At 33.2% G+C, this 268064-nt stretch overlaps 3 protein-coding genes and 1 non-coding gene across 4 annotated transcripts; 1 reads left to right on the top strand and 3 right to left on the bottom strand.

Annotated features, from left to right (window-relative positions):
• Positions 1-15297: 15297 nt before the first annotated feature.
• Positions 15298-16236, bottom strand: LOC145283975 (uncharacterized). Its single transcript, XM_080133074.1, has one exon. It carries the CDS (start codon positions 16234-16236, stop codon positions 15298-15300), a length of 939 nt encoding a protein of 312 aa, XP_079989200.1.
• An 8582-nt stretch (positions 16237-24818) lies between these two features.
• Positions 24819-142784, bottom strand: LOC145283785 (mitoferrin-1-like). The gene is made up of 4 exons (XM_080132851.1): positions 141748-142784; positions 77532-77751; positions 48904-48960; positions 24819-26487 (listed from the first exon to the last, which is right to left on the bottom strand). The coding sequence occupies exons 1-4, from the start codon at positions 141973-141975 to the stop codon at positions 25934-25936; spliced, it is 1059 nt and encodes a 352-aa protein (XP_079988977.1). The 5' UTR covers positions 141976-142784; the 3' UTR covers positions 24819-25933.
• On the top strand, positions 95433-95505 carry Trnah-aug (transfer RNA histidin (anticodon AUG)). Its single transcript has one exon. It is a non-coding gene; the product is annotated as a tRNA-His (tRNA).
• Positions 142785-171693: 28909 nt separating the features above from the next.
• LOC145283974 (uncharacterized) lies at positions 171694-172323 on the bottom strand. The gene has a single exon (XM_080133073.1). It carries the CDS (start codon positions 172321-172323, stop codon positions 171694-171696), a length of 630 nt encoding a protein of 209 aa, XP_079989199.1.
• Between the last annotated feature and the right edge of the window lie 95741 nt (positions 172324-268064).

Below are 268064 nucleotides of genomic sequence, written 5' to 3'. Positions count from 1 at the left end.
GAATGTTAGTGGTTACTTGCTGGCTTGGTATGGGTTATATGTGGTGGGGCTTGACATGACCAACCGATTGATCGGATTGGCCCCTCCGATCGCCCATCTAGCCCAGTACAAGGCAAAAGTGGAGTGTTGCGCCCAATATCTTTATTTTCCCAAGGTATCAGGTGCTCAGCCTGGTGGATATATGCAAGGTGGATATATGCAAGGGAGATAACCCAGAAAGCCAGCTTAACTAGTTGCCATCTTGCTCGTCAATTCTTTTTATTTTTGAAAGTGAGTGAAAACTTGCCAGAGAACAGATTTTTCCACCAGGCTTGAAAATGGCACACACCTTTATTATTAGAATGTAACATTTGCGTTTTTATTGTCCACACGCACATTTAAAAGTGTTTCTGCATAAATAAAATGTAGCCAAGTGAATTTGTATTAATTTCATATGTCAAACATTGTGTTGACAATTAACCATTATCAAAAAAAAAAAAATAAATAAATAAATGACAGAGTCTATTCATACAAAATAATTCATTTTTATTAACAACTTTGTTAAGACAATTCAAAATAAAGTGTTCATAAAAACTAAGAGTTCAAAAAGTCTTCAAAATTTTCTGGCGAATAAAATAAGGAAAAATTGAGTACACATGTTGATTTCAGTTAGCACCATGTGCATTTATGTAATGTGTTTATGAAATAAACATGAATGTATATAAATGTATCTGCTTCTTAGTGAGAGGGTGTATGTATGAACTGTGTATGCGAGTTGAATGAGTGGCATTTGTAAGATCTTCTTACACAAGTTTGTCTTTAGTTACATGTGTGTTGTTAGTTATCAGGAGTCATAAGCATACTGTCATTTGCGTGACACTGCTGTCCGAACTTTCACCTTCCCGTTCCCACTTGATGTGTCTTCTCTCCACTCCAAAACGAACTTCTGCAACTTTAGCTTTTCTCTTCTACAAATACACCTTCTCTGCTTGCAATCAAACTTCAGAATGCCCTCCTTCCCCAAATCACTCCTCTTTTATTTCCAATCAGGAGCATCTCATTTGCATACCTCGTGGTCACCCTGTAGGCATATAAAGAAACAGGGCAGCCATTTTTGTTTCTTTCTTCTTCATTATGAACACGAGGTAAGCCACACAAAAACGCGGTCGGTCGTTCTTGTTTCTCTTTTTCTTCATTTACACCACACGCCCCCCTGATCTTCGAGATCAATAGGATACTTCGTAATCCTCCATCCAAGCAGGCCGCCTCCTCTCACGTCGAGGCCTCTGGGGACCAACTTCTCAGGGGTTAACGTTTTCAGGTTCACTACAACGCGGGCCTAAGTCAGGTTGAGCAGCATCATTTGCTTCTCGGTGGCCCTCGATTTCTTCTTCTTCACTGCCCTCACTGCATACCGGCAATGTCACACGACGCAGGTCTAAGATATGCCGGGGAACGCCATTCACCATCACATTGTTCTTCGACTGCAATCCTGTTATGACCCCTCTTTTCCAACGAGTGATACACTGTGCATTGGGGGGTTTCACCCACACCTCTTCACCTACTTTGATAGTGGCTTTTTCACTCTCAATTCCTGCTGCTTTGTTGCACGGATGCCGCCACTTATATGTGAAAACGGCCCTATGAGGCACAGTTGTCTCATCTTGTTTGGTCTTCGGTGAGATGTTATACCAAAACACCGCCTCTATGGGTGATATGTTGCTTTTTTCCGCAGCGGCTTTAATGGTGCGATGATTCCTCTCCACTATTCCGTTGCCACTCGGCCGATACGCTGCTCTGAGAAATTGCCTTACTCCCCACTTATCGCATACCCCTTTAAAGGCTTCTGATCGGAAAGCGGGGCCATTGTCCATTAAGAGTTCCTCAACCAGCCCTCTCTCCAAAAATATGTCCTCGATGACCCCTCCGATCGCCCATGCAGCTTCTGCCCTGATCTCTCTCCAGATGGCAAACCTTCCCGGTCCACAGTCGACCATCGACAGATACAATTTGTGGCGATAGTGTGTCACGTCAATGGCCAATCGCTTCCAGTCCTTCGCAACGTGTAGCTCTCCTGCTTCGTGTCTGGACGGTCCAGGGTCAATTGATTGGCACTCTCGACAGTTCTCCACCATTTCCCTAACCTCCTCCTCGGTGGTCTCCGGGTAAACCTCTCTGGCTAGGAATAACGTTCGTTCTCGACCAAAGTGGTGCATTTCGTGTGACTCTTTGACTTCTTCCCCTGCACAGCATACCGAGGAGACCTCCTTTCCCTCCTGCAGCCAGGCCTTCTTCACGCGTGTCATCGAATCCGCCTTGTTTTTTTCTGACGGGACCAACACAACAGATACTCTCAACTGGAATTCCGCTATCAGGTCGGTGAGCGCTCCGAGTCTGCGCTTGATCAGCATTTCCGCAGCACCCCTTGTCTTAACTCTCTTATCGCCAGTTACTGCCGACCGAATCCACGACGCTACCGTTGCCGAATCGGTTTTGACTTCAATTATTTTCAATCCCCATTTCAGGGCCAGATTGATTCCTTTTATTGCGGCATCTAGTTCTGCTACGTTGATATGGGAGAAGTCGTTGTTTTTTCTTAGCCGCGTCGCATCCTCCACAGTTACACCTCCTATCTCTAGTACGACGCCCAACACCAGGTTACTGGCATCGCACCAAACCACACCCGCGTCTTCGCCGCTGACATACCATTTCCCTTTCACTGGGTCCTCATTCCTCACTCTCGCAATGACTTCTTGCAGCATGTTCGTGACCTCCTTCCTCACACGGCCTTCCCAGTCATCAGTGCCTGTTTGTCGTTTAATAAAGCTGCATGATATCCTGAGCCAGCCAGCGATAGGATAGTGCCCGACCAGCCTCCCGCAGACTGAGAAGAGTTCTTGCCTCGTCAGCTCAGATCCGACTTCGGGTATTGCATTCCCTCGTTCGAAGACAAGGCTGTCTTTTCCATCTCGCCTTAGTTTCAACCCCAGCACCACTCCTCCATCTAGGGCCTCCGCCGGTTTTGCGGTTAACCCATACTTCTCGACATGGCTTCTTACTTTCTCTGCTGTCACCTCTGCCTCCTCCACCAGGATGTCGTCAATGTACGAGCTAGTGGCCTCCTCCACTGTACAGTCTTTGCTCAGCACTGTCTTCAGTATGGCAGTCATAATTTTGGGGGCTGAACTCAGCCCAAAGCCTAACCTCGTCAGACAATACACCCGCCCCTTGTACCGGACCAGTTGGTACTGCCAGAGTTTTTCATCTACATGGATCTGCAGATATGCCGATTTCAGATCGACAATCTTAGTGGCCCACCCCATTCTTCTCCATTTCCTCATGACATCCTCACATACGTCGATCCCCGTTCCAGTGTGGCAGGCTACGTGTCTGTTCAATTCCCTAAAATCCAGCACGGGCCTAATCTTGTTTTTGGTAGGCTGAACAACCGCCAGTAGTGGCAACACTCCTTTTTCTTCCCCTGTCCACGGTTTCAGAATTCCTTCTTTTATCCACCTCTCCACTTCTTCCTCGAATCCTTTTCTTATTTCTCCTCACAGGGTGTTTTCGTAGCAGCCCACCTTATTCTGTAGTTCTGGGGGCCCGGAGATCCATTTCCATTCCACCGTCCACCTCACGCCATCAAACTTCGCCAGGAAATCTTTGTCCTCAATGCAACAAACCTCCGGTTTTGGGGTTCTGACAGTTCTATCACCTTCCACTCCTGCCATCCCCACTGCGCTAAGACGTCCAAACGTCACTTGGCCCCCTCTTAACGTAGCGCCCCCCAGTCGGTTAATTGCACTCATACCTATAATCACGTCGACACCACCGACCAAATGATTCAACACTAGGGCTTGCAGTTCAATGGGCACCCCTTGCACCATTACTTCCGCTGTCGTCTCTCCTAGGCATTTCACATCCCTGCCATCCACGGTCCTAATAATCCTGGTTCCGCTCCATGACCTCGCGACATTCCTTGCTAACAGCGTTGTAGTGCAGCCTGCGTCGACAAGGGCTATGGCTCTCTTCCCATTGACTACCACCGGTAACCGAGGCAATGTTCCATCATGCGCCATTTCCACACAGAAGGGGTAACCACTGGCGCAATAGCTCCCCTTCACTCGTTTCCCTGGTCCCGTGCATCAATAGCGGCTAATATGCCCCACTTGTCCACATCGGTAGCACGTGATCCCCGGTCTCGGCTCTTTGCAGTCCTTGATCAGATGAGGACCCTGGCACCGGAAACACTTGATGGCAGGTCTCCCGTCCTGTCGCCTCGCCGGCTGCCTCTCATTCAAGTGAGGCCTCATGCACATATTTCCACTCACAGCTGCAGCCACGATTGGGCTTTTAACATTTTTCACTAGGACTCTGGCGTGGACCAAGAGATCGTCCACTTCCATAGAATGGATCCCCGTGATTCTCTGCATGTTCGCAGAGATTTCTTCTGGGAAGCCGTTCACTAGGTACAGCTTTACCGTCATCTCCAGGCTCCTCCCCACGTAACCAGCCAACCCTGCCAGTTTCCTGATCTCTGCCGCAAAGACGTCAACGGACTCGCCGGTCGACCTCAAACTTGACAGCTTGCCAAGTGCTTCAAATGGGCCCTCCGCGAAGGCCAATTTCAGCCTTTGCTCCACTAAGGCAAGGTCTTCCTTGTCTTCATCTCGCATCTGCTGGTAAATCGTGAGGGCTTCCCCCTCTAAGTATAGTGGCAGCAGGGTGATCACATCTTCTATCTTTTGCAGCTTCGCCACCATTTTTAATTTCTCCAGCCACTTAATCAGGTCGCCCTCCCCAGTAAAGGGTCTCAACATCTGAGTGCTCAGTCTCCACTCAGCCATATTAATTGCTTGATATGCCGAAATAGCTTGTCGTTTGCATGACACTGCTGTCCGAACTTTCACCTTCCCGTTCCCACTTGACGCGTCTTCTCTCCACTCCAAAACGAACTTCTGCAACTTTAGCTTTTCTCTTCTACAAATACACCTTCTCTGCTCGCAATCAAACTTCAGAATGCCCTCCTTCCCCAAATCACTCCTCTTTTATTTCCAATCAGGAGCATCTCATTTGCATACCTCGTGGTCACCCTGTAGGCATATAAAGAAACAGGGCAGCCATTTTTGTTTCTTTCTTCTTCATTATGAACACGAGGTAAGCCACACAAAAACGCGGTCGGTCGTTCTTGTTTCTCTTTTTCTTCATTTACATCACACATACAGTGTCTCTGAGAGAAAAAGAAGAGAAAGAGAAAGAAAGCCGTGTGTTTGAGGTTTTATAGTACATGTTGAAACTTGAAGTGAACATCCTTACTTTGGCTGAAAAAATTTTGATCAGAAATTTAGTCCAATCAAGAGTTCATACGCAATAATTACATTTGTTGTTGCTTTGAAGAATCAATATTACTTGAATTTGTACTGGAAATGATGTGTTCCTCCAATAAACTATTCATTGTCCTGGAATTTTGACTGGAACTTTGTTCATCAAAATAATCATAAAAATCATAAGTGTTTAATTTTGATATAAAAATGTTGAATTCATCATGATATTTGGCTTATCAAGCCAATCAGGTTAATGGAACAGTGTTCTACAGGGAGGCAGTTCTGGAAAAAAAGCTTTGCTCATGGAATTTGCATTTAGATTTAGGCACAGATAGAGAGGAAGGAAACTTGTTGATAGTGGTTGTAGCTAGATGAGTGCTGTTTATGTAAGTTTGGCAAGGGGGGATCATAGATTGAAGTTCAGTCAAGCACTTACCATGAAAATAATAATAGAGCAGAGACAGGCTCACAACAGCAGAAAAGACGTGAGCCTGTCTCTGCTCTATCATTATTTTCAAGTGCTCAACTTAACTCCAATCTCCAATTGTGAAACAAAAACGTTCATCTAGCTACAACCACTATATATAACTTCCCCCACTCTCTATCTGTGCCTAAATCTAAATGCAAATTCCATGAACAAAGCTTCTTTCCCAGAACTACCCGTCTGTGGAACACTAGCCTGCTTCTCGGTTGAATACAAAATAGTAGCCTTCAAGTCTAATGTAAACAAGTTCTTGCAGAGTCGTCAACATAAATAATTAAATTCTACACAATTTACACCATTATGATTACTACCACCATACATTCATTAACCCTTATCCTTGAGTGGCCTTCGGGCCTTGATGAATAGTGACTCCCAAGTAAAAAAAATTGCTCCTGCCCAGATATAACAACAGTACTCTATTTTAGGAATACCTGGCTATTTTTTTTTTTTTTATGGAGGTCACCACTTATCAAGGCCTGGAAGCCACTCGGGGATAAGGGTTATTGCGTGAACAGTAATCAATGGGACAGTATCATAGTAATCGTTAGTATTGGAGATTTGATAAGATGTCTTACTTAAGGGGGCGATTAATCAGGAATTTGTTTATGTTGGACTTGAAGACATTCAAGTTGTAGCCAGGTGAGAAACAGGCAAATGGAAGAGAGTTCCACAGGCGTGCACTTCTAAGAAAGAAGCTATGCTCATGGAATCCATGTTTTGATTTAGGCACAGATAAAGAGTGGGGGAAATTATTAACAGTGGTTTCAGCTAGACGGGTTTTTTTCGTGAAAGATTGGTGAGGGGGAACGAGACATTGGAGCTCGGACAAGCACTTGCCATGGAAATAACGATAAAACAAAGACAGGCTCGCAACATCTCTTCTGTGCGAGAAAGGTTGCAGGGAAGAGAAAAGGGTAACCCTCACTAAGCCACAAAGTCTATTTTGTACTCTGTCAAGGCAGGATAGGCTGTTTTTAGCAGCTCCTGCCCAGATGTGGCAGCAGTACTCCATCCTTGGACGTACTTGGCTTTTATACAGATAGAGAATTGCATCAGTAGTGAGATATCTTCTGGAGCGGTAGAAGGATCCCACCATTTTCCCAGCGACCTGGACAACAGACTTGATGTACGTGTTCCATTTCAGATCAGGAGTAAAGGTCAATCCCAAAAGCTTGTCAAAACAAGGAGCCTCCCCAAGACGAGAGTCATCTATTTCAATTGATGCCAGATGGGGATCAGAGCGTTGATGATGTAAAGATAGGAGCTTGGTTTTAGATGCATTAAAAGTAACCAGCCACCTCTTCCCCCACTGTACCACGCACTCGAGATCAGAGGAGAGAGGATCAGAGAGAATTTTGTCATTTACAGCCTTTGATGTGTTGTCGTAGATGGTCGTGTCATCAGCATAGATGTCAACGAATGATTTAAGTGTGTGTTTTGGGAGATCATTGATGTAGATCAGGAAAAGAGTTGGGCCCAGGATGGACCCCTGAGGGACTCCAGCATTAATACTGTGGGCCTTTGATTTCTGCCTATCAACCACTACTCTTATGAGCCTATCAGAGAGAAATGATTTAATAATTGAGAAAACATTTCCAGTTATATCGTAGCTAGAAATCTTGTGAAGTAGGCCCTTATGCCATACCTTATCGAAAGCCTTTGATATGTCAAGAGCAATTGCCCTAGAAAGCAAACCTTTGTCAAGAGATTCACTAATCCTATGAGATATAACCGTTAGCACATCTGCTGTAGATCTAGCAGAATGGAAACCATATTGCGTGTCACTAAGAAGGTTATTTCTGCTGAGGTGGTTGACTACTTCTCTATTCAATATGGATTCCAGCAGCTTACTCATGACACACAGGAGACTTATTGGTCTGTACTGAGAGGGAAATGATTTATCACCTTAATTCTTAAATACAGGGCATACTGATGAGGTTTTCCAGGGTGTTGGAAAGCACTTCTCCTTAAGGCAACGCTTAGAGAGTTTTGTAAGTATGGGGGTAAGTTCTGGTCGAAGCTTTTTCAACACTATAATTGGAATGCCGTCTGGGCCAGTTGCTTTACTGGAATCAAGGTTCTTGATTAGCTTGGCGACCCCACGCACAGATATTTGTATGTTGCATAGTGTGTTGTCTGTTATAGGAGGAAATACGGGGAGTTGATGGCCTTCGTCGCATAGGGTAGAATTAGCTGCAAAGTTCTTGGCAAATAGTTTGGCCTTGTCTGATGCTGACGAGACGACCTCAGGTCCATTAATGATGGTTGGGATAAAACGCACCTTCTGTTCAGGATCCTGTTTGCTATTTGCCAAAACTGGTGTGAACCAACCGCTGCTCAGCTACTTTGGATTTAACGGACTGAGCATATAGCTCTCTTGCATTTTTTATTACTCTTTTACAGTGGTTGCTGGCAGTCTTGAAAGCAGCTTTAGTCTAAGTGCATCGATTATGTTGGTAGCTATGGGAAAAGTGATTAAATTAAAGCGCAATACAACAATGCACCAAACATGAGCAAAAAAAAAGTATAAGGGTATCAAAAAGTGTCTCACTGCCGCCATCAGCTTCTAAAATTGGTTGTTTGATGCAAGTTTGCCTGACATTATAGCAAAATTAACTAAAAGTTTCTGGTTGGCTGTATTCTCAAAATCTCTTCAAACAAATTTATTCTTTTCTTTTTCGTGCCCTACTCTCTTTCTGTTCTTTTCTTTTTTGAAAGAAAAAACAAAAAAAAACCAAAGTTATCACTCAGGAAAAAGAAAAACTATGCTTATTGTACCTGGTTGAATTTTATCACAAAAATTTAAAATCCTGAAAGTCTACGGAACCACAAATGTACATAAAAATCTTGGTCATGGTACTACAAATGCAACCCGGCCTTTCGATCACCTACTCACAAATGTAATATGATAAGTTCACCGATATGTACTGTAGCACGCCACAAATGTACCCAATAAATAACACACGGTAGATGTATTCTGTGTGATGGGACCATAAATGTAACATAAGTCCCACAGATGTATGATAACCTGGTCGCAATCTCACACTTGTAACAAACTTCAGAGTATCATTGTCATAGGACCTCATGGTCTATTATCCACAGTATGGGTTACAGATACAACATCATCTAGTCTCTAACCCTTTAAAAATATTCAGGAAAGTCACTGGATGCTGGAACTATGCATATACTGACAAATTTAACTCGGAGATGCACAATTAAGTTTGTTCAGCAACACGATTTCCACTCCAACGGTCGTTTTGCTCTCTGGGACGTCTCTGAGTTGTGTTGTCTGGTCACTGACCGTATTGGTGATCTGTTGTATCAACAAAGGTCACTACTCGGCTGGAAGCACACGTGCTGGAAAAGTTTGATTTGGAACTGTCTGCAAAAATAACTGAATCAGCTGAAAACAACTGCAAAGAAGAAATCATTACAATGTCACTGAAAATCGTTTTCTTGCTTCCTAATTCTTTTTCTTTCTTCTTTTTGAGACTGTTGTGTTGTGGAACAACAGTGAAAATAAGAACAATCAAGTCGAGGTTCGGTTAAGGAACAAGTGTATTAACAATAATGTACAAAAATAGGAAAGCGTGTATATCTGCTGGGCACTCGGCTAGCAGTTGAAGTGCAGTCGCATCTCTCTCACCGGTGTTGGAATTACTAACGCTATTTATAGTGCTAATCGGTGTAAATTCCTCTGTTCAAGGAAGGCCAGTATAACAGACAGAAAGAGTATAAGCCACTTTTGTCTCCTCTTTCTACTCAATTTCACATCTCTCTTTTCTTCTCTTTTTGGTTCTTTCCCCATCAAAAACACTTCCCAGAATTATAATTTCACTGCAAGAATATCTTGTCATTTATTTGTCAACACCTGTATTTGAGAACAGATATTTTTCAGCTTATTTCATTCTGAGAATTAAAATTGTTACTTTTTTTCTTGGTCATAATTATTTGTGAGAATTATACCAGTAAGGTACCAGCAAGATTATTCGCAATTCACCTGGAATGCACAATATCGCCTCAGAGTAACAGAAATAATCAGTCCATTTTGACGAAAGGGGTGCTCTGAAATGTGAAAGATCTGCATCCCCACTAGAGTGTCATCTTATCAGAGGCAAATTTTGACAGCATGTGTTCAGGTGGCAGGCTAATATGTGACGACGAACCAGTGGCAGTCAGATGATTTACCCAAGGTTAAAATGGAACTGCACATTTCTGAAGAAGCCACTACCTTTGTAAAGAAGTACACAACAAAAACGACCACTGTTGGGATTTTTCATCATGAGATTAGGGAAGAATGTGTTGAAAGTGAGGGATAAGCAGTATGTACAACTTCCAAAGAAACAGGGGTTGCAGGTCCAGGAACAAACCTGGAACTATCCGACTTCAAGACGACAAGCAAACACGTGATTATCCAAGAGCTCAATAAAGAGATCGTTTTGGACGTCACACAACATGTACGTGAATTAGGATTGCCGTTGGTAACATTACTCAAGCATTATTTTGGTGTTTTGAGGTTTTGGCATTTGCTTTAGACTGCCAATCAATTTGTTTGCGAGCCCATATCACCACTAAATTGAACTGGAATGAACACTGCTACTACTACAACTTTTGCTGAAGAAAAAAATTTTGGCACCAGAAGAAGCTAATATACCAATAGTTGGTATTCTTTGTGTTCTTAATTTTGCTTTCAAGTTCTTTAGATTTTCAAATGTTACCAGTTGTGACTGCAGTGCGTTACTTCAATAGTCAAGTCTAAAAGACTTGACTATTGAAGTGGCAAATCATGTCAGCTGTGCATCATGTTTTTTTGATAACAAAACGTAGTGTTGGAAATGTGGCATTGTTCCTTCTTAATTTCTTTTTATCAAAGACCATATGCATTTTGTCACATTTTTTACACTACTTTTTCTGTAAAAGTGTTATGTGAGTATGAGTATGCAATGAAATTTGCTATAAGTGTATTTTTGTGCAAGGAATGTGCAAATTGAAAATCTCCAGAAATTACTGGCTTCCAATCAATCTGCGGTAAATGCACATAAATATGTTGTAATATCTTAAATATACTATATATCTATTAAAAGAAAATAGAGAACTCAAAGTTGAATTGTAATGCATTTTATGTACAAAAAATTTAAACTAGAACTGCTTAAAAATGTATGTATTACAAGGTTTTCATTATTATTATTGTAGATTAACACTTTCTGCTCACCCCTTCCTTCCCAAAATATAAGATTCTACCTTTTTAGGCATTATGTGTGAACAACCTGAAAAATTAACAGAAAAGAAAAAAGAAAATTTCAATAATTTTAGAAATTAACATGAAGGATTAATTTCACATAGATTTAATGTAAAAAAAAAATCCATTTCCAAGACATTCTAGTGCTTTAAGGCAGTTAAACAAATTTTTTTTATATACATGATAAATCTGAGTTGATAGAGCCTGGGTTTTTGTTTTTTTTCCTGATGATTGCATGATTTTTAAGGTCAGTGGTTAGGGTTAATCCAACAAGTTTTTAGTTTTTTTAATTTGAAGAGCTAATGGTTCTAAAAGATATGAATATGCGAGAAATGAGAGATCATTTTATGTTAAATTTATATGTGAAACTAATATCCCAATTTAAGTTTTATAATCGCCTGAATTAGCAAAATCTTATTTTTTTTTTAATTGGTTGCTAGAAAGTCATTTCTGACTAGAATGTTTGAATATTATTATGTGAAAACCAGTATTTCTCGAAAGATCTACTAAAGAAAAGAACCACAAGCTGCATTATTTGAAATTTTAAGGAAAAATTATTTCCTTTTTTTTTTTAGTATTTAAACAAAGTATTTTCTTTTCTTTTTTGTAAACAAATTATTGCTAGTTTTATATACAGCATGAGCTGATGAATTACCAGCATTAAGTTTTAGCAAACAGTCAAAATACAATATTCTTTAGATAGAGTATTTAAAAATTGATACCATGAAAAGAGAAAATATACATATAATTTTCATTGATAAAAAGAGAGAAAAAAGATCAATTAACTTACTAGTTGGAGTATAACATTTTTTTATTTCTAACACATGTTAATATCTGATTTTTAAGACAACAAAAAAAAAGTATCCTGAAAAAGATTGAAAGTAACATTTTTTATGGTAGTTTTCCAAATTTCATGACGAAATTCCTCATAAGGGAATCGTAATGAACTTTTAAACAATGGTAGTGGTGATGGTGGATTTCAAAAAAAAATCTTATACAAAATGGCTGTTTCATAGGCTTGTCGCGGTGCGCTCACATTGTAGCTTATGTTTTGCCACGCTGGCCATTTTTTTCATCGGTGAATAATCTTACATACACTGCCTGGCGGCAAATAACGGTTTTTCTCAAGTTGAACTGAGGTAAAGTAAACTTAATTTCAACTTTTTCTCCATGAAAATAGATAGAGACTTTGATTCCGAGCCGAATCGAACAAACACAATCAATTTACACGTGGAATTCTTTTGGTTGTATTTGATTCGACGGAGAATTCTTTTCATTTGTTTTCTCTCTGAGACTAACGCATCTTGTAATAATACATTCTCATAAATACAGCATGTTGGCACCCAACCCGGAAGTTTTGGCTGTGTGCTAGCCCCGGCCAGGGGAGTAGGGGAAGCTCCTGAAACGACGACTGACGCTACCAGTCACGTTGTCCGAATCGACCAGCATCAAAGGATTCCAGCAGTAGCAGTTCAAACAGCCCTTATCAGGGCTAAACAACCAGCCGTTATCAAGGCTAATAAGTTTTTTCACAAATGCGATTCACTACTGCTTGCTTCCTGAGACCCATCAGCAACGAACTTCACTTCCAGTCTCCAGTGCTTCCTGCTCATTCCAGCAGCTTCCTGCAGCCTTTCCAGCCCTAGGTGCCTCTAGCTCACTCTTGCAGCCTTTCAGCCCTTGGTGCCTCCTGCAGCCTCGCCTGCAACCTTACTCCTCCGACCTGCAACCTCGCTCGCACCTTGTTCCTCTGGTCTGCAACCTTGCTTGCACCTGGCTCCCTGCCGATCGTCTGTTCCTAAACACTAAAACCTCCATTCTCAGTGTCGTCTGTTCCTTAACACTGATCCCCTGAGTTCTCAGTGTCTACCGTCCATTCCAGATCGCCCTGACGTCCAGCTGATTGTTCCAGACTCAGCGAGCAACCCTGAACGATGCTACGTCTGGAGTATCTGTTCCCAGACCTTAGCCTTCAGTGACGTGCGACCTTCCAGGCGACCAGCATCCAGATCAAACGATTCTTTGCTTCCTTTAAAAAAATAAAAGGCGAACCCTCGTTTTTAACCAAACAACCTGTGTCTGTCATTCCTCTTTGCCTTTTTGATGCTTACTTTTTGTCTGTGTCTATCTTGTTAGTTGTTGGGTCGATTGTCCCTGGACGGCCGGCTCCGCAACAGGTTTAACTTCAAACATTTCATGTACAGAGTGAAACGATAGAGTTGTTGCACTAAAAAAACAGCACTACAGCTTTAATTTAAAACATTTATTGAAAAAAATTAATTCAGGTAACTTGATTATGTAGTCGAGCTATTCAATGTAGCTACCTTCAACCTCAATCACCGCTTTGATACAGGTCCAAAACTGGGAGCATGCCTTTTCAACAAGTGCCGGCCAGCAGGAGTTCAGCGAATGGCAGCGATCAGGCTGGCTTTGGTGTTGCGGGAGGTCATGTTGGTGATGTTCTTGACGTATGATCAAAGTAGTTCAGCGGGTTCAGGTTGGGAAGGAAGAAAGCCAGTGAGAGAAAGGTACAAAATTGTAGCACTTCTCCTGAAGCCAAGCTTGGGTCAGTGCCAAGTCCTGCTGCCATACCTAGGGTCTGCCAATGACCACCTGACTACACCAGGGGATCATTACACTCCTCAGCACATACAGGTACACTTTGGTGTTGACTTTCAAGTTGACTTTGAAGATGTGAGGTGGCATGATGTGGCCTTCACTTAAAACTACACTAAAGACCATTGTTATCCTCACCCTGAGCATGTCCCTGTTATTCGTGACAATCCAGCGATGCATTTTGAAGGTGCTGGCAATGGTCCTGTTGTCATAACGTAGAGAACATGAATTATACAGCGACACATCTCCGATCTCACTTGTTGAACATTGTGTCGCACTTTCAGACATGATAGAAAACTCCTATCACTCTTGAGATTTGTACACAACTGGCCAACTAGTAGATGGTCTGCAACAACAACAACAAAAAAAAAAACGGTTTTCATCAAATGGAAATGGAATCATGTCGTCTTTTCTAGGGTGAATATTTTATCGTCCCACCCTGTAGATTATTATTTTATATGAAAGGATATCCCTTTCCAAACAAAATGGTATTTTGAAGACTTAAGAGTTATTTCATTTTTAAAATATGACTTTTTTGTAAAACTACCTTAAAATCTGTGATCATGCAAAAACTTTTATGCTACACAAGGGAGACAGCATCAGAAAAATATATATATTTCATGATTTTTTTGGGGGGGTACAAAACTTTATTAAGGCAATCATAAAGGAAAGATTTATTCCTTCGGAATTCATTTTATATTAAAAAAAAAAAAAAAAAAGACAGGGGGAGAAAAGGAAAATGGATAGCGACTAAAAAATAAAAGTAGGGGGAAAAAAATAAAATAAAAAAAAATAAAGACGAGTCAATTGACATGTTTCGCCCTCACTCATCAAAATTGGAATCGAGGGATTTATTTTTTTAGTAATTTGTTTTCCTTAATAATAAAATCTAAAAAGAGACGGGAGTAAGAGCAATCGTAATATATATATATATATGTAATGGTAGCACGGGAGCCAAAAAGCCAAAAATGAGGACTAGAGCACAACTGATGAAGAAAATGTTATTTTAATTTCCCACGTGATCGCACCGCAATCGCAGTTTACAATTCTTCAACGTGAAAACTGAAATAAACCAAATAAATGCAAAGAGTAGAAAAGAATACCTAATAACAATGTCCAGTAAATTTGGGGAATAATTTGAATGGCCCACACGTACAAAGATGTTTGCTAACAGCATACCATGCTCGATTGTATGTGAGAAACAGTGTTTATGGTGATTTTCCCCTTATGTAGATTTGGGCTGCGCAAAGGGGGTTAATTTGTTTCCGTTTACAATATATATATATATATATATATTTTTTTTTTTTCACATGTGATGGCACAGTCCTTAACAAATTCGTCCATGCAATTCCGAACACCACCACCAAATCGACATGCTACGCCAAGAACAAATACCATTGAATCGACACACACGTTCCCAAGCAGAACTGAATAATCTTGCTGAATTGACATGTCACAATACAAAAATCCAATAACGCGAGACATTATTAAAGAAGTGAATTTCAAAATCCGCAAATCACTTATCAGCTTGTCCTTTCATAGTCGTTGGGTGAAATCAAATCGTCCCTTTGGGGTAAGATGGGTGTGGTTCATTAGTGGATTTGATTTGTAATCGAAACGTCTCGGGTTCGCTTTTCACCGCAGGTAGGCCCAACTCATACGCTTGTGCACTTTCGCACATGCTCGGCACACGCCTTTCTGATCTCGAGATCACACAAATGACTATGCTGGGCGGGCCGTTTCATCCTGGTACTTAACCTTAAGGGTAAAGGTTCAGGAGTTTTTTCAGTGGTGCCTGCGTCTACCGCATCATTAAACTCTTCTTGCTCTGGATCATTGGGTGCATCATCTTCTGAGGAGCTTTCTTCATCTGGTTTTTCGTAAAGCAGTGGGGCTTCATCATCTGATGAGGTGAGTTTCTCACTGATTACACAATCACGTAGGCACGCTAGGCGCACATCCTTTATGTAGCATTGTGTTCCATCAACTGAGATCGAGTGTTGTCTATTTATTTTTGTCACTGTTCCTGTGCCAAACTGCGTCGTGCATCTTCCCCGTAGATTCTTCACCCAAACTGCATGTTTCTCCTTGTATGGATTAGCAACTGTAGTGTTGGGCACCATAACTTTATCAATACCCTTGACATTCACAGGTGCTGCCATGGCCGTCTTGTCGTCCTTAGGTATGGCATTGTGGCAGTACACTGCTTCTAAGATTGTGCACTTTATTCTTGCCGCAATGCGCTTTATTGTGCGATGAGACCTCTCCATTATTCCGTTTCCAGAGGGTATGTGGGCACACCGAAATCGAATGTGCACGCCCCACATCTGTGTAAAGTCAGCAAATGTCTTTTTGCAAAACACCGCGCCATTATCTGTAAGCAATTCGGTCGGTGGCCCCCTTTCACAGAATATACTTTGCAACTGCTTAATGACGCTAGCAGAATCCTGTTGGTGCAACTGTCTCCAAATGGCAAAACGGCTAAGACCACAGTCTATCAACGTCAAGTACAACTGAGTGCCGAAATGGATTATATCCATAGCAACCCTGCTCCAGGTTACCAGGACATCAAGCCTACCTGGCTTCCAATGCATCGGGGCTGGATCTATGTACAGGCATTCTTTACAATCTCCAACCACCGACCACACTTTAGTTTCAATTATTAGTGGATTTGCTTACTATGTACCATGTCCTTTTCACACTTGATGTCAACTAGACCGATGGCTTCCGTCACTTTATAGATCTCATTTCACCACCGCTATGGTATTCGAATAAGTTGGTCAGTTCTGTTATTGTGAAACTTAACGAGACCTACTTCGATTGTTAGTGCATATTCCGAGGCCAAATCTCGGAGTGTGGACAGGCGACGCCTAATTAACATTTCCAAGGCTGCTTTGGTGTGCACTCGCGTCTGTCCGGACAGTTATCAACCGATATACACAGGCAGAGTCCGTTCGTAGATGTATGGTTTTGGCTTTTCACTGTAATGCAAGGCATGCAGCACAGCATCAAGCTCAGCTAAATTTATGTTTGTCTTCATGCACTGCTCGAAGCCAGTTTGCGTCCTCTACCTTGGAACCATTGCTTTCCACAACCACGCCTGTAGCAATGGAACTAGCGTCCACCCACACTGTAACATCTTCTCCACAGACACACCACTCACTTTTTACTGGATCGTCCTGGGCTGCTCTCAAACAAATGTCTTCAATCATCCGTGCTAGAATAGGGTCTCGTACTTCGTCATCCCATCCAGTCGTCATCATATTTGCTCTTCATTTTATAAATGCTGTGGCAATGCGTAACCAGCCACACACAGGGAAATGACCAGTCAGTTTCCCTCACACTGAAAATACAATTTGGCGAGTAAGTTTATTGGGTACTGCAGGAAGGTCACTTCCACGTCACCATAACAATTTTCCGTGCTCCTCCTGGACATGTAATCCCAATACGCATGAACCCAGTTTCAGCTGTTCTGGGGTCTTGCTTTCCAGACCAAACTTCTCCAAATGTTCCTTGACACGGGTCACAGAACACATACTTTCATTCACAAAAATGTTGTCAATATACAAATACGTAAGCGTCTTTATAGTCTTATTCTGGCTGAGGACGGTATTGACAATAGCGCGAATTATTAAAAGGGCAACGTTAATCCCAAATCCGAGGCGGACGAGACAATATTGCTGTCCCTTGATCTCTACTGTTTGGAACGGCCACATTTGTCAACATGTACTTGTAAATAGGCTCGGCATAGATCCAACACTGCAACGTTTGATCCTTGTTATCACCATTCCCTCAATTTTTGTAAGCAAACATTCATGTTGGCCATATGAACGTCCACATACTTATTTAGCTTCCGATAATCCATAACGGGCTGCATTTTCTGTTTGTTCTCTTGTACAACAGCCATGAGGGGAATTAGACCTTTTGGGGGTCCAAGTTCATCCTCAGGATATGGTAGTAGCCAAACATTGTCAATCCCCGTCTGCAGTTCGTGCTCATATTCCTCACAAACTGGTGTTGGGGTTGGATACTCTGCAAGTCTATTTCTCAATGCCATTTCCACTTCAGAGTGTTCTGTTCATACTCTGCGGAGAAGTCAGGCTCGGTGATGGTGATAGCAGCAAAATTGGTCTTGCTGAAATGTGAGAAGGTCACCTCACCTTCACTAAACACAGCTACTCTTCCGAGTCACTTGCTTGCATCCAACCCAAGCAATAAATCAAATCCCAGCAAGTATCCATCCACAACTAAGACTTTTAAGCTAATACTCCGCATTACACCAAGGTTCACTTGCACCATTCCTATTCCACTGCAGCTAAGTGTTCTTTAATCTACTGTGAGCACCGGGGGTCACTTTCCTCGTCCATTCCTTGCGGACCAGTGATTGTGTGCATCCAGTATCCACTAGAGTTGTACGTGGTAGTCCATTGATGTGAACAGTGATAACTGGCAATGCGCCATTTACATCAGTTTTGGGGATGAGATTGGCGCTGAATTCTCGTCCTCTTGCTTGTTTCCTGGACAAAATCTGGCAATGTGTCCTCGCCGCTTACATTAGTAACAGGTGATAGCTTGTCGATGATTGATACTAACATCTCTTCCCATTGCACTATCTAGTAGGTAATCGCTTGCTCTATTGTAACACCGCCGTGAAGTGTCCGTCTGCTTAGGTGTAATTTGTGTTGACCGTGCAGCTAATGCAGCTTGCTGTGGAACTCCCATGCAGTTCTTTAAAATGGCACGAGCGCGCACCAACACATGTGATAAATCTAGGTTTTTCATCTGGGAGGATGCTTGTAATAAGTTTTCCGCATACTCCGGCAATCCATTCAGCAGTGAATGCACATTGAAGGCATTGATCCAATGTACTGCCAAACAGGACCGCAAGCCTGCGTAATTCTGCTAAACATACGTCGACTGTTTCACCTGGTTGGATGCGGCGTGCTGCAAGCTGCTTTCAAGCAGCGAAAGGATCCTAAGCAAATGCTATGTACAGTGTTTTCTTTATACACTCAAAATCAGTCCGCTTTTCGTCACTTAATTGCTGGTACACAGCATATGCGCAGCCTGACAAGCGCATCGGAATGATGCACTCGATGCGCTTCACCCCACTCAGCTGACATATTAGTTCAGCTTTCTCCAACCACTCCACTACTGACTGTCTGGGTTCACTGCCATCAAATACAGGTATGAGCTTCAGGTTGAAGGATATGGTAGCCAAAATAGCTTGTCGCTATACAAAGGAGAGAGAATCAGAAAAAAAAAATGTGTATGTATATATATTTTCACATGTGATGGTATGGTCCTTAACAAATTCATCCACGCAATTCTGAATACCACCGTCGAATCGACATACCACGCCAAGAACAAATACCATTGAATCGACACACATGTTCCCAAACAGAACCGAACAATCTCGCCGAATCAACACACCACGATACAAAAATCCAATAACGCAAGATACATTATTAAAGTGTATTTCAAAACCCGCAAATCACTTATCGGTTATTCTTTTCATAGTCGTTGGGCGAAACCAAATTCTCACTTTAGGGTAAGAGAGGTGTAGTTCATTAGTGGACTTGATTTGCAATTGAACCGTCTTGGATTCGCTTTTCACCGCAGGCAGGCCTGACTCATACACTTCAATGGATGCTTGGTATAGTAGCGTCCTAAAATTGTTTACTCTTAAATTGCACAAACATAAAATCTCTTTGAAATGAACAAAATCAATCTTCAATCTTAAAAACTTAATTAAATTCATCTGTTTAGAAATTAGTCAAATGCACATATTTGTTGATCTCTCATCCATTCTTGATGCAGACTAGAAATGCTGCTGCTATTCCTTTCCACCTTAATATGGAACAAAAACAAAATCAAACTAACACAAACATTCATAAATGGTGTTTGGTTGAAAGTAAAAATTAAATAATCTAGAATTCAAGACAGAAAGACAAAGAAAATGGATTTAAAATTTAACAAAAACAATTGTTTATTATCAGTTGGTAAAAAAAAAAAGTGTCAACATTTTTTCAATAAGTATCAGGCTGAATTTTTTAAATTCTTGTGAAGAGATATGCCATCATTTAACAGTGGTCGCACATATGTATAAACAAAAATATCTACAGATATGATTCACTTTTGAAATATGACAAATTTGCAGGATAAAAAGCCATGAATAATTAGGAATTCTCAAAGATTTTAGCTTTCATTTCACTGCACAGTAGTGATTGTTTTCATCCTATCACGTTTTTAATTGGTTAGGTATCAGCACCACACACACTAGTTTGTGTTTTTATTTCATAAGAAAACTTCTCTTTTTTTAATATTCAGAACATTTCATATTATTCCTAATATCAAGTTGAAGTTCAAGTGGAATAATAGTGGTGGTGTAACAATTTTATTTAAATCAAAACCAGGATGTCTTAAAGAAAGTTGATATTAAGAAAATTATGAACAGAAAAGAAAATTTAATAGAGTATCTTAACTAAATTTAAGAAACAATTCAGCCTTGTTTGATTACAAGACTGAATTGTTTCTTAAATTTAGTTGATAAGATACTCTATTAATAAAAGCTCCTCCATTAGTGAATTTACATCTGGAAAACAAAATATTTAGTACTTTTAAAACTTACCAGCAAACATATTTGAAAATAGCAGATTCTGTTTTAACACAATATCCCAAAAGAAAATATTTTTTTTAATGATTAAGACAACTAAAAAAATGAGTAAATGTATCTACAATAATTTGTCAGAAAGAGATTAAAGATGAACTCAATCTAATACTATAATTTATGGCCATTAAAGCACAACAAGCAAAATATCCCTAACATTTTTTTTATTCCATCCCTCCAAGTTTCTTATGATTAAGTCTTAATCAATATAAATTGAATAAAAAAAAGTACTTATGTAAAATGATCACACACTTTGAAATTTTGTTATGATTGTTTGAGATTGGTCCCATAACTCAAAATGTACTCAGTTGCAAATACGACATTGGCCCTGAATTTTGTCTGACCAATGAAAAAATATTTTTTGGAGGAAATCAAATTAAAACCACAGTCTTCATATTAATTTGGGTGCTGCATGCTGAATCCAAGGAGGCAAATTATTAATAGAAATGGTGTATTGATGTGGATGAGTTTAGAAGTTTTCAAAGTATGTGAACTTAAAAAAAAAAAAAAAATTAAATACTGTTTTGTGTCTATTTTTATCATGATAAATAGTACAACTAGCTCCTTATGTGTTCTGTCAAATGAACGACACTGATGGACTATGTAACTGTCAATCTGTTATTTAAAAAGGCTGGTATCATTAACATTTTCTACTCACAAAACGGCAACTGAATTTACTTGCAAAAGTACATACAAATTGTCAGAAACTCCATTTAAAATACAGGACAGTATATAGGATTGTCTAAAATTATACAAAACATTTTTTTAAACTTTGATGATTATTGGTATGATGTTTTTTTGTTGTTTTTATCACACACCAAGTTATTTTGAATTTACTCAATTGTTTGAAATTGTGCAAATTCTAAATTACATATTTTTATGGTTTTAAAACTATGTTTTCAGATTTTGGTGAAGATATAGATCTAATGGTGTTCAAAAGGCAAAACAATCACTAAGCTCGACTTCATTATTCATTATTCACTTCAAAGCAATTTTGTCAAGAAATGAGAATGTAAAAATAGCAATTCTGAAAAAAAAAAAAAAAAAAAAAAAATCGTTGGTTGAAACACATGGCTAAAAGTAATCATAGGCATTTGATCATGCTGAATTGAAGGAGTAAAGCAGGAGAAAAGATGCAGAATCCTTTGAATAATGGTTTCAGTAAAATCTTTACAACAATCCCATATAAGTGCAGGTAATGTTAGTTCAGAAAATACTTAAAAACAATAATTTCATGAGTCACTTCTTGGCTTACTAGAGTTTCTTGAGGGTAAACAATCTACAAGAGGATAAATAATGGTGTGGCCATAAACAAGTCTGAAAACCTTTGGTGAATTGTCAAGAAGAGGTTCTACAAAACAACAAACAGAACAGTAAAACAAAACTCTGGGAGATTTTCATATCTACCAGAACAATTTCACCTTATAAAAAAAAATATATATAGATATATATTTTTTTTTAATTATTTGAATCAATGTGTAAATATTGATATATTTATGCATTATAATCATTGTTCATTTTCTCACTAAAGATTTTATTCAGTTTTTATTTTTATTTTATTAAATAAGTAAAAATTTATTGGAAAAGAAAATTTGTACAACTATATATCTATTTGCTACTTTCCTTGACAAGGTGTGATACATCATACCATATTCATTTTCTTTAACTTGTCAAAGGACAACATTATATTTTAATTAAGGTGGTATTCCGGAATGAGGTTCCATTGCCCAGAAATGGAGAAAAAGAGAGTTTATAAGAAACTAAAACACCAGAGGATGATTTCATTGATTGCATAAAATCAAAATTTAGTAGAAACTGGAGTTACAGTATTTTTAAATACAGATAAAAACAATCAGTTTTATTGCAAATAAATCATAACTTGTGTCATTATTTGAATGAATTTTAGGAATTAAGTACATTTTATATTGAATGAGGCTATCCATGTTAGATGCTGGAGCAAAAAAAAACTAATAGTACTGTGAGTGAGTGACAATTTTTATAAATTTACATAGAAAACAAAATGAAGTTTGTATGTACTAAAATTTATTTTAAATCGATAGGAATCACAAAATTTTTAACAAAATCCACCAATTTGGATTTTACATTTGCATAGCAAATGTATAAATGTAACATTTGTGTTTGTTTTTAAAAAATTCATAAAACAGCACTTTTGAACTAGGTTTCAAACAATCTCGGTCCAAGATTAAAAATGATCTTACTGCAATCTAACAGCTTAATTTTTATTTTAACAAATTCTACCCAAGATGCATATTCTACTAAAATTTCTCTTCTAACAATAACAAATATGATAAACCTAGAAATAATTCTAGCACTAACATTCACATATTTCAAATTAGATACAGAAATTTTTTTAAACAATGTACAAAACTCTTTCTCCAAACCAATCACCAAAAATTTGGAATTCAAATTGTACTTATAAATCTTGTGACATTTAAAAACTATTTTTATTTTGAACTCTAACGCAAATATAGTAAAAAAGCAACAACGTATTCATTTGCTTAATAGGAATTAGAGTAATGCATCTATTTTGTAAAAGTAAGATTGTTGCACTATTTCTTGACAAGGAAAAAATACTTAAGTTTTTAAACAAGCAAAATGAATTCTTACTTTAGCAAATAAAAATCTTCAATTTCTGTTTCCTGACAATGATTAACAAGATTAAAGTCATGAAAGCACCTTGTAAAATTAAACATTGCATCTTTCAAGTTGATCAAAATAAAAAGGTGAATGAAACGATTATTTCATATATGACAAAAGGTTAATCAGTTGAGAATAGTTAGTAAGCATTCACTTTCTTCATTGTTTAGAAATATCTTCCAACTAAGCATAAAACAGACTGCTATGTCTCATTCTACAATAACGTTTCTAACAGGGGAACATTGAGAGTTGTTTAACTATCAATAATATTTTATTACAGAATTAGGTTATGTTTAAACTTAAAATACTAAAAATATACCTTCTTGGATGGAGTTGTGTTTGTAAATAATGCTTTAATTATTCTAGCTAGCAGTAATTTATAATTAGCTAAACAATTGAACACATGATCAATTGAACAAGCTATGTAGTTGCATCCTTTCACAAGACTGATTCAACTATCTTTTAATATTTCCTAATTTCTGGGTATTTAGAGAAAATATGCCTTTTTTTCAGCATGGTCATCTAATTTACATAATTATGTCTGTATGCACCACAAATGTAAATTAGATGGCAAAATCTCTATACTTTACAATATTACAGAATAATACTTCTATATTATTATCATAATATAGAAGTAAAGAGATTTATATTTTAATTAGTCGAAAAGAATGTGTTCACTTATGAATTTTTTAATGAAATCAAAGTAGAATAAATAATCTAGTGTCATATTAAAATTGAGTTGATCTTTGTTTTCCCTGAGGGAAGGATTATTTTAGGATGTATTTTGCATGATATAGGAAAATCATCACACAAAATACATCCTAAAATATTCCTGTTTTGGGATTGAGCTATATAAAAAAACTTACATTTTAATTGTTCTAATTAGGTGTAATTTGCAATTAACTAACCAAGTTACCCATTTCTTACTAAGCTTCTATCATTTTCATCCTCTCTCACTGTATGCTGTTTGAAATCCTAATTTCTCTGTTCTTATTTTAGATGGTATCTATCACTCTCCTTTCTCACATATTCGCAAATGATCAAAAGCAATAAATAAAAAAAAAAAGATTGGAAAAGTTCATTATAAACAAAAAAAGAAAACTCATGACAAATAGTAATACTATTTTACCCAGAAAGAAAACAGATATAGCAAGCAGAAATGATATAATTTTGGATTTTGTTTTTATTTTTATGTATTTAATTAACTTTAAAAACTCATAAAAGTTCTTATGTATTAATGTATATCTTGTGCTGAGAGGTAATAATAATATACTAACTGGACTTTTATTTAAAATGTTTTATCATTTTTGTGCATTTGGTTTCTAAATAGAATTTAAAAACCAAATGCACAAAAAAGGATACAAAAATATAATAGTGCATTATTTTTCAGTGTTGTATTTTGTCATATACGATTTTTGAAATAAGGAGATACTGGCCATATGCATAATTTGTCACAATGGCTTCTAACATGATATTATGATAGCCATATGACGTGTATTCATTGCAGTTTATTAATTTTTTGGATGTACTGGTTAAGGTATGGAGACGAAGTTAATTTAAAATAGATTTTTTATGGTATTAAAGTTTGTCTTTTAAGAATGATTTTGTTTTGTGTTTGCTTTTGGAGCTGATGTCATTTTTAGTTTTCTTTTTTGTTAAATTTTGTGCATTTCTTTTCATTAATTTGTATGAACATATCAACATAAACATTCTTAACATAAGCACAAACTAATATCATAAAAATAAAAATAGTCCCAAACCTTTCTTGGGCCATATTTCATCTCAACCATTTTGATGCATGATCAAAAAGAATAGAAAATGGAATTGCAGAGAATAAAAAAACTGCCATAGAAGTGGAAAGATCTTTTATTACCTTCACAGTGTAATGTCATAAACTTTTACTAACTCTCCTCTCAAGTAAAAATAAAAAAATTAGTGTGTCATCCCCAACAATAACTACAACTTCAAAACTACTACAATATTTCCTGTGATATTTGTTCTGTAGGTTTTATTATTGATATACAACTTTTCTAGAAAAACTTTAAATAAAAACTTTGTATAGTTATTATGAAGTAATCATGTAGGACATACAAGAATCACAACATTCTGCTTCTTGTTTATACATAGTATAACATAACACAATCTGATGCAAGTATTGAATAAAACATCCATGTACTAACGTTCAACTTTTAGAGTCGTGTATAAACCAAAATATCAAGATTCTTCTAGTAAAGTCTATACACATGTTATGCTTCATAAAAAGATCAGGAAACTAAAACTAAATATAATAGGTCCCCCCCCCCCTTTTTTTTTTTTTTTTTTTTTGTAATGACATGCCTATCTGTAAATGCTATATATAAACATTGAATTGTTATAGAAAATATTCAAATTCTCTCACACATTTGGAGGGATTTTTAGACTTAAACTGATTATATTTAAAAATATAATTCAAAAAGGTTAAACCAGGTTTTGGTTGTGTTCCTAGTTTTTGCATATGTTAAGAAAATATTGTCAAGCCAACATTTCAGGTAAAAATATTCCAGACAAAAGTTTAAGATTGAAAGTTGGTACATAGATATTTTCATTTGAACAGATTTATTAAGAGTCAATCATTTTGTATGCATTAAGTTTGCATACTTTAATAATTTCATATATACACACAGCATGTATAAATCTTTTTTCAAATACAAGGATTATGATATGCCCCCACCTCAAAAAAATAACTTAGACCTCAAAATAAAAGAAAATCTGAACTATTTCAAAAGAAAGCAGGTAAGTTTATCCATTAGATAAAGAGCAATTTCAATCAAAGTTTTTTGTTCTTCACCTTATTTTTCAAAGTGTTTTTGAAAATAAAATATGCTATTAAATATCTTTTTCTTACTTTTTTTTCAAGTGACATATTTTTTGTGTTTTCCTTTAGATTTGTTGCTTTCTTTTCCTTCTCACTTTCCACTTGTAAGTTATCTTGAAGAAGCTGCATGAACTGGAAGTTGATTGACTTGCTGTGAACTAAAATATTTCTCATTTGTTTTTTGAGAAATAAAGTATTTAAAAAATTCATACACTGACCATGAGATGGCAGTAGATGGAATTTGGAATATTACTCTGGCCATGAGACCTCGGAAGTAGCCTGAAATTCCCTGATACTCATACACTGTCCGAAAGGCAGAACTCAAACCAGAGATGTAAGGTGAATGCCTTCCAGAACAGCATTCTTGTGTGTTCAGAAGAGTTTTGCAGACATCAAGAGGCATAGTACATATTGCTGCAAAAGCACCAGCCAACGCACCAGATAAAACATGAGTCTTTGGGTCATACTTTCGTTCTACATTAAGTAGATCTTGTGACATGTCATAGGTCATGAAGTGAACCACTTGGAATGGCACATTCATAGTTAGTTGGGTAGGGTAACTTCTGTAAAATGCTCGGATACCTTCAGTCTGTGCTATTTTTAGCATACATTGAGAACAGTTCCGGTATGGACTATTAAACATCTGCATTCTTTGTTTTATTACTGTAGCCACAAAAAGATTCAGGGAAACATCACAAGGTCAGCATCAGCACATGTAAAAAGAAAAAAGATATAATTTTAAAATTATAAACTTCAATAAAAAAAAAAGATACAATATTAAAATTATAAATTTCAATAAAAAAAAAGGATATAATATTAAAATTATAAATTTCAATAAAAAAAATACAATTTTAAAATTATAAATTTCAATAAAAAAAGATACAATTTTAAAATTATAAATTTCAATAAAAAAGATAATTTTTAAATTATAAATTTCAATAAAAAATAATTAAAAAAAAAATAAATTTCAATAAAAAAAATACAATTTAAAAAAAAAAATTTCAATAAAAAAAAATTAAAAAATAAATGTCAATAAAAAAAAAGATTTCAATAAAAAAAAAGATTCGATAAAAAAAAGATTCGATAAAAAAAAGATTCGATAAAAAAAGATTCGATAAAAAAAAAAGATTGATTGAGATTTCAATAAAAAAAGATTTCAATAAAAAAAGATTTCAATAAAATTCAATAAAAATTATTTTGTTTATTTTTATTTTTTTTGCAGGAGAGTCACCACTTACCAAGGCCACTCAAGGATACAGGTTAGTGCATGTACAGTGATGGAAATTGGGTAGAAGTTAACTATTTAAAGGGACACTCAACAAAAATTTGTTTACATTGGACTTGAAGATGACCATGTTGTAGTCAGCCGAAAAGTAGGCTAGTGGAACAGAGTTCCATAGGTGGGAAGTTCGAGGAAAGAAGCTCTGTTCATGGAACTTGCATTTAGATTTATGCACAGATAGAGTCGGGGAAATTGTTGATAGTCAAATGTTTTTTTGTGAAAGTTTGGCATGAAGGAAGGCACAGATTGAAGCTCCGACGAGCATCTGCCATGACAATAACAGTAGAGCAGAGCCAGGTTCGCAACATCTCTTCTGTGAGAAAGAGGTTGCAGAGAAAAGGGCATCACCTATCAGATTTTAAAGCTGATTTTGAACTGTCAAAGCAAGATAGAGTGCTTCAAGCGGCTCCTCTCCAAATGTGGCATTTGTAATGAAATCAAGTTTTATAAAATTTCTGCAAGTTACTAAGAGAAAAAAAACAATTTCATATGTTAAGATTTTCCGAACTGTTGAATCTGTGCATCTTTTAATTTAGACAAGTTTTAAATTTTAATGCCATTTTTTTCATTTTGTTAAATTAAACTTTTACTAAATTCTGAAATTCAAATCACTTGGGATATTATATATACAGTTTTGAAAGTTTATAACTGAGAATTTTAGCCATTGTTTCTTCAATAGTACCAAATTTTTATCAACCTAAAATATTCAATAACCAAAGAAAATTACTTGAACTTCAAGAATAATAATGGAACAACCCAGAAGTTCAGTGGTTTGTCAAAAGTATTGATTTTTCAATAAGTCTTATAAAATATATAATACACGTTCAATGCCGTTGGATTTAAACAGCAACAAAATTTTTAAAATTACATTGGTTTTGCATAACAAAATATTTTACTGCTCAAATTTTCTTCTATTTGCTCATTTTTATCTATTTGTTGGTGCATGGTAACAAGATTAACCTCCTATCTTGCAGCACTGAGTTCATTTAATTTTTGATTCTCTCTTTTTTGTTGTCCAGTTTAAATGCCTGCCATTTGTGTTCATATACATGAGTGAGTGGTGCTTAAGCTGTTATAAGACCAATTCAGTTGTAACACTTGGATCAGTTTTATAGTTCAATGGCAGTAGCAGTTAAATTTAATAACAGATAAAATTTTTTATCGAAAGAATTTTTGATGAACAAAAAAAAATTGGCAATTCAATTATAGGAACTTAAATATGTTTTAATTTAACAGATTTTACTATAATTTTAATGTAAATATTATTTTTGTTATCTTTTTGGTTTTGCTGGGGATGGAGCATCCTTTCAGTTGCTAGACATTCTCCTGCTATTTCAGAGATTCCAACCAAAAGATTTATTTTTTACGATTCTAACAATCCCTTTAAACTATTGCACTTGATTCAGCGGATATATTTGCCAAGTTGTTTGCGAAATTCTTTTTCATGAGCTTCGTTGCTCCTATGATAAATGAAATAGTGGATTATCAGAACGTAACCTTATGTGAATTGATAAATAATTTTAATTAGTATTTTTATTGTAGTTACAAATATTGAAATTATCTCCTAGTAATTTTTTAAAACTCTTATTCACCCCCAAACAAGGCATACTGCTACTTCGACATAAGGGGCTACTATTTGGGACCATGTCAAACAGAGAACTGTAGGGAGTTGAGTAGCAAGATATCTGTTCACATTACATTTAAACTTGTGCATGTCAGTATAGTAGGAAGCACAAAGGGAATCTTAAATTTAAAAGTTCGAAGAAAGAAACTATTAAGTAGAAGGCTTTCTAGCATCCAGTAAAGGGGTAAGATCTTGCTGCTTGTTGGAGGTTTTTATGTTGAGTGGGCCCAAGTGCTATGAGTTCGTCTGAGCACATTGTATTAAAATCCAGAGATGTGACATTCTGGCAATGAGACAAGGGATGAAGCTTGGTTGATAGTGTGAGACCAATTAGATTGGAGATTTTCTTTTTTTGGATGTTGTCTAAGACTGAGAGGCACCAACCCAGATTTGGCAACAATACTCTATGCATGGGTAAATCGTGGTTTTATAGAGATACAGGATACTGTCAGTAGTTTTCTAGCATGAAAGAGAGAGCTCATTTTCTTTGCAACAGCCTTGACAATATCTTCAATGTATTTGTTCAAATTCATGTTGCACATGAATGGTAAGCCAAGGAGTTTGAACGAGGAGTTCTCAGGTAGGATGTTATTAGTCACAGCAATTGGTGATTGAGAAGGTTGTTGCAATTGATAAAGGAAAGAAACTTAGTCTTATTAGCATTAAATGTTACCATCCATTTTTGTCCACATTTCACTACAGACTGAAGATCATTTAAGGTTTTCATATATTTATGGAAAGCATTTCTCTTGTTAGCAGCAATTAAATAGTTTTGTAAGCATAGGAGCAAGTGCTGGCAGTAAATTCTTAAGGACAATGATTGAAATATTGTCCTTGCTGGCATCAAGATTCTTGATTAGTTTGATAATGTCTTAAATGGATATCACCTGAGGTGTTCTCAGTCATACGGGAAAATTACAGATGCTGCTGTAAAGATGCTTTTTCAGACATTTAGATGTTCATCATTATTCAGAAATTTAACAAATAAAAAACATTACAAGTAATAATTACAGCCAAGTAAATAAAGGAAAGATAAGTGAGTAAATATGTATATGGGGTTCAGAAACGAGAGTATGAATTTCTTAACACTTTTAATTTTCCCAGGTCACATTTATACTCTGATCTTGCTAATATAATAAAATATTGATCTTCTGAAGTTAAAACTCACAATTTAAAATCTGGGCCTCTTTAGTGATGTTCAGTATGACTATCGTGGTTTTCACTTAACTGCTGTAACTGAACAGGTTTGTCTGTTTCTTCTTTATATAAATGATCTTCCAGAGAATATTATTCAGAAAATTAGAATTCATGCTGATGACATCACTCATTATGCTGGTATTGCTTCTCGCTCATCTTTCCTGAATCAGTTGAAATATACAGCTGATCTAGAAGCTGATTTGGGTTCAGTTATGGATTGGGGGTAAGAAATAACTTGTTTTGTTTAATCTTGTTAAACCTCAACTATTGTCTTTCAATCATAGGTGTGTCCCTTTTCTTCCTGAGATTCTTAGGCATGGTTCTGCTCTTGATGAGAAATCAACTCTAAAACTTCTTGATATTTTTTTCTCATCAAATTTTTCTTGAAGTTCACAAATTCATTGCTTCTTCTACTTTTTGTGAAATTGGTTCCATCACTTGAAACACTTTCTCACACTTGAGGTTGTTCTCTTTCTCTACAAATCTACCATCACACCATGTATGGAGTATTGCTGTCATATTTGAACTGTTAAATCTGTCCCATTTTAATAAATTACAAAAACATATTTGTAATTTGATTAACCTCATTTTTTCTTCTTTACTGCAACCTCTTTTTCATAGTGTAATACTGCTAGTCTCATTTTTTTCTATGAATACTATGATGGCATGTTCTTCAGAATTGTCTGCTTCCTTTGTTCCAGTGCGTTCATCTCATGGTCTTCATCAATTTGTTGTTTTAATACCTCATTGTTATAGAGCTTCCTATTTCAGTAGCTTCTTTCCAAGGAATGTAAGATTGTGGAACTCTTTTCTTGCTCAGTGGTTTCCTTCTAACTACCACTTTGGTATTTTCAAAAATAAGCATCTCCTGTCATTGCAATATTCATCATTTGTTCTTGTTAGTTCCATACATAAAGTGGCTTCATGCCATGCCTTAAGTGATTTCCATAAAAACAAAAAAAAATTTTTTTTTATATATAAATATATAAATTTTACAAATATGGTGGAATTAAATGGATCGTCATAGAGTAATACGTATAAGCTGGATTAATTGTGCTGAATCAAAGGAATATTTGTCTTCATTATTACAAGACTTTCAAGACCACAAGACTGGCGATGAGGATACAAAACCTACATCTCATAACACTGGTATAAAAGATTTATTCCAACATTACCAAAATCTGTGCCACAGAACACTGGAAGCAAGGATTCAAAGTCTACATTTCACAATACTAGGACAAGATATTGAGATTTATTCTGACTAACATTTTTCTTCAAATGTATATTATGCAACTTCAACAACAAGGAAACTAGAATTTATGTCTACAATTGAAATGTTGGGTTTAAAAATAAAAGACTAGCGCTTTAAATTTTATACAAGATTTTTTTTTCCTTTCTTTTCACTGAGAAATTAAAAATTTATTTCACACTAAAAAAAACAAAAAACTATAAACCATATAAATTAGATATATAAAAATGTTTTACATATATGTGTATGTGTTGGGACAATTAACTGGAATTGAAAAAAATCATAACTTTTTGTAATATCAGAATCGATATTGGGAACATTTGAGTCTAATTTCAGATTTCCAAATTGATTTTTTTTTTTAATTTAATTTTTCATTGCTACACTATCATGTGGTACTAATGATAAAATGATATTTTTAAACTAAAATTTATAGATAACATCAAAATATGATATAAATTTTTTTTTATTGTAGAAAAGAAAAGAACCAAAAAACAATTAAAAAAAACAAACATTGAAACTTTGCATAAAATCGCTAGGTAACCTTAAAAATGCAGTTAAACAAAATGAAATGACAACCTCAACAAATACCACGATCAAACCAGACAACCACCCAAACAAAATCAATTCACCTCCTCCCTTGAGGCTTGCTTTCACAAATATCCATAGGCTTAGAAGTAACCTAGATGATGTAGAGTCTTAGCTCTTAGTAAACTCCCCGAATATCTTAACATTAAGTGAAACAAATCTACACTCCATAATCCCCTCTAACTATTTTAACATGACAGGATACCTCTCTCTCTCTCTGTCGTAAAGACTGAGGTAGATATATGCACAGATTAAAATCTATATCCGAAGCACCGTACCCTTAACTAGAGAGCAACGTCCTGAATCAGATGACCAAGTTTTTATGTGTTTTTGAATAGCCTTTCATCACGTTACTTATATATTTTCTCTACCGTTCTCCCTCAAGTCAGAACTGTACCCTAATCGATCATGTCTTTGAGAGTGCAGCACTCTTTGATAGTAACGCTCAAATACATGTGTTTGGTGACTTTAATTGGCAACCATAAAAATTGGCTGGGTTTCTCAGGTTGCACAGATGCAGCTGGACACTCTACTTATAGCTTCTTTATAACCTATTTCTTCACACAGATAATCATGTTCCCAAACAGACTCCCAGATCGTAACCACCAGCAAGCTTCACTTCTAGACTTATTTCTTAGCACAGTACTTGAGGATTGCGTAACTAATGCCCACAGTCCATTTGGAAATACCACCTAGTGGTATCAGTAAACATCGCACTTAAATTCCAACCCCAAGGTGAGGAGCCATTGCTCAAAACGACAAAGTACTACAAAAAGGGCTGACTGGGAAGCCATCAGAGAACATATCAGAAATGCCCCATGGGCCAATATCTTTTCTCTCCCTGCTGAATAGTGTGCCAATGAGACAACTGAATACAACAAAGCTGACACTGAAGTACATGTCCCTGCACAGATGTATTATAGCAAGCCCCATTCACCCCCATGGCTCACTAGAGATTGTGCAGCTGCCATTGCACAAAGACAGTATGCACTTCACCAGTTCGTACGTCAAATACAAATAAGCAAAAATTTATAGATGCTAGAAATCATTGTAAGAGTGAAATAAGTGACAGTGAAAAGAAGGCATGCTGAAATAATCAGGGAACGCATTGAATCACAGAAGATAAGAACTTGTGATTTCTGGAAAATTTATAATAGTGTAGTGAATAAAGGGCAATCAGTAATTCCCCTACTACCTAACAACCAGAAGGTTGCATGCACGGCAACCAAAAAGGTGGAACTGCTTGCTTGGAGATTCGCTTCCAACTCCATCCTAGAGCCAACAAAACAACTTCCTCCCAAATTTCCCTATGTGGACGGAAGTCACAATTGATGATCTGAAAATCACCCCTTCTCATGTCCACGTTATCATAAAAAACTTAGATACCTCCAAGACGCGTGGGCCTGATTTCATCCCTGCTATACTAATTAGGAAATGCTCAGCTGAGCTAGCCCCATATTTTCCAAACTCTACAACAAATGCCTTGCTGAATCCTGCTTCCCTAATAGCTGGAAGATGGCCTCTGTGGTATCAGTATACAAGAATTCTGGTGAGAGAAATAACCCCCTCAATCAGTCTCCTCCTCCTCTTTGCTAAAACCTTTGAGACGCTAATCAATCAAGAACTAGTCCACCACCTTGCAAAAGCTAATCTTCTTTCTGACAAACAGTACGGATTTAGGCAATGTCGTTTTCCTGCAGATATTTTAACAGTCATCTCTGAACACATATACCATGCACTGGATAAGGTGGGTGAAGCCAGGGCTGTAGCTCTCAATATATACAAGGCTTAAAATATTTCAATATTGGTATAAATAGAAAGAGCTTGACAAGCTAAGAAATAATCTTTTTAAATTTTTTAAATCCAATTAAAATCAAGGAAGTTTTGACTATTTTTATGCCCTGCGTGTTTGGATATTTTTCCCTCTTTAAGATGCGTTTTGTCACATTTTTTGCACTACTTTTTCAGTAAAAATGCTATATCTTTGTTAAAACACAAGACTAAGCAATGAAATTTGCTATATAAGTGTATTTTTGTGCAAGGAATCTGAATATCTCCAGAAATGAATGGTTTCCAAATAATCTGCAGTAAATGCACCTAAATATGCTGCAATTGCTTAAAAATGCCATGTATTCATTAAAAGAAAAGTTAGAGAACTCAAAGTTTAGTTGTAATGCATTTTATGTGCCAAAAACTGAAATCGAAATCTAGGATTGGTTAAAAATGAATATATTGCAATATTTCTTTGGTATTATTGTAGATTAATACCTTCTGTTACCCCTCCCCATCAGATCACTCACTAAACAATTTTAGAATTTAGAGTGGGGGTTAGTTTCACATAAATGTAAAATAATTCACTATTTCAAGACGATCCTAGCGTTTTATGACAGTTGACCAATTTATTTTTTTTTTGGGGGGGGGGGAGATTAATAATTTCTTTAAACGTTTTTTATGCTTTTTTATTTTATTTTTTTTTTTTACGCTTATGAGCTCAGAGGAAGTTTGTTTAGTGGGGAGCTCTGCCACTTGTACTTAGCGTTATTTTTAAGGCTAAAGGTTTTAGGAGGAGGCTTGCTACTCATACCTAAGATTAGACATAGAATTAAGCAAGTTTTTTTTTTTTAAAGAGGGTGTTTGATACCCATTGTGAAACTTTACAAGAATTATGACAAACAGACAAAAATAAACGTTATTTAAAAAAGTGACGTCCCTCTAACAGAAAACATGATGCTTGGAAAAATATCAAGTATTTAAATTCTATTTAAATATAAAAAAAGAAACAAGTTTTTGCTAAAGCTGACAAATTGTTAAAAAATTTGAATTAATGTTATTTTGATTTTTAATTACATTTCATGTCTTTTCCTACCATTGTTATTTTTTAACTAAGCACCTCCTACAAATATTTAAATATTGATTATCATTTTTTTTTATTTCATTTTTTTTTTTTAATAATCGGGTAGATTAGTTTCTATTCGATAATATTTCACTGAAAACATTTTTTAAGGGACGAAAATTAGAAGTGTGTGTACCATTCGTACACGTGAACCAAAAATCATATTTCACATTTTCGCTTGTTAAAATATTTTAAAATTTACTACTACCCAATTTTTAAAAATATTTGTATGGTTGATAAAAAAATAGCTCTAACTAAACATGTAAGAATTTTTTTTTATAACCAGATTTTCAATTAAAAAAAATCCGGTTATCTTTCAGATGCAAGGTTCATTGTTTACTTGCGGTTTTAACGATGTAAGATTCCGTTGTACGGAAGACCAAATCGGCCAAAATGTCTATGATGTTTTTATTGGCGCTTTTCTTCGCATTTTTAATAACATTTTTTTGCACCATTTACAAGTTCTTTTTACAAATAATTTTTTTAATACTGTAATAGTAAAATAAAGATACATTTATTAATTATACGGAAAAAGTATCTCGTAATGTTTTCACACGAAATTTGTTTCCTGTTGATTTCTCTTTTTTTTAAATATTAAAATTGATTTACTATTTAAAGTGATTTTAACGCCTTTAACATGACGGAGTTTACAATGAAAACCAAATTACCGTTAAAATTAAAATAATCTTTATTAGAAATTTGTAACAAAATAACAAAATTATAAAACTATTAGATTAAAATTGAGAACTTTTAATTAAACAACGTGAACATTTTATAATGAGTGTTTTCATGAAATGTATTTTTAATAATAAAAAAATAATAATCTTTATTAGAAATTTGTAACTGAAGTTAGAAATCAACAGGAAAAAAATCTCGTGTGAAAACATTACGAGATACTTTTTTCGTATAATTAATAAATGTAACTTTATTTTACTATTACAGTATTAAAAAAAATATTTGTAAAAAAAAAACTTGTAAATGGTGCAAAAAAATGTTATTAAAAAATACGAAGAAAAGCGCCAATAAAAACATTGTAGACGTATATTATCATTTAAACAGTATATCAATTTAAATATTTAAATTCAGTAAATAAATTTAAATATTTAAATTATGGCCGATTTGGTCTTCCGTACAACGGAATCTTACATCGTTACAACCGCAAGTAAACAAGGAACCTTGCATCTGAAAGATAACCAAAAATCCGATTTGAAATAAAAAATAAACAACAAAAACAAAACGTCTGTTTATGCGATGTTATCGCTGCTGCTATTGCTACTACTACAGAGGTCTTGATTCAAATTCATAACGATTTTTTCGGATATTATGTTTTTAAATTGCTACGTACCACTAGGGAAAACACTGTTCAATCATCTTTTTAACGAATTAACATAGTAAAAAGATTGTTTTATTTAATAGTGAGTGTCCGAAGAAATTTTTTTTCAAAATTTTCAATACTCATCATTTTGAAATATTTTTTTTTTAACACAACAAAAAAACGAGTGGTCAGATGAATTTCGGACACTCGAAATTATTAAAAATGACATCTCTTTTGGCTAATTTCCAAATTTCATTAAAAAATTCTAAACAGAAACACAGTACGAATGTTTACAAATACAGGGGATTGGAGGTTTACAAAATCTTACCGAAAATGCTGTTTTATGATGTTCACATTTTTAACACTTTATTTGCTTAAAACTCTAAAAATATATAATGTATGTTATTATTTACTAATTCATTTGAAAGTATATTCATTTCTGAACAAAACGGTGGTATTTTGAAAACTTAAAGTGCTTTGGTTTTTAAAATATGACAGAAGTTCAAATGTAACATAAACCAACCACTTAATCTTTCTTAGACATAGTCCCAATTACGTTCAAGTGGCAATATGCCTTGTTTGAGGTGAAAGTGAGTAAAAAGAGAAGAGAAAAAACTTCTAAAAAATGTTTGAAAATTAAAACATTTTTGTCAAGAAAAATACTGACAAACATCATTGATAATTAAATTAAATTAAAGGTTAGCTTTTATTTAATCTCGCAGGCGTTTTTTAATGTTTTCAAAGGCTTGGATGGAGATAAAAAGCAATAAATTCAAAGAAATAATCTATATATATATAAAAATGTAATTCTTGGTTCGTTCGTTATTAATAGTCTAAATAACCACTAGACTGATTGCTTCGATAATACGTTTACTGTACCCATGCGTGTTTTTATATATCTCTTTTTAATTTTAACATTATACTTAATTTTTCTTTAATAAATAGGTGGTTTTCTTTGTAACAATGTAGCCATTTTTTTTATTTGGGGACATATATTTATCACCACCTGCCGTCATGTGACATCACTAGGGCAGGCCGGCAAGACTGGAGTTTAGGTAGAAAAATAATCTCGAACCCTTCATCGCTTAAAAGGAACTAAATTCCTGTAGTCATCGTTACGTTACCATGAAAATAATGTAAACATTTTGTAAATAATTTTAAACAATGAATACCTTTTTTTAAATGATAAACAATATTAATAGAAATATTAAATTATCGGAACATATAAAACAAATTTAAATATGAATAGAACCTTTTATAAATGTAAACTATGAAAACCTTTTTATTTTAATTAAAAGCAATATAAATAGAACTCTTTATAATTTTAAGTAATGTGATTTTTTCTAATTAAAAATTGAATCATTAAATCACATGAGTATTCTATTGCAATTTATTAATTTATTCTCTTTCAATTATTTTCAATTTTTTTTTGATAAAATTTGAAATTTATTACTTTTTTCCTTCTTTCAAAATTAAAATGTAAAAAGTTTTATATTGCTTGTTAAAAATTAAAATTGGAAAAGGTCCGTGAACAATATTTCTTCCAAAATTATTAAAAAAAAAAAAATCTATTTTGTTGTATAAAATTAAAAGTTAAAAACTATGGCCACCACAAATAAATCAAAAATTATATTGCTCAATATTCATAAAACTACTTATTTGCGGAAAATTTAAATGCAATAATTCGTTTTCAGCATATACAAAAACCTTTAAAAGTTGTAAGATGGAAACCAAGTAAAAATTTACCATGTAAAATTATAAAACGTTTAGTACTTATGTGTTTATGGTACCATGCTAAAATAATAACATTATTTTGAAAGCCATTCTTAACATAGGGAGAGAGGGTATTTTGTAACTATTCTGTGCTACCACCTAACAATTTAATAAGATATTGTGAAACTTGAATTTAACCTGAAAAATAAATAAAACAGCGAGGTACCAAAAAAAAATACATTAGCACCAAAGTTCTATTTACATTGTTAAAAATTAAACATAAAAAAAATATGTTTATATTGGTGAAAATTAAATTAAAAAAAATATGTTTATATTGGTGAAAATTAAATTTAAAAAAATGTTTATATTGGTGAAAATTAAATTAAAAAAATATGTTTATATTGGTGAAAATTAAACATTAAAAAAATATGTTTATATTGGTGAAAATTAAATTAAAAAAAAAAAAAGAGGTTTATATTGTTTAAAATTATAAAAAGTTTTATTTATATTGTTTTAAAACTTTTTTCTTCTACGCTATCAGAACGAAATTTTGTAGTCAATAAATGGAGTTTTCAGAGAAAAAAAACAATGATTTCTACTGATTTTTTTTTTTGTTAATCCTAATAAATTATAATGTTAACTTCCAGTCAAAACTACCTGAATATTACTGAATTATTAAACTAAACAACTGTAATCGTGTAAGCAGGTGAAAAATTGCAGCCATTTTTTATACCTCCCTTTTGAACTATTCTGTGTCTTACATAAGCAAATACAATAGTTTTCTTAAAATTCTATTTTTATTTTCTTTAATAATTTTCTACCTCATCGATTTTCGTAATTTTTTGGGTATAATCATCTTAAAAATACGAGGTAAACGTAGATACCATTGTTTTCATATAAAATTCAGTATTACGATTTCCAAAATTTCGTCCCAATAGTGTGCGCCAAAATAGTTCTGTTTAAAATGAATAAAAAACTGTTTATTCTTTTAAAATAGTTGAAAAATTAAAAAAGTTCTGTAGATATTGTTTAAAAAATTATGTATAAAAAGTGTTTATTCCTTTTTTAAAAAAGTTGTTTTCATATTATTTATATTTAAAAAGAAAAAAAAGAAAGTTCTGCTTATTTAAAACTGTTAACTTCTGAAATACCGATACCATTGCTTTTATATTGTTGGCATAATGGTGATTAAGGACTTTTATTCCTTTTATGAATGAATGGATTGGATTGAATGGGTTTAACGACTTTTTCATCCTTTTTTTTTGGGGGCCATTAAAAGTCGGAAGAGTTTTTCAAAAGAGATTAGTTGTGTGCATACTTCAGATGTTGTATTTATTGTTGACTATGTATATATGGATGTCTTTGAGTTTTCTTAGATTTTTATATATAGATTTACTTTTTTTTTTTTAGGTATGATAGGATATTTATTGGGTTGACTTTTTCAAAAAGGTTCTCCATATTGTTTTCCACATAGTATAGTTTTCTGGTTGGGGCAAGGTCAGCACATTTAACTAGGATGCGTTCCACTGTGAGCCTCTCTTGGCATGGGATGCATTCTGGTGCTGATTCTTCACTGAGTATATATGAGTGGGTTATATTGGTGCGTCCTATGCGTAGTCGAGTCAGTATTATATCTTCTTGGCATGATCTTTTGGTGTTTGGACATCGTTCCTTAAGTTTAGGTTTTATGGAGTATAGTTTGCTGCTTGTTGATTCCATTGTAATTGCCATTTTCTTTGTATGTGTACTTTTATCTGGGGTCTAAGGTCAGTATGAGGAATCTTATAATTGTCAGTTGAGAAATGTGAAGATTTTTTTGCAGCTGTATCTGCCGTCATTGTCTTTGATTCCCACATGACTGGGGATCCAGAGAAAAAAAATGTTTTTCGTGGTTGAGAGGATATTGATTTTTTCTAGTAACTTTATTGTTAGAGGATTCTCTTGTTTTTGGTTTTGTATAGATAGTAAGACTGATAGAGAATCGGTGAGGATGATGACGTTTTTAGTAGTTTCCTCTGAAATTATGTCAAGTGCTAGGTCGATAGCTATAGTCTCTGCAGTGAATATAGATGCTTCGTTTTTAAGTTTTTTCTTCATTGTGATATTATGGTAGGTTGTGTGATTGTTGCTTTTGGACCCGTCTGTGTAGAGAAAGGTGTAGTCTGGACATTGTAATTTTAAATGTTGAAGTTCGTCGTGATATTCAATAGGTTTTGTGGTAGATTTAGGCTTTTTGTTTAGATTCAGTTTTATTTCTGCTTGTTTCATGGTCCATGGGGTGTTTTATGTAGTATGAAGTTGTGAATGCTGGAGATTGGTATTTTGGATTTCTTCAATGCTTTCCTTCATTCGAAGATCAAAAGTTTTGATGGTTTTTCTCCTCATGTTGAATTCTTCATATTTTGGATAGAAGGTGCATTGGTATGCCGGGTTGTTTGGGCAGGATTTGAGTTTAAGTAAGTATTAAAGAGCTAACTTTTCTTGCCTTAGGTTTGGGGGGGGGGGGTTGTGCACTTCTGGTATAGACTGTTCACAGGGGAGGTTCTGTATGCTCCTAGGGCCAATCTTAGGCCGGTATGGTGTATAGGGTCTAGGCTTTTTATATATGATGTTCGAGTTGATCCATATATGAAACAACCATAGTCTAGCTTTGAGCGGACTAGTGCTCTGTAAAGTTTAAGTAGTGTTTCCCTGTCTGCACCCCAATCAGTATGCACTACTACTCTCAGAAGGTTTAAAGCTTTGTTAAATTTTTTTTTTCAGATAATTTATGTGTGGGATGAATGTCAACTTTTTATCAAAAAAATCTCCAAGAATTTGTACTGGTCAGTAACAGGTATAGGCATTCCTTCCATGGTTAGGACAGGATCATTGTGCATGTTCTTTAGTTTGCAGAAATTTTCAATAAACATTGGCATTCTGCCTTTTAGTCCAAGCTCCTTCAGATCTTTTGTAACACCATACTTCCATACAGTATCATAAGCTTTTTCCATGTCAAAGAACACTGCTATAACAGAAAGGCTTCTCTAATGAAGGTTTCCAGTCTGACTAGATGATCTATTGAGCTTCGGTTTTTCCTGAATCCTGATTGAAATTCTGTGATAAGGTTCTGTTTCGAGGAACCAGATTAGTCTTCTGTTTATAATCCTTTCCATGGTTTTACAAATGCAGCTTGTTAAGGCTATTGGTCTGAAATCCGATGTAACTGAAGCGTTACTTGATTGGGATTGGATGTTTGAGTTTTCAGATTTGGGGATTGGTATTATTGTGGCCTCTTTCCATGTCTCAGGTACATTTCCACTGGACCATATAATGTTGAAAATTTCAAGTAAATATTTCATTGAGGTTTCTGGAAGTTTTTTGAGGATTTCGTATTGAATTTCATCGGGCCCTGTAGCTGTGTCATGGGATTTAGCTAGAGATTCTTTTAGTTCAGACAAGGTAAGAGGTTGGTTGTATTTTTCAGTATTTTGTGATTTAAATTGAATTTTCTTTTCTTCTCTTTCTCTAATCTTTTTGAATTTTTTTGTTTGTCGCATGATGAGATTTTCGATAAATTATCTGCCAGGTTATTGGAAATGTCTTTTTGATCTGTGAATATTTTGTTGTCTCTTTGATCTGTGAATATTTTGTTGTCTTTAGAAATGTGAGATATTGGTGTACTACTACACCTTCCTTTTATTTTCCTCATCAAATTCCAAACCGTTTTTGCCTTGGTATTCACATTAATTTTGGATACATAATTTCTCCATGTTGTTCTTTTGGATTCCTTAATGATTTGTCTGGCTTTTGCTCTTTTGTTTTTGAAGAAATCCAGGTTTTCACTTATTGGGTTCTTTTTGAATTTTCTTAAGGCAGTTCGTCGAGCTCTGATAGCTTTTCTGCATTCTTTTGTGAACCAAGGTTTGTTGTGAATGTTGGTTTTGGTTGTTTTCGGTATGGTATTATTTGCTATGTTTGTAAGTGTTTTAATGAAGTAGTTCAGATGGTCATCTTCATCTTTCTTTTCGGTTATTAATTGGTTTTTGCATTGTTCCTGGAAGTCTTCCCAATCCGCTTTATGTAGGTTTCATTTGGGTGCTTTTTGTTCAGTACTAGTACTTAGACTTTCCAGAATGATTGGGAAATGGTCACTCCCACAGGTGTCATCGTGTACGCTCCAATCATAGTCCATATATATGAATGAGTCACATAGGGTAAGGTCGATAGCGGTGAAAGTACCTGTTGCTGGGTACATATAGGTATAGTTTTGATTATTAAGGAGGCATAGATTATTTTTGTTTATTTTGTTTTCTATTTCTTTTCCTTTTTTGTCTCTTTACTTCCCCATATTACATTGTGACTGTTGAGGTCTCCAAGAAGAATAAATAGTTTAAGGAGCTGTTTTATTGAGTTAATTCAGTTTCATTGATTGTATCTTTTGGGGGGGATGTAGATTGAGCAAAGTGTTATGGTTCTATGTAGAGTCACTGAAACTGCAATTGCTTGCAAGTTTGTGTTTATATTTACTAGTCTTTGTGGGGGCTTCGTTCTTCACGAGTATTGATGTGCCTCCAGAAGCTCTGTCCGTATCTTTGTTTATGTAATTGTAAGATGTGTAGTGTTTTATGTTGATAGTATTATTTTCTTTCAGGAAGGTCTCCTGTAGGCAGACAATTGCTGGGCTTATGTTTGTTATTAATAATAGTTCATTTAGGTTTGCTTTTGTCCCTCTAATGTTCCATTGTATTATTTTGTGGGTCATTTGGAGTTGTGTTCTACTTCCATTGTCTCCAATCCTTCAAATCTATTTTCAGTTGGAGTCCTTGTTTGGGATTTGGATCGGGATCTCTGTTTTTGTTTTTTTTTTTGTCTGGAGGGATTTTTGATTCTTTTCTGATTTGTGATATGTTTGATGGTTGCTCAGTTGTTTTTGTAGAAATGGTTTGTGGTCTTATTTCTTTTTTTGTTTACTTATGATTATTTTTGGATTAGTTCCAGCTGTTGCATTATTCATTTTCCTCATTTCTTCTAATAGTTTTTTTATTTCCTTTATTCATTTGCTTAAGACATCGAGTTTGTTGTCAGTTGTATATGTTTGATCATTTTTATTGTTGATTGGAGTAATTTTTTTGTTGCATCTGCGTATGTTTTAGTTTCAATCATTTTCCTGGCCTCTGGGTAGGATATATTCTTTGTATGTTTTAGTTTGGTCACTTCTTTTTCTTTTTTCCATATTTCACAGTATCTAGAGCCAGCGCCATGGTTTCCAAGGCAGTTGGTACATTTGAAATCTTTTCTGCAGTCAATGTGCGGACCGCTTTCCCCACATCTTCCACACACTGGCACTTGAAGCATTGAAGTGGATTTGGGATGTAGGTTTCTACATTTATTTTCATATATCCAACTTTCACTTCTTTGGGTATGGTGTGGGAATCGAAAGTTAGTATGTATGTGTTAGTATTGATTTTCTCATTGTCTTTCTTGATTTGGACTCTACGAACATCTAACACATTCTGTTCCTGTAGGTTTGTCTTGATCTCCTCCAAACGACAAAGTGAGAGTTTGCGACTTTTCACAACTCCTTTGCAGGTATTTAGGGTTGGATGAAGGTAGCATTGGATTTTAATATTTTCAAATTTGGTTTGATCTTCATTATTGGTCTCAATTAATAGGCTGCCATTAAATTGTTTTTTGATAGATTTGGGGTTTAAAGTTTTTTAAAACTTTTTTCAATTCTAAATGGGGACAACTGGTTAAAAGGAGTTTCCTCTATTGATTCCATGATAATAAATGTTGGGGAATTTCTCGGTTTTCTTGGCTCTTCTTCAGAGCTGCTGATGTCAGAGACATCAGAGTGTGGTGTTTTTTGTAGGAAATAAGCCATATTATGATTTTATTTTTTTTCATCATCTTTGCTCCCCATCCGTCTCGGAGCCCTATATGGGAAGTGCCTGGGGGAAACCCATTCGCCCAGCCACAACAGGGATACAAAGATGATATACTCGATTTACGTGATATCTTTAATGAGCACCTGTTTTCCTTTGATATTACTATGGGGTATGTAGTAATTTAAAGGATTTGCAGCCATGTCATAGATATTTCACTTCGTTGATTGACCCTCAGCCACCGCTTTCCACCATATATTAGGAAATAGTTGTTATTTGTGGGGGAAGGATAGGCATATTGTGTTAATGATAGGTTTATGGGGTGGGCAATATATGATGGGGCTTGATGTGACCAGCCGATTGATCGGATCGGGCCCTTCCGACCGGCTGTCTAGTAAGGGCCAAAGTGATGTGTTGGTAAGTGGGGGTACTAAAACCTGACCTCCAAACCTCTCAACCACCAGGATCCCGTCCTAAAGGTATTACGGGTCTCTACCTATGGCCAACAGGTAGCTCCATTGAGGGACTTCTACTCTCTGCAGGGGGGTAGTTGGCATATTCTCATGCCCTGCCGACAGGGTCAAGTGGAATCTAATCAGATTTTGAAGAACAATTTTTTAATAGAATATATTTGTTTTTTTTTTTTTGTTTTTTTTTTCAATTTCTATTTAACCGATAGTTGGGACCCTAACAGGTACTACCACTCCGGGTCAGTGTGGACCTGGGAGCAATGGCAATTAAAGGGTGGCTCCACACTCCCCAAGGCCCGCAAGCTGAGGCCTCACTACTGGATATAGTTTAAGGTCATATTCAGGACCGGGAAGTAGGAAAGGAAAAAGAAAGGAGAGGGACGGGAAGGGGCTGTTTCTATTTTTGTTTCTGTAGAACATAATTAAGTTTTATAAAAGAGAATAGAAAACAAAACTAGAAATCGATGTAGGTGCATTTCGTCTCAGGAAAGCCAATAGACAGCCTGATCTGGTAGCACCAGGTTCCTTTATGTAATAAAGGGTTAGAGATTATTTTTCCACCTAAACTCCAGTCTTGCCACAAATCGACCATTGTGGATCATCTTTTTACTATTTAGGAAATTAAAGATTCAATTAGATTCCTATTTCAGTCACCTAAATTGTTTAGTGTGAAATGAGTTTAGGAATTTATATCCAAACCTAAATATCATTTTTACAACATTAATACACTAAGTTAGGTAAAATTTGCAGAGAATGCTCTGCTTTACGGTTGTTGTAAAAATGAAACGGAAATTCAAATTTTGTTCCCTTTTAAATTTGGTACATTTTTACGTCCAACCAAGTCATCGTTCACATTCAACATGTCAACTGTTATAGGTTTTCGGGTATGCTGATAAGGTTAGGGGTGTCTATTCTGAAAGCCGTTCTTAACATGGGGAGGTTTGGTGGGGGGGTCTATTCCGAGAGCCGTTCTTAATATGGGGAGGTTGGGGGTGTCTATTCCGAGAGCCGTTCTTAATATGGGGAGGTTGGGGGTGTCTATTCCGAGAGCCGTTCTTAACATGGGTAGATTGGAGTCTTTATTCATTGTAAATGTCCCTTTCAATGTCGACATTTCCAATGTGAACGGTAAGTTGGACTTGTGTAAAAAATAACAAAATATACCAAACTGACTTTTTTCATTTAAAAATGAATTTTTTTTTTTTTTTTTTTTTTTTAAATATTCCGTGTTTTATATATATAAAGTATAATTGTTGAATGTTATTCTTTTGATTATATTCGTTTGGGGGGGGGGGAAACAATTTAAAAAAAAGAAGATTAAAACAGAGTGAAATTAAATTTCGGTTCCATTTTTACAACAACCGTAGAACAATGCATACTCCGCAAGTTTTATCGTAAGTTATAAACATCTAAATCTACTTACGTTATATTAGAAACCAAGTGACCCATAAAAATATGGTAGCTTAGTGTCAAATCGGCGTAAAATATTGAAAAAAAAAAAAAAAAAAAATAGAATCTCTCCAAACATACAGGCAATAACTTGGTTTCATTCTTCCATTGAGTGTTTCCAATAAGCGGGATTGATTTACTAGGATTTGTATTAGAAGCTGAGCACTTATTCAAATTATTTAATTGTTGAATTTTTTGCATTTTGGTTAAATTTGTTAGTTTGCAGTCGCTGATAGCCTCCTCAAAAAATGTAAACAAAAGACGAAATTAAAAAGAATGGTACTCATGCAGAATCTGACCCCTCCTCCCTCGGATTCCAATTATGGTTAGGGTTCGACTGGCAATCACCGGATTCAGCGGAGCGTTGTTCAAATGTTGAAACACTAAGTCAACATTTTATTTACTTTTTGCATAATTAATGATGGGAGTATTTTTTCTGTTTATTTTCTTAACATCTGTTGGCAAAAAAATAATTTGTACATTCTCTTGAAAAAAAAAAAAAAAACAAAAAAAACTTTTCTCTACTTTCACCTAACTATTTACAGTGTTCATATAAAGCATTCATCTTTTCTTTTTATAATAAAAATTCTGTTTTCAAAAAGAAATGTTTACTACCAAGTTTCTTTAAAAAAAAACAAAAAAACTTTCACCTAACAATTTATGGTAAAAAATTCATCTTTTCTTGGGGGATAAAAAAACAACTTTTATTGATAAAAAAAAAAAAAATTGAAAAAAATAATAAAGGTAATGTGTTCCATGTTAACAAACTGAGCCACAGCATCGCGTGGCCAGGTACAGCTAGTAAAATAATAAAAATAATTCTTGGTTAGAAATACAAACAATTGTGCTTTCACAGAATCCTAAAAAAATCTGTTAGAGTAGCAATACCAAACACCATAACGTTCAGCGTTGGACAAGACACACACTGCTACTTTATTTGACACTCATAGTTTTTAAATCAGTAATGAGTACATTTCTCCTACATCCGTCAAAATAAAACCTATATAACTGGATTTACAATAAAATTTATTTTAAAATCGTATTTTTATATTTTTGTTGTGATTTGTATGTTCGAAGAAATCACTGTTTGAATCCGACTATTAACGGTGAAACCTGTCAGCATAACATGTCCGCTGGTGGTAGATCACTTTTTGCAAATGTGGTCGGGGTGTGTTGACATAAATACTCGTAGCGGAAGTTGTACCCATCGACAATGTTTCTAGTTGTTTCAGCTAATTAGGGAAAAGAATTGACTTTGCTACGGAATTTGAACACAACACATACGTCTTTCCTGTCAAAAGTTAGAATATCTCAAAGTTAACGCTTTGTAATACAAAGATAAGTAAAGATAGAAACTGTGTTAAACGCTATTGAATAACAAATATATTAATTTGTCCTAAAATTTTAAAAGAATTGGATAAAAAATTTTTATGGAAATACTGACAAGCGCTTATAAACATGAGAATTTTGATGTGTCATCACACACACACACACACACAAAAAAAAAAAATCTGTAAACATGCGTTCGTCAACTAACTTATGAACTTCATTTTATTTTTGTTATTATTTAGAAAACATAAGTTTTAATTATGGAAAGCAAAAGAATATTAAAAAAAAATTATTTGAAAAAGAATGACTGACAATGACCATGCTTTTAAATGAGTTAAAACACACAAACCACTTATCCAGTTAAATAGAAGAATAACTTTTATTGGGTTTGTTTTATAATCCACAGAGTGGCCAAAAAACAAATACATAACAAATAAACGTTACCAAAGGCAAGTTACTCTTTTACCTATCTCAATAAATTTTTTGTGTTGTAAATGTTTATTCTGTTCAAAAAACAAGTAGTGTTGAGCGTTACATGAGACGAAGAAAAAAATGGCCACAATGTCTCTTGAAGTTTTGACAATGACTTAAAAATAAATAATTATACAAAATAGTGGTAGAAACTCACCTGATAATCGTCACAGTAAATTGAAGCCGTTAAAAATGAAATTTAATTATCCTAATTAGTTTAATGAACTTGAAAACATTATAATTGTAATCTGTATAAAATTTCCTTCCATTTGATATGCTACAAGCCGTATTTTGTTAATAATTTCTTTGAATTGTGTCGTGGTGGCCATCTTGGATCTCCTGGTTGCCATCTTGGATTTTTTACGGTGTAATGATGACAAATGATAATGTCTATCACAATAACATTTCACATGATGATAAAGTCTTACCTCCCATTTTTTAAACTGTTTTTTATGATGCTCTATTGAAGCTGTTAAAATGAAACTTAATTATGCGAATTAGTTTAATGTACTTGAAAATATAATTCTGATCTGTATAAAATTTCCTTTAATTTAATATCCTACAAGCCATATTTTGTTAATTTCTTTGAATCATGTCATGGTGGCATCTTGGATTTCCTGGTCGCCATCTTGGATTTTTCATGATGTCATAATGGGAAATGATAATGTCCATCAGAATAATACTTTCTATAAAGCCTTACTTACCATTTTTCTTAGCTATTTTTATGATGTTCCTATTTAAAGCTGTTAAAAACGCCAACTGAACCTATTATGATAATATGTTTAAAATTTCATCACAATATCTTAAAAAGATCTGAAGATACAGTTTTTTAAAGATGGGTTAGTCTGTAAATTGTGCATTTGATTGACTTAAGGCATATATGCATTTGATTGACTTAAGGCAAAATGTCCAGTGAACCACATATTTTTTGATATTTTGAATGGTCATAACTCCAGTTCTAATGAGCCAATTTAAAAAAAATAAAGGTAATATTTCTTTGTTTTTTATGCTCTTTTCAATAATGTTTGATTTTATTCGATCTAAAGGAAAACTTGCTAGTCAGTGTAGAATCCTGATGAATTAGATTTGAAAAAGCTTTTACTATTAATATTGAAAATTCAAACTTCTTAGATACCCTTTCTAGCTCATTTTCATAACATAATTGGTGGAGTTAACTTTGAGTAATCAGTGAGTCCTTACTCTGAAATGGAAATGAACTGTAAATTTGAACAAAGTTTGTAAAAACTAACAAAGTTTAATGTTTTCTTTTTTATTATTAGAAAAATGAATTTATTAGAAATGAAAAGAGATTTTGTGTTCAAAGAAATTCTAAAACAGTGTAGAGCATTGTGAAATTGACATTCCTTTCAATTTTGTGTTCAAATTTTGAAGAATCTATCTTGTATTCAATATGAAGTCCATTTAATTTTGTTTGCCTAGGACATGTGGTTACTCAGATATTCACATCATAAGTGATGTGATATTTGGGTGAGAGGCACCCTGTATAATTATAAATATATGTTCATAATACAAAGTGAAAGCAATTTATCTTCAAGTTATGAAGACTTGAAATTAAATTACTTCTGCTCTGTATTTTTTCAAAAGCTGAAATAACCGATACAGATAAATACTCACCATCAGCTGGATTCATGACGGCATCATGGAGGACTGTGGCACAAAAGGCAGCAAATACTTAAATTAAAAGGGGAAAAAATGACATTGATATTGAATTCTGATAAAATGAAAATCATGGATTTATATAAAAGAGAAAGGAGTATTTAATATTTTATAAAATTTGTTGTTCAACATGGAAAAAGACTCAACATCCAAAAAAACTTTCGCAATTTGAATGCAGAAAAATTGTTTTGTTTTACTGCTAAAAAAAGTCATAATTCTAATGATTTTGAATGTTAGCAAAGATTCCAAAACCTTTGAAATAGTAAGCATGTAATAACAGTCACAGTAATATATGCACATGTAATATGGGGGGAGGGACTACCCAATTCATACTATTCAATATATCACATTAGTATATAAAAAATGAAATATCTGTGTTGATGTAAAAACACATTGACAGAATGTTTTATGTTCAACTTGTGTAAACATGAACTAGGCTGCACGTTTACTGGATTGCATGTTTGCAATGCATGCAAATTAAGGGTTGCTGTGGGACAGATATTTAACCACAGAAATGAAAGAGGCCACAAAAGAAATTGGAAAAATGTCAGATCTAGATTTTTGACCACTCAGAACATGATCTCTCCTTGGAAAAATTAAGAGTATGTTGAGAGTAAAATATTAACAAAAATAATGTCCACCTGGTATGGAAACCTCTAGGCAATAGATTTTTTTATGCTAATTTGCTGCCAATGCCTATGAATTGGCAGCAAATTAGCTTTTTTACGTGGATAGCTGGTGGGTCTACCACAAATGACCCAGATATCTATAAACATATATATTATTACAAATTTTTATTACGAATGCAAACAAAAAAAATAAAATGACATGTATGAAATACAATGAACATTAAAACACACGTACTCTGGATTCGGTACATCTTGCTGAAATACAAAGTATGGGGAGATTCTTTCAAACCCGGAAATATACAGTAGACAAACGAACATGAAAGTAACGAAGACACAACACACAATGGTAACATTTAAAATTAAATTTTATTACAAAAATTTTTTTAACTATAGTGGGGTGGGGGATGAGATTAGGTAAAAATAAAAGAAACAGATTACGAGGGTGTGGAAGGGGTATCTTGATATACTATCTGCAAATGCAGACGAGAAATATAACAATACAAAAAAAAAAAAAATACATCAACAAATACAATGGCAAAATGAACTCATTGACTTAATATATGAGAGAGATATTTCAGAAAGACACTTACAGTTTTTATTTTTATTTTCTCTTTTTTTTTTTTTTTGCTTCTTTACGGGGAGTTTAACCGCCGTTTTGTTAGCTTCGGACGACAGTTCGTAACATGCAATATTTCTGTATAGTATTTTGGTTACTTCTGGAATATCGTGTCTCTTGTGTTCGTGGAATTAACATTCTATATTTTGACGATGCCGGCTTGTTCTCCCAGGCATTATTTCTTTTCTTTTCTTGTTGAGGGGGGGGGGGTGAGGGGGGTGTCAACGTCGGCTCGTCCTCTGTCGTTTGGTAGAGTGGTGGAAATTTTTCCACCTCGGATGGGCGGGATGTGTGCTGTACCAAAAGAAATGTTGCTTTTCCTCTTTTTCCCTCTCTCTCTTCTCTATACATTTCTTATCCTTCTCTTTTCTTTCTTTGTTGCTTAGCAACTAGCAAGGGTCGAAAAGTGTGTCATTGGCTGGGTCATCTTCCAACTTGCTAGCTTGTCTTCTAAACGTCTTTCTCACCTCTCTCTCTTTCTTCTATACTGTCTCTTTCTCTCTCTTTTTTTTCTTCCATGTTCATTTTGCCTTGGAAACAAAATATAAACATAAAAAAAAATGATACATTTCTCGAAATTAAATATTTAAATTTTCATTTAAATACATAATCCAATTTAAGGATTATGTCACAATATATATATATATATATATATATATATATATATATATATATATATATGTCTCATTCCATGTCAAATCGACAAATTTTGGGGGGGCAGAAACCATGTCTGACACGGATTTTTTTCAAATTTGCTACACTTATAGATCTCCATAATAGGAATTGAATGGCACCTGTTACACATCTCAAGGTCAAGGGATTTCTGAGATATGACCTTGACCTTTTTAAAAAATCTGAATTTTTATGGAAAAGTGACCAACTTTAAAAGACGATATCTCTGTTATTTATGGGCCTACAAAGTTCATTCATGTATCATTCTAAAGTACTTGGATAGATCTACTATTTTATTTGCAGATATTTTTTTCAAGGTCAAATTTTTAAAAGTTGGCCTTGACCTTTAACCTTAATTATCTCAAAAAACGTTATTTGAATTTTTTTCAAATTTTGACAAAAGATTTGTCTATCTTATGACAGTATATATTTCAAATTTCATGATGGGTTTTGAACTGGAACCATTCCTACAAGCGTTTTAAAGAAGTGGGCTAAATTCAAAATGGCGGAATGTAGTACCTGCTACTTCATATAAAAACATTTTGGTATTTCACAATATGGTCATGTTTGATATCTTTGTAAAGCTAATTTAATGCTGATTAATATATACATAAAACCATGGTCACAAAATCCATATAAAAATATTTATGTTGATGAAACTGAATTTTCTTCAATTTTTTTTTAAGCAACACAGATTTTTATGGAAAAAAGCATATAATAAAAAATAATTTTGAAAGGCGTTAAGGATTTATTAAATTATAACATAAAACATATGTGATCTCAATGGTGAACCATTTTTTTTTCGGTGATTTATATTCTAAATCCACAAAAAGGCAATGTATGTTATTTATGGGTACTTTTCAATGAAAAACTTTAAAAATGAATGTTCTAAAAAAATTCTTGACATGTTGAATTTTATGCAAATTCTGGTTGTCAAGTCAAACTGTTTTATAATGATTTTCATACTTTTCTTGTACAACACGGATTTTGATACAGAAAATGATGTTATAGAGAATTCTAAAAAGTGTGTTGAGATCTAATTTGTTTATAGCATAAGCAACATTTGATGTCGATGGTAAACAGTTTATTCGACATTTGACATCCACAAGAAATCAATCTGTGTACATTGCAATATATTACAGAATGAAAAATCTGTTTTACTGAAACATTTTTTATAATAATGAACGTTAAAGTATTTATTTAGATTTTTCTTTCTAAAATATTTGATGCCTTTTTCATTTCATTTTTTGAAAGTTTATAAGATATCCCTGTTTCAGTTATTGGATCAACTGAGCTAAGAATATCAGAATATTTCAAAATTGATATATTTGGATGTGATGGATAATAGAAAGATGGAGAGGGTCCATTTGGTTGTAAAAATGTTAATTTCACCGTTCCATTATCTGGATATTTTTCAAGTACACATCCTAACCACCAATTTCTCCCATGAAGTGCTGTCACAAATCTGTTAATGTTTTCGGACTCCATATTATTTCTTTTTGTGATTCGAACTATTCCTCCTTTATTTTGTAAACTTGAAACTGTTTTTACTTCCACTTCTCTTTGAGAGACAGGAATGAAAGTATGTAATTTTCGTGTTCCTATAATCGAAGAGGAATTGTTAACTCTATCTTCTAAGATGTTTGCTTCCTCTCTCCATTCTGCAGTTGAGGAATATGAGAAATGTATTCCAGATATATTTTTCTTGCATAAAAATACAGTTGTCTTGGCGTCATTATTTGTTCATTACAGGGTCGCTGCAGGCTAGCTTTTGCTGCTAACCTTTTAACAGTGCCACCTAACCCATCACATGGTCCTTTCCCATGAGAAGTAGCAAAAAAGTGCCACTCTGCATCAATACCAAAATCAGATTTATGGTGACACAGATTTATAAAGTTTTTAAAATTTTTGTAGTGTGTAACGGGCTCAACCAGGAATCATCAGATTAAGTGGAGCAAAGTAACAGACACAGACGAATTTCAAGCCAAACAAACCGGGAAAAAAATATAAATACAATAAATCAAAATAACAAAAACTTACTGCAAATTTACTGAATATATATATATATATATATATATATATATATATAATTTTTTTTAAAAGCCAAAAACAATGCGGAGAAAGACCGGAATCATGAAGGTTTTTTTTGTTTTTTTTTATAAGAAAAGATTAGTTATTTTAGGAAAACCGCAAATTATTAAGTGAAAAGTTTTTTTTTCAAGAGAATTTACAAATTAAAAAAAAATAAACAGACCTCTAAAAAATAATGAAAAAATTAGATTTTTATACAAAAAATAAACAAACCAAAATGTTTATTTAGCGTTTCAACATTTGAACGCTCAGCTTAATCCGATGATTACTGGTTGAACCTCAACCATAATTGGTGGAAAATCCTGAGGATCCAGGTTAAATTCTGCAAGAGTACCAAGATTGAACAGTTTTTTTGTTTTTTTTGTTTAATTAATTTGAAAATTATACAATTTTGACTTTTCTTCTGACATTTTTGCTCAATTTAAATCAAGTTATGTCGAATTTATTTTAACTATTAAGTGGGCAAGAATAATCAAATCTTTTACGTCATACATTGTTAAATTGACCAAATTTAATAAAAAATAAAATCTACAATGTATTTTTTAAAATAGAAATAAAAAAATACATTCACGACTAAATAAATATTTGATTTAAAAAATTTTTTTTTTTATTAAATTGACAATATGTATTGTGATATACTTTCACAGATTCTAAACTGAAAAAAATTGTGATACATCAATATATTTTTTACATCTCTACTTCAATCGCTTCATCCTAAGTTAGAGAAGCAGTTGCAGTTAAGTGAGACGCTGGGTTTGCCGGGAAAAGCTAATATTAAGACCAGAAGTACTAGTTTACAGGTAATTAACCACCACTCAAGATACTCGTAAATATACAGCAATAAACACAAAGTGCAAAAAGTTTTGTCGTCACTCTTGTTATGCATCTTATGTTTTACAAAATTATGTTATTCAGGTTATCAATCTCAAGAATTCAAGATAAAAGAAATCGGGTGAGGTTGATGTCGTGATCATACAACTGGCTGTCATGAACAAACTACAAGTTTCAAAAAGGAAATGGTAAAAACTCGACAAAAAAAAATAAATAAATAAAGATGAGGAAAATAAAAAAAAAATAGAAAATGAAAAAAAAATAGAAAGAAAATAAAAAATAAAAAAAGCTCAAGTTCTAAAAAAAAAAAAAAAAAAAAGAACAAGGAGATGAACTTATGAGATCAAATTATCTGTAAGTGAAAACTTTCAGAATATAATTTAGCTTAAGTTAAATGTTTTCATATATTTAAGAACCATGCTAGATTGATATAATTAGGGATGGGCAAACTACAGCTCGCAGGCCACATCCGGCCTAAGTCTTTTTAATCCAACCCACTGAAGATCGACAGAATTGTCCCAATCTTATTGTTTTATTGTGGGATTTTGTGGTCTTGGTTAAGGATTACTGTCTGATCTTGGGTGAATACAGCTGGCTCGAAAAACTGTGCCTAGGGCAACTTTTGGAAAATAGAAGAAATAATTGTTTTATACTAAAGTGCCCAATAAAAAACAAAAATAAAAATACATTTTAGACTATAAAAACACATGTATATTTATTTTGCATCTAAAATTTTATTTTAGTGTCAAAATAAGTGAGTTTATAAAGAAACATGAATTGTATGATATAGCAGCATAAAAATGTTGCTTCTATTAAAAAATTTTCTAATTTGCTTGATTTTAAAACCTGTGAAAATTGATGCAACTAATGTTTTTGAGTTTTTCAATTTTATTAACTTAATATAGTTGATGGCTTTATATGGAAAATCTGAATGCAAAATTCTATTGTGTGTACATGATGAAAAGTTAATTTTCCAGAAAAATATTAAAAGTATCCCCATATTATTTTTCTTTTCTGAACATCACTAATTTAGTACATTAATTGTAGAAAGCAATAACATGAAAAACTTATTTCTTTTACTCCCTGCTTTTACACTGACCATGACTTCATCTGTAATAATGAACGATTCAAAGAAAAGAAAATTGAGTGAGTGCTGGGTGTTCAATAAAGAATGGATGAATTAATACTTTTTCACCAAAGTTCTTTCAAGGGCTGTATGTCTTATTTGCCAAGAAACTTTTTATCCAAATATGCTGATTACAGTAATAACCAGGGTCAATGCATAACTACCATTCAGAGGTATACAAAGATACATTTATCTGATAAACTAAGAATTTGCTGGCATTCAAATTAGCAAAAACCACCAAGCCTTTTCCTTAAGGCAAATATCTGTAAAAAACACATAGTAGAAACAGTATTTTGTCCTGGTTAGGCAAGAATAAATTTGAAAAAATAGCTTATCACACAGGGCAATGACACATCATATTAAAATAACTGCTAATCAAAGAAGTGGAACATTTACATTATATTCTTTGGAACTCAACGAAAGTAATCATATAAAGTGTTGTGTTGATGCGGTTGGTGCGGGACTAGCTGGATCCAACTTGTTTTGTATTCAGGTTGGGTGTGAGGAGGTCAAGGGGTTGGGTCTGATGGGCTTATTGGTGCATTTTGGGTGCAGGCTGGTTGGCAGGATGTGTTTACCTAATACATGCACCTTGGAATGAATAGAGATGCACATGCATTTCTAGTCAGTTAAACAGTCAGGGGACTCGCAGTCAGATAAAAACTTCTTTAGTCAGAATTTTGATTCAAGATGAGAAAATGAAAAAAGAAGAAAAGAGATCTGAATTGATTCAGCGATGCAGAGGCCCTGTCAATAGTAGAATCTGGAATAAAGACTTTTTCCGAACAATAGTATTCCAAGTCATTTTTTGAGAGCATGCACGAATCGACCGAAGAGGGAGAAAAAGGTATGTGTCTTACGATCTCCTTATATGTGACACATGCAAAAGGTCACCTCTCAGCTTTTAAGTTTTATCAGAGGAATTAATGACAATTTTGAGATAACATATTTTGGTAATGGAATCTTACAAGGTAACATGAGTACTTTTATGATAGCATGTCAGAGGCCATCAAGAAGCACAAGGTGAACTGAGTGATACAGATTAGCTTTTTCTACAAACATACTGCCACACATGAATGAGGTGTACATGAAACTATAAACAAAAAAACAGCTTGTGAATGAAATGTACACAAATGAAGCTTTATTTGCAAAATAAATGTCAAACAATTCATTCACTTATTTCCCCACACTTTGTTGATATGTAAAAAATACAGGAAATTATTGCATGACTTGCATAAATAATTCTGCCATTGATTAAAAATTGTCCAGTCATTTCAACTGGTATCATACCCTTTCACATAAGACCCTGAAACTGCATCACAGCAGTTATAGTTGAAACTGATTGATTTCTAATGTGACATTGCTCAATTCTCTTAAATTGGAAGTCATATTTCCAAACATTCAAAGGATGGTATAGAGGATGTCGATGATGTTTGACTATGTACATGAACACATTTTTAATCTGAGGAACATCATCTCAATGACAAATTTTTACTGGACAAAAAGAATACAATTTTCAATAAATTTTCAAGACGTTTTCCATATTTTCAAGGATTTTTCAAGGAAATAGTAGAAATAAGGCCTTTTCAAAGCAAAATCCAAAATTCAAGGACTTTTCAAGTCTGTACGAACCCATTAACATTTTAGAGGAATTAACAAATTTTATTTTCTGTGCGAGATAAATCCTACACGTTTTCATAAACAGTTTTATGTGAGTGTTTTTATAACTTGAGACATTCTTTCAAATCATGTATTTGGGGTGGCAGAGTTTTCTTATACTCATTAAACCGGGGCTGTATTAAAACAGAGAATGATTAGGACACTCCTACCAAAAGAGGACTAAACAAATTCTTCAAAATTATAACTGCAGAATTACAGAGTAAATGAACTGAATGAACAAAAGCAAACTATTAAATAAAAAAAATATTTCTTAATGCTGTTTCAAAATTTATTTTATGTAAATACCTTACAAGACTTAATTCATGAGGATTTGCTAACAATTTTAAAGCCAGAAATTAATTTTTTATTTAACAGTTTAAATATTTTAAAATTTCTTTCAAATTTTGAGGGTTCACAATTTTTTTTCTAAACTATTGACAAAAAATTAAAGTAATTAACTTGCTAACAAAGAAACAAAAGTATTCTGGTGAATTTAATTTCATAATTAAATTATTTTAAATAGAATTTTCAAGAAGTTTGTTTTAGTACTTTATTTTTTTCTTCAAATAACTGATTAACAGTAAATAATAAAATGTGTAAGTCACAGGCCAATAAGTCTCTTGTGCGTCATGAGTAAGTTGTTGGAATCTGTGTTAAATACAGAAGTAATCAACCATCTCAACAAAAATAACCTTCTTAGTGACACTCAATATGGTTCCGTTCTGCTAGATCTACAGCAGATGTGCTTACAGTTATATCTCATAGGATTAGCAAATCTCTCGACGGAGGCCACCTTTCTAGGGCAATTGCTCTTGACATATCTAAGGCCTTTGATAGGGTATGGCATAAAGGTTTACTTCATAAGATCTCTAGCTATGGTATAGCTGGAAATGTCTTCTCAATTATTAAATCATTTCTTTCTGATAGGTTCATAAGAGTAGTAGTTGAGGGGCAAAAATCAGAAGCTCACAGTATTAATGCCGGTGTCCCTCAGGGGTCCATCCTGGGCCCAACTCTTTTCCTGATCTACATTAATGATCTTCCAAATCACATCCTTACATCATTTGTAGACATTTATGCTGACGACACTACCATTTATGGTAGCACATCTAAGACAGTAAACGACCAAGTTCTCTCCAATTCTCTCTCCTCTGATCTTGAGCACGTAGTACAATGGGGAAAGGAGTGGTTGGTTACTTTTAATGCATCTAAAACCAAGCTTCTCTCTTTACATCATCAACATTCTGATCCACATCTGGCATCAAATGAAATGAATGGCTCTCGTCTTCAGGAGGCCTCAAATTTTGACAAGCTTCTGGGCTTGACCTTTACTCCTGATCTTAAATGGAACACGTACATCAAATCTGTTGCCAAGGCCGCTGGAAAAAATGGTGGGATCTTTCTATCGATCCGGTAAATATCTCACTGCTGATGCTATTCTCTATCTATATAAGAGCCAGATACGTCCAAGGATGGAATATTGTTGCCACATCTGGGCAGGAGCTGCTAGAAAGGACTTGTCCTGCCTTGATAGAGTTCAAAATAGACTTCGTAGCCTTGTAGGAGATGTCCTTTTCTCTTCCTTGCAACCTCTATCTCACAGAAGAGATGTTGCGAGTTTGTCTCTGATGTATCGTTATTTTCATGGAAGGTGTTCAACTGAGCTTCAATCTATGGTCCCCCCTCGCCAAACTTTCACAAGAAACACTCGTCTAGCTGTACACGCTATCAATAATTCCCCCCACTCTTTATCTGTGCCTAACCCTAAACGTAGATTCCATGAACAAAGTTTCTTTCTTAGAACTGCACGCCTGTGGAATTGTCTTCCGTTTTCCTGCTTTCCGGCTGACTACAATATGGTTGTGTTCAAGTCTAACATAAATAAGTTCTTGATGAGCTGTTCTATATAAGTTATCAAATTTACCAAATTTTCATTACTAATGATTACTATATTGTCCAATGTCTACTGTACACTCTTTAACCCTTATCCCTGAGTGGCCTCTTGGCCTTGATAAGTGGTGATGCCTATGTAAGAAATACATGCACATATACAGAGATATGAGAATTGGTAATTATTTTATTAATACATTTTGGAGGGAAATAAGAATCTTTTGCCAAGGTGAAGCCAAGAATTAAATTCTTTTTGTCAATTCCTATTTATTTATGTAATTTAATTTGGTACACAAGAGACCCTAAAATTCATTGAACTCAATTTCTTTTAGCCATTTAATCTAAGTTATTTTTATTGGCCAGTTGGGGCTGTCTAGTTTAAGATATTCAAAAGTATTGATGCTACATGTTTTTATGTTTCTTCTATATCGTTGGAGAAATGAAGTATCATTACTGTCCTCACTTTTAACACCTTATACTTTTCAACAATTGATGCAATAGGTAGCCTCAGCTGTCAGTCTCTTCCAAATATTGCAGAGTTGTTGTTTAACATCCTTGGTAACACCAACTACTTCCTTATATACACTCCACACCGCTGCTTGATCTGTTCTACATGCGTTAATGGTACTTTTGCAAATGCCACATTATTCGAAGGTACAGCCAAAATTTAAGACATCAACATTTGTACTTTCCAGGTAGCTCGGTCTTTTCAATTACCTTTAATCCTTCCTGTCTGCTGTTGTATTTCCACTCATTGGCTTCTATCACTTAATATATCCCTGCACCATCTTCCTAAGCTTTTCACTGTTTATAAACTTTAAATAAAGTTTAAAGTTGTTTTACAATTAGTTTTGAAATTAATATATTTTGTGCAAATTAAATGTTAATATGTAATTTTGCTATTGTTTAACTTGTGTGCACAGATTCAAAGCCAGACATTGTATGAAACATTTATTTTGGTATTGTAACAGTACTTGGTTATATTAAACATTATTTGTAATAATTAATAGAAATAAAATAGTTAAGCAGTTTTATTATCTATAACTGTAGATCGAGTATTTTTTCAAATGAAGCCATATATCTGAATAGCTAGATAACTTAAAAGGTAGAAGTGTCTGTATTTCAAAATGGCAGCTGTGAAGTGTCCATGAGAAAATGGAAAGACTCCTTATATTCATTAAAAAAAAATCATAAAAAATAATTTATCTCCTTGTAGTATATAACTTGTAGCATATAACAGAAACAACCAGTTAGATATAAATTAGAAAGAATGAAAAGCGTGTTACCTATTATTAAATTAAGGAAATATTTTAAAATTTATGAAGGATGTAAGTAGCCAATGGAAAAAAAATCTGAAACCAAGATGAATTGCCCCCCTCCAATTTCTGTGAAATTTAATTGGCTATTCTAGTATTTTATGACAGTTAACCAAAAAATGTTTTGCTATGGGAGATGTGTGTGTGTGCGTGTGCACGTGTAGGGAGCATCAATTATTTACACTACCATATATTCTAGGTTTGAGTGGCATAAAAAAATTTTTTAGCTCTAAATTCAATAAGTTCTCCTTCCCCCTATTACTAACCCTGAATCCAGCACTAAACAAGAAAACTTGTAAAATCACACCTAATTCTAAAAAAAAATAAAAAGAGAAAAAGAAAAACGGGAAAAAAAATAAAAGCAAGAAAGAGAAATAAGAGACAAGACAGAAATCATACTTCTTTTTTCTACCCCCCCCCCAAAAAAAACCGAAGGTCTCACACATTCATTTTATGCACATAAGTGGTTATCAAATAGCGTTGGAGTCAAAAGACAAATTGAATGCTTCTGTCTATGGCAGTAAGGAAGAATGTGTCCAATGTAACATTGCTTTTACCTGACCAAAATATCAAGGAAAAATGAATCATATTTGTAGCAATAAAACTTAGGGGGAAAACAAATAAAAAGTTAGCCCAAATCAAAGCAATGTATGGATTGCTATTTGGATCTAACTTTGAAAATCTGAGTCAATATTAGAGAGTAGATTTACTAGTTACATCAAAGTTTCATATAAACTGCCATCATGTAACTATTTAAATTTCTTCGCTTTGATACCTTGTTTATGATTAATGATCAGATGCTTTGCATGATCTAAAAACATTTTTGGGAAGAAAATCATCAGATGAATTGCCAACTAGAAATCATAGCCCTTTGTCAAGTTTTAAAAGATCCATGTGAAAAATATGGCATCAGGTTTGATGATCTATCAGTTTCTACTGACATGGAGGCAGGAAGGGGAGGGAGATACAACATTCCTGTATATGAATTATCTTTACATTTATCTTTTAAAATAGAAATACACACGGACGATAAAAACACTTTGGATAATTAATTACGGATTTCAAGGGGGTTCTGCTAAAATCATCATATTTTAAAAACCAAAGCATCTTAAGTCCTAAAAATACCTCCGTTTTATTTGAAAATGAATATACTTTCAAATAAATTAATAAATAATAATGTACATTATATATTTTAAGAGTTTTAAGCAAATAAAGTGCTAAAAATGTTAACATCATAAAACAGCGTTTTTGGTAAGATTTTTTAGTCCTAAAATGCTAGAATGGTTTCGAAATGGTGAATTATTTTACATTAAATTTATGTGAAACTAACCTCCACTCTAAATTCTAAAATTGTTTTTGTTTTGTTTCTATCAAGTCTTCAGGATGTTCACACATAATTTTCCTTAGCTCTATCATTAGCCCAAAGTCAGAGTGACAACCTCCCCACCCTCTCATAATTTCACAAAGACCCTCTTAAAACCACACATAATCCTCTTTAGAAAAAAAAAGGCGCACAAGAATAGAAAATAGAAAAAAAAAAAAAAAAAAGGTTAACTGCCCTAAAACGCTAGAACGATTCAAAATGGGGAGTCATTTTACATTAAATTCTAAAATAATACTTGTTTATCTTTCATTAAAGTTTTTTTTTAAGGTATTCACACGTAATTGCTTAAAAAGGTAAAATCGCATATTTTGGAGAGGTGGTCAGATGGGGTGGGAGGTTAACGGAAGGTATTAATCTACATTAATACCAAAGAAATATTGCAATATATTCATTTTTAAACAGTCCCAGATTTCGATTTCAGTTATTTGTACATATAATGCATTACAATTCAGCTTTGAGTTCTTTAACTTTTCTTTTAATGGCATTTTTAAGGAATCACAGTATATTTATGTGCATTTACTGCAGATTATTTGGAAACCATTAATTTTTGGAGATTTTCAGTAGCATATTCTAATTCCTAGCACAAAAATACACTTATATGGTAAATTTCATTGCTTAATCTTCTGTTTTAACAAAGATATAGGATTTTTGCTGAAAAAGTAGTGTAAAAAAGCATATGGTCTTAAAGAGGGAAAATATCCAAACGTGAGGCACAAAAATAGTCATAATTTCCTTACTTTTAATTGGATTTAAAAACATTTAAAAAGATTCTTTCTTAGCTCATCAAGCTCTTTCTATAGATACCAATATTGAAATATTTTAAGCTATTTCAATTTTTTCATTTAAAATGTTGTCTCCCTAAGTATTTGTTGCCAACTAAAATAAGATAACAGTTTAAATAAAAACATTTGAAGTTATATCGAAAAATATACAGTGTGTATTGCATGAAAGAAATTATATCTCAGGTTGCGTTAAAGTATAAAGAGTAAAATTCTAAAAAGTCTAAATGACCAATTTATATGAAAAAAAAAAAAAAAAAATTTCACGCGGAGAAAAAAATTCTTAAACACTATCTTACAGTTTTGAGTCTGAAGCCAAGAAGAGACCATGAAAATCTCCAAAATAGGTGGATTGGCATAGGCTCAATCTAACCACCTTGAATGTCTACTATTGGATCTCCTGATCGTTGAAGAAAAGTTTGATTGAGAACTCGCCTTTTGAGAATTGTCACATCAAGAGTTGGCAGTGTCTGCTGGGATGATAAAACAGATTTCATTGCAAATCTCATGTTCAGAAGAGTTACATAAAGTGAAATTTCAACTTGTATTGCTGAAGGTTGAGAAACTCAATTAGCAAGTGAATTGGACTCATACACAATCAAGCCTCTTGCAAGGCAACTTGTTTAGTAAGATAATGCGGTAGTCCACTTTATTGTCATTGTGAACTCGATTTTTAAAACAATTTACTAGGATTAAGTCAAACTGTTATATTGATAATATCAATGTTGGAAATAGATTTTCACAAGAGTCTGATTTCCTTAGTGTTGTATCCAGAGAAATGATTTGTCGGAATAATGGAATTTACGAGTAATAAGTAAACAAGCTCATTGTAAGTGAAATACAATTTATTCATGGCAGAAACCTTAATTATTTACAGAACGATATGCATGTGTTCGGCCAGGCGTCATATTGTCCATTTTTTGCTCTCTTGAAACTCTCTAGTGTTTTTCTAGAATCTATAAAGGGCGATAACTCTTACTTTCTTTATTAGAGTTATTTCCCCTTTTGATCACTATAACACTTCCCCTTTGAAATATGGTGCTTGTAGGATGTTTGATGTGGGTCTATTTGTAGAGTTAAAGTTGGTTTGCATCTTCGTCATGTCCTTCCAGTTGGACCTTTCTTCTTAGACTTGCTTTGTTTACTGCATGTTGCTTGAACGTTTTGAGGTAATTCAAATGTGTCCAGTAAAATATTTAATGGAATGCGTGTTATTTGATTGTCTCTTTAGAAAATAAGAGTGACGCAGCTGATCTGACCCAAATAAATGATTGTACATCCACATCATAGATTACATTACCAGAACGATGTACTATGTGACCATGTGTACATTTTTCTTTACCATTGTGGTAGTGTTTTGCCAATACAGGTTGTCCTGGTAGGAATTTACGTGACCTTGCTCCAAGATGGCAATTAAATTGGTTTTCTATCGTCCTATTTCTCTTAGGAAGATTATTTGATGATGGACGAATAGCATTCATTGGTAAACATTTTTTCTGTTCATCAGTGCTTCAGCAAGAGATTTTCCATTTGGGCAATTTGGATTTCTTTACAGTTTCATTTGATGTAGCATGGTTCATCTGGAAAACTTCTTGCCACTTACTCCAAGCATCAACCAACATAAAGTAATGTCCATTAATTGGTCCTGCAAAGTCCATGTGTAGTCATGACCAAAGCATTTCTGGGGTAGGCCATACATGCAATGTTGTTTTCCGAGAAGGCTTCATAACCAGTTGACATTTGGCACAACTTTTTACAAGTTCCTCTAATTGCCTGTCCATGTTTGGCCAATACACATAGCCATGTGCCAAGGCTTTCATCCGATTAATTCCTTGATGTTCATAGTGGAATTGCTTGAGAACTCTGTTCTGGTGTTTGAATGGGACAACAACATGTTCTCCAAAAAGAAGTGTTCCATTGATCTTGGATAAAGAAAATCTTTGAAAAAAATGGTTGGAGTTGCTGATTAGTGCATGTTTTTGGCCAGCTTGTGAGAGGAAAACGCTAAACTTTCTGTAAGAATGGATCTGCGGCTGTAGCTTCCTGAATCATCTCTGAAGTGACATGTAGCAATCTCACTGTGGAAACAAGCACAGAGACAACTTCAAGTTCCACAGATATAGCAGTGATGACTGTCTTCCACTAGTTTTTGATGAGAAGATATGAGTTTGGATAACGCATCTGCCTGGTTGGTTCTTTATAGAAAAGCCGTAATCTAAAAGCATAGTTGTCCATCTTTGTAAGTGATTTGATGTATAAATTGGAATTCCTTTGCGGGAACCAAAAATATTTATTAAGTGTTTGTGGTCTGTGATCAGAGTAAAATGATGGCCTTATAGAATTTTGTGAAATTTCTTTACCATGTAGATAATTAAGAAAGAAAGCCCTTCTTTCTTTCTTAATTTGGCTTTTCTTTCTTTCAGACGTCAATGAGTTTGATGCATGTGCAATAGCTTTTTTGGTTACATCAGGAGAAAATGGTCTGAAGAATCCATCACAGCAAAAATGTCTAATAATGGATTGTAGTGTGCCAACAGTAGATCAGAACTAAAAAGTGTTTTGATTCTTTGTATGTGCTTGACCAATTCCATTTGGTATCTTTTTGTAAAAGATTATTCAGAGGTCCCCGCAACTTGCACTGTTCAGGTAAGAAAGAACCATAGTGATTTACAAAACCCAGAAAGGATTGTAGCATTGCAACATCCTTTGGAGCTGCCATGTGCTTTATTGGCTGGATATTATCCAGATCTGGTTTTCAACCATTTTTGTCAAAAATGAATCCAAGGTATTTCACAGAAGATTGGAGGAATTTGCATTGTCTCGTCTTAAATGAAATCCATATTGTTGAATTTGATCCAGCATTGCAATGAAATGATGCAAAAGTTCCTCTTGGGATATGCCTGTAACAATAATATTGTCAATGTAGGCAGAAACTTCTGGCAATCCTGAGCATTGTATTCATAGTTTGTTGGAATATTGCTGCAGCTGACTTGACCCTAAATGGAAGGCGGTTAAATTGAAAGAGTCCCTTGTGAGTGTTGATAGTGAGAAGATTTTTGGAATTTTCAACTTCCATTTGTAGATATGCATCTGCAAGGTCCAGTTTTGTAAAACCAGTTCCACCATTGAGTTTTGAGAACAGATCCTCCGGTACGAGTAGTAGATACTGGTTTGTCTGTCATTTAGCCCTGTGCCCACACATAGGCATACTTTGCCATTAGCCTTCTTCACAATGACAATAGGTGTTGCCTAGGATGAGTAATTTGTAGGTTGTATTACTCATTCTTGTTGTAGACAATCCAATTCTTTTTCTACTGTGGCTAAAGCTGCGTATGGTACCAGATGCTTTGGTCTGAGGACTGGCTTTGCATCTGCCTTCAGTTTTAAAGTCGTTTTAACTTTAGAACAACATTAAAAACGTTCTTGAAAAATATTGCTGAACTTTGCTTTAAGTATATTCTTAAAATGTGTTTCAGCATCTGCTGCAGCATTAATATTGAAAGAATTGAAAATTGATTTTTGGGGAACATTAAAAAAAATCAAGTTCTCCAATAAAATCCAAACCAAGAAGATTCAGAGTTGATGCATCAGAAACATAACACACACTTGATTTTTTTTTCCTTGAAAAGAGAAATTTCATGTTAACTGACCAGTTAGTTATATCTTGTTTCCCGATGCACCACAAGCAACATAAGTTGTCTTAAGAGTTGGTTTTCCCAACAACTCCCAGGTTGGACATGAAATTAAAGTGATATCAAAAGTGATATCAAACTGAAAGTTCACTGGCTTATTGTTTATCTCAACAAGTATATATTTTCTTCAAGCTTCAAAATTTACATTGAAAGTAGCAAAAATTGAATTCGATGTGGCTTTCTGGTCCTGGTGTTTTTCTGTGGTTTTTATCTCTTGGCTGTGCAATGTTCATCCTGGAAGTGTTGCAGTTATCTTTACCACAAAATCTGTCCTTGTAACCACGACATGAACAGTGCTAACATGTGTTTTTTAAATGGGCAAAAACAAGCATAGTGCACCTCTACACATGATGGGTGTTGGTGGCTTCTTTCTATTTCCAGTCTGTGATTTCTCTACCGATGTGATGTTGTTACAAACCAATGGGCTTTGTTGTTTCATCTCGTTTTAGATCGATTAGTTATTGACATTCTGTGGTCAGAATTTGTACCATTATGTCTTTGTCTTCTTCAACCATAGACAGTAGACGTGTGCGAATGTTTGCATCTTCTGGAGATTGTAACCCTGAGATGAAAATGAGGCATTTGAATTAATCCTATGTCAGCGATTTCAGATGAAAATTTTCACATTGTAGATTAACAATTCCAGCATATTTGAGAAAATTATCTGTAGCATTTTTCTTCAATTTGAAACAAATATTAAATAAAGATGCTGACTCACCAAAATATTAAATAAAGATGCTGACTCACCAAAATATTAAATAAAGATGCTGACTCACCAAAAATGTCCGATAACTGTGCTATTGTTTCATCAAATGTGAAGTCTCCTGGTTCTTTCGGAAGGATGAAATTTGAATATCCTTCATGTTCTGCTGTACCCAGCTTACGAAGTAGGGCCATTCTATGATACGTGTATTACAGTTCAGAAGGGTTTTCAGCGATAACATTTATTTAAAAATCACCCTTGCTCTTTTCTTTTTGGCTTATTTAGTCTTAAGACATTACTCTTTCATGTGTAAAAAAACATACCTATGACCATTTTTTTAATAGTTTTGTTTTTAGCATCACGTGCATTACATTCAGATGGGAAGGATATTTTAAACATTGTTAAACAATGTGTAAACTTTGAATTGTGCCTTTATTTTTTTATAAAATGTGTTTTTCTAAATTTTTATGGAGTTTTCTAATTATTACAATAGTCTTTTAGTAAATTTTTATTCATTGAACCCCTGAGAATTAAGGTACTTGTTGTCACGTGTGTTACCCATGCAGCATCTCATTGATTTCCAAAGCTCCGTGAAGTGGGAAAATACTCAAATTTGGCAACAAAAGTATTTTCTTAATGTTAGTTTTTGTCCTAAGTGAATTGGTCATTTGGTTTGGACCACACTATCCCTTAAAGTTCAGGTTCTATGGCATAAACAATTTTCATTGAAAAGATTTCAAACCTGCAAAGATTATTGTAAAAAACTTTATTTTTTTCATGTATGTATCAAAAATATATGAAGGAGTTATTTTGAAAACTGTTTGAATGCACACAATTTTCAAGTAGAAATTTTTCGGACAGTGCTCATTTTTCAAGCAGCAATAACCCATGTTGGTGACTTAGTGTAAAAAAAAATCGAAAAGGCCAGCTTAGTTTTCCATATGGCTGATAAAGAAATTTATTTTGAATATCTTAACTTCTAATTAAAAGAAAAATTAAATATTCTAATTATTTTTTCTTCAATAATTTATTTTAACAAGGACCTATTTGAAATAAAAGCATTTCATATCAACAAAGCTGAAAACTGGTTGCCAAATGATGCTGCTGTTTGAAATAATCGGCAAAGAAACAATTTATTTCTTTTGTCATAAAATTTTAAATGAATTAGTTAACTACTTTTCATGTATGTATCATGATAGCGAGTGTGACATTTGATTTTTTTGCGTGTCGCTCGTGACTGATGTGCACTACCGTCATGTAAATTCATAACAAAATGTCTGTTTACAAAGTGGTTTACAGCAATGAATTATACATTTTTTAATTTTTAATTATTTAGAAAACATTACAAGTGTGATTATAAAAAGAAAATGTATATTGGCTATTATATACCTTTTTAGCGAAGTTTCTATCTTGATTTATTTTTGTACTAGAAAACCTCAACTTTATGATGTTCTAACATTTGAATGAAAAGTCACGTGTTTTGTTTAAATTTCAGTTTTTTTTTTAAATATTCAGTTAGGACAAAAAAATTCAATAGAAAGTTTATTTGTATAAAAGCATCATTAAAAACAGGATAGGAATGCTTAATACAACAAAAACGTTATTTTTATATCTATATATCTAAAAAAGTGAAAGTGTCTGTGTACATTTCCCTACACAATAACTGTCAATTTTCAGTCTACAGACTTGCAATTTGATATACAGGGTACTGAGATTTGAGAAAATCTTTGTAATCTGTTTTCGGCCAGAAATTTGGCTGTTAAGAAAAACATGGAAAATCTTTTTATTCGGTTTTCGGGCAAAGTTCAACGATTTGACCTTTGAAAATTCTACCAAACTCCTCCACCAATTTTGGGTCTAAACACTTGAAATTTTAGATATAGGTTCCTTGGACATGGATCTAATTAATAACTTGAATTGAGCCCAAAACAATAAATGTTAAGGGGTCAAAGTTAAAAAAAATTTGATTTCTGCAATCTCTACCAAATTACTCAGACAATTACTGGTCTAAATATTTGAAATTTTACATAAAGGGTATTCAGAGATAGAGCAAGGTTTGGGTCGAAAATTTGAGCTACTAATATATAAATGTATGTATGTATGTTTGCATGTCTGCCTAAAACTTTCGTCAGAGGCGACGGATTTTCACAAGATCAGTATCATTTTGAAGCTCGATCCTTCAGACGACAAATGCCGAAAAATTGGCTAAAAAACATTAATTTCTTCACCCTCAACTGGGCACTTTTCTACAGGAAGGGGTCGCTTTTTTCACCGATATTTTCAAAAGTTTTCGATTATCTAGCCTTAATTTAAACCTATGTCACTTCCGGTTTGGTGGTGGTCATAACAGCAAAGATGCCACGTTTTTTTTCCTCCTTCATGGTACAGGTTTGAGCCTGCCTTCTTACTACCACTTTTTTTTTTGCTCAACACATACCTCCAAACACCTGGGCAACGCGGGGCACCCATGCTAGTATATATATATTATTTTTATTATAGCTGTTTTTATGTTTCTATTTAAAGCCGTTAAAATGAAACTTAATTATGCTAGGAAAAATATTAGATTCAACATTTCATAGTATTCTTGTTTCAATGAAATGAATTTTCTAAAATAATTGTTAACTTTATTTTTGTAAATTGGTGTTAAGAAAAAAAAAACAAAACAATGAGTGCCATTTATTTTTTTATTAAACTTTGAAACTAAAACAATTCCTTTTATTGTAAAATATTTTTCTGTTTTTCTTTTTACACCTTGCTCCATATCAATACTTAGTTGCTCGACTCCAAAATTTAGATAAAGAAATTAATTAGCATAATTACAAAAATAGCATGCGTTACAACTAAAGATGATAAAAATATTTAGTAACAAAATAAATTACTTTTTTATCATCTTTATGAATCATTAGATTTTGTATTAAAATCTATGGATATCAAAGGGTTAGACATATTTCTATTTCTAAATAAGTTTAAGTAATAAATAGAATGTTAAGTGACTGTAGCTTTTTAAGTTAGAATAGAAAGTCTTTTATGGCTACTTTTTTCTATATCTAAGAAATTGCCTGTTAATTCAGTTTTCAGATGGAAACCTCAAGTGTGAAAAAAACGTCTGCTGAAAGAATGAGAAAAGAAAGAAAATAGGTACATCTTTTCAAGAACAAGAAAATGCTCTTCGAAAAAGTCAGTGTGAAGCAATGAATCATCATCATCATCGGCGGTCACTCGTGTCCGAGTAAGACTGTCCTCCGTTGTGGCTTCTGTGGGTCCTCAGGTGAGCATAGAGCCCAATCCTAGACCCAATTTGTCTTGTGCAATTTGGGCAGATAAAGGTAGTGGTGGTGGGGTAGGGTTGGGTGTGTCTGGTTAATAATCTGTCCTTTCTGTGCTTGCGCCTATCCTCAGCAGCTTTATTTAGGTCACTACTATAAAGCGCAGCACCTTTGTGGACAGCGCTCCTCCATGCCAACCTGCTCCCAGCCACGTCCTCCCATGTCTTAAGGTCCATGTGAAACCGCTTTAGATTTGCTTTGATGTTGTCCTTATACCTCATCTTTTGGCCACCCTGGGCACGCTTTCCCTCAACAAGCTGAGAGTAGAAAATCTGTTTTGGGAGGCGGAGATCCGGCATTCGGACAACATGACCAGTCCATCTGAGCTGGCGTTGAGCAACAGTAGCGGTGATAGTGGGAATGTCAGCCTCACTCAGGACGCTGGTGTTGGTGCGTCGGTCCTTCCAACTAATTCTGAGGATTTTTCGGAGGCATCTTTGGTGGTACGTCTCCAGGGTTTTTACGTGCCTCCTGTATGTGGTCCAGGTCTCCGATCCATAGAGAAGAGTGGGCAGCAAGACAGCTTTATATACCATGATTTTGGTCTTTGCCAGAAGGTCACGGTTCTCAAATACTCTCTTCCTTAGCCTTGAGAAAGCCCCACTGGCACAGCTGAGACGTTGTTGTATTTCATCATCTATGTTGGCTTTTGATGATAGGATGCTGCCTAGGTATGGGAAGTGGTCCACATTTTCCAGTCTTGCGTTGTCAATGGAGATGTTTGGGGGTGAGACTGGAGTACTGTTTGGTGGTGATTGATGGAGGATTTGGTTTTTTTTATATTAATTGTTAGTCCTAGCTGTTTGTACGCCCTCGTGAAGGCAACCAGTGTACACTGTAGGTCCTCTTCTGAGAGGGCTACAAGGGCGTTATCGTCTGCATACTGTAGCTCCATAATGGATATGATGTTCGTTCGACCTTTGGCCCTAAATCTGTTGATGTTAAAAAGTCGGCCGTCGGTTCTGTACATAATCCGAACTCCATGGGGAAGATGTTTGTCCGTAAGATGGAGGATAGCAGTAATGAAGATGGAGAACAGGGTTGGGGCAATGACACATCCCTGTTTCACTCCCGTGTCAACCCTGAAGGGCTCTGTTTCATCTCCACTACTACTGAGGACTGTAGCTGACATATTGTCATGCAGCAGTCTCAGTACCCGAATGTACCTCTCTGGGCATCCAAACCTTGCAAGAACCAGCCAAAGGGCTTGACGGTTCACAGAGTCAAAGGCTTTAGTAAGGTCTATAAAAGCCATGTATAATGGTAAATTTTGCTCCCTGCACTTTTCTTGGAGTTGACGAGCAGTGAAGATCATGTCCATCGTGCCTCTATTTGGTCGAAAGCCACTTTGGGACTCGGGAAGGATGGTTTCTGCAAGGGGTGTAAGCCTGTTAGCCAAAACCCGAGCTAGGGCTTTCCCTGTGGTAGAGAGGAGAGAAATGCCCCGGTAGTTCCCACAGTTTGCCTTGTCTCCCTTCTTAAAGATGGAGACAACTAGGGCATCTCTAAGTTGTGCAGGGATTTTCTCTTGTTCCCATATTTTGAGCAGCAGGGCATGGATGTGTCTGAGAAGATCAGGCCCGCCTTTCTTCAGGATTTCTGCTGGGATGCCGTCAGAACCAGCCGCCTTATTGTTTTTCATCTTCCTAATTGCATCCCGCACCTCTTCCAGACTGGGTGGTTCTCCCATGCTCTCAATTATGGGCTGTTGGGGGAGTTTTTCAAGGGCCTCCATCTCTGGAGTGGTGTCCCTGTTCAGAAGATCCTTGTAATGCTCTTTCCATCTATTTGTTATTTCTCCCTTTCCTTTCAGCAGCGTGAGCCCATCCTTAGACCGAAGGGGGGTCAGAGAACGGTAGCTGGGGCCGTATACCACTTTTGTGGCTTCAAAGAATCTTCTGGTGTCCCCAGAGTCAGCAAACTGCTGGATCTCCTGAGCCTTCTTCATCCACCAGATGTTCTTCAGCTTCCTGACTGTCGATTGGACAGCCGCTTTAGCCTTGGCATGGGCAGCTCTTTTAACCTTGCAATTGATGTTATTCTGCCAGGTGATAAAAGTTTGCCTCTTGGTGTCTATAAGCTGTTGGATTTCGGTATCGTTTTCATCGTACCAATCCTGATGTTTCCGCTTTTTCTGCCCTAGGATGCTTATACTGGAGTCCATGATGGCAGAAGACAGCTTGTCCCAGTGCTCTTCAGCGTCATGCGGATACTGCTTGGGCAGGTCCGCACTAAGAGCCGCCTGGAGGTGTTGTTGGTAGGTGATATCGCCCAGCTGCTCGATGTTGAGCTTTGGTCGGCTCTGTCTTTTTTGCATCCTTTGCTTCCGCATTAAATGGATAGACATGATGGAGCGAATAAGACGGTGGTCGGTCCAACAATTGTCTGTACTGGTCATTGCCCTGGTGTTCAGCACATCACAGCGGTCTTTGGCACGGACAATGACATAGTCAATGAGGGGCCTGATTTTACTTCGAGGGTGCATCCATGATGTTTTGAATGCGTTTTTTTGTCGGAAAAGTGTGTTCGTGATGATCAGGTTATGTTCTGAGCACTTTGTCAGTAGGAGTGTACCATTTGAGTTAATGTTCCCAACTCCTTCTCTTCCAAGCGTTCCTCTCCAGTGCTGATGGTCTCGTCCCACTCAAGCATTGAAATCCCCAAGTAGGATAATCTTGTCCCCCTTGGGGGCCCCGGATAAAATGGTGTCAAGGTCAGCATAAAAGGTCTCCTTTATTTCATCATGTGCATCAAGTGTTGGAGCATACGCACTAATCACAGTGGCCATTTGGTTGCCCGCAAGCATCAGGCGCATGGTCATTAGCCGTTCGTTGATGCCAACAGGGGGCTCATTGAGGTGGCGGATGAGGCTGTTCTTTATAGCAAAGCCCACGCCATGGATACGCGGCTCTTCTGCAGGCCTTCCTTTCCAAAAGAAGGTGTACCCGCCTTTCTCCTCCCTCAGCTGCCCGTCGTCAGCCAATCGGGTTTCAGAGAGCGCAGCTATGTCAATCTGGAACCTCCTTAGCTCTCTTGAGATAATGGCAGTTCTTCTTTCGGGTCGATCACTTGTTTTGTTGTCCATGAGGGTCCTCACATTCCAGGTTCCAAAATATAGGCATAAATTTTCTTTCTTTTTCCGACCGCGTGGTGGTGATCCCTCTGGATGCGGTAGTCCAGACGGGTTTTTTTGAGGCAGGCTATTTTTAGGGGTACCTTTTCTAACCCCCCTCCCCTACTGGGGTGAGCAGAGTGGATCCTAAACAGGGCTGCTCAGTCATGGATGCAGCTGCCGAAAAACTCTTTCTGCCTCGGTCCGTGAGGTTAGCGACTGAATCTGGCACCCACCGCCTATGTGCCAGGTTGCAGCTAGGAGCTGCCAGACTACACTGTCCTGCTCCCGTCACCACTTCCTGGTCGCCACAGGACTTTTTCTATCCGGGAATTAAGGGAGAGCTCTCTCTGCCTCAGTCCGGGAGCTTAATGACTAAGACTGTCACAAGACTTTTCCATCCATGATGTAGAGTAGGATGTGTTCCCTTTCGGGAGAACGCCTGCGCGTGATGTCTTTTAACGTGGGGAGACTGATGCGCCTGCAGCCACCACACGGCCCCTTGGCAGAGGAGGGCCTGATACCAATGGCATGGAGAATCACGACGACTGGAGACTCTCTTCTGTTGCAGCCTTCATCCGCCTTCAGTGCCGTTGTGTCATTATTGTCATCATCCGCCGCATCAGCCGTTGAGGTCTTTTGGATCACTCTTTGTCTGGAACCTCCCCTTCAACCTTACCGCCATGGGTGGCCCTACCAGGAGCCTAGGCTCCGGACGGCATCGCTCTCAGGTTCATCGGAACACACAAGGTTCTCCACCACGACAAGGTGGCGATCCAGGGAGACTGTAGCTTTTTAAGTTAGAATAGAAAGTCTTTTATGGCTACTTTTTTCTATATCTAAGAAATTGCCTGTTAATTCAGTTTTCAGATGGAAACCTCAAGTGTGAAAAAAACGTCTGCTGAAAGAATGAGAAAAGAAAGAAAATAGGTACATCTTTTCAAGAACAAGAAAATGCTCTTCGAAAAAGTCAGTGTGAAGCAATGAATATAGATTAACTAAAAGTACACTGTAAAAAAGTTGCTGAACGTGTCTTTCTCGATTACGTAAAAAGCTAAGACCACAAGAAATCATCGAGTCACTCCCTGTCAAATCAGGCAAAGGGTTCAAAATGCCTCAAGCAACGAGAAAAGCAATCCCAAAATTAGATGATGACAATTTGCCTAAGTTACATACAAAACAAAGCAGGTAAGACTGGAATTGAGTCCAAAAATCACACATAACCATGAACAAAGAATAAACCAAAGATTTACAGAAGAGAACAAAAAGTTGATAACAAACTTTTATGTAAATACAGATGTTGTGTATACGATGCCTGGAATGCATGATGAAATGACAGTTTGGGAAAATGGGATACATTCAAAACTCAGAAAGTATTATTTAATCATGTTTTTAAAGGAGGTTTATGACCTTTTTAAACAGTCCTACCCTGACATTACTGCAGGGTTCAGTAAATTTGCATCCCTGAGGCCAGCAAATGGGTTACAGATCAACATCCAGACATGTGCAAATGTGAAATTCACAAAATTTCATTCTTAAAATTAAAATACTTTAGACCTAGCATTCTTTGTGATGACAGTGTTGATTTGACTTTTCCTTGTTGGAGAGGTATTCGTGTTAATTGCCAATTGAAAAATAAGTTCACAATAGAGCAAAGCGATGCTGACACAGTTTTTTGGAAAGAATAGATAAAAACTGAAACCCGACATCTATGAATAGACCAAAAACAAGTTTAAGTTAATTAGAAGAAGATCTTTTCAGCAACTTTTCTTAAATATGTGAGAATTAAACGGATTCAGTCTACAGCATTTACGGAAGACAAAAAGAGGAGTGATTGCTATGTTTACAGTGTGACTTCGCACTAGCTTACAGTTGTGAATATCAGAATAAAATCCAAAATGCTTTGTGATCTCGAAAATTTATTAATTTATATACTGCTGCTCTGTATAGCAAAAGTCAAGTTTTCCAACTATTCCTGATCATCACAGATAGCTAAGACAAAGGAAAAAATTCTGTCTTTACCTTTATAAATGCTTTGACAGACTACATTCAGTTTTAAAAGGGGGACATGCTCATAATCTACTCAGATGGGCCATCATCAGAATTTAAAAATAGAAACATAGTTAAACTGGTATCTATGTTATCAAAAACATTAAAATGCAATGTTTCCTGGAAATATTTTGCTACATCACATGGAAAAGGTGTTGTTGATGGAAATGGTGGCTCAGCCAAATCTCTAGTGAGAAAAATATTAGTCATGAGTCAAGGTAAAAATGCTGCAATTGGACAAAATTCTGCTGATTTTTACAAAATAGCAAAAAAATGACCTGAAGGGAGTAACTGTTCTTAATATCAGTGAAGAACAAATTTCCAAGTTGATAAAAGAAAAGAAACTCAGGGAAAATATTAAAAATGCTCCAGGTATCAGTAAGATGCATGTTATTAGTTGTGATGGTTCGACTATAGAAATGTTTAAGACAAATTTTAGTACGAATCCATCATCAACTATTGAATATGAAGATGAGGATGTGGATAGAAAGAAAATCAATGTAGGTGATTGGGCGTTAGTCTCCTATGATGGGAAAAAAATTTCCTGATGACGTTTTATCAATTATAGATACTGATATAGACGTATCAGTAATGAAGTATTCCAGAAAAGGCCAATAAAGCTGATATAATTGCATACTGGCCTGAAAATATGATCAGAAAACTGAGTCCAGTTCCAGTAGGAATGGTAGATATTGGAAGAAACCAGGACGTGTTTTATCATTTTCAACCTGAAATTTCTCAGTAAATAAATCTATTTTATAGCATTGTATGATTATTTAGTATGTTTAAATCCATTGATTATTGAAGATTTTGAAGTGATATTTTGGCATATGACACATTTGATGTCACGTGTGTTACACAAATTCAAAGTGTTCTTTCAAGAAGAAAAAAATTGCTAGATTTTTTTTTTGCTATTTTGTTTCAGTAATATACTAGCTTCGTACCAGAAAGAATTTTTTTCATCAAAGGTTTTATTGAAGAATGAGAAAAAAAATTTGATTAAGCGTTACGTGTGTTACATGGACACAAAACTAACTTTATGAAAATTTAATGTAAAAATGATTAACAGAAACTCAAGATCTCAATTATTTTGAAATCTATGTAAGTCTCAATCATGAAAAATATAATTAAAGATAATTCTGTTATTTATTAGTAAAAATGAATGGCTGAAAAATAGGCAATTATTTCATTTTCTGACTTCAATAAATAGCTGATGTTTATAGTCTCAGCACAGACAACACAGAAAAGATCAGAATTGAAATTTACAAAATTTTTTTTGTAGTTTAGGGTGTTGTCTTTTAGAAAAAAACATAATGTTAGAAAATATTGGATTTAAAACCCTGATTTTGGAGCCAGTAGTACTTTCCATGCTTCGTCCATATATGCTAACTCATGTTGAAACGTATCCTTCCATCGAACATACCAAGTAGTAAAGGTCTGTTTTAAATTCGGATTGAATGAAAAGTGAGTGGAAAATTATAAGCATTTAAAGAAGTTTAGTTATACTGGAGTCAAATTATTTGTTTTTTACCCCCCTACCTTCTAGTTTTTTAGGATTTCATGTAAAAACTGCAATCACATATGCTAATTATTAAAATAAAATTCAAATTTTTAATTATATAGACTAGTTTACAAAAAAGAAATTAAATTTTTTTTCAAAATGTAAAATTTTGGTACCTAATAAATAAGGACATATTTTTACAAATCAATTTAATATGTTTGAAATATTTAACACAATTGTTTAGATCGTACTTTCAATTTAAATGAAAAACAAAACAGATTCAGAACTCCATAATTGTAAACAGGATATGCAAGAATTTTACTTAACTTCTTTGAAACAAATATAGTTTTACATTCAGCTACTTTTTCATACATCTCCTTTACTCATAAAATAAACAAAATCATATGATTAATCTTACAGTTGTTAAACTTCTGTCTGACCAACAATATGGATTTAGGCATATATATATATAGGAGTATATATATCATGGACTGAATAAAGCAGAGGAGGGGGAGTCACCCATGTATGGAGTATTGTTGTCACATTTGGGCTGGTGCATCTGCTACTAGTCTCTCACTCCAGGATTCAAAAGAGAGTCCCCAAACTGTCAGCTAAGCTTCAACCTCTCCCCCATCGACAAAATGTTGTATCCTTCTGCTTGTTTTACAAGTACTTTAATGGTAGATGCTTCGACAGATTACATGCCCTTGTACTCCTTCGACATAAATACCCTCGACAAACCCGACAAGCAGCAAAGTCACACCCTGCACAGTAGAGATCCCCAGGTACCAGAAAGCATTCTACTCTAATAGTTTCTTCTCCAGAACTGCTAGACTTTGGAATTCCCTTTTAGGTTCTAGCTTCCCCAATTGTATTGACATGCAGAAGTTCAAGTGTAATGCAAACAGACATCTTGCTGCTCAACTCCCTACATAGTATCCCTTCAAATTATGTCTCAGATAGTAGCTCCCTCCATAAAAGTGGCACTGCGCCTTGTTTGGGATAAAAATGTAATTAAAAAAATAAATAAAAAAAAGATTGGTTTAATTCAGTATTTTGGTGATTTTACTTGATTGCCTCAGTGGGTTTTGTGAATGCTAATATCTGCCAAAAGAAAAAAAAAAAGAAAACTTGCCGTTTTCCATATTCATGAATGTAATGTAAACAATTAGTAAATTTGTAAAAATTGCAAAAATCAGGCTTAACTTACCGTTAGCTATTTGTTGATTCCCACCAGACATCATCATTTTTCTCTTGATATGTTCATAGCAGCTAAAATACATGGCATGTGCTGGACCAGCACCTCCTATCACAGCATTTATTCCCCGGACGGTATTCCGTATGCCTTCACTACGTAAAATCCGAGACAAACCATCCACTACACCTTTATATCTTGCTCTAGGATCAGGTTGTAATGCTTGCATTCTTGTCTAAAAGAACAAGAGCAAAAGAATGAAAACATTTTAAAATGAAATAAAAATTATGAGCATACTTTTATTCTTAACTTTATCAGAAGTAAAAACAAAACCTTTCATTATGGACCATGAAAAACCTCTGAAAATATTTTTAACAAATTTTAAACAGTTTTGTTTATGGATTTTAAAAAATGTGATTCAAGTTTTAAATATTTTAAGCTTTGATATGAAGTTTTATCCTCGAAATGTTGAAAGCTGATTTTTTTCTGTAACCTTTTTGACCAACATAATTTATTATATACATTACTGGTCTGATCAGTCTTCATTCATCGTGCTAGAAAATAAAGTGCTGTATACCTTAAAAATAAAATTTTCTGATATAAATTTAAATTGTCAAAGATTAAGATTTTAAAATAAAAATACCAATTCAGTTTTTATGCATACATATTCAGGCATACATATCGATAATTCATTTAGCACCACCCTAGCTTGTCTAGTTTTAGAAACAGGTACCTTTAAATACAAATTACATGCAGACACCACGCATTTTAGATACATCTATGACACTTATTTTCCTCCTTCACAAGATAAAACAAAACATCACTGACAAACTGAATGCCATTAAACTCACCATAAATTTTATCGACAGAAAAGAAAATAACTTTTAATAAGTTTATATATTTTTCTGCAGAACACCACTATCATTACAAGTTTACCATAAACCCATGCAGAAAAATAGCTAAATAGATTTTTATTCCCACTAACAGGCCTTATTTATAATAAAACTCTACCTTCATGGCCTAAGAATATGTAGCAGCCAGTATTTGTTAGATAAATCAAAGCCTCTATTAAAATCCTCCAAACATTTTATCCTTAATTCTAGAAAACAAAAGCAAATAAAAAACCTGTGCATCTTCCACAAAACTAAACAAAAAAATACACAACACATATATAATGCTCTAAATGTGCCTTCAGGATCGTTGAATCCGCTCCTCAAATTATGAAAAACCTCTTCACACATTGCCATTCCCTACAATATAAGCCGGCTGCTATACCATGTACAATGGAGCAAATGCAACAACCACTACATTGGTGAAACATTTTCTTAACAGGATTTATAAGCAAAAGAAAGCAATTATGGTGCAGTAAATAGGTGTGTAATCTCTACAGTTGCAGGTGAGCATTGTTTGAAGATAGTGGTTTTAATCATACTCAAGAAGGCCAGAGGATTATTTGGCCAAAACATGATGGGACAACAACTATGGAAGGCAGTAATTACTGGATATACAGTTACGAGACTCAGCATTCCTATCCTGTCATGATTAATCACCCGAAGAGGATGAGTTGGTGGAAACCTGAAGCAACAACAACTACGGTGATGAGGATAACAGCCCACAAAAAGAATGAATACAGCCAATTTTTATCTTGAAATTGTGCACTCAATCAGAATGAACCTTAAACTGAAACCAGAAACCTGTATTTTTCTATTCTGATCAGCTAAACATCAAGTAAACTTGACAGATGCTCCTTTAAAACTTATAAGGTACGCCAAAAAACTACTATTTATTAATAGTCTCAGAATTATTTTGATATAAAATATGTGAAATTTTAATAATGCTTTAACATATTTGAAGCAATTTTTTTCTGAAATTACGAAAAGGTGTAAAAAAAAAAAAGTATTAAACATAAATTCTATTTGGTCAAATGAAACAGAAATAGAAATTTGTAAAGTGCGCCCTATAAATGGAAACAAAATGCAATGAAATATTTTGACGCCTGAGAGTTCTGATCTTCATGCTGACTCTTTGAATACCATGTTAAAAGTAATTTGTGCAAAGGGTTCACATGACCAGATATCCAAGAGGTGTGTAAAATGGAAAAAACAGAGCAGAAAATAAATTATTTTTACTCTGATTTTGTCTTAAAATGAACTCAGACACATTAAGTTACAATATTAAGCTGTTTGTTTAGTTTTATGTTTTGTAATCTAGGTTAGCGGACAGTAACACTGCTGATATATTTCAAAACCAGATTTCTCCATGATCTCTATAAATCATGTGACAAGTGTTTTCCCCCACTATTTGTCTCTTTTCTGCTTCATTCTATATATGCCTGCGCTTGTCCCCATCACCCACTCTCATAACTATCATCAATCTGTATAGTTCTCCCCCAATTGTTCAGACTGAGTGAATATGCTTTCCTTTGTATCTAGTTCTCTTTCGTTAATTTAAAAAAAAAAAATGAACAAATTAAAATATTAATAGTTATTTCCCATTAAACTATGGAATTTCCATAGATCCAAATATAAGAGTTCATTGATGAAGCTAAAATGATTTCTGGTAAAAAATAAAAATAGTCCTTTGAAGGCTGTATGGACTTTTCACTATTAAATGAATATGTAACAGCCTTTAGTATATGAAAACTGTTGGTTTGAATGTTCTTGAGACAGCTGTGTTTAACACAGTTGTAGGACAGGTTACTTTTTTTTATTCCAGACAATTTATCAAATGAAAGAAAAGGATAAACTCATTCCTCCTGTTACTTGGAGGCGGAATTCAACCATGGAAATCAATTTCGAAAATATGAAATTTCAAGTAAAATAAAGCTTATTCAATGGTTGTTAATTGTTCACACCCTCAAAAGCTACTTGATTATAATGTAATACATTTTAATATGAAATAGTTATAATTTTTACCTAAACCAAAGCAGAGATTATGTTTACAGTTGAGTGTACAGTCTAGTATCCACATTTCTTGACCAATTGATACCAAACGTGGTCAAAATATTATTCATGGTCTAACTCAAAATGGATTTTATTTGGGGATATATAATAAGTTACAATAATGGATACAATGAAAGTAACACTTGACAGTAACTTCAGTTTTGTTCATCATTGACACTTGACCTATATTGTGGTTATGGTCGAAATTGATGAAATTTCAACTTCAAATTTTTCCAAATTTGATGTATACATTTGATACTCTTTGAAAGCAGTAACAACCATGCAAAATTTCAGATAAATAGTTTTGGAGTTATCAATGTTCCCATGGCAACAAAAATATGACTGACTTACGTTCATGGTTTTAAATATATCTGGTGTTAGATATACGAAAACAAATTAAATATTATTTCAATAAACCTACTTCTGCTAACGACGTATAAGTTTTAGAACATTATTAAAAAAGATAATTTAGATAATTAATAAACATTATATTTTCTGTAAAGTATAGTCTTTTTCTGTAGACAGAGTTGACTTTCCAAAATAAAATCTTTCAGAAAATTGAGTATTTTTACTTTAGGTTTGATTTAATTTTTTTTTAAACTGAATTTAGAAACACCCAAAAAACATCTTTTTCAAAAACTTTGCATTTAATAATATCTGATTTATAATAAGAGTAAAATATTTGCATGATTTGAAACATGTGTTCTTTGACAATATCTTTTAGTTGAAATATGGAGATCCTGGGTTTAAAATACAACTCATCTAAAGTATAGACTAAGTTCATAGTTCACTTAAAATTTCTAATTTTAAGTATATTCAGTATTTGATATAAAGAAAAGCATATTTTTAAATTGTACTTAGTCGTCCACAATTTCAGAAGTCGTCAGTAAATAAAAACATTTAAATGTTTATATTTTTTATACACATTCCCATAGTGCATAGAAAATTTTTTATACACATTCCCATAGTGCATAGAAAATTATTGTAATGAAATTCATAAGCTAAGTATGCTAATTTGATAGTTTCTAATTCTGATAGTCATTTAATCAAGCCTACAAAATTTATTAAAACAAATATTGTAAATATAATGATAAACTTTTCACTATATTGAAGAAATTATGATCAACCTTATTAAAAATATTGAAAGCGTTATTAGCTTAAAGGAAATCGTATGAATGTAAGATATTTTTGATGATTTATAGTAAAACAGGACTCAGTAGAAAGCAGCGATTTCAGAATTAAAAGCTTGTCAAGCAAGTTAGTCTTTCAGAATTTATATTGGTAAAAATGAATATGTATGCAGTAAATGACTATTATTGGCCAGGTTTTTTGTTTGTATGCTAAAATATCACATAGATCTATGTCAAACTGAGAAAGAAACCAAGTGCTTTCTTGTTACAATTCTATTTTCAAACTGGTCAATATAAGTACAAAGCAAACATGTTACAAAAATAATTTTTATTGACCTGAAATTGAAATGCATTTGTTTTGTTACTTTATCATCTATAGTAGCATTAAAAAAAACTATTAAAAATTAATAAACATAATAGACTACGGGTTTTTTTTGTAATCATAAAGAGCGAATGAGATGAGAAGTGGTAGAAGAATGAATTAATCTAATCTATAAATAATCTAGGTTTCTCTCTTTTTTTTTTTTTTGCAAGCGCCACGTCAAGTTGGGACGATTCCTAAATTTTTTCTGATTCAGATTCCAGGAAAATGTTGATTAACGATTCCATTACTAAGTACGATTCTGATTCGGATTCCCATGGAATTGTTGTTTTGAAATATACCATTATATAATCGAAAGTTTTTGTGTAGTGAAAAAATTTGGTACAGCGAAAAAGTGGAAATACAATTAAGAGAATTTCGAAAATGATTTGATTTTTTTCATAAAATTTCTTTCATTCAAGATAAAAGAAAAGTCAAAACAAATATTTTAACCATGATTTAAACATGCATCATGAAATTAATAACAATCAATTTTAGGAGTTATTTTATATATTAAAAAATATAAAGAAAAAGTCACGATTAATTCAGCAAAAGGGAAATAATATGCTTTGTTTATCTTTTAATATTCATTTTTTGTTTTATTTTCTCTTTATCTTCGATAACAGTTTTTTTTTTGCAGCTTCAGTCGCTAACTGATTTTTATTCCACTTTCTAGAATATTCTTATTTCTAAATGAAATTTAAAAATAACTAAATCTTTAATTAAATTTTTAGCTTTTTATATTCAATCGTCTCAAATTATTCCTATTTATTTCACTTTTTAAAAAATATTTTAAACAATAATAATGTTATTTTTTAAATCTAAATAAATTGGCTTATTTTTATATTTATTTTTATTATATAATTATATACTTATCATCCTTTAATGTTTATTTGTATTTAATGTCTTGATTTACCTCTTTATTTCTATATAAAAAAGTAAATTTTTGGTAATTGTTTATTTTTATTGTTAAATAAAAGTCATTTATTGAACTTTCGAAATCGCCTCTGCCTTAATGCTGTTTCTGAGAACCTTTTTATTTTTTTGTTAGGAGTTGGGAAACATTTACCTATGCTCACATCACAACTGTAATACCAGGCATCGGTGAATGTTGACCAAGCCCCTACAGTTGAATGGCTCTGAGTGACTAGTTAGTTTGCAAAGTTAGGGTTCAAAAGATTTTAAACAAAAAAGTTTAACCTATTTCCTTTTTTTAATAAATTTTTCACATTTTTTTTTTTTGTTTTTGTTATGCAAAGAAGTTCTAAAAGAAATGTTAATTGCTTCATCCGCAGAATATTTTAACGAAATGTAAATTTCTAAAAGAAAAAAATTAAATTCATTTACCGTATTTATTTAACAGATAGCAAAATAATTGTTTCCTTTTGTAGTTTTCGAAAGACCTTAAGCGGAACATCAACATAATATGTAGTTCTAACGTTTTTGTTTTTGGATACTTCAAAAAAGTCGACCGACTGTCAAAGTTTTGCGAACTGATACGTGATCAGTTTCACTTTAGTTTTAGAAATATTTCCTGAAACAGCCTTCGTTCAGAAAATAGAAAGTACATATATTGTTCTATTAAACCTTTTATTAAATAATTTGACTTTGCTTGTTTTATTTTTAAAAAATATAAAGGCTGACAAGACATTTTTCATTTACTAATAGAAGAGTGTTGGTAAAAAAAAAAAAAAAAAAAAAAAAAATTGTCAAAAGATAAGCCCCCCCCCCCCACTGATTTTTAACATGATTTATTCGCAATGAGAGCACTGTAAAATCTTTTTCTCTAACGCTTAAGTATTCATCAACTTTTTCATGGACGTAGTTAGGTTGTTTTACATAAATAAACTTTGCTCACAAATGAAAACAATGTTACTTCGCGGGCCCCTAAAGTTTCTCAACATTACAAACAGATAACTAATCATGGGCCTCGAAGTTTCAAAACAGACAGACACCTCGTATGTATGTGATGGAATAAGAAAACTCATTAAGATAAAGATTACCTTTAAAGTAGTTAATAAAATTCTTGTATATCATTAAATATGTTATGAAAAGTTCTATGATGCTTTTATCATAAATTTTTGACAGCATTAATTTCACTTCAAACAAACAGTTCAGCTTAAAAATATAAGAGAATCGTAAATCTAAGGTATTTTTTAATGATGTGATTCCGATTCCCCCCAAAATACACGATTCTTACGATTAACGATTCCGATTAATCGTCCCGCCACTACATCAAATGATCACATTTTTTTGTGGATCATTGTTTTATAGTGTAAAAGTGTCCATGTCTGTTTGAGGAATAGTCTCTACCAAACTACTCTCTCAATTTTTGGTTTACAGACATGCAACTTGATATATAGGGGACTTGGACCTGTAGAACAAATTTGATTTGGTTTTTAGCTGGTAAAAATACCAAAAAAAAAAAAAAAAAAAAAAAACTGGAATTTGGCAGGTCTAAGTAACCTTAAAATACTCTTGTATGCATGTGCAAATATACTGTAGGTTTATTTTTGAACTATTTCTTATCTGTCTGACGATAGCTCAAACGGTAACAACTAGGGCTGGAGCACTAAATGTTTTGGTTTCAATTCTGATGGCACCAAAGTTATATTTTGTTTTTACTTTTGAAATAACTACTTTATATTAGATACACTATAATAACCAACAGAGAATTGGCTCTATAATAATAAATACAAAATCTGCATTAATTAAAATATAACATTTATGCATATTTTATAACCGGGCAATGCTGGGCAGCCTGCTAGTTATGATTTATCTTTTCAGATTGAAATTTTGCCTACTGATTACTGTTATCAAAGAGCATCAGATCCATAGATCAAATTTGGAAATATTGAAATTCCAAAGATTCTTTCTTATATTATCAAGCTCTTTGTTCTCTTTGAGATATTTTAAGCAATTTCAATATTTTCATGTGTATTGCTACTGATATAACTTATCATTTTTGCTCAGTGTGTATTTAGGCTTGCAATGCAAATATTGTTCACAATACAGATAGTTTTTGTATGTGAATTCTGTCTAAAAATAAGAAACGCTTGATTTTACCTTGATCCACCATGTAAAAATTTTTGTTTTTGATTTTTGCCATGTTAAATCTTGTCATTATTAAGTAGGTCGCCCACCCATACAATAATAACTGTACATTTGTTATCATATTATGTATAAACAAAAACCCCTCATAGTGATTGATTAAAATTGTCTTTGATTAAATGTAGGGAACAAATTTTTTTAGATCATATTTTGATTTTTTAAATGTATATATTGTATTTGTATTTTCCGTTTCACCTGTTCCATTTTGTTAGTACATTCAGACAGGCTAATTTTACATGAAATTGCTAAACTTGAAAATTATATTGTACTGCTAGTTGTATAAGCATTCATATCGAAGTCATTTTAACTGTAGATGTAAATGTTTTATCATAATCTACATGTGTTTTTGGAGAATAACCTTTTGCCACTAGTCGTGCTTTGAATATCTCTTTAATTTTTATCAGTTTTAATCAACTGCTGTGTGCATATTAATGTTTTATTTAAAGATAATTTTGTTAATTTAAATGTTTGATATTTTAAAATATCCCTCTGTTTTTTTGTTTTTTTCTTGTTTTCAGATCAGAATTCATTACTTCTCCATATATACATGGTACATTTTTTTTTTTTAAATAAAGATAAACTGTTTTTCTTAAAAATTGATAAATTTTATTACCTTTTTATTTTTCCAGTCTGGCAAAAATATATCTTGTAAGTAGGACTGCCTTGGTTGTATCCTACAAATATTTATTTTATACTTTCAACATCTATATATATAATTTTTTTGAGGCGGGTGGGGTGGGGTAGGGTGGGGGGATGTAACTGAGGATAACAAATGCTTTTACAATAAATGCATATTCAAAATATTTGGTTTATATTACCTATAAAAAAAATTGTATGGCATGTTGCTAATGCATTGGTATAATATTGGTCACAAATATATGTTGAGCATACAAGAGTATATTACCACATATATTTTGGAAGGTCAGCATGTTTTACATGTTGCCATTTCAAAAATTGTGCACCACACTGGATTGTTTCATTTTGTCGGAATGAGTATCACATCAATGTACTTTTTTAATCAATGCTGCATCCAAAAAAACAAAAAAAAAAAAAAAAAAATCATTGGAAGTAAATCCAGTGCCTTAATCACTTATTTTTTTTTCTATACAGAGCAATATCAGCTCTCAATTTTTCAAAGGCTATTACAGCATCACTTATATTTTTGTAATATATAAGTTACTAACTACTAAACAAGAATAATGGTCTATTCATCCCAATGTATAATTACAGATATTCTATTAGTCCTGCAAGGTCAATGTGAATTAGAATATTTTTGTTGTTTGTTTGTCAGGTAATTAAGTTTTAATGCAATAATTCTTGATTTTGTGGACTTAGTTTTAAGATTTGGGGGTAAATTTAGCATGTTTTGTTTTTTTTTGATTCCTAAAAACAATCTAAAGTTTCTTTTAAATAATTTAATTTCTTAAAAAATCAAAAACACACATTGTTTAAATAAGACAAGTGTGACCAGTCTTACTATTTTTCATTTATTTATTTTTCTTTTTAACCAATTTTGTTAGAATTTCGTAGTTTGCATCCTAAAGATCCTACAATTATAGCTCTGGGTGCTAAAAATTTTATGTAAAATTTTGCCATCGATGGTAACATAACTATGGAATAGCTGGTCTGCAATTGTTATGTGTCTAATGATCAATGAAAGACTAGTCATCAAGTATATATGACTTCACTACATTGTGGTTACCACCTCTCGTAAGGGTACTATTTTCAGTTAATCATTGATTCACTTTGGCATCAAATTTAACTGAGAAGCAGGTAAATTTTCTTTTCAGATTTACATGAGAACAAAAGGGTTCAATTAAAAAACCAAAAAAAAAACCCAGACTTCCCCTCCTCAGCAGTTTGATGATTGTGTATTGCAGGTTTTATATCTATAATATATATGAAGATTTTAAACTTGGTATGTGTGTACCCAAAGATGTAGCTCAGATGATTATAAACTAGCACGGTTTGGAGGTAGGGCGAAGGTTGCTTTAAGTGCAGCATAATTGTTTTATTCTTAAAACCCATAAGATTTTTAATTGATATGAGATAGCAAAACAGTACCGAGTTAACTGCCTTTTTTTTTCAATGTCAGTTATAATATATTATTGCTGAGAGACGTGAGCCATGACACCTATATCTTCAATTATTCAAAAAAAAACAAAACAAAAAAAACAGAATATGATTAAAACAACCCGAAGACTGTTTGAAAGTGAGAGAAGTTTTTTCAATCAGTTGTCCCATGAGAAAAAAAGAAAAAAAGAACGCTGAGATAATCAAACTTATTTTTATTTGTGTGTGAAAATGAGTTGCCTTTTCTTTTTTCTGTATTATACATCCTTTGGTTTTACTGATTATTATAAAGAAACATCTGATAGCTAAAAGTACAAACTAGTTCACACTCGAGAAATCATAAAAACAAACAAATGAAGCATACATGGTTCCCCGTGAGTGCACAATGAACGAGGCATGAAAAAAAAATGACTAAGTTCCCTTTAGCCCCAAAAGTCCCCAGGGGACGTCAAATTCTGGTGAAAATTAAAAATGGTGCATTTTAGGCCTTAACATATGTAAATTTGAGTTTTACACCATGCAAAAAAAAAAGAAATGCCTAAGTCCATCATTTACCCCACCTCATTTTGCCCTAAAAGTCCCCAAGGCCATAACATATTTAAATTTGAGTTCAGCACCATGCAAAACTGCTAAATAGACATACACAGAAAATTTTTGGACAAATATGGTAAAACAGTCCAAAAAAATGAAGTGTTTTTATTAGCCCTAAAAGAGCCCCGGAGGTATACCCAAAAGTTAATGTGAAGTATAGATAAACAAAATTATACAGAAATCAGTTAGTTACAACTTTTCAGAAAGTTTTAAAGAAATCCAAGGCATCAATTTTTTTTTTATAAGTACAAAAGTGTCAATTTTAGCTAGGGGATCAACCGGAGTTTTCCTGGAAAATCTATTCTGTTACTTTTTTACTCGTATCATGTTTAATGTTTGTGCAAAATTTCAAAAAATTCCAAGGCGTAGTTATTGAGAAAAGTGCAGACGAACGGACAAGGGTGAATTTACAGATCCACCCTTCTTTTGTCGAGGGACCAAAAAGTTACAATTTATATAAACTGTATTAGAATGGAATTCTTTACTGAACATGTTTACATGGGAAATGATATAAGATTTTTTACACGATAAATTTGTAAAAACTTGGCAGGTTTGGTAGAGAATTTCGTTCTGATGAATTTTATTTAAGATTTTTTTTTTTCTTTTTTGGCTTATGAGTTATGGAGTGTTAACTATTTTTTACTTTTACACACCAAACATTGTTCAGAAAGTTCCATACAAGTTGTCTGGAAGAGATGCAGTATGCTAATAATTTAATAAAGTAATAAAAAGATAAAATTCTACAACAGAAGTATATTCGTGTGTGTTGGTATGAGTGTATAAATATGTGTGCATGCACATGCCTAAAAATGTATTTATACATGTGTAAAAACGTGTGTGTAAGTATATATGGCATGTTCCTAGTCTCCCTGCCCCTCCTCCAAAACTTTCATATTGGTTTAGTTAATATGGCTCAAGACTACTTGACATGTAATAAATTTGCAGCTGAAACATGTATAGAGCGCCAATAACTTATGTTAATACAGACAGTTGTATGAGGGACCAATTCAGAATTTTCACTGTTCTGTGTGAAAGCCCTTAGCGGTATTGCAGTTAATCTTTTACCTTGAATAAAGAACCATATAGAAATGTTTGCATGTATTGTTTTATCCATTAGAATTCAAATATAAAAGTTAATGAAACATAGTGGTAGTGGTGAGATAAAAAGATTTCAAAGACCAATTCAGAATTTTCACTGTTCTGTGTGAAAGCCCTTAGCGGTATTGCAGTTAATCTTTTACCTTGAATAAAGAACCATATAGAAATGTTTGCATGTATTGTTTTATCCATTAGAATTCAAATATAAAAGTTAATGAAACATAGTGGTAGTGGTGAGATAAAAAGATTTCAAATCAAGAAAGAGAAAGCAGTGAATGTATTTTAAGACCGACCCAGATAAGTAATGTTTTATTGTTCTTGTTTTAATTTGTATGTAGGTGAAAATAAAATAATGTTGGAACTTAGCTTGGAAGAAACAAGCAGACCTATGGCTGGCAAAAACCATAAGATCTTCATCATTCCTGTGTATGAAAAAAAACTTATCAGTAAATTAGGAAATGTTTAAGCTGAAATAGCATAATTATGCCATTAGTACGTATCTGGAGAGACAGTGTTTGCTTTATATGCTGGAAGACGAGGCATCGAAAGTCTGTTATGGATTTCAGTATTTTACACCTAAAGATGGAAGAACATCTAATGAAATAATTCTTTTGTTCAATAAATATGCTATAGAGGAAAAAAATGAAATATACAAACATTACATTTTCCATACAAGGAAACAGGAAGAATTTGAAACTGTTGAAGCATTTATTACAGTGCTTCATATGTTGATGAAAACTTGTCATTTTTGTTACAATTGTGTTTCATCAATATTGTGAGATCAGATAATTCTGGAAATAAATCATCCCCATACACGTAAGCGGAATTACAAAAAATGAGAAAGATTTACAAAGATGCATGGACATATGCGAGCTGTCAAAACTCCATTACCATCTGGAATCCTGACACCCCAGGGAATGAATAGATTTCAACCTCAAGAGAAAACTATTAGCACAGAGTTAAAAAGTGTAGGGCGTGTTCATTGCGACATGAAGTAAAGAGTTATGTCCTGCATTTGGGAAGACATGTTTCAAATAAGGAAGAATCACTTTGCTATGAAATGCAAATCATTGGAACAAAAAGAATATTTGGAAAGTTGAAACACAACAAGACGAAAATGGTTGAGACTATGAACATGTACACGTTGTCACAACAAAGGAAAAAGTAAATTCTGTAAGACAAGATGTAATAAAGGTGATGAAAAAAAAGCTTGCTATTCAAACATCGGTCAATATATTGAATGAAAAGCATCTGATGGGTGAATACTTGAACACTCAAATAAGCCATTAAGGTCAGGTTAAAATGATAAACTCCAAAACTGGACACAAATATGGAGTAAAGTTTATTGTAAAGGAGGATTTCCACCGACCCCTACTTGAGGGCACAATTCAGAAGATGGCACTCATCACAGTCAATAATGAAAAGTTTAAGATGGTTGCTAAAGTATCTCAACTGGATAAATTCAGCAGCCAGCATCCGGGAAGCAATTTAACAGAATTCAAGGCGGATTTGGGTGAATTACTGAGAGTGGAAGTGGATCCAAGTGTAACATCTAACGTTGCAGCAGTACGAAGAATACAAATAGCAATTAAGTATAATAATTGAGAAAAGTAAAACCATCGAGGAAGCAACGGCAGATCACAATAGAAAACTCAAAAAGCTGTTGCAGAGACATTGCAAACATGGGAGACGACTGAATACTGAGAAAATGAATCTACAACAAGCATCTATATCATTCCTGGGACACTAGTGAGTGCTTACTTCTTGATTCTGAGAAAGTAAAAGGCATAAGAGATATGCGCTACCCAACTAACAAAATAGGTTGGGAGTGTTTGTGTAGTAATACCACTTTGAATAATTTAAGAAATAGTTGCATTTTAGTAAACCAAAGCACTCTAAGTCCTCAAAATACTGCCATTTTGTTTGCAAATGACTATCCTTTTACATGCTTTAATAAATAATAATCTACATGATATATTTAAAGAGCTTTTAGCAAATTAATAAAAATATTAACGCTATGAAATGGCCAATTTTTTTTGTCAAATATTTTACCTCTTCCCCTTAGTGTTTCGAAGCTTGATACCACTTCCTTATAAGGAATTCCATCATGAAATTTAGAAAACAGTTAGAAAAAAAGCATCAATCTCACTTCTTGTCAAGGTACAAGATAAATTTATCTATTTGGTTTTTTTTTTGTTGTCTTAAAAATAAATCTTTAACATGACATGTTTCAAACATTTTTTCTAAATATTTTTCATATCCATATATATTATAAATATATATATATATATATATATATATTATAAATATTATAAAGTTATATATTATAAATATTATAAAGTTATATATATAATGAATAAATTAATGTTTTTATTATTTTCATGCATTAAAATTATAATTCTGTGTTAATATTTCTTTTGATAGAATCGTTCTTAAAAAGGGTTGTTTTGTTTTATGGCATATCAACTGATATCATTTATTAACGCAGACTTGAATTTTATAAAAGTTGAACAAAAAGTAAAGAGCAATTTCAACAAATTTATCTATTAGACAAATCAATATATTTAACAGATTTATATATTTAAAAATTCCCCAACAGGTACTCTTGCATAATTTGACCTGGATTCTCGGGAATTCCCATCAAGCATGGATCATGCGAAAATGGCAATCATCAGTTTCAGTCGAGCATTGTAACAGACAGAGTAATTTAAAAACAAACAAACCAGGGGGAAAAAATACAAATAATCAAAAATAACAGAAACCTACCTTTAAAGGACTGAAATTTTTTTTAATTTAATTTTTTTCTGCAAAATAATTATCAACATTTTTTCTTTTTCTTTTTTCTTCAAGAAAAGATGAATGTTTTACTTTTTTTTTAATCATAAATTGTTAGGTGTAAGTATAAGTTTTTTTGGGATTTTTTTCAAGACGTTTTGTTCAGTCAAGTTTTTTTGGAGGGGAGAGGTCCACAGAAGTTTTTTTATATATTCTTTTAAAGAAAATACGTAAAAATATATTAAAAGTGTAAATTGTTAGATGTACAAGAAAAAATTTTGTATTTTTTTTTCAAGAAAACTATATTTTTATTTTATTTTTTTTTTACGGCTGTTCATTGCCAGTGGAAGAACTTTCTGGAGATGAGGATATTTCCTTAGGAATATTTACTTCGGTTGACTGTTGAATGGCTATCGACGGCAAAGTAGGAGGAGATGAGTATAGAGGAAATCGAAGGAAGCTCCCCAGAACCGGGTAGCTTCCAGAAATATGATTTATGATGGAGACAAAAGGATCGTTTCCAAATTTTTTGTTTCCACATAAATTCAAGTAAATATGTACATAGAAGCTCCCGGTTGGTCCCTACATTATTGCTTGTTTTGCCGTTTTGCTTCCTTCCCACATCCTCTTGACGTGGTTCGTTGTTGCCTTTGTTGCGGGGTCTACAAAATGCATACTTATGATTCACTGTTAGGTGGTGAAACTCTTCTCCTCCTACTTTGTTATAGGCCTTTCCAACAGTCGGATATACGACTGTAGTCCCTGGCAGAATATATTCGTTTATTATTGAAAGGAGGGTTTCGGCGTTGCGATTTGGTACAGTTACAAAAAAACCCTCCTTGTCAGTGATGTCATAGCTGCCGAAGACCAAGAGCAATTCGAAGATTCTCCCTACATTGTGTTTCCTTCAGTTGAATAGTGACTCATCTATTTCGACTGTGTGCCCTGGGCCTCCGATCTGCCGGGATTCCTAAGGAAATACTCCTAGCAAAATTCTCTCAGAAAGTTCTTCCAGTCTGTGTAAGTGTGCTCCGATATAATACCATATTCCCTTCGCATGTTTTTCAGGGTAGCCATTTCAAATGCCCACAAATAAATGATTTTTACTATGTTGGAATCCCCAACTTGGATTGCGCAAAAAAAAACAAAAAAACGATCCTGTACACAAGAATATACACTGTCCATTTGTGCATCTCCAGGAGAAACCATCCTTAACAAACAATCTTTTTTTTTTTTTTGTAAGCATTTGTGTTAATTCTTGCACCTCATTTTTTGGACAGCAGTTTCTTCTCCTGACAATATGCGATTGTCTGCATCAGTGTTTTCATTTCTTTTTCTAACATGCATAGATTTATTTCCATGCTTGTCATTTTCTTTTTGCTGAGTTTCAGACGAAATTTGTTTGTTGGTTTTTGTGTTCATTCACTTTCTTCTAATTCAAAAGTCGTTTGTTTAGATTTTCAACTTTCTTCATTGGCCAATCAAACGCCAATGAATTACAAAAAAATAATCAGACCACCCCTTTAATATAACCGTAAAAAATACTAACATTACATATAAAAAAAACATTACATATAAAAAAAAACATTACGTATAAAAAAAAACATTACATATAAAAAAAAACATTACATATAAAAAAAAACATTACATATAAAAAAAAACATTACGTATAAAAAAAAACATTACATATAAAAAAAAACATTACATATAAAAAAAAACAAATAAAAATAAAAAGTTGATTTAGCGTTTAACATTTGAACTCGCTTGGCTGAAACCGATGATTGCCGGTCTCTCCCAATCTATAACTTTTTCAATCTTCTGATGAAGGGGACAATTTGTCCAGTTTAATTTCATCCAGTGATTCAATAATAATAAATTTGGGGAAGTCTAAATCGATTTCAAAATCTGAATCAGATAAATACCTTTTGACACACATAATTATTGGCTTTTGAAAATGTTATGCCTTAGATTTTGAACATCAAATTACTTTTAAATATGCAAATTTACGTAAATGAGAGTGTGAAACTTTACAAGAATTAAGAGACAAAAATAAATTTTATTTAAAACAAGTGACATCATTCTAACAATAAACATGATGTTTGGAAAAAGATCAAGTATTTTTTTAGCAGACAAATCGTTTACAAATTTTGAATGAATTTGATTTTTATCTATACTATTAATAATATAGATAAAAATCAAATTCATTCAAAATTTAACATTCTAAATGTTTATTTATTTATGTGTGTATGTATATATACTAGGCACCGCCAAAACTGGGGGGGCAGGTCAGTACTTTTTGACGGACCGTCTTTTGAAAAATCTACCAAAAATCAGATAATTATACGATCAATACGAAATTTTCAGCGATTATTAGGAGAAGAATGAACTTTATAACAGTGTACTTATTTTTCATAAACGATATTTATATATATATATTTTTTTGCTTACAAAACCCCCCCTTGTTTTGAAGTGGGAACAAATATGCTTAAAATAATCATCTGAAACTGAAATCAACATATTGTGTTGTTGTAAGGGACAGAATTATAGATTCAAAAAAAAAAAAAAAAAAAAATTGTTTGCATACCTTATTTTGACGTCTGAATATCAGAACTTCGATTGTGTTTAATTATCCCGCTTTTGAGTTTTGAAGTGTGAAATTCGGTGAATATGTTAAGTAAAATAATTAATTTAAGTTAAGCAAAACAAAAAAAAATTTTTTTTAATATTTATACGAAAAAAGCTATTTTAAAATTTTTGATAAATAAATTAACAATTTTTTTTTAGCGAGCCGAATAATGCATGACCATTATTAAACAGGGCATGCTTTGAATAATCGATACCAAAAAAAAAATTTCGATAAATATTGTGCCCTTTGTGTTAAAAATAGCATCATTTTTTTCGATCCCGTTTGAAAACGTTTGCCGCCTTTCGACTACGGTGGACCAAACGCGCTGAAATAATCTTTTTTTATTCTGCTTTAAATTGCCCCCCCCCCATTTTGGGGAGCCTGGCCCCCACACACATACACATTAAAAACCAAACGCATACAAATGGTCACCCATCTGGTACTGGCCAGCCTCAGCTTAATAATACATTGAAATTTTCGTCACTGAAAAATAAGTTTTTTTTGGCCTGTTTGGTCTTCCATAGTTTGCTTTTTATCAAACGAAAACGTAAACAGAGTCGATCTGAACTCTACGTCAACGCGAAATGTCTGGTTACCTATATGAATAAGTGGAATTATTTGAAATTCAGGTACTTATAATATTTTTGCATATTCTCTTAGAAAATCATCCTAAATCTTAGTTAGACAATAAATAAATAAATTAATTATTTCAAAACCCCTTTTTTAAAAATATTTAAGTACGTTTTTTGTGCAAGACAAAAAATGTCAATTGTTAACTTTTTGGGAAAATTTAACATTTAAAATTGAATTAAAAATAGTAGAAAAAGTTTTACATTATTCTGTTTTCTATATGATAAAATTCAGGGTTTTATCTTTCTGGAAAAAAAAAAGTTACTCAGAAATAATGGATTTTAATAAATGTAATTTCGTTTTAAAAAACAACAACAACTTGATTTTGCGGCCATTTTTGGCGGTGCCTAATATATACCAATAAAACTTTCGAATGGATGCACCCAATTGAAAGGTGCAAGTCTTTAGATTGTCCTTATCTATATATGGTTCGTAACGAACAACGCAGAGTCACACAAAAGCCCGCAATAAGGGTTTTTGGGCCGTTTTGTACAATTGTCGAAAAAGTTACCTGCCTATGTCAATAGAATTTAGCACTGTCTGTATACAGTTGCGGTAATATCTTTCGGCATACGGACAGGACTTGTGGCACAATGGATAATGCGTCTGACTATGGATCAGAAGATTCCAGGTTCGAATCCTGGTAAATTCATAATAATTTTAACCATTATTTTATCCAACATTTACTTATTATCCTTACCCTTAGTTAGGGTATTTTTGTTTTTCAGTAATTTTGTTTTGTGCATATACTCCAAGTTCACAAGGTAAGCGTTGATGGTAAGACGATGTTGAGTTACTTAATTTTGTGTTTGACTCAGCATTGTGTGCCACCACAGCTGCTAGTTTTCAATAAAATTTCTTATCTTTTTTTCTACCAAGTGACACATTATTTGATTTTTAAACTTTCCAGTTTTAATTTGTTTTCTTAACTTCACTAGAAAGAGTGTTTTTTTTATTTAACTTCACTATAAATATTTAAATATTGATTTTGCCTTTTTCTTTTTGGATAATCTGGTAGACTAGTGTCCAATCAATAATAATCCAATGAAAAAATTGTAAACAAGACAAAAATAAAAAAATATAGCGGAGGAGGCGATACCGCTTATACACATGAACCAAAAAAAATCATATTTCACATTTTCGGTTGTTCAAAGCAAAACACTGTTTAATTCACTGTTAAAAACTAATGCAATGGATAAAAGTGCACGCAAGTTATACATTTAGAAAACTTTTTTTCTTGCTTTTCAACCATATAAATATTTTAAAAATATGTGAAAAATTGCAAGTTGAACAAAGTTCATAACACCAGACTGGTTGAGATTGCTTCAATTACATATTCTGATAACTGAATATTTCTAATTCAACTAATTATATTCTGATAACATGCTTTAATGTAAGTACATTTTTTATATTCATATTTTCAATTTCTTTTTTTAAATTCATTATATTAATAGAATAAAAGTAAAAAAAAAAAAAAAAAAAAGATTAAAAATGAAAAAAAAAACAACAAAAAAAAAACGTCTGTTTACAGCCATGCTATCGCTGCTGATGCTACTAATACTACAAGACAGTTTTTCATCTAAACTCAAATAGAAACTATTTTTTTCCGGGTCTCGTCATTTTAAATTACTAGTTATCACAAGAGAAAACAACATACAATTATACTTTTAATGGACGAAAACAGTGAAAAGATTGATTTATTAAACAATGGGTGTGCAAACAATTTTTTTTTTTTAATTTTTAATACTCGTCATGATGAAGTTTTTTTTTTTTTTTTAATTTTTAATACTCGTCATGATGAAGTTCTTTTTTTAACACAACAAAAACCGAGTGGTCAAAAGTATTCAGACACTCCAAACTATTAAAGTGACATCTATTCTGATTAGTTTCTGAAAACTGCTGAGTCCTTCAGCCTCTCACCCGGGAACTCTCTTTTAAAAGGAACTTTTTTATCACCGGTTTTCTGCGTTGAGCAATAGCACAGCCACCTATCCATCCAAATTTGGTCTTTTCTCCCTCTGAAGTGTCGGGAATTCTTGCGGTTAGTGTCACCTTTTCCCCCAATAAAACCAACCACGCCTACTGCTTATTCTTCCAGCCCCTGCATATTGATAGCAGACAGAGCAGACTTTCTGTCTTTCAAAGGTGAGTGCAATAGAAGGCTTACTACTACACTCCCCTCTGATCCTATGATCACACATGGAACACTCTGCGCCATGTGCTTCTTCGCGGTGGCACAATCACTGTCTTCATCAGGAATATCATCGGTTGAGCCATATTTTCAATGAGACACTGGGTCCCCGCCCACCCTAACCCGCCCACCCAGTGTCTCATTGAGAGTTACACATCTCTCACTTCCACTCTTCGAAGGCGTGTCAGAGCACGTCATTGGCGAGCCAGGTCTCACTATGGGTCGTAAGTCTCTCACATGGCATGGCATTTCATCAAGTGATATATTCTGCGTGCTGATACCCCAGCAACATATCCCACTCCATACTTTGTGGTTCATCATCAGTGTGGAGCCTTTACCCACACTCAGGTCACCCGTTTTGTAGACGGTTTGCTGTTATCTATCAGTGTCGCTGTTTCATCAATTCCTTTAAGCTGTATGCGATACTGATAGATCATATTGTCAGGTGCTGTAGCAGAGGACAAATCATCCTTCGGTGTAATATTCTACCAGTATACTGCTTTCAGTAAAGTACCCCATTTTCTCGCTGCGATCCTTTTTACACTTCTATGACATCACTCAATGATGTCATTAGCGGAAGGAACATATGGAATGAAATTGAAGTCTGCTTCTCCATTCATCCATTACGGCTTCAAACAAGCTGCTCCGAAAGGCAATGTCATTATTTGTTAGAATTTCAGACAACAGACCTCGTTCATAGAAAAACGTCCCCTTTGACTAGTGGATGGATGACGGATCGATCAACTGACACTCTTCGCATTCTTTGACAATGGTTCTAATGGTGGCTTTTGAAACCCCAGGGTTAATTTGTTTCTCAAAGTAGTGTCCATTTCACACCAGGATGACCACTTGGTGAACAAGTTTGATCTGGTCCAACCCAACAGAGCTCACGGATGCAGTGCAGGCAGGTTGCACAGGCTCAGTGTTCTTCTTAATTGCATCAAACCACCACTGAGGTTCTTTTGTCAACTGATTCACATTGTTTTGGCTAGATTTCACCAAGAATACATCCATCAACAGTGCAATTTAATTATTGTATCAAGACGCCATTAGATGAGCATCTCACTCATAGCTTTGGTTTGTACCCTGGCTCTGCCGTAAGGGTATTTGAGACCCATTTATGGACACATGCGGAATCAGTGAATAAGTGTAAGGTGGTTATCTTCCAAAGGATTGCCAAGGTTATTCCTTTAATGATGGCATAGAGTTCTGCTAGGTTGATATGTTAGGTCCTTTTCAGGACGTAACCAGCATGCATCCTTTATTAATGACACACCAGAGCAAAAGAGCTTGCGTCGACCCAGACATTAAGATTTTTGCCTTTGACGCACCATTTGCCTTGCACCAGATCTTCTTTGTGGACTCTAGTAAGGACCTCCTTGATCATGATGTTGAGAGAGGCATCATTTATTTTGCCATCCCGCCCTGTAGTGACGTCAGATGCTCTCCTTTTGATGAATGTCATGACAACATGAAGCCAGCCACCCACGAGGAGGTGTCCAACCAACTTGCCACATATGAAAATATATTTTTTTTTGTGTGACGACATGAGGTATGTCTGAGATCTTGTTACCTTTTCTCCAATGCAGAGCATTATCCTCTCCCCAGACCTGCAAACCATGCACTCATGTACCACTTTTCAGTCTCTCTGATTCTTTGCTGAAAAGTCTGAACTTGTAGAGATGCTCCTTCACATCTGCTGCAGGCAAAACACTCATCCACACACATCATCATCAATATAAGCAGATGTTGCTTGCTGTATCCACTTGTCCTTTGTCAGGATAGCATCATTAATCGTTTGCATGATGGCCAGTGCCACATTGAGTCCAAACCCCATGCAGGTCAGCCAATACCTCTGTCTCTTGTACAGTGAGAGAGGGCCACAGTGATTTGTGCACACTTACTTGAAAGTATGCCTTGTGAAGGTCTAACCTCGGTACATTCAATCTCGCTCGCCGCTATTCTTTTAATTTTCTGGTGCATATGTCTGCGTGGGCTGTAAACGGGTCCACATGCTTATTTAATTCCTGATAGTCAAGCACCGGCCTCACCTTTTGTTGGTTCTGCTAAATGACTGCCATTAGTGGGATCAGCCCTCTTGGAGACTCCATTTTTTTCTCTGGGTACAGAACCAACCACCCATTATTAATCCAGGTTTGTAGCTCGGTAACATAGTCTGCACAGGCTTTTGCAGGGATGTTATATTCTGGTACTGTGTTGCATAACTTTTATGGCGGCTGGTCACCGGACCACTTCTACGACACGGTTTAGGTTTCGGTGTGTTGGTCGAACTCCGTGCGAAAGTCAGGCTGTTCCAGTTCTATTGTTGCACCCAGAACAAAAGCCATCCCAACAAAATCTACCTTGCCTCCCTTTTTGGTTGCAAAAATCCGAACAAGTCAGTTATTTTATATTTGTTTCTGCCATTAAAAAGTTTGGTTAAAATAATTTCATTTAAATTTTTTTTTAATTATGTATTTTTTAATCATCCGAAATTCTCAGTTATGACGTCGGTTTATTTATTTATTTGGTATTATTTTACGACCTGCCCCAGCGTAGTATAAACACCTCCAACCACCCCATCTTAAGAACGGCTTCTGGAATAAACACCTCTCAACCTCCCCGGCTTTTGAGGTTGGGGGTGTTATTCCGAAAGCCGTTCTTAACATAGGGCACGTCGTAAAAATTTACCATTTATTTATTTATATTATTATTATTATTATTATTAGTTTTATTTAAAAGTTCTGTAAATATATAAAAAGAACTCACCCAGAAAGACACCCAGTTATTTAAATATATATTGTGTTCAAATACGTTCGATTTATTACTTACATTAAAAAGTTTTGCGTAAATAGAAAAAAGTTTTGTTTTTTATTTTTTTTTAATCCTTAAAAGTTTTGTAAATATTTGATATTAAAGAAAATGTTTTGTAAATATATATTTCTTTTAAATCTTAAAAAGTTTTGTAAATATATTTTTTACAACTCTTGCTTGCGAACATATGAACATGTCTGCTATTTGACATGTCAAGGTCGAACAACTGGTGTCACGTGAAATGTGAGCCTATCTTTGTCTTCTGCTACCGGGGTAGCTACTTTTTACTTGATCCGATTCTTCTTAGATAAAACGCTTTCTAGGTATGCAATTATTATCACGAAGCTAGCGAGTGAAGTACTAGTATTGATATATCATGACCTTAATAAACCATTGATCATTTAATATGATGCAAGTGAAAAGAGCATAGAACTGTATTGCTACAAGGTCAACGCTTAGTCTATATAAACCGTGCCCTTACACACAGAAACTTGATATATACAGATTGAACAAGAATCATTAGTAGTAGTCTATGCATGTAGACAGCCAACAAGTCACAATACTGACCAATCATAGGATATGGGAAGTAATATTGAAAAAGGAACTGATGAAGCGTCCAATGCCAAATATATTGATGTGATTACGAGTTTGCAATATTATACTTCTGTACTATTCTGATAAGATATTCCTTACAGATGCAGTATGAAGGGCACAAGCAGTTAATATATAGATGATGATGAAGGGTGTGAGCAGTAAATATATAGATGATGATGATGAAGGGTGTGAGCAGTAAATATATAGATGATGATGAAGGGCATGAGCAGTAAATATATCAATGATGATGAAGGGCATGAGCAGTAAATATATAGATGATGATGAAGTGTGTGAGCCGTAAATATATAGATGATGATGAAAGGAATGAGCAGTAAATATATCAATGATGATGAAGGGCATGAGCAGTAAATATATAGATGATGATGAAGGGCATGAGCAGTAAATATATAGATGATGATGAAGGGCATGAGCAGTAAATATATAGATGATGATGAAGGGCATGAGAAGTAAATATATAGATGATGATGAAGGGCATGAGCAGTAAATATATAGATGATGATGAAGGGCGGGAGCAGTAAATATATAGATTATGATGAAGGGCACGAACAGTAAATATATAGATGATGATGAAGGGCATGAGAAGTAAATATATAGATGATGATGAAGGGCCTGAGCAGTAAATATATAGATGATGATGAAGGGCGGGAGCAGTAAATATATAGATTATGATGAAGGGCACGAACAGTAAATATATAGATGATGATGAAGGGCACGAGAAGTAAATATATAGATGATGATGAAGGGCATGAGAAGTAAATATATCAATGATGATGAAGTGCATGAGAAGTAAATATATAGATGATGATGAAGGGCATGAGCAGTACATATATCGATGATGATGTAGTGCATGAGCAGTAAATATATCAATGATGATGAAGGGTGTGAGCACTAAATATATAGATGATGAAGGGCATGAGCAGTAAATATATAGATGATAATGAAGGGCATGAGCAGTAAATATATAGATGATGATGAAAGGCATGAGCAGTAAATATATAGATGATGATGAAAGGCATGAGCAGTAAATATATAGATGATAATGAAGGGCATGAGCAGTAAATATATAGATGATGATGAAAGGCATGAGCAGTAAATATATAGATGATGATGAAAGGCATGAGCACTAAATATATAGATGATGATGAAGGGCATGAGCAGTAAATATATAGATGATGATGAAAGGCATGAGCAGTAAATATATAGATGATGATGGAGGGCATGAGCAGTAAATATATAGATGATGATGAAGGGTGGGAGCAGTAAATATATAGATGATGATGAAGGGCACGAGCAGTAAATATATAGATGATGATGAAGGGCATGAGCAGTAAATATATAGATGATAATGAAGGGCATGAGCAGTAAATATATAGATTATGATGAAAGGCATGAGCAGTAAATATATAGATGATGATGAAGGGTGGGAGCAGTAAATATATAGATGATGATGAAGGGCATGAGCAGTAAATATATAGATGATGATGAAGGGCATGAGCAGTAAATATATAGATTATGATGAAAGGCATGAGCAGTAAATATATAGATGATGATGGAGGGCATGAGCAGTAAATATATAGATGATGATGAAGGGTGGGAGCAGTAAATATATAGATGATGATGAAGGGCACGAGCAGTAAATATATAGATGATGATGAAGGGCATGAGAAGTAAATATATAGATGATGATAAAGGGCATGAGCAGTAAATATATCAATGAGGATGAAGGGTGGGAGCAGTAAATATATAGATGATGATGAAGGGCATGAACAGTAAATATATAGATGATGATGAAGGGTGGGAGCAGTAAATATATAGATGATGATAAAGGGCATGAGCAGTAAATATATCAATGACGATGAAGGGCATGAGCAGTAAATATATAGATGATGATGAAGGGCATGAACAGTAAATATATAGATGATGATGAAGGGCATGAGCAGTAAATATATAGATGATGATGAAGGGCATGAGCAGTAAATATATAGATGATGATGAAGGGCATGAACAGTAAATATATAGATGATGATAAAGGGCATGAGCAGTAAATATATAGATGATGATGAAGGGCATGAGAAGTAAATATATAGATGATGATGAAGGGCATGAGCAGTAAATATATAGATGATGATGAAGGGCATGAGCAGAAAATATATAGATGATGATGAAGGGCATGAGCAGTAAATATATAGATGATTATGAAGGGCATGAACAGTAAATATATAGATGATGATAAAGGGCATGAGCAGTAAATATATCAATGAGGATGAAGGGTGGGAGCAGTAAATATATAGATGATGAAGGGCATGAACAGTAAATATATAGATGATGATGAAGGGTGGGAGCAGTAAATATATAGATGATGATGAAGGGTGGGAGCAGTAAATATATAGATGATGATAAAGGGCATGAGCAGTAACTATATCAATGACGATGAAGGGCATGAGCAGTAAATATATAGATGATGATGAAGGGCATGAAGAGTAAATATATACATGATGATAAAGGGCATGAGCAGTAAATATATAGATGATGATGAAGGGCATGAGCAGTAAATATATAGATGATGATGAAGGATGTGAGCAGTAAATATATAGATGATGATGAAGGGCATGAGAAGTAAATATATAGATGATGATGAAGGGCATGAGCAGTAAATATATAGATGATAATGAAGGGCATGAGAAGTAAATATATAGATGATGATGAAGGGCATGAGCAGTAAATATATAGATGATAATGAAGGGCATGAGAAGTAGATGATGATGAAGGGCATGAGAAGTAAATATATAGATGATGATGAAGGGCATGAGCAGTAAATATATAGATGATAATGAAGGGCATGAGAAGTAAATATATAGATGATGATGAAGGGCATGAGCAGTAAATATATAGATGATGATGAAGGGCATGAGCAGTAAATATATCGATGATAATGAAGGGCATGAGAAGTAAATATATAGATGATGATGAAGGGCATGAGCAGTAAATATATAGATGATGATGAAGGGCATGAGCAGTAAATATATAGATGATGATGAAGGGCATGAGAAGTAAATATATAGATGATGATGAAGGGCATGAGAAGTAAATATATAGATGATGATGAAGGGTGTGAGCAGTAAATATATAGATGATGATGAAGGGTGTGAGCAGTAAATATATCGATGATAATGAAGGGCATGAGCAGTAAATATATAGATGATGATGAAGGGCATGAGCAGTAAATATATCGATGATAATGAAGGGCATGAGCAGTAAATATATAGATGATGATGAAGGGCATGAGCAGTAAATATATAGATGATGATGAAGGGCATAAGCAGTAAATATATAGATGATGATGAAGGGCATGAGAAGTAAATATATAGATGATGATGAAGGGTGTGAGCAGTAAATATATAGATGATGATGAAGGGTGTGAGCAGTAAATATATAGATGATGATGAAGGGTGTGAGCAGTAAATATATAGATGATGATGAAGGGTGTGAGCAGTAAATATATAGATGATGATGAAGGAAGTGAGCAGTAAATATATATATGATAATGAAGGGCATGAGAAGTAAATATATAGATGATGATGAAGGGCATGAGAAGTAAATATATAGATGATGATGAAGGGCATGAGCAGTAAATACATAGATGATAATAAAGGGCATGAGAAGTACATATATAGATGATGATGAAGGGCATGAGAAGTAAATATATAGATGATGATAAAGGGCATGAAAAGTAAATATATAGATGATGATGAAGGGAGTGAGCAGTAAATATATAGATGATGATGAAGGGCATGAAAAGTAAATATATAGATGATGATGAAGGGAGTGAGCAGTAAATATATAGATGATGATGAAGGGCATGAGAAGTAAATATATAGATGATGAAGGGCATGAGAAGTACATATATAGATGATAATGAAGGGTGTGAGCAGTAAATATATAGATGATGATGAAGGGTGTGAGCAGTAAATATATAGATGATGATGAAGGGTGTGAGCAGTAAATATATAGATGATGATGAAGGGCATGAGAAGTAAATATATAGATGATGATGAAGGGCATGAGAAGTAAATATATAGATGATGATGAAGGGCATGAGAAGTACATATATAGATGATGATGAAGGGCATGAGAAGTAAATATATAGATGATGATGAAGGGCATGAGAAGTAAATATATAGATGATGATGAAGGGCATGAGCAGTAAATATATAGATGATAATGAAGGGCATGAAAAGTAAATATATAGATGATAATGAAGGGAGTGAGCAGTAAATATATAGATGATGATGAAGGGCATGAGAAGTAAATATATAGATGATGATGAAGGGTGTGAGCAGTAAATATATAGATGATGATGAAGGGCATGAGCAGTAAATATATAGATGATGATGAAGGGTGTGAGCAGTAAATATATAGATGATAATGAAGGGAGTGAGCAGTAAATATATAGATGATGATGAAGGGCATGAGAAGTAAATATATAGATGATGATGAAGGGTGTGAGCAGTAAATATATAGATGATGATGAAGGGTGTGAACAGTAAATATATAGATGATGATGAAGGGCATGAGAAGTAAATATATAGATGATAATGAAGGGCATGAAAAGTAAATATATAGATGATAATGAAGGGCATGAAAAGTAAATATATAGATGATGATGAAGGGTGTGAGCAGTAAATATATAGATGATGATGAAGGGAGTGAGAAGTAAATATATAGATGATGATGAAGGGCATGAGCAGTAAATATATAGATGATGATGAAGGGCATGAGAAGTAAATATATAGATGATGATGAAGGGTGTGAGCAGTAAATATATAGATGATGATGAAGGGCATGAGCAGTAAATATATAGATGATGATGAAGGGTGTGAGCAGTAAATATATAGATGATAATGAAGGGTGTGAGCAGTAAATATATAGATGATGATGAAGGGAGTGAGCAGTAAATATATAGATGATGATGAAGGGTGTGAGCAGTAAATACATAGATGATGATGAAGGGCATGAGAAGTAAATATATAGATGATGATGAAGGGTGTGAGCAGTAAATATATAGATGATGATGAAGGGCATGAGCAGTAAATATATAGATGATGATGAAGGGTGTGAGCAGTAAATATATAGATGATGATGAAGGGTGTGAGCAGTAAATATATAGATGATGATGAAGGGCATGAGCAGTAAATATATAGATGATGATGATGGGTGTGAGCAGTAAATATATAGATGATGATGAAGGGTGTGAGCAGTAAATATATAGATGATGATGAAGGGCATGAGCAGTAAATATATAGATGATGATGAAGGGTGTGAGCAGTAAATATATAGATGATAATGAAGGGAGTGAGCAGTAAATATATAGATGATGATGAAGGGCATGAGAAGTAAAGATATAGATGATGATGAAGGGTGTGAGCAGTAAATATATAGATGATGATGAAGGGCATGAGAAGTAAATATATAGATGATAATGAAGGGCATGAAAAGTAAATATATAGATAATGATGAAGGGTGTTAGCAGTAAATATATAGATGATGATGAAGGGTGTGAGCAGTAAATATATAGATGATGATGAAGGGTGTGAGCAGTAAATATATAGATGATGATGAAGGGAGTGAGCAGTAAATATATAGATGATGATGAAGGGTGTGAGCAGTAAATACATAGATGATGATGAAGGGCATGAGAAGTAAATATATAGATGATGATGAAGGGTGTGAGAAGTAAATATATAGATGATGATGAAGGGCATGAGCAGTAAATATATAGATGATGATGAAGGGTGTGAGCAGTAAATATATAGATGATGATGAAGGGTGTGAGCAGTAAATATATAGATGACGATGAAGGGAGTGAGCAGTAAATATATAGATGATGATGAAGTGCATGAGAAGTAAATATATAGATGATGATGAAGGGCATGAGAAGTAAATATATAGATGATGATGAAGGGTGTGAGCAGTAAATATATAGATGATGATGAAGGGTGTGAGCAGTAAATATATAGATGATGATGAAGGGTGTGAGCAGTAAATATATAGATGATGATGAAGGGCATGAGAAGTAAATATATAGATGATGATGAAGGGCATGAGAAGTAAATATATAGATGATGATGAAGGGCATGAGCAGTAAATATATAGATGATAATGAAGGGCATGAGAAGTAAATATATAGATGATGATGAAGGGCATGAGAAGTAAATATATAGATGATGATGAAGGGTGTGAGCAGTAAATATATAGATGATGATGAAGGCTGTGAGCAGTAAATATATCAATGATGATGAAGGGAGTGAGGAGTAAATATATAGATGATGATGAAGGGCATGAGAAGTAAATATATAGATGATGATGAAGGGCATGAGAAGTACATATATAGATGATGATGAAGGGCATGAGAAGTAAATATATAGATGATGATGAAGGGCATGAGAAGTACATATATAGATGATGATGTAGGGCATGAGAAGTAAATACATAGATGATGATGAAGGGCATGAGAAGTAAATATATAGATGATGATGAAGGGCATGAGAAGTAAATATATAGATGATGATGAAGGGTGTGAGCAGTAAATATATAGATGATGATGAAGGGTGTGAACAGTAAATATATAGATGATGATGCAGGGTATGAGAAGTAAATATATAGATGATAATGAAGGGCATGAAAAGTAAATATATAGATGATAATGAAGGGCATGAAAAGTAAATATATAGATGATGATGAAGGGTGTGACCAGTAAATATATAGATGATGATGAAGGGCATGAGAAGTAAATATATAGATGATGATGAAGGGTGTGAGCAGTAAATATATAGATGATAATGAAGGGCATGAGAAGTAACTATATAGATGATGATGAAGGGCATGAGCAGTAAATATATAGATGATGATGAAGGGTGTGAGCAGTAAATATATAGATGATGATGATGAAGGGAGTGAGCAGTAAATATATAGATGATGATGAAGGGCATGAGAAGTAAATATATAGATAATGATGAAGGGCGTGAGCAGAAAATATATAGATAATGATGAAGGGTGTGAGCAGAAAATATATAGATAATGATGAAGGGTGTGAGCAGTAAATATATAGATGATGATGAAGGGCATGAGAAGTAAATATATAGATGATAATGAAGGGCATGAGCAGTAAATATATAGATGATGATGAAGGGTGTGAGCAGTAAATATATAGATCATGATGAAGGGCATGAGAAGTAAATATATAGATGATGATGAAGGGTGTGAGCAGTAAATATATAGATGATGATGAAGGGCATGAACAGTAAATATATAGATGATAATGAAGGGCATGAGAAGTAAATATATAGATGATGATGAAGGGCATGAGAAGTAAATATATAGATGATAATTAAGGGCATGAGAAGTAAATATATAGATGATGATGAAGGGCATGAGAAGTAAATATATAGATGATAATGAAGGGCATGAGCAGTAAATATATAGATGATGATGAATGGGGTGTGAGAAGTAAATATATAGATGATAATGAAGGGCATGAGCAGTAAATATATAGATGATGATGAAGGGCATGAGCAGTAAATATATAGATGATGATGAAGGGCATGAGAAGTAAATATATAGATGATGATGAAGGGCATGAGCAGTAAATATACAGATGATAATGAAGGGCATGAGAAGTAAATATATAGATGATCATGAAGGGCATGAGCAGTAAATATATAGATGATGATGAAGGGCATGAGCAGTAAATATATAGATGATAATGAAGGGCATGAGAAGTAAATATATAGATGATGATGAAGGGCATGAGCAGTAAATATATAGATGATGATGAAGGGCATGAGCAGTAAATATATAGATGATGATGAAGGGTGTGAGCAGTAAATATATAGATGATGATGAAGGGTGTGAGCAGTAAATATATAGATGATGATGAAGGGCATGAGAAGTAAATATATAGATGATGATGAAGGGCATGAGCAGTAAATATATAGATGATAATGAAGGGCATGAGAAGTAAATATATAGATGATGATGAAGGGCATGAGAAGTAAATATATAGATGATGATGAAGGGCATGAGAAGTACATATATAGATGATGATGAAGGGCATGAGAAGTACATATATAGATGATGATGAAGGGCATGAGAAGTAAATATATAGATGATAATGAAGGGCATGAAAAGTAAATATATAGATGATGATGAAGGGCATGAAAAGTACATATATAGATGATGATGAAGGGCATGAGAAGTACATATATAGATGATGATGAAGGGCATGAAAAGTAAATATATAGATGATGATGAAGGGAGTGAGCAGTAAATATATAGATGATGATGAAGGGCATGAGAAGTAAATATATAGATGATGATGAAGGGCATGAGCAGTAAATATATAGATGATAATAAAGGGCATGAGAAGTACATATATAGATGATGATGAAGGGCATGAGAAGTAAATATATAGATGATGATAAAGGGCATGAGAAGTAAATATATAGATGATAATGAAGGGCATGAGAAGTAAATATATAGATGATGATGAAGGGCATGAGCAGTAAATATATAGATGATGATGAAGGGTGTGAGCAGTAAATATATAGATGATGATGAAGAGTGTGAGCAGTAAATATATAGATGATAATGAAGGGAGTGAGCAGTAAATATATAGATGATGATGAAGGGCATGAAAAGTAAATATATAGATGATGATGAAGGGAGTGAGCAGTATATATATAGATGATGATGAAGGGCATGAGAAGTAAATATATAGATGATGAAGGGCATGAGAAGTACATATATAGATGATGATGAAGGGCATGAGAAGTAAATATATAGATGATGATGAAGGGCATGAGAAGTAAATATATAGATGATGATGAAGGGCATGAGAAGTACATATATAGATGATGATGAAGGGCATGAGAAGTAAATATATAGATGATGATGAAGGGCATGAGAAGTAAATATATAGATGATGATGAAGGGCATGAGCAGTAAATATATAGATGATAATGAAGGGCATGAAAAGTAAATATATAGATGATAATGAAGGGAGTGAGCAGTAAATATATAGATGATGATGAAGGGTGTGAGCAGTAAATATATAGATGATGATGAAGGGCATGAGCAGTAAATATATAGATGATGATGAAGGGTGTGAGCAGTAAATATATAGATGATAATGAAGGGAGTGAGCAGTAAATATATAGATGATGATGAAGGGCATGAGAAGTAAATATATAGATGATGATGAAGGGTGTGAGCAGTAAATATATAGATGATGTTTAAGGGTGTGAACAGTAAATATATAGATGATGATGAAGGGCATGAGAAGTAAATATATAGATGATAATGAAGGGCATGAAAAGTAAATATATAGATGATAATGAAGGGCATGAAAAGTACATATATAGATGATGATGAAGGGTGTGAGCAGTAAATATATAGATGATGATGAAGGGAGTGAGCAGTAAATATATAGATGATGATGAAGGGAGTGAGCAGTAAATATATAGATGATGATGAAGGGTGTGAGCAGTAAATATATAGATGATGATGAAGGGCATGAGAAGTAAATATATAGATGATGATGAAGGGTGTGAGCAGTAAATATATAGATGATGATGAAGGGCATGAGCAGTAAATATATAGATGATGATGAAGGGTGTGAGCAGTAAATATATAGATGATGATGAAGGGTGTGAGCAGTAAATATATAGATGATGATGAAGGGAGTGAGCAGTAAATATATAGATGATGATGAAGGGCATGAGAAGTAAATATATAGATGATGATGAAGGGTGTGAGCAGTAAATATATAGATGATGATGAAGGGTGTGAACAGTAAATATATAGATGATGATGAAGGGCATGAGAAGTAAATATATAGATGATAATGAAGGGCATGAGCAGTAAATATATAGATGATAATGAAGGGCATGAGCAGTAAATATATAGATGATAATGAAGGGTGTGAGCAGTAAATATATAGATGATAATGAAGGGAGTGAGCAGTAAATATATAGATGATGATGAAGGGCATGAGAAGTAAATATATAGATGATGATGAAGGGTGTGAGCAGTAAATATATAGATGATGATGAAGGGTGTGAACAGTAAATATATAGATGATGATGAAGGGCATGAGAAGTAAATATATAGATGATAATGAAGGGCATGAAAAGTAAATATATAGATGATAGTGAAGGGCATGAGAAGTAAATATATAGATGATGATGAAGGGTGTGAGCAGTAAATATATAAATGATGATGAAGGATGTGAGCAGTAAATATATAGATGATAATGAAGGGAGTGAGCAGTAAATATATAGATGATGATGAAGGGCATGAGAAGTAAATATATAGATGATGATGAAGGGTGTGAGCAGTAAATATATAGATGATGATGAAGGGCATGAGCAGTAAATATATAGATGATGATGAAGGGTGTGAGCAGTAAATATATAGATGATGATGAAGGGTGTGAGCAGTAAATATATAGATGATGATGAAGGGAGTGAGCAGTAAATATGTAGATGATGATGAAGGGCATGAGAAGTAAATATATAGATGGTGATGAAGGGCATGATAAGTAAATATATAGATGATGATGAAGGGTGTGAGCAGTAAATATATAGATGATGATGAAGGGTGTGAGCAGTAAATATATAGATGATGATTAAGGGTGTGAGCAGTAAATATATAGATGATGATGAAGGGCATGAGAAGTAAATATATAGATGATGATGAAGGGCATGAGCAGTAAATATATAGATGATGATGAAGGGTGTGAGCAGTAAATATATAAATGATGATGAAGGATGTGAGCAGTAAATATATAGATGATGATGAAGGGTGTGAGCAGTAAATATATAGATGATGATGAAGGGCATGAGAAGTAAATATATAGATGATGATGAAGGGTGTGAGCAGTAAATATATAGATGATGATGAAGGGCATGAGCAGTAAATATATAGATGATGATGAAGGGTGTGAGCAGTAAATATATAGATGATGATGAAGGGAGTGAGCAGTAAATATATAGATGATGATGAAGGGCATGAGAAGTAAATATATAGATGATGATGAAGGGCATGAGAAGTAAATATATAGATGATGATGAAGGGTGTGAGCAGTAAATATATAGATGATGATGAAGGGAGTGAGCAGTAAATATATAGATGATAATGAAGGGCATGAGAAGTAAATATATAGATGATGATGAAGGGTGTGAGCAGTAAATATATAGATGATGATGAAGGGAGTGAGCAGTAAATATATAGATGATAATGAAGGGCATGAGAAGTAAATATATAGATGATGATGAAGGGTGTGAGCAGTAAATATATAGATGATGATGAAGGGAGTGAGCAGTAAATATATAGATGATGATGAAGGGTGTGAGCAGTAAATATATAGATGATGATGAAGGGCATGAGAAGTAAATATATAGATGATGATGAAGGGCATGAGAAGTAAATATATAGATGATGATGAAGGGCATGAGCAGTAAATATATAGATGATGATGAAGGGTGTGAGCAGTAAATATATAGATGATGATGAAGGGTGTGAGCAGTAAATACATAGATGATGATGAAGGGAGTGAGCAGTAAATATATAGATGATGATGAAGGGCATGAGAAGTAAATATATAGATGATGATGAAGGGCATGAGAAGTAAATATATAGATGATGATGAAGGGTGTGAGCAGTAAATATATAGATGATGATGAAGGGTGTGAGCAGTAAATATATAGATGATGATGAAGGGCATGAGAAGTAAATATATAGATGATGATGAAGGGCATGAGAAGTAAATATATAGATGATGATGAAGGGCATGAGAAGTAAATATATAGATGATGATGAAGGGTGTGAGCAGTAAATATATAGATGATGATGAAGGGTGTGAGCAGTAAATATATCAATGATGATGAAGGGAGTAAGCAGTAAATATATATATGATGATGAAGGGCATGAGAAGTAAATATATAGGTGATGATGAAGGGCATGAGAAGTAAATATATAGATGATGATGAAGGGCATGAGAAGTACATATATAGATGATGATGAAGGGCATGAGAAGTAAATATATAGATGATGATGAAGGGCATGAGAAGTAAATATATAGATGATGATGAAGGGCATGAGAAGTAAATATATAGATGATGATGAAGGGTGTGAGCAGTAAATATATAGATGATGATGAAGGGTGTGAACAGTAAATATATAGATGATGATGCAGGGTATGAGAAGTAAATATATAGATGATAATGAAGGGCATGAAAAGTAAATATATAGATGATGATGAAGGGTGTTAGCAGTAAATATATAGATGATGATGAAGGGCATGAGAAGTAAATATATAGATGATGATGAAGGGTGTGAGCAGTAAATATATAGATGATAATGAAGGGCATGAGAAGTAACTATATAGATGATGATGAAGGGTGTGAGCAGTAAATATATAGATGATGATGAAGGGTGTGAGCAGTAAATATATAGATGATGATGAAGGGTGTGAGCAGTAAATATATAGATGATGATGAAGGGCATGAGAAGTAACTATATAGATGATGATGAAGGGTGTGAGCAGTAAATATATAGATGATGATGAAGGGCATGAGAAGTAAATATATAGATGATGATGAAGGGTGTGAGCAGTAAATATATAGATTATAATGAAGGGCATGAGAAGTAACTATATAGATGATGATGAAGGGCATGAGCAGTAAATATATAGATGATAATGAAGGGCATGAGAAGTAAATATATAGATAATGATGAAGGGTGTTAGCAGTAAATATATAGATGATGATGAAGGGCATGAGAAGTAAATATATAGATGATAATGAAGGGCATGAGAAGTAAATATATAGATGATCATGAAGGGCATGAGCAGTAAATATATAGATGATCATGAAGGGCATGAGCAGTAAATATATAGATGATAATAAAGGGCATGAGAAGTAAATATATAGATGATGATGAAGGGCATGAGCAGTAAATATATAGATGATGATGAAGGGCATGAGCAGTAAATATATAGATGATGATGAAGGGTGTGAGCAGTAAATATATAGATGATGATGAAGGGTGTGAGCAGTAAATATATAGATGATGATGAAGGGTGTGAGCAGTAAATATATAGATGATGATGAAGGGCATGAGCAGTAAATATATAGATGATGATGAAGGGTGTGAGCAGTAAATATATAGATGATGATGAAGGGAGTGAGCAGTAAATATATAGATGATGATGAAGGGCATGAGAAGTAAATATATAGATGATGATGAAGGGCATGAGAAGTAAATATATAGATGATGATGAAGGGCATGAGAAGTAAATATATAGATGATGATGAAGGGTGTGAGCAGTAAATATATAGATGATGATGAAGGGAGTGAGCAGTAAATATATAGATGATAATGAAGGGCATGAGAAGTAAATATATAGATGATGATGAAGGGTGTGAGCAGTAAATATATAGATGATGATGAAGGGAGTGAGCAGTAAATATATAGATGATAATGAAGGGCATGAGAAGTAAATATATAGATGATGATGAAGGGTGTGAGCAGTAAATATATAGATGATGATGAAGGGAGTGAGCAGTAAATATATAGATGATGATGAAGGGTGTGAGCAGTAAATATATAGATGATGATGAAGGGCATGAGAAGTAAATATATAGATGATGATGAAGGGCATGAGAAGTAAATATATAGATGATGATGAAGGGCATGAGCAGTAAATATATAGATGATGATGAAGGGTGTGAGCAGTAAATATATAGATGATGATGAAGGGTGTGAGCAGTAAATATATAGATGATGATGAAGGGCATGAGCAGTAAATATATAGATGATGATGAAGGGCATGAGAAGTAAATATATAGATGATGATGAAGGGCATGAGAAGTAAATATATAGATGATGATGAAGGGCATGAGAAGTAAATATATAGATGATGATGAAGGGTGTGAGCAGTAAATATATAGATGATGATGAAGGGTGTGAGCAGTAAATATATAGATGATGATGAAGGGCATGAGAAGTAAATATATAGATGATGATGAAGGGCATGAGAAGTAAATATATAGATGATGATGAAGGGCATGAGAAGTAAATATATAGATGATGATGAAGGGTGTGAGCAGTAAATATATAGATGATGATGAAGGGTGTGAGCAGTAAATATATCAATGATGATGAAGGGAGTGAGCAGTAAATATATATATGATGATGAAGGGCATGAGAAGTAAATATATAGGTGATGATGAAGGGCATGAGAAGTAAATATATAGATGATGATGAAGGGCATGAGAAGTACATATATAGATGATGATGAAGGGCATGAGAAGTAAATATATAGATGATGATGAAGGGCATGAGAAGTAAATATATAGATGATGATGAAGGGCATGAGAAGTAAATATATAGATGATGATGAAGGGTGTGAGCAGTAAATATATAGATGATGATGAAGGGTGTGAACAGTAAATATATAGATGATGATGCAGGGTATGAGAAGTAAATATATAGATGATAATGAAGGGCATGAAAAGTAAATATATAGATGATGATGAAGGGTGTGAGCAGTAAATATATAGATGATGATGAAGGGCATGAGAAGTAAATATATAGATGATGATGAAGGGTGTGAGCAGTAAATATATAGATTATAATGAAGGGCATGAGAAGTAACTATATAGATGATGATGAAGGGTGTGAGCAGTAAATATATAGATGATGATGAAGGGTGTGAGCAGTAAATATATAGATGATTAAGGGTGTGAGCAGTAAATATATAGATGATGATGAAGGGCATGAGAAGTAACTATATAGATGATGATGAAGGGTGTGAGCAGTAAATATATAGATGATGATGAAGGGCATGAGAAGTAAATATATAGATGATGATGAAGGGTGTGAGCAGTAAATATATAGATTATAATAAAGGGCATGAGAAGTAACTATATAGATGATGATGAAGGGCATGAGCAGTAAATATATAGATGATGATGAAGGGTGTGAGCAGTAAATATATAGATGATGATGAAGGGAGTGAGCAGTAAATATATAGATGATGATGAAGGGCATGAGAAGTAAATATATAGATGATGATGAAGGGCATGAGAAGTAAATATATAGATAATGATGAAGGGTGTGAGCAGTAAATATATAGATAATGATGAAGGGTGTTAGCAGTAAATATATAGATGATGATGAAGGGCATGAGAAGTAAATATATAGATGATAATGAAGGGCATGAGAAGTAAATATATAGATGATCATAAAGGGCATGAGCAGTAAATATATAGATGATCATGAAGGGCATGAGCAGTAAATATATAGATGATAATGAAGGGCATGAGAAGTAAATATATAGATGATGATGAAGGGCATGAGCAGTAAATATATAGATGATGATGAAGGGCATGAGCAGTAAATATATAGATGATGATGAAGGGTGTGAACAGTAAATATATAGATGATGATGAAGGGTGTGAGCAGTAAATATATAGATGATGATGAAGGGCATGAGAAGTAAATATATAGATGATTATGAAGGGCATGAGAAGTAAATATATAGATGATGATGAAGGGTGTGAGCAGTAAATATATAGATGATGATGAAGGGCATGAGAAGTAACTATATAGATGATGATGAAGGGTGTGAGCAGTAAATATATAGATGATGATGAAGGGCATGAGAAGTAAATATATAGATGATGATGAAGGGTGTGAGCAGTAAATATATAGATGATAATGAAGGGCATGAGAAGTAACTATATAGATGATGATGAAGGGCATGAGCAGTAAATATATAGTTGATGATGAAGGGTGTGAGCAGTAAATATATAGATGATGATGAAGGGAGTGAGCAGTAAATATATAGATGATGATGAAGGGCATGAGAAGTAAATATATAGATGATGATGAAGGGCATGAGAAGTAAATATATAGATAATGATGAAGGGCATGAGAAGTAAATATATAGATAATGATGAAGGGTGTTAGCAGTAAATATATAGATGATGATGAAGGGCATGAGAAGTAAATATATAGATGATAATGAAGGGCATGAGAAGTAAATATATAGATGATCATGAAGGGCATGAGCAGTAAATATATAGATGATGATGAAGGGCATGAGCAGTAAATATATAGATGATAATGAAGGGCATGAGAAGTAAATATATAGATGATGATGAAGGGCATGAGCAGTAAATATATAGATGATGATGAAGGGCATGAGCAGTAAATATATAGATGATGATGAAGGGTGTGAGCAGTAAATATATAGATGATGATGAAGGGTGTGAGCAGTAAATATATAGATGATGATGAAGGGTGTGAGCAGTAAATATATAGATGATGATGAAGGGCATGAGCAGTAAATATATAGATGATAATGAAGGGCATGAGAAGTAAATATATAGATGATGATGAAGGGCATGAGCAGTAAATATATAGATGATAATGAAGGGCATGAGAAGTAAATATATAGATGATGATGAAGGGCATGAGCAGTAAATATATAGATCATAATGAAGGGCATGAGAAGTAAATATATAGATGATGATGAAGGGCATGAGCAGTAAATATATAGATGATAATGAAGGGCATGAGAAGTAAATATATAGATGATGATGAAGGGCATGAGAAGTAAATATATAGATGATGATGAAGGGCATGAGCAGTAAATATATAGATGATGATGAAGGGCATGAGAAGTAGATGATGATGAAGGGCATGAGAAGTAAATATATAGATGATGATGAAGGGCATGAGAAGTAAATATATAGATGATGATGAAGGGCATGAGCAGTAAATATATAGATGATAATGAAGGGCATGAGAAGTAAATATATAGATGATGATGAAGGGCATGAGCAGTAAATATATAGATGATGATGAAGGGCATGAGCTGTAAATATATCGATGATAATGAAGGGCATGAGAAGTAAATATATAGATGATGATGAAGGGCATGAGCAGTACATATATAGATGATGATGAAGGGCATGAGCAGTAAATATATAGATGATGATGAAGGGCATGAGAAGTAGATGATGATGAAGGGCATGAGAAGTAAATATATAGATGATGATGAAGGGCATGAGAAGTAAATATATAGATGATGATGAAGGGCATGAGCAGTAAATATATAGATGATAATGAAGGGCATGAGCAGTAAATATATAGATGATAATGAAGGGCATGAGAAGTAGATGATGATGAAGGGCATGAGCAGTAAATATATAGATGATAATGAAGGGCATGAAAAGTAAATATATAGATGATTATGAAGGGCATGAGAAGTAAATATATAGATGATGATGAAGGGCATGAGCAGTAAATATATAGATGATAATAAAGGGCATGAGAAGTACATATATAGATGATGATGAAGGGCATGAGAAGTAAATATATAGATGATGATGAAGGGCATGAGAAGTAAATATATAGATGATAATGAAGGGCATGAGAAGTAAATATATAGATGATGATGAAGGGAGTGAGCAGTAAATATATAGATGATGATTAAGGGCATGAGCAGTAAATATATAGATGATGATGAAGGGTGTGAGCAGTAAATATATAGATGATGATGAAGGGTGTGAGCAGTAAATATATAGATGATGATGAAGGGTGTGAGCAGTAAATATATAGATGATGATGAAGGGCATGAAAAGTAAATATATAGATGATGATGAAGGGAGTGAGCAGTAAATATATAGATGATGATGAAGGGCATGAGAAGTAAATATATAGATGATGATGAAGGGCATGAGAAGTACATATATAGATGATGATGAAGGGCATGAGAAGTAAATATATAGATGATGATGAAGGGCATGAGAAGTAAATATATAGATGATGATGAAGGGCATGAGCAGTAAATATATAGATGATGATGAAGGGCATGAGCAGTAAATATATAGATGATAATGAAGGGCATGAAAAGTAAATATATAGATGATAATGAAGGGAGTGAGCCGTAAATATATAGATGATGATGGAGGGTGTGAGCAGTAAATATATAGATGATGATGAAGGGAGTGAGCAGTAAATATATAGATGATGATGAAGGGAGTGAGCAGTAAATATATAGATGATGATGAAGGGAGTGAGCAGTAAATATATAGATGATGATGAAGGGAGTGAGCAGTAAATATATAGATGATGATGAAGGGCATGAGAAGTAAATATATAGATTATGATGAAGGGAGTGAGCAGTAAATATATAGATGATGATGAAGGGAGTGAGCAGTAAATATATAGATTCTGATGAAGGGAGTGAGCAGTAAATATATAGATTATGATGAAGGGAGTGAGCAGTAAATATATAGATGATGATGAAGGGAGTGAGCAGTAAATATATAGATGATGATGAAGGGAGTGAGCAGTAAATATATAGATGATGATGAAGGGAGTGAGCAGTAAATATATAGATGATGATGAAGGGAGTGAGCAGTAAATATATAGATGATGATGAAGGGAGTGAGCAGTAAATATATAGATGATGATGAAGGGCATGAGAAGTAAATATATAGATGATGATGAAGGGAGTGAGCAGTAAATATATAGATGATGATGAAGGGAGTGAGCAGTAAATATATAGATGATGATGAAGGGCATGAGAAGTAAATATATAGATTATGATGAAGGGAGTGAGCAGTAAATATATAGATGATGATGAAGGGAGTGAGCAGTAAATATATAGATGATGATGAAGGGAGTGAGCAGTAAATATATAGATGATGATGAAGGGCATGAGCAGTAAATATATAGATGATGATGAAGGGCATGAGCAGTAAATATATAGATGATGATGAAGGGTGTGAGCAGTAAATATATAGATGATGATGAAGGGTGTGAGCAGTAAATATATAGATGATGATGAAGGGCATGAGAAGTAAATATATAGATGATGATGAAGGGTGTGAGCAGTAAATATATAGATGATGATGAAGGGTGTGAACAGTAAATATATAGATGATGATGCAGGGTATGAGAAGTAAATATATAGATGATAATGAAGGGCATGAAAAGTAAATATATAGATGATGATGAAGGGTGTGAGCAGTAAATATATAGATGATAATGAAGGGCATGAGAAGTAACTATATAGATGATGATGAAGGGTGTGAGCAGTAAATATATAGATGATGATGAAGGGCATGAGAAGTAAATATATAGATGATGATGAAGGGTGTGAGCAGTAAATATATAGATGATGATGAAGGGCATGAGAAGTAACTATATAGATGATGATGAAGGGTGTGAGCAGTAAATATATAGATGATGATGAAGGGCATGAGAAGTAAATATATAGATGATGATGAAGGGTGTGAGCAGTAAATATATAGATGATAATGAAGGGCATGAGAAGTAACTATATAGATGATGATGAAGGGCATGAGCAGTAAATATATAGATGATGATGAAGGGTGTGAGCAGTAAATATATAGATGATGATGAAGGGAGTGAGCAGTAAATATATAGATGATGATGAAGGGCATGAGAAGTAAATATATAGATGATGATGAAGGGCATGAGAAGTAAATATATAGATAATGATGAAGGGTGTTAGCAGTAAATATATAGATGATGATGAAGGGCATGAGAAGTAAATATATAGATGATAATGAAGGGCATGAGAAGTAAATATATAGATGATCATGAAGGGCATGAGCAGTAAATATATAGATGATGATGAAGGGCATGAGCAGTAAATATATAGATGATAATGAAGGGCATGAGAAGTAAATATATAGATGATGATGAAGGACATGAGCAGTAAATATATAGATGATGATGAAGGGCATGAGCAGTAAATATATAGATGATGATGAAGAGTGTGAGCAGTAAATATATAGATGATGATGAAGGGTGTGAGCAGTAAATATATAGATGATGATGAAGGGTGTGAGCAGTAAATATATAGATGATGATGAAGGGCATGAGCAGTAAATATATAGATGATAATGAAGGGCATGAGAAGTAAATATATAGATGATGATGAAGGGCATGAGCAGTAAATATATAGATGATAATGAAGGGCATGAGAAGTAAATATATAGATGATGATGAAGGGCATGAGCAGTAAATATATAGATCATAATGAAGGGCATGAGAAGTAAATATATAGATGATGATGAAGGGCATGAGCAGTAAATATATAGATGATAATGAAGGGCATGAGAAGTAAATATATAGATGATGATGAAGGGCATGAGCAGTAAATATATAGATGATGATGAAGGGCATGAGCAGTAAATATATAGATCATAATGAAGGGCATGAGAAGTAAATATATAGATGATGATGAAGGGCATGAGCAGTAAATATATAGATGATAATGAAGGGCATGAGAAGTAAATATATAGATGATGATGAAGGGCATGAGCAGTAAATATATAGATGATGATGAAGGGCATGAGAAGTAAATATATAGATGATGATGAAGGGTGTGAGCAGTAAATATATAGATGATAATGAAGGGCATGAGAAGTAACTATATAGATGATGATGAAGGGCATGAGCAGTAAATATATAGATGATGATGAAGGGTGTGAGCAGTAAATATATAGATGATGATGAAGGGAGTGAGCAGTAAATATATAGATGATGATGAAGGGCATGAGAAGTAAATATATAGATGATGATGAAGGGCATGAGAAGTAAATATATAGATAATGATGAAGGGTGTTAGCAGTAAATATATAGATGATGATGAAGGGCATGAGAAGTAAATATATAGATGATAATGAAGGGCATGAGAAGTAAATATATAGATGATCATGAAGGGCATGAGCAGTAAATATATAGATGATGATGAAGGGCATGAGCAGTAAATATATAGATGATAATGAAGGGCATGAGAAGTAAATATATAGATGATGATGAAGGACATGAGCAGTAAATATATAGATGATGATGAAGGGCATGAGCAGTAAATATATAGATGATGATGAAGGGTGTGAGCAGTAAATATATAGATGATGATGAAGGGTGTGAGCAGTAAATATATAGATGATGATGAAGGGTGTGAGCAGTAAATATATAGATGATGATGAAGGGCATGAGCAGTAAATATATAGATGATAATGAAGGGCATGAGAAGTAAATATATAGATGATGATGAAGGGCATGAGCAGTAAATATATAGATGATAATGAAGGGCATGAGAAGTAAATATATAGATGATGATGAAGGGCATGAGCAGTAAATATATAGATCATAATGAAGGGCATGAGAAGTAAATATATAGATGATGATGAAGGGCATGAGCAGTAAATATATAGATGATAATGAAGGGCATGAGAAGTAAATATATAGATGATGATGAAGGGCATGAGCAGTAAATATATAGATGATGATGAAGGGCATGAGCAGTAAATATATAGATGATGATGAAGGGCATGAGAAGTAGATGATGATGAAGGGCATGAGAAGTAAATATATAGATGATGATGAAGGGCATGAGAAGTAAATATATAGATGATGATGAAGGGCATGAGCAGTAAATATATAGATGATAATGAAGGGCATGAGAAGTAAATATATAGATGATGATGAAGGGCATGAGCAGTAAATATATAGATGATGATGAAGGGCATGAGCTGTAAATATATCGATGATAATGAAGGGCATGAGAAGTAAATATATAGATGATGATGAAGGGCATGAGCAGTACATATATAGATGATGATGAAGGGCATGAGCAGTAAATATATAGATGATGATGAAGGGCATGAGAAGTAGATGATGATGAAGGGCATGAGAAGTAAATATATAGATGATGATGAAGGGCATGAGAAGTAAATATATAGATGATGATGAAGGGCATGAGCAGTAAATATATAGATGATGATGAAGGGCATGAGCAGTAAATATATAGATGATAATGAAGGGCATGAGAAGTAGATGATGATGAAGGGCATGAGAAGTAAATATATAGATGATGATGAAGGGCATGAGAAGTAAATATATAGATGATGATGAAGGGCATGAGCAGTAAATATATAGATGATAATAAAGGGCATGAGAAGTACATATATAGATGATGATGAAGGGCATGAGAAGTAAATATATAGATGATGATGAAGGGCATCAGAAGTAAATATATAGATGATAATGAAGGGCATGAGAAGTAAATATATAGATGATGATGAAGGGAGTGAGCAGTAAATATATAGATGATGATTAAGGGCATGAGCAGTAAATATATAGATGATGATGAAGGGTGTGAGCAGTAAATATATAGATGATGATGAAGGGTGTGAGCAGTAAATATATAGATGATGATGAAGGGAGTGAGCAGTAAATATATAGATGATGATGAAGGGCATGAAAAGTAAATATATAGATGATGATGAAGGGAGTGAGCAGTAAATATATAGATGATGATGAAGGGCATGAGAAGTAAATATATAGATGATGATGAAGGGCATGAGAAGTACATATATAGATGATGATGAAGGGCATGAGAAGTAAATATATAGATGATGATGAAGGGCATGAGAAGTAAATATATAGATGATGATGAAGGGCATGAGAAGTAAATATATAGATGATGATGAAGGGCATGAGCAGTAAATATATAGATGATAATGAAGGGCATGAAAAGTAAATATATAGATGATAATGAAGGGAGTGAGCCGTAAATATATAGATGATGATGGAGGGTGTGAGCAGTAAATATATAGATGATGATGAAGGGAGTGAGCAGTAAATATATAGATGATGATGAAGGGAGTGAGCAGTAAATATATAGATGATGATGAAGGGAGTGAGCAGTAAATATATAGATGATGATGAAGGGAGTGAGCAGTAAATATATAGATGATGATGAAGGGCATGAGAAGTAAATATATAGATTATGATGAAGGGAGTGAGCAGTAAATATATAGATGATGATGAAGGGAGTGAGCAGTAAATATATAGATTATGATGAAGGGAGTGAGCAGTAAATATATAGATGATGATGAAGGGAGTGAGCAGTAAATATATAGATGATGATGAAGGGAGTGAGCAGTAAATATATAGATGATGATGAAGGGAGTGAGCAGTAAATATATAGATGATGATGAAGGGAGTGAGCAGTAAATATATAGATGATGATGAAGGGCATGAGAAGTAAATATATAGATGATGATGAAGGGAGTGAGCAGTAAATATATAGATGATGATGAAGGGAGTGAGCAGTAAATATATAGATGATGATGAAGGGCATGAGAAGTAAATATATAGATGATGATGAAGGGAGTGAGCAGTAAATATATAGATGATGATGAAGGGAGTGAGCAGTAAATATATAGATAATGATGAAGGGAGTGAGCAGTAAATATATAGATGATGATGAAGGGAGTGAGCAGTAAATATATAGATGATGATGAAGGGAGTGAGCAGTAAATATATAGATGATGATGAAGGGCATGAGAAGTAAATATATAGATGATGATGAAGGGAGTGAGCAGTAAATATATAGATGATGATGAAGGGAGTGAGCAGTAAATATATAGATGATGATGAAGGGAGTGAGCAGTAAATATATAGATGATGATGGAGGGTGTGAGAAGTAAATATATAGATGATGATGAAGGGAGTGAGCAGTAAATATATAGATGATGATGAAGGGCATGAGAAGTAAATATATAGATGATGATGAAGGGTGTGAGCAGTAAATATATAGATGATGATGAAGGGTGTGAGCAGTAAATATATAGATGATGATGAAGGGCATGAGAAGTAAATATATAGATGATGATGAAGGGTGTGAGCAGTAAATATATAGATGATGATGAAGGGTGTGAGCAGTAAATATATAGATGATGATGAAGGGTGTGAGCAGTAAATATATAGATGATGATGAAGGGTGTGAGCAGTAAATATATAGATGATGATGAAGGGAGTGAGCAGTAAATATATAGATGATGATGAAGGGCATGAGAAGTAAATATATAGATGATGATGAAGGGCATGAGAAGTAAATATATAGATGATGATGAAGGGCATGAGAAGTAAATATATAGATGATGATGAATGGTGTGAGCAGTAAATATATAGATGATGATGAAGGGTGTGAGCAGTAAATATATAGATGATGATGAAGGGAGTGAGCAGTAAATATATAGATGATGATGAAGGGTGTGAGCAGTAAATATATAGATGATGATGAAGGGTGTGAGCAGTAAATATATAGATGATGATGAAGGGTGTGAGCAGTAAATATATAGATGATTATGAAGGGTGTGAGCAGTAAATATATAGATGATGATGAAGGGTGTGAGCAGTAAATATATAGATGATGATGAAGGGAGTGAGCAGTAAATATATAGATGATGATGAAGGGAGTGAGCAGTAAATATATAGATGATGATGAAGGGTGTGAGCAGTAAATATATAGATGATGATGAAGGGCATGAGCAGTAAATATATAGATGATGATGAAGGGAGTGAGCAGTAAATATATAGATGATGATGAAGGGTGTGAGCAGTAAATATATAGATGATGATGAAGGGTGTGAGCAGTAAATATATAGATGATGATGAAGGGTGTGAGCAGTAAATATATAGATGATTATGAAGGGCATGAGCAGTAAATATATAGATGATGATGAAGGGTGTGAGCAGTAAATATATAGATGATGATGAAGGGTGTGAGCAGTAAATATATAGATGATGATGAAGGGTGTGAGCAGTAAATATATAGATGATGATGAAGGGAGTGAGCAGTAAATATATAGATGATGATGAAGGGAGTGAGCAGTAAATATATAGATGATGATGAAGGGTGTGAGCAGTAAATATATAGATGATGATGAAGGGCATGAGCAGTAAATATATAGATGATGATGAAGGGACTGAGCAGTAAATATATAGATGATGATGAAGGGAGTGAGCAGTAAATATATAGATGATGATGAAGGGAGTGAGCAGTAAATATATAGATGATGATGAAGGGAGTGAGCAGTAAATATATAGATGATGATGAAGGGAGTGAGCAGCAAATATATAGATGATGATGAAGGGAGTGAGCAGTAAATATATAGATGATGATGAAGGGAGTGAGCAGTAAATATATAGATGATGATGAAGGGCATGAGAAGTAAATATATAGATGATGATGGAGGGTGTGAGAAGTAAATATATAGATGATGATGAAGGGTGTGAGCAGTAAATATATAGATGATGATGAAGGGTGTGAGCAGTAAATATATAGATGATGATGAAGGGAGTGAGCAGTAAATATATAGATGATGATGAAGGGCATGAGAAGTAAATATATAGATGATGATGAAGGGCATGAGACGTAAATATATAGATGATGATGAAGGGTGTGAGAAGTAAATATATAGATGATGATGAAGGGTGTGAGCAGTAAATATATAGATGATGATGAAGGGTCAGCAGTAAATATATAGATGATGATGAAGGGAGTGAGCAGTAAATATATAGATGATGATGAAGGGTGTGAGCAGTAAATATATAGATGATGATGAAGGGTGTGAGCAGTAAATATATAGATGATGATGAAGGGTGTGAGCAGTAAATATATAGATGATTATGAAGGGTGTGAGCAGTAAATATATAGATGATGATGAAGGGTGTGAGCAGTAAATATATAGATGATGATGAAGGGAGTGAGCAGTAAATATATAGATGATGATGAAGGGAGTGAGCAGTAAATATATAGATAATGATGAAGGGTGTGAGCAGTAAATATATAGATGATGATGAAGGGCATGAGCAGTAAATATATAGATGATGATGAAGGGAGTGAGCAGTAAATATATAGATGATGATGAAGGGTGTGAGCAGTAAATATATAGATGATGATGAAGGGAGTGAGCAGTAAATATATAGATGATGATGAAGGGTGTGAGCAGTAAATATATAGATGATGATGAAGGGCATGAGCAGTAAATATATAGATGATGATGAAGGGAGTGAGCAGTAAATATATAGATGATGAAGGATGTGAGCAGTAAATATATAGATGATGATGAAGGGCATGAGCAGTAAATATATAGATGATGGTGAAGGGTGTGAGCAGTAAATTTTTTTTTTTTTTTTTTTTTTTTTTACAAAGGCATCACCACATTATCAAGGCCCAGAGGCCACTCAAGGATAAGGGTTAAAGAGTGTACAGTAGAAGTTGGTCAATATAGTAATCATTAGTAATGAAAATTTGGTAAATTTAATAACTTATATGGAACGGCTCATCAAGAACTTATTTACTTTAGACTTGAACAAAACCATATTGTAGTCAGCCGGAAAGCAGGAAAACGGAAGACAATTCCACAGGCGTGCAGTTCTAAGAAAGAAGCTTTGTTCATGGAATCTACGTTTAGGTTTAGGCACAGATAAAGAGTGGGGGAAATTATTGATAGTGTTTACAGCTAGACGAGTGTTTCTTGTGAAAGTTTGGCGAGGGGGGACCATAGATTGAAGCTCAGTTGAACACTTTCCATGAAAATAACGATACATCAGAGACAAACTCGCAACATCTCTTCTGTGAGATAGAGGTTGCAAGGAGGAGAAAAGGACATCTCCTACGAGGCTACGAAGTCTATTTTGAACTCTATCAAGGCAGGACAAGTTCTTTCTAGCAGCTCCTGCCCAGATGTGGCAACAGTATTCCATCCTTGGACGTACCTGGCTCTTATATAGATAGAGAATAGCATCAGCAGTGAGATATCTACTGGATCGATAGAAAGATCCCACCATTTTTCCAGCGGCCTTGGCAACAGATTTGATATACGTGTTCCATTTAAGATCAGGAGTAATGGTCAAGCCCAGAAGCTTGTCAAAACTTGAGGCCTCCTGAAGACGAGAGCCATTCATTTCAATTGATGACAAATGTGGATTAGAATGTTGATGATGTAAAGAGAGAAGCTTGGTTTTAGATGCATTAAAAGTAACCAGCCACTCCTTTCCCCATTGTACTACGTGCTCAAGATCAGAGGAGAGAGAATTGGAGAGAACTTGGTCGTTTACTGTCTTAGATGTGGTACCATAAATGGTAGTGTCGTCAGCATAAATGTCTACAAATGATGTAAGGATATGATTTGGAAGATCATTAATGTAGATCAGGAAAAGAGTTGGGCCCAGGATGGATCCCTGAGGGACACCGGCATTAATATTGTGAGCTTCTGATTTTTGCCCCTCAACTACTACTCTTATGAATCTATCAGAAAGAAATGATTTAATAATTGAGAAGACTTTTCCAGCTATACCATAGCTAGCGATCTTATGAAGTAAACCTTTATGCCATACCCTATCAAAGGCTTTAGATATGTCAAGAGCAATTGCCCTAGAAAGATTGCCACCGTCGAGAGATTTGCTAATCCTATGCGATATAACTGTAAGGACATCTGCTGTAGATCTAGCAGAACGGAAACCATATTGAGTGTCACTAAGAAGGTTATTTTTGTTGAGATGTTTGATTACTTCTGTATTTAATACAGATTCTAGCAACTTACTCATGACGCACAGGAGACTTATTGGCCTGTACTGAGAGGGGGATGAGCGATCACCTGAATTCTTAAATACAGGGCATACTGATGAGATTTTCCAGGGAGATGGGAAACTATTCTCCTTAAGACAACGTTTAAACAGTTTTGTAAGTATGGGCGCTAGTTCAGGTTGAAGTTTTTTGAGTACTATAATTGGAATACCATCAGGGCCAGTTGCTTTACTGGAATCAAGGTTTTTGATTAGCTTGGCAACATCACGTACAGATATACGTATATCACATAGCGTGTTTTCTGATACAAGAGGAAATATTGGGGGTTGGCGGTCTTGGTCGCAAAGGGTAGAATTAGCTGCAAAGTTCTTGACAAAGAGTTTGGCTTTGTCTGATGCTGACGAGATTACCTCAGATCCATTGATAATAGTTGGGATGGAGCACACGCTTCTGTTCAGGATTCTGTTTGCTATTTGCCAAAACTGGTGGGAACCAAGCCGCTGCTCAGCTACTTTGGACTTAACAGATTGAGCATACAACTCTCTTGCGTTCCTTATTACTTTCTTACAATGGTTGCTGGCAGTCCTAAAAACGGCTTTAGTTTCCATACATCTATTACGTTTGAAGCAGTGGAAAAAGTGATTTCTGTGCGCAATGGCAGCAGCACATTCTGGAGAGAACCATGGCTGGCTGTTAGGTTTTTGCTGAAATTTTTTAGAGGGTATGAAATGGTCAATACCTACAATTAACCATTCAGTTAGGTCTAATACTATAGAGGACACATCCTTTTTAAACATGGAATGCAGAGGTAGATCAGATATAAATGTACGGAAGCTATCCCAGTCAGCCTTAGTGTATCGATATACTGTACGATGAAGAGGTACGTCTGGGGACTTATTACATTTCATTTTTATCTTAATTGATACAACAGAGTGGTCGGAAGATCCAAGAGGCGACAGAACAGAAACTGAACATAGTTCAGGGCAAGTTGTGAGAAAAAGGTCTAGTAGGCTCGCATACTGGCCGTCATTATCGGGCACACGGGTAGGTTCCTGAACAATCTGAGTGAGGTCATAGGCAATGGAGAAATCATGACAGAACCTCCCCTCATCATCGGTCTTGTTTGAGTGGGTCAACCATTCGACGTTGTGAACATTGAAGTCTCCACATACGTGAATGTTAGCTGAAGGATAAGTAGAAAGGACTTGGTCAATTTTCTCAGATATATATATAGATGATGATGAAGGGTGTGAGCAGTAAATATATAGATGATGATGAAGGGTGTGAGCAGTAAATATATTGATGATTATGAAGGGTGTGAGCAGTAAATATATAGATGATGATGAAGGGAGTGAGCAGTAAATATATAGATGATGATGATGAAGGGAGTGAGCAGTAAATATATAGATGATGATGAAGGGTGTGAGCAGTAAATATATAGATGATGATGAAGGGCATGAGCAGTAAATATATAGATGATGATGAAGGGAGTGAGCAGTAAATATATAGATGATGATGAAGGGTGTGAGCAGTAAATATATAGATGATGATGAAGGGTGTGAGCAGTAAATATATAGATGATGATGAAGGGTGTGAGCAGTAAATATATAGATGATTATGAAGGGTGTGAGCAGTAAATATATAGATGATGATGAAGGGTGTGAGCAGTAAATATATAGATGATTATGAAGGGTGTGAGCAGTAAATATATAGATGATGATGAAGGGTGTGAGCAGTAAATATATAGATGATGATTAAGGGAGTGAGCAGTAAATATATAGATGATGATGAAGGGCATGAGAAGTAAATATATAGATGATGATGAAGGGCATGAGAAGTAAATATATAGATGATGATGAAGGGTGTGAGAAGTAAATATATAGATGATGATGAAGGGAGTGAGCAGTAAATATATAGATGATGATGAAGGGAGTGAGCAGTAAATATATAGATGATGATGAAGGGTGTGAGCAGTAAATATATAGATGATGATGAAGGGCATGAGCAGTAAATATATAGATGATGATGAAGGGAGTGAGCAGTAAATATATAGATGATGATGAAGGGTGTGAGCAGTAAATATATAGATGATGATGAAGGGTGTGAGCAGTAAATATATAGATGATGATGAAGGGTGTGAGCAGTAAATATATAGATGATTATGAAGGGTGTGAGCAGTAAATATATAGATGATGATGAAGGGCATGAGCAGTAAATATATAGATGATTATGAAGGGTGTGAGCAGTAAATATATAGATGATGATGAAGGGAGTGAGCAGTAAATATATAGATGATGCTGAAGGAAGTGAGCAGTAAATATATAGATGATGATGCTAGGAAAACTGAATATATTACTGTGACAAATTTTAATTGTGCTGTGATACAAAAGACACCTGTTACAGCAGGTAATTGTGGAAGGATGACCGCAAGACAAAGTACATCTTCATTCAGAGGTGAAATTATAATTTAGCATGTGGAATGAAATGATTGTACAATACAGGTTAATTTTCTGAGAAAATTGAATAATAGTCGTGATCACTCAGCGGTTACGTTGAAAAAAAAAAAAAAAAATGCATTCCACACACCTAGGGGGCAAAAGATGTTGCAGAAGAGGAAGGGAATGTTTCTACTGGGCAAATATGAACAGTGGCATCAGAGACCATGTTTCAAAAATGCCCCACATATAGAAAATATGAAATAGCCAATTCTACAAAACCCTTAATGGCCCATAAAATTTCTGGGAGACTTAAAGGTAGGAGTAGATTTCTGTAAAGTTTGCAGATCTCTCGACAGTTGATTACATAAAAGATTTCTAGGAAATTGATCATTACTACACAAGTAATGACGTGATCAGTAAACTTAAACACCATTTTGCACAATATGGGATACCAGATCAGATGGACACTGATAATAGTGATATATTATGAATGGCCAGGCTTCGCCAGATGACCTAACGGTTATTATTATGATGGCTGTTATCAGAAATTTAGATGTGTTTAAATGCTACAAATGTATAATAATGTTGATGAAAATGAGATTTCAATAGGGTTTGGGAATTTGGGGAAAGAAAAAAACAATTATGTTGATTCAGTATCAAGCAAGATAAACAATTATGGAATGTTGGAAACAAACTTAGGAATTTTAGTTTTCAAAAGTAATGAATGGATTATGTGACAACAATGAGGTGACTGTTCTTTTATGCTATGTAGCATTAATTAGTAGTCATGTGATCAATAGGGACTGCCAAAAGTCACCACAGAATTACCCCCCCCTCCCCTATATCTAAAACGATGTAACTTTATAATAAATTAATATTATCAATATAACTTTTGTACCATTTAAAAGAAGGGCAAAATAAACTAGTAATAATTTTTAAAAATTTTTTTCATCGTACAAAAATAATGAAATTGCAAGATGAAAATTTTGTTTACATAACATTCCTATGTAGTAGACATTCCGAACATGAAAACATACCAGTGTTTAAGAAATCTAGCAAAAATCAACTAATGTTCAGATTTTCATTAAATTTTCGATACTTATCCATTTTAGAATGAAATTACATATATGCAGTTTCCGTAAAATATATGAGGGGAAATTTTTAGTGCTTGCCCCCCCCCCCCACCCCCAATTTATTTTTTTCGAAATAAAATATGGAAACCGGAACTGAATCAATATGAACTGGTTTGACTTCCGCAGTTGTGTTCGCCATTCTAAAACTTCACAGCTTAACTCGATTATTTTGTTAGTGTTTACTAAAAAGTAACCAAATTATTAAAAGTAAGTTGCTGAATTATTTTTATAAATTTTTTTCTTGTGTTTTACGTTTAATTTTAAAGTTTATTAAACTTTTTCCCCCAATTTTAGATACTTTAAAAACTCAACTTTTTTCGTTAACGTTTGTTTTTAATTTTAGTAGTAATGAAGTGGTCGGAGGCACCAAACTGGTAAAAGGCAAAATTATTCCCAAGTAGCATTTAGGGGGGAGAAAAATGCTCTTCCATATAAATAATTTAAATCGTTCCAAAGTATCGAAAACTTAAACAAATAACATGTGTAGTGACCTAACAAAGTATTTTATTCCGTAGATGTCAAAAAAGTCACGTAACATTTTATGTAGATGTCAAAAAAGTCACGTAACATTTTATGTAGATGTCAAAAAAGTCACGTAACATTTTATGTAGATATCCAAAAAGTCCCGTAACATTTTATGTAGATGTCAAAAAAGTCCCGTAACATTTTATGTAGACGTCAAAAAAGTCCCGTAACATTTTATGTAGATGTCAAAAAAGTCACGTAACATTTTATGTAGATGTCAAAAAAGTCCCGTAACATTTTATGTAGATGTCAAAAAAGTCACATAACATTCTATGTAGATCTCAAAAAAGTCACGTAACATTTTTTTTTGTGACCTCTCACTGAAAAAAAAAAAACAAAAAAAAAACATTTTATTTAATTATTTCTAACGATAATGATGAATCTCTTTTTTACATTTCGATAATTTAATCTTTAAGTAAACTATTTGAATGTAAAATAACTAAACTATTTGAATGTAAAATAAAGTCCTATTAAATTAAATTACACTAGTAAATAATAGTTTTAAAAAAATCGTTTGTCGTGGCTCACATTAAGCATATCAATTGATGACGTCACCAGATCATGTGTACACTTGGTAGTGCCTAGTGATCAGAAAGTTAAACAAAGTTTTATACATATAAGCAGTTAGAGTCCGTTGGAATCAGTGAACAAACCCGTTAGGAGTTTGAAGGAGATTAAGTCAGGTTGGTTGAGTTAAAGACGCATAGCAAGATGTAGGGATCAAGAGTAATCTGCAACTCTAAAGACTGGAGTGACGTCATGAATTAAAGTTGCATAAAATAACCAGAGTGTCAATTGTCGTTCCTTAGTAAATCTTCTTGGTGCTTACAGACCGTCAGTTAAGACTAACTGACTTTTTGGTCTGAATACCCCCCCCCCGAAAGATGTTTATTCGTCCCGTAAGGAACTGTTTTAAAATTGTTATACGTTTGTGTTTGTTGAATTGTATACACACTTATATATGTACTGTGCAATAGGGACTGCCAAACGATTGTGAAGAATGGACTGCATGTTTCCGTGGCGTCAGATTTGTGTTAAGTATACGAACTATGGAAAAGCAGAAGCAACTTTTTTTTTTAAAACCTTTGTTTATCTTCTTCAAACTGCAATTAATAATTAATCTTTGTTATAATTTTGTTATGTTTGAAGATTTACACAGTTTAACGATTAATAATATTATAAACATTTGTATATTAAATATGAAATATGGTTTTACTGAATTTTCATTTGGTTACCTATAGGGTTCCATATTTTGTTCGGTAAAAAGAGACATACAAAATATGAGGGGGGGGCTACAAAATGCTTAATATTTGTGCAATAATATTTTCAAATTGGTTTTAATCTGGCGATAAAATAGCTGACAAGAATCATGTTTATATTTAAAAAAGAATTGAAACATAATTAAAAATCTATGTTGTAACGGAACATTTTGAAATAATGGAATTTTAATTGCTTTAATCTTTTAAAAATTAATGTTTACGAAGTTTTTTTTTCTTGACAATGCAACTGATTATAGTACATATTAATTCGAAAAAACGCTATTTAAAAAAAAAAAACATAATAATATTAAGTTTATATCAATTTTTTAATTGCAACTCCAAGGTAAATTTTTGTTCAATATGTGTATTTAAATTTAAAAAAATAAATATTTTTTTTTACTTATTTGAACTCTTATGTTTCATAATAAATAGAAATTTTGATAGATTTAAATATATTTTGTTCGAATTTCGAAAAAATAAATATGGGGATGGACATGCAATAAAAAAATATTTCCCCTTGTATATTTTACGAAAACTGCATTTTATATGTAATTTGAAGAAGATAAACATTCTAAAATGGAAAAGTATTGAAAATTTCACGAAAATCTGACCATTAGTTGATTTTTGTTAGATTTATTAAATACGGGTGTGTTTTCACATTCGGAATGTCTACTACATGGGAACGTTATTTTAAAGCGCCAATTATGTAAACACGATTTTTGTCTCGCAATTTCATTATTTTCGTTCGATGAAAATATTTTTTTTTATCATTACTAGTTTATTTTGCTCTTCTTTTTTTAAATGGTACAACAGTTATACTGATGATTTTTTTTTTTTTTAACAAGGTGATCACCACTTATCAAGGCCTGGAAGCCACTCAGGGATAAGGGTTATTGCGTGTACAGTACGTTAGTGTGGGGATTTAATAAAAATGTCTACTTAAGGGGGCGGTTCATTAGGAATTTGTTTATGTTGGACTTGAAGACATCCAGGTCAGACTGAACAGAGTTCCACAGGCGTGCAGTTCTAAGAAAAAAGCTTTGTTCATGGAATCTACGTTTTGATTTAGGCACAGATAAAGAGTGGGGGAAATTTTGGACAGTGGTTTCAGCTAGACGGGTGTTTTTCGTAAAATATTTGCGAGGGGAGACTAGAGATTGGAACTCAGACGATAAAACAAAGATAGGCTCGCAACGTCTCTTCTGTGCGAGAGATACTGCAGGGTAGAGAAAAGGGCATCCCCCACTAAGCCACAAAATCTATTTTGTACTCTGTCAAGAAAGGATAGGCTGTTTTTAGCAGCTCCTGCCCAGATATGGCAGCAGTATTCCATCCTTGGGCGTCCTTGGCTTTTATATAGATAGAGAATTGCATCAGTAGTGAGATATCTTCTGGAGCGGTAGAAGGATCCCACCATCTTTCCAGCGACCTTGGCAACAGACTTGATGTACGTGTTCCATTTCAGATCAGGAGTAAAGGTCAAGCCCAGAAGCTTGTCAAAACATGGGGCTTCTCCTAGACGAGAGTCATCCATTTCAATTGATGCCAGATGGGGATCAGAGCGTTGATGATGTAAAGATAGGAGCTTGTTTTTAGATGCATTAAAGGTAACCAGCCACCTCTTCCCCACTGAACCATGCGCTCAAGATCAGAGGAGAGAGAATCAGAGAGAACTTTGTCATTTACAGCCTTTGATGTGTTGCCATAGATGGTAGTGTCATCAGCATAGATGTCAACGAATGATTTAAGTATGTGTTTAGGGAGATCATTGATGTAGATCAGGAAGAGAGTTGGGCCCAGGATGGACCCCTGAGGGACTCCAGCATTAATACTGCAAGCTTCTGATTTTTGTCCATCGACCACTACTCTTATGAGCCTATCAGAGAGAAATGATTTAATGATAGAGAAAACATTTCCAGTGATACCGTAGCTGGAAATCTTGTGAAGTTGGCCTTTATGCCATACCTTGTTGAAGGCCTTTGATATGTCAAGAGCAATTGCCCTAGAAAGGAAGCCTTTGTCAAGTGATTCACTAATCCTATAAGATATAACCATTAGCACATCTGCGGTAGATCTTGAAGAACGGAAACCATATTGCATGTCACTAAAAAGGTTATTTTTGCTGAGGTGGTTGACTATTTCTCTATTTAATATGGATTCCAACAACTTACTCATGACACACAGGAGACTTATTGGTCTGTACTGAAAGGGAGATGACTTATCACCTGAATTCTTAAATACAGGGCATACTGATGAGGTTTTCCAGGTTGTTGGAAAGCACTTCTCCTTAAGGTAATGCTTAAACAGTTTCGTAAGTATGGGAGCAAGTTCTGGTTGAAGCTTTTTTAACACTATAATTGGAATGCCATCAGGGCCAGTTGCTTTACTGGAATCAAGGTTCTTGATAAGCTTGGCGACCTCATGCACAGATATTTGTATATTACCTAGCGTGTTCTGTGTTATCGGAGGAAATATGGGGAGTTGATGGCCTTCGTAGCATAGGGTAGAATTAGCTGCAAAGTTCTTGGCAAATAATTGATGCTGACGAGATGACCTCAGGTCCATTGATAATGGTTGGGATAGAACGCACACTTCTGTTCAGGATCCTATTTGTTATTTGCCAAAACTGGTGGGAACCAAGCCGCTGATCAGCTACTTTGGATTTAACGGACTGAGCATATAGCTCTCTTGCATTTTTTATTACTCTTTTACAGTGGCTGCTGGCAGTCCTGAAAGCAGCTTTAGTCTCAGTACATCTATTACATTGGTAGCTATGGAAAAAGTGATTTCTGTGCACAATGGCAGCAGCACATTCTGGGGAGAACCATGGCTGACTGTTGCGTTTTTGTTGGAATTTTTTAGATGGTATGAATCGGTCTATACCTACAATTAGCCATTCGGTCAGGTCTGATACTATAGAGGACACATCCTTTTTAAACATGGAATGCAGAGGTAGGTCAGATATTAATGTACGGAAGCTATCCCAGTCAGCCATGGAGTATCGGTATACAGTACGGTGGAGGAGTATGTCTGAAGACTTATTAGATTTCATTTTTATCTTAACTGATACGACGGAGTGGTCGGAGGATCCTAGAGGAGAAAGAACGGAACATGAACATAGCTCAGGGGAAGTGGAGAGAAAAATGTCTAGAAGGCTTGCATACTGACCAGTAGTATCGGGCATACGGGTGGGCTCGCGAACAATCTGAGTGAGGTCATAAGCAATGGCAAAATCATGACAGAACCTCCCCTCATCGTCTGTCTTATTTGAGTGGATCAGCCATTCCATGTTATGAACGTTGAAGTCACCACAGATGTGGATGTTAGCCGAGGGATGTGCAGACAGGATATGGTCTATTTTCTTAGATATACTCTTAAAGATAGTAACTCCGCTATTATGGGGCCGATAGAGGGCAAATATAAATGCAGTGGTGTAAGCAAGTGCAACCCGGAAGCACATATAAGGTAAATTAGGATCTTCTCTAGAGATATCCCTGCCACATGGGAAGCCATCTTTAATGTAGGCACATATTCCATGCCCAGATTTAGATGTTAAGTTAGAGTATCCGTTAATTATGAACTCATCTAGGAAAGTGGTCGGCCCTACTCCAGTTTCGCTTAGAAAGAATATGTCCGGTTTCGTCTCCTGTAATTGGCAGGTTGGAACATAGACCCCTGATGTTGGAGAAGGAGACATGGTAGTAGGGGTCTATGTTGGAAGATGGGGTTCTAGGTTTATTCGAGTTTTTTTTTTCTGGAGATATTTCATGTTGAGGTTTTGGGATTTGTGGAACAGGTTGGCATACTTGGTTAGAGCAGAGTTAATATTAATTTATAATAAAGTTACATCGTGTTACATATAGGGTGGGGTAATTCTGTGATGAATTTTGGCAGTCCCTACTGTGCAATAAACATTATATTGATGATCACACGTATTGACAAGTATTCACTCAAGACTCTAGAAAAGATGCAAACAGTGATAAAAGCATACACGAACAGTAGATGATCACGTTAGGTACACACATACTATATACTTGGTATATAACAATAGACCCCACTTTAGTAGTCAGGAGTTTCCCACTTTGCAAGAAAGTGGTGCTTCATACACACACACACACATCTACACCTGTTAGTTCTTACAATAGCAAGGTAAATAAAAAAGTAGACTCTGTTGTGAAGATGGCAAAGACCTTTTCTTGGAAAGTCATGGATGATAAGGATTATCCAGACCTAGCGATGTTGGATCACAGGACTAACCAAAGCTATCTTATCACAGAAACTGATGTCCAGAAGAACAAAAACATTTCTTTCAAATCTTATCTAAAAATCTAAACAAGAGAGGGAAGGGGGGGGGCAGGAAACAATAGCACTACTTCAATCACAAAGTAAAACCATTTCATCCATTGCACCCTGAAGCTGTAACAGATAAGTTTAAGCTTGTTAAGTCGACAGATCGATTTTTTAAACGAAAACAACAGTATTTGTCATGTTGAAAATAGTAATATATTAATAAATTATGAAATTTTTAAGTGCTTTTACTTACTTTGGTCAATTTTTAGTGTCTCAGCGTATTATAAGCACCTCAACCTCTCCATGTTAAGAACGGCTTTCAGAATAACCCCCCCCAACTTCGAAAGCCGTTCTTAATATGAGGAGATTGGGATGTTTATAATAGTAATACACTGGGGCATGTCGTAAAAATTGACCCTTACTTTTAAAAGTTTATTCGTTTCGAAAAACAAGTAATGTCGAGTGTTACACGAGAACAAGAAAAAAATGTTTATTTATTGCGGACTATTATTTTCATCTTTTATTAGTTGTGGTTTCATCGGGGCCTGTGGCGCAGTTGATAGAGACGTTGAATCTCTACGGTTCCAGATGATGATTGTCTGAAGATAGCGGTTTCAATCCTACCCAAAACCGGCCAGAGGCTTACTTGGCCAAAAGTGTGGTGAGACAACATCAACAACGGACGGCAGTGATTGCTGAGAATGCAGTTAGGAGATTCGAAGTTTCTATCCGTCGCGGTTACCACCTGATCAAGACCAGAGGAATGGTTGGCCGAAACGTCGTGAAACAACAACTAATAAAGATGAGGATAATAGTCCGCAATAAATAAATAATAGTCATCTCAATAATGAATTCCAATTAAAATAATATATAAGAAAAAAATGATCGTAAAATGTTTAACGTTTTTGAAGTTTAGACAATGATTTGAAAGTAAACGACCATCCATAGAAACTCACCTAATAAATATTACCGTTGCATTTACTACTGGCTGCCACTATTTTGTTTTATTTTTAAGCCGTTATTTCAACCATGTATTGAGGAGACACACATCGCGCCCATTTTTTCTTGTTCTTGTGTAACGCTAAACACTATTCGTTTTTCTAACCAAATATTTAAAAGTAAGTAAAAACACTAAAAATTTATCCAGCTGGGTAGAAGAGTAACTTATCTTGCCTTTGGTAACATTTATTATATAACTACTGTTTCGTACCTGTGTGTATTGTAAAAAAAAATTAATCTTTAGTAATCAAAATAAATTTTGAAAGCATTTCTAAATTTTCCAAGGGTGCGATTGCTATATCATGGAGAATAACAAATCTGTAAGCATCTTGATATCAAATTAGTTGGATTGTTATGTAAGAATTAGTAGGATTGTTATGTAAGAAAGTTCCCTCCCCCAAATATTCGTCTCTACTCTGTTTCTTTTGGCGCTTTTCAATCCAAATCTCCACAAAAATTGAAAAACACTGCCCCTACAACCACATGCTCCGATATTTTCCTCACATCTAACCAAATTAACTTCCAGTTAAATTAAGTACACGCTGTAAAACTGAAAAAATGTTTTAGAACACTAATTCCCACAGCTAAAATTGTTGAACAGCTTAAATCTCTGTAACCATAGTTAAACAATTATCCTCTTAAACCGGATTTCACTTATTTTCTCTCTCTCTCTTTCTCTCTCTCTCTCTCTCTCTCTCTCTCTCTATTTTATTTTAACACAATAATTAAAAATTCACAATATCGAAAATGCAAGAATATATATAAAATCAACATTTTTGAAGAGCGTTTTCTCAAGGACATTTCCTGTAGATATTTATCTCCCTTCTCTCTCTACGCACTACAGAATCAATGAATACAAATTCACCACGTGGTATTTATGAAAATTGTCGAACCATTATTCTTTGTATAATGAAATAGCATTTTTATTTGTTTGTTTCAATAAATGTTACTTAGTACTACGAATTACTAAGTAACGTTACATTCGTAACGGACTACTGTAAACAGTTATTAAACATAACGTTGGATTTTATTTTTAAGAAAGAAAAGTAAAACAAAATAAAAAAATAGCACGGTAACTTCTCTGCATAAGCACCAAAATATTTAATAATTTGTACTAAAGTTTATGAAATTTTTCAAACCACGAAAATTTACCACAAAAATTCAAGAGTTCAATTAGATAGAAAAGTCCTTGACCTCAATCCTTACAAAGTTCTACCTTTGAGAATTGTCAAAGTCATACATCGAAATGCAGTAGAACTGGATTTCGCGGAGTGGAGGTGCTTTCATTGGAGAGAAGCAAGCGATCCGTTTAGAATCATTGTCTAGTTTAAAACAAAACTAGAATAACGACAAAGGAAAAATTATATAATATATAAATTTCTCTTACATAACGAAACGAGTTCTCATTAAAAAAAAAAAAAAAAAAAAAAATCAAAAATTAACTTTTAATACATATCAAAAGAGGCAAATAGCAAATAAATGTCAATATAAAAAAAAGCAACACCACATCGGACCTTAACAAAACATCTCGAACCACTCTCCAGCATGCTTTTCGCGTCATTTTTAAGTTATAGAACAACATTTTATAAATTGTTTATAAACTTATCCTGAAATTAAATTATTGGCAGTTTTATTAAACCACGTGGCAAATTATAGAATAATCTACAAGACAATTTTTTAACCTAAATACTTAAATTGTAGATAATCAATTTTATATAAAAAAAATTGACGGCAATAAAGCTATATATATATATATATATATATATATATATATATATATATATAATAAAATAATAACGTTATTATTTCAGCGCGCATCAATAAGTGCACTAGTACCATTTTTTTTTTAGTGTTTTTTTATTTAATGTAACATGTTTATTCAGGTCGAAAAAACAGTATTTACCGATGTATTGGGAAATTTAAAATGGCGCCGGACTCTGTTGAACACGGTTAGTTTGGGAAAATGAGTTAAAACTAAAAACTATACAAAATACTGTTAAAAACTCGCTCAATATATGTTACCATGACATAGGCTGACATATATTCGGTGGGTTTATAAAACTATTTTGTATAGTTTTTATTTTTAACTCATTTTTCCAAACTTACCGTGTTCGACAGAGTCGCGCGCGCGCGCCATTTAAAATTTTCCAATACATCGGTAAACACTGTATATTTTTCGAACTGAATAAACATGTTACATTGAATAAAAACACTAAAAAAGTATCCAGTTAGGTAGAAAAGTAACTTATCTTGCCTTTGATAACATTTATTTGTTATATATTTGTTTTTTGACAACTTTTTCGAATCTATGTGTACAGTAATACAAACCCATATATATATATATATATATATAAAATATTCCAATGATTCATAACAATGAAGCCTCGATTACTAAGAGCGGAAATAAAACACGCACACAAAAAATAGGTTTTTCCCGTTAATAAATAACACAAACCACACCCGATTAATTTTGCATTATTCACATTTATTCCGTCTTTTGATTGTACTATTTATTCCGAGAAAAAGAAATACTTAAACAGTCATTCAAACGTAAAATATTGAATGTCAAAAAACATTTTCGATCGGTCAAGGAAAAAAACAAACCATTTTTTCTTCAAAAATAATTTAAAAAAAAACATAAGAACTATTGTTGAAAGTAGAATAAATGAGAAAAGTCGAAAAGTAACCATATATTTTGGACGCATGAAAACGCTACGCATGGCTTAAACGACAGTTTTGTTAAAAGATTTTTTTTTTTTTATCTTTTAACAATTTAATCATATTGCGCAGTTTGTTTTTCCTTAGATTTAAACGTGATAAATTAAATGTGTTATTTATTCTAAGCTTAATAAACGTTCAGATCAAAGAATTTCGAGAACGAACAGGTCACAACGTATCCCACAGTAACAAGCAATTACTAAAAATGTTTTGTATCAACTTTTCGATTTTATTCAAAATAGTTCTATTTACTTAGAAACAAATATTTCACAATCTAAAGAAAATATTTTTAACAAACTATTTTTAATTTAAAGTAACGTTTGTTATGACTGTTGATGAGTGATCGAATTGAAATTCAATTTACGCAAACGGATTCGTGGATTTGGGATGAAATGCGAAAAGTAAACAAAAAGATTTACCTTTACACAGTCGATCGGATACATGATGGTGTGTTCCAATAAGCCGGCCGCTGCCCCAGCCATCATGTGGGTGGCTGTCCTCGCATTGGGTGGTAGGGACTCATAGGGATTATCATCCGATGGTAAGTTAAAATATATACTGTTGCTTCCATTGTCAGATGATGGTAACGATGAAGGTGGATTGCCGACAACACCTCGTCCACCGGCAGCAGTGTCGTCAATTAACATTTCAAACGGTTCCTCCTAGGTAAGCAAATGGATGACATATTTAACTGCAGGATGACGGGTTCACGCGATAAAATACTGTTAAGCTAACGTTTTTTAAAATCTAGATCATTTATCTTTTTTAAGAGAGAAAAGAGAAATAAATTCAAAATAATTAAATGTTTTCCTGGATGCGTAACTTAAAGATATCAGTGGAAACATTTCCAATCTTTCTCAAGCGGAATCAAATGTTTGCATTTTGGGAATGTTTTATTTTGAAGTGTCGCAACTTTAAACACCGTCATTAAATTGATCCACAGAATAAGCACATTTAGTAATGATCACCTTGATCAAATCTTTTGATTTTAGTTTCTATTGTCCCATAAATTCCATCCTCAGTTTTCGGAGAGAAGGGGTGCTTGTTTTATTATTAATCATTATTATTAATAATTCACAGATCGTAGATAAATTTTCAGTTAAAATTAAGCAAAATCAAATTAAAAGTTGCTTAGAGATACTTTTTAATTCCTTACTTACTGTAAAAGATGTTTACAGATAAAAAACAAACTTTGTTTGAATGTTAGCAGACGAGTGGAAAAACCTGAATAATGTTGGTTGGTAAATTCCAGTGAGTTTACGGATATATACAACAGATCAGTGGGGAGTTTTTCCTTTCTCCTTTTTTTTTTTGGACTGGTAATTCCAAGAAAAAAAAAGAAAAGACTATCGAAGGACGTGGTGGTGGTCGACTAAACAACTACTACAGTTGTTCTGCTGCTGCTCGTGTCATTTGGTCCAATCTGAGCATGTGCGTCATCGTTCTCCAACATCCGGTTTTAGCTGCACGTGGCCCTCAACAAACCACTAAATGAAAAGATCACTTTACAACTTGGATTTTACAGAATTACTTGAAACGCAAATAACAAGAAAAACACAATCTAAAATAAACCCTGAAAAGATTTTATTCTGAGCCAAAAGTTTTTCGTGAAAAAAAATAAATTCGTTCGGGGAAAATAAATTAAGAAATCAAAATTATTTACTAAAAAATAAACCAAAACTATTAATCTAACTTCTTGAATCTAAAGTTCGAAATTATACACACAATTTTTATTTAAAAAAAAAAAAAATAAATAAATAAATAAAAATAAAAATAATAATAATAATTATTATTATTATTATTATTATTATTATTATTCTTCAATGTGACATCAAACTAATAATAAGAGCAAAATGTGACACAGGGTTATTTTTAGCGTGTGTGGACTAACTCCTTAAAATGGGTCACTCTGTAGTAAGCAAAATAAAAATTGCCTTAGTAAATGTTAGTGTAACATCAGAAAAGATTGGGTTGGGGGGTATATTTCACTCCCACTGCAAGATTGGGGTGGGGGGTATATTTCACTCCCACTGCAAGATTGGGGTGGGGGGGTATAGTTCACTCCCACTGAAAGATGGGGTGGGGATATAGTTCACTCCCACAGCAAGATTGGGGTGGGGGTGGGTATATTTCACTCCCACTGCAAAATTGGGGTGGGGGGTATATTTCACTCCCACTGCAAGATTGGGGTGGGGGTATAGTTCACTCCCACTGCAAGATTGGGGTGGGGTGGAGGTATAGTTCACTCCCACTGCAAGATTGGGGTGGGGGTGGGGTATAGTTCACTCCCACTGCAAGAACATTGATACCAGAGTCGGAAAGTGGGATTGAGAAGCCAGTGCCTCCAAGGAGGGGCACTCTGACCTGCATAAAGTGCCTGGCCACTTTGGTAAGGGCGCCTCAAGCTATTAGTAATAAACTAACCCCTTCTCAAAGAGAAGGCAAAGCCTGGGAGGGTGGACCTTCTAATACTGCACAGAACTAAACTTGCAAAATCAACAGGAACCGGTCTAATCTCTGGTGAGGTTTTATTTATTTTCATAAATGTAAAAATTACAAATATTAAACAAAAAATGTGTCAGAATTTTATCTTGCTTCCAGATAAATTCGACGCTAAAGTAACTAACCTGAAAAAAAAAACAGCATGAAACAAAAGAGGGGGAGGGGGTAAAAAATAAAATATAAAGGTCTTGCTTTGAAATGAAGAAGAGATTTTATTCACAATAATAAGTTGCAAATTTTTCCCTTTGCGGGCATTAAACTTATGAAACGCCAAGGTAACATGTCATAAAAAATAACACTGGTTCTTATAAAGAAGATGTCGTACCCATGAACAAACACAATAATAAGATTCAAAAATAGTATTTCCTAATCACACTCGCATATGAAAGAGATTTTAGGAGCGTACTCACAAATTGAAAGCCAGTCAGGCACGTGTCTTTTTCTTTTTTTTGTTTAAAGTCCTTTTAGAATTTTCTCTCCCTCCATGTTTGCGTGCAAACCATAGACACACAGATGGATTTCAGAAGCAAGACCGCGTCGCTTGTCCGTGTCTTTTTTTTTTTTACCAGGTTTTCTTCTTTGTAGGAGATTCCAAAATTCCTTGTCATGTAAAAATAGGTATTTTCTTTAAAATAATTTCACTCCTTCTAAAATACGTGCAAAACCGTAGTCACGTAGATAATTTTCAGAAGTGTCTTGTCCCATACCCAGGGTTCTTGTCGGGTTTTCTTCTTTGAAGGAGGCTCGTAAAAATTCCATTTTCAGCGCCGGGCAATGAACCAGACATCCAATCTCCACATCCGCGGAATTTCAAAAGAGAAAGAATCTCGCGCTGGGCTCGTGACGTCATCACAGAGCCAGCATTTTCCTTTTCTCAAATTAAAGGGAGTTTCGTACAAATCCAAAATATACGAAACTAAAAATCATAAAGGATACGAAATACAGAAAATCATATATAAGAACCAGATAAAAAATAATAAATGTAAACACCATTATTGGTACAAAAATAATAAATGTAAATACCATTATTGGTACAAAAAAAATTCCAACAAATGGTGCTAATGCACTTACTGATCCGCGCTATTTTTTAAATCGTATTTCCAAGTTTAATTAAAGTTTTATATGTTTTTTTATTCAATTGTAAGTTTAAAGTACAGAATAGGTACAAAACACCCTCCCCTCCCCATGTTAAGAATGGCTTTTTAAATAATAACGTTATTATTTCAGCACGGATCAATAAGTGCATGCGCTGCATGAGTACCCCAAAAATAAACAATTAGGCACAAAGCCAACTCAAAAATTGAGCAGGAGGGTCTGCAGTTATCTTTGTCATTGTACCATTTTATTTTTCTATGGGGTATCCTTAGCTAAAGTTCTCACTTGCAACAATCACTCCAGGGGCTGTCCTACTTCCCAAATCAAATCAATTTTTTTTTAAATTGCGGCGCTTCTACACTGTTAGAATAAAATTTCGGAAATCGTAAAACTGAAATTCACATGAAAACAATGGTATCTACGTATTCCTCATATTTTTAAGATGATTATATCAAAAAATTACGAAAATCTATAAGGTAGAAAATTATTTATTAAAGAAAATAAAAAATAGAATTTGAAGAAAACGATCGTAAGACACAGGAGAGTTCAAAAGGGAGGTAATTTTCCGTTTCGCAATTTTTCACCTGTTAACACAATTAGAGTTGTTTATTTTTTAAAATGTAATTTTAATATTCAGGTAATTTCGACTGCATAATTTGGAAGCTACCATTGTAATTTATCAGAATTGACAAAAAAAAAAAAATTTCGTCCCAATAGTGTAGAAGCGCCAAATTTTTTTTTTTATATAATTATATAACAAAAGATTGATCATTGGTGCCTATCCACGCTGTTTTATAGAATTGGGTTCGCAGACAGGTCTCTAATCCACAACATTGGGTTCGCAGACAGGTCTCTAATCCACAACATTGGGTTCGCAGACAGGTCTCTAATCCACAACATTGGGTTCGCAGACAGGTCTGTAATCCAACGTCCTTGTGAGGGAGGTGTGGGAATGCCCGACTTGGCGTGTCATTGTGATGATGCCAAAAGGATGGCCTTCCTGAGTCAAACCTTGATGAAAGAGTTTGCGTGAGACCCCACGGTGGAGGCTGCCTTTTCCGATCTCATTATCGACCATATAGTCGAGGCATATCAAAAACTGCGAGGTGATACGCAGTTCCTCAGGGAATGTCGAGCCACGCTGAAGAGACTACCTAGGTCCAGTAACCTTTTGCAAGCTTTGAGAAAACAGCTATATAAGGAATTAGTCAGTGAGAGCACCAAAGACCTGCTCATCGAGCGTCTGGGATTGTTGGAGGAGGAAATCTGTTCCCAGTGGAGCTGGGCGCCAGGTACAGGAATAATGAACAACTCTGAATTCTCCCTGACCTGGCAACTGTCCAGAAACGCGTTGCCTCTCAATGCCATACAACACAGTGCCAAACTATTAAAAATCGCTCGAATGCCCCTGCTGGGGAACCTCAGCAAAAGAAATACCGGAGCACAGATTCTTTGATTGCAGTGAACTCCATCTGTACTGGAGGTATATCAACAAGTTGACGGCTTATATTGATCCTGAGTATCCTCGCCCGCTGAATGTGTCCCTGGTCGTGCATAATGCCAGGTTGCTGTGGAACAGGGAGAAACAAATGGTTTTTTTTTTTGCGATCATGATCATAGTCAGAATGGTAATGTGGACGTTGAGACTAAATGAGAAGCATGAGGTTGAATCTTGGACAGATCAGGATCTGGTTGCGTTCTTCAAACACCAGTTGAAAGTCAAAATCAGGAGAGATAAAAAGAGATTATATCCCATGGCTTTTGACAGAAGATGGTTTTAGGCAGCGAGCTTGTGGGTATAAAGAGGAGCCAAGTTAGAGTATGTTTTCCCTGCCTAGACATGGCGCACGTGGCTCCTAGTCTTGCCGGACCCCAGTCTCAGTAAGGTAGGCCTTATTTTCCTTAGCTAGCCAAGTGAATGGTCCTCTCTCCTCTCTTGATAGAGAACTCGACTAGAGTTACCTGTCTCCCTATTTCTTTCCTCAAACTTGGAGTGATCCCCTCCCCCATTTTTTATTTTGTTCCAAACTTAGTTCTTCAAATCCCTTTGGGATCGACCTACTGGTCTAATCTATGTTGATTTTGGAGGCTGAGGATGAAAATTCCATCAGAACAGATTATTAAAACAAACTTTTTAATACACTCAGACATTGATATGTGAGCGACTTTATAAAGGTTATCTAATTTGCATATTCCTTTGAAAAACGAGCGTTATTCATTTTTTATTAGATGATTGATTCTATTTCACTGAATTTTATTTATGCATAGTTTCTACATTCTGCAGAATTTAAAATGAATATATATATATATATATATATATATATATATATATATATATATATACTAGAAAAAGTACCTGTTATTGACTGGGTTCAAAAACAGCCTACAGAAAATGGACTCTGATTTATGAAAGTATGATAGTTTATGAAAAGGAAGAGTTGTAAAGGGATAGCTTCGAATTTGGGGCTATCAAAACCAAAGCAACATATGATGAAAGTAAAGATAAAATAGATAAATCCCATAATTTATTATACCATGCCTGTTCACACTGAAACACTTATCGCAATATTGTGGATCTATGTTAAAAAACCTTGTTAAACTTTGTGACATATTTCCATTCTATGGAGGTCAGGCGCGAACGAACACCCCATAATTTTATTATACCTTATTTCTTCAAACTGAAACATAATTATCAAAGTATACTTACGCAGATAGATATGGATGGAATACTGTTGCCATATCTGGGCAGGAGCTGCTAAAAACAGCCTATCCTGCCTTGACAGAGTACAAAATAGACTTCGTGGCTTAGTGGGGGATGCCCTTTTCTCTACCCTGCAAGCCTATCCTTGTTTTATCGTTATTTCCATGGTAGGTGCTCGTCTGAACTCCAATCTCTGGTCCCCCCTCGCCAATCTTTCACGAAAAACACCCGTCTAGCTGAATCCACTGTGAAAAATTTCCCCCACTCTTTATCTGTGCCTAAATCAAAACGTGGATTCCATGAACAAGGCTTCTTTCTTAGAACTGCACGTCTGTGGAACTCTGTCCCGTCTGCCTGCTTCCCACCGGACTACAACTTGGATGTGTTCAAGTCCAACGTTAACAAATTCCTAATGAACCGCTCCCTTAAGTAAACACTTCATCAAATCTCCACACTAACGTAATGTACTTGCAATAACCCTTATCCCTGAGTAGCTTCCGGGCCTTGATAAGTGGTGATCACTGTAAATAAAAAAAAAAAAATGAAAAGTCTTTATTAAAGTTTGTGCCTATTTCCATTCTATGGAGGCCAGGTGCGAACGCAGACCCCACAATTTTATTATACCATCCCTATTTAAGTTAAAACATACTTATCAAAGTATTCTTATGTACATCTATATCAAAAACACTTGTAAACGTTTTTTTTTTAATTTTTTAATTTTTTATTTCCATACTTTGAACACCAGGCGTGTACACAGACCCCACAATTTTAATGAATCATCATTATGCCAGATCAAACATATCCATTCCTGTGTCTCGATACATCTTCTATCATTATATGTGATCAGTTTTCTATAATAGTCAACCATATAGGAGCCTATTCGTGACCACACACACACACACACACACACACACACACATTCAGCTTTATATTATAGATATACATAAGTGACCTTGTTGGTGTGTGTATATGTGTGTGAAAAGTTTTTTTACTAAACTCCTTATTTGGTCTACAGAGTTGAAATTTGATATATAGGGTATTTGGACCTGGATAAATTTGATATATAGGGTATTTGGACCTGAAATTTGATATATAGGGTATTTAGACCTTTCAATTTAGTTTTTAGCTGACAAAAATTGCTGCTAAGGCGTCAGAATTGAAAACAAAACAGTTGACCTTGGCATGAGAAGTCTAATAAAACATTGCGTCTGCTGTTTCTTTTGCGCATGCGCAAAATTAAGCATTCATTGCACAAAGCTTTTAATCCATCTGTCCGTAGCTAAGAGGGTAAAGATGTTGGAGAGATAAATAATAATATCTGAAGAGCTAAACGTTCTGGTTTCAGTTCTAGCGGATGCTACCTAAATCACATTTTTTCATAACTTTTGAAATCATTTTTTTTTTGTTAAGTAGGAATCACCACTTATCAAAACCCGGAGGCCACTAAAGGATAAGGGTCATAGAGTGTACAGTAATCAATGGGATTATATTGTAGTAATCGTTAGTAATGGAACTTTGGTAGATTGGGTTACTTAAGGGGGCGGTTCATCAAGAATTTGTTTATGCTAAAGACAACCAAGATACATTTTCAACCATTTTGTTTCTTTCAATAAATGTTTAACTTAATACTCTGTCTGTCTTTCTTGCTACCATATGCTAAATTTGTTATTGTGACCATCGTTATTAGGTATTGAGATACAGTACCTTGTGACAACAATATAACATCTGGTATCAGAAGTTTACAATATACATCTGGTGCCAGAAGTAACAATATAACAGAATTGACTATAATAATAAGAAATGAATTAAAATTAAAATTTAAGTTAAAAGAAAAAAAGGTATGCTAGCCCCCCCCCCTCTAATTCTACTTTTTGGAGGTGATTACATGTAATTTACCCCAAAAAATATAATTGCAAAATAAATAAATAACTAAAATAAAAGAAGGACTGTAAAACTATTAAACAGGAGAAATGTGTAGAAATTGTTCTACACAGGTAAAAAACAAAAAATTTGCAAGTCAGAAACCTTAAAAATATTTCTTGATTCAATTCTGTGTTGCAGAAATCATTTTGTCTTTTGCATGTCTTGAGCTGGCTTCTATAGTAATCCTCCTTGACTGAGACAGATCAAGACGTCAAGTTTTGTTAAATTTTTTATTAATCTTTTTGCAAGAAAGTTGAAAAGTTCAATTAAGTTTATGACAGGAAGAATATGCTGTTGTTTAAAGTTAGCTGAAGGAAAGGAGGAAAAGAAAGGGAAAAACAGATCAAACGAACAGAAGTCTTACCGTGTGTGTGTTGGGTTAGGTTGGGCGAAAGAGAGAGAGAAATCAAGATGGCGCCCATAGTTTTAAAAGGTGTGCTCTGGTGGGAGTGATGCGAAATCACGTGGGAGACATGTATAAAAGGAGTTGACTGGTTAGGTCGGTGAGAGGCAGACAGACGAAGGTTGGTGTCAGTGGTGATCTCAAACCCAGCGGTTGTTGGCTTGCAAAGACAAATTCTTTTTTTTTTTTTTATTTCTTTAATTTTGTTGTCTTAAACTAGGAACACTTCAAGCTATTTTGGCGATGGGTACCGGCCTGAACAAGATGATAAAGCCGTTCAGTGATGAAGGCGATGTGGTGGCTTGGTTAAAGAAACTCAACCTTGTGGCAAATCTCCAAAAGATAGGCGACGTTGCCACAGTGATACCGTTGTTCCTGGAGGGTGACGCACTAGCCCTATATTTGGAGCTGAGCTCCTGTGAATAGGAGGATGCTGAGACAATCATAGCCAGATTGATCCAGACATTTGCAGAAGCGCCGTTTGAGGCGTACAACAAATTGAAAGAGAAGAGGATGGCGAGACACTTCAGAGACTAAGTAGGGAAAGACGACCCCCACAGTGGATGAAGGATTATGAAATATGATCCAGAGATTAGGGAGGCATGTTGTTTAAAGTTAGCAGAAGGAAAGGAGAAAAAGAAAGGGGAAAACAGATAAACGAGCAGAAGTCTTACCGTGTGTGTGTCGGACGAGGTTGGGCAAAAGAGAGAGAGAAATCAAGATGACACCCATAGTTTTAACAGGTGTGCTATGGTAGAAGTGATGTGAAATCACATGGGAGACATGTATAAAAGGAGTTGACAGGTTGCAAAGACCAATTCTTTTTTTTTTTTTTTTTTTTTTTAAATTTTGTTGTCCTAAACTAGGAACACTTCTTATGCCAAGATCAGTTTTTATTTCCTACAAAGTTCCCAACCAGGTAAAATAATTCAAGATCCCATTTTGGGGATTCAACCACAGTGGTATGAGTTCCCTTAGAATACCTTTCTGTGAATGAATAGGAGCAGGAAAGGTCTTCCCATTAATTTTCATAGAGACATGAAGAACACGTTTTTACAAAATTCAAACTCGAACTGAATTTGGTGCTTAAATTCACACTTGTACAAACAAACTTCCAAGTGAGTTAAGCATATAAATTTAACATAAAATGATCCTTTATTTCTAAACCATTCTTACTTTTAGAGTTTTCAAGTCTCCATGAAGAAATTTTTCTCACATGAAACCAAAATTATTTTCAGTCACCCTTCACAAGGACAGACCTAGGCATGTGGTTAGGTCTATAGCCAATAAGTTCAGCTTTCAAAATCATATAGGATTTATCTACTTCTAACTTACATTTTTCGAGCTAGAGCACCATTTGTGCAAAAAATTAGCAAAAAATGGGTCTAAAATTATAACAAAATTTTTAAGGCCGTCAGAAAAATAAAATCATATTTCAAATTTCACTTACCCAAGACTCAAAATAAGGCATTCAAGCAAGAAAGTACCATATGTAGATTGAATTCAGCAAAAAAAACAAAAAAAAAAACAACAAAAAAAAAACAGATCAAAAATACTTATTGGAGATTTGCCATACAAGAATGCACACTTTCATCTGTAACAATTCTTTTTCAATTTTTTCCAAATTTGACATTTCTTTAGCTTTAATGGCCCACAGAGTCTCTAATGCATCCATAAAGTGTGAAATATTAGTCATTCCAATACAACGTACCATCCACCGATCAGAAAACAGCAGTTTTATCAAAATCATGCAAACAGAAAAAGTTACAACTTATTTTGTGGAGAACGTTGGCTTTTGAAGCCGAAAATAATTTTCTTTTGATAAATCAAATCACAGGCTCTAAATAAGTCTAAATAAAAAATCCATCTCATAGAAAAGTTTCTTAGTGGTATTTATGACAATATGTATGAGCCAATTGTTTTATTACTATTGAAATTCAGACTACACATTAATTTATTATACAGGTCAAATTTTCAACTGAAAAAGTGTACTTTCATGGTGTGTATGCTAGGAAAATGCTGAAAACCCCATGAATTATGTTCAAAACCATGTACCCAAAAGACACAATCACAGATTTGAAGCTCTGGGAAATTGCTGCAGTATATACTACTTAGGCATATTCTACATTTGTTATGATAATGACGTGAGATTGTTTTACTACATTGAACACAAGAGTTGATTTGTTGTTCCTTTACTTCATGCTGTTGTTGCGGTACAACATTATCAAAAAGCCATTTTGATGGTAGTTCACATTCAAATATCATATGCAGTTCAATCGGATCAATTAAGTGATACAGGTGCCACAGGAAGGACTTTTAAAGACACTTGACAAATCAATTTTTGATAGATGTTGCCTTCAGCTTTTATGAAGTAAAGGGTTAACGTTAATTTTATATTTGTTAGTCGATTTGTATTTGTTGAGTAAACATCTATTACAACAGAATCTGATATAATTTGTATGTTTTGATACAGCAGAGAACATTTTGATTGAAATTTATACTAATCATGCCTTATTATACTTAAAATCTTTTACTTTTTTTAGACCAGCAAAATGCCATTAAAAACAAAATCAAGCTAAAAAGAGTAGACCAAGTGCAGAGGGAGGCTACAGCAGCATGTTTAAGGAAGAGAAGGCTAAATACCATCTAGCCAAGATGCGCAAGAATCGTTCCAAATCTCATCCGCCACCAACCAAACCCCCAGAACAACATGCAAGTAGTACTGATTGAGCTTCCTCGTCAAAATACAGCCAAGCATCATCAACAAATGAAGCCACATTGTCAAAACCTGGGAGGCCACCCATCAGTGGGGAAACAGTCATGATACCAAACACATGAAAGAAACGATCCATACAGCAACAAGAGCATCATCGTACTAAAGCTGTCTCCACAACTCATGCCCAAGTTGTGAAAACCCTATGCGAATGATGTAAGCAGAACACGGAAGGTGCTGATTTGAGTGATCACGAAGATTCAAATTCAATTCCTGATGATTCTGATATTGAAGATGTGAGTGAAAACGACTTCAGTACTGAATAGCATGACCAGGACAATCTGAATGATTCTTCAAATGGACATGTTGGTGAAAGAAGCCATTTAAAAGCAATCTTGTACTGGCATTGCACAGCATTACGAGGTTATTTGTCGTTCAATTATGTTGATAATTTGCGAATCTTAATAACTTACTTTGCCAGTGTAAAATTCACAGGTTTAATAACATGAAAACTCAACAAAATCATTATCATCAATGGGAGAGGAAACTTGACCGAGAGACAAATTCAATACAGAGAGTTAAAACTGAAAAACAATGTCATAGATCCTTCAGACAATGATATCACACACCTTCTGAAATATTGGCTTGCTGCTGAAACACCCTGAAATTGAAAAAATTTTCTCTAATGCTTCAGTCAATGTTGATGAACAATATATCCCACAGTCTGACAGTACAATGTCACGCTTGATATAATTTGATCACCAGTCGATGGAACATTCATGACAGTGTAAAAAAGATTGGTATGACCTTTGTTGTAGAGGTTACTAAGCAGTGTTCATTGAGTGCCAAAGAGTTTCAGTGATATCTCTATTGTAGCAAATGCAACTAGCTGTTCTTGGTCGTTTGCAAAAAAGTCCTTCAAGCTATCGAGTCAGGTGAGATAGACACAGTTTTCACATGAAACATGCAACACAATGCCATCAAAGCCAGTGAGTGGTCAGAGGAGATAAGTAAATTTGTACTCAATGAAACAAACAGTCGTTCTGTGCCTGGAAAGGAGCAAGTGTCGGTTAGGTATGGATTTCGCCTCCCAAAATATATCCTTTTACGTTCAAGGAAGAACACTGCAAATGTGTTCAAAGAACAATTTCCTAACTGTCCATTTTCTACATTAACCATCATGAGAGAATTTCCACAGAATGCTGTGACAACCACCACCACCCGTGATCTGGAACATAACATGTATCCAATTCATGTGAATGCACGGCGATTGATCAAAGCAATCAACAAGACACAAAAGCAGGCGTCGCCTTCCCTTCCTTGTGTCAAGATCTCGTCTGCTTCTCCCTGTGCAGAGCCAACATCATTCCATCAAAACCCCTCTCTTGGAAACAGGACTGTGTGACGGGTAGTTGCGAGAGATGTCCTAGTAAACTACCACTCTCCTTACCACCTGCTGTTAAGAAAGTTGAGGTGAAGTATTTTCAATTGTGCTCAGAGAACAAAGTCATCAGCAAGGAAAAGAAAGGTAAGAAAGTGTCAGTTGAAAAATCAGTCTGCAGTTTTTACCCTGAAAGCTGCACAGCACAGGATGCATTGGTGACACTTCAGAATATGTACATGTGCAATAGGATGCTCACACTCAAGCCAGTAGCTATTTGACTCTAGCACAATAATTATTATAAAAGAAATGAACATGGAAGTTGTTTACGAGGAGAATCCAACCTCCTTGGCTTATTCAACGAATATAATGATTGTCGCCATGCACCCCATTTGTGTCAAATTCTTCAATACGTTGTCAAAGATGGCAATCATATTCATTTCTGATGACAAGGATCATTTGCATCAACAAGTTCAACAGATTAAACAACGGATGTTCAAGATCGTATGTGAAAAGTTGGGACTTCCAATCACATAATAGCTGTGGTACACAGTTTAAATCTGGTTTTGTAGTTGCAGACTTGTTTCATATTTCTTCAACCTTCAACATTAAAACAGTGACATTCAACTTCTTTGAGTGCATCAGACAGTATTGGGTCAATTGTTAAGTGTGCATTCATACGAGGTGTGTTGAAAAATGATCAAGGAGTTTTCAGTGTTGGTGGTATATTGGACACTATCCTGAGTGAAACAAAAATATCTTAAAAGAAATTTGATCATTTTGTTGTTGAGAAATTTGGACTTTTCAGAAAAATAAAAGAAGCAGCAAATCTAGCATTGCATAGTCTGAGACTAGTTGATAAGAACGTAACACTCACTGAATTTACTTGCACAAATTTTCCATTTAATAGCGTTGGTGAGGAATGCAAAAACGAATGTAAATCCCTAACCAAAAACAACATCCAGAAACCGGACCTAGTGGAATACATCTGAGAGGAGGAAACTGATGAATGAGGTTGAAGAAGTTGTGTGATGACGATGATGACGATGGCCAAACTGATGATGAAATTGATGAGGATGAGAATGGAGATCAAGATGATGGTTGTGTGTTTCAACCAGGTGGTGTTGCATGGGTGAAGCATGGTTGCAATTGGGTTCCTGCCCAGATAATAACCTTGGCAGAAGTTCCACCACACTTACAATACTGCTTCTCTGGGCAGAAAGATAAAATGATGTGATGCTGCACATGCTTTAAAATCGAAGCATATCATGCAGCAGTATAACATTGCCTTATGGATGAGATTATCATACACTGCTTGATTAATGGTTTTTCTTTGTAAAATGACTTATTTTGTTTGTCATCTGTATGATCGTATATTTTATTTCTGAATTTAATAATCAGTAAATCTTCTGTCTCTTAAAAAAGTATTTTATTTTCAATGTAAATGATAAGTTCCTAAAAAAAAACAGGACTGTCGGGTTTTATTATGTTTGGGAAACCGGTCAAAATACTAATGTTCAATTTTGCAATCTGACACACTGCTAGAATATCTCTACAACTAGGCCAGATTTTGTAATTTTGATTTTTTTTTTAATTCCCCATTAAAGTTTGACCCAGAAAAATGGTATGACAAGCCATATAACCTTACTTTGAAAAATGACCTAAATTGGCCCCCATGAGAAAAAAATTCTTCATGGTGACTTAAATAGTATCTTAACTATTTTTTATCTCTAACCCTAAGTCTATCTAGCAAAGTCATAAAATAACATGGGATTGCTTTAAAAAGTAAAATGCACAGAATTTATCTCCAATAAAAAAATGGTTAATTATTCTAAAACTGGTCATTTTACATTAAATTTATATATGAAACTGATCCTTTGATCTACCTTCTAAAATAACTCTTTTCTTTTAGTTTGTTTTGTTTGTTCTCTTTCAACCAAGATTTTCAGTGTGTTCCCATGTAATCGCTTAAAAAAGTAAAATCTAATTGCAATAGAGCTCTCACAACCAGACATAACCTACATCTGTGTCATCTGCAACAGAGCCTGTCGATTCAGGATAGGCTTGTACAGTTAGAGCTGATGCTGTAATTTGGCAATGGATTAATCTTAGTTACCAATGGCAGTAGCAACTTTAAAGGTGGATTTGAGATGCTACACAATTAAAAAATGTTCTAAAATCAACGTTTTCTCTTTCCTTTCTTCATTCTTCTTATTAATTATAATTAATTTTTAAGAAGACAAATTTCTTTTTAATTTTTATTTATTCAATGAGAGTGAAAAAAATTTATATATGAATATTAAGTAGAAAAATTGTGTTCTTAAAAATTAATGTATATGAAAGAAAAAAGTAGGCTGTGAATTTGAGACCATGTTTTGATTATGTGTTGCCTGTTTGGTATTATTCATATTCACTTTATCTAACTTTATCTAAAACTAAAATTATTAAATAAAATGACAGCTCAATAAAAAAAAAAATAAAAAAAACAGATGCACAAACAAACAAAACCAATTTGCCTCCTCCTTTGAGGCCCACATTTACAAATATCCATGGTATGTAAAACTAACTTAGATGATGTAGAATCATTTCTCCTAGCAAATGCAAGGAGAAATGATATAACCACACATCATCTTTTAGCAATAAAAACACAAATAGTAACCAGGGAACTTCTTTGGTTACTTTAATTAAAAAACTTAAATCTAAGAATATTCGCTTCTCAATTAATTGGAGTATTATATGTAAATCACAATCTTACACCCCTGGATATTGTAACCTCTGCCTTTCTGAGGCAGTTAGGATAATAACGTCTCCTCAATCCAAAATGTAATTAATACAAAGAGTGAGCTGATTTTCCAATGCAAACATAGGGCAAAATACAAGTATTGCAATTTTGAAATTACATAGTCCCTATGTTAAAATTTAAATATATAAATGCATTAGGAGTTTTTTTTTTACTACTATACATTCTTATTATTGTAGTTTTTTCACCCATTCTACCGGACTTTATCATTTTGTCTTATCTAGTTTATTGCTTTTATCTTGAGAATTATAGAAATAATCAATACTGATATCGGCTGTTATTATATTATTTTATTTTTTACATATTAAGATAAATAATACTCCTAAATTATACATATTCTCTGTATGTTTATATTTTTATATTTATATATTTATGCATTTATTTATTTGGATATATATATATATATATATATATATATATATATATATATATATATATATATATATATATATATATATATATATGTACGTATATGTATGTGTATGTGTGTGTGTATATGTATGTGTATATGTATGTATATATGTATGTATATGCATCGTCACGCTGGATTTATCTTGGAATACATTCTATCTAAAGAACTATTTTGCATTTTGGATCAACTCTAGAGGAATTTCATTCAAACTGAAATATTATGCGTAGATTGTTTTTATATTAGTTTTTTACTATCCAATATTTTTTAATTTTTTTATTTCGCAATTTATAACTACAATAAATTGCGGTTTCACTTAATGCCTTAACTAGCAAATTCTAGCATTGCTACAAAGATAATTTGCTGATTTCTTTATGTCCTCTGATGAGAAGAATAATAAGAATAGCATTCTTTGAAACTCCGCAGAATAAGGACTTTGTAAATTGTTTTTTGGGGTATTCAGTCGAACAATAAATTTTGATTGTAAAGTTCAACTTACAGTTTTAATTTTCTTTCTCTTATAATAAGCTCTACTCTCTATTGCATATTGAGCTTTTTTAATTCGGTTGGGATTACATTTTCTATCTTGCCTGTTTTTTCTGTTGTTCTTGGCCTTTGGGCCGGGATCAAAGTGTAGTATCTATTCTGCAGATGCTGCACTTAAGATAATTTGTACCAGTCAATGGAGGGGAAACCCTCTATACTGGGACAATTATTATTTTTGGTAACCAAATTATTATTTTTGTAACCAATTATTATTTTTGCCTACTTTTAGGGGAGCTGTTTTTTACCCCACATTAAAAACGGCCTTGTGCCTAATTTACTTTGTTGGGGAAGCAAATAAATACAATAAATACTGTTATTTATATTAGTTTGAAGTTTACCATTGTGTATATCAGGTAAACACTACATCCCTTTGTTTTCATTAATATATATATATATATATATATATATATATATATATATATATATATATATATATATATATATATATATATATAAAATTTTAGTCATTCAATGAATTAAAAAATTTATGACATGAAATGTTTGAATTTTAAATCAAAAGATTTTTTATTATTCTATTATCTTATTTGGATTGCTTCGGATTTTACCATGCAATTTGGATGTGAACTTTTATATCCTTTTCATTAACTTCCCTTACTCTATGACATTTAAATACTTAAACAGCTTTTAATTGTGGTTTTCCATGTCTCACTGACTTTAGAAAATAAGGTGTAAACCATTATAATTATTTGCTAATATTTTCTCCTCTGAAGAGATGGTAGACATCGAAATCCTATAGGATAAAGAGTTATAATATTTCAAATGTATTCTTTGTCTTACATAGAATAATAAACATCTTTTGATCAAAATTCAAACATTTTACGTCATAAATTTTTAAATGACTAAAATTTGATTTATTTGCTCTATCTTGTATATCGAGCAATTCTTATTTAGGTGGGATAGTACTTATAGAATATTACTGCCAGTAATATTGTAGCGGAAACAAATAGAACTCTTTTCTTGTGCGTCAGTGCCTCCCCTGACTGTGCGATATGGCACATACTGACCAATCAGAGGCATAGCGCAGGGATTTTTCCTTACCCCCTTAAGGAACTATAACTGCTTCCGTCCCGGACAAGAAAAACTCTTCCTTTTCCAGCAAGACGTCAAAGAGAACGGACCTGTTTCCTCACTCTCTCTCTCTCTCTCTCTGCCTATATCGGTATCGACGGTCCTCACCAGGGAATAACTACCGGGCAAAGGCAGACGAGTTCTACCCCAGCTATATCTAAATGGCATCTTGCCTTACTTCAATAAACCTTTTCCTTGCAAGTTTTACAAAGTCGCTTGTTCGTTTATTTAGTAGCTTGTGTTGAAATATTTATTTTATTAGGGAGTGCCCGAAAAGCATTAACTAAACTCTAAAATATCTTATAAAACTTATAATCACAGTTGATTGACTTATAATCATACCAGTTTATTGTTAGATAATTTTATTCTGAAGTATATATATCTATATGTATAAAAATGTAATTTTGGTTCGTTCAAAGTTTATATAACCATATTTCTACATTACCAATTTAATTGAAATTTTCAGAAAATCTATCTGTAAAGTCAATGAATGTTTGCATGTTATTAAAATAATTTTACATTGCGAATTATAAAAATATTAATCAAAATATAAATATTTTTCGAAGTCGTTTCTGCGAGACTGCCCAATAATATTTCTGGTAACTTCCGTTTCAACTACTCTTGAATTACAAGATAAGTAAAAAAAAAAGTTACTCATGCAGACAGTGATCCGTGCTGAAATAATAACGTTATTATTAAAAAAGACATTCTTAACATGGGGAAGGGAGGGTGTTTTGTACCTATTCTGTACTTTAACCTTACAATTGAATAAAAACATATAAAACTTTAATTAAACGCGGAAATACGATTTAAAAAATAACGCAGATCACTCTCTGCATTAGCATAAAAAAAATCCCATATTTTTAGAATTTAAATTAATTTATGTACTTACCAATTTTTAAATTTTAAATACCTCTATTTATGTTAAGGCTTTTCACTCATCAAACATTACGTTTTAATTGTTTAGTTTCTTTTCTTTTTTTGTTTACATAAAAAAGTTTGTTTTAACTTTTTCTAAACTGCTCCATTTTTACGACATGCCTCAACGTATTATAAACACCCTAACCTCCCCATGTTAAAAAAAAAAAAACACGCCCTTTCATAAACCTCGAAAGCCGTTCTTAATATGGGGAGATTGGGGGGTGTTCATTCCGAAAGCCGTTTTAACATATGGAAGTTTATAATATGCTGGGGCAAGTCGTAAAATTAACGAAGTTGCTATCTATTATTTATTGTAAAAATTGCTTGAAATTTATTTATTTGACAAAAAAAAAATTACAATTTGGTACTCCTTGGGCGTTGAGTTCCATGGCGACCAGCAGAAAAAAAATAATAGTCGCTCCCTTAGTCCCCACCCCACCCCGCACGTAACATCTTTTATTTACTGACGTTGCCGTAACTAAACGATTATTTGTCACATTTACAAACATTTATTTATTTATTTATTTATTTTGAAAAAAAGTTTTACTTTTTATGAATATTAAAAGAAAAATGGGTACTCATGCAGAGAGTGATCCGTGTTGAAATAATAACGTTATTATTTAAAAAGACATTCTTAACATGGGAGGGGAGGGTGTTTTGTACCTATTCTGTACTTGCAATTGAATAAAAAAAAAAACATAAAACTTTAATTAAACGTGGAAATACGATTTAAAAAATAGCGCGGATCACTCTAGCACCGAAAAATGTTAAAACATTTATTAATAATTTCTCACTTTTACAAACATTTGATTTTAAATTTCTTTTTAAATGACGACTTTTTTTTTTTTAATAGTATTTGCGGATTGGGTATGTTGACCCCCCCCCCCATGGTGTTTTGTTATGGCGAGATGAACAATTCACCGCCGGAACTTTTTATCGAAAGAATGTTATCACCGGTCACCGGTTGTGAGAGCCTTCCCTGGGCGGGAACACTTAAAAAATACAACATGCTGTCTCTGTAAATATTCTCAATAAGCTTCTCTATTTCTTTATTACTTTAGAACCTCTGTATCCATTTATTTCCCTGGTGGAATACCTTTCTTGAATATCCTTTTATTACGGCCACTCACCGCAGGATATATCAACTGGCGACGAAAATGAGATACGAACTGTAAATTCATCTAAAAAAAAAAACAAACAAAAAAAAACACGTGGTAACCGAGAATATTCTGAAAATTGTTGTTCACAAAGTTCACTTTTAATTGAAGAAAAAGCTTCTGAGAAAGCGAAAGACTGGTGTCTGTCACAAATTTACGCAAGTAAAAATAATTTTTATATTATTGACGAGTTAAACTCCGTTTTTCTCTTTTTAAACTCCCAAAGAGTTGACGTTATATAACGTGTATGTGTGTGTATATAAATTGTGACTTTCTTCATGATTAACGGACGCGTTTTTTGTATTTGGTTAATACGTTAAAAAAACAACAAATGAAAAATACTGAGGAATCTGTGTTTATTTAATAAAGAACATTTTTAAAAGAAGTTTACGTGCGTCTGCTGAAGTAGACGAAAAAAGAGTCTCTTGAAATTTTGTCAAGTGTTATTTTAACGGTGATTTTTTTTCGGAACTTTCCTATGTGTTGACAATTTTCTGTGAAAATAAGCATCTTGTTTTTGAACAATTTTTTTTTTCTTCTCTGTGGTATACGTTAACTTGCTATTGATACATTTAAAAAGAAAATGACATCGGAACAAATAGCGACGTTGACGAAAACGTTAACTGAGAGTTTAATCGCTCAACAAAAAGCCCAAATGGATTTTCAAAAACAAATGCTAATTCAACAAGAACGTTTCGAAACTTTTGTAATACAACAAACAACGGATAATCGCTTATTTTGTGAAACGATTTTGTCAGAAAAATCTAAGGAGGGTGCATCCAGATTTTTTTCGGCTGAGGGTATAGCGAACTCGCTTTCAGAGTTTAAATATGACCCAGAAAAAGGTGACACTTTTCCAGCCTATTATCGTAGGTTTGAAACGATATTTACAAAACGATGCGAGAAGTGGTCGGATGAGGAAAAAATAACACTATTACTCCAAAAAATGGGCACAGAAGAAAATACTAAATGCACGAATTTGATATTGCCTAAAAAACCGGAAGAGATCTCTTTTTCTGAAACGGTGAAAATTTTGTGTGTTATATTCGGTGAAAGAGATAGTCTTTTTCATACACGGTCTAGGTGTGTAAATATGTCAAAGAACGAAACAGATGACATTGTCACATATGCAGGCAAAGTCAACGCCCAGTGTGAACTGTTTAAATTAAAGGATTTATCAGTGGACATGTTTAAGTGCTGCATATTTGTCCAGGGAGTGACAGCACCGAAGGACAAGAATTTAAGGTCAAGGATATTATCAATCATGGAGCAAGACTCGGAAATGAACTTGCAAAAAGTGACAGAAGAATGTCAAAAATTGATAAATGTAAAAAGGGACACTACGAGGATAGAGGAAAAGTCACATCCCAAGTCCAGGTAGTAAAACAGAAGACATTTCCAAAAGACAAAGGGAAAAGTTTTGAATGTTGGAGTTGTGTGGGTCCGCACTTAAGAAAAAACTGCCCTTATAAAGACCAACGTTGTACCAAATGTGGCCTAGTGGGACACCGGGCATCCCACTGCCGAACTAAGCAAGACAAAAGACGGAAATGGAAGCCAAAAGTAAATGTGGTCTTGTCCAAAGAAGAAATAAAACAAGGAGGGAAATAGAAATTCGTTCACACACAAATAAATGGTCACTCAGTGAAGCTACTTTTAGACACAGGTAGCGACATATCAATTATCGACGAAGTGACCTGGAAGAAAATTGGTGGTCCAAAACTGAGAAAAACACAAAAAATTGCAAAAGGTGTTTCTGGAGAGCGATTAAAATTCATGGGAGAATTTAATTGCAGTGTTTCTCTTGGATCGAAAACTTTTTCCTCAAACCTTTCAGTTGTTCCAGGAATAAATTCTTGCCTTTTTGGAATTGATTGGATTGTTTTGTTTGATTCATGGGAGCTACCCATAAATTCATTTTGCAATAATGTAAGAGCGTTGGAATAGAAAAATTCCAAACAAAATGACCATTTTCTGACAGTGTTAAAAAATGAATTCCCCAAAGTTTTTTTCAGAGGGATTAGGAGTGTGCACCAAAACTGAAGTAAATTTTGAATTAAAACAGAATGTGAAACCTGTTTTTAGACCAAAAAGAAATGTCCCTTTTTCTTCAAAAGAAGATATTGAAATTGAACTAAAAAGACTACAGAAGAATGGTGTAGTCGAAAAAGTTGACTATTTTGAGTGGGCAAGCCCCACTGTGTATGTTAAAAAGAAAAATAAGAAGATTCGGGTATGTGCCGATTTTTCTACAGGCCTTAATGACTGTCTGATGGATCATAGTTATCCACTTCCATCTCCTGAATACATTTTTACAAAGCTGAATGGAGGTAGAATTTTCTCCAAAATTGACTTATCGGAAGCTTACCTTCAGGTAAAAGTCAGTGAAGAATGTTCTAAGTATTTGTGTATCAATACCCATCTAGGACTTTCCGACTAAAAAGACTTCCTTTTGGATTAAAAGTGGCCCCAGCACTATTTCAGCAAATAAGGGATACGATGCTTGCCGATTTAGATGTTGCAATCGCATATTTGGATGACATCCTTGTCAAAAGTAAAAATGTACAGGAACATAAGGAACACATCAGAGCAGTTTTCCAAAGAATTGAGGAATTTGGTTTCAAGTTAAGCGCTGAAAAATGTGAATTCTTTTTAAAACAGATAAAATATCTTGCTCAAATTATCGACAGCCAAGGCAGAAGACCGGATCCTCAGAGAACAGAAGCAATCGAGAGGATGCCAGCACCCAATAATGCTGCCCAGTTACAATCTTTTTTGGGTTTGGCTCAATATTATGCTATTTATATTCCAAACATGCATAAGTTGAGAGCACCATTGAATGATTTGTTAAAAAAAGGACAAAAGTGGATTTGGTCAAAAGAATGCCAAAATGCGTTTGAAGATATTAAGAAATGCCTGCTATCAGATTTAGCTCTAGCACATTTTCATCCACAGAAAGAATTGATTGTTGCATCAGATGCAAGTGACTACGGAGTAGGAGCAGTTCTTCTCCATAAACTTGAAGATGGATCAACAAAGCCAATAGCCCATGCATCCAGATCACTTTTGCTGGCTGAAAGAAACTATTCTCAAATTGAAAAAGAAAGCTTGGTGATTATTTATGCCATTAAAAAATTCCATAGATTTATTCATGGAAGGATGTTTACTTTGCAAACCGACCACAAACCCTTATTGACTATTTTTGGCTCTAAAAAAGGCATACCTAAGCACACTGCGAACAGACTCCAACAATGGAGCATAATTCTACTAAATTATAACTTTAAAATGGAGTACATTTCATCCAAAAATATCGGACATGCAGATGGACTGTTCAGGTTCATCCAAAAGTGTGCTGAACCTTTGGAAGACACAGTAATAGCTGCATTGACAGAGGAAAAAGAACTCTCCGGGTTACTGTGCAACACAATCAGGGAGTTACCAGTGACTCTAGACGAAATAAATAAAGCAGCAGAAAAAGATGATTATATTGTGAAAATGAAAAAGTTGGTGCAACTAAATGGAAAATCAAAGAAAGACCCTAAAATTTTACCATTTTCCATTTGTGCTCAAACCTTGATGTACGCAGACAGAGTCGTCATACCGACTACGCTTCAGAGAAGAATTTTAAAAGAATTTCATAGTGGTCATCCAGGCATTTCGAGAATGAAAGCTTTAATGCGTGGATATACGTATTGGCCTAGGATGGACCAGGACATTGAAAAAGTCGTAAGAGAGTGTCAAGGGTGCCAGCTAGCAGCAAAGGCACCACCTGTGCAGATACAACCGTGGCCAAAGACTGATACACCGTGGACTCGGTTACATATCGATTATGCAGGTCCTTTAAATGGACATTATTTCTTAGTGGTCATCGACAGTTTCACAAAATGGCCAGAAGTGTTTAAATACAAACACCCTACTTCGATGAGTACAATAGATGCACTAAGAGTTCTCTTCAGTCATTTTGGAGTGCCTAAAACTATTGTCAGCGACAACGGCACCCAATTTACCAGCAAAGAATTTGAAGAATTCTGCAAGGCTCTAGCCATTGAACATTTAACAACAGCAATCTACCACCTAAGGTCAAATGGCCTAGCAGAGAGGTTCGTCAATACATTCAAAAGAGCCTTGAAGAAAAACCAAGGCATGGACACTGACGAGAAGAGTCTTGAACAATTTTTATCGGTGTACAGGATAACTCCGAACCCAAACACTGATACCGGTTTGTCACCAGCCGAACTGATGTTTGCACGGAAAATCAGATCTGTATTTGACAGAATTTTACCAAGTGCAACCAGAGTAACAACAACAAAAGAAAATTTTCCAACAAGGTTTTACAAACCTGGTGACAGAATATTTTTCCTGAATTACAGGAGTGGAAAAAATTTTTGGGAGGAGGGGATAATCATGAAAAGAATCGGACACATGCTATATTCTGTAAGAAGTAATAAATTCGACTGTCGCAGGCATATAAATCAGCTAAGACCTCAACACACTGATGACTACAAGCAGGCAGAAGAAAATTACCTGCCCCTAGAGGTTTTATTCCCCAACCCTTAACAGAACTTACTCCAGATTTGAGAGTTCCAGCTTCTCCACCAACTCCACCCACTCAAACGATATTGAGGAGAAAAAGTACAAGGGTGAAAAGAAAAGTTAACCGGCTGAGCCCCAAGCCAAAAAGCAAACGATATTAAGCCAAATTCTCTTGGGAGAAATTGTCTTACGGGGAGGTGTTATGGCGAGATGAGCAATTCACCGCCGGAACTTTTTATCGAAAGAACGTTATCACCGGTCACCGGTTGTGAGAGCCTTCCCTGGACGGAAACACTTAAAAAAACGTAACATGCTGTCTCTGTAAATATTCTCAATAAACTTCTCTATTTCTTTATTACTTCAGAACCTCTTTATCCATTTATTTCCCTGGTGGAATACCTTTCTTGAATATCCTTTTATTACGGCCACCCACCGCAGGATATATCATGTTTATTCTGAAATCCGTTGTTAACATGGAGAGGTTGAGGGTGTTTATTCTGAAAGCCGTTCTTAACATTTGTGGAGGTGGAGGTAAAAAAAAAATAAATAAAAAAAAAAAATAATAAATCATTTACTGATAACTTCTCACTTTTACAAATATTTTTTAATTTACATGCGCGGATGAACAAATTGTTGAATAGTGCGAAAACAAAACGTTTTTGTAATAAACTTCGGGATAGTTTTTTGGGTAAATATTTACATTTAGGTCCACCTCCACAATTTTCTTTTTTAAATGACGACTTTTATTGATAAATAAATTTACTTCTTCGCAACTTTCATTGATAAATAAATCTACTTCTCTGCAACGGGCACTGAACCCCTCCCCTTTTTTTAATAGTATTTTCGGGTGGGTATGCTGACAACAAATATCAGTTAAATTTTGCAAATAGCCCCCCCGCCTTCCAAAAGTGGTGTTTATTCCGGAAGCTGTTCTTAAGATGAGGATGTTGGGTGATTATAAGGTTGACCTAAAACAAAAAAATAAGGCAAGTTTTTTAAGTGATTAAAATAATTTCTCACTTTTACAAACATTTTTACATGCTCACATAAGCAACTATTTTTTTATTAACTTTTTTTTACTTTTTTTATCTAAAAATTATTAAATTTCAATGAATAGAATAATAAATCATTTATCATTAATATGTGTTTTTGGTTTTGTGTTGAATGAAACTTTTTTTTTTTCATTACAACAATAATGAACCAATTTAAATCTTCCGGCATGCGTTTAAAGGTTACGAAATTATCAATAAATCGTTTAGTTACTAAGCCAACCTCAATAAATAAAAAAATGTTACGTGCGCATGCATTAGCCTTGACTGAGGGGGGGGGTTATAAGGGAGCGACCATTAAATAATTATGCTGGTCGCCATGGAACTCAACGTCCAAGGAGTACATCAAGTGGCACTTATGCACTTATGTTATCGTGCTATTTTTTAAAATAGTATTTTCATGTTAAATTCAAATTTTACAAAATCTTTTTCTTTTATTAATTAGTTAAGTGAAAGTACAGATAATCCGGTGGAAAATCTAGCCCCCCCCCAAAAAAAAAGGGTTACTCTGGATAGTAACAAAAAATTAAAATTGCCTCAGTCTCGAAAGATTTCTTCTCTACTGAACGAGGAAAAAAACGGTGAAGTGTAGTTCACCTGTTTCTCTCCCCCTCTCTCTATCCATCTCTCCCTTTCCCTCTCTCAATCTATCTTTCTCTCTATATCACCCTCTCCATCTCTCTTTGAGCCCCTTTCTCTCTCTAACTCCCTCTATCTCTCTCCTTTCCTCTGTCTCATCCCTCTCTGTTTCTAACTCTCCCCCTCTCTCTTTATCTATCAATCCCTTTATCTCTCTATCTCCTTCTCTTTCTCTATTTTCATCCCACTTTCTCTTTTCTATCTATATATCTTCCTCTCTATCTGTCCATCTCTAATCCCTCATCCTATTTTAGTCTCCTAAATTAATTACAGTGAATAAGGCATTGTCAAAACATGGATAAATCCTATTTTAGTCACCTAATTTACTGACTGTGAGAATAGAAGTTATTTGGAAATTACTGCTACCTTGAACAGCACCAGAAGTAACTGGTAAAACCTTTCTAATTAAATTGATTTTGGCAGCCATTTGGTAACAAAATTACATAGCCTTAGCCCTTGCTGCATGAGGAATACCTGCGACCTTGCTGCCAAGTAGAAGAATTATTTATTCTACTTTAAAACATTCAATTTTTCAAAAATTTCATGTTCGACATCTCCAAAATATCCAATATGGGGAAAAATATTGCAGAAATGCAAACTTATTGTTTAGGATGAATGCACAATGGTATGCAAAAAATCACTTGAGGCTCTTGGTTGATCCTTGCAAGATTTGCGTGGCAATGTCAGATCATTTGGGAATGCAGTAATATTGCTTGCAGAAGATTTCAGACAAATGTTACCTGTTATTCTTCAATCAACATCAGCAGATGAAATAAATGCTTGCCTCAAATACTCTACTTTTTTGTTCCATGTGAAGACATTAAACTTAACTCAAAATATGCATGTCCAGTTGCAGACTGTTCGATCTGCACAAAAAGTTTTGCATCACTTGTGGGAAATTGGGTACGAAAAAGTGCCAGCTGATCAGAGTTAAGGGCAAAATTCTTTGACTTCTGTAATTTCTGTAATTTTATTTCATCAAAAGAACAGTTAGTTTAAAAGGTTTTTGCAGATATTCAAATTATAAGAATTACACTTGACTGAGTGAATGAGCTATTCTTGCAGGTCAATACAAAGACACCCATGAACTTAACGCTATTATTCAATGTAAAATTCCAAGTGAGGTAGTCAAATACAAATCCATCGACACTGTTGTGAAAGCAGATAAAGTGGTTAATTATCCAACAGCTATATTTGCCAGGGATGCCACCGCATGTATTGCAACTGAAATTTGGTGTACTAATTATCATATTGTGAAATATAAACCAATCCAAGCTTTGTTTTTTCACATGGACAATTTATGTTACGTATTCAAGAGTTACCAAACCAGAAATTCTCTATATCAGCTAAGAAAATGGAACAACAAAAACAACTGTGTACCCATGCAAAATGGAAAATTAAACCTATAAGAAACATGCTTTTTCTCATTTTGGAACTTTTTCCATTGTGCCAACTTGAGCCACAGCAATGCATGGCAGGGTACAGCTAGTATATATATATATATATATATATATATATATATATATATATATATATATATATATATATATTACCGTAGCCCCGATACCTTCATGGTGAGTATACTCAAACAGAGTGATGGCGCGTTGCCCCAACTGTAAAACCCAGTTGCGTGCGCAGATGTGTAAACATCGTTTCAGCCACGCGCACATTTTTCCCACCACGCAAATTCTGTAGACTTATAAACAAAATGCTACTTTTTCACGTGGACGTCTTAGGAAGCATCTTATGTCATAAAGATGTTTTTTTTATCCAATCGGATAACGGGAGAAAACAAATTTAAAAAATGTTGCTTAGGCAAAAAGCCGATGAAGAAAAATGAAAAGATAGCAGTCTTTAGAAAAATACAAAACACAAGGCAATGTAATGTCTGGAAGTTTGTGTTGCTGAAGAAAGAATATATAAAGGGGTAATGAAAATAGAAAGTTCTAGCTAAAATTTCTTTTTTTTTTTTTTTTCCAAATATAAACCGAATTTACAGGGGTTTAAATATACAAAATTTTGCATAATATTTTGGGCCAATGTACACGGCGGCCACTACGTGTAGTAGTGACATAGTTGTCATTTTCAGTATTCACTTCAGGTGTATGCTGTGTGAATGTAGGTGAATGTATGTGTGTCTTGTGTTTCTGAGTTAAGAAAAGCTCTTTTCACTCTGTCAACAGATACTGTTTCTTTTTTGCCCCTAATATCCAGGGTGAAAAGTTTAGAAGTGCGTGATAACAAGTGATAAGGACCAGTATAAGGCGGCGTTAAGGGGGCTTTCACACAGTCTTTTTTAAGAAACACGTGTGTCCATGAAGAAATGTCTTTGGGGACCGAAGATTTTATGGTCTGTTCCCTAGGTTTCACGGGTGGGAGCTTACTAAGTAAGTATAAATAGCTAAGTAAAGTATAAATAGAGCTGGATCTGACAACCCTAGTTCTATCAGGATCAGCATCTGACCTGGCAGCAATAGAGGTACTCCATAGACAAGTTCGGCTGAAGAATATCCCAGTTCCTCTTTGATAGCTGCACAACAGCCAAGAAGGACAACAGATATGTATTTGCTCCATCACTGCTTGTCAGGGTAAGCGTGTAAGGCAGCTTTCAATTGTTGATGGAAGCATTCTATCATCCCGTTTGAAGCTTGTTGTTCGAATACGTTTGATCCCTAAAATTCTGGAAAATTCCTGGAACAAGTGGGATTCAAACTGTGTTCCACGATCTGTGGTAATTGTTGTGGCAACTCCATAGCACAATATCCAGCCCAATAAAGGGCTTACGCTACAGATTCAGCCAAAATATCCTTTAGGGGAATAGCTTCAAGCCACCGTGTGAAACGGTCTATGCAAATCAGGAGATAAGTAAATCCCTGACTGACAGGCCATGGTCCAACCAGATCGATGTGAACATGGCTGAACCGAGCATCTGGGGTGCTGAATGTTCCAAGGGGTGCACGCATATGGTTGTGCACCTTTGACTTCAGACAGGAAACGCAGGAACGTGTCCAGGCAGTGATGTCACGCCTCATATTAGGCCAGAAAAATCTAGCTGTAATCAGCTTCACTGTGGCTTTGCGTCCGGGGTGTGCCAGATTGTGTAGTGTGTCAAAGACAGCTCTACGATGAGTCATGGAAACAAACGGTCTAGGTGAATCTGTTGAAGTGTCACATATTATCTGCATGTCCGAAGTAGACATGGGCAGATACGCGAATTTGCAAGTTGCAAATTCAGGTGACAACAAATCCAACGTGTCCAGACTTTGCTGGTCTAAGGCCATTTGTTGTAAATCGATATCCGAAGATGAGGACAGAGAATTAATAGGGAGATGGGATAAAGCGTCTGTTGCAGTGTTCTGTCCCCCAGAGATATCTCGGATATCGCTGGTAAATTGCAAAACAAAATCCAAGTGACGAGTTTCGCAAGGTGAATATTTGTCCGGCTTAGCACACAGTGTGAATGTAAGCGGACGGTGATCTGTGTAGATCAAAAATTGTTGGCCCTCGAGTGAATGCTGAAAGTGTTTCACTGCGAGGTACATAGCCAGGAGTTTCAGCTACTTTGAAAAATATGCGAGGGGTTGTAGTTGTTATTGGTGTTGTTATTGCAACACTGCACCTACAGCTGTGCCCGATGCATCCACAACCAGTGAAAACTGGGTATCAGGCACAGGATGTGCAAGTAATGTGTGTGTTGCTAGTTTCTCCTTCACTACTTTAAAGGCTTTCAGTTGAATATCATTCAGTGAAATCTACTCATTTTTCTTCTTCCTGTTACGTAACAAGTCAGAAAGAAGAGACAAGAGATCCACACAGTGTGGGATGAAGCGCCTGTAGTAATTTAGCAGGTCGAGGAAGTGCCTTAGTTGGCGAAGTGAAGTGGGTGGTTTAAGGTTTTGTAGAGCCTTAACATTTTCAGGTAAGGGAGATATACCCTCTGGGCTGATGATGTGGCCCAGGAAAACTAACTCTGAAGCACCCAAAACACATTTACTAAGGTTAATTCTAACCTGGTACTGTTGAAACCATTCGAACAGTAGGCGGGGGTGAGTGACATGTTCCTCAGGTGAGGCACTTGCCACTAGAATGTCGTCTATGTAGTTATATACAAAGTCTAAATCACGCACTACCTCGCCCATGAAGCGTTTAAAGGTACTAGGTGCGTTTCGCAAACCAAAAGGCATAGTTAAAAATTAAAACACTCCAAACGGAGTTCTTACAGCAGTTTTCGGGATGTCAGCTGGATTCATTGGAATCTGATGGTATGCTTTAACCAAATCTAGTTTGGAGAAGGTATTACAACCGTGCAGTGAAGAAGCAAAGTCCTGTATGTGTGGGATTGGGTAACGATTGGGTACCATAGTGGCATTCAATCATCGGTAATCCCTATCGGACGCCAATCTCCGGAATGTTTCGGGACCATATGCAAAGGGGAAGCCCATGGACTATATGAGGGGCGTATGATTCCCAGTTGCAGCATATGGTTGAACTCTGCCTTCGCTGCTTAAAGTTTGTCAGCAGAGAGGCGTCGAGGTCGTGAGAATACAAGAGCACCTGTGGTCTCAATATGGTGAGCTGTTGAGTGAGGTGGTTCACTCACAACAAAATTCAAGTTAGTTAACTGCGGATAGGAGTTTAATAATGTATGATATGGATCATCGGCAGAAGCGATGAAAAATACAGGGCCGATAGATGTGAAGTTCGATTTTGAACCTGTGACGGAAAGTTCCGTATTAGCATCTATCAGTTGTTGTCTGCGTATGTCAACTAATAGGTTGAAGTGATGCAGAAAGTCTGGGCCTATAATGGGATAGGGCAAATCAGCTATCATAAAAACCCACGTAAAGTCTCTACGTAATTCCAAGTCAAGGGAACGAGAAATTTGACCATACGTGGGAATAGATGAGTGATTTACCGCTTGCAGCGTGATGGGTGAAAATGGCAGCTTCTCAGTGAGGAGTTTCAGTGGCCAAATGCTGCAAGCTGCTCCTGTATCAACCAAGCAATGCGCTTGGGATAAGGAGTCAGTGATAAAATAGGCACGGTTGTGGGAGGTCTGTGGAGAATGTGCCGTGCTCAGTTCTCCAGACGATCGTTTCCCTGGTTCAAATACGAACAGGGCATTGTACAGCATCGTGCGTCCTTGCCAAAACGACTATGATAAAAGCATAGTCCTGACTTGCTAGAGTGACGGCGGTGATGTGGTGATAGCGAATGGCTCTTGTAGCGGTGTCTGGGTGATTGTGATCTAGCCACACTCAGCTTCCTCACCTCTCTGATAAGCCGCTTGAGAGCGTCAAGTATAGCCAAGGAAGTGGCTTCTTGACTTGTGTCCCTAACTTTGGCTGAGAGCGTAGAGACTTCAGCTGAAGTCTGGGGGATAGCTGCGGTGGTAGGACCCTTGGTAAAGTCCATAACTTTATCTGCCGATGCTGCTACAAAGTCGACAGAGTTTTTTCCAACATAGGAGCTAAAATGGCTTTCATCTGTGTCGGCAGCCTCGAAAAGAAAAGCTGTTTTATAAGGGCACTGTCAGTGGGGACATCTTCAGCTAACTCTCTCATTCGCCGGAGTAGCTCACTAAGCAAACAGTCTCCCAAGAGCTCGTCGTGAACTAACGTTTGGAAGTGTTTTTCTGCTGCCACTGACGTCTGGAGCAGGAACTCCCATTTTATTGAGTCGTATGTGGAATTAGGAGGGGTGTTAGTGATCAAGTCTTTGACCACTGGCGTCAACGACGCAGAGAATGCACTAAATAATATCAGCAATTGCCGATGCTCTTTAACGTCGTTTGCTGAAAAATACAACTCGAGCTGAGCGAACCAAACTCGGACGTCACCCGCATATGCAGGCAAGGTGGTAGACATTAGATTAATAAGTAAAATGAACAGACCAAAAAATCAAAAGTCGAAAAGTGAAAAAAAATTTCTTCAGAGACACGAATGAGAGATAGAAAAACAAAGGAAAATAAGTCAGAAGTAAGATAAAAATAAATAATAGCAATAGTATGGATTGGGAAAGGAAAGATTTAAGAAGTGTGTGTATGTGTGTGTGTGTGTGTGTGTGTGTGTGTGTGTGTGTGTGTGTGAAAAATGAAGTGAATACTGTACTTACAGTGTAGTTGGCCATTAAAAAAAAATAAATAAATATTTTTGGAACGAAGTTCTTCAGTTTTTTTTTGTTTATATATATATATATATATATATATATATATATATATATATATATATATATATATATATATTGTTGCATTGAAGGATGTAGTAGCTGGTCTCTTCAGTTATGAAAATGTAAGGCGAAATGTCGTCTGCCCGTGGTTGATGAGCGTGTAAAGAAAAACAAACTATTTGTAAACAAAATGTTTTTCGCTTTCTTTTTTTTTTGTTTGTTTTTTTGTTTGTTTTTCCGGGGGTTTTTAAAATAAAATTCTTCAGTATTTTTTCTTCTTTTTTTTGTTAGCTTTTTCTTTTTTTTTTAGAAGTGAGACACGGGAAACCCATTTTAAAGTTTTTTTGTTATTGTTTTCTTCTTCGATTTTGAACGCGCTGTCGCTGTTTGTATCGTCGATGGCGACTGTATGAGTATCTTGTGTAGGAGACGGGGAGTCTCGTCGTGGGCGACGAAGTGTTTCACTGAAGAACCACAGCAACACACAGCGAACCAACAACCAATGACAGCCACGGCGCGAAAGTAACTAACAAAGCTCAGCTGACTGCACGAATAGAAACGGAACCCAACGGTCACTGTACTGATCGCCACGAACGTCAGAACCCGACTGCCTCGCACCTCCAATGGACCGATTTTTATTCCTCAAGATGGCCTAGCTAATTTGCATCCCCGCGAGATCTCGCGCGATCCTGCGAGATTCTGTCTCTAATAAAAGTAGGCAGGCGCCATCTTGAAACTCTTTCGTCCGCTGCCCTGACCACAGGATCAGCCACCACCCCACACGCCAGGCACACACGGACCCTCTTGCGCCGAGGGCTACGGTTAGTCTCACACTCCCCCCTGGTCTCCAGATCACATACGTGACACGGCGGACGTGGCCGTTTGATTCGAGCACTCCTGCGGAGGGGTATTGCCGGGACTTCCTCATCGGAGTTCTCAGAAGTGTCATCGGAAGCATCAGCATCAGCATTAGAGCTCGCAGTTGAGTCATCAGGTTCGTGGGGCACAGGTTGGATCCATCGCTCATCGTCGGATGACTCGCTCCTTCCACTGCTCGCAGTTGAGTCACCAGGTTCGTGGGGCACGGGTTGGATCCATCGCTCATCGTCGGATGACTCGCTACTTCCACTGCTCGCCGATTGGTCAGCGCTTAGAGCGGGCCGGACATCCCTTACGTGGCGCGGAGTATCATCGACTAGTATGGCCTGTTCACTGATGACGCCGGTGACCCGCCCCCTCCAAAAGCTGCTGGTGCACCGGCCGCCGGGTGGCTTCATCCAGACGGTGTCTCCCACTTGGTACGTCCCCTGGGGTTCTCGTTGGTCGGGTAGACACACTTCAACGTCCTTGACGCACACGTGGTAGTGATGAATCGCATCAGCGGGCGCACTGCCGCCAGTCACGGCGTCCTTAGGCGTTGTGTTGTATCTGTAAACCGCCTCCGCGATCGTACACTTCTTCCTGGCCGCAATCCTCTTCACGGTTCGGTGGCACCGCTCCGCTATGCCGTTGCCGCTCGGCACATACGCGCATCGGTGTCGAAGGCGGATCCCCCAGTTGTCCATAAAATGCCTAAATTCCCTGCTGCAGAACGCCGTGTCGTTATCCGTGAGGATCTCCTCAGGCGGCCCCCTTTCGTAGAATATGGATTCCAATTCGTGGATGACACTGGTGGAATCCTGCCTCGCTAATTGGTGCCAAATCGCGAACCTCGTTGGCCCGCAGTCTATCAGCGTGAGGAAGTGTTGGCTGCCGTAGTGGGTTATATCCATACCCAACCGACTCCAAGTCGCGTCTACTCCCAGCTGTCCTTTCCGCCATCTGGCTGGGGCGGGGTCAATGGACTGGCACGTTTGGCACTCCCTGACCACTGCTCTTACTGCGCTTTTTGGTATTGATGGTCTAGCCAACTTCACAAAGTAGTAGGTCCGTTGTACTCCGGGGTGCCCACTGTCGTGATGTATCTTCCTGATTTCGTCCTCCTCGACGGAGGCAGAACACAGAGGCAATGGCTTAGCTTCTTTCTTCATAGCCTCATACCATCTCCGTGGTACCCGAGTGAGCTTGTCGGCGAGGTTGTAGTCCGAGGTGACGAGCACTACGTCTACGGACAAGTTGTACTCCGTCACCAGTTTTTTCACAGTCTCCAGCCTCCGTCTTATCAGCATTTCGCTGGCTGCCTTGGTGCGTGCCCTGGCCTTGCTCGTGAGTGTGTCCGACACCCAGTGGTGCACGCAAAGTGAGTCAGTGTGCACACGCAGTTTCTTCACTTCCCATTGAAGTGCCAGGTTAATGCCCTTTATTACAGCGTCGAGTTCTGCCAGGTTGATATGGGTGTGACACTTACGTCACCCGCGCGTCGTCCAGTGGTGGAATGACCCCGGTTGTCGGTTCTGGTGTTTTCTCGGCGATGATGTCAACGGCCGGTTTCCTGAAACAGACTTGTCATGCAAAACAATTGAAAGGACCAAGTCAACAAGCGTTTCCTTTTGTACAAACTTCCTTGTATTTCGACAACAGTACAATCGCAGCTAGCTGTTCAGTTAGGGACTGGCCACTTGCTAACTGCGAGGTTTCCTCTTCTCTCTCCGACAGAAAACTCAATTATCTACGTGACAGGGTCAATCGATGGGGGAATCTTCGTTCGTCGGACCCAAGGAAGCAAAGCTCTCTCTCTAACTCTGACTGTCAATCTCTCAAGGCTCGCTGCTTATATTGTGGGGGCGTGGACTGGGTCTCTTCCCGTTTCAGGTCGTTGGCCAATCAGAATTAAGGGATCACTGTCCATCAAATCTTCGCCAGGCGGCCTATACCCAAAAAAGGAGCTGTCTTTCTTTCTCTGTTGGCATTCGGGTGTTCTCTAATGGAACTTGACAGGTCGTAAAAACAGAGATGCCCAACTTAATTATTTTTGAGAGGACATAAAAACAGCTGAATCCGATTCCACAAAGGCCACGTGTCTTTTCAATAGGGTCACTTATCGCCCAGCTGTTGGTCGACACTGTTTGCTTTGTACATCGGAATTTCATTGGTATCCTCACCACCCATGGGCTGTCATGGCCAATTTAACGTCATCACGTTCTCCCACCATAAGCTATGATCTTATCTTTTTTCTCTGTCTTTCTTTCTCTTCCTTTCGTCGTTTACAGCTGCCTTTTTTTTCCTTTTCTTTTTCCACGGGTTCACCGCTACTCTTGGCCTTTTGGTCAGGATCAAAGTGCAGCCTCTGTTCTTCGGATGCCGCACTTCCATTTCTTGTTTTCTTTCGGTGGAGGAGAAATCCTTCACGACTGGGACAACTCCTATTTTTGTACCCTTGAGCGTCTCTCAATGGGCAGCATCATTCACCGGTCGCAGCCAGCAGGCATCCTCAACTACGGCCCCATCTTTCTCCAAAACTTCACCGATCGCTAGAGAACTTGCGTCCACCCACACGCTCAGTTCGTCTCCCTGCACGCACCAGTCCCCTGTGGCGGGGTCATTCTTTTTCACACTAGCGATGGTCTCCTTTAACATTCAGACCAATAGTTCGTCGGTTATCTCATCGTCCCAGCCTTTGGTGACCGCATTTGCCCTCCTTTTTATGACACCTGTTGCCGCACGAACCCATCCGCATACTGGAAGGTGCCCCACAAGTTTCCTGCACAGGGAGAACAGGGCACGTCTTGTGTAAACGTCGGGTACGTCGGGAACTGCGGTTCCACGCCTCCACTTCAGGATCCCTCGCTCCTCTTGAATGCTCAAGCCCAATACGCGGGCGCCATCCTCAAGCCGCTCAGAGTCCTTGCAGTTTAGACCAAACTCGGCAAGTTTGGATCTTACGCGCGAAGATGACACGATATCTTCGTTCACGTATATATCGTCAATATATGCCGATGTTCCCTTTCTGATCCATTCTTCTTGTGACAACACGGCATTGACGATAGCCTTCATTATCTGGGGTGCTACGTTTAGCCCAAATCCGAGTCGCGTAAGACAGTATCTCTTCCCGGAAAACATCACTGTCTGGAAAGGCCACATCGCCTCACCGATCCGGACCTGCAAGTATGCTTTTCTCAAGTCCAGTAGGGACACATTGGACCCCTGCCGGCGCCACTCTCGCAGCTTGCTGGCACAGACGTCGGCGTCCGCTGTGAACGCATCAACATGCGCATTCAACTCGCGGTAGTCCATTACCGGCCTCACCTTTGACTTGTTAGGTTGGGCAACTGCCATCAGCGGTATCAGGCCCTTGGGGGGTCCAAGTTTGTCGTAGGCGTATGGAATCAGCCAACCGTTCTTAATCCATTCACGGAGCTCGCTTTCGTATGCAGGCCTTATCTGGTCGGGCATACGGTACTCTGCCACTTTGTTTTGTAGTTTGGCCGGTTCCTTGTCTTCTGACCACCTCCCAGTGGCGGTCCACGCCTTCTGTTGGTCGTCAAATTCCGCACTGAAGTCCGGCTGGTCGACTCTTAGTGTTGCGCACACCGGGGGCCTATCCTGAAACTCTACAATGCCAGCGCGCGTTATGCGCACGCCGCCCAGGGCTTTGATGGCATCGTAGCCTAGCAACAGGTCGAAACTCAGCGGCTTTTCGCGTGTCACCAGCGCTTCGACGTTGGCCGAGTTCCCAGTTCTTGTGCGAATGTGTACCACACCCACGCCGCAACACATTCGTATTTTTCCAGTAATGGTAGTTATCCTGACGTTCTTCTTTTTCCACGCCCGACAGAAGTCCGCACACACTATGGTGCGGGAGCAACCGGAATCAAGGAGGGCTGAACATAACGTGTCATTAACTCGGACCTGAATGACAGGGAGCGCCTTGTTTATTTTCTGTTCGGGGAAGAGGTCGGCACTGGCACCTTGTCCCCGTCCCCGTTTCCCGCACAGTCTCGGGCCATGTGCCCAGTCTTGTTACAGCGGTAGCAGCGAACAGCCGTCGACCGCCTTCTACAATTTCTTGCCATGTGGCCCCGCCCGTTGCATCTATAGCAGATGACATTACCTTGCGGGCTGGGTCCCTGAGACGGTCCTTCGCCACTTGGTGGGGCCTGTGCGACGGCGACTACCGGTTCCTGCACCGTCGAGTCATCCTTCATTATTGTCCAGGCTCTGTCCACTAGGTCATTCAGCGGTAGTGAGGATATGGTAGATGTTGCTCGCAGGAGCTGCTTTGCTCCAGCGGGGAGTCCTGACAGGAATTTGTAGGCTAGGGCCCTCTCGGGAAGACCGCCGAACAACACTGTCAGCTTCTTAAGTTCGGCGAGATACACGTCCACAGTTTCGCCCAAGCGTATAGACCTCGTCTCAAACTGCTCCCATGCAGTGGCGGGGTCAGTGGCGAACGCCCTGTACAACGCCGCCTTGATACTCGAGTAGTCACACTTCTCCTCAGCGCTGAGTTGCTGATATACAGCGAAGGCCCCACCGGTCAGCCGCAGAGGAATCACGCGCTCGACATTTTTCACGCCGGACAACTGACAATGTAACTCGACCTTCTCAACCCAGCTGAGTACCGGGTCAGATCCGTTGAATTCTGGTATCAACTTTAGATCGAACCTATCCGCCATTGAAGAAAAGAAAACCAAGTTCGGAGTGGGGGGGCCGAAATAGCTTGTATGAGTATCTTGTGTAGGAGACGGGGAGTCTCGTCGTGGGTGACGAAGCGTTTCACTGAAGAACCACGGCAACACACAGCGAACCAACAACCAATGACAGCCATGGCGCGAAGGTAACTAACAAAGCTCAGCTGACTGCACGAATAGAAACGGAACCCAACGGTCACTGTACTGATCGCCACGAACGTCAGAACCCGACTGCCTTGCACCTCCAATGGACCGATTTTTATTCCTCAAGATGGCCTAGCTAATTTGCATCCCCGCGAGATCTCGCGCGATCCTGCGAGATTCCGTCTCTAATAAAAGCAGGCAGGCGCCATCTTGAAACTCTTTCGTCCGCTGCCCCGACCACAGGATCAGCCACCACCCCACACGCCAGGCACACACGGACCCTCTTGCGCCGAGGGCTACGGTTAGTCTCACAGCGACAAAAGGAAAATGAATAACTTTCTTGTTGTTTCCGTCGAAGTTCTTTTCGTGAAAAAAAAAAAAAATCTCTTCCAGTCTTTCTGCCTTTGTGATTTGGTCCCTTGTCGTTTTTTTTAATATTTTGCTCAAAAAAAGAAATGCCGCTTTGTAATCAAAAGGTCTGTGTTCGTTTCGGGACACCATTTTATAGGAGGTTAATGTTGTGCATTTCTCTCCAAATAATTACTTAAATAAACACAAGGCCAAACGACATTGCTTTTAACAAAACAATAATAAAGGGTTTATTTAGAAAAGGCGAGATTGTATCTCAAACTGGAGAGAAAGAAAGTGTAAATGTCTGTTTGAAGGTGTCGTCTGCCATCAGACTGCAGTCGTCAACAATTAGCAGTGGGAAGGGTGAGTGAGAGAGATCTGTATAGGTTGCTTGCTGGCGTCTCTCTGGAGATCGCAGCTGAGATCCCAAAGGGCTAAAAATAGTCCTTAAGGGGACAGCTCAAATCAATGCACCCTGCCAACCAATTAGTCAGTGTGGCCGAATCACTTTGGCACCAGGCATTGATCCGCTTATAGTAAATAGTTTGTTAACTGCTACAAATATGCATGAAACACATAAAACCTGAATCTATCTTCGACGAATTCAACAAACCTGAACTCTCATGGATTTTCGTCACGCGCATAAATCCACAGACTTCAATAACAACCGACATTGAACTCACACCAGTTTGAGTTAGCTGCTACGCACACATTGAAAAACTCAATGACTGGACGTTATGGAAGAAGTCACCAGTTTAAAACAAGTTAGTTGCGACATGCACATAAAAAATTTGACGACTGGTCGTTTATTGATTTCAACCGATGCATGAGTACCTGATCAACATGAATGATGTCCACCGACCTCAGTACAGACTCACTTGTACTGGCACTGCAGACTCACTTGCAAGCCTTCGTGCAACTGACTTCAACCATACTTCACTTAGACTCTGCAGACCCAACTGCAGACTAAGATCGTGCAGAATCACTTGCATTCACTTTCAACCTAACAACAAACAATCATGCAAACCCGATCATTTTCAACCAACCATGTCGAAATTACTTACACCCTTCCTCGCCTATAGGAAGCTTCAACATATTTTGATTCATTTTCGGACACTATAAAAACGTGCATTTATTACGAAATTGATTATCCAATCAATTTTCTAAGGAGGGGGTCATATCGTAGCCCCAATGCTTTCACGTTAAGTTTACTCAAACAGAATAATGGTGCGTTGCTCCAACTGTAAAACCCAGATGTGCGCACAGATGTGTAAACATCATTTCAGCCGCGCACACATTTCCCTTTTTCCCACCACGCAAAGTGATACCAAAAGTAACGGTAATAAAAAAACTATTGTAAAAGAAAAAGTACTATCTCAGATTTCATTTATTTATTACTTGCCTTCATTTGTTTGTAGCAGTATTAACGGTACATTATATTTATTTTGGTCAGTGGTCTTTTTACATAAAAAGGCCAATATGAAGAAAAGTAGAAAGAAAAATAAACATTACCATGGAAAAATCCAGTCGCAAAAGAAGGTCGACAAAAAAAAAAAAAAAAGAAAGAAAGAAACGCAGTTGCAAATAAAGACTTAAAAGTAAACCCGGCCAAGAATGGAAGGCTTAAAAAAGATATTGCACTATTTGATGAGTACATTTGTTCACTTTTTATTTTTTTGTTTACTCACTTTTGCATTTTTTTTTCGGTTCTGTCAGTCATATGTTAAAGATGAATGTGCTAGTCTTACGGCCGGTTATACATTAACATAAGTAATATTGTTTAATACTCATTTGAACATAGCAAATAGTTTGCTTTGTTTTATCGAAAAATTTGGAATAAACCATTTTGAGTTGAACATATTTTTATAAGTTTGTGTTTGGACTTTTTATGTAGTATCTGTAGTTTTATTGTTATGAATTTCTGAAGTTTTAACATTTAAAAAAAACTTGTGTGTAGGTTTTACAAATAAAGAAACTTAGAGGAAAGAGAAATTAGAGAGTAGTGAGTGGAGAAACAGTGCTTGCATTAGATGGAACTGCCGATGCTTTATGATAAGGTTAAACTGTATTGTGACATGAAAAGGGGAAATCCAATAATTGTTGTATAATGTTGATATCCGATTAAGTCAAGGGCATTGATATTGCCTCTGGCCTGTTGGGTCAGGTGCCAACCGTAATTGTCTCGAATAATCTTGTCAAATGTGACTGAGCACTTAAGTAACAAAATGTGCCGAAATTGTATTGAATAATCTCACCAAACAGGGGCTGTGGACTAAAAAATGGGTTAGATTAACTAGTGTTCTCTCAAATAATCTCGTTAAAAGTAACTGAGCAATAAAGAGATGAGTTATAGGACTCGGAACAATAACTAGTTTAGTCAAGGGTTTCAAAGAAAATTATTAAATCTATCCTCATTGATAGATTTAATAATTTTCTTTGAAACCCAAGGAGAGATACAAATGTTATGACTGAAAAAAAAGTTGTGTAAAAAAAGAAAATCACACGGAAAAATATCTGTGTATAAATTAATCTTGAAACATTATAACATGTGTTATGAAGACTGTCAAGAAGCAAAAAACTGACATTATTACTAAAATAAAAATATCCTGTTTCAGTTTGGTTAATTTTCCGTCTGGACCAACAAACATCAAAGACTATGCAAACTCTGATTTTGTCTTTAAAAAAAAAAAAAAAAAAAAAAACAGCCGGTTTTTTTGACTGACGTTTTAAAATATTTTTAACATTTGAAAATGTATTCTTGCAAAAACAAGTTAAAGCACTTCAACACTACATCAGTGAAATTTCTAAAAATCCAAAAAAAAAACCCTTACATTCTTGCTATTTAAACAGTTCACTGAGTTTTTCCCTTTCCAACGTATTAACGCATTTATTGTATTGCCTTTAAATATTTGGAAGAATATGTTGGAATTCCTTTCTAAATGAAAAAAGAAAGAAGGAAAGGAATTCTTGACAAAAAGAATGGAAATACTGAACTAACATAGTGCGTGTGGAAAATATCAGCAGCAGTGAAGGATGGCCAGCATGCAAAGAGATAAGCAGCAGCAGCAGCAGCAGCAGCAGAAAACGTGCATATGTAACTTAGGAAGTATGCACATGAAAAGGACGGGAAAAAGGTGAAAAAATGTGTTAAGAGAGAAAAACAGCCGGTTTAGTATATTTTCAGTTTTTTTCTTTAAATCACCTGCATTTAAATCTCCAACACATATATCGTCTTGATAACAGATGGTATTTTCAACATTTCCTATTACTTTTTCAATAGCTTTTTGAAAAATTATACTTGCTGTTTTTATGCCATATAACATCTTTTTCCACCTTAACAGGCCTATAGGTGTGTTTATGGTCGTCACTTTAAAAATTTAATCTATGGGTATTTGGTGGTAAGCTGATTTTAGGTCTATCTTCGAAAATACTTTCATTACGGTAAGGTATGTAGAGCTACTTCCACATTCGGAATAAGGTTCACTCCTATTTTATAATCTCCACAAATTCTCAAGTCACCGTCTTTTTTTTTTTTTACCACAATGAGTGATGCCCATTTACTTCTATGGCCTCGGTATTTATAAAAAGGAATTAGGGGTGGGAAAGGATGCCATAGAGGCCACAATCAAGAATACATAAAATGAACAACGTTGGAAATGTGTAGATTTTGACTTCATATAATTAAAGACAGACGAATATTGAAGGTTGAGAACCGACTTTATTTACTACCAACAATTTGTATTAGGAGAGGCAAAGTGTTCGTAGGATGGAATGTGATTTAACAAAGGAGATGAATGTTCGTAAAACGTTTGTAGGTATGTATGAATTGACAAGGAATGAATGTTCGTAAACTGTTTGTAGGTATGTATGAATTGGCAAGGAATGAATGTTTGTAAAATGTAACTTATCTTTTGGACGATGGAGAGGGTTAGGGTAGGCCGGTCATCCTGCTGTTGGTGATGCATGTCCTGGCTTGTAACTGGAAAGCGAGTGACTTTTTCATCAGCAACTAGCAGCCTGGCGTCTTTGTCTTCTTTTCTTCCTCCTCTTCTTTGGTTTGTGTGAATTAGGCATTGTTTAGAATTGAAGGCGTTTGGCCTATAACATGAGAGCGTAATCGGTTTCAGTTCACTGGTGCCTTATTTCTTTTTCTTCTTCATCTCTTTAGGTCGGGTGGGAGAATCTGTCCGTGCATTCACTGACGCGGCAGGGCGAATCTCTTCCTCCCTCTTTTTGGTCCCCTAATTTTATAGTGGCAAACCGGCTCCCAGCGACTGTGATGTTTGAGGTGTTTATTTTAGGCGCGGAGCTCTGCCATTGGTCGATAATTATTTTGTGGTTATCTTATTTTTTTCTTCCCAAGCGGAAGCGATGCGTGGAGCCATGTGCAAAAGACGATTTTTCATTTTGTCTCTCATGGTGGATGCATTAACATCCGGTTCGCTGCTAATTCTCACCATGTTCCCACACTTCCTTCTGAAGGGGCAGGTTCTAATAAGTTTTCATTTATTAACTTTCACAACTTAGCTATTACTAACGGTAATAAATGCACTGGTACTTTTCTTGCTTTGTAGTAGGAGATGGAACATTTTCTTTTAATTTCAGGCTAGCTTCATAATTTTTTAATTTTCCTGTTTTTCGTTGAATTTATTTTTAATACATCATTCCCCAATAGTCCATGCATTTTTCAGCAATTTTAAACTATAATGGGGACTACTTCATATTTTTCTTTTAGTTCTATTGAACCTTCAAAGTAACCCATAATTGCTATAATCGAGCTATCAAACTGACGTAATTGTACGTTGTTTTTTTTAAAAAAAAGGTTTTCTTATTTTTCCCACAAATTTCTAAGTAGTATAGTCACTTCACTGCCAGTGTCTATTTACATTTCAAGAAACAATCGTTGATTTTTATTTTTATTTTTGTATCTTCGTTCTTAGATCCAGTATTTTGTATATTATCCTTCTTTACATTAAAATTTTGTCTATTTTCATCCCCTATTCTTTCCACAGTTTTCGTTTTACATATTTCTTTGAAGTGATTCTTTTTTAAACACTTTGAACATGTTTTTCCAAACGCTAGGTATTTTTCTTTTTTCATTTCATGAATTTTTCCACAGTATGTATAATTTTTTCTTTTCGTTTTTACGGTATATGTTTCAGCCATTATTTCTTCCTATGAGTTATTTTTTATTTTGGTTGTAGGTATATATTAATTCCTGCTGTTGTATACATTCTAGACACATATTCAAGGGCATGTTTGTAAGCTATAACTGTTCCATTAGTTTATATCTATTACCGAATTATGCATACCTTCAAGGCATCTTCCTTGAATTAACTTTTCTTCTATTGTCTGTTCTTCTGTTCCTAGTTTTTCAAATTTACAGTATTTACAATAGCACTTCTTAACCAGTGTAAATATTTTATTATCAGTTCATCCACTTTCTGCTTAATTGCCATAAACTTGGTCCTTTCTGCAATTACCAGTCTTTTCTTTGGCCTCATGTTTCCCTTGATAACCTGACTTATTTCTTTGGAAGTCATTTCTTCTAGTTCTCGAGGGTAAACCATTGTAGCAACCTTCATAATTGCTTCACAACCAGCGTTAGCCATGAACAAGTCAGTGATTTCATTTTCCCCTCCTCTGTTTTTGTTGTCTTTCAACTTTTTGTATCTCACATTGGCAGCGAAGCAACGAATCCATGTATCTACATATTCTGGATCTTCAAGGACCAGAGAGTATCCTATCAGCGACGTCATTGATATGTCATGTATAACGGTAAGTAAGCATTCAACAACCCCTATGTTCTAGTTGGTGTCAGTATATATATAATATGAGCCATTTGTAAATTATACTTAATTTGCATATCATTACAGACAGTAACGATAATAAAATAATCTATTGAAAAAGAAAAAATGTCGACCCAGATATTTATTTTTTTTTTTTTTATTTGACCATTTGCCATGTTACAATAGTAATTCATTTGAGTTGCATATTCATGTGTCATATCAGTTGCAAAAGATTCCTGTCATTGTGACTGATATTATTAAACAGATTTTCTAGCATGGTCTCTTAATGATGATGCCTTTTCGGGTATCATAAAGGTTGACGGAATTTTGGGGTCGTTGTCAGAATCTGTTTTCCAAGGTAACAAATTGAAAGAGAAAAAAAAAAAAAAAAAAGCAAAAGGAAAAAGAAATATATAAAGCAAAATTTCCAGAAATGGGAAACTAAATAAATGAGCAAATGAAGTACAGACCCAAAATGTAATTAAAATGATCCAAATTTTATTAAAATAAAAGTTAAGCGTTGCTTTTATTTTCCAAAGCTAGGGTTAAAAAAAAAACCCTTAAAGAAACATTTATAATCAAAAACAAATACAAGAAAAAAACAATTCTTACTTGAAAAAAGAAAAAAGGAAAAGAACAAAAAAAGAAAAAAGGAAAAGAACAAAAACAAGAAAAAAGGAAAAGAACAAAAAAAAAGAAAAAAGGAAAAGAACAAAAACAAGAAAAAGGAAAAGAACAAAAAAACAAGAAAAAAGGAAAAGAACAAAAAAAAAGAAAAAAGGAAAAGAACAAACAAAAAAGAAAAAAGGAAAAGAACAAACAAAAAAGAAAAAAGGAAAAAAACATACAAAAAAGAAAAAAAGAAAAGAACAAAAAAAAAGAAAAAAGGAAAAGAACATACAAAAAAGAAAAAAGGAAAAGAACAAACAAAAAAGAAAAAAGCAAAAAAACAAACAAAAAAGAAAAAAGGAAAACAACAAACAAAAAAGAAAAAAGGAAAAGAACAAAAAAAGGAAAAGAACAAACAAAAAAGAAAAAAGGAAAAGAGCAAAAAAAAAGAAAAAAAGGAAAAGAACAAACAAAAAAGAAAAAAGGAAAAGAACAAAAAAAGAGAAAAGGAAAAGAACAAAAAAAAAGAAAAAAGGAAAAGAACAAAAAAGAAAACAGGAAAAGAACAAAAAAAAGAAAAAAGGAAAAGAACAAAAAAAAAAGAAAAAGGAAAAAAAAAGAAAAAAGAAAAAGAACAAAAAAGAAAAAAGGACAAGAACAAAAAAAAAGAAAAAAGGAAAAGAACAAAAAAGAAAAAAGGAAGAGAACAAAAAAAAGAAAAAAGGAAAAGAACAAAAAAGAAAAAAAAAAAGAACAAAAAAGAAAAAAGGAAAAGAACAAAAAAAAGAAAAAAGAAAAAGAACAAAAAAGAAAAAAGGAAAAGAACAAAAAAGAAAAAAGAAAAAGAACAAAAAAGAAAAAAGGAAAAGAACAAAAAAAAGAAAAAAGAAAAAGAACAAAAAAGAAAAAAGGAAAAAAAGAAAAAAAAAAGAAAAACGGAAAAGAACAAAAAAAAAAGGAAAAGAACAAAAAAAAAGAAATAAGGAAAAGAACAAAAAAGAAAAAAGGAAAAGAACAAAAAAAGAAAAAAAGGAAAAGAACATACAAAAAAGAAAAAAGGAAAAGAACAAAAAAAAAAGAAAAAAGGAAAAGAACAAAAAAAAAGAAAAAAGGAAAAGAACAAAAAAAAGAAAAAAGGAAAAGAACAAAAAAGAAAAAAGGAAAAGAACAAAAAAAAAGAAAAAAGGAAAAGAACAAAAAAGAAAAGAAGGAAAAGAACAAAAAAAAGAAAAAAGGAAAAGAACAAAAAAGAAAAAAAGGAAAAGAACAAAAAAGAAAAAAAGGAAAAGAACAAAAAAAAGAAAAAAGGAAAAGAACAAAAAAAATAGAAAAAAGGAAAAGAACAAAAAAAAGAAAAAAGGAAAAGAACAAAAAAAAAAAGAAAAAATGAAAAGAACAAAAAAAAAGAAAAAAGGAATAGAACATACAAAAAAGAAAAAAGGAAAAGAACAAAAAAGAAAAAAGGAAAAGAACAAAAAAAAGAAAAAAAGGAAAAGAACAAAAAAGAAAAAAGGAAAAGAACAAAAAAAGAAAAAAGGAAAAGAACAAAAAAGAAAAAAGGAAAAGAACAAAAAAAAGAAAAAAGGAAAAGAACATACAAAAAAGAAAAAAGGAAAAGAACAAAAAAGAAAAAAGGAAAAGAACAAAAAAAGAAAAAAGGAAAAGAACAAAAAAGAAAAAAGGAAAAGAACAAAAAAATAGAAAAAAGGAAAAGAACAAAAAAGAAAAAAAGGAAAAGAACAAAAAAAAGAAAAAAGGAAAAGAACAAAAAAGAAAAAAGGAAAAGAACAAAAAAGAAAAAAGGAAAAGAACAAAAAAGAAAAAAGGAAAAGAACAAAAAAAGAAAAAAGGAAAAGAACAAAAAAAGAAAAAAGGAAAAGAACATACAAAAAAGAAAAAAGGAAAAGAACAAACAAAAAAGAAAAAAGGAAAAGAACAAACAAAAAAGAAAAAAGGAAAAGAACAAACAAAAAAGAAAAAACAAAAAAGAACAAACAAAAAAGAAAAAAGGAAAAGAACAAAAAAAGAAAAAAGGAAAAGAACAAAAAAAAATAGAAAAAAGGAAAAGAACAAAAAAGAAAAAAGGAAAAGAACAAAAAAATAGAAAAAAGAAAAAGAGAAAAAAAAGAAAAAAGGAAAAGAACAAAAAAAAAGAAAAAAGGAAAAGAACATACAAAAAAGAAAAAAGGAAAAGAACAAAAAAAAAAAGAAAAAAGGAAAAGAACAAACAAAAAAGAAAAAAGGAAAAGAACAAACAAAAAGAAAAAAGGAAAAGAACAAACAAAAAAGAAAAAACAAACAAGAACAAACAAAAAGAAAAAGAAAACGAACAAAAAAGAAAAAGAACAAAAAAGAAAAAAGGAAAAGAACAAAAAAAAGAAAAAAAGGAAAAGAACAAAAAAGAAAAAAGGAAAAGAACAAAAAAAGAAAAAAGGAAACGAACAAAAAAGAAAAAAGGAAAAGAACAAAAAAAAAGAAAAAAGGAAAAGAACATACAAAAAAGAAAAAAGGAAAAGAACACAAAAAAAAGGAAAAGAACAAAAAAAGAAAAAAGGAAAAGAACAAAAAAGAAAAAAGGAAAAGAACAAACAAAAAAGAAAAAAGGAAAAGAACAAACAAAAAAGAAAAAAGGAAAAGAACAAAAAAAAAGAAAAAAGGAAAAGAACAAACAAAAAAGAAAAAACAAAAAAGAACAAACAAAAAAGAAAAAGAAAACGAACAAAAAAGAAAAAGAACAAAAAAGAAAAAAGGAAAAGAACAAAAAAAAAGAAAAAAAGGAAAAGAACAAAAAAGAAAAAAGGAAAAGAACAAAAAAAGAAAAAAGGAAAAGAACAAAAAAGAAAAAAGGAAAAGAACAAAAAAAAAGAAAAAAGGAAAAGAACATACAAAAAAGAAAAAAGGAAAAGAACAAAAAAGAAAAAAGGAAAAGAACAAAAAAAGAAAAAAGGAAAAGAACAAAAAAGAAAAAAGGAAAAGAAAAAAAAAATAGAAAAAAGGAAAAGAACAAAAAAGAAAAAAGGAAAAGAACAAAAAAAAGAAAAAAGGAAAAGAACAAAAAAGAAAAAAGGAAAAGAACAAAAAAGAAAAAAGGAAAAGAACAAAAAAAGAAAAAAGGAAAAGAACAAACAAAAAAGAAAAAAGGAAAAGAACAAAAAAAGAAAAAAGGAAAAAACATAAAAAAAAGAAAAAAGGAAAAGAACATACAAAAAAGAAAAAAGGAAAAGAACATACAAAAAAGAAAAAAGGAAAAGAACAAACAAAAAGAAAAAAGGAAAAGAACAAAAAATAAGAAAAAAAGAAAAGAACATACAAAAAAGAAAAAAGGAAAAGAACAAAAAAATAGAAAAAAGGAAAAAAACAAACAAAAAAGAAAAAAGGAAAAGAACAAAAAAAGAAAAAAGGAAAAAAAGAAAAAAAAAGAAAAAAAGGAAAAGAACAAAAAAAGAAAAAAGGAAAAGAACAAAAAAATAGAAAAAAGGAAAAAAACAAACAAAAAAGAAAAAAGGAAAAGAACAAAAAAAGAAAAAAGGAAAAAAAGAAAAAAAAAGAAAAAAGGAAAAGAGCTAAAAAAAAAAGAAAAAAGGAAAAGAACAAAAAAATAGAAAAAAGGAAAAGAACAAACAAAAAAGAAAAAAGGAAAAGACCAAAAAAAAAAGAAAAAAGGAAAAGAACATACAAAAAAGAAAAAAGGAAAAGAACAAAAAAAAAGAAAAAAGGAAAAGAACATACAAAAAAGAAAAAAGGAAAAGAACAAAAAAAAATAGAAAAAAGGAAAAGAACAAAAAAATAGAAAAAAGGAAAAGAACAAAAAAATAGAAAAAAGGAAAAGAACAAACAAAAAAGAAAAAATGAAAAGAGCAAAAAAAAGAAAAAAGGAAAAAACATACAAAAAAGAAAAAAAGGAAAAGAACATACAAAAAAGAAAAAAGGAAAAAAACATACAAAAAGAAAAAAGGAAAAAGAACAAAAAAAAGAAAAAAGGAAAAAAAGAAAAAAAAAAAAGAAAAAAGGAAAAGAACAAAAAAAAGAAAAAAGAAAAAAACAAAAAATAGAAAAAAGGAAAAGAACAAAAAAAGAAAAAAGGAAAAGAACAAAAAAGAAAAAAAGAAAAGAACAAACAAAAGAAAAAAGGAAAAGAACAAAAAAAGAAAAAAGGAAAAGAACAAAAAAAGAAAAAAGGAAAAGAACAAAAAAAGAAAAAAGGAAAAGAACAAAAAAGAAAAAAGGAAAAGAACAAAAAAAGAAAAAAGGAAAAGAACAAAAAAAGAAAAAAGAAAAAGAACAAAAAAGAAAAAAGGAAAAGAACAAAAAAGAAAAAAAGAAAAGAACAAACAAAAGAAAAAAGGAAAAGAACAAAAAAGAAAAAAGGAAAAGAACAAAAAAAGAAAAAAGGAAAAGAACAAAAAAGAAAAAAGGAAAAGAACAAAAAAGAAAAAAGGAAAAGAAGATACAAAAAAGAAAAAAGGAAAAGAACAAAAAAAAGAAAAAAAGAAAAGAACAAAAAAAAGAAAAAAAGAAAAGAACAAAAAAAAGAAAAAAAGAAAAGAACAAAAAAAGAAAAAAGGAAAAGAACATACAAAAAAGAAAAAAGGAAAAGAACAAAAAAGATAGAAAAAAGGAAAAGAACAAAAAAGAAAAAAGGAAAAGAACAAAAAAAGATAAAAGGAAAAGAACATACTAAAAAGAAAAAAGGAAAAGAACAAAAAAAAATAGAAAAAAGGAAAAGAACAATAAAAGAAAAAAGGAAAAGAACAAAAAAAATAGAAAAAAGGAAAAGAACAAAAAAAAGAAAAAAGGAAAAGAACAAAAAAATAGAAAAAAGGAAAAGAACAAAAAAAAGAAAAAAGGAAAAGAACAAAAAAAAGAAAAAAGGAAAAGAACAAAAAAAAGAAAAAAGGAAAAGAACAAAAAAAATAGAAAAAAGGAAAAGAACAAAAATTAGAAAAAAGGAAAAGAACAAACAAAAAAGAAAAAAGGAAAAGAACAAAAAAAAGAAAAAAGGAAAAGAACAAAAACAAGAAAAAAGGAAAAGAACAAAAAAAAGAAAAAAGGAAAAGAACAAACAAAAAAGAAAAAAGGAAAAGAACAAAAAAAATAGAAAAATGAAAAGAACAAAAAAAAGAAAAAAGGAAAAGAACAAAAAAATAGAAAAAAGGAAAAGAACAAAAAAAGAAAAAAGGAAAAGAACAAAAAAAAGAAAAAAGGAAAAGAACAAAAAAAAAAAAAAAGGAAAAGAACATACAAAAAAGAAAAAAGGAAAAGAACATACAAAAAAGAAAAAAGGAAAAGAACAAAAAAAAAAAATAGAAAAAAGGAAAAGAACAAAAAAAGAAAAAAGGAAAAGAACAAAAAAAATAGAAAAAAGGAAAAGAACAAAAAAAAGAAAAAAGGAAAAGAACAAAAAAATAGAAAAAAGGAAAAGAACAAACAAAAAACAAAAAAGGAAAAGAACAAAAAAAGAAAAAAGGAAAAAACATAAAAAAAAGAAAAAGGAAAAGAACATACAAAAAGAAAAAAGCAAAAGAACAAACAAAAAAGAAAAAAGGAAAAGAACAAAAAAAGAAAAAAGGAAAAAACATACAAAAAAGAAAAAAGGAAAAGAACAAACAAAAAGAAAAAAGGAAAAGAACAAAAAAAAAGAAAAAAGAAAAGAACATACAAAAAAGAAAAAAAGAATAGAACAAAAAAAAATAGAAAAAAGGAAAAGAACAAAAAAAAGAAAAAAGGAAAAGAACAAACAAAAAAGAAAAAAGGAAAAAGAACAAAAAAAAAGGAAAAGAAAAAAAAAAAGAAAAAAGGAAAAGAACATACAAAAAAGAAAAAAAGAAAAGAACATACAAAAAAGAAAAAAGGAAAAGAACAAAAAAATAGAAAAAAGGAAAAGAACAAAAAAGAAAAAAGGAAAAGAACAAAAAAAGAAAAAAGGAAAAGAACAAAAAAAGAAAAAAGGAAAAGAACAAAAAAAGAAAAAAGGAAAAGAACAAAAAAAGAAAAAAGGAAAAGAACTAAAAAGAAAAAAGGAAAAGAACAAAAAAAGAAAAAAGGAAAAGAACAAAAAAGAAAAAAGGAAAAGAACAAAAAAGAAAAAAGGAAAAGAACAAAAAAGAAAAAAAGAAAAGAACAAACAAAAGAAAAAAGGAAAAGAACAAAAAAGAAAAAAGGAAAAGAACAAAAAAAGAAAAAAGGAAAAGAACAAAAAAAGAAAAAAGGAAAAGAACAAAAAAGAAAAAAGGAAAAGAAGATACAAAAAAGAAAAAAGGAACAGAACAAAAAAAAGAAAAAAAGAAAAGAACAAAAAAAAGAAAAAAAGAAAAGAACAAAAAAAAGAAAAAAAGAAAAGAACAAAAAAAGAAAAAAGGAAAAGAACATACAAAAAAGAAAAAAGGAAAGAACAAAAAAAATAGAAAAAAGGAAAAGAACAAAAAAGAAAAAAGGAAAAGAACAAAAAAAGATAAAAGGAAAAGAACATACAAAAAAGAAAAAAGGAAAAGAACAAAAAAAAATAGAAAAAAGGAAAAGAACAAAAAAAGAAAAAAGGAAAAGAACAAAAAAAATAGAAAAAAGGAAAAGAACAAAAAAAAGAAAAAAAGGAAAAGAACAAAAAAATAGAAAAAAGGAAAAGAACAAAAAAAGAAAAAAGGAAAAGAACAAAAAAAAGAAAAAAGGAAAAGAACAAAAAAAAGAAAAAAGGAAAAGAACAAAAAAAATACAAAAAAGGAAAAGAACAAAAAAAAGAAAAAAGGAAAAGAACAAAAAATAGAAAAAAGGAAAAGAACAAAAAAAAGAAAAAAGGAAAAGAACAAAAATTAGAAAAAAGGAAAAGAACAAACAAAAAAGAAAAAAGGAAAAGAACAAAAAAATAGAAAAAAGGAAAAGAACAAAAAAAGAAAAAAGGAAAAGAACAAAAAAGAAAAAAGGAAAAGAACAAAAAAAAGAAAAAAGGAAAAGAACATACAAAAAAGAAAAAAGGAAAAGAACATACAAAAAAGAAAAAAGGAAAAGAACAAAAAAAAAAATAGAAAAAAGGAAAAGAACAAAAAAAGAAAAAAGGAAAAGAACAAACAAAAAGAAAAAAGGAAAAGAACAAAAAATAAGAAAAAAGAAAAGAACATACAAAAAAGAAAAAAGAATAGAACAAAAAAAAATAGAAAAAAGGAAAAGAACAAAAAAAAGAAAAAAGGAAAAGAACAAACAAAAAAGAAAAAAGGAAAAAGAACAAAAAAAAAGGAAAAGAACAAAAAAAAGAAAAAAAGAAAAGAACATACAAAAAAGAAAAAAGGAAAAGAACAAAAAAGAAAAAAGGAAAAGAACAAAAAAAGAAAAAAGGAAAAGAACAAAAAAGAAAAAAGGAAAAGAAAAAAAAAAATAGAAAAAAGGAAAAGAACAAAAAAAGAAAAAAGGAAAAGAACAAAAAAGAAAAAAGGAAAAGAACAAAAAAGAAAAAAGGAAAAGAAGATACAAAAAAGAAAAAAGGAAAAGAACAAAAAAAAGAAAAAAAGAAAAGAACAAAAAAAAGAAAAAAAGAAAAGAACAAAAAAAAGAAAAAAAGAAAAGAACAAAAAAAGAAAAAAGGAAAAGAACATACAAAAAAGAAAAAAGGAAAAGAACAAAAAAAATAGAAAAAAGGAAAAGAACAAAAAAGAAAAAAGGAAAAGAACAAAAAAAGATAAAAGGAAAAGAACATACAAAAAAGAAAAAAGGAAAAGAACAAAAAAAAAATAGAAAAAAGGAAAAGAACAAAAAAAGAAAAAAGGAAAAGAACAAAAAAAATAGAAAAAAGGAAAAGAACAAAAAAAAGAAAAAAAGAAAAGAACAAAAAAAAGAAAAAAAGAAAAGAACAAAAAAAAGAAAAAAAGAAAAGAACAAAAAAAGAAAAAAGGAAAAGAACATACAAAAAAGAAAAAAGGAAAGAACAAAAAAAATAGAAAAAAGGAAAAGAACAAAAAAGAAAAAAGGAAAAGAACAAAAAAAGATAAAAGGAAAAGAACATACAAAAAAGAAAAAAAGGAAAAGAACAAAAAAAATAGAAAAAAGGAAAAGAACAAAAAAAGAAAAAAGGAAAAGAACAAAAAAAATAGAAAAAAGGAAAAGAACAAAAAAAAGAAAAAAGGAAAAGAACAAAAAAATAGAAAAAAGGAAAAGAACAAAAAAAGAAAAAAGGAAAAGAACAAAAAAAAGAAAAAAGGAAAAGAACAAAAAAAAGAAAAAAGGAAAAGAACAAAAAAAATAGAAAAAAGGAAAAGAACAAAAAAAAGAAAAAAGGAAAAGAACAAAAAATAGAAAAAAGGAAAAGAACAAAAAAAAGAAAAAAGGAAAAGAACAAAAAAAATAGAAAAAGGAAAAGAACAAAAAAAAGAAAAAAGGAAAAGAACAAAAAAATAGAAAAAAGGAAAAGAACAAAAAAAGAAAAAAGGAAAAGAACAAAAAAGAAAAAAGGAAAAGAACAAAAAAAGAAAAAAGGAAAAGAACATACAAAAAAGAAAAAAGGAAAAGAACATACAAAAAAGAAAAAAGGAAAAGAACAAAAAAAAAAAAATAGAAAAAAGGAAAAGAACAAAAAAAGAAAAAAGGAAAAGAACAAACAAAAAGAAAAAAGGAAAAGAACAAAAAATAAGAAAAAAGAAAAGAACATACAAAAAAGAAAAAAGAATAGAACAAAAAAAAATAGAAAAAAGGAAAAGAACAAAAAAAAGAAAAAAAGGAAAAGAACAAACAAAAAAGAAAAAAGGAAAAAGAACAAAAAAAAAGGAAAAGAACAAAAAAAAAGAAAAAAAGAAAAGAACATACAAAAAAGAAAAAAGGAAAAGAACAAAAAAATAGAAAAAAGGAAAAAAACAAACAAAAAAGAAAAAAGGAAAAGAACAAAAAAAGAAAAAAGGAAAAAAAGAAAAAAAAAGAAAAAAGGAAAAGAACAAAAAAAGAAAAAAGGAAAAGAACAAAAAAGAAAAAAGGAAAAGAACAAAAAAGAAAAAAGGAAAAGAAGATACAAAAAAGAAAAAAGGAAAAGAACAAAAAAAAGAAAAAAAGAAAAAAAGAAAAGAACAAAAAAAAGAAAAAAAGAAAAGAACAAAAAAAGAAAAAAGGAAAAGAACATACAAAAAAGAAAAAAGGAAAAGAACAAAAAAAATAGAAAAAAGGAAAAGAACAAAAAAGAAAAAAGGAAAAGAACAAAAAAAGATAAAAGGAAAAGAACATACAAAAAAGAAAAAAGGAAAAGAACAAAAAAAAATAGAAAAAAGGAAAAGAACAAAAAAAGAAAAAAGGAAAAGAACAAAAAAAATAGAAAAAAGGAAAAGAACAAAAAAAAAGAAAAAAGGAAAAGAACAAAAAAATAGAAAAAAGGAAAAGAACAAAAAAAAGAAAAAAGGAAAAGAACAAAAAAAAGAAAAAAGGAAAAGAACAAAAAAAAGAAAAAAGGAAAAGAACAAAAAAAATAGAAAAAAGGAAAAGAACAAAAAAAAGAAAAAAGGAAAAGAACAAAAAATAGAAAAAAGGAAAAGAACAAAAAAAAGAAAAAAGGAAAAGAACAAAAACAAGAAAAAAGGAAAAGAACAAAAAAAAGAAAAAAGGAAAAGAACAAAAAAAAGAAAAAAGGAAAAGAACAAAAAAAATAGAAAAAGGAAAAGAACAAAAAAAAAGAAAAAAGGAAAAGAACAAAAAAATAGAAAAAAGGAAAAGAACAAAAAAAGAAAAAAGGAAAAGAACAAAAAAAAGAAAAAAGGAAAAGAACAAAAAAAAGAAAAAAGGAAAAGAACATACAAAAAAGAAAAAAGGAAAAGAACATACAAAAAAGAAAAAAGGAAAAGAACAAAAAAAAAATAGAAAAAAGGAAAAGAACAAAAAAAGAAAAAAGGAAAAGAACAAAAAAAATAGAAAAAAGGAAAAGAACAAAAAAAAGAAAAAAGGAAAAGAACAAAAAAATAGAAAAAAGGAAAAGAACAAACAAAAAAGAAAAAAGGAAAAGAACAAAAAAAGAAAAAAGGAAAAAACATAAAAAAAAGAAAAAAGGAAAAGAACATACAAAAAGAAAAAAGGAAAAGAACAAACAAAAAAGAAAAAAGGAAAAGAACAAAAAAAGAAAAAAGGAAAAAACATACAAAAAAGAAAAAAGGAAAAGAACAAACAAAAAGAAAAAAGGAAAAGAACAAAAAATAAGAAAAAAGAAAAGAACATACAAAAAAGAAAAAAAGAATAGAACAAAAAAAAATAGAAAAAAGGAAAAGAACAAAAAAAAGAAAAAAGGAAAAGAACAAACAAAAAAGAAAAAAGGAAAAAGAACAAAAAAAAAGGAAAAGAAAAAAAAAAGAAAAAAAGAAAAGAACATACAAAAAAGAAACAAGGAAAAGAACAAAAAAATAGAAAAAAGGAAAAAAACAAACAAAAAAGAAAAAAGGAAAAGAACAAAAAAAGAAAAAAGGAAAAAAAGAAAAAAAAAAGAAAAAGGAAAAGAGCTAAAAAAAAAAGAAAAAAGGAAAAGAACAAAAAAATAGAAAAAAGGAAAAGAACAAACAAAAAAGAAAAAAGGAAAAGACCAAAAAAAAAAGAAAAAAGGAAAAGAACATACAAAAAAGAAAAAAGGAAAAGAACAAAAAAAAAGAAAAAAGGAAAAGAACATACAAAAAAGAAAAAAGGAAAAGAACAAAAAAAATAGAAAAAAGGAAAAGAACAAAAAAATAGAAAAAAGGAAAAGAACAAAAAAATAGAAAAAAGGAAAAGAACAAACAAAAAAGAAAAAAGGAAAAGAGCAAAAAAAAAAGAAAAAAGGAAAAAACATACAAAAAAGAAAAAAAGGAAAAGAACATACAAAAAAGAAAAAAGGAAAAAAACATACAAAAAGAAAAAAGGAAAAAGAACAAAAAAAAGAAAAAAGGAAAAAAAGAAAAAAAAAAGAAAAAAGGAAAAGAACAAAAAAAAGAAAAAAGGAAAAGAACAAAAAATAGAAAAAAGGAAAAGAACAAAAAAAAGAAAAAAGGAAAAGAACAAAAACAAGAAAAAAAGAAAAGAACAAAAAAAGAAAAAAGGAAAAGAACAAAAAAGAAAAAAAGAAAAGAACAAACAAAAGAAAAAAGGAAAAGAACAAAAAAAGAAAAAAGGAAAAGAACAAAAAAAGAAAAAAGGAAAAGAACAAAAAAAGAAAAAAGGAAAAGAACAAAAAAAGAAAAAAGGAAAAGAACAAAAAAGAAAAAAGGAAAAGAACAAAAAAAGAAAAAAGGAAAAGAACAAAAAAAGAAAAAAGGAAAAGAATAAAAAAGAAAAAAGGAAAAGAACAAAAAAAGAAAAAAGGAAAAGAACAAAAAAAGAAAAAAGGAAAAGAACAAAAAAGAAAAAAGGAAAAGAACAAAAAAGAAAAAAAGAAAAGAACAAACAAAAGAAAAAAGGAAAAGAACAAAAAAGAAAAAAGGAAAAGAACAAAAAAAGAAAAAAGGAAAAGAACAAAAAAGAAAAAAGGAAAAGAACAAAAAAGAAAAAAGGAAAAGAAGATACAAAAAAGAAAAAAGGAAAAGAACAAAAAAAAGAAAAAAAGAAAAGAACAAAAAAAAGAAAAAAAGAAAAGAACAAAAAAAGAAAAAAGGAAAAGAACATACAAAAAAGAAAAAAGGAAAAGAACAAAAAAAATAGAAAAAAGGAAAAGAACAAAAAAGAAAAAAGGAAAAGAACAAAAAAAGATAAAAGGAAAAGAACATACAAAAAAGAAAAAAGGAAAAGAACAAAAAAAAATAGAAAAAAGGAAAAGAACAAAAAAAGAAAAAAGGAAAAGAACAAAAAAAAATAGAAAAAAGGAAAAGAACAAAAAAAAAGAAAAAAGGAAAAGAACAAAAAAATAGAAAAAAGGAAAAGAACAAAAAAAAGAAAAAAGGAAAAGAACAAAAAAAAGAAAAAAGGAAAAGAACAAAAAAAAGAAAAAAGGAAAAGAACAAAAAAAATAGAAAAAAGGAAAAGAACAAAAAAAAGAAAAAAGGAAAAGAACAAAAAATAGAAAAAAGGAAAAGAACAAAAAAAAGAAAAAAGGAAAAGAACAAAAACAAGAAAAAAGGAAAAGAACAAAAAAAAGAAAAAAGGAAAAGAACAAAAAAAAGAAAAAAGGAAAAGAACAAAAAAAATAGAAAAAGGAAAAGAACAAAAAAAAAGAAAAAAGGAAAAGAACAAAAAAATAGAAAAAAGGAAAAGAACAAAAAAAGAAAAAAGGAAAAGAACAAAAAAAGAAAAAAGGAAAAGAACAAAAAAAAGAAAAAAGGAAAAGAACATACAAAAAAGAAAAAAGGAAAAGAACATACAAAAAAGAAAAAAGGAAAAGAACAAAAAAAAATAGAAAAAAGGAAAAGAACAAAAAAAGAAAAAAGGAAAAGAACAAAAAAAATAGAAAAAAGGAAAAGAACAAAAAAAAGAAAAAAGGAAAAGAACAAAAAAATAGAAAAAAGGAAAAGAACAAACAAAAAAGAAAAAAGGAAAAGAACAAAAAAAGAAAAAAGGAAAAAACATAAAAAAAAGAAAAAAGGAAAAGAACATACAAAAAGAAAAAAGGAAAAGAACAAACAAAAAAGAAAAAAGGAAAAGAACAAAAAAAGAAAAAAGGAAAAAACATACAAAAAAGAAAAAAGGAAAAGAACAAACAAAAAGAAAAAAGGAAAAGAACAAAAAATAAGAAAAAAGAAAAGAACATACAAAAAAGAAAAAAAGAATAGAACAAAAAAAAAATAGAAAAAAGGAAAAGAACAAAAAAAAGAAAAAAGGAAAAGAACAAACAAAAAAGAAAAAAGGAAAAAGAACAAAAAAAAAGGAAAAGAAAAAAAAAAGAAAAAAAGAAAAGAACATACAAAAAAGAAACAAGGAAAAGAACAAAAAAATAGAAAAAAGGAAAAAAACAAACAAAAAAGAAAAAAGGAAAAGAACAAAAAAAGAAAAAAGGAAAAAAAGAAAAAAAAAAGAAAAAAGGAAAAGAGCTAAAAAAAAAAGAAAAAAGGAAAAGAACAAAAAAATAGAAAAAAGGAAAAGAACAAACAAAAAAGAAAAAAGGAAAAGACCAAAAAAAAAAGAAAAAAGGAAAAGAACATACAAAAAAGAAAAAAGGAAAAGAACAAAAAAAAAGAAAAAAGGAAAAGAACATACAAAAAAGAAAAAAGGAAAAGAACAAAAAAAAGAGAAAAAAGGAAAAGAACAAAAAAATAGAAAAAAGGAAAAGAACAAAAAAATAGAAAAAAGGAAAAGAACAAACAAAAAAGAAAAAAGGAAAAGAGCAAAAAAAAAGAAAAAAGGAAAAAACATACAAAAAAGAAAAAAAGGAAAAGAACATACAAAAAAGAAAAAAGGAAAAAAACATACAAAAAGAAAAAAGGAAAAAGAACAAAAAAAAGAAAAAAGGAAAAAAAGAAAAAAAAAAGAAAAAAGGAAAAGAACAAAAAAAAGAAAAAAGGAAAAGAACAAAAAAATAGAAAAAAGGAAAAGAACAAAAAAAGAAAAAAGGAAAAGAACAAAAAAAAGAAAAAAGGAAAAGAACAAAAAAAAGAAAAAAGGAAAAGAACAAAAAAAATAGAAAAAAGGAAAAGAACAAAAAAAAGAAAAAAGGAAAAGAACAAAAAATAGAAAAAAGGAAAAGAACAAAAAAAAGAAAAAAGGAAAAGAACAAAAAAAATAGAAAAAGGAAAAGAACAAAAAAAAGAAAAAAGGAAAAGAACAAAAAAATAGAAAAAAGGAAAAGAACAAAAAAAGAAAAAAGGAAAAGAACAAAAAAGAAAAAAGGAAAAGAACAAAAAAAGAAAAAAGGAAAAGAACATACAAAAAAGAAAAAAGGAAAAGAACATACAAAAAAGAAAAAAGGAAAAGAACAAAAAAAAAAAATAGAAAAAAGGAAAAGAACAAAAAAAGAAAAAAGGAAAAGAACAAACAAAAAGAAAAAAGGAAAAGAACAAAAAATAAGAAAAAAGAAAAGAACATACAAAAAAGAAAAAAGAATAGAACAAAAAAAAATAGAAAAAAGGAAAAGAACAAAAAAAAGAAAAAAAGGAAAAGAACAAACAAAAAAGAAAAAAGGAAAAAGAACAAAAAAAAAGGAAAAGAACAAAAAAAAGAAAAAAAGAAAAGAACATACAAAAAAGAAAAAAGGAAAAGAACAAAAAAATAGAAAAAAGGAAAAAAACAAACAAAAAAGAAAAAAGGAAAAGAACAAAAAAAGAAAAAAGGAAAAAAAGAAAAAAAAAGAAAAAAGGAAAAGAACAAAAAAAGAAAAAAGGAAAAGAACAAAAAAGAAAAAAGGAAAAGAACAAAAAAGAAAAAAGGAAAAGAAGATACAAAAAAGAAAAAAGGAAAAGAACAAAAAAAAGAAAAAAAGAAAAAAAGAAAAGAACAAAAAAAAGAAAAAAAGAAAAGAACAAAAAAAGAAAAAAGGAAAAGAACATACAAAAAAGAAAAAAGGAAAAGAACAAAAAAAATAGAAAAAAGGAAAAGAACAAAAAAGAAAAAAGGAAAAGAACAAAAAAAGATAAAAGGAAAAGAACATACAAAAAAGAAAAAAGGAAAAGAACAAAAAAAAATAGAAAAAAGGAAAAGAACAAAAAAAGAAAAAAGGAAAAGAACAAAAAAAATAGAAAAAAGGAAAAGAACAAAAAAAAAGAAAAAAGGAAAAGAACAAAAAAATAGAAAAAAGGAAAAGAACAAAAAAAAGAAAAAAGGAAAAGAACAAAAAAAAGAAAAAAGGAAAAGAACAAAAAAAAGAAAAAAGGAAAAGAACAAAAAAAATAGAAAAAAGGAAAAGAACAAAAAAAAGAAAAAAGGAAAAGAACAAAAAATAGAAAAAAGGAAAAGAACAAAAAAAAGAAAAAAGGAAAAGAACAAAAACAAGAAAAAAGGAAAAGAACAAAAAAAAGAAAAAAGGAAAAGAACAAAAAAAAGAAAAAAGGAAAAGAACAAAAAAAATAGAAAAAGGAAAAGAACAAAAAAAAAGAAAAAAGGAAAAGAACAAAAAAATAGAAAAAAGGAAAAGAACAAAAAAAGAAAAAAGGAAAAGAACAAAAAAAAGAAAAAAGGAAAAGAACAAAAAAAAGAAAAAAGGAAAAGAACATACAAAAAAGAAAAAAGGAAAAGAACATACAAAAAAGAAAAAAGGAAAAGAACAAAAAAAAATAGAAAAAAGGAAAAGAACAAAAAAAGAAAAAAGGAAAAGAACAAAAAAATAGAAAAAAGGAAAAGAACAAAAAAAAGAAAAAAGGAAAAGAACAAAAAAATAGAAAAAAGGAAAAGAACAAACAAAAAAGAAAAAAGGAAAAGAACAAAAAAAGAAAAAAGGAAAAAACATAAAAAAAAGAAAAAAGGAAAAGAACATACAAAAAGAAAAAAGGAAAAGAACAAACAAAAAAGAAAAAAGGAAAAGAACAAAAAAAGAAAAAAGGAAAAAACATACAAAAAAGAAAAAAGGAAAAGAACAAACAAAAAGAAAAAAGGAAAAGAACAAAAAATAAGAAAAAAGAAAAGAACATACAAAAAAGAAAAAAAGAATAGAACAAAAAAAAATAGAAAAAAGGAAAAGAACAAAAAAAAGAAAAAAGGAAAAGAACAAACAAAAAAGAAAAAAGGAAAAAGAACAAAAAAAAAGGAAAAGAAAAAAAAAAGAAAAAAAGAAAAGAACATACAAAAAAGAAACAAGGAAAAGAACAAAAAAATAGAAAAAAGGAAAAAAACAAACAAAAAAGAAAAAAGGAAAAGAACAAAAAAAGAAAAAAGGAAAAAAAGAAAAAAAAAAGAAAAAAGGAAAAGAGCTAAAAAAAAAAGAAAAAAGGAAAAGAACAAAAAAATAGAAAAAAGGAAAAGAACAAACAAAAAAGAAAAAAGGAAAAGACCAAAAAAAAAAGAAAAAAGAAAAAGAACATACAAAAAAGAAAAAAGGAAAAGAACAAAAAAAAAGAAAAAAGGAAAAGAACATACAAAAAAGAAAAAAGGAAAAGAACAAAAAAAATAGAAAAAAGGAAAAGAACAAAAAAATAGAAAAAAGGAAAAGAACAAAAAAATAGAAAAAAGGAAAAGAACAAACAAAAAAGAAAAAAGGAAAAGAGCAAAAAAAAAGAAAAAAGGAAAAAACATACAAAAAAGAAAAAAAGGAAAAGAACATACAAAAAAGAAAAAAGGAAAAAAACATACAAAAAGAAAAAAGGAAAAAGAACAAAAAAAAGAAAAAAGGAAAAAAAGAAAAAAAAAAGAAAAAAGGAAAAGAACAAAAAAAAGAAAAAAGGAAAAGAACAAAAAATACAAAAAAGGAAAAGAACAAAAAAAAGAAAAAAGGAAAAGAACAAAAACAAGAAAAAAAGAAAAGAACAAAAAAAGAAAAAAGGAAAAGAACAAAAAAGAAAAAAAGAAAAGAACAAACAAAAGAAAAAAGGAAAAGAACAAAAAAAGAAAAAAGGAAAAGAACAAAAAAAGAAAAAAGGAAAAGAACAAAAAAAGAAAAAAGGAAAAGAACCAAAAAAGAAAAAAGGAAAAGAACAAAAAAGAAAAAAGGAAAAGAACAAAAAAAGAAAAAAGGAAAAGAACAAAAAAAGAAAAAAGGAAAAGAATAAAAAAGAAAAAAGGAAAAGAACAAAAAAAGAAAAAAGGAAAAGAACAAAAAAAGAAAAAAGGAAAAGAACAAAAAAGAAAAAAGGAAAAGAACAAAAAAGAAAAAAAGAAAAGAACAAACAAAAGAAAAAAGGAAAAGAACAAAAAAGAAAAAAGGAAAAGAACAAAAAAAGAAAAAAGGAAAAGAACAAAAAAGAAAAAAGGAAAAGAACAAAAAAGAAAAAAGGAAAAGAAGATACAAAAAAGAAAAAAGGAAAAGAACAAAAAAAAGAAAAAAAGAAAAGAACAAAAAAAAGAAAAAAAGAAAAGAACAAAAAAAAGAAAAAAAGAAAAGAACATACAAAAAAGAAAAAAGGAAAAGAACATACAAAAAAGAAAAAAGGAAAAGAACAAAAAAAATAGAAAAAAGGAAAAGAACAAAAAAGAAAAAAGGAAAAGAACAAAAAAAGATAAAAGGAAAAGAACATACAAAAAAGAAAAAAGGAAAAGAACAAAAAAAAATAGAAAAAAGGAAAAGAACAAAAAAAGAAAAAAGGAAAAGAACAAAAAAAAATAGAAAAAAGGAAAAGAACAAAAAAAAAGAAAAAAGGAAAAGAACAAAAAAATAGAAAAAAGGAAAAGAACAAAAAAAAGAAAAAAGGAAAAGAACAAAAAAAAGAAAAAAGGAAAAGAACAAAAAAAAGAAAAAAGGAAAAGAACAAAAAAAATAGAAAAAAGGAAAAGAACAAAAAAAAGAAAAAAGGAAAAGAACAAAAAATAGAAAAAAGGAAAAGAACAAAAAAAAGAAAAAAGGAAAAGAACAAAAACAAGAAAAAAGGAAAAGAACAAAAAAAAGAAAAAAGGAAAAGAACAAAAAAAAGAAAAAAGGAAAAGAACAAAAAAAATAGAAAAAGGAAAAGAACAAAAAAAAAGAAAAAAGGAAAAGAACAAAAAAATAGAAAAAAGGAAAAGAACAAAAAAAGAAAAAAGGAAAAGAACAAAAAAAAGAAAAAAGGAAAAGAACAAAAAAAAGAAAAAAGGAAAAGAACAAAAAAAATAGAAAAAAGGAAAAGAACAAAAAAAAGAAAAAAGGAAAAGAACAAAAAAATAGAAAAAAGGAAAAGAACAAACAAAAAAGAAAAAAGGAAAAGAACAAAAAAAGAAAAAAGGAAAAAACATAAAAAAAAGAAAAAAGGAAAAGAACATACAAAAAGAAAAAAGGAAAAGAACAAACAAAAAAGAAAAAAGGAAAAGAACAAAAAAAGAAAAAAGGAAAAAACATACAAAAAAGAAAAAAGGAAAAGAACAAACAAAAAGAAAAAAGGAAAAGAACAAAAAATAAGAAAAAAGAAAAGAACATACAAAAAAGAAAAAAAGAATAGAACAAAAAAAAATAGAAAAAAGGAAAAGAACAAAAAAAAGAAAAAAGGAAAAGAACAAACAAAAAAGAAAAAAGGAAAAAGAACAAAAAAAAAGGAAAAGAAAAAAAAAAGAAAAAAAGAAAAGAACATACAAAAAAGAAACAAGGAAAAGAACAAAAAAATAGAAAAAAGGAAAAAAACAAACAAAAAAGAAAAAAGGAAAAGAACAAAAAAAGAAAAAAGGAAAAAAAGAAAAAAAAAGAAAAAAGGAAAAGAGCTAAAAAAAAAAAGAAAAAAGGAAAAGAACAAAAAAATAGAAAAAAGGAAAAGAACAAACAAAAAAGAAAAAAGGAAAAGACCAAAAAAAAAAGAAAAAAGGAAAAGAACATACAAAAAAGAAAAAAGGAAAAGAACAAAAAAAAAGAAAAAAGGAAAAGAACATACAAAAAAGAAAAAAGGAAAAGAACAAAAAAAATAGAAAAAAGGAAAAGAACAAAAAAATAGAAAAAAGGAAAAGAACAAAAAAATAGAAAAAAGGAAAAGAACAAACAAAAAAGAAAAAAGGAAAAGAGCAAAAAAAAAGAAAAAAGGAAAAAACATACAAAAAAGAAAAAAAGGAAAAGAACATACAAAAAAGAAAAAAGGAAAAAAACATACAAAAAGAAAAAAGGAAAAAGAACAAAAAAAAGAAAAAAGGAAAAAAAGAAAAAAAAAGAAAAAAGGAAAAGAACAAAAAAAAGAAAAAAGGAAAAGAACAAAAAATAGAAAAAAGGAAAAGAACAAAAAAAAGAAAAAAGGAAAAGAACAAAAACAAGAAAAAAAGAAAAAAACAAAAAAAGAAAAAAGGAAAAGAACAAAAAAGAAAAAAAGAAAAGAACAAACAAAAGAAAAAAGGAAAAGAACAAAAAAAGAAAAAAGGAAAAGAACAAAAAAAGAAAAAAGGAAAAGAACAAAAAAAGAAAAAAGGAAAAGAACAAAAAAGAAAAAAGGAAAAGAACAAAAAAAGAAAAAAGGAAAAGAACAAAAAAAGAAAAAAGGAAAAGAACAAAAAAGAAAAAAGGAAAAGAACAAAAAAAGAAAAAAGGAAAAGAACAAAAAAAGAAAAAAGGAAAAGAACAAAAAAGAAAAAAGGAAAAGAACAAAAAAGAAAAAAAGAAAAGAACAAACAAAAGAAAAAAGGAAAAGAACAAAAAAGAAAAAAGGAAAAGAACAAAAAAAGAAAAAAGGAAAAGAACAAAAAAGAAAAAAGGAAAAGAACAAAAAAGAAAAAAGGAAAAGAAGATACAAAAAAGAAAAAAGGAAAAGAACAAAAAAAAGAAAAAAAGAAAAGAACAAAAAAAAGAAAAAAAGAAAAGAACAAAAAAAAGAAAAAAAGAAAAGAACAAAAAAAGAAAAAAGGAAAAGAACATACAAAAAAGAAAAAAGGAAAAGAACAAAAAAAATAGAAAAAAGGAAAAGAACAAAAAAGAAAAAAGGAAAAGAACAAAAAAAGATAAAAGGAAAAGAACATACAAAAAAGAAAAAAGGAAAAGAACAAAAAAAAATAGAAAAAAGGAAAAGAACAAAAAAAGAAAAAAGGAAAAGAACAAAAAAAATAGAAAAAAGGAAAAGAACAAAAAAAAAGAAAAAAGGAAAAGAACAAAAAAATAGAAAAAAGGAAAAGAACAAAAAAAAGAAAAAAGGAAAAGAACAAAAAAAAGAAAAAAGGAAAAGAACAAAAAAAAGAAAAAAGGAAAAGAACAAAAAAAATAGAAAAAAGGAAAAGAACAAAAAAAAGAAAAAAGGAAAAGAACAAAAAATAGAAAAAAGGAAAAGAACAAAAAAAAGAAAAAAGGAAAAGAACAAAAAAAAGAAAAAAGGAAAAGAACATACAAAAAAGAAAAAAGGAAAAGAACATACAAAAAAGAAAAAAGGAAAAGAACAAAAAAAAAATAGAAAAAAGGAAAAGAACAAAAAAAGAAAAAAGGAAAAGAACAAAAAAAATAGAAAAAAGGAAAAGAACAAAAAAAAGAAAAAAGGAAAAGAACAAAAAAATAGAAAAAAGGAAAAGAACAAACAAAAAAGAAAAAAGGAAAAGAACAAAAAAAGAAAAAAGGAAAAAACATAAAAAAAAGAAAAAAGGAAAAGAACATACAAAAAGAAAAAAGGAAAAGAACAAACAAAAAAGAAAAAAGGAAAAGAACAAAAAAAGAAAAAAGGAAAAAACATACAAAAAAGAAAAAAGGAAAAGAACAAACAAAAAGAAAAAAGGAAAAGAACAAAAAATAAGAAAAAAGAAAAGAACATACAAAAAAGAAAAAAAGAATAGAACAAAAAAAAATAGAAAAAAGGAAAAGAACAAAAAAAAGAAAAAAGGAAAAGAACAAACAAAAAAGAAAAAAGGAAAAAGAACAAAAAAAAAGGAAAAGAAAAAAAAAAGAAAAAAAGAAAAGAACATACAAAAAAGAAACAAGGAAAAGAACAAAAAAATAGAAAAAAGGAAAAAAACAAACAAAAAAGAAAAAAGGAAAAGAACAAAAAAAGAAAAAAGGAAAAAAAGAAAAAAAAAAGAAAAAAAGAAAAAGAGCTAAAAAAAAAAGAAAAAAGAACAAAAAAATAGAAAAAAGGAAAAGAACAAACAAAAAAGAAAAAAGGAAAAGACCAAAAAAAAGAAAAAAGGAAAAGAACATACAAAAAAGAAAAAAGGAAAAGAACAAAAAAAAAGAAAAAAGGAAAAGAACATACAAAAAAGAAAAAAGGAAAAGAACAAAAAAAATAGAAAAAAGGAAAAGAACAAAAAAATAGAAAAAAGGAAAAGAACAAAAAAATAGAAAAAAGGAAAAGAACAAACAAAAAAGAAAAAAGGAAAAGAGCAAAAAAAAAGAAAAAAGGAAAAAACATACAAAAAAGAAAAAAAGGAAAAGAACATACAAAAAAGAAAAAAGGAAAAAAACATACAAAAAGAAAAAAGGAAAAAGAACAAAAAAAAGAAAAAAGGAAAAAAAGAAAAAAAAAGAAAAAAGGAAAAGAACAAAAAAAAGAAAAAAGGAAAAGAACAAAAAATAGAAAAAAGGAAAAGAACAAAAAAAAGAAAAAAGGAAAAGAACAAAAACAAGAAAAAAAGAAAAGAACAAAAAAAGAAAAAAGGAAAAGAACAAAAAAGAAAAAAAGAAAAGAACAAACAAAAGAAAAAAGGAAAAGAACAAAAAAAGAAAAAAGGAAAAGAACAAAAAAAGAAAAAAGGAAAAGAACAAAAAAAGAAAAAAGGAAAAGAACAAAAAAAGAAAAAAGGAAAAGAACAAAAAAGAAAAAAGGAAAAGAACAAAAAAAGAAAAAAGGAAAAGAACAAAAAAATAGAAAAAAGGAAAAGAACAAAAAAAGAAAAAAGGAAAAGAACAAAAAAAAGAAAAAAGGAAAAGAACAAAAAAAAGAAAAAAGGAAAAGAACATACAAAAAAGAAAAAAGGAAAAGAACATACAAAAAAGAAAAAAGGAAAAGAACAAAAAAAAAATAGAAAAAAGGAAAAGAACAAAAAAAGAAAAAAGGAAAAGAACAAAAAAAATAGAAAAAAGGAAAAGAACAAAAAAAAGAAAAAAGGAAAAGAACAAAAAAATAGAAAAAAGGAAAAGAACAAACAAAAAAGAAAAAAGGAAAAGAACAAAAAAAGAAAAAAGGAAAAAACATAAAAAAAAGAAAAAAGGAAAAGAACATACAAAAAGAAAAAAGGAAAAGAACAAACAAAAAAGAAAAAAGGAAAAGAACAAAAAAAGAAAAAAGGAAAAAACATACAAAAAAGAAAAAAGGAAAAGAACAAACAAAAAGAAAAAAGGAAAAGAACAAAAAATAAGAAAAAAGAAAAGAACATACAAAAAAGAAAAAAAGAATAGAACAAAAAAAAATAGAAAAAAGGAAAAGAACAAAAAAAAGAAAAAAGGAAAAGAACAAACAAAAAAGAAAAAAGGAAAAAGAACAAAAAAAAAGGAAAAGAAAAAAAAAAGAAAAAAAGAAAAGAACATACAAAAAAGAAACAAGGAAAAGAACAAAAAAATAGAAAAAAGGAAAAAAACAAACAAAAAAGAAAAAAGGAAAAGAACAAAAAAAGAAAAAAGGAAAAAAAGAAAAAAAAAAGAAAAAAGGAAAAGAGCTAAAAAAAAAAGAAAAAAGGAAAAGAACAAAAAAATAGAAAAAAGGAAAAGAACAAACAAAAAAGAAAAAAGGAAAAGACCAAAAAAAAAGAAAAAAGGAAAAGAACATACAAAAAAGAAAAAAGGAAAAGAACAAAAAAAAAAAGAAAAAAGGAAAAGACCATACAAAAAAGAAAAAAGGAAAAGAACAAAAAAAATAGAAAAAAGGAAAAGAACAAAAAAATAGAAAAAAGGAAAAGAACAAAAAAATAGAAAAAAGGAAAAGAACAAACAAAAAAGAAAAAAGGAAAAGAGCAAAAAAAAAGAAAAAAGGAAAAAACATACAAAAAAGAAAAAAAGGAAAAGAACATACAAAAAAGAAAAAAGGAAAAAAACATACAAAAAGAAAAAAGGAAAAAGAACAAAAAAAAGAAAAAAGGAAAAAAAGAAAAAAAAAAGAAAAAAGGAAAAGAACAAAAAAAAGAAAAAATGAAAAGAACAAAAAATAGAAAAAAGGAAAAGAACAAAAAAAAGAAAAAAGGAAAAGAACAAAAACAAGAAAAAAAGAAAAGAACAAAAAAAGAAAAAAGGAAAAGAACAAAAAAGAAAAAAAGAAAAGAACAAACAAAAGAAAAAAGGAAAAGAACAAAAAAAGAAAAAAGGAAAAGAACAAAAAAAGAAAAAAGGAAAAGAACAAAAAAAGAAAAAAGGAAAAGAACAAAAAAGAAAAAAGGAAAAGAACAAAAACAAAAAAAAAGGAAAAGAACAAAAAAAGAAAAAAGGAAAAGAATAAAAAAGAAAAAAGGAAAAGAACAAAAAAAGAAAAAAGGAAAAGAACAAAAAAAGAAAAAAGGAAAAGAACAAAAAAGAAAAAAGGAAAAGAACAAAAAAGAAAAAAGAAAAGAACAAACAAAAGAAAAAAGGAAAAGAACAAAAAAGAAAAAAGGAAAAGAACAAAAAAAGAAAAAAGGAAAAGAACAAAAAAGAAAAAAGGAAAAGAACAAAAAAGAAAAAAGGAAAAGAAGATACAAAAAAGAAAAAAGGAAAAGAACAAAAAAAAGAAAAAAAGAAAAGAACAAAAAAAAGAAAAAAAGAAAAGAACAAAAAAAAGAAAAAAAGAAAAGAACAAAAAAAGAAAAAAGGAAAAGAACATACAAAAAAGAAAAAAGGAAAAGAACAAAAAAAATAGAAAAAAGGAAAAGAACAAAAAAGAAAAAAGGAAAAGAACAAAAAAAGATAAAAGGAAAAGAACATACAAAAAAGAAAAAAGGAAAAGAACAAAAAAAAATAGAAAAAAGGAAAAGAACAAAAAAAGAAAAAAGGAAAAGAACAAAAAAAAATAGAAAAAAGGAAAAGAACAAAAAAAAAGAAAAAAGGAAAAGAACAAAAAAATAGAAAAAAGGAAAAGAACAAAAAAAAGAAAAAAGGAAAAGAACAAAAAAAAGAAAAAAGGAAAAGAACAAAAAAAAGAAAAAAGGAAAAGAACAAAAAAAATAGAAAAAAGGAAAAGAACAAAAAAAAGAAAAAAGGAAAAGAACAAAAAATAGAAAAAAGGAAAAGAACAAAAAAAAGAAAAAAGGAAAAGAACAAAAACAAGAAAAAAGGAAAAGAACAAAAAAAAGAAAAAAGGAAAAGAACAAAAAAAAGAAAAAAGGAAAAGAACAAAAAAAATAGAAAAAGGAAAAGAACAAAAAAAAAGAAAAAAGGAAAAGAACAAAAAAATAGAAAAAAGGAAAAGAACAAAAAAAGAAAAAAGGAAAAGAACAAAAAAAAGAAAAAAGGAAAAGAACAAAAAAAAGAAAAAAGGAAAAGAACATACAAAAAAGAAAAAAGGAAAAGAACATACAAAAAAGAAAAAAGGAAAAGAACAAAAAAAAATAGAAAAAAGGAAAAGAACAAAAAAAGAAAAAAGGAAAAGAACAAAAAAAATAGAAAAAAGGAAAAGAACAAAAAAAAGAAAAAAGGAAAAGAACAAAAAAATAGAAAAAAGGAAAAGAACAAACAAAAAAGAAAAAAGGAAAAGAACAAAAAAAGAAAAAAGGAAAAAACATAAAAAAAAGAAAAAAGGAAAAGAACATACAAAAAGAAAAAAGGAAAAGAACAAACAAAAAAGAAAAAAGGAAAAGAACAAAAAAAGAAAAAAGGAAAAAACATACAAAAAAGAAAAAAGGAAAAGAACAAACAAAAAGAAAAAAGGAAAAGAACAAAAAATAAGAAAAAAGAAAAGAACATACAAAAAAGAAAAAAAGAATAGAACAAAAAAAAATAGAAAAAAGGAAAAGAACAAAAAAAAGAAAAAAGGAAAAGAACAAACAAAAAAGAAAAAAGGAAAAAGAACAAAAAAAAAGGAAAAGAAAAAAAAAAGAAAAAAAGAAAAGAACATACAAAAAAGAAACAAGGAAAAGAACAAAAAAATAGAAAAAAGGAAAAAAACAAACAAAAAAGAAAAAAGGAAAAGAACAAAAAAAGAAAAAAGGAAAAAAAGAAAAAAAAAAGAAAAAAGGAAAAGAGCTAAAAAAAAAAGAAAAAAGGAAAAGAACAAAAAAATAGAAAAAAGGAAAAGAACAAACAAAAAAGAAAAAAGGAAAAGACCAAAAAAAAAAGAAAAAAGGAAAAGAACATACAAAAAAGAAAAAAGGAAAAGAACAAAAAAAAAGAAAAAAGGAAAAGAACATACAAAAAAGAAAAAAGGAAAAGAACAAAAAAAATAGAAAAAAGGAAAAGAACAAAAAAATAGAAAAAAGGAAAAGAACAAAAAAATAGAAAAAAGGAAAAGAACAAACAAAAAAGAAAAAAGGAAAAGAGCAAAAAAAAAGAAAAAAGGAAAAAACATACAAAAAAGAAAAAAAGGAAAAGAACATACAAAAAAGAAAAAAGGAAAAAAACATACAAAAAGAAAAAAGGAAAAAGAACAAAAAAAAGAAAAAAGGAAAAAAAGAAAAAAAAAAGAAAAAAGGAAAAGAACAAAAAAAAGAAAAAAGGAAAAGAACAAAAAATAGAAAAAAGGAAAAGAACAAAAAAAAGAAAAAAGGAAAAGAACAAAAACAAGAAAAAAAGAAAAAAACAAAAAAAGAAAAAAGGAAAAGAACAAAAAAGAAAAAAAGAAAAGAACAAACAAAAGAAAAAAGGAAAAGAACAAAAAAAGAAAAAAGGAAAAGAACAAAAAAAGAAAAAAGGAAAAGAACAAAAAAAGAAAAAAGGAAAAGAACAAAAAAAGAAAAAAGGAAAAGAACAAAAAAGAAAAAAGGAAAAGAACAAAAAAAGAAAAAAGGAAAAGAACAAAAAAAGAAAAAAGGAAAAGAACAAAAAAGAAAAAAGGAAAAGAACAAAAAAAGAAAAAAGGAAAAGAACAAAAAAAGAAAAAAGGAAAAGAACAAAAAAGAAAAAAGGAAAAGAACAAAAAAGAAAAAAAGAAAAGAACAAACAAAAGAAAAAAGGAAAAGAACAAAAAAGAAAAAAGGAAAAGAACAAAAAAAGAAAAAAGGAAAAGAACAAAAAAGAAAAAAGGAAAAGAACAAAAAAGAAAAAAGGAAAAGAAGATACAAAAAAGAAAAAAGGAAAAGAACAAAAAAAAGAAAAAAAGAAAAGAACAAAAAAAAGAAAAAAAGAAAAGAACAAAAAAAAGAAAAAAAGAAAAGAACAAAAAAAGAAAAAAGGAAAAGAACATACAAAAAAGAAAAAAGGAAAAGAACAAAAAAAATAGAAAAAAGGAAAAGAACAAAAAAGAAAAAAGGAAAAGAACAAAAAAAGATAAAAGGAAAAGAACATACAAAAAAGAAAAAAGGAAAAGAACAAAAAAAAATAGAAAAAAGGAAAAGAACAAAAAAAGAAAAAAGGAAAAGAACAAAAAAAATAGAAAAAAGGAAAAGAACAAAAAAAAAGAAAAAAGGAAAAGAACAAAAAAATAGAAAAAAGGAAAAGAACAAAAAAAAGAAAAAAGGAAAAGAACAAAAAAAAGAAAAAAGGAAAAGAACAAAAAAAAGAAAAAAGGAAAAGAACAAAAAAAATAGAAAAAAGGAAAAGAACAAAAAAAAGAAAAAAGGAAAAGAACAAAAAATAGAAAAAAGGAAAAGAACAAAAAAAAGAAAAAAGGAAAAGAACAAAAAAAAGAAAAAAGGAAAAGAACATACAAAAAAGAAAAAAGGAAAAGAACATACAAAAAAGAAAAAAGGAAAAGAACAAAAAAAAAATAGAAAAAAGGAAAAGAACAAAAAAAGAAAAAAGGAAAAGAACAAAAAAAATAGAAAAAAGGAAAAGAACAAAAAAAAGAAAAAAGGAAAAGAACAAAAAAATAGAAAAAAGGAAAAGAACAAACAAAAAAGAAAAAAGGAAAAGAACAAAAAAAGAAAAAAGGAAAAAACATAAAAAAAAGAAAAAAGGAAAAGAACATACAAAAAGAAAAAAGGAAAAGAACAAACAAAAAAGAAAAAAGGAAAAGAACAAAAAAAGAAAAAAGGAAAAAACATACAAAAAAGAAAAAAGGAAAAGAACAAACAAAAAGAAAAAAGGAAAAGAACAAAAAATAAGAAAAAAGAAAAGAACATACAAAAAAGAAAAAAAGAATAGAACAAAAAAAAATAGAAAAAAGGAAAAGAACAAAAAAAAGAAAAAAGGAAAAGAACAAACAAAAAAGAAAAAAGGAAAAAGAACAAAAAAAAAGGAAAAGAAAAAAAAAAGAAAAAAAGAAAAGAACATACAAAAAAGAAACAAGGAAAAGAACAAAAAAATAGAAAAAAGGAAAAAAACAAACAAAAAAGAAAAAAGGAAAAGAACAAAAAAAGAAAAAAGGAAAAAAAGAAAAAAAAAAGAAAAAAGGAAAAGAGCTAAAAAAAAAAGAAAAAAGAACAAAAAAATAGAAAAAAGGAAAAGAACAAACAAAAAAGAAAAAAGGAAAAGACCAAAAAAAAGAAAAAAGGAAAAGAACATACAAAAAAGAAAAAAGGAAAAGAACAAAAAAAAAGAAAAAAGGAAAAGAACATACAAAAAAGAAAAAAGGAAAAGAACAAAAAAAATAGAAAAAAGGAAAAGAACAAAAAAATAGAAAAAAGGAAAAGAACAAAAAAATAGAAAAAAGGAAAAGAACAAACAAAAAAGAAAAAAGGAAAAGAGCAAAAAAAAAGAAAAAAGGAAAAAACATACAAAAAAGAAAAAAAGGAAAAGAACATACAAAAAAGAAAAAAGGAAAAAAACATACAAAAAGAAAAAAGGAAAAAGAACAAAAAAAAGAAAAAAGGAAAAAAAGAAAAAAAAAGAAAAAAGGAAAAGAACAAAAAAAAGAAAAAAGGAAAAGAACAAAAAATAGAAAAAAGGAAAAGAACAAAAAAAAGAAAAAAGGAAAAGAACAAAAACAAGAAAAAAAGAAAAGAACAAAAAAAGAAAAAAGGAAAAGAACAAAAAAGAAAAAAAGAAAAGAACAAACAAAAGAAAAAAGGAAAAGAACAAAAAAAGAAAAAAGGAAAAGAACAAAAAAAGAAAAAAGGAAAAGAACAAAAAAAGAAAAAAGGAAAAGAACAAAAAAAGAAAAAAGGAAAAGAACAAAAAAGAAAAAAGGAAAAGAACAAAAAAAGAAAAAAGGAAAAGAACAAAAAAGAAAAAAGGAAAAGAACAAAAAAAGAAAAAAGGAAAAGAACAAAAAAAGAAAAAAGGAAAAGAACAAAAAAGAAAAAAGGAAAAGAACAAAAAAGAAAAAAAGAAAAGAACAAACAAAAGAAAAAAGGAAAAGAACAAAAAAGAAAAAAGGAAAAGAACAAAAAAAGAAAAAAGGAAAAGAACAAAAAAGAAAAAAGGAAAAGAACAAAAAAGAAAAAAGGAAAAGAAGATACAAAAAAGAAAAAAGGAAAAGAACAAAAAAAAGAAAAAAAGAAAAGAACAAAAAAAAGAAAAAAAGAAAAGAACAAAAAAAAGAAAAAAAGAAAAGAACAAAAAAAGAAAAAAGGAAAAGAACATACAAAAAAGAAAAAAGGAAAAGAACAAAAAAAATAGAAAAAAGGAAAAGAACAAAAAAGAAAAAAGGAAAAGAACAAAAAAAGATAAAAGGAAAAGAACATACAAAAAAGAAAAAAGGAAAAGAACAAAAAAAAATAGAAAAAAGGAAAAGAACAAAAAAAGAAAAAAGGAAAAGAACAAAAAAAATAGAAAAAAGGAAAAGAACAAAAAAAAGAAAAAAGGAAAAGAACAAAAAAATAGAAAAAAGGAAAAGAACAAAAAAAAGAAAAAAGGAAAAGAACAAAAAAAAGAAAAAAGGAAAAGAACAAAAAAAAGAAAAAAGGAAAAGAACAAAAAAAATAGAAAAAAGGAAAAGAACAAAAAAAAGAAAAAAGGAAAAGAACAAAAAATAGAAAAAAGGAAAAGAACAAAAAAAAGAAAAAAGGAAAAGAACAAAAACAAGAAAAAAGGAAAAGAACAAATAAAAGAAAAAAGGAAAAGAACAAAAAAAAATAGAAAAAGGAAAAGAACAAAAAAAAAGAAAAAAGGAAAAGAACAAAAAAATAGAAAAAAGGAAAAGAACAAAAAAAGAAAAAAGGAAAAGAACAAAAAAAAGAAAAAAGGAAAAGAACAAAAAAAAGAAAAAAGGAAAAGAACATACAAAAAAGAAAAAAGGAAAAGAACAAAAAAATAGAAAAAAGGAAAAGAACAAAAAAAGAAAAAAGGAAAAGAACAAAAAAATAGAAAAAAGGAAAAGAACAAAAAAAAGAAAAAAGGAAAAGAACAAATAAATAGAAAAAAGGAAAAGAACAAAAAAAAAGAAAAAAGGAAAAGAACTAAAAAAAGAAAAAAGGAAAAGAACATACAAAAAAGAAAAAAGGAAAAGAACAAAAAAATAGAAAAAGGAAAAGAACAAAAAAAAAGAAAAAAGGAAAAGAACAAAAAAATAGAAAAAAGGAAAAGAACAAAAAAAGAAAAAAGGAAAAGAACAAAAAAAAGAAAAAAGGAAAAGAACAAAAAAAAGAAAAAAGGAAAAGAACATACAAAAAAGAAAAAAGGAAAAGAACAAAAAAAAATAGAAAAAAGGAAAAGAACAAAAAAAGAAAAAAGGAAAAGAACAAAAAAAATAGAAAAAAGGAAAAGAACAAAAAAAAGAAAAAAGGAAAAGAACAAAAATTAGAAAAAAGGAAAAGAACAAACAAAAAAGAAAAAAGGAAAAGAACAAAAAAAGAAAAAGGAAAAAACATACAAAAAAGAAAAAAGGAAAAGAACATACAAAAAAGAAAAAAGGAAAAGAACAAACAAAAAGAAAAAAGGAAAAGAACAAAAAATAAGAAAAAAGAAAAGAACATACAAAAAAGAAAAAAAGAATAGAACAAAAAAAAAATAGAAAAAAGGAAAAGAACAAAAAAAAGAAAAAAGGAAAAGAACAAACAAAAAAGAAAAAAGGAAAAAGAACAAAAAAAAGGAAAAGAACAAAAAAAAGAAAAAAAGAAAAGAACATACAAAAAAGAAAAAAGGAAAAGAACAAAAAAATAGAAAAAAGGAAAAAAACAAACAAAAAAGAAAAAAGGAAAAGAACAAAAAAATAGAAAAAAGGAAAAGAACAAAAAAAGAAAAAAGGAAAAGAACAAAAAAAGAAAAAAGGAAAAAAAGAAAAAAAAAAGAAAAAAGGAAAAGAGCTAAAAAAAAAAAGAAAAAAGGAAAAGAACAAAAAAATAGAAAAAAGGAAAAGAACAAACAAAAAAGAAAAAAGGAAAAGACCAAAAAAAAAAGAAAAAAGGAAAAGAACATACAAAAAAGAAAAAAGGAAAAGAACAAAAAAAAAGAAAAAAGGAAAAGAACATACAAAAAAGAAAAAAGGAAAAGAACAAAAAAAATAGAAAAAAGGAAAAGAACAAAAAAATAGAAAAAAGGAAAAGAACAAAAAAATAGAAAAAAGGAAAAGAACAAACAAAAAAGAAAAAAGGAAAAGAGCAAAAAAAAAGAAAAAAGGAAAAAACATACAAAAAAGAAAAAAAGGAAAAGAACATACAAAAAAGAAAAAAGGAAAAAAACATACAAAAAGAAAAAAGGAAAAAGAACAAAAAAAAGAAAAAAGGAAAAAAAGAAAAAAAAAGAAAAAAGGAAAAGAACAAAAAAAAGAAAAAAGGAAAAGAACAAAAAATAGAAAAAAGGAAAAGAACAAAAAAAAGAAAAAAGGAAAAGAACAAAAACAAGAAAAAAAGAAAAAAACAAAAAAAGAAAAAAGGAAAAGAACAAAAAAGAAAAAAAGAAAAGAACAAACAAAAGAAAAAAGGAAAAGAACAAAAAAAGAAAAAAGGAAAAGAACAAAAAAAGAAAAAAGGAAAAGAACAAAAAAAGAAAAAAGGAAAAGAACAAAAAAAGAAAAAAGGAAAAGAACAAAAAAGAAAAAAGGAAAAGAACAAAAAAAGAAAAAAGGAAAAGAACAAAAAAAGAAAAAAGGAAAAGAACAAAAAAGAAAAAAGGAAAAGAACAAAAAAAGAAAAAAGGAAAAGAACAAAAAAAGAAAAAAGGAAAAGAACAAAAAAGAAAAAAGGAAAAGAACAAAAAAGAAAAAAAGAAAAGAACAAACAAAAGAAAAAAGGAAAAGAACAAAAAAGAAAAAAGGAAAAGAACAAAAAAAGAAAAAAGGAAAAGAACAAAAAAGAAAAAAGGAAAAGAACAAAAAAGAAAAAAGGAAAAGAAGATACAAAAAAGAAAAAAGGAAAAGAACAAAAAAAAGAAAAAAAGAAAAGAACAAAAAAAAGAAAAAAAGAAAAGAACAAAAAAAAGAAAAAAAGAAAAGAACAAAAAAAGAAAAAAGGAAAAGAACATACAAAAAAGAAAAAAGGAAAAGAACAAAAAAAATAGAAAAAAGGAAAAGAACAAAAAAGAAAAAAGGAAAAGAACAAAAAAAGATAAAAGGAAAAGAACATACAAAAAAGAAAAAAGGAAAAGAACAAAAAAAAATAGAAAAAAGGAAAAGAACAAAAAAAGAAAAAAGGAAAAGAACAAAAAAAATAGAAAAAAGGAAAAGAACAAAAAAAAAGAAAAAAGGAAAAGAACAAAAAAATAGAAAAAAGGAAAAGAACAAAAAAAAGAAAAAAGGAAAAGAACAAAAAAAAGAAAAAAGGAAAAGAACAAAAAAAAGAAAAAAGGAAAAGAACAAAAAAAATAGAAAAAAGGAAAAGAACAAAAAAAAGAAAAAAGGAAAAGAACAAAAAATAGAAAAAAGGAAAAGAACAAAAAAAAGAAAAAAGGAAAAGAACAAAAAAAAGAAAAAAGGAAAAGAACATACAAAAAAGAAAAAAGGAAAAGAACATACAAAAAAGAAAAAAGGAAAAGAACAAAAAAAAATAGAAAAAAGGAAAAGAACAAAAAAAGAAAAAAGGAAAAGAACAAAAAAAATAGAAAAAAGGAAAAGAACAAAAAAAAGAAAAAAGGAAAAGAACAAAAAAATAGAAAAAAGGAAAAGAACAAACAAAAAAGAAAAAAGGAAAAGAACAAAAAAAGAAAAAAGGAAAAAACATAAAAAAAAGAAAAAAGGAAAAGAACATACAAAAAGAAAAAAGGAAAAGAACAAACAAAAAAGAAAAAAGGAAAAGAACAAAAAAAGAAAAAAGGAAAAAACATACAAAAAAGAAAAAAGGAAAAGAACAAACAAAAAGAAAAAAGGAAAAGAACAAAAAATAAGAAAAAAGAAAAGAACATACAAAAAAGAAAAAAAGAATAGAACAAAAAAAAATAGAAAAAAGGAAAAGAACAAAAAAAAGAAAAAAGGAAAAGAACAAACAAAAAAGAAAAAAGGAAAAAGAACAAAAAAAAAGGAAAAGAAAAAAAAAAGAAAAAAAGAAAAGAACATACAAAAAAGAAACAAGGAAAAGAACAAAAAAATAGAAAAAAGGAAAAAAACAAACAAAAAAGAAAAAAGGAAAAGAACAAAAAAAGAAAAAAGGAAAAAAAGAAAAAAAAAAGAAAAAAGGAAAAGAGCTAAAAAAAAAAGAAAAAAGAACAAAAAAATAGAAAAAAGGAAAAGAACAAACAAAAAAGAAAAAAGGAAAAGACCAAAAAAAAGAAAAAAGGAAAAGAACATACAAAAAAGAAAAAAGGAAAAGAACAAAAAAAAAGAAAAAAGGAAAAGAACATACAAAAAAGAAAAAAGGAAAAGAACAAAAAAAATAGAAAAAAGGAAAAGAACAAAAAAATAGAAAAAAGGAAAAGAACAAAAAAATAGAAAAAAGGAAAAGAACAAACAAAAAAGAAAAAAGGAAAAGAGCAAAAAAAAAGAAAAAAGGAAAAAACATACAAAAAAGAAAAAAAGGAAAAGAACATACAAAAAAGAAAAAAGGAAAAAAACATACAAAAAGAAAAAAGGAAAAAGAACAAAAAAAAGAAAAAAGGAAAAAAAGAAAAAAAAAGAAAAAAGGAAAAGAACAAAAAAAAGAAAAAAGGAAAAGAACAAAAAATAGAAAAAAGGAAAAGAACAAAAAAAAGAAAAAAGGAAAAGAACAAAAACAAGAAAAAAAGAAAAGAACAAAAAAAGAAAAAAGGAAAAGAACAAAAAAGAAAAAAAGAAAAGAACAAACAAAAGAAAAAAGGAAAAGAACAAAAAAAGAAAAAAGGAAAAGAACAAAAAAAGAAAAAAGGAAAAGAACAAAAAAAGAAAAAAGGAAAAGAACAAAAAAAGAAAAAAGGAAAAGAACAAAAAAGAAAAAAGGAAAAGAACAAAAAAAGAAAAAAGGAAAAGAACAAAAAAGAAAAAAGGAAAAGAACAAAAAAAGAAAAAAGGAAAAGAACAAAAAAAGAAAAAAGGAAAAGAACAAAAAAGAAAAAAGGAAAAGAACAAAAAAGAAAAAAAGAAAAGAACAAACAAAAGAAAAAAGGAAAAGAACAAAAAAGAAAAAAGGAAAAGAACAAAAAAAGAAAAAAGGAAAAGAACAAAAAAGAAAAAAGGAAAAGAACAAAAAAGAAAAAAGGAAAAGAAGATACAAAAAAGAAAAAAGGAAAAGAACAAAAAAAAGAAAAAAAGAAAAGAACAAAAAAAAGAAAAAAAGAAAAGAACAAAAAAAAGAAAAAAAGAAAAGAACAAAAAAAGAAAAAAGGAAAAGAACATACAAAAAAGAAAAAAGGAAAAGAACAAAAAAAATAGAAAAAAGGAAAAGAACAAAAAAGAAAAAAGGAAAAGAACAAAAAAAGATAAAAGGAAAAGAACATACAAAAAAGAAAAAAGGAAAAGAACAAAAAAAAATAGAAAAAAGGAAAAGAACAAAAAAAGAAAAAAGGAAAAGAACAAAAAAAATAGAAAAAAGGAAAAGAACAAAAAAAAGAAAAAAGGAAAAGAACAAAAAAATAGAAAAAAGGAAAAGAACAAAAAAAAGAAAAAAGGAAAAGAACAAAAAAAAGAAAAAAGGAAAAGAACAAAAAAAAGAAAAAAGGAAAAGAACAAAAAAAATAGAAAAAAGGAAAAGAACAAAAAAAAGAAAAAAGGAAAAGAACAAAAAATAGAAAAAAGGAAAAGAACAAAAAAAAGAAAAAAGGAAAAGAACAAAAACAAGAAAAAAGGAAAAGAACAAATAAAAGAAAAAAGGAAAAGAACAAAAAAAAATAGAAAAAGGAAAAGAACAAAAAAAAAGAAAAAAAGGAAAAGAACAAAAAAATAGAAAAAAGGAAAAGAACAAAAAAAGAAAAAAGGAAAAGAACAAAAAAAAGAAAAAAGGAAAAGAACAAAAAAAAGAAAAAAGGAAAAGAACATACAAAAAAGAAAAAAGGAAAAGAACAAAAAAATAGAAAAAAGGAAAAGAACAAAAAAAGAAAAAAGGAAAAGAACAAAAAAATAGAAAAAAGGAAAAGAACAAAAAAAAGAAAAAAGGAAAAGAACAAATAAATAGAAAAAAGGAAAAGAACAAAAAAAAAGAAAAAAGGAAAAGAACTAAAAAAAGAAAAAAGGAAAAGAACATACAAAAAAGAAAAAAGGAAAAGAACAAAAAAATAGAAAAAGGAAAAGAACAAAAAAAAAGAAAAAAGGAAAAGAACAAAAAAATAGAAAAAAGGAAAAGAACAAAAAAAGAAAAAAGGAAAAGAACAAAAAAAAGAAAAAAGGAAAAGAACAAAAAAAAGAAAAAAGGAAAAGAACATACAAAAAAGAAAAAAGGAAAAGAACAAAAAAAAATAGAAAAAAGGAAAAGAACAAAAAAAGAAAAAAGGAAAAGAACAAAAAAAATAGAAAAAAGGAAAAGAACAAAAAAAAGAAATAAGGAAAAGAACAAAAATTAGAAAAAAGGAAAAGAACAAACAAAAAAGAAAAAAGGAAAAGAACAAAAAAAGAAAAAGGAAAAAACATACAAAAAAGAAAAAAGGAAAAGAACATACAAAAAAGAAAAAAGGAAAAGAACAAACAAAAAGAAAAAAGGAAAAGAACAAAAAATAAGAAAAAAGAAAAGAACATACAAAAAAGAAAAAAAGAATAGAACAAAAAAAAAATAGAAAAAAGGAAAAGAACAAAAAAAAGAAAAAAGGAAAAGAACAAACAAAAAAGAAAAAAGGAAAAAGAACAAAAAAAAGGAAAAGAACAAAAAAAAGAAAAAAAGAAAAGAACATACAAAAAAGAAAAAAGGAAAAGAACAAAAAAATAGAAAAAAGGAAAAAAACAAACAAAAAAGAAAAAAGGAAAAGAACAAAAAAATAGAAAAAAGGAAAAGAACAAAAAAAGAAAAAAGGAAAAGAACAAAAAAAAGAAAAAAGGAAAAGAACAAAAAAAAGAAAAAAGGAAAAGAACATACAAAAAAGAAAAAAGGAAAAGAACAAAAAAATAGAAAAAAGGAAAAGAACAAAAAAAGAAAAAAGGAAAAGAACAAAAAAATAGAAAAAAGGAAAAGAACAAAAAAAAGAAAAAAGGAAAAGAACAAAAAAATAGAAAAAAGGAAAAGAACAAAAAAAAAGAAAAAAGGAAAAGAACAAAAAAAAAGAAAAAAGGAAAAGAACAAAAAAAGAAAAAAGGAAAAGAACATACAAAAAAGAAAAAAGGAAAAGAACTAAAAAATAGAAAAAGGAAAAGAACAAAAAAAAGAAAAAAGGAAAAGAACAAAAAAATAGAAAAAAGGAAAAGAACAAAAAAAGAAAAAAGGAAAAGAACAAAAAAAAGAAAAAAGGAAAAGAACAAAAAAAAGAAAAAAGGAAAAGAACATACAAAAAAGAAAAAAGGAAAAGAACAAAAAAAAAATAGAAAAAAGGAAAAGAACAAAAAAAGAAAAAAGGAAAAGAACAAAAAAAATAGAAAAAAGGAAAAGAACAAAAAAAAGAAAAAAGGAAAAGAACAAAAATTAGAAAAAAGGAAAAGAACAAACAAAAAAGAAAAAAGGAAAAGAACAAAAAAAGAAAAAAGGAAAAAACATACAAAAAAGAAAAAAGGAAAAGAACATACAAAAAAGAAAAAAGGAAAAGAACAAACAAAAAGAAAAAAGGAAAAGAACAAAAAATAAGAAAAAAGAAAAGAACATACAAAAAAGAAAAAAAGAATAGAACAAAAAAAAATAGAAAAAAGGAAAAGAACAAAAAAAAGAAAAAAGGAAAAGAACAAACAAAAAAGAAAAAAGGAAAAAGAACAAAAAAAAGGAAAAGAACAAAAAAAAGAAAAAAAAAAAACATATAAAAAAGAAAAAAGGAAAAGAACAAAAAAATAGAAAAAAGGAAAAAAACAAACAAAAAAGAAAAAAGGAAAAGAACAAAAAAAGAAAAAAGGAAAAAAAGAAAAAAAAAGAAAAAAGGAAAAAAAGAAAAAAAAAGAAAAAAGGAAAAGAGCAAAAAAAAAAAGAAAAAAGGAAAAGAACAAAAAAATAGAAAAAAGGAAAAGAACAAACAAAAAAGAAAAAAGGAAAAGACCAAAAAAAAAGAAAAAAGGAAAAGAACATACAAAAAAGAAAAAAGGAAAAGAACAAAAAAAAAGAAAAAAGGAAAAGAACATACAAAAAAGAAAAAAGGAAAAGAACAAAAAAAATAGAAAAAAGGAAAAGAACAAAAAAAATAGAAAAAAGGAAAAGAACAAAAAAATAGAAAAAAGGAAAAGAACAAACAAAAAAGAAAAAAGGAAAAGAGCAAAAAAAAAAAAAAAAGGAAAAAACATACAAAAAAGAAAAAAAGGAAAAGAACATACAAAAAAGAAAAAAGGAAAAAAACATACAAAAAGAAAAAAGGAAAAAGAACAAAAAAAAGAAAAAAGGAAAAAAAGAAAAAAAAAAGAAAAAAGGAAAAGAACAAAAAAAAGAAAAAAGAAAAAAACAAACAAAAAAGAAAATAGTTCTTTTAAGTCTTTGTTCAGTCTTTCTTTTAACAAAAAGGGTTTGTTCCACAAATGGACGCCACAAACAAATAAAGTCCCTTACTTTAAATGGGTGAAAAGGGAGTAAAATGATATTTCCTTGTGAAGGCTCAGTTACCTTTAAATTCAAAGGATAAAACCAAAAAGCTGCTTTGGTAGACTTTAAGGGTACAAATAAAATAATTTTTATGTGTGTAGCTCCAGACAGAGTCTAGAATTCCGCGTCTTCCTTACACGGGATAAATGCTGGTATTATTTTTTTTTTTTTCTTTTAAAATAAAAATGTTACTCTATGAAGGAAACTTCGGTTGAAATGTCTTCCAAGATGGTCTCTTTTAAGTTCTTAGAACAAAGAGGGAATTTTCTCTCCTGGCGATCACATGTTCCGATAATCTGCTCGTCAAATTAATTTCTGGTTTTTACAGAAAAAAAACAAAAAACAACCAGTTTCTTCCGTTGGTCTTTTTGAGACTAATAATTTTCCAGTTGGTAAGGCATTGTCGCCTTGTAATAACTGGAAATGAAATTACGTTGAAAATTTAGTAACTATCAATGGAGTTCCAAACAAACGTCTTTCTCTAAATGAGAAAAACCAGGAACGTCAAAACCTTTTTTGATGGAGAACGAAGCTAGCTTCCTCCTCTAAGGCCGGCTAAACCGTGGCTACCGAGAGTAAAGAAGGCCGATGCACATGACAGCGTGACGTCATTATCAGATTCACTTGTAGGGATATGATCTAGGCTATCAGCAGCAGTTTCGTCTAGTTTTCAGTTTACTGTCTAACATGGTGTATTCTTGCGTTGTTACATATTGCCGGGGAAATTATCCAAAAAGCCCCAAAGTACATATATTTTCTTATCCTAAACTTTCTCAATTTGGATACGTGCAATTAGAAGGGAAAATTTTGTTCCAGCCAAATATAGTAAAGTAAGTGATGTTATTTGTTAATAATTAAACGTGTATTGAATTAGAACTGTATTCAAGTACTTTCATAACGTTTGATAACATTGTTAATATAAATTAAAGAAACAATACTATTTATTGCTAATACAGCAAATATTATGTTGATATCTTTAACTGTTTATTTTCTTATAAGGCTAAATTAATTTCGCAGTCTATCAGGAAGGTTGAAAATTTAATTTAATTTTGTTTGAGGTTTTAAAATTATAAACAAATAATTTTTACATGAGAATAATTGTCAAAATGTTTTTTTAATAATAAATAAAATTTTTCATTGAGTATGTCCAAATATTTGAAAGTTCTATATTGTTTTCTAAAGTCGGTTTGAAAATTATTCACCTCGTGGCTATTAATGAAATTAGCCGTGACTGAGCGTTATATATTAAAATTGATTGTTTCTTTTTAAAATTATAAACAAATAATTTTTACATGAGAATAATTGTCAAAAATATTGTTTTTTTAAATTTATTTACTTGCTTCCTCACGAGGGCACAGTTAGACACAAGGTCGGTTTTTAATGTGGGAAAATTTAGCTCCCCAAAAAGGGTCACTCTGGATAGAAACAAAAATAAAATAAAAATTGTCTCGGTCATTAAGGATTTCTCCTCCACTAACCGAGGACAAAACAAATGAAGTGTAGCATCAGAACAGATACTACACTGTGATTATTATTATTTTAAATGTTTGTTTACTATCTTTTCTTAGATTTTAGCAATAGTTTACATTATGGTATGAATGTTTTCTTTAATTATGTTTTTAGGTATGTGAACATCATTTTCGGCCTGAGGATGTAATAAAGAAGTCAAGATTCGATGATAAAACTTTGTGAAATAAACACGCAAGATGAGAACATTAGTCCGAATAATCTCTAAAGTTCCTAAAAATAACATTCAACCCATGTGATTTTTCTCTCAATTAAATTAAAAATATATATTTCTGCACTAGTAACTTTTATTGTTTGTTTGTATTTAAATTATTTGTTTGATTTCAATTTTTTGTATTTTATCGTTTGTTTTCATTCTTAAAATTATTTATCGATGGTTTTCACTTTTAAAATTATTCATCGTTGGTGTGTAATATGTTTTTTAATTGTCTGTTTCTTAACTTCATAATTCAGTTTTATCAGTATTAAATTGTATATTGCTTTAAAATTACTTAATTTTACATAGATAATATTTATATTTTATCTTGAATAAAGTTCAATTTCAGTATTAATCGAACTGTGTTCCTTTTTCTTTTTAAAAATGTTTTATTGCTCTTTTTCAAATAGCCTGACAGTCTGACAAATCTTACCTACATTGCCTACATGCATTTTTCAGTTAACAGGCCTTCTTCTACTCTCGGTGGCTGTGGCTAAACTCGAACTGATGAAAACAGGCAAAGGTCCTTACTCCTTCCTTCCTCACCCCCTCACCCCATAGGGGTAGAGGAGGAGAACGCCAGAAAGGAATTACGACGACGACGACGACGACGACGACGACGACGACAATGATGATGATGATGGAAGGGGAAAGAGGCGACGACAGTGGAAAAGTAACCTGAAAAGGTCGGTCAAAGAGTGCGTCCCTTTCACTAAATGTCAAGATGTGTGTATATAAAAAAAATAAGTAAAAATTATTTCTTTAAAATTTCAACAAAGTTTGTTTCTGGTACATTGTCAAATGATTGTGAAAAATGGACCGCATGTTTCCGTGACGTCAGATTTGTGTTAACTATACCAACTATGGAAAAGCAGAAGTGACTTTTTTTTTAAAAACCTTTGTTTATCTTCTTCAAACTGCAATTAATAATTAATCTTTGTTATAATTTTGTTAGGTTTTAAGAATTACACAGTTTAATGATTAATAATATTATAAACATTTGTATATTAAATATGAAATACGGTTTTACTGAATTTTCATTTGGTTACCTACGGGGTTCCATATTTTGTTCGGTAAAAAGAGACAAACTAAATATGAGGGGGGGGGGGCTACAAAATGCATAATATTTGTGCAATAATATTTTCAAATTGGTTTTAATCTGGCGATAAAATAGCTAACAAGAGTCATGTTTATATTAAAATTTAATATTTAAAAATAAATTAAACACAATTAATTAAAAATCTATGTTGTAATGGAACATTTTGAAATAATGGAATTTTAATCGTTTTAATCTTTTAAAAATTAATTAATTTTTAGGAAGTTTTTTTTTTCTTGGCAGTTCAACTGATCATAGTATATATTAATGCGAAAAAACGCTATAAAAAAAAAACAATATTAAATTTATATAATTTTTTTAAATTGCAACTTCAAGGTAATTTTTTGCTCAATTCGTGTATTTAAATTAAAAAAAAAATATGTTTTACTTATTTGAACTCTTATGTTTCATAATAAATAGAATTTTCGATAGATTTAAATATATTTTGTTCGAATTTCGGAAAAATAAATATGGGGGGGGACACGTACTAAAAAAAAATATTTTCCCTCGTATATTTTACGAAAACTGCATTTTATATGTAATTTCATTCTAAAATGGATAAGTATCGAACATTTCACGAAAATCTGACCATTAGTTCATTTTTGCTAGATTTATTAAATACGGGCATATTTTCAGATTCGGAATGCTTACTACATGAGAACGTTATTTTAAAGCGCCAATTATGTAAACACGATTTTCGTCTCGCAATTTCATTATTTTCGTTCGATGAAAAAAATTTTAAAAAATTATTACTGGTTTATTTTGCCCTTCTTTTAAATGGTACAAAGGTTATATTGATAATATTAATTTATAATAAAGTTACATCGTTTTACATATGGGTGAGGGTAATTCTGTGGTGACTTTTGGAGTTGTCTAGTTACCTTAGATAGCAACGCTTCTACCATGCTATCAAACTTTTTTTTTATGTTAGTTCATGCCTAAAGATAGGGTCGGCAATTGTGTGAAGCAGTTTTTTATATTTGATTTGTAATCTGCCGAAATTTGATAATGTTTTTGCGGTGCAATCATTATGAAAGTTGTTGAGAAAAAGAAAGAAAAAAAGAAGAGTTTGTTTCTGTTGTGAACAAAAAGGTATGATAAAATGTTAATGAAAAAAAGGTTTGATAAAATGTTAATGAAAAAAAGGTATGATAAAATGTTAATGAAAAAAAGCAGAGGTAAACTGTTCTGAGATAATCAGAGTACTTAGCGTTTGTTCATCGCTCTCATATTTACAAATATTATAAATTCAAACGCACAGGTGTTAAGCTATGCCCTTAAGAACTAAGAACAGTCCTACAGTTACCTCCTAGAACTTTACAGAATTAAAGCCATACCTCATTCATACTGTATTTACATAAATCAGAGATTTATGTAAATCAACTAACATCCCATATATTTTTTACTACAATAAATTCGACCATAAATTAATTTTAGTAGTTTGTTTATTTGATGGAATTACCGAATCAAAGATACCCACTCAGCAGCTTTTTCTTCATTCAGGGGACCTCAACCAGGAATTTACCCTCAACCTCAAAAAAGCCATTATTGAAATAGCATTTTCTCTATTGACTGTGATATGTTGCTGGTCTTTAGCAGTTCTAGCAGGTTTACTTTTCCAGGATTTGCCTTTGAGAAGAGATGGCGCCCTAATCAGCTAATGCTAAATGGACTGCCCGGGCATTTTTGTAAGGCCAGAGCAGGACAGTCAATGTTCAATTCCACTTTCCGACACTTGTGTCACATCATTCTGTCGTGAGAGAGAGATAAATATCGGGACCTCAGCTTTACCATCAGTTCCAAAATGTCTAGACTATTATCAAACTAGTTTTTTTCCTGTTGACTAAGGTATGACTATTGATCCTGTGTAGATCTAGGAGGTGCTGTCTCCCATCTTTTAAGTGAAGTTAGCTTATTGCTTACTTCCTAAGGTGCCCCTACCGAGGAATGCTGACAAGGCTTCTCAGGTAATTGTTAACAGACCAGAGTGCACCTTTAGGGGTGCTGGCTTGACTCTTGCCCATATTTCAACCTTGTATAACATCTTCCTACTGTGGGAAGGAAGTAAATAAAACGTCAGCAGCGTATAAATCATTGTTGAGATAGCTTTAATTTTGTGAAGTTCTAGGAGGTTCACTATCTTGTTTTGTCTTTGTTTATTTGTAAGCGCTACAGGCAATGTTATATTCCGTGTTTTTATTAACACAGAAGTTTCTCTTCAGTCCACACCAATAAGACTTATGTTGCATGAGGGACTAACAAGAGTTTTCACCGTCTCGAATTGCGTCCCTTACCGGTATACGTTTTTGCTTTGTTTATAAATGTTAAATAAAGACGCCATTATGTAAAAGCCGATCTATCGTTATGTCTTTTATAATCCATTGACATCCTCAATAAGGTGGCAGCGGTGGGATGGAAAGAGTCCAATAAGATGTAGAAAAGAATAAGAAGCGGAAAGTTATTTGCAGAAACAGATAAGTAATTTTATTGTTCTTGTTTCAAATTGTAATTTATATGTACGTCACGTGGACGAGAAAACAAAATGTCGAAAGTGGACATGGAAGAAACAAACAGACCAGTGGCTGGTATAAGGACTCCGGCGCCCCTATGTTTGGAAGACAATTTAGTGGCGAATTGGAAGTTGTTTAAACTGAAATGGTATAACTATGCCATTATTACGTGTTTGACAAAACAATCATTACAATATCAGAGGGCACTTTTGCTTCATACGTTGGGAGAAACACATTGAAAGTTTATTATGGGTTTCAATTTTCAACACCCGAGGACGAAAGAACACCTACCGAAATTATTCAGGCATTTGATAAATATACTATAGGGGAAAGAATGAAACCTACAAGCGTTTTGTATTTTATTCTAGAAAGCAAGGAGAATCAGAGACTGTGGAATCCTTCATTATGGCGCTTCGGACGTTGATAAAAATGTGCAATTTTTGTGACAATTGCGTTTCATCAGTACTCAGAGATCAGGTAGTACTGGGAATACACAATCCCCAGACACAAGCTGAGTTATTGACTTACAAAATTGTATTGACATCTGTAAGCTGTCTGAAAATGCTACAGTCTAGTCCAGAATCCTAAGGCCTGAAGGAATGAACAGGGTTGATTTTAAACCCAGGAGAAAGACATCGGCACAATCTGACAGAGAGTGCTGGGTGTGTGCATTGCAGCATGGAGCGAGCAAAGAGTTATGTCCTGCATTTGGTAAAACCTGTTTTTAATGTAAGGGAAAAAAACACTTTGCTGTGAAATGCAAAGTATCAAGGAAAAAGAAGGTGCAGACTGTCAAAACCCAATATGAGGACCAGGAAAACGACAGTAGTAATTGCTCAGACTATGGACATGTAGACAGCGTAACAAGGGTGAATGCTGTAAGTCAAGAGGTGATAAAAGCGGAAATGATGGTGAAAGGAAAACCAATTGCCTTTCAGCTCGATAGTGGAGTGTCCGTGAACATATTGAATGAGAAACACGTGATTGGAAAAACACTGGAACGTTCAAATAAGACTCTTGTCATGTGGAATGGAGCAGAAGTGAAGCCATTGAGAGAGTGTTGAGTAAAAATGATAAACCCCAAAACTGGGCAAAAATATGCGGTCAAGTTTGTCATTGTGAAAGAGGATTGGAGTAAATGCAAGCCAGAAAATGAAACTTGTCACAATTAATTTGTCATTACAAATTCAAAATGGTCGCCAAAGTTTCTCAAATGAATGAAGCCAGCAGCCAGTACTCAGACAGCATTATCAATGACTTCAGAGATGTATTCAAGGAAGAATTGGGTCAATCACCAGGAGAGGTACATTTGCAGGGGTATCCAGGAGTAACACCAAATGTTGCAGCAACCAATACCAATGGCACTTAAGGACAAGCTAAAAGTCGAGTTAGAAAAACTGGTTAAGAAGAATGTTATTGAACCAGTGAGTGAGCCAACACCATGGGTAAGTGCTTTAGCACTGGTAGCTAAGAAAAATGGAAACCTACGGATATGATTAAACCACTGAATAAGGCTCTGAAGAGGGAACATTTTCAGTTACCTACACTGGACGATTTACTACCAGAACTGGCTGACAGCAAGGTATTTTCTACCCTGGATCTACGAGATGGATTCTGGCATGTAAAATTGACGAAGCCAGCAGTCGCTTAACAACATGTTTTACACCATATGGTAGGTTCCGGTGGAAAGTTTTACCTTTTGGGATTGCTCCAGCACCGGAGATATTTCAAAAGACCCTTTTTGACAATGTGTCCGATTTAGAGGGGTGGTTAACAAAGCAGATGATTTTCTGGTGATTGGGAAGGGTAAAACGATGGAAGAAGCAACAATTGATCATGACTCAGGAAACTGTTGCAGAGATGTTGTAATCGTGGGATGTGATTGAATGCTGAAAAATTGAACCTACAACAAACGTCTATATCTTTCCTAGGACACATGATTACCAGTGATAGTTTATGTCCTGATCCTGGGAAGGTAAAAGCCATAAAAGAGGTGCCGTGCCCAACAGATGTGAAGGGAGTGCAATGATTGGTTGGATTCGTAAATTACATGGCAAAATTTCTACCACACATATCTGACGTGATGGCCCCAATTAGAAATTTAGTGAAGGCAGATGTGCTATGGACATGGTTCCAAATTCATGAAGAGGCTTTTGGGAAAATTAAAGAGTTAGTGAGTGAGGCACCAGTATTAAGGTAAGGTACTATGACCCCAACAAATCATTGGTTATTCAATGCGATGCAAGTGAAAAGGGCACTACTGCAAGAGGCTCAACCCTTAGCACTGACTGACACAGAAACTCGGTATGCACAGATTGAGAAGGAACTACTAGCAGTAGTCTACCAATATACAGTTTCACCAATATATGTTTGGTCGACAGATAACAGTACTAACTCATCATAGGCCACTGGAAGCGATCATGAAAAAAGAATTGGTGAAATGCCCAAAGCGACTGCAAAACATGCTAATACGACTACAAGCTTACGATGCTACAGTTCTGTACCATCCAGGTAAGAAAATGTTCTTTGCAGACATGCTATCAAGAGCATACATCTATGGATTGGGCAGTGAATATATGGATGATGAAGATGGTGTCAAGGAAGCAGAATATATTCCTATAACAGAGAGAAGGCTGCTTGAACTGCGCTCAGCCATGAAGGAAGACAAAAGCATGCAGCAGTTGCAGCAAGTAATTCTGGAAGGATGGCCAGAAGACAAAATACATCTTAACCCAGAGGTGAGACCATATTTCAATATGCGGAGTGAAATGACGATGCAAGATGGGTTAATTTTCAGCGGAAACTGGGTAGTGGTCCCACTGACACAGCGGGGAGTGTTGAAAGAAAAGCTGCATTCCACACACCTGGGAGTAGAGGGATGTTGCAGAAGTACAAGAGAATGCTTGTATTGGCCAAATATGAATAGTGACATAAGGGACTACGTTTCAAAATGCCCCACGTGTAGAAAATATGAAGTAGCCAATCCAGCAGAACCATTAAGGGTCCATGAAGTTCCTGACAGACTCTGGGTGAAAGTGGGAATAGATCTCTTTAAGTTTGCAAATAGAGACTATCTGTGCACAGTTGATTACATGAGCAACTTGATCATCTTCTCAATACACAAGCAAAGACAGTGATAACTGAACTTAAACACCATTTTGCACAACATAGAATACCAGATCAGGTGGTAACTGATAATGTGCCTTAGTTTAGTAGCCAGGAATTTTCTACCTTTGCAAAAAAGTGGTGTTTTACACATACACCTGTCAGTCCATACAATAGCAAGGCAAATGGTAAGGTGGAATCTGCAGTAAAGATGTCAAAAAAAACTTTTCTGGAAAGCGATGGAAGATAAGGCTGACCCATACCTAACAATGTTGAATCACAGGAATACGCCAGGTAGGAGTCTCTTATCACCAACTCAGAAGCTGATGACAAGGAGAACAAAAACACTTCTCCCAATTAGAGAGGATTTACTCAAACCAGAATTGCCCAAAAATATAAGAAAAATGGTGAAGCAAGACTGCAGGAGGCAAGAATATTCTTTCAACCACAAAGTAAAACCACTGAACCATTGTATCCTGAAGGGGTAGTATGGATGAAACCACACATAAATGGTCAAAAAGGTGGAGGAAAGCAGTGGTATGGCGGAGACTGGATGAGCGATCATACCATATAAAAGTGGATGGGGAATTATATCGACGGGATAGAGTAGATTTGAAGAAAACTGCAGAGAGACCCCCACTCATATCAGTAATACACCAGCCATATGAAGTGCAGAGCGAGTTACCGAAGAATGCAGGGCGGAGTACAGAAGAGATATGCACCACAGAACTACCTCAATATAAAGGTGAAATAAGAGAAAGCCCAAACCCGACCCCAGAAAGGTTGCAGACAACATGGTCGGGAAGAATAGTAAGAGATCCTGTGAGATTCAGGGATTTCACAACATAAATGAAAGGGCAGAATAATCCCTGTTAGGTATGAGAGTAGTTAGGTTAATAAATGCCTAGATCATTATATTTTATAGACTTTGTTTTAATTCTTAGACTTTTTTTTTGTTCTGTTTTGTCATTGAGAAAAGGGAAGATGTTGCATGAGGGACTAACAAAAGTTTTCACCGTCTCGAGTTGCGTCCCTTACCGGTGTACGTTTTTGCTTTGTTTATGAATGTTAAATAAATACGCCATTATGTAAAAGCCGATCTATCGTTATGTCTTTCTAATTCATTGACATCCTCAATAAGATAATGACACAACTTGTGTTAGCAACACGAAAAAAGTTAATTATATAATCTTCCTTGTACAACATGAAGGGATGGCAATAATTGTTGGAAAACGTTCAAAGACAAAGAAACATGAGGCAGAACGTAAAAAGAAAAATTACACATTTATTAACGCTAAAAAAACAAAACACGACGGTATTCCAATTATAGTACTCAAAAAACTTCAACAAGCGCCCATACTTATAAAACTGTTTAAACATTGTCTTAAGGAGAATTGCTTCCCATCACCCTGGAAAATCTCATCAGTATGCCCTGTATTTAAGAATTCAGGTGATCGCTCATCCCCCTCTCAGTACAGGCCAATAAGTCTCCTGTGCGTCATGAGTAAGTTGCTGGAATCTGTGTTAAATAGAGAAGTAATCAACCATCTCAGCAAAAATAACCTTCTTAGTGACACACAATATGGTTTCCATTCTGCTAGGTCTACAGCAGATGTGCTTACAGTTATATCTCATAGGATTAGCGAATCTCTTGACAGAGGCAACCTTTCTAGGGCAATTGCTCTTGACATATCAAAGGCCTTTGATAGGGTATGGCATAAAGGTTTACTTCACAAGATCTCTAGCTATGGTATAGTTGGAAATGTCTTCTTGATTATTAAATCATTTCTTTCTGATAGGTTCATAAGAGTAGTAATTGGTGGGCAAAAATCAGAAGCTCAGAGTATTAATGCTGGAGTTCCTCAGAGGTCCATCCTGGGCCCAACTCTTTTCCTGATCTACATTAATGATCTTCCAAATCACATCCTTACATCATTTGTAGACATTTTTGCTGATGACACTACCATCTATAGTAGCACATCTAAGACAGTAAACGACCAAGTTCTCTCCAATTCTCTCTCCTCTGATCTTGATCACGTTGTACAATGGGGAAAGGAGTGGCTGGTTACTTTTAATGCATCTAAAACCATTTCCGAAATTTTACTTTAAAGATTCTTGTCGCCATCACACAGTGCAAGTGGGGTGGGAGATGGGCTGCCTTGAGCGACTGACTCGCTGGCTTTGTGAATCCCTTCCCTTTTTGCCCGGTACACGTATCTAGTAGTCGGCCTTTAACTGACCTGTGAGTGTGTGTGCTTCTCTCTCGCCCCATCTCCCTCTTTACCTCTCTCTCTCTTTCTCTATCTCTCTCCCAATTTGAAACGACCTGTCCGTTCTTCCTCCTTTTTGCCCTTGGCCATTGGCCAATCAGGATCCTTGTGGAATGCCCCGTTTTATGTGCCCTTTTAAAAAAAATCAGTTTGGAGGTTGGCCATCTTGGAAGAAGCATCCTTTAGACTCCGTTGCTGACCGTTTTTCGGCAACGTATTTTGTATATTTTTTATCCTTTTCTGACAGTGGAGTGCCTTTTTTTTAAGGAATGTATTGAAGTGTTTGTAGGAAGCTCCCTTTCAAAGAAGAACATTCGACGTGCCGTCGATAAATTTCATCTTATTTAAACGTTGGGTAGAGAGCCCAACTATAAGAACTGTATTGAAGTGTTTGTAGGCACTCCCCTTTCAAAGAAGAACATTCGACGTGCCGTCGATAAATTTCATTTTATTTAAACGTTGGGTAGAGAGCCCAACTATAAGAACAGTGTCGGAATTTTTGAGTAAACTGCTTACTCCGAAGAAAGGAGGAATAAGGAGGGAGAGAGAGAGAGACACTGACAACCCTTCATGAAAAGGAGAGTGGACCATTTGTTTGGAACCCTATTTCGGGCGAGAGAGACATTTTAAAAAAACCTTTGAAGGTTCGTTTATTTGTGAAAAAACGCGTCTTAAAGGACTCCCTGTTTTGAAATGTTTATTCTCTTTTCATTCAGACTTCAAGTAAGCCTTTGATATTAAGAACATTTTATATATTTTGAAAAGTCTCCCTTTTGAGAGACTATTTTAATGTGAAATTTTGCCCAGTTGCCTTTTTTCCTTTTTATATTGAATGCCTTTTTGTTTTTGATTTTTTCTCCGTTTTTTTCTCTCTATTTGTTACTTAGTAAATTTTATTTTACAAGCTTTTGGGAATTCAAAGCAACCAGCCATCCTTTTCTTTAAATAAACATTTATAATTCTAACAGTTTACAGGGTCTCAATTAATTACCTTTTATTTCTCTTTGTGTTGTTGCATGATATTATTTTCTCTTTTTTTACCCCAATCGTTTCCCAAAAAGACGAGTTTTGGCGACACCCCCAGAAATTTTCGTCACTTTGCTTTGAATGTTCTCATGTCTTATTCGTTTACAAACGACATAAGACATTTTTCTTTAACGCACAACACTTTGTCTTCGTATTTCCATAGCTTATGCATTTACTAACTGTATAAGATATTTCTTTAAAATTCTAAGCATTTTTGCTAATTACTAAACCACGTGGTCGGGACGCTGAACACGTTGGTAAATTTATTCCATTAGTCCTCTTAACACATCCTATTTTTCTTTCTCTTCTCTATACTTAGAATTTCTTTATTAAAATTAAAATTTTGAACAGACCCCTTTGTTCCAAGGTGGTAGGTTGTTTTATTCCCAATAATTTTATGTTTTATTGAATGTTTTATTGAATGTTTTATTGGGCATTTTTGTAAGCTGACATCTCTCATTTCCAACTTGCACTGTGTAACGTTTGCCATAGTTTCCCGCCTCTTTTTGAAAATTTTGTCCGTTGGGACGCCATTTTGAAAATTCTTAGAACACAAATTCTAACCCTTTGTTTTGCATTTTTTGGTAGAAGTTGCTACCCATATATTTAAAAAAAATAATTTTGTGATATTCGTCCACGTTAATTTTATATTTTAATATTAACAAGGGATTTATTTCTCATTAGTTAATTTAATGGTTCTTATTCATTTTGTATATCTAAATATTGTAATGCCTGCCACGTGGTACATTTTGGCACTCCCGTGCCTGGGGTGAATATTTAGATAAAAGTTTGAGTTTCTTCAGCTTTAGTTTGTCCTCAGTCTGAGAAAGACGAATTCCTTTGTAGTTTTGACATATATGTTCCCTCCTTCTCTAGAACTGAGCTTCCTTTGTTCCTAAAAGAAATTGTATAACGGATTATTGGAGTTTTAAGCTGTCTTATTAATTATATACATAATGGATTCCCCCACTTTTGACTTACTAGTCAGAAGACGGGATTTATGTAAGGGCGATGTAGAGACAATAGTCGAATTCATAATCTTACGAAAACAGGGTTTTCTTCACAACATGAAAAAATTCTAGAAAAGTTAGAGTTAATAGACAGGCTAAATGAACAAATAGTAAATGGTTATATCGAGTCGGACATGAAAGATGTTGTTGATAGACACCATAAAACTGAGACCCTTTTTCAGGCAAAAATAACTGCCTTTTTAGGTAACACTGTTGAAAAATTTTTGGAGAACGCCCCTCCCTCAACCTCAGCTAAAACAAGCTTTCTTGAATCCCACTATAATGTAACCCCCAAGCTGAAATGCCCGTTTTTTGACCCAGCAAGTTTGGATAACGACAAGCTGGCTTACCTAAATTTCTACCGGGAGTTTGAGAATTGTGTGCTGAGTGTGGGAAGCAAGTCGCTCATGTTGGTGATTTTAAAGAATCACCTCAAGGGTTACGCTCACCAAATAGTAAGCCACCTCTCTATTTTGGATGCTAATTTCGATACAGCTGTCGAAATTTTGGAACGGGAGTTCCTAGATAAGAAGTATATAATAAATTATATTTTTAAGTCCCTTAGTGACTCTAAACCTCTTAAGGATTCCGGTGGTGACAGCGTCAAGATATTCTTGACCAGGATTAAGGCTCAGATATATGAGCTTAGAAATTCCTTTGAATTGGATTTCTTGGAGGAGGGTACTCCAGGTAATCAACTTTTGAGTTGTATTATCTTCGAAAAACTCCCTGCGTTGTTTAGACGAGAGATTATTCGTTTGGTGGGTGATAACTACCCCTCTCTGAGCAACATTCTGGACAACTATTTGGACGTGATTCGTACGTTGGAAATCACTAGAACTGGGCCGAGCTTTCCTGTAAGGCCGGTTGTCAAACAGAGACCCTTCAGTACTAAGTTTAAACCTAGTAGTATCAGCAAGAAGCCCGCCACGTTGGAGAATTTCTTTGTGAAGCCCGAGCCGGTGCAATATAAGTGCAATTTTTGCCGGTGCAACACTCATGCTGCTTATTATTGTACTAAGTATGCATTGCTTAAAGACCGTCTACAACATTGCAAGGCTGTTAAGTTGTGCGTCCGCTGCACTAGCCCTGCTCATACCTCCGAGAGTTGTCCGGGTAATAAAGGTCGCCTCCGGCCATGCTGGAAGTGCCAGAGCTGTGAACATGCAGGTGCTTTGTGCCCTGACATGGGGAAGGCTCAGTTGACGGCTAATCCTTGCCTGCAGATGGGGGATGCAAATCTTCTTCTGCCTATAATAGAGATTAAGTTAGTTTGCGGTGATGTAGAAAAGACTTTTAATTGTTTAGTGGATTCAGGCAGCCAGCGCTCCTATTTATCTGATGGAGTATTGGATATTTTGAATTGTCGCTCGGTGACCATGAAGAGGAGGAATTTTACTATCAAAACCTTCCTTGGTTCTGCACAAAGGAGTTTGCATGAGCTTGATTTGTGCGTGAAGTTACTGAGCTCTGAATGTTCTGTCGCTTTCCTTGTGGATAAGGGATTGGATCTGCAGTTCCATATTAGCGGTCTTAATGCCGCGGTCGAAAATATGCGGGCCTGTGGCCTCAAGCTGGCTGCTGATCTGTCATGTGTTCGAGATGATAGCATTGCAGTGCATGGGTTGATAGGCGTAGACTTGTTAAAGTACATGGGACCTATGCAGCTGACTCCCTGTATGAATGGTTCCGCCTTCGAGTTTCCTCAAGGCCTAGTCCCCTTTGGTGATGCGGCAGATTTTATGACGTCTGCTGAGGAAGGTGCAACTGTTAGTGGCCTCAATTACAGCCAGGTTATCTCGGAATATGCCCAATGTCCTGTGACACACGTTTATTTTGTCCTTGATCCAAAGTCGAAGTATTTCGATCCCTTGGACAGCTTTTCTGAACCCTCTGTAGAAAGATCGATAGATAAACTATTTAGTTTAGAGACATTAGGTATTGTGGAGGATTCGGTTAGTGATTATGATCGAGATAAAATAGCATTGTTTCGTGATTCAATCTCATATCGTAACAATTGCTACTATGTTAATTTACCCTGGGATGAAGACAAATTACTTTTAGTTCCATCCAATCATCAGGTAGCGTTAAAGGTACTCGATCGGGTTGTCACCCGTTTGACCAAACAAGATTTGTATAAAGATTATTGTCAGGTTTTTTTGGAGCAAGAAAAGGAGGATATAATCGAAAGAGTGCGGGTGGATCCGGAGGATTTCAGCCATTACACTTGGATCCCTCACCGACCTGTTGTGAAGGCAGATGGTCTCACCACCACTAACTCGCCAGTGATACAGGATGTTATCCCTGTAATGAATTTTGAGAAATTTTCATCCCTGGCTAGACTCTTGCGAGTTTTGTCTTATGTAGTTAGGTTTGTGCTAAAACTGCGCAAGTCCGTAGCTGAACCTGAGATAGAGGCCAGGATTTACTTGCTTAGGTTAATTCAGTCCGCATGTCTCTCTCAGGAGAAATCCTTTCTGTTGAATCCTTCCAGCCATGGGATTCCTAATCTGGTTGCTAGGTTGGACCTGTACCTGGATGACAGAGGTTTAATCAGGTCTAGGGGAAGGGTCGGCAAGTCCAGTTACTACCCTCCAGAGATCTTACACCCTATTTTGTTACCACGATATAGTCATGTCACTAATTTGATTATATTGGATTGCCACGTAAAGTGCAAACATTTAGGCATCGCAGCTACCCTCAGCAAGCTCCGCTTATCTGGCTTCTGGATACACCGGTCAAGGCAGGCAGTAAAGACTGTTATCTCTTCATGTACTCTGTGCAAGAAATACAATGCGATATCATTCAAATACCCCAAGGTTACGAATCTGCCTAAACACAGGGTTATTTTGTGAGGCCTTTCCTCCACACGGGGATAGATTTCACTGGACATCTGTGGGTCGGAGAAGGTAGGTAGGCAAAGAAAATGTATATATTGCTCTTTACATGTTTTAATGTAAGGGCTCTCCATTTGGAATTGGTTAATGATATGTCCACCCATTCCGTGGTACTTGCATTGATTAGATTTTTTAATATCTATGGGGTACCTTCCCATATATATTCAGATAATGCTAGGTCATTTGTCAGCGGGTGCAACCTAATCAAGCAGGTGTTTGTAGCAGATGAATTCGAGGAGAGATTCAATACTTTTAACATCAAGCACTTCACTATCCCCTTGTATTCGGCTTGGTTTGGAAGCGTTTGGGAACGCCTCATAAAGACCGTGAAGTGTTGTCTTTTCAAACTAGTGGGACGACAGAGGTTGAGTTATTTCGAACTTCTCTCAGTCCTGTCTGATATACAGAATGCAGTTAACTCATGTCCCCTCACTTACAGGTGCTCTGGGGATGCAAGTTTGGAGATTATATCCCCTAACGCGTTTATTCGCCCACATTATAACAGTTCCATTTTTTTAGAGCCTAGCGAGTCCCCATTTGAAGGTCCTTTCCCTTCTAGGGATGACCTTCTGGAGAATTTGGCCCACAGAGATACGCTTTTAAAGAAATTTAAGAGTTTGTGGCATGAGGAATATCTCCTCGGCTTGAGAGAACTGACTCGCGATTTGTATCAAACCGATTTTGATGATGTGCTGGCGGTTGATGATGTTATCCTTATCAAAAACCCAGCTAAATCGCGCCCCTTTTGGTCCATGGGCAGGGTTATCCAGGTTACCCCGGGGGATGACTCGCATGTGAGATCGGCCCTTATAAGGAAGGCTGATGGTTCCTCTCAGAAGCATTTTTTGAAACACCTCTTTCCTCTAGAGTTGGCTATTACACATTCGCATCGAACCTCGCAACCCCCCGAGGAAGGCTCTGATTTGAGAGATCGTACGGAAATTATGGATGATGCTATTGTGGAGGAGACAGGTTCGACATCCAGTTCTAGACCCCGTAGAACGCGTAAGAGAATTACTGAAAGGAATGAAGATTATTTGTGGTATTAAAGTTAGGAAGTCAATGTAAATTTGTAAAAACAAAGGGAAAGTAAATTTTGTTTTAATTGTACCTCGCTTTCTCTAATTTTAATTTTTTTTTTTTTGATTCATGTTAGAAAGAAAAAAGGACATTATAGTAACTACTGGGTAGTTTAAAATAATTAAAAAAAAGGGTTTATTATATAATACTCAATTTCCGTAGCAAAATATTAATTTTGCAAACCTCTGTTAAAGAATTTTTTTTTTTTCTTGTCAGGAGAGTTTCCGAAATTTTACTTTAAAGATTCTTGTCACCATCACACAGTGCAAGTGGGGTGGGAGATGGGCTGCCTTGAGCGACTGACTCGCTGGCTTTGTGAATCCCTTCCCTTTTTGCCCGGTACACGTATCTAGTAGTCGGCCTTTAACTGACCTGTGAGTGTGTGTGCTTCTCTCTCGCCCCATCTCCCTCTTTACCTCTCTCTCTCTTTCTCTATCTCTCTCCCAATTTGAAACGACCTGTCCGTTCTTCCTCCTTTTTGCCCTTGGCCATTGGCCAATCAGGATCCTTGTGGAATGCCCCGTTTTATGTGCCCTTTAAAAAAAAATCAGTTTGAAGGTTGGCCATCTTGGAAGAAGCATCCTTTAGACTCCGTTGCTGACCGTTTTTCGGCAACGTATTTTGTATATTTTTTATCCTTTTCTGACAGTGGAGTGCCTTTTTTTTAAGGAATGTATTGAAGTGTTTGTAGGAAGCTCCCTTTCAAAGAAGAACATTCGACGTGCCGTCGATAAATTTCATCTTATTTAAACGTTGGGTAGAGAGCCCAACTATAAGAACTGTATTGAAGTGTTTGTAGGCACTTCCCTTTCAAAGAAGAACATTCGACGTGCCGTCGATAAATTTCATTTTATTTAAACGTTGGGTAGAGAGGCCAACTATAAGAACAGTGTCGGAATTTTTGAGTAAACTGCTTACTCCGAAGAAAGGAGGAATAAGGAGGGAGAGAGAGAGAGACACTGACAACCCTTCATGAAAAGGAGAGTGGACCATTTGTTTGGAACCCTATTTCGGGCGAGAGAGACATTTTAAAAAAACCTTTGAAGGTTCGTTTATTTGTGAAAAAACGCGTCTTAAAGGACTCCCTGTTTTGAAATGTTTATTCTCTTTTCATTCAGACTTCAAGTAAGCCTTTGATATTAAGAACATTTTATATATTTTGAAAAGTCTCCCTTTTGAGAGACTATTTTAATGTGAAATTTTGCCCAGTTGCCTTTTTTCCTTTTTATATTGAATGCCTTTTTGTTTTTGATTTTTTCTCCGTTTTTTTCTCTCTATTTGTAACTTAGTAAATTTTATTTTACAAGCTTTTGGGAATTCAAAGCAACCAGCCATCCTTTTCTTTAAATAAACATTTATAATTCTAACAGTTTACAGGGTCTCAATTAATTACCTTTTATTTCTCTTTGTGTTGTTGCATGATATTATTTTCTCTTTTTTTACCCCAATCGTTTCCCCAAAAGACGAGTTTTGGCGACACCCCCAGAAATTTTCGTCAACCAACCTTCTCTCTTTACATCATCAACGTTCTGATCCTCATCTGGCATCAATGAAAATGAATGGCTCTCATCTTCAGGAGGCCTCAAGTTTTGACAAGCTTCTGGGCTCGAACAAGGATCTCTCCCTCTCCTGCCACCTATGCAATTGGCTTCGAGATGCTCATCAGCTTGCCTTCCTTTCATCTTCGCTTTCTTCACGCACCATACAACCACCAACAACAGCACAATTATCGTTACTAGCATGCTCACTCCAGCTCCTGTAACCACTACCTTATGAAGCCTATCCCTAGCTTCTGTAATCTCCAGACCGGTTAATTGGGCCTGTAATTCACTCAAATTTATTTGTCTTACTCCTTCCATAGCTTTTGGTAGCCTAAGTCGGGTATGTGGCGGTGAACGATGAATCAGGTGATCCCAGAGGTCAGTGAGGTTAGTCAATTGGACATTCGGCCACTCTACCTCAGGTGCTTTTAACAGATACCATTCCTCAACCTGATAATATGCAGGTAATCCTATGCCCTTTCCTCGGGCTTCACAACCTCTGTCCAGTTCTACCATAGTTAAAGGTGGCCCCACCTTGATTATCCCAGCAGCCGTGTTACCGCATACCTTAGACAATTCCATCCTCTGTTGCGTGGATACCAACCAGGTGCCTTCAGCTACTCTTATAGCCAGTGGCGAAAGACCTTCACTTGCCACTTCAACCTTGCAGACGCTATTTATCACTCTCTCATCCCCTGAAATAATCCCAACACACACAACTCATGATCTCCAGTGACATACAACGGACTCTGTGACCCAGCAAATTTCAAGACCATTATTTCGGCACATTTCTGCCTGTCGCTGATTCAACAGCATGAATCTGTCTCTTGCCATCATCAATTAGCTCATATTCTGACTCCACTCTGTAACTGGCTACCAACCCTAACTTGGGTGTGTCCAGTAAATAGGGTACAACTTGATAAACCTTGTATTTGGTTCCTCGTTCGATCGAATCCTCTTCGATAATTCAACCACAAACACTAATGTTTTATCCCCCAAGAGTTTAATATTCGGATATATTATCCTACTCCTAAACCTTGTATTTATTAACGCAGCTATGACTGACAGGCATCGATCTCCCCAACCGTCTCCAGGCCGAGCGCTCATCAATGCTATTTTTTTTTCACAACCACAAGCAGAACGAACGGGGTGCTCAGGGCCACCGAGGGTCAACAATTCGCGATTCTGTCCACGTCACATTACACAGTTCCCTCCTTCTGCCAGCTACTGCTCGCCGCTCTGCTAACAGACCATCTCTCCTGGTCTCCACAGATACACCAGCTTGATCATGCCCACGCTCGGAACAAAGCGAGGAAAATTCCGTCTGTCAGTACACAACTATTTACAAAAAGTCAAGTACCTTTTTGTCACAGGCTGTTTAAACAACCAATTCAGTTTCACTAAAATTACTTCGTACCCTCGTGGATAGTAAAAATAATAAAAACACACAGGAAGCTAGATACGCCCCCTTATTTATCAAATTCCCCTTGATATTTCAAAACAAGGTCTCATAATACAGTCTATTCTCTCTCTGTGTTACACACACACACACACGCTCGTGCGTACAACAACCTCAATTTCGGCATCTGTCTCCTTATGGACGATTAATAAAAAAAAACTACAGGGAGTTATCCACACGCCCCCAGCGTCCTCCCAGGCAGCATGTCCGAATGGACCCATATCCAGAAATGCAGCATACCCAAATGGACCCGTATCTAGAAATGCAGCATGTCCAAACAGACCCGTATCCAGAAATGCACTATGAAGTTAGCAAGGATTGGCAAACTTCTTACTCCCAAAATTCAATTTAAATGCTCCGTAATTCGTTTCAACTAATTAAAAAAATTAATTACTAAACTGCGTAATATTTAACGATCTGTAGAAGACTAGGATATATAAATACCCTAACTCGCTACAAGAAAAAATAATGAAACGAATTGAATAAAGGAAACAAAGAACTTAAATGCTGGAATAAAATAAACATGTCATTTATTTTCTGTTGAGAAATGAAAATCTTGAGTGTACACGTGTTCATTCAGCCGTTGATGACTACGCGCGTGGAAGGAAAGGGGGATGCAATAGAGAAATGCAAAATGGCAAGCCGGCCTGTAGAAAGAGAGGGTTAAGCTCAGTAGAGCATCGTGCACATGTCTGTTTTGATGGACCAAATCGAAGGGGGATAGAGTGAGAAAGTCAGTCCAGGTTATGGAGATAGAAAGCGTATAAAGTGTACGTACGGTCTGTTAGCTTTTTGTCCCACATAGTAGCAAGTGGTGTGAGGCACGCGGTCGGTCCGTAGACCGACCAGCTAGGAAGCTAGTCTGAAAAGGGCTGTCTCTTGCTTTTATAGTAGTTTCCGCTGGTCTTTTGCGCATGTGTGAATTTCCTTTGAAAGGGGAAGTGACGTTGTCCATGTGTGCGTGTATGTGCGTACGTTAGTGTGTGTGTGTGTATACACGTGAATGTGAGTGTATGTACGCGAACGTGAATATATGTACGTGTGTGGACGTGGGTGTGTATGTTTGTGTGCGCGTATGTATATGACAAGTAATATAGCTTGAAATGTGAACTCGTGTTTTTGTGTGAGACTAGAAAAGGCTCGCGCAGATCTCGCAGATTGCGCCCCTCAAGGAGATCCACTTAATGCCTAGTTATCGCACGAGAAATTCTATCTTTTTTTTTTCAATTAATAACTCCAGGTGTGAACATCACGCATCTGATTTACTAACATGGAAAAATCCATCTAAAAAATAATAAATCGCTTTTCGCGCACAAGTGAGTGCACCACACTTCGCTCAGTGACGTTAATAATTATTTCCAATTGGCCCTTATTTCGCAATTTAAGAAATCCTTCCTGACTGAGGCAAACTTCAAATTCCTCCAAAAGTCAGTTCAATCGCCGAAATTAATGCTTATAATTATTCTCAACTGAACTCAACTAAAATTTGTTCAGTTTCATAAGGAAATCCCTCCAGACTGAGGTAACAAAACAATTTTTTTTTTTCAAAATTAATTCAACTCTCAAGATTTAATTAATCTCTCCAAATTTTCTTGTGTGAATACATAAAACACAACTCTCAAAAAGTTTAATTCTCAACACAGCGTTCAACATCACTATATAAATACTCAGCCGATATCCAGCTAAAATGTTTCATCAAGGTTCACAAACTGTTTAAAATAGTATTCTCATTTTCTTTCCTTAAAAAAAACTTAAAAAAAAAAAAAAAAAAAAAACAACTTTTGTTTTCAGCTAAACTCAATCATCGGAATTCTTCTTTCACAATGTAAAATTGTAATGCCACCACAGTCATAAATCATTATCATCAGAACCAACCCGCTCTCAACAGAACTCAACGAAGAGTCACTTTAAAATAAGTGAACTAAACTCTACCCTTGTATTAAGCTATTCTCGAGGTAGGGTACTCATTTTTCCTTTTGATCTCGAATCGGGTGGGTCATGGGGCCACACATCATCCCATTTTCGATTTTTCGTTCCCCAAGAGGCAGACATTCTCCCACAATTCTCATTTAATCTTGACCGCATGTCAATCAAGGTCATTCGAACCTTTTGTTGTTGGCCCCTGGTGGCATCAACCAGAATCAACTCAGCCTTCCGGCCCTCCAGAGATTTCTCTGAGCTGCCGGGTTGTCTCTTGATATCTTCGTAAGTCACCATCATCGAGAGGGCTGCTAAGGCCTTCTCTCCTTCATCGTAAAAAATTAATCCTCTCTCTCTCTGAAGCCCTTTAATTCAACAACAAAAATATATATATATAACTCAATTCCAGAAAGGAAAAGTCTACTCTTCTAAAACAACTCGCTTGTACCTGCAAAATCACCCCCTCCTTTCATTAATTCACTGATATTACTGCAATGGGGTTGGAAGCATGCACAACCAACTGTTAATTTCACAGCGACAGCAACAAAAATATTACTATCTCCCTCTCTCTCTCTATAATCCTTCTTACTCTCTTTCTCTTTCTAGGCAAAATTGCACAGACAGCAGAAAGGAGAAAAAAATAGTTCGCTTACCTGCCTGTGTCGTTCTTCTTGTCCTCTCTGTCTATCTATCTGTCTCTCTCGTCGCTTCGTGGCGCGCACTTGTCGGATGTTAAAAAGTGTTTCTTTTCTCTCTCTGCTTTCCCTTTCCTTTCTTTTTTTTTCAAAATGTTCAAACGTTTTTTTTTTCAAAATGTTCAAACGTTTTTTTTTTCAAAACAAAATGTCCTTTTCACGCGTACAAATTCTTTTTCTGGCGCTGTTTTTTTTTTTTTCGGGCGTCTCTTTATCGGTTTTCTTTTCTGTCTTTCCTTCCTTTGTTTTCAAAAGTCCCTGCCTGTCTCTTTCTCCATACATCTTTTCTTCTGCCACCGATAATGTAGGATTATAACGCAATCCCAACACCGTTTTTTTTTTTTCTTGTGGCAACCCAAGGTCAAATCCTTGTCAAACGGCACCAATTGTAACGCCTCTCTTGAGGAGGTGGTTAGGACTCTTATTTCACTGGATTCTCGGCACGTGTTGTCTAGGCTCCTCGGAGGTTGTTACATAATCTGGTATGCTGAAAGCGAATATCGAAGCAGCAGGCAGGAAGAAAGACAACGATTGTAGTCTATCTACAAAAGCTTAATTCTCATAAAATTATGTACAAATGTTTTTACAATTCTCATTCAGATTTTGTAAGTTCTTTTCAAAGTCTCAACTCTCTGTGAACAGACAGTGACAGACGGATGGATGAGGTGGGGAGGGGTCACGTCTCTGCTCTACTCTGATCTGAAACTCTCTTCGACTCAACTCTGAAACTCTTCTCGCTCTTCTGATTAATTTTCGCACGAGTAATTTTCGCATGAGGTAAGTGAATGGGGTTGGAAATTCTCCCCAGCCAATAGGATTTCGCCATGAAATCTCCACGAAATCGAAAGCCCCAGGTCCCTGGGTGAGCACCGTTCCCACACTGAAATTCTCTCACCAGTTTCAAGGACAGATGTCAATTCTGACACCCGACCCTGGGTTCATGTAAGGCCAGACAAGGCTCTAAGTGAAATTTCCTGTCGTCAACTTTTAGCCGTAAAAATATATTTCTCTGGTTTTTAAACAATATCTATTTTGACATGAAATAAAATATCTATATTTATCTTCTCTATCTTAAATCCTTGGGTTATCTGGTGTCACCCGGGAATACAAAGCTACCTCAGCATAGTTCTAACGCTCCTCAATGGGTGATTACGTTTTTTTTTACACAGTGGTCACCACTTATCAAGGCCCGGAAGCTACTCAGGGATAAGGGTTATTGCAAGTACATTACGTTAGTATGGAGATTTGATGAAGTGTTTACTTAAGGGGGCAGTTCATTAGGAATTTGTTAACGTTGGACTTGAACACATCCAAGTTGTAGTCAGGTGGGAAGCAGGCAGATGGAACAGAGTTCTACAGGCGTGCAGTTCTAAGAAAGAAGCTTTGTTCATGGAATCCACGTTTTGATTTAGGCACAGATAAAGAGTGGGGGAAATTTTTCACAGTGGATTCAGCTAGACGGGTGTTTTTCGTGAAAGATTGGCGAGGGGGGACCAGAGATTGGAGTTCAGACGAGCACCTGCCATGGAAATAACGATAAAATCAGGATAGGCTCGCAATGTCTCTTCTGTGGGAGAGAGGTTGCAGGGTAGAGAAAAGGGCATCCCCCACTAAGCCACGAAGTCTATTTTGTACTCTGTCAAGGCAGGATAGGCTGTTTTTAGCAGCTCCTGCCCAGATATGGCAGCAGTATTCCATACTTGGACGTACTTGGCTTTTATATAGATAGAGAATTGAATCAGTAGTGAGATATCTTCTGGAGCGGTAGAAGGATCCCACCATCTTTCCAGTGACCTTGGCAACCGACTTGATGTACGTGTTCCATTTCAGATCAGGAGTAAATGTCAAACCCAGAAGCTTGTCAAAACACGGAGCCTCTCCCAGACGAGAACCATCTATCCCAATTGATGCCAGATGGGGATCAGAGCGTTGATGATGTAAGGATAGGAGTTTGGTCTTAGATGCATTAAAGGTAACCAGCCACGTCTTCCCCCACTGAACTACGTGCTCGAAATCAGAGGAGAGAGAATCAGAGAGAACTTTGTCATTAACAGCCTTTGATGTGTTGCCGTAGATGGTCGTGTCATCAGCATAGATGTCAACGAATGATTTAAGTTACACAATGGGGAAAGAGGTGGCTGGTTAATTTTAATGCATCTAAAACAAAGCTTCTTTCCATGATCAATGCTCTGATCCCATCTGGCATCAATCGAAATAAATGGTTCTCATCTTGGGGAGGCTCCATGTTTTGACAAGCTTCTTGGTCTGACCTTTATTCCTGATCTGAGATGGAACATGTACATCAAATCCAATGCTAAGGATTTGGGATCGTTCTACCCCTTCAGTAGATATCTCACTGCTAATGCAATTCTCTACCCGTATAAGAGCCAAGTACATCCAAGGATGGAATACTGTTGCCAGATATGGCCAGGAGCTGCTAGAAGCAATTTATCCTGCCTTGTCAGAGTTCAGACTTCGTAGCTTAGTGTTGGATGTCCTTTCCTGCAACTTCTTTCTCACAGAAGAGATGTTGCAAGCCTATGTCTGCTTCATCGTTATTTTCATGGTAAGTGCTAGTCTGAGCTCCAATCTATGGTCCCCGCTTGCTAAACTTTCACAAAAAACACTCCTCTAGCTCAAACCAATATTAATAATTTTCCCTACTCTTTATCTGTGCCTAAACTTAAATGTAGATTTCATGAACAAAGCTTCTTTCTTAGAACTGCACGTCTGTGGAACTCTGTTCCGTTTTCCTGCTTTCCAACTGACTACAACATGGTTGTCTTCAAGTCTAATATGAACAAATTCTTGATGAGCCATCCCCTTAAGTAATCCTATTTACCAAATTTCCACTACTAATGATTATTACATCTTCCTTTTGACCACTCTACACTCATTAACTCTTATCCTCGAGTGGCCTCTGGCCTTGATAAGTAATGACTCCTTTGTAAAAAACCCCATCATACTAGTGCTGCCCAAGCGCTAAAACTACATGAGGCAACATTAGTAACTATGCGCATGGCCAATGGGGATGGTCAGCTGAGAAAACACATGTAAAATCTTACTGTTTACATTTCTGTTCAACGTCTTAAAATAAATTTTGACCTGTTTGTTGCTTGAATAAAAAAACTTTTTCCCCCTGGTTATAAGTATTGCTTGTTTACTGTTGATGTCATCACTTTGAGTTTTTTTTTGGAAGCTTAGACAGTGTGTGCCCATATATATATTTTTTCATACAAGCAAGAAACAAAATGTTTAATTTTTATGTTTAAGATACCTCATACGCTTAACGCAAACCTAGATTCACTCTAAGTGAGTGTGTTTTACTCACACATGTCTATTAAAATCGAATGAGAATGTGTGTGAGAATGTGTCTCACATACCTAGAATTTTGCATATATATTAAACACATGTCTTGTCAATGTACGAGTGAGACACTGTGAAGTCTAACAGGTGAAACAAAAAAAAATCTTTTTGTGCTTCGGGTTTTTTTGTTCCTAATCTTAGTGCCACCTAGTGTTGTGAAAAGAGATATCTGACTTGTTTCTAGCGTATGAATATGTGAAAAGCTAGGTAATAAAACACGTGATAATTTCAGTTTGAATTAAAATTCATAGAATTTAGACAATTTTAGTGAAGATTTTACATTTGAGGGAGTTTGTTTTGAAATCTACCTCTGCAATCCATATTTAAAAAGGATGTGTCCTCTATAGTATTAGACCTGACTGAATGGTTAATTGTAGGTATTGACCATTTCATACCCTCTAAAAAGTTTCAGCAAAAACCTAACAGCCAGCCATGGTTCTCTCCAGAATGTGCTGCTGCCATTGCGCATAGAAATCACTTTTTCCACTGCTTCAATCGTAATAGATGTATGGAAACTAAAGCCGTTTTCAGGACTGCCAGCAACCATTGTAAGAAAGTAATAAGGAACGCAAGAGAGTTGTATGCTCAATCTGTTAAGTCCAAAGTAGCTGAGCAGCGGCTTGGTTCCCACCAGTTTTGGCAAATAGCAAACAGAATCCTGAACAGAAGCGTGTGCTCCATCCCAACTATTATCAATGGACCTGACGTAATCTCGTCAGCATCAGACAAAGCCAAACTCTTTGTCAAGAACTTTGCAGCTAATTCTACCCTTTGCGACCAAGGCCGCCAACCCCCAATATTTCCTCCTGTATCAGAAAACACGCTATGTGATATACGTATATCTGTACGTGATGTTGCTAAGCTTATCAAAAACCTTGATTCCAGTAAAGCAACTGGCCCTGACGGTATTCCAATTATAGTACTCAAAAAACTTCAACCTGAACTAGCGCCCATACTTACAAAACTGTTTAAACGTTGTCTTAAGGAGAATAGTTTCCCATCTCCCTGGAAAATCTCATCAGTATGCCCTGTATTTAAGAATTCAGGTGATCGCTCATCCCCCTCTCAGTACAGGCCAATAAGTCTCCTGTGCGTCATGAGTAAGTTGCTAGAATCTGTGTTAAATACAGAAGTAATCAACCATCTCAACAAAAATAACCTTCTTAGTGACACTCAATATGGTTCCGTTCTGCTAGATCTACAGCAGATGTGCTTACAGTTATATCACATAGGATTAGCAAATCTCTCGACGGTGGCAATCTTTCTAGGGCAATTGCTCTTGACATATCTAAAGCCTTTGATAGGGTATGGCATAAAGGTTTACTTCATAAGATCGCTAGCTATGGTATAGCTGGAAAAGTCTTCTCAATTATTAAATCATTTCTTTCTGATAGGTTCATAAGAGTAGTAGTTGAGGGGCAAAAATCAGAAGCTCACAGTATTAATGCCGGTGTCCCTCAGGGGTCCATCCTGGGCCCAACTCTTTTCCTGATCTACATTAATGATCTTCCAAATCACATCCTTACATCATTTGTAGACATTTATGCTGACGACACTACCATTTATGGTAGTACATCTAAGACAGTAAATGACCAAGTTCTCTCCAATTCTCTCTCCTCTGATCTTGAACACGTAGTACAATGGGGAAAGGAGTGGTTGGTTACTTTTAATGCATCTAAAACCAAGCTTCTCTCCTTACATCATCAACATTCTAATCCACATTTGGCATCAATTGAAATGAATGGCTCTCGTCTTCTGGAGGCCTCAAGTTTTGACAAGCTTCTGGGCTTGACCATTACTCCTGATCTTAAATGGAACACATACATCAAATCTGTTGCCAAGGCCGCTGGGAAAATGGTGGGATCTTTCTATCGATCCGGTAAATATCTCACTGCTGATGCTATTCTCTATCTATATAAGAGCCAGGTACGTCCAAGGATGGAATACTGTTGCCACATCTGGGCAGGAGCTGCTAGAAAGGACTTGTCCTGCCTTGATAGAGTTCAAAATAGACTTCGTAGCCTCGTAGGAGATGTCCTTTTCTCCTCCTTGCAACCTCTATCTCACAGAAGAGATGTTGCAAGTTTGTCTCTGATGTATCGTTATTTTCATGGAAAGTGTTCGACTGAGCTTCAATCTAGGGTCCCCCCTCGCCAAACTTTCACAAGAAACACTCGTCTAGCTGTAAACACTATCAATAATTCCCCCCACTCTTTATCTGTGCCTAAACCTAAACGTAGATTCCATGAACAAAGCTTCTTTCTTAGAACTGCACGCCTGTGGAATTGTCTTCCGTTTTCCTGCTTTCCGGCTGACTACAATATGGTTGTCTTCAAGTCTAAAGTAAATAAGTTCTTGATGAGCCGTTCCATATAAGTTATCAAATTTACCAAATTTTCATTACTAATGATTACTATATTGTCCAATTTCTACTGTACACTCTTTAACCCTTATCCTTGAGTGGCCTCTGGGCCTTGATAATGTGGTGATGCCTATGTAAAAAAAAAAAAAAAAAGTTAATATGAAATAAAATGCTATAAAATTCACTCAGCACCAGATAAGAAACGGATCTGGCGAGAGGGAGAAAAGATAGACAATGATAGATTGTATACCATATCAGGAACCCTGCTGATAAGAATGAAAAACGTGTGATGAATGTGACACCAAAAATGAAAATAAGGTTTCAGGTACAAGAGTATGGTATTATTTCATAGAAATCAAGGAAGACGTTGTGGAAGTAGATGATAATGATGATACAGGCATTCTTTTTTGAACCAAGTAAAAAATAGATACCCTGTATCAGAAGATGAAAACTACCACACATTTCAAATGACACCGGTTGCTCGACGTTGACATTGCCATTGGTTGTGTTGCAGGGCCAGTCGTCCGGTGACAATAGACCCAACAACTAACAAGGTAGACACAAGCAAACGGTAAACAGCAAAAAGGCAAAGAAGAATGACAGACACGGGTTGTTTGGTTAAAGATGAGGGTTCACCTTTTATTTTTTTAAGGGAAGCAAAGAAAAAAAAATAATCGTTGAATCTGGATGTTGGTCGCCTGGAAGGTCGGGAAACAGGTACTCTAGACGTAGCGTGGTTCAGGATTGCTCGCTGGGTCTGGAACGATCAGCTGGACGTTTAGGTGGAGAGAATGGAGGCGTCAGTATTAAGGAACGTGCGACACTGGAAACAGAGGAACGGAGGGGTCAGTGTTTAGGCACGGTCGACACTGAGAACGGAGGACACTGAGAACGGAGGGATCAGTGTTTAGGAACGGACAACACTGAGAACAGAGGGATCAGTGTTAAGAAATTGATGACCGATAGGGAGCCAGGTGCGAGCAAGGTGACAGGCGGGCCTGTAGGAGACACCAAGGGCTGGAAGGCTGCAGGAGTGATCTGGAGGCGCTGAAGCGAGCTGAGAGGCACCAAGGGCTGGAAAGCTGCAGGTGCTGGAGCGAGCCGAGAGCACTGGAGACTGGAAGTGAAGTTCGCTACTGGTGTGTCTCAGGAAGCAAGCAGTAGTGGATCGCATTTGTGAAAAAACTTATTAGCCCTGATAAGGGCTGTTTGAACTGCTGCTCAGAATGGCTGCTCCTGCTGCTGCTGGGTTTGGACGGTGTGACTGGTAGTGTCAGTCGTTGCTCCCCGACGTGGCCAGAATGAGCTGTATTCATTTTGCCGGCGTAATATTAGTGAGGTCGGTCCCCATGAAAACGACTCTATTTAATTCTTGAACGAAATTTATGCAATCAAGTGGGAGTTTGTTGATTGCATCTAAATTAATTTCGTCTAAAGGGTAAAAATTAAATCGCCTGTTTTGTTGGTGTTTTGTTGATATATGTTCATGCGTTTCACTCGTGCTTAGCCGCATGTTTCACTCGTGTTTGGCCGAACGTTTCACTCATGTTTGGTGAGTACAACCGTGTTTGGAGAATGTTTCACTAGAGTTTGGCAAACGTTTCACTCGTGTTTAGACGGTAAGTGAAGGAGCGGGGCGAAGAAAGAAAGAAGGAAAAAAATGGAGGCGGTGATTTGAAACCGCGACAGTTGTTTGTAAACATGTCAAATAGCAGACGTGGTCGAATGTTTGCGAGCAAGATTTTTTAAAAATATATTCACAAAACTTTTTAAGATTTAAAAGAAAAAATAGATATTTACAAAACAATAAATAAATAATAAAAAGAATGAGCTATATTAATTACGGACATTAAAAACTGACCTTATAACTGAGAATTTCGGATGCTAAAACTTACTTGTACTTAATTTGCCCTTGAGGAGAAGTAAGCAAATAGCAAGTTTTTTTTTTTTTGAATAAAAATAAAAGTTATAAAGATTTGTATCTTGTGATACTTGTTGCGGACCAGGATATAAATGTCCTAACTCGCTACAAAAGAAAATAATGAAACGAATGGAATGAAGGAAACAAAAACTCAATTGCTGGATAAAATAAACATGTCGTTTATTTTCTGTAGAAAATAAAGGGTTTAGGTGAAAAACGTGTTCATTCAGGCGTTGACGACTACATGCGTGGAAAAGAAAGGAATGAAGTTGAGGACGAGAAATGGCCGTCCGCATGTAGAAAGGGAAATAAAAAGGGAGTGTTGGCCTCAGCAAAACTGTGCGTTCATGATAGCAGTCGTCCACGTGGAAAAGTCTTCAAGCCATGGACGCCGAACTTGCCTGGTTGACGAACCAAGGCAAAAAGGGAAGAAAGAGGAAGTTGAATGGTTGTGTTGACTTTTATATCGGGTGAGTGTTCTGACTGTGCATGTTTAGAATTCCTTTCAGGGGAAGTGACGTTTCCCATGTGTGTACGTTAGCGTGTGTGTGTGTGTGTGTGTATGCACGTGAATGTGAGTGTATATACGTGTTATATGAAAGTGTTCAGAAAAGGGAAAATTAACTTAATCACATCAAAATCTAAAAGCGTTAAACGTTGAAAATTGAAAGTGTTCATTAAAGGAAAAATTAAACAAGTCAAATAAAAATTTAAAAGCGTTAACCGTTCAATATTGCAAGTGTTCAGGAAAGGAAAAATTAAACAAGTCACATCAAAATATGAAATCGCTAAACATTGAAATTTGAAGGTTTTCAGAAAAGGGAAAATTAAACAAGTCACATCAAAATCAAAACGCGTTAAACCACGAAAATGTAAAGTGTTCAGAAAAGGGAAAATTAAACAAGACACCGAAATTTAAAAGCGTTAAACGTTGAAAATTTTAAGTGTTCAGAAAATGGAAAATTAAACAAGTCATATCGAAATCTGAAAGCGTTAAAGGTTGAACATGGAAAGTGTTCAGAAAAGGGGAAATTAAACTAGTCACATCGAAATTTGAAAGCTTTAACAGTAGAAAATTTAAAGTATTCAGAAAAGGAAAAATTAAACAAGTTACATAAAAATTTGAAAGCGTTAAACGTTGAAAATTGAAAGTGTTCAGAAAAGGGAAAATTAAACAATTCCCATCAGAATAAAAACGCGTTAGACCTTGGAAATTGAAAATATTAAGAAAACTGAAAAGTAAACAAGACACCGGAATTTAAAAGCGTTAAACGTTGAAAATTTTAAGTGTTCAGAAAAGGGAAAATTAAACAAGTCCTATCGAAATTTGAAAGCGTTAAAGGTTGAACATGGAAAGTGTTCAGAAAAGGGAAAATTAAACTAATCACATCAACATTTGAAAACGTTAAACATTGAAAATTGTAAGTGTTTAGAAAAGGGAAAATTAAACAAGTCACATCGAAATTTGAAAGCGTTATACGTTGAAAATTGCAAGTGTTCATAAAAGGGAAAATTAAACAAGTCACATCAAATTTTTAAAGCGTTTAACGTTGAAAATTGAAAGTGTTCAGAAAAGGGAAAATTACACAAGTCACATCGAAATTTGAAAGCGTTTAACGTTGAAAATTGAAAGTGTTAATAAAAGGGAAAATAAACACGTCACATGACATTTGAAAGCGTTAAACGTTGAAAACTGAACGTGTTCAGGAAAGGGAAAATTAAACAAGTCATATCAAAATTTGAAAGCGTTAAAAGTTAAAAATTGGAATTGTTCAGAAAAGAGAAAATTACACTAGTCTTATCGAAATTTGAAAGCGTTCATCGTTGAAAATTGAAAGTGTTCACAAAAAAAAAAAAAATTAAACTAGTCACATCGAAATTTGAAAGCGTTTAACGTTGAAAATTGAAAGTGTTAAGAAAAGAGGAAATTAAACAAGTCACATCGAAATTTGAGACGTTATACGTTGAAACTTGAAAGTGTTCAGAAAAGGGAAAATTAAGCAAGTCACATCGAAATTTGAAAGCGTTTAACGTTGAAAATTGAAAGTGTTATGACAAGGGAAAATTAAACATAAACATGAAAATGTGAAAGCGTTAAACGTTGAAAATTGAAAGTGTTCAGAAAAGGGAAAATTAAACAAGACACCGAAATTTAAAAGCGCTAAACGTTGAAAATTTTAAGTGTTCAGAAAATGGAAAATTAAACAAGTCATATCGAAATTTGAAAGCGTTAAAGGTCGAACATTGAAAGTGTCCAGAAAAGGGAAAATTAAACAAGTCACATCAAAATGTGAAAGCGGTAAACGTTGAAATTGAAAGTGTTCAGAAAAGGGAAAATTAAACAAGTCACATAAAAATTTGTAAACGTTAAACATTGCAAATTGAAAGTGTTCAGAAAAGGGAAAATTAAACAAGTGACATTGAAATTTGAAAGCGTTTAACGTGGAAAATTGAAAGTGTTCAGAAAAGGGGAAATAAACAAGTCACATCCAAATTTGAAAACGTTAAACGTTTAAAAGTAAAAGTATCCAGAAAAGGGAAAATTAAACAAGTCACATCGAAATTTGAAAGCGTGTAGTGGACTGGTGTATATATTATATATATATATCCCCCAGTCGTTAGGAAAAATAGAAATGATTTTAATTGGGAAAGGAAAAATGAATTGCTTTGAGGAAGGAACGAACAACGCATTTACTTTAATTAAACGAACTAGGATTTATTTCGTGAAGAAACAAGTGAAAGAAAAGGGTACTAAACGTGTTTAGTTTGGCGTGCGTCTCTCTGTTTACTGGTGAGGAGGAAAATCTGTTGTAGTATATATATATAGAGAGAAAATGAGAAAAAGTCAATCCAGGCCATGGAGAGAGAAAGCATATAAGGTGTACGTACGGTCTGTCAGCTTTTTTCCCCACATAATAGCAAGTGGCGTGAGGCACGCGCGTGCGTGTGCCTGCTGAAACGGTGGCGGCTGGTGCACCGACCACTCACCCTGGAAGCTGGTCCGGAAAAGGAAGATGCTGCTTATTGCTCTTGCTTTTATACTTGTTTCCGGTGGTCTTTTGAGCATGTGTGGACTTCCTTTGAAAGGGAAGTGACGTTGTCCTTGTGTGCGTATGTGTGCACATGTGTGTACGTTAGCGTGAGTGTATATATGCGAACGTGAATATATGTACGTGTGTGGACGTGCGCACGTATGTTTGTGTGCGCGTATGTATATGACAAGTATTATAGCTTGAGATGTGGACGCGTGTTTTTGTGTGAGACTAGAAAAGGCTCCCACAATACTCTCCTTCCTAGGAGAGAAAAAATATGCAGTGCATATTTTTTTTTTTTAAGTAATGTTTTCGGCAGTTGACTTTTCGTCTTGCTCTTTTCTTTTTTTTTTGTGGTTGTTCAAAAAAAAAAACGTCAAAAACGGAGTGTGTTCATAAAAAAGTATTTACTTACGCGCGGAAAGGCGTTTACTCTTTTTTTTAGGCTGATATTTGTTTGTTTGGTTTTTGTTGTGTGCTGACATGTGCAACGAGTTGCTTGGACAGTGAAGTGAATTGTTCGTTTGGAAGGAAAATGTTTTGTTTCGTGTTGACGTCGTGTGTCAAGTTGACAGTGTCTCCACATGTGAGTCTGCCGTAGTGTTTTTACATCGTCTGTACAGGCGTTTGTTGTGCATTCGTTTGTATTGAACGGATTTCCAGTTGCCGGTGTCAACGAAACTTCAAGTTGTCAGTTTATCCGTGTGCGTGGTGCATCTCAACTCATTGTTAATTCAGCTTCTTCCTATGTGTTGATAGGGATATCCTGTAATTTTTTCTTTGTTGTTGCGTCTGCTGTGCGGGAGAGAATTGCATAGGCCTATGTGATTTTGCTCCTCGCGTTTGTTGCAAGGTAATGTCAGGATACCGTGAAAAATGTTTGTCGAGCTCGAATTTTTTTTTTTTAATTCGGTATGAAGTCGACAGCTCCGTGTTTGTTTTCTGCCGAGTCTGACGAGGGGTCTCATCATTGTAGTTCTTTGAGGTTCTTATTGGTAGTAGGTCACTTGTCTTTCTTTGTTGAAAAGTTTTTTTTTTCTTTAGCAAACAAAACGCGCGTCTCGCTCAAAACAATTCCTTTCAAAAAAAGTAGGGTCACCATGCGTGTTCGTTTCACGTTAGTCACCAATTTGTTGAGGTGGTGCAAATTAGGACTAATCAATTGAATTGAGAAAGAGACGAAGTACGTGTTAAATTGAATTAAATGAACAGGAATTTATTTTGTGAAGAAACTAATGAAAGAAAAGGGTACTACACGTGTTCATGTCCGCGTTCGTCTCTCGCTGTTTACTGGTGAGGAGAAAAGTCTATTGTCATAGAGAGAAAGTCAATCCAGTTTGGTGTGCGTTTCTCGCTGTAAGCTTGTGAGAAGGAAAGTCTATCGCAGTATAGAGAGAGAATGAGAAAAAGTCAATCCAGGCCATGAAGATACAAAACGTATAAAGTGTACATACTATCTGTTAGCTCATGCCTCATACATAGTAGCAGGGGACGTGACTCATGCAGGCGCGCGCCTCCCGAAAGGGAGGCGGCTGGTTAGCCGACCCTCTCAGCTTGAGAGCCGGTCCAAAAAGGGAGATGATGCTTATTGCTCTTGCTTTTATACGTGTTTCCGGCGGTCTTTTGCGCATGTGTGGACTTCCTTTGAAAGGGAAGTGACGTTGTCCTTGTGTGCGTACGTGTGCACGTGTGTGATTACATGTGTGTACGCAAGCGTGTGTGTGTATACACGTGAATGTGAGTGTATATACGCAAACGTGAATATATGTACGTGTGTGGACGTGCGCACGTATGTTTGTGTGCACGTATGTATATGACAAGCAATATAGCCTGAGATGTGGACGCATGTTTTTGTGTGAGACTAGAAAAGGCTCCCACAAGCGTTAAACGTTGAAAATTGAAAGTGTTCAGGAAAGGGAAAATTAAACAACTAACATCCAAATGTGAACGCGTTAAACGTTGAAAATTGAAAGTGTTTAGAAAAGGGAAAATTAAACAAGTCAAATCAAAATTTAAAAGCGGTAAACTTTGAAAATTGAAAGTGTTAAGGAAAGGGAAAATTAAACAAGTAATATCAAACTCTGAAAGCGTTAAGCGTTTAAAATTGAAAGTGCTCAGAAAAGGGAAAATTAAACAAGTAAAATCAAAATTTGAAAGCGTTAAACGTTGAAAATTGAAAGTGTTCAGAAAAGTGAAAATTAAACAAGTAACATTAAAATGTGAAAACGTGGAAAATTGAAAGTGTTCAGAAAAGGGAAAATTAAACAAGTCACATCGAAATTTGAAAGCGTTAAACGGTGAAAATTCAAAGTGTTCAGAAAGGGAAAATTAAGCGAGTCAAATCAAATATTTCAAGACATCCGCGTTGAAAATTGAAAGTGTTCAGAAAAGGGAGAATTAAACAAGTCACATCGAAATTTGAAAGCGTTAAACGTTGAAAATTGCAAGTGTTCAAAAAAGGGAAATTAAACAAGTCACATCAAAATTTTAAAACGTTGAAACAAGGAAACTGAAAGTGTTCAGAAAAGGGAAAATTAACTAAGTCAAATCGAAATTTGAAAGCGTTAAAAATTGAAAATGTTCAGAAAGGGAAAATTAAAAAAGTAACATGGAAAATGAAAGCGATAAACGTTGAAAATTGAAAGTGTTAAGAAAAGGGAAAATTAAACAAGTCACATCGAAATTTGAAAGCGTTAAACGTTAAACAGTAAAAGAGTCCAGAAAATGAAAAATTATACAAGTGACATTGAAATTTGAAAGCGGTAAATGTTGAAAATTGAAAGTGTTCAGAAAAGGGGAAATTAAACAGGTCACATCGAAATTTGAAAGCGTTAAACGCTGAAAATTGAAAGTGTTCAGAAAAGGCAAAATTAAACAGGTCACATCGAAATTTGAAAGCGTTAAACGCTGAAAATTGAAAGTGTTCAGAAAAGGGGAAATTAAACAGGTCACATCGAAATTTGAAAGCGTTAAACGCTGAAAATTGAAAGTGTTCAGAAAAGGGGAAATTAAACAGGTCACATAAAATTTGAAAGCGTTAAACGCTGAAAATTGAAAGTGTTCAGAAAAGGGGAAATTAAACAGGTCACATAAAATTTGAAAGCGTTAAACGCTGAAAATTGAAAGTGTTCAGAAAAGGGAAAATTAAACAGGTCACATCGAAATTTGAAAGCGTTTAACGGTGAAAATAGCAAATGTTCAGAAAAGGGAAAATTAAACAAGTCATATCGAAATTTGAAACGTTATACGTTGAAGATTGAAAGTGTTCAGAAAAGAGAAAATTAAACAAGTCACATCGAAATTTGAAAGCGTTATACTTCGACAATTGAAAATGTTCAGAAAAGGGAAAATTAAACATTAGGCACCGCCAAAACTGGGGGGGGGGCAGGTCAGTACTTTTTGACGGACCGTCTTTTTAAAAATCTACCAAAAATCAGTTAATTATCCGATCAATACGAAATTTTCAGCGATTATTAGGAGAAGAATGAACTTTATAACAGTGTACTTATTTTTCATAAACGATATTTATATATATATATTTCTTGCTTACAAACCCCCCTTGTTTTGAGGAGGCACAAATATGTTTAAAATAATCATGTGAAACTGAACAAAACATATTGGGTTGTTGTAAGGGACAGAATTATAGATAAAAAAAAAAATTATTTGCATACCTTATTTTGACGTCTGAATATCAGAACTTCGATTGTGTTTAATTATCCCGCTTTTGAGTTTTGAAGTGTGAAATTCGGTGAATATGTTAAGTAAAATAATTAAGCAAAACAAAAAAAAAATTTTTTTTAATATTTATACGAAAAAAGCCATTTTAAAATCTTTGATAAATAAATTAACAATTTTTTTTTTAGCGAGCCGAATAATCCATGACCATTATTAAACAGGGCATGCTTTGAAGAATCGATACAAAAAAAAAATTCGATAAATATTGTGCCCTTTGTGTTAAAAATAGCATCATTTTTTCGATCCCGTTTGAAAACGTTTGCCGCCTTTCGACTACGGTGGACCAAACGCGCTGAAATAATTTTTTTTTATTCTGCTTTAAATTGCCCCTCCCATTTTGGGGAGCCTGCCCCCCACACACATACACATTAAAAACCAAACTCATACAAATGGTCACCCATCTGGTACTGGCCAGCCTCAGCTTAATACATTGAAATTTTCGTCACTGAAAAATAAGTTTTTTTTGGCCTGTTTGGTCTTCCATAGTTTGCTTTTTATCAAATGCAAACGTAAACAGTGTCGATCTAGACTCTAGATCGACACGAAGTAACTGGTTGCCTATATGAATAAATGGAATTATTTGAAATCCAGGTACTTATATTATAATATTTTTGCATATTCTCATAGAAAATCATCCTAAATCTTAGTTAGACAACAAATAAATAAATTAATTATTTCAAAAACCTTTTTTTTTAAATATTTATGTACGTTTTTTTGTGCAAGACAAAAAATGTCAATTGTAAACTTTTGGGGAAAATTTAACATTTAAAATTTAATTAAAAATAGTAAAAAAGTTTTACATTATTCTGTTTTCTATATGATAAAATTCAGGGTTTTATCTTTCTGGAAAAAAAAGTTAATCAGAAATAATGGATTTTAATAAATGTAATTACGTTTTAAAAAACAACAACAACTTGATTTTTCAGCCATTTTTGGCGGTGCCTATTAAACATATCACATCGAAATTTGAAAGCGTTAAACGTTGAAAAGTAAATGTATTCAGAAACGGAAAAATTAAATAAGTCACATCGAAATTTGAAAGCGTTATACGTTGAAAATTGAAGGTGTTGAGAAAAATGAAAATTAAACAAGTCACATCGAAATTTGAAAGTGTTACACTTTGAAAATTTTAAGTGTTCAGAAAAGGGAAAATTAAAAAAGTCACATCGAAATTTGAAAGCGTTAATCGTAAAAATTGAAAGTGTTCAGAAAGGGAAAATTGAACAAGTCACATGGAAAATTGAAGGCGATAAACGTTGAAAATTGAAAGTGTTCAGAAAAGGGAAAATTAAACATGTCACATAGAAAATTTAAAGCGAGAAATGTTGGAAATTGAAAGTGTTCAGAAAAGGAAAAATTAAACAAGTCACATCGAAATTTGGAAGCGTAAAACGTTGAAAATTGAAAGTGTTCAGAAAAGGGAAAATTATACAAGTCACATCCAAATGTGTAAGCGTTAAACCTTGAAAATTGAAAGTGTTCAGAAAAGGCAAAATTAAACAAGTAACATCAAATATTGAAATCAATAAACCTTGAAAATCTTAAGTGTTCAGAAAAGGGAAAATAAAACAAGTCACATCGAAATTTGAAACGTTATACGTTGAAAATTAAAAGTGTTCAGAAAGGGAACATTAAACAAGTCACATGGAAAATTGAAGGCGATAAACGTTGAAAATTGAAAGTGTTCAGAAAGGGAAAATTAAACAAGTCACATCGAAATTTGAAAGCGTTAAACCTTGAACAGTAAATATATTCAGAAAAGGAAAAATTAAGCAAGTCATATCGAAATTTGAAAGCGTTGTACCTTGAAAATTGAAAGTGTTCAGAAAAGGGAAAATAAAACAAATCACATCGAAATTTGAAAGCGTTAAACGTTGAAAATGAAAAATGTTCAGAAAGAGAAAATTAAACAAGTTACATCCTATATTGAAAGCGTAATACGTTGAAAATTGAAAGTGTTAAGAAAAGGGAAAATTAAACAAGTCACATCTAAATTGTAAAGACTGAAACTTTGAAAATTGAAAGTGTCACATCAAATATTGAAAGCGATACACGTTGAAAATTGAAAGTGTTCAGAAAAGGGAAAATTAAACAAGTCACATCGAAATTTGAAAGCGTTAAACGTAAAAAATTGGATGTGTTCAGAAAAGGGAAAATTAAACAAATCTTCTCGAAATTTGAAAGCGTTCAGAAAAGATGAAATTAAACAAGTCACATCGAAATTTGAAAGCGTTAAACGGTGAAAATTCAAAGTGTTCAGAAAGGGAAAATTAAGCGAGTCAAATCAAATATTTCAAGACATCCGCGTTGAAAATTGAAAGTGTTCAGAAAAGGGAGAATTAAACAAGTCACATCGAAATTTGAAAGCGTTAAACGTTGAAAATTGCAAGTGTTCAAAAAAGGGAAATTAAACAAGTCACATCAAAATTTTAAAACGTTGAAACAAGGAAACTGAAAGTGTTCAGAAAAGGGAAAATTAACTAAGTCAAATCGAAATTTGAAAGCGTTAAAAATTGAAAATGTTCAGAAAGGGAAAATTAAAAAAGTAACATGGAAAATGAAAGCGATAAACGTTGAAAATTGAAAGTGTTAAGAAAAGGGAAAATTAAACAAGTCACATCGAAATTTGAAAGCGTTAAACGTTAAACAGTAAAAGAGTCCAGAAAATGAAAAATTATACAAGTGACATTGAAATTTGAAAGCGGTAAATGTTGAAAATTGAAAGTGTTCAGAAAAGGGGAAATTAAACAGGTCACATCGAAATTTGAAAGCGTTAAACGCTGAAAATTGAAAGTGTTCAGAAAAGGCAAAATTAAACAGGTCACATCGAAATTTGAAAGCGTTAAACGCTGAAAATTGAAAGTGTTCAGAAAAGGGGAAATTAAACAGGTCACATCGAAATTTGAAAGCGTTAAACGCTGAAAATTGAAAGTGTTCAGAAAAGGGGAAATTAAACAGGTCACATAAAATTTGAAAGCGTTAAACGCTGAAAATTGAAAGTGTTCAGAAAAGGGGAAATTAAACAGGTCACATAAAATTTGAAAGCGTTAAACGCTGAAAATTGAAAGTGTTCAGAAAAGGGAAAATTAAACAGGTCACATCGAAATTTGAAAGCGTTTAACGGTGAAAATAGCAAATGTTCAGAAAAGGGAAAATTAAACAAGTCATATCGAAATTTGAAACGTTATACGTTGAAGATTGAAAGTGTTCAGAAAAGAGAAAATTAAACAAGTCACATCGAAATTTGAAAGCGTTATACTTCGACAATTGAAAATGTTCAGAAAAGGGAAAATTAAACATTAGGCACCGCCAAAACTGGGGGGGGGCAGGTCAGTACTTTTTGACGGACCGTCTTTTTAAAAATCTACCAAAAATCAGTTAATTATCCGATCAATACGAAATTTTCAGCGATTATTAGGAGAAGAATGAACTTTATAACAGTGTACTTATTTTTCATAAACGATATTTATATATATATATTTCTTGCTTACAAACCCCCCTTGTTTTGAGGAGGCACAAATATGTTTAAAATAATCATGTGAAACTGAACAAAACATATTGGGTTGTTGTAAGGGACAGAATTATAGATAAAAAAAAAAATTATTTGCATACCTTATTTTGACGTCTGAATATCAGAACTTCGATTGTGTTTAATTATCCCGCTTTTGAGTTTTGAAGTGTGAAATTCGGTGAATATGTTAAGTAAAATAATTAAGCAAAACAAAAAAAAAATTTTTTTTAATATTTATACGAAAAAAGCCATTTTAAAATCTTTGATAAATAAATTAACAATTTTTTTTTTAGCGAGCCGAATAATCCATGACCATTATTAAACAGGGCATGCTTTGAAGAATCGATACAAAAAAAAAATTCGATAAATATTGTGCCCTTTGTGTTAAAAATAGCATCATTTTTTCGATCCCGTTTGAAAACGTTTGCCGCCTTTCGACTACGGTGGACCAAACGCGCTGAAATAATTTTTTTTTATTCTGCTTTAAATTGCCCCTCCCATTTTGGGGAGCCTGCCCCCCACACACATACACATTAAAAACCAAACTCATACAAATGGTCACCCATCTGGTACTGGCCAGCCTCAGCTTAATACATTGAAATTTTCGTCACTGAAAAATAAGTTTTTTTTGGCCTGTTTGGTCTTCCATAGTTTGCTTTTTATCAAATGCAAACGTAAACAGTGTCGATCTAGACTCTAGATCGACACGAAGTAACTGGTTGCCTATATGAATAAATGGAATTATTTGAAATCCAGGTACTTATATTATAATATTTTTGCATATTCTCATAGAAAATCATCCTAAATCTTAGTTAGACAACAAATAAATAAATTAATTATTTCAAAAACCTTTTTTTTTAAATATTTATGTACGTTTTTTTGTGCAAGACAAAAAATGTCAATTGTAAACTTTTGGGGAAAATTTAACATTTAAAATTTAATTAAAAATAGTAAAAAAGTTTTACATTATTCTGTTTTCTATATGATAAAATTCAGGGTTTTATCTTTCTGGAAAAAAAAGTTAATCAGAAATAATGGATTTTAATAAATGTAATTACGTTTTAAAAAACAACAACAACTTGATTTTTCAGCCATTTTTGGCGGTGCCTATTAAACATATCACATCGAAATTTGAAAGCGTTAAACGTTGAAAAGTAAATGTATTCAGAAACGGAAAAATTAAATAAGTCACATCGAAATTTGAAAGCGTTATACGTTGAAAATTGAAGGTGTTGAGAAAAATGAAAATTAAACAAGTCACATCGAAATTTGAAAGTGTTACACTTTGAAAATTTTAAGTGTTCAGAAAAGGGAAAATTAAAAAAGTCACATCGAAATTTGAAAGCGTTAATCGTAAAAATTGAAAGTGTTCAGAAAGGGAAAATTGAACAAGTCACATGGAAAATTGAAGGCGATAAACGTTGAAAATTGAAAGTGTTCAGAAAAGGGAAAATTAAACATGTCACATAGAAAATTTAAAGCGAGAAATGTTGGAAATTGAAAGTGTTCAGAAAAGGAAAAATTAAACAAGTCACATCGAAATTTGGAAGCGTAAAACGTTGAAAATTGAAAGTGTTCAGAAAAGGGAAAATTATACAAGTCACATCCAAATGTGTAAGCGTTAAACCTTGAAAATTGAAAGTGTTCAGAAAAGGCAAAATTAAACAAGTAACATCAAATATTGAAATCAATAAACCTTGAAAATCTTAAGTGTTCAGAAAAGGGAAAATAAAACAAGTCACATCGAAATTTGAAACGTTATACGTTGAAAATTAAAAGTGTTCAGAAAGGGAACATTAAACAAGTCACATGGAAAATTGAAGGCGATAAACGTTGAAAATTGAAAGTGTTCAGAAAGGGAAAATTAAACAAGTCACATCGAAATTTGAAAGCGTTAAACCTTGAACAGTAAATATATTCAGAAAAGGAAAAATTAAGCAAGTCATATCGAAATTTGAAAGCGTTGTACCTTGAAAATTGAAAGTGTTCAGAAAAGGGAAAATAAAACAAATCACATCGAAATTTGAAAGCGTTAAACGTTGAAAATGAAAAATGTTCAGAAAGAGAAAATTAAACAAGTTACATCCTATATTGAAAGCGTAATACGTTGAAAATTGAAAGTGTTAAGAAAAGGGAAAATTAAACAAGTCACATCTAAATTGTAAAGACTGAAACTTTGAAAATTGAAAGTGTCACATCAAATATTGAAAGCGATACACGTTGAAAATTGAAAGTGTTCAGAAAAGGGAAAATTAAACAAGTCACATCGAAATTTGAAAGCGTTAAACGTAAAAAATTGGATGTGTTCAGAAAAGGGAAAATTAAACAAATCTTCTCGAAATTTGAAAGCGTTCAGAAAAGATGAAATTAAACAAGTCACATCGAAATTTGAAAGCGTTAAACTTTGAAATGTAAAAGAGTCCAGAAAAGGGAAAATTAAACAAGTCACATCAAAATTTGAAAGCGGTAAACCTTGAAAATTGAGAGTGTTCAGAAAAGGGAAAATTAAACAAGTCACATCAAAATTTTAAAACGTTCAAAAAATGAAACTAAAAGTGTCCAGAAAAGGGTAAATGAAATAAGTCACATCGAAATTTGAAAGCGTTAAACGTTGAAAATTGAAAGTGCTTAGAAAGGGAACATTAAACAAGTCACTTCGAAATTTGAAAGCGTTAAACGTTGAAAATTGAAAGTGCTTAGAAAGGGAACATTAAACAAGTCACTTCGAAATTTGAAAGCGTTAAACGTTGAAAATTGAAAGTGTTCACAAAAGAGAAGATTAAACAAGTCACATGGAAAATTTAAAGGGAGAAACGTTTAAAATTGAAAGTGTTCAGAAAAGGCAAAATTAAACAAGTAACATCAAATATTGAAATCAATAAACCTTGAAAATTTTAAGTGTTCAGAAAAGGGAAAATTAAACAAGTCACATCGAAATTTGAAAGCGTTAAACGTTGAAAATTAAAAGTTTTCAGAAAAGGGGAAATTAAACATGTCACATGGAAAATTTAAAGCGAGAAATGTTGGAAAAAGGAAAATTAAAGAAGTCAAATCAAAATTTGAAAGCGTTTAACGTTAGAAAATTGAACGTGTTCAGAAAAGGGAAAATCAAACAAGTCACATCAATTTTGTAAGCTTTAAGCGTTAAAAATTAAAAGTTTTAAAAAAGGGAAAATTAAGCAATTCATATTGAAATCTGAAAGCGTTAAACGTTGAAAATTGAAAGTGTTCAGAGAAGGGAAAATTAAACAAGTCGCATTGAAATTAGAAAGCGTAAACGTTGAAAATTGAAAGTGTTCACAAAAGAGAAAATTAAACAAGTCACATGGAAAAGTTAAAGGGAGAAACGTTGAAAATTGAAAGTGTTCAGAAAAGGGAAAATTTAACAAGTCACATCGAAATTTGAAAGCGTAAAACGTTTAAAATTGAAAGTGTTCAGAAAAGGCAAAATTAAACAAGTAACATCAAATATTGAAATCAATAAACCTTGAAAATCTTAAGTGTTCAGAAAAGGGAAAATAAAACAAGTCACATCGAAATTTGAAACGTTATACGTTTAAAATTGAAAGTGTTCAGAAAGGGAACATTAAACAAGTCACATGGAAAATTGAAGGCGATAAACGTTGAAAATTGAAAGTGTTCAGAAAAGGGAAAATTAAACAAGTCACATCGAAATTTGAAAGCGTTAAACGTTGAATATTAAAGGTTTTCAGAAAAGGGGAAATTAAACATGTCACATGGAAAATTTAAAGCGAGAAATGTTGGAAATTGAAAGTGTTCAGAAAAGGAAAAATTAAACAAGTCACATCGAAATTTGGAAGCGTAAAACGTTGAAAATTGAAAGTGTTTAGAAAAGGGAATATTATACAAGTCACATCCAAATGTGTAAGCATTAAACCTTGAAAATTGAAAGTGTTCAGAAAAGGCAAAATTAAACAAGTAACATCAAATATTGAAATCAATAAACCTTGAAAATCTTAAGTGTTCAGAAAAGGGAAAATAAAACAAGTCACATCGAAATTTGAAACGTTATACGTTGAAAATTGAAAGTGTTCAGAAAGAGAACATTAAACAAGTCACATGGAAAATTGAAGGCGATAAACGTTGAAAATTGTAAGTGTTAAGAAAAGGGAAAATTAAACCATCACTTCAAATTTAGAAAGCTTTAAGCGTTGAAAATTGAAAGAGTTCAGAAAGGGAAAATTAAACAAGTCACATTGAAATTTGAAAGCGTTAAACATTTAAAATTGAAAATGTTCAGAAAGGGAAAATTAAACAAGTCACATCAAAATTTGAAATCGTTAAACGTTGAAAATTGAAAGTGTTCAGAAAAGGGAAAATTAAACAAATCACATCGAAATTTGAAAGCGTTAAACGTTGAAAATTGAAAGTGTTCAGAAAGGAAAAATTATACAAGTCACGTCCAATATTGAAAGCGATAAACGTTGAAAATTGAAAGTGTACACAAAGGTAAAATTAAACAAGTCACATCGAAATTTGTAAAGCGTGAAACTTTGAAAATTGAAAGTGTCACATCAAATATTGAAAGCGATACACGTTGAAAAGTGAAAGTGTTCGGAAAAGGGAAAATTAATCAAGTCACATCAAAATTTGAAAATGCTAAACATTGAAAATTGAAAGTGTTCAGAAAAGGGAAAATTACACAGGTCACATCAAAATAGTAAAGCTGTAACCGTTTAAAATTTAAAGTATTCAGAAAAGGGAAAATTAAACAAGTCACATCGAAATTTGAAAACGTTAAACTTTGAAAATTGAAAGTGTTCAGAAAAGGAACAATTAAACGAGTCACATTGAAATTTCAAAGCTGTAAACGTTTAAAATTGAAAGTGTTCAGAAAAGGGAAAATTAAACAACTAACATCAAAATGTGAAAGCGTTAAACGTTGAAAATTGAAAGTGTTCAGAAAAAGGAAAAATTAAACAAGTCACATCACAATATGAAAGCGGTAAACGTTGAAAATTTGAAAGTGTTTAGAAAAGGGAAAGTAAACATCGAAATCTGAAAGCGTTATACGTTGAAAATTTAAAGCGTTAATAAAAGGGAAAACAAACAAGTCACATGAAATTTGAAAACGTTAAACTTTGAAAATTGAAAGTGTTAAGAAAAGGGAAAATAAACAAGTCACATGAAATTTGAAAGCGTTAATCGTTGAAAATTGAAAGTGTTCAGAAAAGGCAAAATTAAACAAGTCACATCAAAATTTGAAAGCGTTAAACGTGGAAAATTGAATGTGTTCAGAAAAGGGAAAATTACACAAGTCTTCTCGAAATTTGAAAGCGATCAGAAAAGATAAAATTAAACAAATCACATCGAAATTTGAAAGCGCTAAACCTTGAAAATTGAGAGTGTTAAGGAAAGGGAAAATTAAACAAGTAAAATTAAAATGTGAAAACGTAAAACGTTGAAAATTGAAAGTGTTCAGAAAAGGAAAAGTTACACAAGTCTTCTCGAAATTTGAAAGCGTTCAACGTTGATAATTGAAAGTGTTCAGAAAAGATGAAATTAAAGAAGTAACATCGAAATTTGGAAGCATTAGACTTTGAAATGTAAAAGAGTCCAGAAAAGGAAAAATGAAACGAGTCACATCGAAATTTCAAAGCTGTGAACGTTGAAAATTGAAAGTGTTCAGGAAAGGAAAAA

This window comes from Euprymna scolopes, chromosome 8 (genome assembly GCF_053919585.1).
Source record: "Euprymna scolopes isolate OS-2025 chromosome 8, ASM5391958v1, whole genome shotgun sequence".
Classification (NCBI taxonomy): Eukaryota; Metazoa; Mollusca; class Cephalopoda; order Sepiida; family Sepiolidae; genus Euprymna; species Euprymna scolopes.
This window is presented reverse-complemented; position numbering and strand designations above follow the sequence as displayed.

Excerpts from the sequence above, each read along its gene's own strand:
- LOC145283975 (XM_080133074.1), bottom strand. The coding sequence starts at position 16,236 with ATGCATTGGAAGCCAGGTAGGCTTGATGTCCTGGTAACCTGGAGCAGG.
- LOC145283785 (XM_080132851.1), bottom strand. The coding sequence starts at position 141,975 with ATGTTAATTGACGACACTGCTGCCGGTGGACGAGGTGTTGTCGGCAAT. Across the intron at positions 77,752-141,747 it reads ATCCGATCGACTGTGTAAAG|ACAAGAATGCAAGCATTACA; the intron begins GTAAATCTTTTT and ends TTGTTCTTTTAG. Across the intron at positions 26,488-48,903 it reads CGTCATGAATCCAGCTGATG|TAATAAAACAAAGAATGCAG; the intron begins GTGAGTATTTAT and ends TTGTGGCTACAG.
- LOC145283974 (XM_080133073.1), bottom strand. The coding sequence starts at position 172,323 with ATGCTGTACAATGCCCTGTTCGTATTTGAACCAGGGAAACGATCGTCT.